Source organism: Antedon bifida, chromosome 4 (assembly GCF_963402885.1).
Source record: "Antedon bifida chromosome 4, ecAntBifi1.1, whole genome shotgun sequence".
Classification (NCBI taxonomy): Eukaryota; Metazoa; Echinodermata; class Crinoidea; order Comatulida; family Antedonidae; genus Antedon; species Antedon bifida.
This window is the reverse complement of record NC_136229.1, coordinates 7,894,384-8,147,020: the sequence shown is the minus strand read 5'-3', so window position 1 is coordinate 8,147,020 and position 252,637 is coordinate 7,894,384. Positions and strand designations below refer to the sequence as shown.

Sequence of the window (252,637 nt, the reverse complement as noted above, 5' to 3'; positions counted from 1 at the left end):
GGATGTGTATTTAAACGGTAGACTACATTTGCTGATGATCATAAAGATATCGAAACATAAACAGCGTGCCAGTTGATGAAAACATATTAAAGATTACTTGAACTTGAACGTTAGGCCAGTTTTGTCAGACGAATCTTACTAGTAGGCCTACTATTTACTAAACTAATTCGTGTCGCCGTGGACTAGAAAGGTAGAAATCCGTAGTCTAAAAGCAAGTGTGTAGATATAAATATTTAAATTGCACACACGGTTTGGTGTCAGTGACCGTGCCGAATCATTTCTTCATCAAAACGTAAATACGTCAACGTACATTGTCGTAGAAATAACGGTATGCATTCGTAGCCTGGATTGAATTTGAGTGTTTTTCAGACTTTAAAAAAAGTGAGGTAACCTTTTCCAACGACCGACAGAAGACAACATTTAACACGTAAGATGGCGTTCCTTTTTCGCTCTTACTTTGTGGTAATCAGCTTTCTGGTTGCCAGGCGTGCCTCTGCAGTCATGAACCCTATTAAATTTGACTCTCATTATACGTGCCAATCACATACCGGTTCTTTGGCAATCTTACCTTCAACTAAACAAGAAAACTTGTTAATAACTTCAGAAACGTTTGAAATCCATTACAACAATGTTAGATTCAGCAAATACTTTGATTACTCCTTCCAAGTAAACTGCCAAATCGTGATAACTGTTGACACGTACAATGCCCTTCATGCATGTCAAGACGCTGGTAATAGATACTATATACTTCCTTCAGATTTTGTTCGCCAAGATTTTCCACCATACAACGATGAATTGATTGTTACTTGTGATGGTTTCGGGACAGATATCATCGAGGGAGAGCTCGTAACGCTTCCATGTACAGTACAACCACTATTCGAACCTCAAGAAATAATGATTGGATGGCTTCAAGGAAGCGACAATATCACAACGAAATTCGATGGTTTGAATCAGAACGATACAGTACAATTGAACCAGACGTTTCAAGGATTTCATTCTGGAGAAGGTATATTCTTTGTCTGTGTGTCACTCAGATCTAAAAATAACTCTGCAGTGGAAACGTATTGCTATAGTTCGACATTACAGGTGCGTCCTCAATTAACAGTGGACATCAATACTTACGTATTATTTCTAGATCATCGGTGCTTTAGATGCAAAGCTAACGGTGGCTCCAGTACTGAGATGAATTACTACTGGACATTAAACGGTGCTGAATTAAATAGAAACAAGAATGAACGCATGTCTGAAAGATGCGTGAACAACTTACCAACTGGTGATTACAACATCAAGTGCCTGGTGAGTACCAATGCTCAGAACGCTTCTGATGAGATATATTTCATTGTTGAAGATACCATACCACTTAATGAACAGGATAGTAGCAACTGGCAGTTGAATGGCAAGTTGATATTCATCCTGGTAGGGATTATATCGATATTGCTGTTTATTGTTGGTTTACTGACATTTCTACTATACGTCATGAGAAAACAGCTTAAGCACACTGGTGGCTACCATCCCAATAACAACCAAACACACGTTGCTGTGAATAGCCAAACCAATGAACATCCAGACGTCAACATGCAAGTTGAACTTCGACATCATGCTATTTACGACGAAGCTGCAGCTGACGAACATTTGATCACTCCTCTGGAAGCAGCAAGGCACATGGTATACAGGACGGATGATGGGGAATACATTAACCTTGCGTCGAGTTTTAATCTCACTCACAAGCCAGAACTTTCGGGCAGCCAACAGTCACAAGAAATCATTTCTCTGCAAACGTCAGAATTCAGTAATGTATTTGAAGCAGATGATGAAGCGGAATACATCAATTATTAATGCAGTAGAAGGGAATGATTATGTACAATGACGTCACTAAAAATATAAATAGCTGTAAGACAATATTTACAAGGACTCTTACAATCCTTAATATAGATAAATCTGAATATAATTTATTTAAATTCGTATAATTGAAAACTTAAATAAAGATATCACCTTACTAAACTATACCAAAGCCGAGAAGGTAGACCTTAGCTTATTAAGGCCTAATAGTAGGCCTATTGGCACAAGGCCAACAATCTAATTTTCCGCATACACTTGTTCTACGCCGATGTGACGTTGTTTTCTTTACACTTCTCAAAATATAATCTGCCGTATAGTACACTTTCAAAAATGTAACTTTACTTGCCTTTACAACTATAAATACAGAAGGAATTATTAGCTTTACAACATGAACATAAAGGACACCCCATTTCCACTTGTGTATAAACATAGAAACATTAGGGCCGCACATTATTTGTTATAATTCGTAGGCGTTTGTTCGACATTTCCGTCTATTCGTGTAGATTCAATCTCATTCTATACACTGTTTTTAAAATGTAAATACAGCGCGGTTATTATAATGTTTTAGAAAGCGCGCCATAAAATATCGAGTACTACTACTTGTTTTCTGCATGCTTTTTTCATGAAACAGTACCGTAGCCGGTTGTGTGTAGAAAATAAGTTACTAAGGAGCCTTTGATTTGCGATGACCGACGACCAAACTACGTCATGTTAGTTCAATGTGCGCATGCGGTAATATCGGGACGTATGACCTTGCTGCCACCCCGACACAGGTTTGATGGTTTTAGGTCCAGGCGACGAACGAAACATCGATTCACCTGACTTTTGGCTGGTAGTCGGTCCTCGGCTGTCGCAAATCGAAAGCTTCCTACTGTCTGTCGACAACACGTCATGCTCGGTCTACGATACTGTCAAGCTATTATGATAAATTGTACATAAATAAATTGTTTAATAACGAAGCAAAAATTGTTTATATATTGTGTAATTTGGGAACTATATATTGTTTATATATTGTGTAATATGGGAACTATGTGTCAGCCAAAAAGTCTAGTTTAGCAAAAGTTCCATGCAGTATAAACGGGTAATTAAGGTTGCTCAAATTTTGCATCGCCTACTCTGGAAACTCCAGGGCGGACAAAAGTCTAGTTAATTAAAACATTTTTGCCTTAAATGAATTATCGATACTTATTGTATTTCCTTGTTGCGATCAATTTTGTACATGAAAAACTAAAACACTGCATAGATACATTTATTATGATTGTACATCTTAAAACACAAACAGCCAGAACATGATGTATGTCATCCGAATGTCGTTATAGTTCATTCCTTCCGATAGAAAACAGTGAATTACTGTAGATAGACGCAAGGATAGACTGTGTCGATAGACATTTTAAATTACACACATCTCGGTGTTGAAGGACTTCGAGGTACAGCATTGCAGAAATAACGGTGCGGTAATTATTGTCGAAATATCAACGGAGTCTTCTAATATTAAGAATTCGCTTTAATATTTCTTGCATTGGAAAATGATGTACATAATACTGCAACGGGAGACGTAAACAGCATAAAAGTTTTGTCACAAAGGGATTTTTATTAACCTCTAAACTTAAGATGACGTTTCTTATTATTCGCTCTTACTTTGTAGTAATCAGCTTTCTGGTTGCCAGGCGTGCCTCTGCAGTCATGAACCCTATTAAGTTTGACTCTCATTATACGTGCCAATCACATACCGGTTCTTTGGCAATCTTACCTTCCAATAAAAAAGAAAACTTGTTAATAACTTCAGAAACGTTTGAAATCCATTACAACAATGTTAGAAGATTCAGTAAATACTTTGATTACTCCTTCCAAGTCAACTGCCAAATCGTGATAACTGTTGACATGTACAATGCCATTCATGCATGTCAAGACGCTGGTAATAGATACTATATACTTCCTTCAGATTTTGTTCGCCAAGATTTTCCACCATACAACGATGAATTGATTGTTACTTGTGATGGTTTCGTGACAGATATCATCGAGGGAGAGCTCGTAACGCTTCCGTGTACAGTACAACCACTATTCGAACCTCAAGAAATAATGATTGGATGGCTTCAAGGAAGCTACAATATCACAACGAAATTCGATGGTTTGAATCAGAACAATACAGTACAATTGAACCAGACATTTCAAGGCTTCCATTCTGGAGAAGGTATATTCTTTGTCTGTATTTCACTCGGATCTAAAAATAACTCTGCAGTGGAAACGTATTGCTATAGTTCGACATTACAGGTGCGTCCTCAATTAACAGTGGACATCAATACTTACGTATTATTTCTAGATAATCGGTGCTTTAGATGCACAGCTAACGGTGGCTCCAGTACTGAGATGGATTACTACTGGACATTAAACGGTGCTGAATTAAATGGAAACAAGAATGAACGCATGTCTGAAAGATGCGTGAACAACTTACCAACTGGTGATTACAACATCAAGTGTCTGGTGAGTACCAATGCTCAGAACGCTTCTGATGAGATATATTTCATTGTTGAGGATACCATACCACTTAATGAACAGGATAGTAGCAACTGGCAGTTGAATGGCAAGTTGATATTCATCCTGGTAGGGACTATATCGATATTGTTGTTTATTGTTGGTTTACTGACATTTCTACTATACGTCATGAGAAAACAGGTTAAACACACTGGTGACTACCACCCCAATGACAACAATCCACATTTTTCTGTGAATAACCAAACCAGTGATCCAGACGCCAACATGCAATTCGAACATCATAATATTGATGAAACTGACGCAGCTGTAGTGGATGGTCACCAGCAAACAATCAACCAGTCAACATTACAGAACAAGACAGATGACGGACAATACGTTAATATTGTAGCAAGCTTCAGTCTCGCTGAAGAACTTCCGAGAAGCCACCAGAAACAAGAAGTTGTCATTCCTCTGCAAACGCCCAACAGTGATGTATGCGAAAAAGATGAATACGTTAAACTTCAATCTCGTCGTTTCAATCTCGCTCAACTTCCGAGAAGCCACCAGAAACAAGAAGTGGTCATTCCTTCGCAGACGCCAAAGCCCAGTGACGTATGCGAAGCAGACAATGAAATTGAATACACTAACCTTCTATCACGTCGTTTCAATCTCGCTAAACATCCGAGAAGCCACCCGAAGCAAGAATTGGTCTTTCCTCTACAAACGCCAAACAGTGATGTATGCGAAGTGCCAGATAATGAAGATGAATACGTTAATCTTCTATCACGTCGTTTCAATCTCGTTCAACTTCCAAGAAGCCACCAAAAAGAAGTGGTCATTCCTTCGCAGATGCCAAACAGTGATGTATGCGAAGCAGATGATGACGATGAATACGTTAATGTTCTATCACGTCGTTTCAATCTCGCTCAACTTCCAAGAAGCCACCAGAAACAAGAAGTTGTCATTCCTTCGCAGATGCCAAAGCCCAGTGACGTAGGCCTATGCGAGAAAGATGAAGAAGATGAATACATTAAAATGCTATCACGTCGTTTCAATCTCGTTCAACTTCCAAGAAGCCACCAGAAACAAGAAGTGGTCATTCCTTCGCAGATGCCAAAGCCCAGTGACGTAGGCCTATGCGAGAAAGATGATGAAGATGAATACGTTGATCTTCTACCACGTCGTTCCAATCTCGCTCAACTTTCAAGAAGCCACCAGAAACAAGAAGCCGTCCTTCCTCTACAAACGCCAGAGTCCATAGATATTTGTGAAGCAGTTGAATACGTTAACCGTCCATTCACAAATTAAGGAAGGTTATAAACGGCAATAACGTCACTAAAAAAATGGCGAGTTGGGTATACTACCTATAGATTGTAAAAAAACAAAGCAGGTTCCCTTATGTTTTTCTATGCGGTAGAACTTACGAACATCTTACAAACGTTTAAAGATAACGCCCATTGCCGTAAATCTGAACACATTTAAATAATGCCTGTATTAACTGTGTAAGTGGGCACGAGGCAAAGTCGAATATCTCGTGTCCTAAATCAATTTTCCGCTGTTTTCTTTTCATCTAAAAATCTAATATACCATCTAGTATGTGGAGTAAATTTATAACGCTTTCGAAAAATGTAACATGCGTTGGAAACTTTAAATACGAATTGTTTGCTTTACAACGTACACATAGAGCACACGTGTATAAATATGGGAAAATTACGCCCCCAACAGTTTATTATGATTATATTATACGCAGAACAATCGTAGACGTTTGCCATTTCCCTCTATTTGTGTACTGAGTTGCAGTCTTACATTTTGAAATGTAAATGGGGTTTATATCTAAGCTTGAAATAAGGTCATGTGATGCGTGCGTCCTATTGTGGCAATGCTGCAATATACAATATTATATGTATAGGTACTTGTAAATAAGTATTAAAGATGTATTGTCCCCCAAAAACATAAAAAATGAAGATTATTTAAATCAGACTTTGAATATGTTAGTTTTAATAAAGTTAATCACTTCCATAGAAAAAAAACGAAAAAAATGTTTTCACTTATAAAATGACAAAATAAATGGTTAAATTCAATCAATATCCATTGGCTTGCAGCCAATTTGACAATTTTTTGCTTTAAATTACATTTCTGTCAGGTAAATACATGTTTTCCATCCAATTTTTGGTCAAAGTGGATAACTATTATGTTACATTAAAATAAAACAATTTAAAGAATTATTTTTTCAGGGGGACAATACATGTTTAATAAGTTAGTTATTATAAGTTAGTTATTGTCGTTACTAATAATGTGTAACTTATATTGTATAAAAGAGCAGTAGCGTATAAATAGATTAACGTTCTTCCAGCTAAGGAAACGTCCTCTTACATATCCATGTTACATTCACAGAAATAATGATGATAGAAAAGCTTCGTATTAATGCAGGCGAGTTGACCAATGACATAATGACTGTTCGAATAAACCATCGCTTGTGATTGGTCGCGTATGTAACCAAGCATAAGCGAGGCAAGTCGTTTATTTAATATTTCGAAATTTATTTACTCATATGTATGAAATAACACAGTTTTGAAGTTTAGAGGTGATCGACACATTTATATTACTGCGTAAACTTCATTAGAGATAATATAAACATTGAACCATTGTTTGATCTTTTCGTGATCAGATTAATTCGCGGATTAAATCTCATGATCAATACACGTGTGAAGAATGTTGTCATCAGATAGGCAGCAGACGATTTTTTTTTCTAATAAGTGCGCTCTTTTTTTTCCATCCCAATAGAAGCTTGCTCTTGCATTATCTTCTTTTAATTCTTCCCGAGCGATTCGTAGGCGGTTCTTTTGAACCTCCGCCTCAGAATTTTGATTCAGTTGAAAGACATAATGCGATATAATTAAAACAGAGGCATACTTTACATACTTTGAATTTGCCGACAAAGAAAGTCCACCGGGGAAACTGTATCTCAATTTAGTAGTAAACACGAGAAGTCGTCCGCTTAAAGTACTTCTATATCCAATCAGATTACAGAACATGTTAATTTTCTAATCTTTATACTAATATATTAATTTGAGAACACTGTGAATTTTCAATTCTCAATGTTATTTGCTGCACATTCTGTTTGTATTACAGTAGGCCTAGTCCTATGATTACTACATACTCTTCCCGCGAAACAACAAGGGGCAATATATGTTTTTAACACTGTACGGCTAATACAGACACTCCTAATAGTGAGATAGTTTTTTGTTTGGTCCTGAGTGTGTCCCCTTAATGTAGAGGTTGTACTGTACTTAATTTCTCCATCTTTTCGAGTTTATTTTTGCTTTTTTCGGTCTAATCGTGTTCCCGAAACAATAGATCTTGTTTTTCGAAATGCCAATTAAGCATGATAATAGATTGGCGGTAATAATGATCACTATTAGTCGTTAGCACTTGGCTTACAATGTTAGTGATAATGTGTCTAATTATTGGTTTTTGATCTTATACCGAAATGTCCTCTAACATTCATAACAACACACTTCTTCGGACAGAAATCGCCGAAAATGTTGATTAATATAAAATGTCTTTAAACTTAAATGGGCCTAATATCGGCAGCTCATGCCTATAAAACATAATAATGTAATGGAAATTGTGAGGGCTGCTGAAATTGGCCTGCAAAAATAAATTAACAGAAGCGCACAAAAATTGAATAGCAAAACAGTTGTGAAAAAATAGTATTGAATCACATTAATATTCAAGTGTAAATTAATTGTTTATAATAGAGAAAATGTTAAATTATATCTTATAGATTACGGTATGTTAATTATATTACATTTTTTAACACTGATTTTTGTACATTGAGTGTTCGAATGAGATAAAAGAGTTTTCTCCACAAAAGAGAAAAAAAAAACACAAAAGCGCACAAAAATTGTCAAAGGGTAAACAATAAGATTAGTTTTTCAATGAATGTTTTAAAATAATTTAAAATGAGGTTGAGTTTATTTTAAACCTTGAATGAAACAAATTTGATAACATACGTTTGATATTACTGTATTAAACAAATTATATAAACAAAACAATTTCACCGTATATCTTTAAAATGAAAATATTGATATTTGAAAATGTATCATTCTTAGCGTTGCATTTGCGTGGCCGGATCGGTGATCAGTTAATGTCTATAGTTTTAATTTAAAAAAAAGGTTAGTCTTAATGTTCTTCATTATTATGCTTATTGCTGTGCTCTCGTCTCCTGAGTATATTTAGAACCTGTTACACTGATGTTAGTATTTTACTTGCACACTATTTATAGAGTAGATAATAAATATTATGTTAATAATATTATTTGAATTGGTAATAAATTTTGCAGCTTCGGGGTTCTGTGCTCACCCTGTTGTAGGCCTAGATTTTAGAGTTTTTCCTGAAAATGTACGCTGAAGTGGCCCCATTATACGGCTCTGTACTGGCCATGTATGACCATTAATAACCCCCTTCTCACATCAGACGACCTGCCTTGAATGTAGTCACGTGAAGTTCGATTTATTTAAATGATCGCATGCAAAACGTGAATTAAAAATTTTTTTCGAAAGAAATACAGATTTTGTTTTTAGCATTGAATTTGTTGATTTCTTTTGATAAGGTTACGAAGGTGTTGATGTCTGATTATTACCAGGTTGGTACAAAGGATCCGCTTAACCCGACTTTGATTAACGGGCTCACATGGGGGTGTTGTAATTACCGAAGTGAAATGTGCACTGGTAAACATTTAATAACAATGCGTGTGTAGACATTGCTAGAAATTCCGTTATGTGGTCAGCCTGCGCGAGCTTAGCATTTCATTAGAGTTTAATGGAACCAAGCTCATGATTTCATGCTGAAGCAATATTAAACGCTCGATGCAGGGGGAAGGACCTCTTCTGTTTACTGGTATGATCTTCAACTAGTAGACGGCACCATTGAAAAGAATTATATAAAACACGCCGAAGGTAAAATCATTTGATGGTGTCGCCTTTGAAAATGGTTATGTACCGATACGAACATCACCTTGTACACGTCTTGTGGTTATAAAGATATTTAGGTGTGCTAGGTAAAATTACCAACAAAAAAGTATCATATAATTGATGTGAGTATAGATGGATGACGTGTATGTCATGTTAATGAACTCTTTTAAATACGAATGTAAAAAGTAAAGGAGGAGGTTTTAGGGAGTGGTGAAGATACGATCAGCCATGGACCTTCCCACCTACCCAGATTATTTGAATATCAATATACATCATAATTATAGTACTATACAGAGGCTAATTAAATATGTTCAATAATCATTTTATTAAAATTAGTACAATTTAGTTAGCAATGCCGTAATAACAATACTCGTTCTTATATAGCGCTTATTAGCATCATCATTAACAGACAACACAAAATTGTATTTGAAAAGCAAAACATTTTAAGAATTCTTCTCATTGTTTATTTTTCTTGTTAATTGTGACTATTCATAACACATGCATACAAAGAATGAAGGAAATTAATGAGAAATTGTACAAAAGGGCCGCTACAGATCGGTACCGATAAACACTCACACTCGACATGAAAACTCAAGTTTTAATTTTAATTCACACCTTACGCGCGGTTTACGTTTAATTGTCTGAAAATCACGGCCAAACTCAGAAGTATAAATCCGTCTAAGCCGAGATACCCACGCCTTACCAATCAGCGAACATGTGGCAAATTGCAGGCGAACAAAACACTGACATCGTCGGCTTGTTTCGGGTTAGAGTTTCATACAGCATCACGTATTATAGACTATGACAGTAATTTTTTCGGCATGTCTTTGATTGGTTACCTGACGTTAATTAAGTCTGACCACGGTCGCCAATTTTTAGGTTGCGTGCTAGCTAGGAAATTTAGCATGGAGACAAGTTGGAATATATCATACTTCTTTATATCGAAATATTATGAAACGATTATTTTAATTACTAAAATAATCAATACCACTGTCACCTTTATCATAATTATTGTCGTCATCATAATATTTGATTGTTAATGTAGTCACCACTATTCGCGTCGTCTTCAATACCAATATTCATTTTCTTCTTCGTCATCATCGATCGTCGTCGTCCTTATCACTATTCGGCGTCTATTTTTATTATTGATCTCCGTCATCGATCGTCGTCGTCCTTATAACTCTTCGACGTCGTCTTCCTTATCACTCTTGATTCGTCATCATTCAATTTACGTCATCACCAATGTTTTCGTCATCATCATCATCATCATCATCATCAATTTTCTTCGTAGTTTTCAATATTATTGATCTCCGTCGTCGTCTCGTCATCGATCGTCATCAATCTTTGTCGTTTCGTTCTTATATATTTTTTTGTCCATTTGCTCTTTTTGATTGATTGGATTTAAACATTTTGACTGATTACATGTTTGTTAGTTGGTCTGTTTGGCTAATTCAGATCACAACTTTCGAACTAGACTTATGCCTTTGTGTGGTATTGCAAGGATCATGCCCTGACTGAAACCCAGAAGTAATACCGAAGAAAAAAAAATGAAACACCGAAGCCATCGTTAATATTTTATTTTGGGAGTATACAGTCCACGAAAAGGGTCTTTAGTAAATACAATCTTGTTCACATTGTGTATTAATGCTCTATCCGTCTGCGTAGATTGCAATATTCTAATGTCACGTTTCCCAAATGCCCCTACTTTTATATACCCCTCTCCTAGTCATCGTGTTTAGTTCATTTAATTCATTATTCACTCATTTGTTTTTAATTGTTTTCTTCATCATTTCCTCATTTGTATAATAGTTCAATTTGCAATAAAAGCATCCTTATCGTTTCTTATATCACAATTATGGATGGTCCATCCTAATTCACACGGTATCACAACATCTACGGATCCTGATCCATAGGCCTGATATTATACTATGCGTAGTAATGCATTTCACTGATGTGTTTTCTCACTGAGTTAGAGTTCAAAACGAATGGCGTATAACTGTATCACCTGTACCTATGGTACGGAGTTCATTGATACTATCCACGCGTACTCAACACTCTTTATTTTCCTTCTGTCAAAATTAATGTGATTTGTTATTTTCATATTAATAAAAACAGGATGGTAAGTTGCCTAATCGCTATGCTGACGTCACCTTTAAAGTCAATAAGTGTACTTTTCCGATTCTTTAAATCAACACAACGTAAAGAACAATAAATGGCTGACGTGTTTCCATAACAACCGTCTTTAAGAACCCATTATCATCGTCTTTTCCCCATTATCATCGTTCAAGTTTTTCTCATTTATCATCTAAATTAGTTTCTTTTTCGGTTGCAACAACTTGATGTTTGTGTGTTTAGCCTTGTTTATTTACAGGTTTTAATGTTGCCGACATCCTCTGGTCATTTTGGCTAGCCCACATCATAGCTAAGTAACCGAGGAAGCGTCGTCGGGTCTATCCGGGACTGAGGACCGGGGCATAGGCCATTGTATATTCCTCGGTCGCTCTTTTAAGTAGCAAATGCACCCCTACCGCTACACGATTGCCGTAAATAGCCGGCGTGCTGGGCGCTGCCTATTATCACAGCGGTTGTGTAACGCGGTGTTTCAGATCCGAACGCATTTCAGGGAACCAACGCTGTTACACTGTCAATACTACTTTAAGAGCAAATTGAAAAGTGCATTAATGACAACTAGATACGTTGCTTTGGCCGTGCTGCTTATGATTTGTGTTAAACAGAAGCACGTTTTTATCTTACTTTTTTGTTCAATTTGTTTCTCTTATTTCGGACGTCAACATATCAAGAGTTTTAGCTAAGGCTTCCTATAGAAAAAAGGGGGAAGACTAGACAAAATGTTGGCCTATACCTTCTTTAACAGTTAAACCAGCAGTATAGTATAGTAGACGTCGGCACCTCCCCTTAACAAATAGTAGGCTATATTATATTACCTTACAAAATCCTATTAACACAAAACATCGAGATTTTCATTTATGTTTTACTTCAAAAAACGTCTCCTCGTCAAACGATACAGTATACAATCAGGGTTACATCTCCCGGATAAAATCATGAGCAAAAAGTCCGTTGTTAAGAATTAGTTATTTGTAAGTTGGGGCCTACCCACCAAAGTTAGCCATGGCTTAGCCGCTTAAATAATAACTATAAGCCCGAACGGGTAAATGATGTATCAATCCAATTAACACAAAGAAGGGAAAACACTAATATTGTGTGGAAAATGAATATATTGATGTTAGTGTTTCTGATCGTGAGCCAGTGTTGAATTTCAACCAAAGAAGGGAGTGGCAGATAGTCTATCACATGTTTAAAAAATGTTTGATCATGATAGATTGTTATTGAATGTACTGCTACCGCGGAAATAAACCTGAACATTATACATAATCGGTAAAAAGTCATTATAATGTTTCATTCCTCGCAATCACCTTGGAACCGCATGCATAATAGAGAAGTGTCGGCGACTGGAGTAACAAGTAAAAATGTGTTGTTCAAATTGAATTATGTAAGTAAAGTATAGTAATTGATACAATTGAAGTTGATTTAATATACACCATAGTTCCAGTTGATCTAATATTCCAGTCGTCATTTTCATGAATATTATATGCCTATACTTTTTTTAGTTAATTTGCGAGCGGTCCTTTTACTTTTTAACGAACGCTGCGAAAACAGGCTTACTGCATTACAATATAGGTCGTATAGGCCATAAGTTTCACCGTATTGTCATAAATAAAAATGATAGTAGGAATGTGATGTTCGGTGGCTTTTTATATTAAATTGATGTTTTCATAATGTGCTGAGTGACGAACCACAGGTGCAGTTTAATCGACTATCGATATAATGAAACGGTGATTTTGATTGGCTGAAAGGCGGGCGGCACACACGTTCTAAGAAATCTAAGAACATTGATTGGTTATGAAGATTGTACACTGGGGGTATATGCTGTATGGGTGTATCGTCCGACTTCTCATTTGCAAGCCTCGCATGACTAGTTTTAAAAGCTTAACCGCTTTATTTGTGTTTTAAGTATGTTTCTCTTTGATCTGCCGCGTTGGCAATGCGAAGGTAGTTGAAAAGGCAATAAGTTTGTTTTGTGCTTTACATTCAGCTTTGATATCAACACGACTTGTCCTGTATTAGTTGACGTCGTCAAGTTTGCTCCTTGGATGAAGTTATATCATTTCTCATCAACAACAAAATGGAAGTATTTTAAAAGTGTTATTATTACTTGATACGACGAAAGAAAATTTCTTACAAAACTTACTAAAAATACTCTTCATTATGGCATATTTTACGATATTTATTAGCATATTGTTTATTTTACTCCGGTTTCTTGGATTATCAACCATTGCGTTGTGTGTTGTTCTGGAAGATGATAAGTCGTCGAATGAACTTGTTCCCCAAGCTTCAAGGAATACGCACGAATATTTGGTGTCACAAGCCGTTGATTTTATTTACCAGTTAGACTGTACCCAAAATAGCCAATTTATTACAAAATCCTCCTGTTGGGCGCTAACAAAAACTAGTAGAGACTCCATAAATATCTATATAGCGGCTCATACGAGATCAGGTTCGAGAGCCAACAGAAAATTTAACACAGTCTTGCCGGACAGTTCTTTAAGGCGGAGTGGGTCACATGAGGCGGTCATTGTAATTGACCCTTTCCCAGAGGCTAACTTTGGACATCTTGTTATTGTTTTTTATGTGGATAGGAAATCCGAATCGTGCAGAGGCAAGCTTGAGAAATCAATGGGTAAGTAAGAGGTATGTTTACATGCCCAACACACGTGTTTGCTTTCCTTTTTTGGGTCACGTTTAGGTTAACTCCATTTTTTTTAGATTCAATTTTTTTATTTAATAGATATGGGCTCATTCGTGTTTAGTTATTTACCCGAGTAAGTTGGTTTAATGTGAGTTGTTGCTATTGGTGGATAGGAACCAACTTAATGTCAAATAGCTAAGCCATGAGCGGATCATGTGTCTGACGAGGCAAGGAACACTACCATTTACTCGGTATATTGCCCACAAAGCATTGTACATTAAATAAACCACCATAGCCCTACAATAATTACTAACAAGGGTTCCACATGGTCCCGACAGGTGTTCAATCATAAAAATAACCATTGTGTTATCCTTTGTACGATAACCCATGTTCTTCGATTAAAAAGTTCAAAGTTGGGAGTATTAAATGTTACCCAAAAGTATAAACGTACTAGCGTTGTTAGATACGCAGAGCTAAGACGTATATAATTAGGTTGGTTGAGTAGGCCTACAGTAAATATTATGAAGTTGTATAATAAATACTAAATAAATTTACTCAGTGATTGGGCTCCTCATTCATTGAACGTGTTTTATAGGTAACACCAATCATGAGGATATAAAAACGTAATTACATCGCATTATAAACATAAACAGACACTTAAACATGTAGGCCTATTGTACCGTATGTTTAGGATTGCTGGCATGTATAGTCTACTTATGAAACATGTACTACTCTCGTGCAATTATAGTTATATAACGCAGTATATAAAGTTAAAAGAGTAGCGTTTGCGCAACGCTATCAGAGTAGGATAGAACATCATTTGGCATAGTCTGGGTTCCAGACGGAGTTATGACTTAATATTAGTAAAAAGATAAATATTTGGCACATATGGCGTTTCATACGTATACTACTTGAGCTTGCATTTCCAGGTATTTCAGAAACACCTCGAAATAAATACATACTTGGGGGAAAGTCTGCATTTGGCACTACATCAGGTACCGTAGTAGGCCTACGCGTTTCGTGTCAACAAGCGTTACAGCGTTATTCGTGTGACGCTTTTGGCAATTGTGTGTAACAAGCTATCTGACGCAGTACACACCTGAGAATTTCACAGGTGTTGAACTTGATCCAGAAGCACGTCTGCTATGATTTATTACATGATCGGAAGGTCGGCAATTGGTAGTAATTTGTACTTGCTCGCTTCATAAAGAGATTAAGAATTATTGAATTACCAATGTCAGCCACTTAACTTGTATACTTTTATGGTTGTTTTATGAGTACTGTTTATTGTTTACTCGTTTATGAGAAAGCTACTATTTTTATGAGGAAAGCTTACGACTGTAAGTACTATTATTTTACACGTTGTTATACGCCGTATACGTTGTGTTATGCAATGTACGTTTCCATTTTCGACCACTTTAAATCCTAATATGTTCGGAAGATGTGTGTCTATGCTACCGTATACATTACGAGTTACATATCACTCCCCCCCCCCCCCCCGCTCCCCCTATTCTTCTTATCAATGTTCGCGTCCTATTGTTTTCTACATTCCTATAATAATTTTATTTAAAGTGAGTTGGCTTAATTCATTTCCACGCGTTGCAAATGGAATCGTGCATGTCATAACCACAAGGTGTGTTCTGATGAGGGCAACGATAAGATTTGAACCAAGACCCAAACGTAAACCAAATGCCAATCACAATTCAGTTTTTATTATTACTCTGGCTATGCATCACTACAATAAAACCACTTTGTGGAGTGGCTACATGTTCATGGTCTTGAGTGAACTCAACACCCATCTATCTTGGGGGAAACGTTAATGTTTAAACTTTAAAATATGGTTAGTGGTTAAGCTAATTGCAAGTATGTATACATTTATTTGTACTCTGCGAGACATCGAAAACTAAACCTTGTATTGGTTTTAAAGCCCCATTCCCTACGTTTTTTAGATCTAATTTAAGATCACAAACTATATTTAATGTAAAAATAATACTATATGGTCCTATTGCGATAACTTTTTTCGTCTTTAAACGGTTAAAAATGTGAAAAATAAGTCGATTCTAATAATTATAGCGGCCCGCTATAAATCCCAAAATGCATTGCGCGCGGATTGATATTTTTGTTTTTCACCTGTAATTCGCCCACTTTTCGATCGATCGTGAGGCCAAAACAAATGGAAGACTCCTAACTTTTCAGCGAAAATACCGGGTTTTCCCCAATTTGTATCAACGGAGTCTGGCAAAAATAGAAAGACAATTAATGCAGCAACTATACAACATCAGGCTAGGTATATAGCTCGCGTACGATGTTCGTACGTTACCGATGTTTACCAGCTAGGCCTACAAAACTAAGCCTAGCTAGGCTAGGCCTAAGACCGTCCACGAGAGGTCGATCGCCGCAAGCTACTTAGGTAGTGCATTGTTTCTCACTTTTTATCATAATTTACCATAAAACGTACATTTAAGACAAGAAATGACATGGTTTAATGTTTTTAAAGTGATATATATGTATTATTTTCCAAAAAACGTCCAAAATTGCAGGGAAGGGGTCTTTAAATTTGTGAAAAATTCGGCGAATTGTTGAAAATTAAAAAAAAAACATAAGGAGATTAACTTTCATTCATTCATTCATTCATAATAACATCTATTTCTTATCTTTCAAAGTAAACAAAATAACAATTTAAATATAAATAATTAAGAGGCAAAAAACCCAGAAAGTAATAACATTTGGAGGACTCCCTCCAAAAAAACTTGTGACGGGTAGCCAGTTAAGAAGTTGTAATCATATTGAAGTTTGAACAAACAGAAACAAAACAAGACAAATAAACAAGTACAGTAACGCAAGACAACGACAAGTTAATAATGATAAAATACTATGGAAGCACAGAAAAACCAGAATAAATATGTTCATTTATTATTATAAGTTATTTATGGAGTAGAATTTGTTTAAGTTTAAAAGAAAAAATTTTTTTTTGAAGGTGCCATTTTAATTTCTTTGGGAAGATCATTAAACTGAATTACTGTCTCTTAAAAATCCTATGACAAAAAAAATACTACGTGACAGTTGCAACGTGTACTGTTATTAAATGCAAGTTGTTGCTTTATAATTCAATTTCATTGTAAAGTCAATGGAATGCAAAACAATATTAGGTATTTGAAAATTTCCTAAGCCGTTACTATAGAATTTACAGCAAAATTGTCATTGCACTTCTATCGTTCTGATTGCATTCCATCAACGAATTGAAGTACGAAGCAGTAATCATAGCAACCGTTAGCTATCTTGTCAGACGTGAGTACCTGTCTGACTCGTCAGCCGAATTAAATCTCCACCCGTACCGGCAAGATCAAAGGCAAGCCGCCAACGGACAAGGCCTTCTGCGGAGGACTTGGCTGCATATCTTATTTTCTTGAGTATTTTTATATAAAGCAGTATAATTGATCTCGTGCGTAGGGCCAAAGTATTCACACGCTGGCGCGACTTGGTTGTAATCAATCCGACGAATTGTTACATTTCCTATAATTTCAATGACTTTTCCTGTCGGCTACTTCTAAGAACAAGATGAATAGTAACCCGCTTTACTTTGGCGGCGGACTTGCATAGATGGGCTGATGCCTATTCAAAAGAGGTCTATTAAACGAGACAGAGGCAATAACACCTTCATTTCCCTTCAAGACAGGTCACTCAAAACACCTACGCAAAGCACCCATCGCGCCTATTATTTACGCCGAACGAGTATTTGTCACACATTTCGAACAAAAGCGCTTTTGTTGAGCATTTATTTGTAATCCGATGAATGTCGTAAGCTATTGATGTAAAACCTAGATTAATGGTATTTTTGTTTTTATCGTCTGATCAATACACGCGCGAGTTTGTTTACAAATTGCTCGATTGAAAATGATCTTTCTTAATCCACATAAATCTGTTCTTGAGAATCCGGAAGGAATATTTTTTCATTCATTCATTCGACTCGTCAACAACATTTTTCATTCCAAATTCAAATTATCATCGTATTTCCGTTTTGTTTAGCGGTAGGCCTATTCTATATAGGCCTACACGTTACGACATTGCTGGCCTTAGGAGTGAGGATTCAGGTCTATAACTCTGAATTCGCCACAAGTCCGTAAACTTTACACAATGTTGGTTGCCGTTGGTTTTCATTAGGTCTATACTCATAATTTTCATTGTAGCAAATTAAAAAAAACTTAGGCCTATATTTCTCACAATTGGTTCAATACATAGTTATGACGTAGCCTAAATATAAATAGATCTTGTGATTTATTATTAAAATACGTACGTTGTGTGGTGACCAAGAAAATTACATTACGTTATTGAAGGTACAAGCTATTAATCTATTCACCTCTATTCGTTAACACTACTATGCCCGATTCGTTTTCTTCCTCCACCAATTTCTGGGCTTATGTAAACGCGATTTCAAAGTTATCCCATTTCAATGAGAGAAATTCTTCAAAACATTCGTTGTGTAGGCCTACTGTAGTTCCTTTATGTTTTTCTCTTCACCTTCGATCTTAAGAATATATGTCTTCTCGAATAACAACTTTATAAATCAGCCATTGTTCCCCGCCACAAAAGCGTTCGTGACAAATAAATGACGAGCCGAGTTTACCTGTGAAGGGTGAACGAAATAACATTCCCCAGCGCTTACGTCAAAAGGTATTTAAAGTACCAATTATAGGAATTCTTTTCTCCTTTCTTTTGCCACGAACCGCCATGGAAAGAATGTTCACCGGAAAGAATGTTCACTTCAATTAGATATTTTAAAAGATAGGCCTATCAACGAATGAAATGCATGTCATGAAGTGAGTGTGGAAAAAAGGAAACACGATCGACTTCTGCGTTTTTGCGCGGGAACGTCGTCCAGTTAAGTAGGCCTAGTGACGCTCTAGTGTAAATGCATGTGCACACTGTACTAATAAGTATACCACGTAAAAGGTGTATTAAGAACATATCTTCCGGACTTGCTGTGAATTAAATGTGTCGCTATAAATGTTCATATATTGACGTAACACATTTTTAGATTTAACACGTTCAGCAGATATTCTTAATATTACACGTGATGGGCCATTGTAGATCAGTATTCATGTGTCATATTTGGATATTAATGTTAAAATGTAAATATATTAAAAAGCTAATCTTATCTTTTTTTTAGGAAGGGAATGTTTACAAGTAGCAGTCAAGAGCAGATGTAAAAACCGATTAAAGACGTCATCTAAACGACACTGTGAAATCAACATGTTGCCACTAGTATACAGAGAGGGTGACAGCGTAAGTGTATTGTGCCTATTTATATCAAGGCAATCTAACAGGATGCGGAGCTCCGGAGATCAAAGAGTTTATCTGTGGCTGCGACACGATCAGTTCCACTCTACGCCTTCACAGACACCGCGCGTACTATGTACAGTACTATTGGTACGCAGCCAGACATAAGATCAAAGGACCGTTACGAGTTCCTATCTTGGCAAAAGGCGAACGTGTCCTGTTGTTAGATTGCTTTGTTTATATAAAATATAATAGGGCCTATTTGGAAGAATACTCGATGGCTTAGGATATGCATATACGGAATCAGCGGTATATATAAATATGTTCTCAAGGCTATATTACAGTAATAAATATGTCTGCAACACTGAAGGAAACAACTTCTACTGGGTCCAAACGAACCCAGTTGCGGACCAGGATAGTTAAAATATAGAATGAGACAAATTGCTGAACTTAACCCAATGTTCAATTAGTTTCATTGTATTTTTAATTAAGGATTGGTCCGAACCACATTAAATCCACCCTTACTCATACAGCCAATGTTAATCAGTTTTTTTTTTGTTGGTATTTTTAGTCACATGAACAGCAGTTAAAATGCATTGATTCTCCATTATATGCGAAGTGTCCGAACTACAGAACAGGGCTTAGCAATTTCACGAGAAACTGTGAATTGGAAACTAACACGAAACGGTGCCAAAATCAACGAACAAATGTAAGTAGTAGGCCTGTCAGTGCTATTGGTCGAATGAGGTGAGGTGGTTAAATGATATTCGCGCGAATCGACATGAGTTCTGATTGGTTGTGCATTTTCCTCAAGTCACCACAAAAAGATGAAAATATTAATTACGCATGCGCATTAGTCAACGCTTTCGATTCGCGCGAATAAATTTGCCTAGTGGAAAACATGGTTATGTGCGTGCGTTCTGTTACCGAATTTGCGGAACTATGTACGAAATCTGACAACGTGTAATTTTGTCAAGATACCGCGGTCAATATTTAATAATTGTTTTATGTTTTTATTGTTCTGTCTAGTTTGGACGTCGATGTAAATTACACGAAACATGCGATTATGGCGTGATGATATCTGGCGGCTGGAACAGGCAGACTAGTATTAAACGACATTCAGAAAACATTAAAAATATGTATTCAATGTTACGGGAGCAAGGCTTCAAGAAACACAATATCAAGATGTTCTTTGCTGACAATACAGATATTGAGCGTAGGTTTTTCGTTTTTATACGTAGGCCCACTTTTCAGCAATGTAGGACCAAAGCTAGCAGTAGTGGGATTCAGAACCTGCAAAGGCTTGGTAAAAAGCCCAGTCTGACGATCGTGTTAAGTTGTAAACAAATAACTGTTCACATTTCGTCTTTACCAAAAAACAATACAAAGGCCATTGATAACAATCTGAAACAATTCAGAAATGAGGGGAAGGGAAGTCTTTGTAGTATATCGCAAATTATTATTTCAGTACGTCCTTGTATCAAGAAGAGAAGAAAAAAGAGGATGAGGAGAGAGACTGCACAGACACAGTTAGATCTTGGATCTGATGTTATCGTCTGCCATGACGGGAATGGGCCATGTAATATAATTGAGAGTAGGCATAGGCTAATCACTGTCCTAGTGTCAATTCATTGAATGGAAACTTCCTTTGTGGCAACAAATTCCGCGATCCAATTGTTACCATTATAGTAGTCTGTCCAATAGCAGCACATGTCAACATAATTCCATTTTTACATCGTTTTCCAAATTTATTTTTATAGTTCTCACTTAATTATTTATATATTGTATGTGCCGATACAACACGATGACAGATTTTAAATTTTATTTTCAGTGTATGAACAGAGCAATCAGCACGTTGACAACCGTTACCCAGCGACGCAGAAGAATGCGATTCGCAACCATTTGAGCGGTCTTTGTAGCTCAGGTTGTAATGTGGATACACTCATATTGTACTTGAATAGTCCAGCTCTACCGGATGGAAGAAGTCTGTTATGGGACATTGATGAAAATGGACAGGTACGGTAAATCCGAGCGCATGACGTAACCATTCGTATAAATCCGAACGTATGACGTAAACATTCGTAATTTAAGCGTGTGACGTAAACATTCGTATACATTTTAGCATATGACGTAAACGTTCGTAATCCGAGCGTATGACGTAATCACTAATCATTCGCACAAATCCGAACGTGTGACGTAATCATTCGTATAAATCCGAACCTGTGACGTAAACATTCGTATAAATCCCAGCGTGTGACGTAAACATTCGTATAAATCCGAGCGTATGATGTAAACATTCAAAATATTAATTACATTTTTGTTTGTTTTGTTTTTTAAGATGGCAGCCAGTGAAATGATAAGCGTAAGGGAGATATTGGAGGACATATCGGACTGTAAAGCCTCGCATGTCTATCTGATTGTGGATCAAAGTTATTCGGGTATTTTCGCCGAAGAAGTAAGAAAATCGAAAACTCACGAAAATGTAGTTGTGTTCACAAGTGGAAATAAAACGGAATATTCATGGAGAAGTGACCTGACCAATGCATGGTCATACAGCAACCACACGCAGCAATGTGTAGATGAGGTGTATGAGGTAGGCCCTACCGTACATGTTACATTACTTTTGTTATCGTCATTATGTACCGTAATGGTTATTTCTTATCGTCATTATTATTTTATCCCATTCATAATAATATCGTCATTATCATTAATATCATCATAATCATCGTGTTATTGGAATTATCGTGTTAGTCATTATTAACGTCATTTCTATGTTTTTATATCGATATGTCACCGTCCTCCCAGAAACGGTCGATTTTTTTGTCATAAGCATTTTTTCTAAGCTTTTCATGAAAAGAAATTGTAGGCTTACTAAAATTTGTGTTTTATATTCTAGATCTACTCGGATTCATTCACAAACTCGAATCCTAGGATGATGGAAGGATCGGCAAACGCAGCCAACTCAACTGTATTCGGAGGTCACCCGTGCTATCTCTTACCATTCATGTCGAACAAGGAAATCCGCTCGACTTTTACGGGGTGCAGATACAGGCCATACGGCTAGCGCACACACACACTCGCAAATGAAAAGCACTCTATCCACAAGCAGTCTTTGTTTCATATTCAGAATATACGTTTATTTATATTTTCTTCACTACGGTACTGTATAGAGAAAAATCTGAACTTTCTAAAATTCGATACACGAGATTTTTCGACTTGCACAAAGTCGGCAAAGACTTAACTGTAGCAGACTACTTCCAACTCATTTTGTGATGCATGTAATATTATGACAGCTATAATGACACTGCCAAGTGCTCATTAATGTTATGCGTTTATAATATCCGCTACTTACCGGTATGCGTTTTGTGGTAACGCATAATTTAAGAAATAACGCGTTTTCTTCAATCGGCGAGAATAGTCGCCCACGTCACACAACCGAAGTTAGTGCATATCACAAATACGTAGGCACGACATGGTGTGCTTCTTCGTCTACTAAATGATTTTGTATAGCCAATTCGTGTACAGATTTCAAACATATTGATTGCTTGTCTCACGCTCAGGATATTAATGAACATGAAAGTACAAATTCAAACGTATTTAGGCCTAGGCACAGTAATGACATTCTCCTTCTACGTGCTATATGTTGCTTGTATACGAATCTATAAAGCACTCAGTATATAATGCTTAAATATACAATAAATGAGATAGGCCTATACAAAATATGGTACGCCCATACGCATTGTAGTGACGTCACATGCGATTTAAAGCAATTACATAAAATAGGCCTACCGGTAATGTAAAATTTGAAAAAAAATGTACATATTGTAATAATGTGAAAATAAAATAAAGTTTATATTATTATCCGATAATTGTTTGGTTATTGGTTTTATTTAAGTTGTTGCATGAGTTTTAAGCGTACCGAGTTTAACTCGAAACAAATGGAAATTGTAATATCAACTTTCTCTGCTTTAATATCAGTAGGCCTAAACTACAAAGTTAAAGCACACTTTTGGATATAGGAGGTGGTCATGTATTTCGATTTGCCACGACCAACGACCACCAAAGTACGGCATGCTAATCCATTTTGCGCATAATGTGGTGATCCGCCTATCTCGACATACTGCAGGCTTAATGGTTCCTACTACGACACATCGATTGAACTGCCCTCGTCGCAGCAAATCAAAAGCTCCTTATTGTACAGACCTATGACCCCGTAAAGATGATCGTTTGAACTCTCACATTTGGATGAGTGCATTCAAAACTACCGCCCATTTAAAGACAAATTGATATCGTATACGATTATGATGTGTTTTGTGTTTATCGACATGCGGAAGAAAACAAGGACGTAGTGGATGACTTTTAAGGTAATGATTTTACAACCTATTAGAAAATAACTAAATAAACAATTGAAAGCTAGGCCTTTCAAGGTCAACATGATGGAAGCTAATTCAGTGACTGTATGGGTAGGTCTATCCATCGTGTATGGCCGCCATTCAACGGAATCGGTCGCACAATGTTTGTTGAGTGAATTAGATTACAGGATAAAGCCTACCTTCAATTACATGTACTATGCGTACAACAGAAATAAGTGACTTTTGTTATTTTGAATCATTATTTTGTACGTTATTTTATATTTTTTGTTGTTGTAAGAGGCATGCATGTAAGAACTTTAAATCAAAACGATAAGTAAAACAGCCAGAAAAGTTAGCAGAGCTTTCGGGCAACACTATCCCTTCATCAGTGCAAGTGAAGGAATTTGGATAACGTCATATTATAAGAGCATATATATATATATATATGCGTACAACACACAGCATTTAAGACAAAATTCGATTTACGATAGCTAGGTCTACCGGTATTTTAACAACACACGAGAGATACTAAGCCATCTACTGATGAAATATTTCAAACTGTTTTCTTTAATGAATATATTTGCAAAAGACAGACAGATAAAATAGTGAAAACCTTTTCCTCTGGTTTCGATTAGTATTGAGATATACAGTAGTTCATTAATTGTAAACATGTATAATAAATTAAAATGTTTAAACATTATGTATTATCAGTTCTAGGCCTAAATAACCTATATATAATATACTAACCTAACCTAATTATTACGTTATTATAGTACTTTAAACAATATCATTCAAATCCTTTTATTGTTTCACTCATTGGCCTGTTTTTCGAAGAATCCGGGACGATTCGGCCCACTTTTGGGCCGAAACATCCCAGTTTGTGGGCCGAAACGTCTCACTTTAGACCAACAATGTTGATATAAATATAAAATAAATTACTAAAAATACGTAATATTATATTCAATTTATTTCGTGCATACGCCAAGCGGCCAACAGAGGGAAAAAAAGCTTATTTTATGCTTATAAAATGCATATTAAAGCCGATACATTTAAGTGTGCCGAATCGTCTCAGGGCCGAATCGTCCCGGACCGAATCGTCCCGGGCCGAATCGTCCCAGGGCCGAATCGTCCCGCTAATCGTCCCGAAATAAGAAATCTGTAACCACTGATGGCATATAGCTCAATGGTATAAAATATAACTTTGCGTCATAACCAACGCTGTAGCGTTTCTTTGGGTATTTTGCCGTCAACGCATGTTCCATAGCATTCACAACTTTACCCGTGTTCCTGGAAGCTAACGAATCCAAAGATTTGCTTACTTTTGCAATTCCTGAAACAAAAATAGAGAATGTCTATTAATAATTAGCATATTCAGAAGTACGGATTTGATTTGTCGCTCATCCGTCAACAAAGCATTATGGTTTTCGTTTCTATATCCGCTTATTTTAAGGCTGCTCTGAAAACGCGCCTTTTTTTCTCTTTTTTTTTCTCCTCTTAGTCTTTATCGCATTTCACCCACAAATCTCGGTTATTTAACCCATTATGTTCTAAAACATGACTCGTGGATTCAATCTTCGATCCACTACTTTCTAGGTATACATAGGTGGCGGTATAACCATTTTCGTTAGCGATACGACATCTCCGTGTTTTAAAAGGGAACATCACTTAAAATCCCGCCTCTAACACCCATCATATTTCAATATACAATAAATATAGATTCCTGTTATTTGAATCAACAGATTTTTTTTCGTACACGAAAAAAAGTACTATTAAACGATCGTTTAATAGTGCGTACTATAACAGACCAACGGGAATTTAAGAATGTTTTTACTTGATAAAGTTTGGAACTTACTACTTTCGAAAGCTTCCTGGCCACCAAATTCGTGTCTAGTTTCTGGACTTAGCTCGGCCCACTTAGCCCTCACTGGAGCAAAAACTTTACCATCATCTACGATAGCCGTCTTGAAAAAGCCTGGTTCAATTATGCAAACTGATATTCCAAATGCTTTCAGCTGTACCCTTGAAAAAAGGTGTATTAGCACTCATTAATAACTTAAATAATAACAAATAGATAGTAGGAAGTATATTGATATAGGAAGTACTAGCCTTGGTACGGCTATTCGTAAAAGAAAACAATTTTGTCATAACTATCCTTTAGCTGATTCGAAGCGGCGTTATGTACTAAGAAATAGAGACTTTAAGGCAAATTTACACAGACGAGCGGTTACAGTAGGCCTAAGTGGAAAACCACATAGCTTGTCCCACATAGAATCTGTACCGTATCTATCCTAAGCGGGTTTTATTTTAGGGTTTTGTGTATGGTCACAATAAATAACCTAGATTCTATATTTTATTACCTATACCTTTACCACTCTTTCTGTGTAAATTGGCCTTTATGGTATGTCCAAGTAGGCCTACTTGATCCATCATGTATAAAGGGGTAGTTTTTATATCTTTTAAAACTAATCATTTTTTATTTTTTATTTTCCTCTAGCAATTAGTCTCTTCTGTTATTTTTTTCAATGCCTATTCATCTTTGCCCGGAGCTGACCTTTAAGACTACCACCTTTTTTTTTTTTGTTAACAAACCTTATTTCATCGGAAAAACACTCAACACCAAATTTAGAAATACAGTATCCGGCCTCTGGTATAACAACCCTGCCGCAGATACTTGCTACATTCACTATTCTGCCTCTTCCCTGTTTCAACATAGGGGTAAAAACCTTTGTTACGTCAATCAAGCCAAATAAGTTTACATCGAGGACCCTTTTGTATTCGTCCCTACTCCACCACTCCATAGCTCCACCATATCCACCGATTCCTGCATTGTTTACAAGCCCCCACAAACCTGAAATATAGTTCAGCATAATATTGTTTAAACTGATTATACTTTTTTGTAGTATCTGTGTATGAGTTTATTATGGAAAATGTAAATAAAGTAATTAGTTTATGAATATTTCAATTCATATTTTTATTAAGTTCATTTTAAAAATTAAATCACTCACATCACATGCTCTTCTCAATCGTCTCCTGAATAGAGGTACCCTATTAAGGGGACAATCCAGAAAGTATCCCCTAAATAGGGGTTCTACTCTGTATTCGCGTCCGAGGTTACAAAAGGATCGACGGGTTGTTTTCAACACTATTTAAACCATTAGAATTGTAGTCAATTTACATTCTTTAATTATAATTTAGGCCTACTGCTTTTCTTTATTTAATTCAAACTTGCCTTCTGACTTTGGAATGATCTCTCGTACTTTATTCAGTGCCTCCTGGACACTGCCATGATCTGCAACATTCATTAATATCGCTGATGACCGTTGCGATAGTGATGATCCCAGCTCATTTCTTGCCTTCTCGGTCAGACACGATGCGATCACGTGTATCCCCTTCCCATCTAATTGTATTGCCAGCTCGTTACCAAACCCAGAGTCGCACCCTGTTATAAGCACATACTTGTTGCTTAAGTTTGATATTTTTGGTATACGGAAAAGAAACTCAACTAACCAAATTAGTAAACATACACCAATAAAAATATAAAGAATCATTTCTGAAAAATAAATATTAAAATGACATTATTTTATAAAAAAAATATTATTACTGTAATACTGTATATATATAGGCCTATGCTTACTATATAGAGTTTATTAAGGCACGAAACGACATAAGTGATAGCGAAATATACTATATATGGTTTAGTCCCGGTTATTTGGAATAATAGGTCAAAGAGGGTAAAATACTAAAGTAGGAAAAAGGAACGAAACGACTTAATAATATAGTGAGATATGCCACAGGTGGACTAACCCCGCCAGTCCTCCTACTACCAAGTCACAGGCCTAGGCCTAAAAATTAATACTTCGGCTAGCTACATCATCTGTCCTATGAACAAAATATACACATGTTGTCGTGCGATGTATTATTAAGTACATACAAACCTTTTATCGAACATGTAATAATTAATGGGAATTGGCCTCTAAAGGCTACAGAAAAACAAATCTTCACGCCATGCAAGGTTTAAAGTCCACACTTACGACAATGTAAACATTACGTCACAGCGTACCTAGGCAGAATGGTGAATATTCATAACCAGTACTAAGCCAATGGAGTTGGATAAACCCTATTTTTTGCATACTAACCACTGAATTAAACAAAAAACCAATCACCTAATATTAGTTGATTAACTTTTTTCACAACGAGCACATTTTTCAAAAGTTTAAAGTAAAACAACTTTAAGTGATAAAAGGCAGTGTTGTAGGAATTTAAGTGATAAGAAAGTGAGGTAGAATGTAAAGTAATAGTCTTTAAAAATACAGTGAAATAATATACTTCACAAAAATAAAGTCGAAATAATACTAGATACACTGTGTACAGATTTAATAAACATTTTACTTACGAAATAACATTGCGGGAAAAATATAAGAGTACGAAATTGCAAAAAGCTTCTACGTTTCGAAAAGGGAGTTTTTATATTAATTATATAAAATTGTTTATTATCCATACAGTATGAAAGTAGGCCATATATCTTTATTGGAAAAAAAAGATTTACCTCGTATATTCAACACAATTTAAGAGACATAAACATTATGTATATTATCAGTTCTAAATAATTTTGATTTTAAAGATGTATTGTCTCTTGAAACAGAAAAAATGAAGGTCAAAATATTCTAAATTTAAATTGGCCATATCAAAATAATATTAAAGTTATTCACTTTAAGTAGAAATTTCGAGCCAAAAACAACAAGTTTACGTAATTAACAGGTAAATTAGTTTGATTACATTTTCGTCTGGAAAATAAAAACGTCGCGAGCGAAAGCAAACGAAGATTTCAAACCACGAGTATGCATTAAGGGTCTTTCACACCTGTTCCGGTGAACAAAAAACGTCTTTATTTCAGTTAAATGTTTTTTTTTATATTAACGTAATTATTACGGTATTAATATTATACTTTAAAGATGTATTGTCCCTTTGACTAATTCCAAAAAAATAAAAAGATTTCTAAAAAAGTGGGTCATTTTGAAGTATCAAAATAGTTATTAACTTTCACCAAAAATTAGTCGAAAAAAATCATTTAACTGAAATACAGACGTTTTGTTGTTCAAAAAATAACTTTGACTTCCAGTCAAAGTTTTCGATCAAAACACATCTCATAATGCAACGCGCTTATTTGGCTACTCTGTATGCATAATCATAAAACTTCCTCGCGATCTGTGTGAAAACACCTTCTCAACCGTGACGAGTTGTAAACAATCCTAATTAGCATCATGCATATTGCATACTCGTGGTTTGAAATCTTTGTTTACTTTCGCTCGTGACGATTTTCCAGACGAAATGTAATCAAATTAATGTACCTGTTAATTACGTAAACCTGTTGTTTTTGGCTCGACTTTTTGACTTAAAGTGAATAACTTTAATATTACTTTGATATGGCAAATTTAAATTCAAATTATTTTGACCTTCATTTTTTGTGTTTCAAGGGACATCTTTAAACAAAATCATCAAAATCCTTTTATCACTTCACTCATAGGCCTACAATTCTTTGTTTTTCATAACCGAAATAAGAAATCTGTAACCACTGATGGCATATAGCTCAATGGTATAAAATATAACTTTGCGTCATAACCAACGCTGTAGCGTTTCTTTGGGTATTTTGCCGTCAACGCATGTTCCATAGCATTCACAACTTTACCCGTGTCCCTGGAAGGTAACGTATCAAAAGATTTGCTTACTCTTGCAATTCCTGAAAAAAAAAATAGATAAAGATAGAGCATGTCTAGTTGGAATATGCAGTTAGTTATCTACACGGGTTTTATTTGATCTGTCGTTTGTAATAAATACTATATAGGCCTAATCTCTATCGCAATCCATTTCAAATCTTGGTCATTAACCCATTCTTTGTTCTAAAGCTCTGCCTACACTATCAAACTAGTTCGTAAAAAGTATGATTTGCCCAAATATAGTAGTGATATGCCCAAATATGGTAATGATATGCCCAAATATGGTAATGATATGACATCACCATGTCCATTATGGGCACATCACATTTTTTGGTAACATAAAGTTTTATAGTGTAGACAGAGCTTTAAACATGCAACCATGACTATGCTAGTTTGGTGGCAGTATAACATTTTTCGTATACTCGCATTATGCTTTTTTAAAGTTTGCTAGCGATGCGACATAGTGCGTGATTTTAAATAGAAAGGCACACTTACAACCCCGCCTATTCCCCTTATCCCCCATCATATTTCAATATAGGCCTACAAAAAATTAAACAGACCAATGACAATTTAGACTTTTGTGGTTCTTGAATGCGGTCCCATTGAAAACGTTTGAAACTTACTACTTTCTAGAGCTTCCTGGCCACCAAATTCTTGTCTAGTTTCTGGACTTAGCTCGGCCCACTTAGCCCTCACTGGAGCAAAAAAGCCATCTGTGAGAGACGTTCTAAAAAAGCCTGGTTCAATTATGCAAACCGATATTCCAAATGCTTTCAGCTGTACCCTTGAAAAAAAAGTGTATTAGCACTCTTTAGAAATAAATAATAAAACAATAGATTATAGTAAAATATTGATATAGAAAGTACTAGTCTAGATGGTTGTACGGATATTCAGCTTATAATATTCGTAAAAGGAAAACCATTTTGCACTAGCTATCCTGTAGCTGATTCGAAGTGGCTTTACGTAACAAAATGGAGACGTAAGGGCAATTTACACAGACGAGCGTAGCGTACCCAACGTAGAATCTGTATTTATCTTGAGCGGAAACCGCCCGTCCACTCCGCATTTTGTGTAGATGGTCACAAGAAATAACATAGATTACCATTACCGCTCTTCTGTGTAAACTGGCCTTTATGATAAGTTCAAGTAAGTAGGCCACCTTGACCTATATATAATGGGTAGTTATTATAATATATCTTTATGGAATTGTGTATACAGATGCATAGTGAATAGTGGTAGCCTGTTAAATGAAAGTATAAAAATTATCTAATTATTTTGTATTATTAATTTTTTTCAATTCCTCTAGCAATTACTTCTCTTCTGTTATTTTTTTCAACGCCTTCTCATATTTGCCCGGAGCTGACCTTTAAGACTACCACCTTTTTTTGTGAACAAACCTTATTTCATCGGAAAAACACTCAACACCAAATTTAGAAATACAGTATCCGGCCTCTGGTATAACAACCCTGCCACAGACACTTGCTACATTCACTATTCTGCCTCTTCCTTGCTTCAACATGGGGGTAAAAACCTTTGTTACGTCAATCAAGCCAAATAAGTTTACATCGAGGACCCTTTTGTATTCGTCCCTACTCCACCACTCCATAGCTCCACCATATCCACCGATTCCTGCATTGTTTACAAGCCCCCACAAACCTGAAATATAGTTCAGCATATTCGTTTGTTGTTTAAACTGATTATACTTTTCATAATATAGGCATATGTGTATGAGTTTATTATGCAAAACGTAACTACAGTAATTAGTTTATGACTGTTTCAATTCATAATATTGTAGTAACAGAACTTCATTTTCAAAATCTGACACTCGCATGCTCTTTCCAAAATCCAGATTAAACAAATTCTTGAACATGAAATTAACCGGACTTTGTTGCGACCACCAGTGGTTTACAGTTTCCTATGGGGACACCCCTATATTAAGGGGACACTTTCACGTGAGAGGGGCAAAAGAATATTTTAAAACACTACAGTTAACCCTTACTCATATCAGGGACACCCTTATTAAGGGTTTGAGTGTGCCAAATGGTTGATTCAACCCTACATTAGGGGACAATATTTGTTTTTCAAAAACAACAAAAAAGACCAAATAATCATATTCATTTATATCGTTATTAATACAAAAATTGAAATCATAAAAATTATGATACTTTCTTTGATTTAACATTTCTTCAAAATTTCGTAAGTTCATTTGGTTTTTGGAAAAATTTGGTTTTTGGTTAGTGCCCGCTGAATATGGATACCCTTATTAAGTGTTCGATACAGAAGGTCTCTCCTTAATGGGAGAATCTACTCATCGCGTTCGGTTTCAGAGGTTATAAGAAGGACCGTCGGGTTGTTTTAAACACAATTAGCATTAAGGTATATTTGTATTCTTTAAAGGTGTATTGCCCCTTCAAAAACAGGAAAAATAAAGATTAATAAAATCATACTTTTGAATAGATCATTTTGTAGTTATGTTAATCACTTCCGTAAAAAAAAACCCGGAAACAATTAATGTTTTTCGATCCAATTTATGGTCAAGTGGATAATTATTAGGTGACACGAAAATGGCATATTCAACAACAACAAAATTAAGAATTATTTTTTCAGGGGGACAAAGGCCTACATCTTGAATTATAATTTATTGCTTTTCTTTATTTTATTTTTTATTTTTAATTTAAACTTGCCTTCTGACTTTGGAATGATCTCTCGTACTTTATTCAGTGCCTCCTGAACACTGCCGTGATCTGCAACATTCATTAATATCGCTGATGAACGTTGCGATAGTGAGGATCCCAGCTCATTTCTTGCCTTCTCTGTCAGACACGATGCAATCACCTGTATCCCCTTCCCATCTAATTGTATTGCCAGCTCGTTACCAAACCCAGAGTCGCACCCTGTTATAAGCACATACTTGTTGCTTAAATTGGATATTTTTGGTATACGGAAAAGAAACTCAACTAACCAAATTAGTAAACATACACCAATAAAAATGTACAAAATCATTTCTGAAAAAAAAAATCAAATTCACATTACTTTTTACTAAAAATAATAGAACGCTATATTGTAATAGTAATACTGCATTATAAGCTTACTATCTAGAGTATTAAGGCACGAAACGACATAATTAATAGTGAGATAGCCTACAGGTGGCTTAGTTCACGAGGGTAAAATATAAAAGTAGACAAAAGGAACGAAACGACCTAATAATATAATGAAATTTGTCACAGGTGTACTACAGTAACCCCGCCAGTCCTTCTACTACCAACTAAGTCACATGGCTCGCAGGCCTAAAAAATAATACTTCAGCTAGCTGCATCATCTGTCCTATGAACTTAACAAAATGTACACGTTGTACGCGATAAATTATTAAGTACATACAAACCTTTTATCGAACATCGGTGGTAGTGTAATAAATACGGGGAATTGGCCTCTAAGTAATTGGCTACAGAAAAACAAATCTTCACGCCATGCAAGGTTTAAAGTCCACACTACAATGTAAACATTACGTCATCACGTACCTAGGCAGAATAGTGAATATTCATAACTAATACTTGGCCAATGGAGTTGGATGAACCCTCTTTTAGGGGCATACTAACCACTGAATTAAACAAAAAAACCAATCACCTAATATTAGTTGATTAACTTTTTCCACAACGCGCATATTTATCAAAAGTAAAACAACTTTAAGTGATAAAATTCAGTGTTGTAAGAATTTAGGTGACAAGAAAGTGAGTAGTAATGTAAATAAGTAATAGTCTTTAAAAATACAGTGAAATATACTTCACAAAAAAAAAGTCGAAATAATACTAGATACACTGTGTACAGATTTAATAAACATTTTACTTACAAAATAACATTGCGGGAAAAAAATATAAGAGTACGAAATTGTGAAAAGCTTCTACGTTTCAAAAAGGGAGTTTTCATATTAATTATTCTATACAATTGTTTATTCTCCATACAGTATGAAAGTAGGCCATACATCTTTATTGCAAAAAAAGATTTATCTCGTATTCAACACAATTTAAAACAATTCCTGATATAAAATGTAGACCTCTATTAATGTATAATAATACATTATATACCGGTATACATTATTATTACATAACAAAGTTAATTTGAGTTAGTCTCCTGTGTCATAGAGATCCGAATGGTAGAGCCAGTTGACGGTGGATGATTGCTGCTACTGCTATTGCTTGTTGAATGTAACACGCCTTGCATACTATGTGGTGTTGGTTTGATGTTGTCTTTAACTGATATTCGTTGACATTGGGATCCAATCTCACCTCGCATAGTATGAATTGGAGGTTTACATAATGTGCGTTCACACTGAGAAACACCGCTGCCGTGTCGATTTAAAGTCTGAAGACCCGGTTTGATTGGTAAGCTTTCACACTTTGAAGATCCACTATCGCCTCCTTTAGTGATGAATGGTGGTTTAATTGATATGCGTTCACACTCAGGGAGAACACTGTCGCCTTGATTTAGCTTAGCTTGATATGGTGCCTTAGACATGCGTTCACATTGAGCTAAGTCACTTTCACTTCGAAGACTTCGTTGTACAGGCAGAGGAGAATCTGTGTTGCTGACTGCAGCTTTTGACCAGGACAAACACCTGTTTACATGTCGCTTTTGGTCAGTTGAGTCAGCTGTACTGTCATCAAATGAGGGCGACACCTTAGCGGTACTGAATCGATTGACCTTCGTCTAAAAACAATAAATTTGATTACGTCATAATAAAAGCCGTCACAGTAAATTAAAAAAACCTATGTTTTACAAAGTAAAATAATATTTTTTATAAATAATGTTATCAATAGTTTACCATTACGATGTTCTAATCGAGTTGTGTACCGATATACATCAATCTATATATAAATTTACGTAAGGGCAAAATTCGGTAAATTGCGCGTTACTTCTGGAATTTTTACTTGATGGTATATAAAGTAATAAAAAAATACTATTCGATAGATTTAATATACGTTTATACAAATTTATTGATTTGCGATGAATGGAACATTCTAAATTATTTGGTTTAACACGAGTAGTAGATACATTTTTAGGCCCTTGGATAATAAACTTAAAACCATAAGATATAGTATTGCAATACTTTGACAACTGTAAAAATGTATTAATGTTGATTCATGTAAAAAATATATAAAAAAAAAAACACGTGCGTCGGCCGGGAATCGAACCCGGGACAATTGCTTGGAAGGCAACTATGTTAACCACTACACCACCGACGCCACATAAATATGAAACAAAAAAGCTAATATTCATACTTGTTTGAACACGTGGCAGTTTTCTTGTGACGTGTTATTCAAGACGTCCCTGTAAAGTTTGTCACCAAAGGGAATTGAAGGCCGTTGTAATAATTATTTGTTCGTTTATCAAATATACTTCATGTTAATTAGTTTATTTTGTTGTAGTATTTTATAGGATATAATCAATTACATAAAAATATTAGTAAATTGATAAAATATTGCGAATGAAATTCGAACTTTTTAAAGCAATTAGGCCTATGAAATTTAAACTTCGATCGAACACATTACCCTTGTGTTGTACCGAGTACTAGAAGGTCTGAAGAAAAAAAGGTATCTTAGGCCTACACTTTGCAATACAGTAACTCATCAAAAGGAAAATGTGCTTTATTTTATGTTTCTCTCTGTCCACCTATCTCTAACATATAAGGTTAAAATAGATAGACAATCAAAAACATGCACGATTTAATCTATATATACTTTTACGTAAGGGCAAAATTCGGTAAATTGCGCGTTACTAGAATTTTTACTCGATGGTATATAAAGAAGTTGGTTTAATTTATTTTATCAATTTACTTTTTTTTGTAATTGATTATATAAAATACTACAACAAAATAAAGTAATTAACAGGAAGTTTATTATATAAACGAACAAAGCTTAGCCTTACAATTCCCTTTGGTGACAAACCTTACAGGGACGTCTTGAATAACACGTCACAAGAAAACTGCCACGTGTTCAAACAAGTATGAATATTAGCTTTTCTACTTCCACATTATGCGGCGTCGGTGGTGTAGTGGTTAACATAGTTGCCTTCCAAGCAATTGTCCCGGGTTCGATTCCCGGCCGACGCACCTGATTTTTTAAATATATTTTTTACATGAATCAACATTTAAACATTAGGCCTAAAGCAACTGAGTTTGGGAAGGCCTATTGTTAGATTATAAACACATACTGTAATATACAAATAAACTTTATTACAGACAGTTGCTTCTAAACGTTTGTATTAATTAATAATTACAACAAAATATAAACGTCGTAGTGATGTATCGTTACATGTAGGCCTACTTTACTATTTTAATCGACTATGACAGTGACTGTTTTAACAAAGTATTAAATCGCAAATATTTTACTGTATTTAGTGGTATATTATTTATAGGCCTATAAAACATGAAAAATATTTCGTTACTGAGTAGATAAAAATATATTTAAAAATTGTTCCTCCTTGTACCCATCCTCTTTATATGCCTACAAAATACAATTTGGGTTTGTTTAAATGAGTCCAAATAAAAAATTTGGACTCATTTTGTGAAAAGTTTCTCTTTCGGAAGTAATTCCCAGGGTGCTAATTTTAGTTGACTACATAAATCATCGTGTCTAATTATTCGTTTCTGTAGGCCTAAACGACAATGTATTATAGTCCTGCAGTACGTACATTTGAAATCGCCAGTTTTTTTACGCTGAAATTACTGGGTATTCGAGAATCTGTGGGCACGCTGATGGTACGCTCGCTTCTGCCACGTGTTCAAACAAGTATGAATATTAGCTTTTCTACTTCCACATTATGTGGCGTCGGTGGTGTAGTGGTTAACATAGTTGCCTTCCAAGCAATTGTCCCGGGTTCGATTCCCGGCCGACGCACGTGATTTTTTAAATATATTTTTTACATGAATTAACATTTAAACATTAAAGCAACTGAGTTTGGGATGGCCTATTGTTAGATTATAAACACATACCGTATACAAATAAACTTTATTACAGACAGTTGCTTCTAAACGTTTGTATTAATTAATAATTACTAAAATATAAACGTCGTAGTGGTGTATCGTTACTTGTACTTTACTATTTCAATCGACTATAACAGTGACTGTTTTAACAAAGTATTAAATCGCAAATATTTTACTGTAATTAGTGGTATATTATTTATAGACCTATAAAACATGAAAAAATATTTCGTTACTGAGTAGTTAAAAATATATTAAAAAATTGTTCCTCCTTCTACCCATCCTCTTCTCCATCCCTGATCAACCCTAATGTTATATAGGGGCCTACAAAATACAAATTGGGTTTGTTTAAATGAGTCCAAATAAAAAATTTGACTCATTTTGTGAAAAGTTTCTCTTTCGGAAGTAATTCCCAGGGTGCTAATTTTAGTTGACTATCACTATACATAAATCATCGTGTCTAATTATTCGTTTCTGTAGGCCTAAACGACAATGTATTATAGTCCTGCGGTTATACGTACATTTTGAAATCGCCAGTTTTTTTACGCTGAAATTACTGTGTATTCGAGAACCATCATCCTTCGCTCACGTACCATCTAGTTAAAAACAATTATTGTAAACGGAGCGATACGAACATCCTCGTATTATTGTGTGCGGGTTTGTTTCAGCGTCACCAACCACATTTGAAAAAAAACACCTTATTTAACCTAAATTCGTTATCGTAAATAACTAATTATCTAACTGTTTAGTAAACAGGGTTACAATGTGGTTAAAATCAGTACCGAGAGTATGTATCAACCTTCTATACCGTTGAGTAAACATTCTAGAATTTACTTTACTACCGAATTTTACTCGTTACGTAAATTTTATAATATCATAATACTGTAAATTATACTATTTATGATTTAGCTTGAAAATTGTAAGGACATTTGATCGTCAAGAACTATATTTTTAGGACCCTCCGCGTAGGCACCTGCAAATAGTCCAAGATTCCAATTTACTTTACACAAAAATCCGATCGCGTAGAGCATTTATATAATTCTACAGCAGTTTTCGTTTTACTTGAAAATTGGGCTTTCGAAATCATTCTGACCCACCTTTAGGTTAGTAGACACCGTTCGTGTACTCTGAGTCGAGCTGTTGGTAAAACTCGAAGAACTGGTGTCACTCGAAATTTGACATCTCTTTTTATTTCGTCTGCTATTTCTTTTTCTATGTGATGACGTTTCTTCAACTCGAACATGTTGCAAAATCTGAAACATTTGCAAAACTTCTTAGATCCTCCCAATAATGTATGCATGCTTACTTAAAATTTTTTTTAAATTTTTGCAAAATTGTTACCAAAATATAAGGAAATGTGATAAGATACACTCACCTTGTGTTCTAACACTGTGTTGCGTGACTTCTGTTTACGGGGATGAACTTTACTTCGCTCACCTCGTAGCTTGCCTACTTTCTCTGACCTCGTGAAGTTGCCACTGTTGGTCCGTCGTGAGCGCATGCTTCCTCCGCGTCGATAGCATGCGCTATCAGCGGTATCATCACATGTCGTTACGCCGGTCGACGTGTTTGAAGAGTCACCTGTGCATATAGTGGATGAACCGAAGGAATTTCTACGGAAGTTTAGCTGCGTATATAAAAGTTTATAAATTTTAAACCATCAAGATGAATGTAGTTTGTTTGATAATATCATAGAGATATTATATAATATCTCTATGATAATATACACAATTTTTTATGAATAAATTTACCCCGATTTTGTTGTGTGAACAGAATGTTGCGGACCGAAAAGTATCGCTATGACTAAGTCGACGTCCCATAGATGAAGCCGTTGGACCACGCCTCTGAGCTGACGTCATGGTAGTAATAGGTAGAAAGTGATTTGTGCCAAGACGATTGGTCCGTGATTCACACTAAAAGAAATGAAAATTATTTATAGTTTTTAATGTTGGAAATAAAATTAGAAAGAGATTATGTAAAATTCAAACATTGATGGATATAAAAATAAAAGATCACTATGCTTCGATGATAAATAGCCAAGAAGATTAATATTTTTAGGAATTTAATTTAAGATTTATTTATTTTTTTTGATTGGTCATCAGATTTTGTATTACAGCCGGTGAAACGTACATTCCGGGCTCTGACGTCATACGCCGCCACCTAGGAATGAGATCCATATTCTTCCATGCTCTACTACGCGTTTGAGATGAGAGTGACGAGACTTTTCAGGATTGAATGTAGATTCGGGACATTTCTATGCTACAGAAGAAAAGCTATTTTCGATTACACTTTTAGGCGGTATTATGGACCTGTAAATCATGACACTACAGGCTTAACATTTTAATGGAATGTGCCCGGCGTACTTGTATGTAAAGGTACTACACTGTATTACGTACTACACTGTATTACGTAATTGCATTTAAACGGATGGATTTTAGTAATGGCGTCCTTAAATACGTACATACATACATGGATTCCTGCCGGTAAGTTACTATTACTGTACTATTATTTACGTCAATTTATATTCTAGATGAGAACACTATATATTACTCTATGTTTAATAAACAGAACGGTATTTTATCATTTTTCTGTATTTGGTCCTACCATTGGTATTTGAATATATTATAGCCTCTGTATCATTTACTTATTGCATTAAGATAGCGAGTGTAGTATCGTTGAGAACCACTATGCACTAATAGAGTTGCGGGCTGGGGCGTGGGTACTAAGATTCTTCCCCACCCAACCCTAGCCTGACCTTCATGATATACTGGATAACTAGAATATTTACTGTACCTTCATTTCAATTACTGTGGGCTGGTTTGCCTGAGGCCGTAAAGCCTCCCTCACTGCTTCGTTGAACACAATATATATTAAAACAAATGCTATTCCCTAATAAAATAAAACGATTTTGTATTCATAATTATTATTAATTAATAAATAATACATCATTATTTACATTCTGTTATCAAGTCCAAAATAAAGCATTGGGCATACGATGTATCTCCATTGCAATGCTTATAGTGTATCGTAAAATTACTTTTATTATTACCAAAATGAAAGTGCTATATTTTATATTTCATTATCGTAAACATTAAATTCTCTCTACTGTATCTATAATTAGCCCGGTCAAGTCCTTTAATACAGTATCATAATGAATCACATGTGACGCATGCATCATAGGCCAGAAGTCTAATCTAGTACACGTGTCATGTGATACGCACTGTAACATTGTATTATAGAATTAATGATACTGGACATAACATTTCATATGATGAAATACGTCAGCAGTATAGAGAATCGAAAGACCAGCCGAACATTGTAGGCCTACAATTATTGTGTGATTTTACCTCAAGAAGCATTAGAATCGCAAATACTTGCTGTAACCGTTTACTCTCAAGTCTAATTGAAACAACTGACGTAATCCAACAAGAAGTTAGTAAAACAAACAAAAGCATAGTTCCTCGTAGCTCTTTCCTTAAATGATACAAAAACCAAAAGCAATAAATAAAACTGTAGCTTTGTTTGCCAGAGAAAGATCAGGAAAGAACTCTTCCCTAACTAAAAATGCCCTCTTCAACAATTAGTCAACTGTAAAAATAGTGTTTAGATCTTAAACATCTATTTTGTACCCACTTTTTCCACACATTTATCTTTTAAACACGTAGTTTACGTGTTTAGCGTGTTTAAAACCTAAACGTGCTTAGCTACATGTTGTTTTCCTCCATTCGTTTAGCAGTCAACATGTTTAGGTACGTGTTTAGCGTTGCGTGCATATGATTTAACTGTGGCGAAAAAAAGCTCCACACATTGCAAATTAAACGCGTTTAAAACCTAAACGTGTCTTTATATTGCTCCACATGTTTAACAATCAACACGTCACTGATGTGTTGAGTTGAATACAGACTACATGTTTAGAATGTATTTAGTACAACATACATGTTTAAGATGACACTATTTTGCAGTGTAGTTTTATTTGTAGATTATTTATTAGATATCACTGGAAGTAAACAATAATATTAGCTGACCTTACCCTATACATCTTTTGTAGTTTGGTTTATTGATATCTGATCGGCTATACGAACGATTTAAAAATGCAGCTTCTTGGGCCGTAGAAAACAACAAGAAGAGAAGAAGCACCTATAAAATACAATACAAATACATCTTTATAATACATAACGATGAAGTAAAGTCAGGTTGAAAGTTTGTTGTACGCCATTGTGCTTCGGAAAGATAGTGTTCTGAATGTATCCAACGAATGAATGTTGTATTCTCTACAACAGTCTTTGGAAACTGTGTGTGACTTTCGAGTCTCTCGCCATGCAAAATAATATTAATTTTCAAGAGGTTATAAGCAATTTGGTATTTTTTAAATTAAGTTAAGCTTAAAGATATATTTTCCCCAGAAATCACGTCATACTCACGATTGTAATCACAACGATTGGTATCAGGAAACACAGAAATATGTACCATTTTCTAAAACACCTTTAAAAATATATGCATACTAGTAATTAGCTTCCTTTATTATTCAGGGCTAAAACACGGGCATCTCTAAAATGAAGGCCACACGCGTACGCCTGCCATAAAATGGTAATGTAAGCAATTATTATTGTCGCTAAACAAATCCGCAGAGTAGGCCTATTCCCAATTCTGCAGATATCACTATAAAAATATACAATATCTGTATCCAATACAGCCAGGCTCGTTTATAAATGACTTGCGATGGTCAGTTAGGCTCTATTTAGTGACAGGTGAATAATAATAATCGGATGAAAGTGTTACTCATGATTGAATATAGGCCTAACAGTTATATTTCCAGAATCTAAAGTTTTTGCTTACAGCTTAGGCCTAACCCCATTCACAACTTTAAATACTTTTTTATGTACTTTGTATTTCATATTCAGAAAACTATAATTATTTATGTATACTTTTAATCTGAGATTGTGAATAAAGTTATATAACAGTACGTCAAATCGAAAAGCAACGCTTATATTTGTTTAACATGCGCTAAACACATATGACATGCAAGCTATGAGAAGCAAAGCTCCTTATTAATCCTACTTTCTAAATTATTTAACTTACTGTAATAATTCATCGTATTCTTCAAAATATATCACAGCACATATAAATACAAACACGAACGGCAACACTAATAAAAAGAAATATTAAGTTAAGCACGTATTCAAAACAGTAACTGTTACTAAAATTCTGTGGGAGGCCTATGTGATCGCAAAGTTTAAAGAGAGTTCATGTAGCCTAGATTTGTTGTCCGCTATCACATCGCAAATGAAACTAGGATGTAAAATAACTAAATACACTTATATTCTTTTTTTTAGTTAGTAATTAAAATATCACTATGCTTAATTATGGATCATAAGAAAGTTATAATTCCGCACTATAGTGTTTGTAATGGTTAGTTCAAGGATTAACATTTCTATTTCAAGATGTTCTGCTTCGCAACTGTTGGAACGTAAAATGGTTTTATTACAAATGTTGTTAAAAGGGTTTACATTTTACTCAGAAATAGCCTACATTTTATATCTGAAGCTCTCTGAACAAACAATTGTTTTCATTGGCTGAATGTTAACATTAATCAAAACGGAATAGAAGGCAAACATTTATATACACCAACTGAAACCATCATATATTTATCTATATGAAAAATATGTTTAATTTGGTCTTACCCCATCCAGTGATGTGATAGACCCATGTGCGAACAGCGTTCTTGCGTGACGTTGCTCCAATATACAATCGTACTGATTCCAAAAACAACCAAAGAAACTGAGCTATAACCCAGTAGTGGAAGCCAACAACAGCCAGACGGCAAATCGTCTAACAATTAAATTAGAAATATTACTTGGGTGGGATGAAGGTACCAATGGTGTGTGTTGTGATAGTGGGAGTGTTGATAGGGGTTATGTAAATGTAATGTAAATGGGAGAATAACCTGTGACCTGCCTACTGGGCTGAATTGCGCACATGTGTGGACAACACATACCACAACTTTATACTCCCCTATGGGTCCCTTGTCGAGTGCTTCCACCAAACGGTGCTCGGTCGTCTGCTGTCCACAACGACAGAGGCTGAAGGGACCAATAGACCGAGGTAACCCCTACTCTTCCGAAAGAAGTACTGGCTTCGTTAAAGTGCACACGAGCCAGATGTGTACACTGGACCTCCAGTTTTAAGTGCTTGTCCGAGAAGACTTATTCTACCACCAGAACAATGGTCGAGGAGTGACTTGAACCTGTGTGGTGGCAGTGATTGTAGCTGTTGTGTGGGGGTGACGTTTGTTCAGATGGGTGTAACTGACAGCTATGCTAACGATGTAGTAATTAACTACTGTACTTACAAAATGATTTCTTGTTTCAAATGTAACAACAAATAGGATCACACTTGCTATCATAGAAAGTGCTAAACAACATCGCACAACCATTGTTGAAGTGTCAAAATATCTGAGAATTAATGTTTTCGTAATCCATTTATAGATAAAACGGTAGTTTCAAAAATATTTTATCATACGTCCCGAAATGGTATACTGTATATTCATGTCCGAGCTGTGATGGCGCTAGCTAAAATCCGTTATGTTTTGATTTGAATTTGAAAATCATCATAAAAAATACATACATTACAAATAATACATTTATAAAAGATTTTCCAGGATAGCCCAAAAAGCGTATTAGCTTATTTCCATTGGGATGCTTTTATAATTTAAATAAAAAATATAAAAATTACAAAGTAAGCATTAAACACCTAATTATAACAAAAACAATAATATAATAAAAGTTAAATTAAAAGACTATGATTGACTTATAGCTATTTGGTTGAACAGAAATTTGATTTAACATTTTTCTTAAAATTAAATTTTTCCTATTTGCTGAATGGAATAAGGTAGGTTATTCCATGCCTTTATGCCTGTATAATAAAACGTTTTAGATATTTGAATATCCGATTTATGAACTGAAAAACCATTGACACTACTTCTAGTCATTTAATGGTGGTTAGATGAAACTCTTTTAAATTTTTCAGTCAAATAAGGTACTGATTTTCCATAAAAATTTTATGAACATGATTAAGTTTGAGTTGGCAAATTCATCCTCTAAATATAATTGACCGATTTGGTTCAATTCGTCTTTACCAATATGTGCTTGATTATATTTATTTAAAATAAACCTAGCAACTTTATTTTGAGTGGTTTGAAGTCTTTGTTTAAGTTTTTTAGAAACACCTGAAAACCAAAATGCGTGATTAATTATCAGAATGACGTAATGCATAAAAGAGTTATTGTTATTACCTTAAAGATACTAGTACAAGAACGGCAATAAGTAGAAGAAATACGGTGATACTTGCACAGATGTACGTTGAAAGGATAAGCCAAGATGGCGCATCAACCTATGGACACATTTAAATATTTATGACTGGATATATTTTTTTATTTTTTTTATTTAAAACATATTTAGGCGGGATAACATAATTCAGAAAATTCACAAAATTTCTGTTTTTCAATATGGTCCTGCAATGAAACAACTATAAAAAAAAATAAATAAATAAAAAAATAAATAAATAGAAAAAAATAAAATAAAAAAAAAAAACAAATAGAAAAAAAAATAGAAAAAATAAATAAAAAAAATAGAAAAAATATATATATTTTTAGATAAGTGTCTACATTTTCCAAAATACTGTACATGTTCATGTATATACAAACCAATAGCTTCGTGTTGTATCTAAAGGACAGTAATGTGCTTTTATGTAACCGAGAATAGGAACAAAATGTGGGTGACGATTCCAATATTGCAATGCAACGATTTTAATAATTATTTACTGTAAACCCATATTAATAAACTTGATAGACTACTAAAGTATTCCATTTAAAGTTTGGACTATGCACTGTAAACAAAAAATGGAATTAGCAATTATTATAATTATAATGTCAAGATTTTTTACTTTTAAGAATTTTATAAAGATAAATATATAAATTTTACCGTTATGACGCTTGGTTCACAACTTGTAAAGTTTGAGACTATCCAAATTGCAGTTGATTCAACTGCAACGCAAGAACGAGTCATAAATCGGTAGTCTAAAAACAAAAATGTTAGAAATATATAAATATTACTCTGTAAACAATTCCTCTTGGGTGACGAGTGTTAGTTTTGACACCAAGAGATATTTTTTGAGTGAAAGCAGTTTTTTTTAAATTTGCCTATAACTTAAATATATTTGAACTGCACATCTGATTCAAACTTTTAGATTTGAATGCTGAGAAATGCAAACAAGCTATAACAAGGAAACAAAGCGATTTGCTTGTAGTCCCATGCCTTTTTATATCAAGAGCCTCAATTCTTAATTTTCTTTTATGGCAGTGTTGTTTTGAAGTTTTCTGGAGAGACCACGAGATACGATCTCTGTTATATGCGATTTTAATAATAATAAAATATTAGATTACTACCTAAATATTAGGCCTTGCTTTTACATATCACAACTTGCCATACCTGTGGAATTGGGACACAGCATTGAAACGACAACTCCAGGTAAAGTAGGATACCAAGTTATGCCATTAAACACCTCTTGTGTGCACCATTCTGTCGTAAATATATAAAACAAAAAATATAGAGTTCAGTATAAGATTTAGATTTTAGAGAATTTAATAGTTTTCGCTCCATATTATTTTCCCTTCATCATCACCCATATTCCTTTTATCAAAATCTACTTGTGTGCTACTATTGGCTCCCCATGTTCCAAAATCTATACATCTGTGCTGCTATAAACGGCCCATATTCTCCCTAAATGTACTTCTGTGCTGCTATTTGCGCCCCGTATTCTCTCTTCATCAATGCACTTTTTCAATATCCCCTTCAACCTACCTTTAGACTCATTTAATGATGGATGTTGTAGTACTGTTTGTAGAGGAGGCCAGTAAGTAGACACAGATGGTGTACTGACAATGGAAACTGACGATGTAGTGACAGTAGATATGCTGACGTATTGTGGTGATGACGTAAACAGTTGAGAAGAAGAAACCAAAAACGTTGATGATGTCATCACTTCAGCAGGGATGATGTCAATAGTTGATGATGTAATTTTTAGTATCGAAGATGTCAGAATCATATTCGATAGCTCAGGTGATGGCGATGGGCTTAATTCCATAAAACTTGATGAAACGAAACGTTCGGCTAGCGATGAACTTGTAGCAGAACTTGAAACATACGAAGTTTGCAGTTCAAATAAGTTTGTAGATGAAAGTTTAATCGTTAATTGTGACGAAGATATTACATCTGACGAAGATATTACATCTGACGAAGATACGACATCTGACGAAGATACGACATCTGACGAAGATACGACATCTGACGAAGATATGACATCTGACGAAGATATGACATCTGACGAAGATATGACATCTGACGAAGGTATGACGTCATGAAGTGATGATGTCAGAAGTTCGGTTGTATGATTGTTTATTACTGTTTCTAAAGCAATGGTAAAATAAACACATGAACTAAATAAAAAAAATGTTTGTATCTCCAGGGAAGGGTGAAATTACAATTTTTACTCTTCCCTGGTACTGTATCTCATAGTTTCTCCAAACAACGTGATGCCCCTCTCATACAGACGGATATTTTCGAATAGGTCTAGAAAATACCGATATTTACCTCTGTCAGAAAGGGGCTTTTAAAGAACGAGTTAGTGCAGTAAGTTAGTGACGTCAGTGATACAATAATGTTAGTAATGAACGTTACAATACATAATTATTATGAATACATTAACCACAACTAAGGTTTTAAAAAGTGAGTTCTAAATTGTATTTCGCTTCTTAAAATACTTGGCATTTCTTTTGATTTGCGAAAGCTATACAAATGGAGAACGCAATTGATTGTGCATGCATCCCGGATTACGAATGAATACCGTTTATTTATTGTTTTATTTATATAGCTTTGCCAAAAAAAATCTGGTCTGCTATTTCAAACCTGTTAACAGCGTTGTGTCTGTTTCACCAACAGTGCTGTAAGCCTCTAAAGATGTGTATGTAATCAGTGCATCAAATGATGACGTCACAGGGATTGAGGAGGAGGACACGGACGGTTCCTCCGGAAATATAACTTCAACTCCTAACGATAAATTAGAATGAATGCCATGGGTTTCGTTAAGGTGATGAATTCAGTAATACAACATTTCTTCACAAATATAAAAATACAATTTAAGCATAGACAGTAACAAAATGTGATAACAAATACAAATGTTGTACATATACAAAAAGAGACATACAATTTGACGCATGCGTAAAGACGCTGATGTGTGTGTATCACTGATTATGTGATGTTAATAATTAGGCCTATTGCATTGTTAGTTAAGTGTGATTTCACTATTCTATTGACGAGTATTTGTGAAACACAGAGTTAATTAAAATAAATTGCATAAACACTAATTCAAATATAAAAACAGTTTACCATGTTGATGTAGGCCTATAGTGTCGGTGGCCCGATCAGTGGCGGATTATTAGAGGCAAGTTGTTTTGTGTATGGGGTGGGGATGGGTCTCCTAACTACACCGTCTATTTAACAGAAGGTGTATTTGGGAAAACAATTGCATGTTTGTGTATTTGCCACTGATTTCCAACAGGTGTCCTAGGCCTACGTATAATATAAACGTTTTGTGCCAAAATTATTTTGTCATTATAAATTGGAAAACCACGCGTATTGCTACTGCGCATGATCAGGGTAATCACCATTATTTGTACCTAATTCAAATTTACAAATAAAGCCCTTTCTCTCTGCGCATGTCCTGTCTCTCCATATACCCGTAGCCTTGGTGTCACCAGTCAACACATCTATACAGAATTCATCACCTGCCATAAAGGAAATTGAAACGTAACATCGGAACTGTCACCATGGTGACGTTACACACGTGATTACTGTTAGCATCTAGTCAAACCAATTATACAAGTATAAAATAAATTATTATTATAAATAGAATAAATAATCGACAGAAACGTTGTTGTGGTAGAGTTAAGTTTAAAAAAATAACTAAGCCTCATTAACGATGTAAAGGTCTAATCCTGTCCCTTACGTGGCATACTGTAGGCCTACCACATCTCACAAAATTATACTAAGACCAAAATATTAGATTAGACGATGTAATTTTCTTTGTTATAGCTACATATAACGCCGGTTCATGCTTAGTTATTCATTTTAAGCTGGTCAACATAGGAACTCGTAACAGAACTTTGATCTTAAGTCTGGCTTCGACATATACCAACTGTACTGTACAGTACATTGGGGCGTGGAGCTTATTGTGTCGCAGCCACAGATAAACCCTTTGATCTCCGAATAACAGCATCTTGTTGTTAGATTGCCTTGTTCATACTAACCAAAGATAGCAATAACTGAGCTCATGAAACAACCTCAACCTCCCCGGGTATGCAGACTAAGCCTGTGGGAATTAGCAAGTACAGTGGCGCACATGCATCCCAAGCCCTCCGGATCCGTCTTTGTTGTATTGTATACCTTTGTAACTCGGCAAATATTTCTGGAATATATAAGTAACAACTTACCGTCACGCTTGTCAGGCTGCCCAGCTTCCCACTGTGCATCTTCGTCTGCCAACGTCACATCATTCTCCCATAAATATGGCCCGGTTGGTGTATACTGGCGTAGCCCAATCCATAAGTAACCATTGGCAAACGGGGGATCTATTTGTTCATTGATGAATCTAGACGTTTAATGGAAAACTCATGAGACTTGTGGGAATTACGGGGAACCCCGACTCGCCAATTTTGCAACCCAGCTATCGAATTACATATTAGTATTAACAGGATTAGGCCTACAATGTGATGCAAATTCTGATATAATCAGTAAATTTCAAATGACACAATTTGACCCATTTTTAAAAACTAAATGGCATTTGTTTGGTGTTATTCTGGAAGGTCTACTCAGCAACATTTCGGGTAAGGAAATCGAAATTTGGTATTTTTTTAGATAATAAAATGGCATTGAAACAAGCGTTGGTGCTACAAAAACTTACAATCGTTCTTCCTCGCTGTCAAAATAAATCAGTCTAGAAGAGTGCTGCGATCTACAAATCGAACGTGCATCGTCCCAACTTGCGAGGTCAGAGTCTAAAGTAATGCTGCTATTTGGATGAATAAAATAGCAAAAGTTTCCGTTAGTTAACCAAAAGGTTGGGCACTCGCGTTCCTCTGAAAATAAGAATTATTAATTGTGTCAATAGTCTTGCAATTTATCACCAGAGCACAACATTTATCATTACCGATTATCGGAACCCCAACTCCCTCTCTCTTATTTAACAAAGTACCCCTTACTTAAGTACCCCTTACTTATGTGTTATTATGTGCCCTCCTAAAAGAATCCGTATTCATTTTAAAAAATAGAGATGTGTTAGAACCGTAATTACGTAGCCATAACATCGGCAAGGGTTCGTGTTCGGGATCACTCGCTCCATGGTGGTATGACGATTTTCGGATAAAGGCTGGTTTCCTGTCGACGTAAGAAGTCGAATTTTGCAACGATTCTTGCGTTTCATACGTTTCTTACGTCTCTTACGAAAGTTGAGAAAAACTTGACGTCGTTGACCTAAGTCAAGATCGTGTCGGGCCGCAGAGAAACATCTGTAGTTATGCTGCTCCCGAAAGTTGAAATTTTGGCTGTGAAACACACGTCGTATGCTTACGTCGATTTTAGTGTTGTTACGAAAGTTGAAATTTTTTTCTTACGTCGGTCGGATTTATGACGCATTTGAAACAACATCTATGATTGGTGTTTCTTTTTAGAGCGGGTTTTATCATTTTTCGCGCAAAATGTTGATGTTATTGTACCTGTAGCTACTCAGCAGCAGTGTCAGTGCAGCACACCAACATGTTATTTTCAGTAGATAAGCTAGGCTTAATACTGTACTAATAGGAATTGATTTGACCAAATAATCAAACTAGCCTAGGCCCCTAGCCTAGGCTAGTAGGCCTATGTATTATTTGTATAAATCAACATGAATTAATTATTCTGGCCCTCTAGGCCTAGCCTTAAATAGTTTTCAAAATTAAAAAAAAGGCAAATCATTTCGAGATTCCTATTATTATTAGACCTACCTAGCCCCTAGACTAGGCATTGGCCTATTGGCCTATAAGCATATCTAATCGAGCATGAGATAGTACTACTGCAGTAAGATACCCATTATTTACAGGCCTATAATAAGAATAAATTTAACAAAACAATATAAATTATACAAAATCAAGCAAATAATTTTTTGTTAAAGTTACATAATAATATCATATTGCTTACAAAGGGGCTTTCTATATCTTATCTTGTTGCAAATGTTCATTTTCGCGACGTTTCTACCGATGCTGATTGTTTATTGCACGTCCATAAATAAGAGTATTATATTTTGATATGAGTTGTAAACTCCCTGATTAGAACATGATTAGGCTAAAATTATAGTAGTAAATACATACAAATGTTATTGTCCGGCTTTATTTCACTATAAGGACATACACATTACGTCATAACTCTTTTCGCTCATTGGTTGCTTGTTACGATTGCGCTTACGTCTCTTGCGAAAGTTGACTTCAAGTCAACTTTCGTAAGAGACGTAAGAAACGTGACGCAAGTGCGTTCATTCAAGCGTAAGATAAAAAATCCCGGTTTCCTGTAAAATCGGAAGACAACGTCGTAACGCAACAATTGTTAGGTCATCGGTTTCCTGTAAAATCGTTTGTCGTTACCATTTTTCTTACGTTGCGTCGATTTTATAAATTTTCGATCGTAATCGGTTTCCTGTAAAATCCGCATTTCTTACGACAAATCGACGTAGTCGCAACAAAAGTGATGTTCTTACGTCGACAGGAAACCAGCCTTAAGGAGGACTAAAGACCGTAGGTCCAGTGTACACATCTAGGACATGCACTTTAAAGAACCGAGTACATCTTTCTAGACGTGTAGGGGGTTCCGGTGTACTAGTAGGCCTACATCACAACCAATGATCACAACTGTGCTCTCTTTGACTGAAGAGTTCGCCCAGTATAAATAAAAAATAAATATTTCAATAGGCTTGTGATGTATTGTAGATAATAGGCGTACTTAAGAATATGTTATTTCATTTCATAGTAAAATGATGGAAATTAATGTTATTATTTTTTCTTACCTTCTTCAAGTTGAGAGTATCCGAACCAAAATACAGAAAGTGCGATAACAATTTGTTTCAGACCTAACGTCATCCTTTAAATAGATCGTACTACTCACAGGTCGCTGCTGTAGGTAAAAATGAATAATTTTCCTCGATGCTGAAAAACAACGTTAGCTTCAGCAACGTCGGTATTGTCTAAACAAACCCATCGGTAACGTTAATGCTGGTTACAGAAGATCCTACTGTAAAAGCTGTAGAGCGATCACTTCAATTGCTGGTATAACTCGGTCCCGATTGCAGATAGAAAACAATCTCCTATTCGGTAACTAACGCCGATGGTGGAAAATAATCTCCGTTCTTTATCTTCGACGTTGTATACCGAAAGAACAGTGTCCGCATCGGTAACTTGTAACTTAACAGCTTTAAAACGCTGATTTCTAAACACCTGCATAGCGGATGTGATCTATTAGAATGTGAAGGAAATCAATAAGGAACGGAAGAAAACAACGTTTGAAGATAAAGAAACGATGAATGTAATCTTAATAATTATCCGAAGAAATAATAAATATTGGTCGTTATTATTATAAGGATATGATCAATCTGAAACTCATTATTTCAAGCTAAGTTATATTTAGCAATAAGGCAGCAATACTCATTAGCCTCCTCGAAGCAAACATAATGATAACCTTTTGCAACGCATGCAAGGACGTAAACGATCCGCAAGTAGTTTGACAAATAATGATAGACCATCCGAAATGTCGCTTTTGATTGGTCAACACGTTTGCGTTGTGCCCCCGTCGTTGCGTTTTATTTATTTATTTATTCTGTCTTTATACTGAATGACACTTTCAGTGCTAAAGCATTGACTTCCAAAGTGGTTCAGTAGAATCTGAAATTAACAATATAATACAAATAATTCAATAACAACTAACACACTAATTTAAATTAATACACACACATTTACATTAAGGTAACTATCTACAAAACATACAGTATAAATAAGGATTTAAAAGGCAACAAATTTAGGCCTAAAAGGTAAAAACAAATTTAGGCCTAAAAGGTAAAAGATACTTCATACTTAATCAGTAATATGTTGGATTGAATTTTTAAAACTTGAAAGTGTCATACATTAGTTTGTTTTTGTATCTGATTTGAAAGTTTGTTCCATAATTTGATTGATCGATACACAAAAGTTCTTTTACCATGTGTATTTTTCCATGATGGTTCAAGAAGTGTATTATTACTCTGACTACGTATACAATATGAGTAGAAGCAATCATTTTTTGGAGCATGATCATTTAGACACTAATTATTAGATTATTATTAGACAGATATCAGTGTCTTCTTTTTTTTAAAATCATAATTAACCTTAATAGAACGCACATTTAAGACCAGAAATGACCTTAATGTTTTAAAGTTATATATAAATATATGTATATATATTATTCAGAATGTATTCCAATGAGAAAAATGGGAGCTCAAAATGTTAAACCTATTTGGATGACAAAAGCGATTGAAAAATCTATAAAATCAAAAAAATAAAGCTTGGAAGAAATACGTTAAAGAAAAGAGAAAGCGTAACACATGTACTATTAGTAAATGGGAAAATTTTACAAGAAAAAGAAATGATTCTGTTAATTTAATTAGATTGCCTGGGAGTTATTTTTTACCCTAGTTTGCATTTTGGTTTACATGTTGCTGACGTTTGTAAAAGTGCAAATCGGAAATTAGGGATGATAAATCGAGCATTTAAATCTCTAAAGAGGATAGGTTTTCTTAAAATATATAATATATAAAGCTATGATTCGTCCTATTCTTGAATATTGTAATACAGTTGTAAATCCTATACTTAAGAGAGATCAAGATTTGCTTGAGAAAGTTCAGCAAACGTAAAATTTCATATAAGGAACGTTAGAGGGCATTAGATTTACCAACTTTAATTTATAGACGCCATAGAGCTGACTTGATTCAAGTTTTCAAAATTATAAATGGTATGGAGTCTGTCTCAAGTGCCTCAATTTCCCTCTATTCATACGGCTATGAGGGATTACAAGTAAACAAGTAAAACTTTAAAATGCAGGTGTCTTTAACAACAACATCGAGAGAAAAAGTGTAGTAACGCCGATCAGTGTGTTTTGAAAGTATGACGTCATGATCTGAGGCATGCATCATGAATATTCATGATATATGCACGCCCTCTATAGTTCCTGTCTTAACCTAATAGGAACAAAAATAATGCGCCCCGCGCGCCCCGCCATACCTACAACCTCCCCATCCAGAAATAAACAAAGAAATAAAATCACACTCTCCTTTTATTCGTTAACAACAACACCGAGAGAAATAGAGTAGGCATACAGTAACGCCGATCTGCACTGCGAACGTGCATCAGACAGTGTTTTTTTGCAAGTATGACGTCATGATCTGAGTGAATATTCAGGATATATGCACGCCATCTATTGTTCCTGGCTTAACCTAATAGGAACAAAACTAATTCCCCCCGCCATACCTACAACCTCCCCATCCACAAAAATAAACAAAGAAACAAATCACACTCTCCTTTTATTCAAAAGGCAAATTACTGAAAAGAATGATAATGCGGCTATCAGTGTCTAAATCTTTATGACGACTCTTTGATTTTAATTATTTATTTTATGAGATTATAGAAAAAAAAACAACATTCAAAAAAATCTAAAATGGACCTTGGATATTTACACAAGACAATAAACAAGAAAATACGAACACAGATATTCATGTGGTTTATTATTCTGATACGTATACGTATACGCTCTACCATGAATTTGAAAATGTATGTTTTCCACCAAGTATTTCTACTTTTACTAATTAATTTTGGTACTGCTGCTCAGCTATGCACAAATACCGAAAACTTAGCATGTCAATGTAAAACAAGAGATGGATTGATAGATTTAACGAGCATTGGACTAAAAGACGGAATACAGTAAGTGAACCAATCGCTAGGGCTAATGTAACCATAGGCATTGTTAGATAACCGTTACTGTAAGACTACATGTCAAGTGCTGTTAAAGTTTCTCTGCATGCTGTTGAAAGAAATAAGTGGTCTTTTTAAAAATAAAGTTTATCATACACCCATACCCATTTCCAAAGTAAATATCCGTTTGTATTTTCTACTTTCTTAAGTAGGATTTGCTATTGTTTGTAAGTAACTCTCTTCCTTGTAAAATCATCTTTTGATATTGCATCTCCATCACGAATCTCTACATGCTATTTCAAATGTATAAATACAAATATATTATTTTTGTCAGGTTCCAAACGTACTCGCCAGCAGTGTATTCAGACGATTTTCTCTACTCATACAACCCGTGTCACGTTTTCAATTACAAAAATTGTTTAAACTCTGCGGTAATATAACTTTTTTTTCTGAATAACATACGATAAAACTTTGTTATTAGAACGACATACGTATAGTTATTGGTATGATTTGTGTCGTAGACAGTGTAAAGCTCTGTCTACACTATCAAACTAGTTTGAAAAAAAAAAGTGTCATATTCCCAAATATGGTAGTGATATGCCCAATTATGGTAGTAATATGACATGTACTTTTTAATAAAAGTGAGCTTATCTAACTTTATAATAGGTATGTCAAATAGGTAGGTCATATTCTCCATGGTCAGATATAGACCTAGAAACGACATATAACACTGGAACTCAAAGTAGTGCAAGATGGGCCAAGTGTGAAGACAATCCAAGCAACAATTGCATAACATATACTGCCATGCAAGATTTATTAGTTCGGTAAGCTCGACAATATTCCTCGCCTCATTTTAACATGCGTTTTAAATGTTTATTCTATTACGAAATAATAATTAGTAATTATATTCTGTTTTATCCATTTTATCTACAGTACAACAACAGTCGTACTTACCTGCGGGAACACAACAAAGCCGACTTTAATTGTAGACGGGGAAAAGGATCTCAACCACTATGTACGTATTTATTATTTGATACTTGTATGTATAATTTGTGTACCGTACTTGGTGTAAAAAAATCATGCATTGTTATTATTATTATTGTTGTTGTTATTGTTGTTGCCTTTGCTGCCTTGCTATTAATGTTGCTGTATATTTATAAACAGCCTAGAAAATGCTGAGAAAGTCCAAATGCCATGCATAGTGAAATTGAATTCCAACAAAAGTGGGAGGATGGGTACGTGACAATGTCAAATCACCGTTTGTTGAGTTTAACAAAAGTCGAAAAAAATGGAGGAGAATTTATGGCCAGGGATCACGGTCTGCATGGTCACTCTTCCTCTCTTACTACTCTCTACAACCTTTCATAATCTTTGGAAAAACTCCGGCAATCATAAAATGAAAAGTGAAAATAGGCTTACTTTGTATTGATTGAATATACGAGCACGGCATTTTATTTTACAGGTCCTGAGAATGACTTCTAAGTGTGCGTGTATTAATGGTTGTACCAGTGGTGTTGACAGTGACAATGACGGTGTTGGCAGTGAAAACGACGGTTTTGGTAGTAACAACGATGGTTTTGGCAGTAACAACGACGGTGTTGACAGTGACAACGACGATTTTGGTAGTGGCAACTATGGTTTTAGCAGTGACGACGACGGTGTTGGCAGTGACAACTACGGTTCTAGCAGTGACAACCATAGTGTTGGCAGTGACAACGATTATTTTGACAGTGACGACGAAGACTCGGACCCCAGTATCATACTTATTCTGTGCATTTTGTAAGTATTTTATTAATGTTTTTACATACGCAAAGATGTGGTAATGGCGAAGCGATTTATTTATTATGTTGTTTTACAGCTGTTTGAATTCATTGCTTGATGTCGTAAGATGTTGGAATAATTGATCTGATGACTTGCACAGCGGTTGGCAAGTGTTGCCTTTTGATGTTGCTTTTTTACAGAGTGATACTCGTTGGTAGTGATTGAAGTAGGGCCTAGTTGGTAGTTTTGTGAAGTTGTTGGAAGTGTACAGAGGTTGATTATATAGCATTAGTTGATTGGTTAGGGGGTTGTGATTTGGAATAGTGGTTTCTAGTTGGAGATGTCCAGTCTTCAGGTATTAGTATGGAAGTGGTGATTCACAGATGCAGGCAAGGAAGGTGATGGTGATGTTTACGCGCGCGCGCACACAAACAAGTTAATTACCAAATATATTTTCATACATTTTCACATAGGATTCCTGTACAGTTGTTGTGATCGCTTTTCTTATTTTCAAACGAAGACCACTCAGTAACTGACAAAGCGAAAGAATTGCTAGTAAAGGTAAAGAAAACTCTTCTTTCTATAGAATAAATATTAAATCAGAGCATTAATACTTTGGTTAATTTATGTTCATATGATTATTGTTATTTATATTATGTATTATTCATTTATTATTTGTCATAAATAGATAGACATTGTTTTTGTTCTGAGACTCATATGCAAGAACATACTCCATAACTCCAAAACAATACATAGGCGTATTCTTTTTAAAGTAAAATACATAAATACAGCCTCGACTAATTCTTCACGCTTAAGATAGATTCACACTCCATACGCTTGTATAATGCAATCATCTCCCGTGACGTGACACAGAACGGAATAGTGTGAATAATGTAGCTTCAGTATCATTATATTTAGTCATGAAACTGAAATTTGGACTCAACCATGTTTTACTATTTAGTTTCTTCACTTGATATCATGCATCTTACTAAACATATTTTTTATCGACAGGATGGTACTGGAATTCTGTAAACAGAGGCGTTGTTTATACAATGATGAATTGTCACAAAAGTGTCACAAAAGGAGGATTTAGAAGATGTGTAAAAACACATACATTTTGTGGAAACTTAAATAAATAATAGTAGTATAATATAGTGTTAGCCATTTAGGTTTACTTTGTATTGTTTACAGTTAGAGTTACTTAGTATCAGACGTACAAAATAACGACAATATAATACTAAATTCATTCGTACTTTATTTACAACACATCGCATAATAACACTGGTATCCCGTATCCACAATGAAACCCGAGTACCAAACTTCCTTCGTTAGCTATGCCCGTGTATATTACGTCATTCTATTTAGTTAGTCATGCATAACGGAGGGCAACTAGTGCCATCACAATACTTACGCATGTAAGTATTAAACCTTCGTTTTCTACTAGGCGAATATTATTGGAATTAATTGTATGAATACGCATAGACTAATTCTCCTTTAGCGTAGGACTATTGGAAAAAAGAAACCCTTTCAACAAATAAATGTTGTTACACGTCTTTAACCCGAATCATACAGAAATTCATAACATAAATGATTTAAAGATGTATTCTTTAACCATTTTGTTGTTGAGTATGCTATTTCAAAGTCACATAATTGACCAAAATTGGATATACCTGAAAAAACTGTAATAATGAGGTTTTGATTGAATTTAACCATTTATTTTGTAATTTTATAAGAGAAAAAACATTACTTTTTGTTCGTTTTTTTCTAGAGAAGTGATTAACCTTATTAAAACTGTATATTCAAAATGACCTATTCAAAGTGTGATGTGATTAATCTTAATTGTTCATGTTTTAGGGGGGACAATACATCTTCCATCGATAAACTACAACTAAATTATGTATGTTTTGCTGCAAGTTCATTGCTCTCCAAAACTTCCGTTTCCTCCATTGGCCTAAAACAACAAACAAAATAATCTTTTTGTTGATTATGTACCGTCTACTTAACCCAGAAAATACTCCCCGGATCCGTTTAAAATTATAACATATTATAATCAAACCAATTATGTACCGTCTACTTCACCCAGAAAATAATCCCTGGATTTGTTTGAAATGATAACTTATTATATGCCTATATCAAGCAAATACAATATCGAAATATTCATGAATAACAATATTTAAAGTCTAGTAGCCCAAACACAATTTCTCCACACCGCTCAAAATAGAAAAACCTGCCAACAAAAGCCTAACAATTCGGTACTATAGGGCTAAGTTGGGATATAAAACTTCAACAAACAACCCCCAAACCCTTTGATTACTATATTATTTATTATCAAGGTTACTGCAAAGAATTCAAATATGATTTACAACAACCCAAACATAATGAACATTTGGACTATTGGAATATTTATACAAGTTAGAATAAACAAGAAAGTACGGGCCGGCCAAAGGTTTTCGAACATCACGTGGTGTATTATCATATTCAACGGGTATTATACGTCCTACTATAGAATTTGAAAATGTATAATTTCCAACTGTTTTTACCTTTACTGCTATTTAATTTCGGCACTGATGCTCAAGTTCTGTTTTGCCAAAATACTGATAATTTAGCATGTGAATGTCAGATGAATGAGGGGTTGATAAATTTAGCGCCAATTGGACTAACAAACGGAATACAGTAAGTAGGCCAATGTCTAGCCCTGTCGTAACCTGTTACAGAATGTTGAGCCTCTGATTGAGGTAACCCTGATACATTCAGTTATTGTAAATGTGCACAAGCTCTTATGTAACTCTTACAATTTCTCCTCCTTTAAATCTCTTTTGAAAAAACACCTGTTTCTCTCTCTCTGATTTTATTTCTTTTTATCCTTCTTTCATTGTTGGCATACTGTATATTTATTTTTTATATCTTTGCTAATTTTGTGTTTTTATAGTTTATTTTGTATTTACTGTTTGTATTGTTTGAGGGTCCCTAATGATCAGCTGATGCTGGATGGACCACCCTCATAAAATATTGTTGAAATAAAAATAAATAAAAGCTTGGTCTGTATTTTAATGAATTCAATCTTCTATAATTTAGGCCTACTTTATTTTGCAACATATGGTTAGGTTGGTCGGTTAGTTGATGCATAACCATATTAATAATATTTTAATAATAATTATACACAAATTTAAATTCTTCCCAAATTAAAGATCTATATTATAGATTCCTCGTCCTTACCTTGAAATCTTTAAACTTCCTTTTAGTTTCAATGCTCCTTCTTTCTTTAATTCTCTACCTTTAAGCATTCGTAACTCTTACAATTTCTCCTCCTTTAAATCTCTTTTGAAAAACACCTGTTTCTCTCTCTCTGATTTTATTTCTTTTTTTCCTTCTTTCATTGTTGGCTTTCTGTATATTTATATATATATATTTATTTTTTATATCTTTGTTAATTTTGTGTTTTTATAGTTTATTTTGTATTTACTGTTTGTTTGAGGGTCCCTAATGATCAGCTGATGCTGGATGGACCACCCTTATAAAATATTGTTGAAATTCCCTTATCAAATCCTAGAATTGGCACATTGTAATTTTTTCCCTTCCTTTCTTACAAATTATTTGATATCTTTGTTATTATTTCTGAATAAATGTATATTTTTGTTTTAAATTTTTCAGGTTCCAATCATACAGCCCAATCAAATATCCAGACGATTTTCTCTATTCATACAACCCGTGTTACCCATTTACTGATGTTACCTGTGTAGATTCTGCGGTAATACATACGTTATTTTAATTGTCAGTAGGCCTATGGATACAGACACCATAATATATATTTTCAGGGGAGATTTATATGTAGGAACATTATAGTCTACTGTTAAGGCTTAGGTTCTCGACCAACGTTGGGCCCGGTTGGCACCCGATTTGAACTTGGATAGGAGACCATCTGGCAATATCTGGTGCTGAATATATGGAGCTGGTAACTATTTGACAGCTCCTGTATCTAGTATATGCCTCAGTCGTATTGGCCCTTGCCTTCCTCTGGACAAGGTCAGCACAGAGAGACGAGAAAAGCAGTTGATCAATAATATAGGACCAACCAATCTGCTTTAAACAGTCTTGGCTTTAGTTGCACTCTCCATTCAGATAAATGTAAGAATAATTGACATTGTCGTTAGCGACCGACGTCAACCATAATATTAATAATAATGATAAATGCTATGCACTCTCATAGTGCCTTTTTGTTGTTACTGTTTTATTTAAACAAAACGAGAAATAATATAAGTACTGTATTTTTTTTAAATCAGGTTTTTAAAGTGACCATAAGACAAATAATTACATAATTAAAAGTGTTTTTAATAATGAAACCTTTATGTTCTTACTTGTAGGTGTGTCAAAAAAAAGCTCCCTCAGAAACTTATAATGTCGGCACTCAAAAAAGTGCAAAATGGGGAAAGTGTGATGACGATCTGAGCAAGATTTGTGTAACGTATGAGGCCGTACAAGATTCCACAACACGGTAAGTTCTGCTTTCATGCTCTCTGAATCCCTCTGATCCAATCCGACTGAAATAATCAAATTAAATTGATACTAAGACTTTATTACGTCGTAACGAATCACCCTGCTCCCGAGTGGTACGTTCATTCTCAAATATATCCAGCATTTCTTTTATTTATTTGATATATTTAAGGTCTACTTTGAAAACTAAGAGTCATGACAAGTTTCGATTATGGAACCCTCCTAAACGCAATTATTCATCTACTTCTTAAACCTTCATTCATTTTGGTCCTTCATCACTGGGGTTTGGACGGAAATAAAGCTCTGTCTACACTATCAAACTTTATGTGACCAAAAAATGTGATATGCCCATATAGGCTACCATATTTGAGCTTATCAATACCATATTTAGGTACATCACACTTTTAAGTCAGACTAATGTAAACGTGGATTGTGAGGACGTACTTTTACTTTCAGAAAAAAAATCACAATGAAAGAAAATTATGTTTGTGCATTATTCATGGTTTGTGCCTCACACTGGAAAAACAATGGTGTATACCAGTCCTGATTAACATCCTCGCTTAGTTCGTATAACCGTGGAGCTAGATCCATGCTATAACAATGTGCGTTTTAAATTTATGAAATATTACAGTATAATGACACTTTTTTTTTACAGTACAACTACAGTCGTGCTTACGTGTGGAACAACAGAAAAACCGACCTTAGTTGTAGACGGAGAAAGTCCAAATCTTGGAAACCAATATGTAAATATTTTTTTCTCCCTAAAATTTACAAAGTGCTTAGAGAGTACAACAGTAGTTGAAATAAAAGTAGCCCAGGGCAACATCAATCTTTTTTAATTAAAAAAAATTTCCCCACTATTTTATTACAAGCCTTCACTTACAGGTACTGAATACAAACCAACTTTGAATAATGACAGATTTATACATACTTTCCTGTTGCTTTACAGGTCCTTAGAATGACCTCTAAGTGTGCCTGTCCTAATGGGTGCACTGGGGGTGGCGACTCTGGCCTTAGTACCGGATCTATTATGTGCATTATGTAAGTATCTTTTTTTTAAACGTACATGCGTGTTGGATGTCTTCATTTGCCTGATGTGTGGTTGATATAACACGTTGGTGACTTGAGAAGAGTGTTGCAATTATTGTTGTTGGTGGTGGATGTTGCTTGTCTGGACTGATGCCCGGTCGTCGGTGATTTGAAATGGTGATTATTGAAGTGGTGATGCTGTTGGAGCTGATACTAATGTTTGTTGGCAGATATTGTAATAAGTAGAAGCTTTGGTTTCCTGTGTTTGGTTTGGTAGATAAGAATAGGAGGTGGGTTCTGGTTGTTGAAAGAGGTTGAGTACAGTAATTAGAAGCGGTGTCTACTGGTGTTTGATTGTTGACAGAGGTTGAGTACAGTAATTAGAAGCGGTGTCTACTGGTGTTTGATTGTTGACAGAGGTTGAGTACATTAATTAGAAGCGGTATCTACTGGTGTTTGATTGTTGACAGAGGTTGAGTACAGTAAGTAGAAGCGGTATCTACTGGTGTTTGATTGTTGACAGAGGTTAATTAGGAGCGGTGTCTGTTGGTGTTTGATTGTTGACAGAGGTTGAGTACAGTAAGTAGAAGCGGTGTCTACTGGTGTTTGATTGTTGACAGAGGTTGAGTACAGTAATTAGAAGCGGTGTCTACTGGTGTTTGATTGTTGACAGAGGTTGAGTACAGTAATTAGAAGCGGTATCTACTGGTGTTTGATTGTTGAAAGAGGTTGAGTACAGTAATTAGAAGCGGTGTCTACTGGTGTTTGATTGTTGACAGAGGTTGAGTACAGTAATTAGAAGCGGTATCTACTGGTGTTTGATTGTTGACAGAGGTTGAGTACAGTAATTAGAAGCGGTATCTACTGGTGTTTGATTGTTGACAGAGGTTGAGTACAGTAATTAGAAGCGGTATCTACTGGTGTTTGATTGTTGACAGAGGTTGAGTACAGTAATTAGGAGCGGTGTCTACTGGTGTTTGATTGTTGACAGAGGTTGAGTACAGTAATTAGAAGAGGTGTCTACTGGTGTTTGATTGTTGAAAGAGGTTGAGTACAGTAATTAGAAGCGGTGTCTACTGGTGTTTGATTGTTGACAGAGGTTGAGTACAGTAATTAGAAGCGGTGTCTACTGATGTTTGATTGTTGACAGAGGTTGAGTACAGTAATTAGAAGCGGTGTCTACTGGTGTTTGATTGTTGACAGAGGTTGAGTACAGTAATTAGGTAATTAGGAGCGGTGTCTGTTGGTGTTTGATTGTTGACAGAGGTTGAGTACAGTAATTGGAAGCGGTGTCTACTGGTGTTTGATTGTTGACAGAGGTTAGGTACAGTAATTAGGAGCGGTGTCTGTTGGTGTTTGATTGTTGACAGAGGTTAGGTACAGTAAGTAGAAGCGGTGTCTACTGGTGTTTGTTTGATTGTTGACAGAGGTTGAGTACAGTAATTAGAAGCGGTGTCTGTTGGTGTTTGATTGTTGACAGACTTTTGTTTATATTTCTTGATTATAATTATTAGATTAAAAAAGAATTAGATGATTAAATAAAGAGAACTGAAGGTCTCGCACATTGGTCTTTAACCCTTATTTTCACTCCTATTTCAAGATTTTCTGTATTGGTTGTTGTGTATGTGGCTGCAGGAATCGCTTTCAATGTTTTCAAAGGAGCAAAAGGCAAAGAAGCGTTCCCAAATGTAGAGTTTTGGAAAGATTTCCCAGTAAAAGTTAAGGTAAAGAGAATTTATTGTTTTTTACAAAAATCTGAATAATAACCCTATCCAATACTCAGTACATTGACAACACGTTGTTTTGCGGGTAGGACAAACATCTAGTTCTATTTTGTAGTAGGCCTAGAAACAAAAACATTGTTTTCTAAATATTATGGGAAAGTAAGTAAAACGTAATTGGAAGGCTCATTGAACAAAAACGAGATCTAGGCAGTTTTAAATAACTTATCGATATTATTCTACAGGATGGCACTGTATATTTTGTAAGTATATTCAAGAAGGGAGGTTATGAAACGATGGATTAGACGTTGATTGGAATGTACAAATAAAGACGATGTCTTAAAGAGGCCTGTCTGATTTACTAGATGTTTCTAAACAAAGACAAGTAATACGCAGAAAGATGGTTTACAAAAACAAGGAATTACGATATTTGTATGGGGATGAAAGAAGGGAAGAATAATATAACGAAATGTAATAGTCCTCTAATGCAGCATGATTGTAGGCCAATCTGTTGCAACAAATTGTATATAAACGTGACATTGATGACACAAAAATACAAAACTGTAGGCCTATACAGTGAACATTTTCCAATAATCGTTTTTCTATAAACTTTTTTGTGAGAATTGTGTAATTTGAAATGTTAAACTTACTAAAACGTAGAAACGTGTCAATAGACAATCCACTAGTGACACTCTGGACATACGTAGTGGCTTTGTACGAAGCAAATTATAAATAAGGCCTTAATCGTCAAAATAGATACTTCATTAAACTAAACAAAAAGCCAGTAACCTAGAAATGTATATTTAATCATGTGTAACAAAACAATTCATAGTTAAAATACTAAAGCATGACTGAGAAAATAATTCGAATTTCATTGTTTTTCTCAGACCAGATCATGCCGTGTTTTTGTTGTTGGATGCATGGATATAATGTATTGTGATAATTCTAATTAATTAAACGTTTGGTTTTTCTATAGGCCTAACGCCATGAGATGCGAACTCTGTTCGAGGTTATACTTATGAACTGATTTATGTAAATGAATATACGTATAATGATAATAAAAACCAGCTGTCACGATGCAATGGCATTCGAACTAATCAGCATAATTATTGTGGTTTAATTATTGAATAAAGCAAGAAAGTTTAAATATACATCGAAATTACGTGTACATAAAGTAATATTATTTATTAATACTTTTATGGATCTACGTTTGAATTTGAGTGAAGAAATATTTTTTAAAATGATAAAATCTACAACGAGGTAGCCAAGTTACACAAAGGCAATGCATGTATGTCAATTGAAACGAGTCAACGACAGTAATCAATAATTAAGACGGTTAGCAAAGAAAGTAACAAATAAGTAGGCATATAGCCTACGCGACTATCAAGTTACAGTTCCGGTAGATGGCCAGCGGGAAATACCCTACCTACCACCAACTTGCTGTAGATGCACATGTATACTGTACTATATGGAACTATGTCTGTGTTTATTAATTATAACGAGGAATGAAAGGGTTATAATTTCAGTCAGCAGGCGCTCTACGGAATCCATCCAATCTCAATGATATTGTGAAAAATTGGAATAACAGTACTAAACCCCTAGTATCCTAAAACTTGCATTCTTCACAGACTATCTCGTACGTTTGTACAGTATTTCTTGTTCAATACCGTACAATACCGCTGTTTACAAAGGCATTGGTAAGTAGTATACAATTACTTTTGTCCGTATTCTTAGATCTTTTTACTGCTTCCTATGTTTATTATTACTGTTTAGGCCTAAAGAAGCGCTAACAAATATTAGTATTTTGATGTCTTGCAAGTTTCATGGTTTTCGAGTTTGAAAAGAAGACGTTAACAATCGTTGTTGAATCGGAGCAATTATTATATTATACTTAAAGAATTAAGTAACATACAGGATTTCCGGAATCCCGGGAGATGAATTAAAAATGTGGAGTCATGGAACCTGCTCATGCGTGTGTATCAACCAATTATTGTATTAAACCCACAACTGTCGAGCACCCCTGTGTAAAATGTTGCGATGTTGTTGATTTTTAAAGGATTGTCTATGGATTATCAGCGCTAAGAATATAGACCGTACATTGTACTGATATTTTTTAAGGTAAGTTATAATTATATTGGGAGAAATCGTCGAAAATTTTACTGGAACTAACTATAATTAATACTGTAGTTTATAATATAATGGTATTCCTATAATCGTATTACTATTAGGCCCACTTATATATAGGCCTACTACAATATGCATTTATGGAAATTAATTGCAGCCTCTTTTGGGACACCTCTACTCTGAGGAAATGAACGAGGAGAAATATATGTTTACCACTATGGTAAACCCCATATTCAAAGACACCTCTATTAAGATGAAACTCTGTTGAGGCTGAAGGTACCATTTGATAGATAGCGGTACTGTAAAACAGCTTGTTTGCAAAGCTAATTTCCCTATTTTTAATTTCTTTTATTTACGAAATATTTCATCCATATAAAAAAAAGTACAAACAGAAAAAGAAAATTCGCAAACTCTAAGCTTAGATATATAGAATTCTTCTCCATCTACAATACATTTTTGAGTTATTATATGGGCTCAGCATGTTTGAAAACACAAGCAAGAAGAATATTACAATTATTCATTTGCCAATGTAGTACTAACGTGATACGTTGAGACAGAAAGGCGAGAGTTTTCGTAAGCAAGTCTTGTGGACTCTTGGTTCCCACTTGTACGCAATGCAAGTGCACCAAAAGTAATCTGGCCAATCACGATCCGTGGATCATCCAAACTGTCGCTTGTGATTGGTCAAATTATTTGTGTTGCGTCCAAGTGGGAACCAAACAAAATTATTAATCGTTTATCAAAACGATTATTAGAACGTGTTGTCTAGAACTAAATCATTAAACAAAACATGAATGCAGAATATACATATTATTTTTTTATTTATTTAAAAATGTTATTTCAGACACATCCAACAGATTGTAACTGACCAACTACAGGACGGATAAACTTGACCGTGCTTATAAACTAAGACTTATTTGAGGCTCAGAGAGTAGAGTAGAAACAGCGGTGAGTTACAACCCTTGAATTATCAAACTTATCCAAAATATGCTCACGGAGTATCTATATCCACAGATACTTGTCCTTTGCTTGTGTACAGTAGGCCTACTTTATAAACACTGGTAATTCTGATTCTTCAATCCCGATTGCTCCCAGTATACTCTTTGCTAAATCTATTTCGGGTTGAGTGTTCACTTTTCTTTCAATAGTTTGTTTTAACAGACAACTACATATTTCTCCCTTAGTGTCCTTCTTCAAACAACTGCATACATTATCACCTGATACATCTATAGATGATTCATTATTCTGATTAACTATTTCATCTGTATCTTGATTATTTATTGTCTTTTCTTTTGTTTTTGATTTTTTAATTTGTTCTAAATGTTGATTAGCCTTTTCAATTAGCATTGCTACTTTTGAATCACTCTCAAATGGTGAGGATCCGTATAGTTGGTCGCTTGTTGACAGTGCACTGTGGAGAATATTGAAAAGAAATTCAATCATTTTATAAACACTGATTGCAAGGGGAATAAAGCTCTGTCTACACTATCAAACTAGTTTGACAAAAAAAAGTGTGCCCAAATACTGTATGGTAGTGGTATAAGCACATATGGTAGTGATATGACATCATCATGTCCATATATGGGCACATCACATTTTTTTGTCACATAAAGATTGATATTGTAGACATGGCTTAATAATGCTCCTCTTTTTGACAGCTAAAATGAAATTCAGAACTACTCTTTTATATATATCTTGACAGACTATTAATATTATATTTTAGTGCTCCCCTAATTGAAATATCCTGGCTCTACATAGACATGAACAAGCTTTTTTTAAAAAATATTATTCTTGCAGCTCTCCACTTTGTATGGCCTGGATAAATTAAAATACTGACTCTAATTGCAGATGAAACTGAGTGACCACTTTCATGGTCTTTAGTTTAGTTAGATTTTCTATCTTTAGTACCACCATAATTTTAGCCTAACTACAGTATCTGCCATATGAAGGTACAACAGCCTTTATTTAGTTTAACCAACCCAGCGTCTAGTAAAACCTTTCTAAGCCGACTATTAACGTACATATTCTCCATTGATTGCATGATTGATTACAGCAAAATGACATGATGACCTAGTGATTAGTAAAGTTAATACCTCAGTATCCCCTTTAGAAACCCTTGATGAAGACCATGAATTGAGGCCTGGTTGAACCCTACATTAAACCCCTCTTGTACCGCCTCTTGTTCTCCCTTCACAACACCCTCAGCATACCCAAACTGAAACAAAATGTAATTGAAATTGCAAGATTTGACTATGGTGCCTATAAAATTCTTTTTCTGTAAACACTTATAAAAGAATAATTGTATATAATATAAATATAATTAATTATATACATATAAATTTCATATAAATTTCACATAAAATTCATTCATAGAACAAACCTTAAATCGATCATTTGTCACCTTATCCCAGTTGCTAGGCGTGTCTAAGTCTTCCTCCCAAATATCCATGCTACATTAAAGTAAGTCAATCTGACACCGTAAAAAAATGTATACATTTAAAAATGTTATTATTTTTGTGTTTGAACAATCCATTCTAACTATGATCTGATTAGTTAGCCTTACCTACTGTACATCGCCTAGGCTACTTAATGTAGTCCTAGCTAGTGGGGGCTCTAGCCTGGATGGATCCCTTAATTAAGCCTTAATAGCATGCTGGCCTAGGCCTAACTAGTCGTCGTAGGCCTAGCTAGGCATACCTATTAAGTAGGCCTATGCCTCATACGGATCATACAAAATAAATGTAAAAGTCTCCCCCACCTTTCTTCAACATCTGAATTCCACAAAACTGTGATTTATTTCTATTTACCTATTAATACAGTAAACTTGAACGAGCCTCTAGTAGGCCCTAGGCCTTCTTTATTTGGACACACGTCGTCGTCGTTCGATCGCGATGACACTGTGTGATACACAAAATGTAAACATACAATTCTGAAAACTTTGCGGCCCGCCACGATAAAAAATAATTGATAGAAGAAAATTACCGCTATTTCATATGGTATAATTCTGAATGAACATGTCATGTGTTGTGTGAAAAAGAACAGATTGAACACTTGCATTAAGTCTTCAATTGTGTTTTGAGGATTAAACTGGTAATGGCATTGATTTTTAACATAATATTTTCATGAGATAGAGTAATAAAACTACTGTAACCCTAACTAAGCTGTAGGCATATTATTATTAAGATATACTAGCTAGGTAGGGCTAGGCCTAGGCCTAGCCTATAGCTAGTAGTAGTACTAGTAGTGGGCCTAGGCTAGCTAGTAGGCTAGCCTACAGAACAGTACTACTACTAGGGCCTAGGGGCCTATAGTACTAAGAAGGCCTATCCGCTAGGCCAAAGCCTAACTAGACCTAGGCGGCGCTACTGTATTTTCGCACCTAACTGGGCATAAGACTTCAAAGTCGCTCACCATCAACAGCCGCGCAGCTGCTGGTGAATGTTTTTTATTTGATTTGGGTTAAAAGTGCAGTACGCTTGAAAATGAAATGTTACAACTATAAATTGTTACTTTGTAATTGTATATAAAAACAACAAAGCCAAAGGCGTTTAAAAAATCGTAAGTATTTATTTTCAGTGGAAATACAAGACAGGTGCGAAAGTATACTAGGAATATTAGCAAACATATTCTACAGCCATTAACATTCTTCCATGTAATGTATAATCAGGGGAAAATGGCAAATGGCTTCCTAGTTTTTAGGAGTTTTATCAGATAATCTATATTGTTTTTGACAACTCTTGTAACATGACCACAGTGCTGATTTTGCCATTTTTAGGAATTATGGATGAATCTTGGAAAAGTTGATTCCCGCTTTAAAAATTACACGTCAACAATTAAATCCCTAACATTCCTACACCATCCATAAATATGTAGTAAGTAAACAAGTTATTTTGTTTTATTATTTAGGGAACATTCCATTATTTATATGTACTGTAGCATGAACGCAAAATTCACCAGAGCGTGATCAGCATCTACAAAATACAAAGCTCACAATTAACCTTATTCACAAACTGAATTTATTGACTAAATTCTTCATTGTGTTACTGCTAGATTCTATATCTGCACATGAATTGTATCAGAAATATTGAATATTGGAGGAATTAAATATAAATTTAATTATAATGAGGATATTTTCATGAGTTTAAACATTTCTTTTTCAAATGATGCAGCGTTGAAATTGTTGAATTGAAATATTCTCCTCATTCAACAAATACAAAACATTCATTATTTGTTTTATAATGTCACGCCTACTATTCTAAACTTGTATTCAATTACTTTGCTGTTTCATCAAAGTCTAGACCATTCATAAAGGCAGATTTTGAAAGTGGTGTAAAACTACTGTAGATGGCGTACACTACAGGGTTTTTCGCAATGTGTAAAATTCTTAAATTGCACACAATTCCTAAGTTTTACCAAATCTGAACATCCAAATTAGAACCATTGAACAGAAACATGAAATAGAACTTTTAAAACTACAGTTATACTGAGCAGCGCATAATACAAAATTGTTGTAGAATGCGGTAAATTTGTGAGCATGTGCAGATGTCTGACGACGTTCTAATGATTTGCATAATCAAAAGCTTGTTTACTTACATTTTGACATCTATTCTAAATATTTAGCTTACATTCATACATACAGTACACATGCTCTCATTCTTTATGCTTTATATTGTCCTTGTTATTAGTAATCTTTGCGTGGCAAGTTTTATGTCATGTAAAAAGTGTAGTCTATTATTCAGCCTCAATAGACCCACAGAAGCCACAGTGCAGTGTCTACATCGACTAGCATGATCAAGAGATGATCCCATACTCCTAGTAGGGCCCGGTATCGCCCAGTGTAGTTATGATATAAAATGTTATCAAGTACTGTACATGCAGTAATATTATATTTAATTTTATTGTGATATTTAATTGTACGTTGTTTGTATATTTGTACATTTTTAATGTAAAGAACTTTGGATTTGGTATATTCCAAATTGAAGACCACCCTCTATGATAAGTGATGTTTGTTGTTGTTGACACGTTGACAAATGAAAATTGAACAATCATCATTTTATATCATAAAAACCCTACCAGGCAATACCGGGCCCCTACCAGGTGAGACCGGGCCCCTACCAGGTGAGACCGGGCCCATCCCAGGTGAGACCGGTCCCCTACCAGGCAATTTTTTATACATATTGTAAATTGTTGATTAACTAGTTAAATGCTTAGGTTACATAACTTGCTAATTTTGTATCTGATCTTATCACCATTTGGCTGCCAATGTGCATGTTTGTTTAATGTGCTGGAATGCTATTTCTCAAAATGTAAATGGAAATTTGTATGATTTTTCTTTTCTTATTCTATATTTCTATTTGTGTATTCTTTATAATATTGGACATAATAAATCTTGAAAACTAACATGATGTTCAATTCTATACTTTTTTTGGGCAAGGTGTCTGAATCTTTTTATTAACAATTTAGCTCAGTAAAATTGATTAAATGGTATTAAATTACGTCAAACCAATTTATCAATTTGTGGGATATAATTTCATTTGAATCAAACATCAGCAATGGGTGGCAACACAAGCAGGAAAAGTTTCCCCTCGGTTGTTACATAATCGCATTATCTTTAGAAACAATACAGTATAATAAATAATATAAACATATCTCGCTACTCGCAAAATGATATCTTGTCTAACTGGCATTCTAGAAAATTCCTGCATAAGTAAGGGGGCCATGTCAACATTATTATTTTAATTTAACTTGTTAATGCAGTTACTTTTGCAAACTATTTTGATTGGCCGTCATAGATACTTTTTTTTTACTGCATTACAAACTAAAATCATAAATGTAAATTATTATAAATTATACATAATTTCGACATTATGCCCTTCCTAAAATAGAATGGTTGTTCTTTAGGTCCACAAATTATGATAGGACTGGGATTCACATGTATACCACATGAACAGATATCTATCTATCTATCTTACAGTATATACAGTAGTGTGAGGTTCAAGTACAGTACTGTATTACTACAGTCAGTTTACTGTGTATTCTTTTGTCTCTAGACATTTTGTTATTGTAAATGTGTTGTCCTTAATAAAGGTTGGTATTCGTAGGAATATAAAATGCTATAAAAAAAGTATCATTTTAATCGTTATTACTGTATCTGTTTATCATTTAAATTCATGTTTTTTTTTTAGAATAGGTATGCATAGTATTTTTATTTTTTATTACTGTAAAATGTACAGTACGTTTTTACCCTCTGCATATTGTTAGGCCTGATCATGTATTTGATACTGATCCCATGGATGTGATCTGGTTTAACTAGAAATCATTCATAACATGTACTGTGCAATAACTAACCTATACAAAACAAAAACTGCTGTGGTACAGTATTTATAGTCGTACAATACATGGAAACTAGACCATCCTTGCTGTTCCCAAATTCTTTTCTACCATTTACATTGACACATTTGGACAACCAGAATTTCTAGAAAAGCAGATATGATAAGGGTGTCTGATAATGGGAGAGTTGACTGATACCTGCAAAAGTGGGTTGCCTCTTTAGGTAGAAATCTTCACTAATTTGCATTATAAATTGTTTTGTTCATTGTTCTTTATTTCTTATTTTGTACTTATATTTCACTATTCTTACTATACTACTTTCAATATAACTAACCATTTCTGCAGCTTTGTGTTGGGAAACAAATGGTTGATATTGATAATTTAAATATTTTAAAATCATTTTTTTATCCTGTACTTAAACTTCTGTTGCCCTTGTCATGCATGCATGACAAAAGTGAATGAAATGTAATGGATTCTCGGCATTGAATAGTGTTCCTAAAAAATGTCAAAACACGACTAAAAACCCATTTTTACACAGAGGCATTTCCTGCTTAACTTTGTCAAGCGCCTTTGAACATTATTATGGATACTGGCGCTATATAAATCTGATTGCTTGATTGATTGATTGATAATGTTTATTATTTTGCTTGTCATTTTTTCCTTCAAATAATTGTAGTTTCCAGTGCACTTCATTGTCATGCCATTTCAAAATCATAGATTCAAATCCTAGTACTCATCATTGGCAAAACAGGTTGTCCACTGTCAGTACCGTAGTAGTTTATAAATGATACTAGATTATTTTCTGATCTAGTATTTAATTTAACTGCATTTGTCATTTATGTGTCTTGTTGCACTCTTTTATTTAATTATTCATGTTATGTGTATTGCATCGCTGTTAGTTACTCTGTTTGCACTCATTTTAAAATGTTTTTTTTTTGTCAGAGGGGCAGATCATGATTCAAAATGTCTGAAACGTTGGAGATTTCAAAAGAGCTGCATCTACTGTATGCCTGCAAGGCAGGGTGCTTCCTTGTACATTGGCTAAAATTTACCTATTTGAGCTGTTTTTATTATTTGTTGTTATAGTCTGTCAAAAATAAAACTCATTTCATTTTGGCTGTCAGTAGAGTGGAGTTGTGGCTTGGTGGTTATTGGCTGTCAGTAGAGTGGAGTTGTGGCTTGGTGGTTATTGACTGTCAGTAGAGTGGAGTTGTGGCTTGGTGGTTATTGGCTGTCAGTAGAGTGGAGTTGTGGCTTGGTGGTTATTGGCTGTCAGTAGAGTGGAGTTGTGGCTTGGTGGTTATTGGCTGTCAGTAGAGTGGAGTTGTGGCTTGGTGGTTATTGGCTGTCAGTAGAGTGGAGTTGTGGCTTGGTGGTTATTATTCTCTGCTACTAATCCAAGGGTCCTAGGTTCAAGTCCTGTCATATGTCAGGATTTTTTCTAATGACAAATTACAACTCCACTCCCAAAGACTTGTTATGTTTACATCTTATGTGTTTGTCAGGATTGCCACCTTTAACAAGGATAGTTAATGAATTCGCTTATGGTTATCCTTTGTAATTTGCCTAAATATCCAAAAAAAAATGAAAGAAAAAGAAAAATGGGTGTAGTGCTTCTTCCCTGGATCCGCTTCTGAGAGGTGGGATATTTTTATTATTAAAATAACATTGTGATGTTTGTTTATCTTCAGTAAACAACTAGCGATAATGGAAGAAGATTCTGAACAGCAAATACCAAGTTCTCCTACGTATGAGAAACCAGCAAATAATGGTGAGTCAGCGTTAATTCCAGGTAAGGGTAATTATTCTAATTTATACACATTCATCATGCATACTGTACCTATTACAATGTTGTTTTGATTTAGTAGCCCTATTTTGAAATTTTGTGATAGCATTTTGGTAGTTATTTCTGGTTAAACATATTTTTGATTGATTATTAGAAAGATGTCCTTTAATCGCAAAAATACATACAAATCAATTGTCAACAGCATTTGAAAGAAGACATGTGTACCTTTCCAACAATGTATTATTTGCCAGCAAATATTAATCTACTAATTAAAAAATGGCATTTAAAAATGGTCAATTTTGAACTTTATGTGCTGTGTGTGTGTGACCTCAACAACCTGTAGGCATGCAACTGAATACCCTCTAGAGACAACGTGACTTCACGGTGGTACAAGTGAGAAAAATTCTTCACAGTGTGTTGATTCGCGTCAACCAATGAAAGGGCGAGAATCCAAAATTGTTCAAACGTTTTTTGGATCCAGCAGCTGGGATCTATAAATTATAGGTCGAGTTTACAAAGTCGCAAAACTGTCGGCCTTAGATACTATAGCTACTGCTATTAAAAAGCTTCTTAATGAGTATGTCCTCTTGGGACATAGCTGGCTAGAGCTGCGGCGCGAAAAACTAAATCATGCTAATACAGGCCTAGAAAACTCCACTAAAACAGTGCTATAAAACTTCACCCTATTATTCAATATGTCGTATGGTCTTTGGCTAAATTATTGAAAAGAATAGTATTGTTGTTTTGTTGAATTAATTGTCAGCATAACCTAGTTGCAATTACTTTCTTTTTTAAATGCTGTTTTATAGTAAATTTTTATGATTAGAATTTAATTTTTACAGAAGAAGGCCAACAACCAGTTTATGGAGCCCTTCCAGAGAATAACCCAAAGACTAGTACGTCTCAGACATACTTTGAAGAACAGGTACCTATTCCAGAACAAGAAAATGTAAGTAATTGCACTGCCAGTACACTTGTATGTTATAGCGCCCTCATGACTCCCTTCTGTAGAGTGCGAATTAAAATAAATAAAATAAAAGTAGATTACACATAGAAAATAAAAATGATATAGTGCCCTCATTGACTTTAAAATGTAAAAATATATAAAGAACAATGCTTGCCAGTGTTACAGAAAAATAAATGTCACAGTGCCCTCATTTGACTTATAAACTACACAAGTACTTTAAAGTACTGTACTATACTATAGTATCAAAGTACCTAATAGGTATAACACATTTCGCTGCTGGAGCTTGTATACCATGGAAATAAATGGCACTAGAAAATCTGTATTTCCATGGCAAAATATTGGTTCCTACTACTCCAAACACTAGAATTGTCGGTATTGATTGTTTTAGATTAAGCTGACCAAATGTTTATGTTATTTTTATGTACAGCGCTTTGAGTTTGTTTCTGTCATTATGAAGCGCTTTACAAATTTAATTTATTATTGTTATTATTATATAAAATGTAACATTGATTCCTTCTACCATGGAGGTATTGATTCAAGCATTCTAGCAGCATTGATTGAATGTTGTATAATCATAATATAATAATAATATATTGGGTCTTCTCCATGGCTAAATTGTAACACTTTATTGAATGGATGAGTAAACCCATCTTCACCTCATTTTATGTCTGTGATTTATAGTGTATCATGATCCTCTGTTCTATTCTATAAACTATTTTTTAATTGTCCTAAATTTATCACATTTTTATTTATTTATTTATTTAATCACACTCTTTTGTAATACAAGACCAGCCAATTCTGGCTTATGAGTTAATATATAAAATAATAGACACGGATGAAAAATTAGACACGGATAAAAAACATCAAATAAAATAGCTACTTTAAACAGACTTACTACACCAAACCTCATTCAAACTTGGAAAATTTATTATCAGGGGAGATTTTATAAAAGCATGGCCAAATCATAGAGGATGCTACATTCTACAATATATAGAGAAGGTGGTGTTAAAATATTCTCTGGCGATGTGTATACCAGACTATTTACAACTGGTGTGTTGGAATACATGTAGGTAGCACACTGTCTTTTCAGATGAGACATTAAGCTGTTGGTCCTTTGTACAAAATGGCTCATGTACACATTAAAGAATACAGTACACTCTTCGAAAAGAGTAGGGGACCCATTGTATTGCCCAATTCACCACCAGAAGGACCCTACCTGAAACGAGCCAAAGACTTAGTGGTTTATCCTTGGTCTAAAAATAATAACAAACAAACTCCTGTGATTATCAGGAAACTTAGGGGGTCTGAACAATATGATTCATGTTTTAATATGTATTATCCTTAATGATTTCTTTTATTACATTTTTTTTTAGTATAACTTTAGTTTCCGCAAGCTTTGGGCATTTACTGGGCCTGGTTTTCTTATGAGTATAGCATACCTGGATCCAGGGAACATTGAGTCTGATTTGCAATCTGGTTTTGTTGCAGAGTTTCAGGTTAGTGGAACAAACTATGATCGTAGTTTTGCTTTCGGTAAAAATGTTTTTGTTAATAAATTGTTTTATAAAATTCATTATCCAATTTCCATTTCAACAATTATTACTTTTCTTATTAAGTTGAATTTCAACATTAGCAATATTGGACAAAAATAATATTGATATTGGAAATGTTTATCCATTGAACAACTATACATTATTTTGCAAGCTAAAAAAAAAGAAGCAAAAAAAAAAAAGCAAATGTATTGTAAGAGAGAGAGAGAGTTTGTATGATTGTTCGTTATACAACTTTTTTCCTATTTCATGGAATTAAACTGGGAAGATGGTTTTAAACTTCATTTGCAACCCAGGGCATGTATCTTTGCTAATATTATAGATATAATAAATATACAGCACTAGTCCAATCTCTACAAAATAACAAGTAAATTTCAATATTTTCAAGTTTTTCTTAATTGCCTAGACTTCTCTTTTCCAAAATTGTTACAAGTCTCCATACATTACTTTGTTCAAATTTATGGTTTGTTATGTAAATGGCATATATACATCCATCTTATTTTAAAGAAACATTTTTGAGAAATTGCAGACTTAAAAAAGACTTTAACCTACATTTATCCATTATCATGAGTATTAGCATTTAATCATTATTTTCATTATACTAAATAATTCATTTATACTGTACAATTTATTTCAATCCATGTCATGCACTGTTTTTTTTAAACTTATGGTATAATTTCTAAGTAATCGTCATCATTGTTACTATATATTTTTTTGCTGTTTAGCTCCATTGTTGTCAAGTAGTCGTCAACTGTATCATCATATTCATCTATTGTTTTCTTTTCTTCACTTGTTTGAGATTCATTGGTGACATCAAAGCTATAACCACAATTAGAATTTGTAAACTGCCCAAAATGTTTGATTTTATTTGTCATTTTTCTGTTTTTCCTTGGTTCATTATTTTCTAGCTTGTTGCTTACTGATTGTCTACTTGTTGAAGGTTGATCATCATCATCATCATATGTAATGCTATAATAATATACATCTTCAAGTTGTTCTACTGTAGATGTATAAAATTCATCATCTGCTTGGTTGACTCTCACTGTTTCTGTCGGTCTACTTTTCAAAGATTGATAATCATCATCATCATCATCATCATCATCGTGAATGCTATAATATATGTTTTCATGATCATTTACTATTGTGTCTTTTTTCTTAAAATTACACATTTCATTTTCTGCTTGAGATATTATTACTTCCCTCTCTTTACTTGTTGAGGGTTGATCGTCATCTTTAATACTGTAATAAATTTCATTTTCAGATTTGATACATGAAGCTTCTTTGTCTTTATTAATATATATTTCTTGTGGTTCTGTTTTTTGCCTTCTGAAAGTTTTAGAAATATCATCAAGTCTGATAGAATATTCGTCATGTATTTTCTTGCGATACATGCAATAAAGGAATATGAATACGGCAAAAAGTAATGTGGCACTGCCAGTTAATATGAATAAAATAAAATAGATGCTGAAATTAGTTGTACCCGTACCATCTGCTGGTTTTGTATAACTTGCTAAATCCAATTCTACCATATTTGAGATAATCTGAGTATCTGTAGTCACGACACATTGTATAATGTTACCACCAGCTGACAATCCCTTAAAGCACCATTTATATTGATCAGCCAAGTATTCACCATTTAATGTCCAGTTATAAACCTTTTTGCCAGATCCACCGGTAGCTTGACATTCAAAGCAGTAGAAGCCAAAGTCTTTAGCTGTTGTATGTGAAGGTTTAATGTTTACAATTAATTTTTTTCTAACTTCTAATGTGAATGTGTAGCAGAAATATCCAAGTTGAATAGCATAATAACTACAGTAAAAGAATATGCCTTTTCCAGAATGAAACCCTTTCAAAGTCATATTAAACTTCAAATCATTGTAGTGATGTATGTTGTAGTTATTTCTTTGAATCCATCCAATTGTGACTTTACACACAGTCATGATCTCACAAGGAAATGTTACTTCCTCTCCCTCAATGATGTTTGGTATATCACAAGTTGTTACGCATTTTGAAGGCATAGATTCAGCATCTACATTTTGTAAAGGAGCCAGATGGTACCTACCCGCATCGTCTTGACATGTGTGTATTCCTTTATCTTGTTGCTCATTTAAAGATATGAAAAGCTCACATTTAACACCTTTAAGATCCTCTTCAATTGCTGTATGTTGTGGCTTCTGGTATGTTTCACTTGATTTTACTATTGTCACAATTACTTCTGTGTATGATATGAAAGAGTAAGTGCTGTTTTCTGCAATGTTATGTCTGAAAAGTAACAAGCTGAAAACTAGAATAATAAAGACGTGAATCACTAACATTTTGTCTCCACCTTTATGTCTATTACAGTCTATACTGCAGATATTCCTTCTTGTTTTTGATAATTACATAAAATTGAGATGGATGTTTTTACTTTTGTGGAAGAACTGCAAATAAATGCATTCGCAATCAGGAAATACATTGTTACTAAACTAGTTTTGCTTGGTTTATTTGCAATAAGGAAATAATATTAAAATGTGTAAAGGTAATTAGAAAATCTAGTTTCTAAATACAAGAAGAAAGCAGACTTATGAACTCTCTGTTTAAAGATTATCAAATATTAAATACATTTTTTTTTTTTGAACAACCAAAAAATAATATAAGCGAAACGTTTCGAAACCTATCAGAATAAAACCTGATAGGTTTCGAAACGTACTGTAAGTTCGCTTATATTATTTTTTGGTTGTTCAAAAAGAAATTTTATTTAATACCTATTCCACAACCAGATGAAATTCTTCCAACATTTGAGAGATTATCAAATACATAATATACAGAAACACAATTGATGTTCCTCTTAATGTTTTGTTAATCTTTAAATCTTGCTTGCGCAGCACTATTTGAAGCTAATTGATTATTATACAAATAATGAATGTTTATTAGCAAGTGATACCATGTGTGCAAGTGAGCATCCAATCAGAGACTGCCACTTTTAAAGATAACTAGTGTTCTGCATTTCGCCTTCCTAATTATCTTCTCTTGTATTGTAAAAAGATAAGATCATAACGTAATTGAATAAACATAAATTAACTTATCTCGTGACAATACCAAGGCTTTTAGAGATTTTGTTTTCAAAATCTTTTATGTGTGATTTCAGGTGAGACCTCTGTCTAGATGGACACCAAGAAATTTAGCAGATTTGATCGCAGGAATGCCAACATTGTCCAGGGTGATTTTATAAAGAGATTCAATGTCAATGTTTTTTAACTTTTGAGGTGTCCCAAACAGAATGAAGTTACACTTATTTATATGTGAAGATTTTATGTTTTCTACAATTAATTTTGATCTAACCTCGAAAGAAAAACACATATTTTCATTCTTGATTTCATAAGCAAATTTTTTTCGAAACTTAAATAAATTTATTTTAACCACCCACATCCAGACAAAGTCGAGATAAACAAGTTATATTACTATAAGCAGTAGATATAATATATATTATATATTAGCTTAATCAATTAATCGGATGTACTGAATGATCTGTTCAGCTGTTCACCTCACTGTACAGACAAGATTTATTTTTTTACTATATAAAAAATAAGTAGATTAATTATAATTACAGTACAAGCATTTAAATGATGTACTGTATTTCCTCAACCCTTGATTTTCCTAAAAATACAAATTTCCTTATTGAGTTCCTTGAATTCAACATAACAAAAAGAATCATTGTGATATTGGAGATTTTTTATTTTGGATCAACATTGAACTATACACTATTATATGCATTATTTTTCATTTTAAACAAAAACCAAAGTATAGCTAAATATTTAGAAAGTATACAGTGTTAATGAAACTAGTGTAATTAGTTATGTAAAAGTGCAGTCTCTGTGTACTGTACAAAATAAAAGTAAACGTTGCAATATGTATCATCCTTAAAAACTATTTTACAAACTACATAGCATTATTATATTCAAACATACAGTGCAAAAATTTGTCTAAAAAATCATATACATTGAATGTAGTTAGTTATTATTTTGTAATATATTAACTATAATGTATTGTAAATTCAAATATAATATGTTATAATGTAACATTAACAAGTTATAGAATATTTTTATCTTAATTTCCTTTTTCTACTCTATATTGTTGTGTACAATAATTAATTGAATAGTCATAAATGGGTTCACCCATACTTCTAATACCATAAATATTCACAATAAAAAAACAAATTCGTTTACAATTTTATCTTAATTGTGCGCATGCACAGATTTGCTATATTAAATGTATGCAATGGCAAATTTCAGTAAATCATGCGTAACTTCTAGAAACTTTTCGCAGTGGTATATAGAATGGTCTTATTAGTTTCTTAAATTTCAATTTTCACTACACTATTCCAGACATTTTATTTAAGATTCAAGAACAAAATACTGAGGGGCTTCGTTTCTGTTACCATCTTCTCTGTTGCCATATTCTTCATTGCCATTTCCACTGTTGCTATCTTCTCTGTAACCATCTTCTCCGTTGCCCTTTCCTCTGTTGCCATCTTCTCTGTTGCCCTTTCTTCTGTTGCCATCTTCTCCGTTGTCCTTTTCTCTGTTGCCATCTTCTCCGTTGCCCTTTTCTCTGTTGCCATCTTCTCCGTTGCCCTTTCCTCTGTTACCATCTTCTCCGTTGCCCTTTCCTCTGTTGCAATCTTCTCCGTTGGTCTTTTCTATGTTGCCATCTTCTCCGTTGCTCTTTCCTCTGTTGCCATCTTCTCTGTTACCATTGCTTATGTTGCCTTCTTCTATGTTGTTAGTTTCTGCATTTGTTTCTTGATTGACATCTGCAATGACATAGTCATTCCTAGGAGCATCTTCTGTATCAGTAACTGTATAGTAAATATCCTCATCGACTGTTGTGGTGTGTGAAATGCCTTGCAAAGTTGTATAATTTCTTTGCTGTGCTATGAACTGTTGAGGACTTTTGTTTCTTTTTCGTAGGTAAAGTAAAACAATTACAACACATAGTAGTATTGTGGTTGTTGTAGCCAATGTGAATATTATATAATAAAACTTGCCATTGTTATCTTCATCATTATCATCTCTTTTGATTGACTTGGCAGTTGTATAATTTTGTACATTGAATTCTCTCTCATCTGAGTCATTCTGAGTATCAGTACTCACCAGACAATTGACAGTGTATTTACCAGCAGACAATCCATTAAAGCACTGTTCATTGTTATAGCTATTGTTGTAAGCAACTACCTTTTTTCCATCTAGTTCCCAGTAATAAACTTTTTCGCCAGAACCACCCGTAGCTTCACATTTAAAGCAGTAGAATCCAAAGTCTCTATCAGCTATACATGAAGGTTTGATGTTTACAATTAATTTAGGTTTAACCTCTAAAGTTAATGTGTAGCAGACATAAGAATAATATGAAGTAACATAATTACAGTAAAAGAATATACCTTCTCCAGGATAAAAACCTTTCAATGTTATATCAAACTCCCTTCTATTGTATATCTCTAGGCTGTGGTGACGATCCCTTTGGATCCATCCAACTGTAATTTGACACATATGTTCATTCTTGATTTCACAAGAAAATGTTACTTCTTCTTCCTTAATAATGTTTGGTAATTCACATGTTAATATGCTTTCATACTCATTGTTCAGATCCTTGTAAAAGTTTTGTGAAGGAACCAGATAGTATCTGTCATCATCATCTTGGCATGTGTGAACACCCTCATCTTGTTGTTTATTGAAAGATATCAACAGCTGACATGTGACTGTTTTTAACTTCAGTTCCTTACCTTCTTTTACTTCTGTCGGTGAAAGCTGGTATGTTTTACTTGATTTTACAATTTCCACAGAATGCTCCCCATATGTTTCATATTTAAAATAATAAGGATACTGTACAAAACTTTCTTCTGCAATATTGTATCTGAAGAGTAACAAACTGATGACCACTAGAGTAATGACATTAAGGAATGACATCATTTGTACTTTAGATCTACTGTAGATCAGCTGTAGATATTCCTTTCTGCTCTAAACTGTGGCAGATAGTGTAAATGTTTTGCAATAAGGAAATAAAATAAAAGCAGATTGCAAAAAGTGTAAGGTTTTGTAAACAGGAACTAATCATGAATGTCTTAAAATGTGGTTTATGATATTCAAAGACAGAAATAATTACTGCAATATGAAGTTTAATACGGGTAAAACATTGGTAAAACATATTAATCCTTGCATTTGATCACATCACATGCATTGATTTATTAAAAATGGTTGTCAATACAAAATGAAATATCCAAGTATTTGATGTACATGAACGTTAGGCATAACGAAAAAAAAGACATATATTTCTTCTCTATGATTAACGTTTTCTGGCACTCGAATATTACGTTTATGATTTGTTTTCATTTGTTTCTGTGTAGGGTGGGATGGTTTGTTATTGTGTAAATAAATATACATTTTTTAATATTTTTATTTGAGTCATCCAGTTATTTTTTGGTGGTTTTTACGCTGCTGCTCTAGCCCGCTATGTCACAAGAGATGGCTCATTTATTAGATGAAAGCAAGCAGCAGTAGTGTAGTAGTAGTAGAGTAGTAGTAGACACTGACATTTTTGCGAAATAGGATTCTGAACTATAATTTATAGCTACCAGCTGCTGGACCCAAAAAACGTCTGGGAAAAGAATCTAATGGTTGAACGACAAATCCCAAAGCATTTCTGGTATCAAAACAGTCCATGAAAGTTTTTGTTTGTAATAGGATACTTCATACTTGAAGTATCTAGGCGTGATGAAGTGACCCACAGACTTGACCTTAGCAATAAAATAAACTAAATTGAGTCTGTGTTTCATATCAAAGTTATTCACTTCTGTAACAAAATTCACATATAAAAAGAGAAAAGAAACATTTAATTATAACTCAAAAACCATTGTCTGACAGACAATTGAAGTATTTTTTGCTTTAAATTACTTTTTTTTCAGGTAAAATAACTATTATGTGACAATAAAATGACACATTCAAAAACAAATTTGAAATAAAAAATATTTTTCAGAGGGACAATATATCTTTAAAAATGTTTTTTTAAAGAAATATTTCTTGTTTATTTTCGTTTTGGTTTCCTTCCTTGTTGGTTTTAGGTATCATCTGGTAGTCTAATTCATACCATTTCAGTCTAATTCATACCATTTCAGTCTAATTCATACCATTTCAGTCTAATTCATACCATTTCAGTCTAATTCATACCATTTCAGTCTAATTCATACCATTTCAGTCTAATTCATACCATTTCAGTCTAATTCATACCATTTCAGTCTAATTCATACCATTTCAGTCTAATTCATACCATTTCAGTCTAATTCATACCATTTCAGTCTAATTCATACCATTTCAGTCTAATTCATACCATTTCAGTCTAATTCATACCATTTCAGTCTAATTCATACCATTTCAGTCTAATTCATACCATTTCAGTCTAATTCATACCATTTCAGTCTAATTCATACCATTTCAGTCTAATTCATACCATTTCAGTCTAATTCATACCATTTCAGTCTAATTCATACCATTTCAGTCTAATTCATACCATTTCAGTCTAATTCATACCATTTCAGTCTAATTCATACCATTTCAGTCTAATTCATACCATTTCAGTCTAATTCATACCATTTCAGTCTAATTCATACCATTTCAGTCTAATTCATACCATTTCAGTCTAATTCATACCATTTCAGTCTAATTCATACCATTTCAGTCTAATTCATACCATTTCAGTCTAAGTCATACCATTTTAGTCTTCCGAGAATTTCCATCAATAATCATACACTAATAATGATAAATTACTAATAATGCTAGTAGGCCGAATTAATTATTAATAATAATAATTCATCTTCTTTGAGCAGATGTTCAGCATGCTATGCATACCTCCTGTGAGTATTGACTAATCACAAATGGTCTTTTGTCACATCTATAGAGGGTGAATAACAAAATGAGGGTGCAAACGTTATTTGCCACACGCAAATTACACAGTCAATATTAAACTCCTCGAGAATTTGCTGGGTTTTGTATGTTTAATGACCAGGACACGATAATCATGCGAAAATTACTCAGTCAATATCATCATACTCGACATATACGATTTATGATCCTCGCAACGGTAGTCATGTGATGCAGTTTCGACTAATCACGTTCACGTATTTACTATACATAGGCTATCTAATAAAAGCTATAAACACACTCAACCATATAAACAGTTTAATTTAATTGCACACAAATTGACAAATTTTTTTTTATTGACATTTCTTTGCAAATATAAGTGATTTGTTGTAGTATAATGCAAATTATTTATAATATTGCAGCATTTCATACTGCCCTCTAGAATGCGAAAGATGTTTTGCCCACTGTGCCAATTATTAACCTGTCCAAGCATCTTAAGGCAAAACCCACATTATAATTATATTTTACTATTTTACATTAGTATTAATTACTATTCTCAAATTATTATAATCAGCAATTTACAGTATGTATTACTTTATTTGTAAATGTTTGAATTATTACAATTGCAAATACAGTAGGTAAACATAGAAACTGAAGCAAACTCAGATATCATTTACATAAATTTTAAAGTACAAAATAATTAATATTATTAGTATAATTATTATTCTCAACATTTCTATATTATAAATACTCAACAACTTATACATATTAATGCTATGTTGCTGTATTAATAAACTGAAAATTAGTAACATTCAAATTAGTTAATTAAAAGAAAAGAATTAGATCAAATATCACAATAATTAACAACAACTTATAATCAATTATTGAAATAAAGCTGTCACTGTATAAATATCGCAAAGTTAAAATGATGGGCGTACAATGGAAAACCTGTAAAAACAATGTACAAAGCAATACAAACACAACAAACATAGAAATCAAAATTGAAACTTAAATACATTTATTTTCCCACCCACATCCATGCAAAGTCAAGATATATATATATATATACAATATAAATAGTACATATTTTTTATAATTATATTACATTGCCATAACTTAGCTTAACTTAATCAATTTATCGGATGTACCTGAATGATCTCTGTTTAAAAAAAATGATTATCACTGTGAGATGATTTTTTTATATACAACTACAGAGTGTCTATGATGCATAATATAAATAGTTCAGATAACAAAATATATATTATTTGTAATTGTATTTTTATTCAAGAATATCAAACACGAATTTAAACACGTAAATTAAAATAAAGTCTTCATTAATTTTTCCGATAACTTTGTTATTGGGAAAGTAAGCTTTCATTCCGACATTCTTTTTCTGGCACATACTTTTATACAGTAATTATTACTGTATTAAAAGTTGTTCTCCAAAAATGTTGTTAATTATAACAAAACTATTGTATAAAAAATATGCATGCTTTTCTTCTATACATTTAAAAGCAAAATGTTTTTCTAAATAATGATACAGTTCAAGATATACTGTACATAAAACTAATCAAATCAAATCAAATATAAATAATAGTATGAAACATTTTGACAGTATATATTATAACAAAATAGTGAGGTGCTTCAGTATTTATGTTGCCATCTTCTCTGTTACCATCTTCTCTGTTACCATCTTCTCTGTTACCATCTTCTATGTTGCCATCTTCTCTGTTACCATCTTCTCTGTTACCATCTTCTATGTTGCCATCTTCTCTTTTACCATCTTCTATGTTGCCATCTTCTCTTTTACCATCTTCTATGTTGCCATCTTCTCTTTTTCCATCTTCTATGTTGCCATCTTGTCTGTTGCCATCTTCTATATTGCCATCTTCTATTTTGCCAACTTCTATGTTGTCATTATCTATGTTGCATTCTTCTCTATAGCTTTCTTTTATGTTTCCTTCTTCTCTATTTCCATCTTCTCTGTTGCCATTTTCTCCATTGCCATCTTGAGTGTTGTCAACTTGTCTGTTGCCATCTTCTCTGTTGCCATTTTCTCCATTGCCATCTTCTCTGTTGCCATTTTCTCCATTGCCTTCTCGTCGGTTGTCACCTTGTCTGTTGCCCTCTTCTCTGTTTCCATCTTTTTCATTTTCTCCATCGTTAGTTTCTGCATTTGTATTGACAATGTCATTCTCAGCAGCATATGATATATCATTAATTGTATGATATATGTTATCGTCTGCCATGGTCTGTGAACCTCCAGAAATGCCCTGAACATTTGCATCATTTCTTTGCTGTTCAGGAGGGAGTTGAATACCTTTGTTTTTTTTCCATAAGTAAAGTAAAACCACACATAGTAATATTATAATTGGGGTTGCTATAGTTATTATGTATATTTTGAAATAAAACTTGTCATTGTCATCTTCCTTGCGTTCATTCTCATCATCATCTTCTTCACCATCTTTGGTTGTCTTTGACAATTGTTTGATATGTCTTACACTGAATTTCATCTCACCTGAGACACTCTGAGCATCAGTACTCACCAGACATCTGACAGTATATTCACCAGCTGACAATTCATTAAAACATTTTTTATTTGTTTCACTATTATCATCATCACCCCAGCTTATTTCATTTACTCTCCAGTTATAAACTGTTTTGTTGGATCCACCTGTCACATGACATTCAAAACAGTAGTATCCAAAGAATTCATCTGTGCTATGTAAAGATGTGATGTTTACTATTAGCTTTGGCATGACCTTTAAAGTTAATGTACAGCAGACATCATAACCGGCAGTATATTTTATACAATAAAAGAATATACCTTCTTCAAAATAAAAACCTCTTAAAGTTATATCAAATGTTGGTTCACTGTAGATTTGTACGCTGTGGTGATGCCTTTGGATAGGACCATATAGTATTTGTTTTTACATTAAATGCAGTTTGCGACCTTGAATTTGATCTAAAAAACGTAGGGAATGGGAAACACTTTTATTGCAAAGTATTTTAAAGTGTCGCAGAATGAACAATGCGAATGGGGTAGGAAGACATCACAAACAAAGACATACTTTTATATATTATTATTAATGAATGACACTCAACTCCTTTTGTTTTCCTTTTTCTCGTCTTTTTGTATTTGTTTTTGTTCCCGTTTTTTAAGTGTTGAGGGCCTGATGCATGGTAGCCCTGGCTGTTTTGAGTCACCCTCATTAAACAAAGTTTAATAAAAAAAATAAAATTGACTTTATTAATACTATACAACATTTACAGTAAATAAAGTCCAATATTATATTTTGTTATACATCAATATTTAATCATTTTTGTTTAGCTTAAAAAAACAAATTAGTTAAATTGATAACATTGCATATGAAATTATTATTATTATTATTATTATTACTTGTATAGCGCACATTTATACAACATTTAATTATAATCAGCGGCGCTTCACATCAATTAGTATCGTAACATTGTTTGAAATATAGTGCTTTTAAATGTTTTTTAAACTGATTATAGTCGTCTAAGTGTTTAATGTGACTTGGTAAACTGTTCCAAATTTTGGGTCCTGCTACGGCGAACGAACGGTCAGCAAATGTCTTTCGTTTAGTTCGTGGGATTGTCAGGTTATAATTGCTGGTGCTTGAACGAGTACTGCGAGAAACATTCCGCACAGTAAGAATATCTCTCAGGTAACTTGGAGCGGAACCTTTAAGCGAACGCCATACAAGACACGCTATTTTGAATTGACATCTATGAGACATCGGAAGCCAGTGCAAGGATCGCATGGCGTTAGTTGCACTGTCATACCGACCTTTCCTGACAATTATTTTCGCAGCTTGGTGCAGTAACCTCTTCATTGGAGCAAGGGTATTAGCAGGTAGACCATAATACAATGCATTGGCGTAATCAATATGTGACAGCACGAGCGATTGAACTAGTTGTTGGCAAAGGTCCTTGGAGAGAAATTTGCGAATTTGACGAATATAGTATAAATTAACAGCTATCGTTCTGCATTTATCGCGTATATGGTTCTTGAAAGATAGCTGGTCGTCGATATTAACACCAAGGTATTTTACAGATGAACCACGTGGTATTCTGTCCTGACATACGATGATATGATCTTTCTCGCATTTCAGGAGTTGAGCTCTGCTTCCCAATAGTATGAACTCTGTTTTTTCACTGTTCATTTTTAGTCTGTTGGACTTCATCCAGTCGTTGATGGATATGAGGCACTCTTGTAATTTGGTGATTGTATTTACCATACTAGAACTAGAATTTGGATTAAATGAATCATACACTGAGTGATCATCGGCATATCCCATCACAGAAATATCAAACTTACTGATGTGATCTTGTAAAGTGCTGGCATATATGGTGTATAGAACTGGACCGCATATACTACCCTGAGGTACAGAGAAGGACAAATTGGCTGTCTCCGAGTTAGTTTCGCCGATTGTTACGTTGGCAAATCGAGGACGAAGGTAAGTATCAAACCAGTTCAATGCCGCATTGGCCACTCCGAATTTGTTATGCAAAACGTTGAGGAGTACTTCGTGGTCCACTGTGTCGAAGGCGGCTGACAAGTCTATACATACCAGCGCAGTCACCCTTTGCAACTCCATATTCCAGAGTACGTCATTGGTTAACTTAACCAAAGCCGTCTCTGTGCTAAAACCTTTCCGATAGGCAGATTGGTACGCCGGTAATAAGGTATTGTTCTCAACATAAGCTATGAATTAAATATTAATAATTGATTATTGTTTTTTTTTTATTAGCTATACAAAACATTATACACATAAAGAAATTTGATATTTTTATTGGTTGTATAGGAAGGAGCTTGAGGAATAATAAACAAGATGTTTGTACTGTACCATCATCGTATCTTTGTATTTGCACAGTTACAATAATCAAGATAAAGATTTGATTTGTTATATTGTTAATATAATTTAATAATGCAATTCTTATTTCTGTTGCTCGCTTATGGGAGAGGGTGGTGTACCCATTTTTAAATGCATGTATATGTCCATAGGCTTCAGGTAGTCTTCAGCATCCAATGATTCCTTGATTTGAAGTTCTTGATATTCAGTTGAACCATTTGTAATGACCTCAACATGGTTTGCAATTGTTGATTTATTATCTGTTGACTTTGACCTTTGTCTGTTTCTTTTTTGTAGGTAAAGTAAAACAATTACAACACATAGTAGTATTGTAGTTGTTGTAGCCAATGTGAATATTATATAATAAAACTTGCCATGACTATCTTCCTTTTTTATTGACTTGGTTGTTAAATAATTTTGTACATTGAATTCTATTTCACCAAAGACAATCTGAGCATCAGTATTCACCAGACACTTGACAATGTAATTACCAGCGGGCAAGCCATTAAAGCACTGTTCATTGCTGTAATTAACCAACTTTTCTCCATCTAGTTCCCAGTAATAAACTTTTTCGCCAGAACCACCCGTAGCTTCACATTTAAAGCAGTACAATCCAAAGTCTTTATCAGCTGTACATAAAGGTTTGATGTTTACAATTAATTTAGGTTTAACCTCTAAAGTTAATGTGTAGCAGACATAAGAATAATATGAAGTAAAATAATTACAGTAAAAGAATATACCTTCTCCAGGATAAAAACCTTTCAATGTTATATCAAACTCCCTTCTATTGTATATCTCTAGGCTGTGGTGACGATCCCTTTGGATCCATCCAACTGTAATTTGACACATATGTTCATTCTTGATTTCACAAGAAAATGTTACTTCTTCTTCCTTAATAATGTTTGGTAATTCACAAGTTAATATGCATTCATCATTATTGCTCACATCCTTCTTATCTAAGTTTTGTGAAGGAACCAGATAGTGTCTGTCATCATCATCTTGGCATGTGTGAATACCCTCATCTTGTTGTTTATTGAAAGATATCAACAGCTGACATGTGACTGTTTTCAACTTCAGTTCCTTACCTTCTTTTACTTCTGTCAGTGAAAGCTGGTATGTTTCACTTGATTTTACGATTGTCACAGAATGCTCCCCATGTTTTCCATATTTAAAATAATATGGATACTGTACAAAACTTTCTTCTGCGATATTGTATCTGAAGAGTAACAAACTGATGACCACTAGAGGTATGACATTAAGGAATGACATCATTTGTACTTTTGTGTGTACTGTAGATCTACTGTAGATCAGCTGTAGATATTCCTTTCTGCTCTAAACTGTGGTAGATAGTGTAAATGTTTTGCAATAAGGAAATAAAACAAAAACAGATTGCAAAACATGTAAGGTTTTGTAAACAGGAACTAATCAGCAGCATGTCTTAAAATGTGGTTTATAATATTCAAAGACAGAAATAATTACTGCAGCAATATGAAGTTTAATACGGGTAAAACATTGGTAAAACATAGTAATCCTTGCATTTGATCACATCACATGCATTGATTTATTAAAAATGGTTGTCAATACAAAATGAAATATCCAAGTATTTGATATACATATATTTCTTCTCTATGATTAACGTTTTCCGGCACTCGGATATTACGTTTATGATTTGTTTTCATTTGTTTCTGTGTAGGGTGGGATGGTTTGTTATTGTGTACATAAATCTACATTTTTTTATATTTTTATTTGTGTCATCCAGTTATTTTTTCGTCTTCCTGGTGGTTTTCACGCTGCTGCTCTAGCCCGCTACGTCACAAGATATGACTCATTTATTAGATGAAAGCAAGCAGCAGTACTAGTAGTAGAGTAGTAGTAGACACTGACATTTTTGCGAAAAAGGATTCTCGACTATAATTTATAACTACCAGCTGCTGGATCCAAAAAACGTCTGGGAAAAGAGTCTAATAGTTGAATGACAAATCCCAAAGCATTTCTGGTATTTATGAGTCCCATGACATTATATAATACTGTAATTCACTGTCAGATAATCATTGAATTATTATCAAAACAGTCCATGAAAGTTTTTGTTTGTAATAGGATACTTTACACTTGAAGTATCTAGGCCTGATGAAGTGACCCCCAGACTTGACCTTAGCAATAAAATAAACTAAATTGAGTCTGTGTTTCATATCAAAGTTATTCACTTCTGTAACAAAATTCACATTATAAAAAGAGAAAAGAAACATTTAATTATAACTCAAAAACCATTGTCTGACAGACAATTGAAGTATTTTTTGCTTTTAATTACATTTTTTTCAAGTAAAATAACTATTATGTGACAATAAAATGACACATTCAAAAACAAATTTGAAATAAAAAATATTTTTCAGAGGGGCAATATATCTTTAAAACTGTTGTGTCAATAAGCAAGCAGCGTTTTTTGTAAGAAATATTTCTTGTTTATTTTGGTTTCCTTCCTTGTTGGTTTTAGGTATCATCTGGTAGTCTAAGTCATACCATTATAGTCTTCCAAGAATTCCAAAAGAAATCCATCAATAATCCTACACTAATAATGATATATTACTAATAATGCTAGTAGGCCGAATTAATTATTAATAATAATAATTCATCTTCTTTGAGCAGATGTTCAGCATGCTATGCATACCTCCTGTGAGTATTGACTAATCACAAATGGTCTTTTGTCACATCTATAGAGGGTGAATAACAAAATGAGGGTGCAAACGTTATTTGCCACACGCAAATTACACAGTCAATATTAAACTCCTCGAGAATTTGCTGGGTTTTGTATGTTTAATGACCAGGACACGATAATCATGCGAAAATTACTCAGTCAATATCATCATACTCGACATATACGATTTATGGTCCTCGCAACGGTAGTCATGTGATGCAGTTTCGACTAATCACGTTCACATATTTACTATACATTGGCTATCTAATAAAAGCTATAAACACACTCAACCATATAAACAGTTTAATTTAATTGCACACAAATTGACAAATTTTTTTTTATTGACATTTCTTTGCAAATATAAGTGATTTGTTGTAGTATAATGCAAATTATTTATAATATTGCAGCATTTCATACTGCCCTCTAGAATGCGAAAGATGTTTTGCCCACTGTGCCAATTATTAACCTGTCCAAGCATCTTAAGGCAAAACCCACATTATAATTATATTTTACTATTTTACATTAGTATTAATTACTATTCTCAAATTATTATAATCAGCAATTTACAGTATGTATTACTTTATTTGTAAATGTTTGAATTATTACAATTGCAAATACAGTAGGTAAACATCGAAACTGAAGCAAACTCAGATATCATTTACATAAAATTTAAAGTACAAAATAATTAATATTATTAGTATAATTATTATTCTCAACATTTCTATATTATAAATACTCAACAACTTATACATATTAATGCTATGTTGCTGTATTAATAAACTGAAAATTAGTAACATTCAAATTAGTTAATTAAAAGAAAAATATCACAATAATTAACAACAGCTTATAATCAATTATTGAAATAAAGCTGTCACTGTTTAAATATCGCAAAGTTAAAATGATGGGCGTACAATGAAAAACCTGTAAAAACAATGTACAAAGCAATACAAACACAACAAACATAGAAAACAAAATTGAAACTTAAATACATTTATTTTCCCACCCACATCCATGCAAAGTCAAGATATATATATATACAATATAAATAGTACATATTTTTTATAATTATATTACATTGCCATAACTTAGCTTAACTTAATCAATTTATCGGATGTACCTGAATGATCTCTGTTTTAAAAAAAATGATTATCACTGTGAGATGATTTTTTTATATACAACTACAGAGTGTCTATGATGCATAATATAAATAATTCAGATAACAAAATATATATTATTTGTAATTGTATTTTTATTCAAGAATATCAAACACGAATTTAAACACGTAAATTAAAATAAAGTCTTCATTAATTTTTCCGATAACTTTGTTATTGGGAAAGTAAGCTTTCATTCAACCTACAATAATGTAGTTTTCCGACATTCTTTTTCTGGCACATACTTTTATACAGTAATTATTACTGTATTCAAAGTTGTTCTCCAAAAATGTTGTTAATTATAACAAAACTATTGTATAAAAAATATGCATGCTTTTCTTCTATACATTTAAAAGCAAAATGTTTTTCTAAATAATGATACAGTTCAAGATATACTGTACATAAAACTAATCAAATCAAATCAAACATAAATAATAGTATGAAACATTTTGACAGTATTTATTATAAAATAATTTAATTTATAACTCAAGAACAAAATAGTGAGGTGCTTCAGTATTTATGTTGCAATCCTCTCTGTTACCATCTTCTCTGTTACCATCTTCTCTGTAACCATCTTCTCTTTTACCATCTTCTATGTTGCCATCTTCTCTGTTACCATCTTCTATGTTGCCATCTTCTCTTTTACCATCTTCTATGTTGCCATCTTCTCTTTTACCATCTTCTATGTTGCCATCTTCTCTTTTTCCATCTTCTATGTTGCCATCTTGTCTGTTGCCATCTTCTATGTTGCCATCTTCTATTTTGCCAACTTCTATGTTGTCATTATCTATGTTGCCTTCTTCTCTATAGCTTTCTTTTATGTTTCCTTCTTCTCTATTTCCATCTTCTCTGTTGCCATTTTCTCCATTGCCATCTTGTGTGTTGTCACCTTGTCTGTTCCCATCTTCTCTGTTGCCATTTTCTCCATTGCCTTCTCGTCGGTTGTCACCTTGTCTGTTGCCCTCTTCTCTGTTTCCATCTTTTTCATTTTCTCCATCGTTAGTTTCTGCATTTGTATTGACAATGTCATTCTCAGCAGCATATGATATATCATTAATTGTATGATATATGTTATCGTCTGCCATGGTCTGTGAACCTCCAGAAATGCCCTGAACATTTGCATCATTTCTTTGCTGTTCAGGAGGGAGTTGAATACCTTTGTTTTTTTTCCATAAGTAAAGTAAAACCACACATAGTAATATTATAATTGTGGTTGCTATAGTTATTATGTATATTTTGAAATAAAACTTGTCATTGTCATCTTCCTTGCGTTCATTCTCATCATCATCTTCTTCACCATCTTTGGTTGTCTTTGACAATTGTTTGATATGTATTACACTGAATTTCATCTCACCTGAGACACTCTGAGCATCAGTACTCACCAGACATCTGACAGTATATTCACCAGCTGACAATTCATTAAAACATTTTTTATTTGTTTCACTATTATCATCATCACCCCAGCTTATTTCATTTACTCTCCAGTTATAAACTGTTTTGTTGGATCCACCTGTCACATGACATTCAAAACAGTAGTATCCAAAGAATTCATCTGTGCTATGTAAAGATGTGATGTTTACTATTAACTTTGGCATGACCTTTAAAGTTAATGTACAGCAGACATCATAACCGGTAGTATATTTTATACAATAAAAGAATATACCTTCTTCAAAATAAAAACCTCTTAAAGTTATATCAAATGTTGGTTCACTGTAGATTTGTACGCTGTGGTGATGCCTTTGGATCCATCCAACTGTGATTTCACTTGAATTCATCTTCTTGATTTCACAAGGAAATGTTACTTCTTCTTTTTCAATAATGTTTGGTAATTCACAAGTCATTATGCATTCGTCAGGTTGTAGATATGCAGTCTCTAGATTTTGTGATGGTTTCAGATAGTATCTGTGGTTATCGCCTTGGCATGTGTATATTCCTTTATCTTGTTCTTCATTTAAAGATATGAATAGCTGGCATGGGATTATTTTCAGTTCCTTATCTTCTGCTGTCAGTGGAAGCTGGTAGGTTGCATTTGATTCTACAATTGTCACAGAATGCTCCTCCTGTGATTCAAACTTGTAGGATAAAAAGTGTGAAAACTCTAGAGAACTTTTTTCTGCAATATTGTATCTGACAAGTAACAAGGTGAAAACTATCAGACAGATAATATGCAAAGACATCATCATCACTTCTTTGTTCACTATTATTACTTGCTTTTGATATTTACAGTATAAAACTGAGGCGGATAATGTTTATAATAGGAAATAGGAAATACAGTTATTAATACTAAATTTGCAATTAAAGGAAATAAGATATGAAATAAAAATTCTCTGCAATAAGGAACTAATCAGAAAAAAGGTGTGTAATATGTCTATTAATATTCCAAAGTACAAAGTTTAAAATTATAAGTTTAACATCATCATCGTCACTATCGTCATCATCACTGTTGTCATCAACATTTTTTTGTATAAATAAAATACATTGATGTATCGCAATCAAATTGTGGCGCAGTTGAACTTGGTCTAAACAAAGACTAGAAACAGAAAAATACACATTGAAACTTATTTATTTTATTTCAACAATTTTTACGAGGGTGGTCCATCCAGCCGAAGCTGATCATTAAGGATCTTCACAAAAATACAATATGACGAGACATAAACATGTAAAAATAACAATTAAATTTAAAAAAAAATAGTATTTGTAAAGATACAAAATAAAATAAGGCACAACAAAATTAGAATAAAAAAATTGAATGAATAAAATAAAATTATATTGGCCATCTCAGAAGAAAAGATAGGAAATAGGAACAAGAAGATGGTTCTTGAGTAAATTTGAAAGAGTAAAATGTGAGCAATAGTTGAAAGGAAGAAAAAAAAAAACAAAAACAATATAATCTTCATATGCTTTTTTTAAAATTTGTGCCAATAATTTCTTAGTTTCTGCTTTTATCCTTTTACATGCATATAGATAGATATTTTATAATAATATTCATGAGGTAATTTCTTGTTGTTCTCCTTCACCCCCCTTTCTATACCATGCTACCTCATCAGGTTGATATATAAAGCATTGATTCATTGATTCTATTTATATTTTCAATCTAAATCAAATGACACTTTTCCACTAGCTCAATTATGATAATCTATATCCTACACATTATATGTACCCATATACTTCATCTTGCATTAAGCTCTATCTATACTATCAAACATAAAAAAATGTGATGTGCCCAAATATGGTAGTGATATGCCCAAATATGGTAGTGATATATCATCATCTTATACATATATGGGCACATTTTTTATTACAAAATTTGACTTTGTGACTTTAAGCGCTATATAAGAATGACGTACAATATTATCTATATTTAAAGCTCCAATTTATTCAGAACTTTATTTCTATCTTACAATTTCTTATTTTTGAATTAAATGGTTTCCCTACATTTATAAATGTTGATCACAAGAACATATCATAATTCATTTTTTACCCATGTCTATTTTTTATTTAAACAATAGTACAACATATTTTATAAATATTTTAAAGTTTTAAGAATATTTTATAAAGTATTAAAGTAACATTCTTGTAAACATACTTTTGTCTATTTTCATCACTTCATGTTATTTTATGTTTAATGTATTTTATGTATAATTGCCAATGCCAAGGACAAATAAATAATCTTGTGGAGTATTATCAAGCCTATTACTGTATATCCTCTGCTGGTATAATCCCATGTCTCCCTCCCCCTAGAACACAAAATTGGGCCGACTTTTGGGGTGGGACTACCAAACGCCAATACTGGGACTATACGTGGGGATAAGTCATAATGAGGAGGGATTAGACCCGCAGTGGGATTATACCCGAGGATATACGATATTAGTTTAGCATCATTATAATAGAATCAAAGAATGTAACAGAAGAATGATGATAATGGTCTCCCATTTTGTAGCACACCGCATACGTCTGGATGCAGATCACCTAATTTACTGCAATGCCAAAGAATAGAACATGCTGGTAATGCAATGGTTGATTTTTTTTAGGCTGCTGTTTGTTTAAAGTTTTTTTTGCAATTTAATTTTTAGCATGGGGAAAAAGAATTTTTTTTTTCAGAAGTCAATGTACAATATTGTTATTAAAACAATTTACATTTACATGAAAATTTAATTGCAAATATGCTTTTTATTTAGTCTTTATATGAGGATGAGAGCAGGTATCCACATGCTCTTTTAAAAGCATTACACATTTCCAATGCAAAGATCGTGGGTTACTCTTTCTTTCTGATATATTCTTTGGTACAATTCATAATAATTATTTACAATAATAATAATAGTAATATTGCTGTTGTTCATTTATTCTGTAAATTCCATATAATAGGGAATGTTTGTAGTTGTAACGTATTCATCCACTGTATCTCCTAGTTTCTTTTTTTCAACTTTCTGCAATCCGTTGATGGCATTGAAGTGGAGACCGTAACATTCATTTGTGAAAACCTCATCATAGTTTGCAAGTTTTTCTTTTTTCTTAAATTTTGATTCTGTTGGTTTTGATCTCACTACCTGTTGACTTGTTGAAGGTTGCTCTCCCTCCAACCCATTACATTCATTTCGACAGCGGGACTCAAATTTTTCAGTTATTTTTTTAACTTTCAGTCTGGACTTGTCCCCTGCTTGCTTTGGTCTCACTTGTTTCTTGTCAGCGTCTGCTTTCCTTGTTTTGTTTTTTGGAAATTGTGCTTCTATTTGTTGTCTGCTGTTTGAAGTTTCAATAATGTCTTGGTGACTTCTTTTCCTTTTTGAGTGTTCACTGAAAATTCTTATAAGAATTATATAGAGCGATAACATGACAACCAACAAAAGTAAGCAATTTGTCACTATCAATATTATGATGATGACATCATTATCAGAATTTTCAGCATCTGCTACTGTGAATTTGATCTCACCTGACTTGTTTTGAGCTGCAGTAGTTACAAGACACTTGACAGTGTATTCACCAGTAGTTAAGTCATTAAAACATCTTTCATCGTCATTCTCCCCATTGTATCCTGTCTCCAATAATACATCAGAAGTCCATTGATAATTCTTTGGACCAGATCCACCTGTAGCTAGGCATTTAAAGCAATGTTCACGGTTTTCATGTATTGTCATCATTTTCAAATTCAGTTTAGGATAAACCTTTAGAGTCAATGTATAGCATTTGTGTGTGTCGTAGATGTTAAGGCAATAAAAGAATATTCCATCTCCACCGTGGTAGCCTTTAAGCGTTTGATTGAAATTCATATTATGCTTTAAATCGAAAGACTGTATAATGTCATGTTTTCCTTGGATCCATCCAATTGTTATTTTGTAACCATTGGCCGTTCCTCCTATACATTTCACCCTGCATTCAGTTGCTATTTCCTCACCCTCTATGATATAATCTACTAAATCTTCACAAACAATTTTCAACGGAGAATAATCTGTTATTTGTTTCTGAGTAACACCACCTGAAGGAATCACAAAAGACTTGTTATCTTCATCTTGACATGTGTATATTCCTACATCTAGTGGTTCGTAACATATAAAATGTTGGCAGTTGACTGTTGTTGACTTTTCGACAGGGTAGCTTGTGAGTACTCCCTTATCACCGAATATATACCGATGATCAGTAAGTGTACCATTGTACATTTTAGTTGACTTTACGATACTGATGATGAACGGAGTTGACCCATTGGTTTCATAAACGTAATCAAATTCAACATCTTTTTCTACTGCAGTTGCTCTGATAATTAGTAAACATGTCATAAGGCAAAGATTTTGTAATGCCATCATTTCTTATTAAATCAATTTAAACTTCTTGAATGTTTACATATGAAAAGAAGAAGTTGTCAGTGCGAGCTTCAGACAGCAATAATTAAAACAAACAAAAAATTGTCTCAATTTATTCTGTACTTCTATGACATATTTCCTAAATCCTGTTCCAATATTGATTCATCTAACAATAGGTTTACTGTGTCATAGATGGAATGTACCAGAAAATGACAACAATTGTGAAATTATTAATTGTACCTGTTACCAAGAAATAGAATGAATTAAATACAGAAATATTGGATTGTGTAATGTGAAAATACAGCAGTATTCATGTGATGCAGTTTCAACAAATCACGTTCACGTATACATTGCCTATGTAATATAAACCGATATCTCCTTTTAAATTAGTGAAATATAACATTTAAGATCCCCTTGAATGATATTTTTCTTGTGGGACTATATTTTCTCTCGGCTTTGCTTCAGTGAAATATAGTCCCTCATGAAAAATATTCCCTTAGCAATATCTGTATAATATATGTAATACTTCAACATATATACGTCAAAGTTTAAACTGAAGTGTTCTATTTTCTTTAATTTAAAGATGTTTGCTATTATGAACGCCTTATATTTTGTTTTTCAGTTATTATGGGTGTTAATGTTTGCTACAATTCTTGGTCTGTTACTACAAAGATTGTCGGCAAGGTTAGGGGTTGTCACAGGAATGCATCTGGCTGAGATCTGTTACCGTGAATATCCTCTTGTGCCACGCATCATTCTCTGGTTAATGGTCGAAGTTGCTATTATTGGCTCCGACATGCAAGAGGTCATCGGCACGGCGATTGCATTCTTCTTATTATCCAATGGAAAGTAAGTAAAAATGATAACATAATTGCATGATTGTAATTCTTTTGTAGAATTTAATAGTCACCGTATAATTTATGGCGGTTATCAATATCTTTTTGTTACGATTGGATCTGGAAAGTGTGCATAGACAGGAGTAGATATCTCAATGAAAATAAATGATAATAAAAAATAGTTAATCCTTTTTTTCTGGTTTTCTTTTTTTGTGGTTTCCATAACAAATTAATGGAACTGGCATCCGATTCTTGGTACTGTATCTAGATTGCCCAACTATCTTAGGAATATTTTGTTATCTGTCTTAACTTTTTGGCCACTTGATTCGACAACACTAATTTTATTATAGTCGTTAAATTGTATGCCCGGTACTGCAGATCTACTTCTTTTCCATAAACCTAACATTTTTGCAAACCTTTTATAAACCTTTACAATAAAAGAAACTGATTGTTTTATTACAGAATTCCATTGTATGCAGGAGTTTTAATTACTATCACCGACACTTTTGTATTTCTGTTTTTAGATAAATATGGTGAGTATAAACAAAATGCATGCAAATTAATTAAGGCCTGTAATTATTGTTATACTATATAGTCTGTGATAAATCAATGATGAAAACAACGTGTTACGGCATTATTACGTTTTTTTACGAAAATATGGAAAATATCTATTGGTTCCATATTCCACGAAGCCAGAGGCCGAATAGAAAATAGGGGCGGATAGGAATCGTATTCATATAAGCATTGCAATTGCCTAAAGTTACTTAAGAGATCAGGAACCGGTTAAATATCTGTAGGCCTAAAGAAACAAAAACTATTATTGGTATTTTGCTTGAGATATAAAATGAAAACAAATTTGTTTTAGGTTTGCGTAAACTTGAGGCATTCTTTGCGATGCTGATTCTTACTATGGCAGTCACATTCACTTATGAGGTAGGTAATATTGCTATAGTTGCATTCAGTGGCTTACCGCAGAGGCCTAAGGCCCCATGAGGTTTAGAACCCTAAGTAGCCCTCCAACACTGGAGGCCCCGGACATTTTTAGCCTTTTTTGACATATTATAATGCCTCCTTTGGGGCCTGCTGAGAGGCCCCTGTAACCTCTGGGCCACTGGATTTAGCCAGTGAGCATGCATAGCCGTTACGCCACTGGTTGCATTCAGTACAATGTTTTTTAAATATTGTTTTATTAAATTATTCCAAAATTGAAAGCATACTGTAGCTTCCTTAGGCAATTTACAAGGTTTTATACAGTATTGTACAAATAAGTACACGGTACTATGTTTTGCCACAGTACCATGTTTATCCCTGCTTTTCTGGCGATAAAGCCATCAATCTGTTCATAAAAAGTATGGTATTGTTTTTAATAATAAATTCATATTTTGTTTTAGTATATAGTTGTTAAGCCAGATCAAGTAGAGCTATTACGTGGCCTATTTATCCCAGGATGCAGTGCCTGTAAAGGAAATAAACAAGCCGTATTACAAGCTGTAGGCATCATTGGGGCTATCATTATGCCTCATAATTTGTATCTACACTCAGCACTTGTCAAGGTAATAAATATATCTAAAAATACTTAAATTAAAAATTATAATTATTTATTATGTAATGTGTATGTTTTTTGGTTTGCATGGTACATATCCACAGTTTTTCAAGTAATCGTCCATAATTTAGTTTTTTTGTAAATAGCTAATTTCAGTCATTGGGGCTATCATTATGCCTCATAATTTGTATCTACACTCAGCACTTGTCAAGGTAATAAATATATCTAAAAATACTTAAATTAAAAATTATAATTATTTATTATGTAATGTGTATGTTTTTTGGTTTGCATGGTACGTATCCACAGTTTTTCAAGTAATCGTCCATAATTTAGTTTTTTTGTAAATAGCTAATTTCAGTTTTTTTTGTATTATACCTAGCAAATGGTGTATTATTTGTATTATTTTTCTTTCCTAAAAGTACTTAAACAAGCAATTTGCGTAAATTACTTTCATTAAATAAGTGCTTAACTTCAAGAATAAAAGTCATTCAAACATTGTATTAATTTGTATGTCATGCAACAAGATTAGGATGAGATCATTGTGGTTGTGGTGATTTTGTAGGATCATAGTGGAAAGGTGGAACAATATTAAGGATCATTTCCTTATTAATGTTTCATAACAATTTAGCTGTTGTTATTGGATCTTCCCTGTGCCATCTTCCTGTTCAATAACTTCCTATATTTGAAAAAACCACAACTTTATAAGTTATATCAATATATAATGTCTGGTTTTTCAATGAAAAATTTCCTTTCTGCCAAAAAAGGTGTTTACCCATGTTTCCTAACTGTCTTAAAAATATCCTGAATAATCCTGGATAATATAAACATAAAAACTATATTTCACATATTCATATGATGTAATTTAGATTTAGTGAATATAGTGTGAACTAAAATGTATAATTAAGAGTAACAAAAAATCACAGTGACTACACAATCAACTAATTGAACCACTAATATTGCAAACTTGAGCAAACCCTGAGTTTGACTAACTTATATTTTTTTGTAAATCAACAATTTCAGCCTTTGCAGGCTGCATGTTTTTTTTACTGTATAAACCTTAATAAAAAAAAATAAATATTTTAATAAGAAAAAAAAAATTAAATTTTACCATTTTACTTTGTCTTTTAAAGTAAAATTGTTTGCAGAAGTGAATAACTTTATTAAAAAAAATGGGCTATTCAGTTTGCTTTTGTTCATCTTTTTTAGGTGGAATGTTGCCGTTTTGTGGGGGACAATACATCTTTAACTCAATTTACTAAAGAGGATTCTAAACATCATATCCCACTGGTTTTTTAAACCGGTTTTACTTTTATTCATATCATGTCATTGTAGCCTAATTTTTACTAAAAATAAAACCAGTTTCTCATTTAGTGAGTCTGTGGTTGGTTGTGCAATGAAGTCACCATTAATATCAACAGAGAGTAGTCTGTATGTTTGCGCTCAGTGACCTTCTGAAGAGTCAGCGATTCTGTTGCAATTCAAAATTTCCTCATATACACGTTTTTAGAAAAATGTTTTTTCCGATTAAAAAGACAGAAATAAAAAAAGGAATAAACTGAGTTTAAAAATAGAAATGACATCATTATTTCTTCCCTTTTTGGAAGGAAATTTTAGTAAGAGCCAAGAAAAGAACTTTTAAAATACAGTATTAAAGAAAGTTGGGGTTTGGAATTTCTGTATCTTGTGTTGAGAATATCTAAAAGTTCTTTAAACAATCTATACATTTTTTGTATGGACCTGGATGCTTCCATTAATTATCATAAATAATAGAAAACACTAGAAAGGAGAGGTAAAATATCTGGTAGTAATATGGTAAAAATAACCTTCAATTTTATTTTATTGCATAGTCATATGATATGATCTGATTTTCAGAATGTGTAAAAACACAAAATTTGTCACATGTTTAGTTTAAAGAATTACTAGTAAAAGGGTTGTGAGAAAGATTTTGGTTTTCAGAAAGTCCTGTAGGATCAACTGATTGTTGTACGGTGTCATGTCATGCGAAAAATACAAAGTGTGAAAGCAGACAGCATTCAGAAATAACTTAACTTCTAACCTCTAAAACTGAACTCTTTATAAAAAACAATTGAGAACTGTACAGGTTAGCTGTCAGCAGACACGATACTGCAAGCCTTTTATTGTCACTAGACATGATACTGTAAATGTATCGGGTGGCATTGAACTGTTTATGCAAATATATAGACGTCGTGATTGTAATCAAAGCGGTACTGGGTTTGGTCTACTAGCGTTCCTGCTCCCAACTCGTCATCCATTCATAGAAGCCTTGATGAAGTAAGCCTACCTGGTGGTGGCCATAGAACGGTCCCGAGATAACGACTATACTTCGGCTTTAGTCGATAGAGGATTGAAATATTGTTAGAGATAGAGTATACGATGTTTGATTATGTGTAGATGTGTGATTTGTTCTATTATTCAAATGATGTTCCGCATAAGGAGATGAAGATAATAGTTGGGTGTAATGATTGTGTATCAATTATCCTAGACTGTATATTATGCGATAATTATTACTATTGTCACTAGACATGATACTGTAAATGTATCGGGTGGCATTGGACTGTTTATGCAAATATATAGAGTAATACAGGTACATGAGAAATAAGTTATTCTCCACAGTACAGTATCTATTTATGTTTCATTATGTAAAAGGAAATAATATGCTGTTAAACTATATTTCATATAGTAGTTTTTCTAAGAAGGTCCAAAATTAAGTTGGACAAGAACATGACCAATTAAAATACCCACAACACGGTAAACATATTCATATTTAAAATGAATGAATGAATGAAGTATTCAAAGAATAACCACAAAGCTTAATTTGTTTATATCTTGTTTGACTTTGTACATTATTTCCTAAAATATTTCGATAGAAAGTGATTGAATGAATGAATTACGTAAAACAAGATATTAAATGATGTTTTGTTGTTTAGGTACTTTTTCCTGCTGGGTGGGAATGTTTATCTCATCAATCTGGCAGCAAATACTGGCTTAGAAATTTCATTTAAAAAAAAGATTCCCACAATGTTGTTGTTTTATTGCCATTGATATAATTATGTAAAATAATGTTATATATATTTTTTTGTAAAAGGACAATGGACAGAAAACAAATTTGTTATTATCATGCTGTACAACTTATAGCTTTTAGTTGTGAAAGAAATAAAGAATGAAATAAATAAATGAATAAATGTAAAAAATGACAATGTTGTGGGTATCAGGGCTGGATCTCAATGGAGATAGAAATAAAATAAGCAAAAAACTAAATCAGGATGATAAAGTAAAATAGCTGGAAAGAAAATGCACTGCCTTCCTCAATGCAAGTTATCAATAAAATATAATAGATATAAGGTACAAAAAAAGGTACACTTAAACAAATTTTCTCCAACTTCCATAAATAAACATAATGGTGAATTACTGTAACTAACATTGTTAATAACTGAACCAAAATGACATGACTACACACTGCACATTTTTTTTAAATAGTTAGACATTTTGGAATATCTTAAACTGCAAAAGATCTTATTTACATGTCTTCATTTTTTGTTTTTTAGTCTAGAGAAATCGACAGAGGGAAGAAAGAAGCTGTAAAGGAGGCTAATAAATACTATCTGATTGAAGCTTCGATTGCGCTATTTATTTCCTTCCTGATCAACCTTTTCGTCGTGTCGGTCTTCGCAGAAGGTCTCCACAGTGACAACAATAAAACAAGTGCAGAAATTGTATGTGTAATTATTATAGAACTATAAAATTTATTATAGCATTAGTGCCCTCTATTTAAATCTGTATCAAAATAAAAATAATTAAATTAATATTAATAATCGTAAATAATAATACATTTATAAACAGCAAAAAAACTGTAATAAAATTCAAACTATAGAATTAAAAAGTTCAATGTACTTTAAAAATCTAAAATCTAAATATGTTAAAATGAATATGCAACAAATTTGTAATGCCAAATTGGATTGATTACCTTGCGATATATTTGATCTTAACCTACATAGAATCGTTTTCAAATCCCTGTTGAAATTCTTTCACCTGGAAAAAGATTTATTTGGTAAAAAAACATTTATAATTCATTTTCTTCATATCATCTTTGTTTTTCTTTTTATATAATCATCTTCTGAAGAGATAATGGTCATTGACTTACTGTTGACATTACAAATATCAGCAGAATTTGTCTTAATTATTATTATGATTATCTTTTCTATAATCATAATGATAATGATTTTATTACTACGACCAATAGGCCTTTACAAATACTGGATACTGACAAATTTCTATTCTTTGATTTACAGCATGAGAAGTGCATTGAAAATAACATTGCGCAAGCAGACGTATTCCCAGCAAATGGATCAGATATTCCAGATATAGACATTTACAAGGGGGTAAGATCTTAAAGACCCATTCCCTACAATTACACCCATTCCCTACATGTGATGTTTTGTAAAAATAATGCATATATATTACTTTAAAAACATTAAACCAGGTCATTCCTTATCTTAAATGTACGTTTTATGGTAAATTATGATAAAAGAGAGAAGCAATGCGCTACTTAAGTAGCTTGCGGTGAATGTCCTCTCGTTGGTCGTCTTTAGGCCTAGCCTAGCTAGGCTTAGTTTTGTAGGCCTAGCTGGTAAACATCGGTAACGTACGAAACATAGTTGTATAGTTGCTAAATTAATTATCCTTTCTGTTTTTGGCAGACTCCGTTGATACAAATTGGGGGAAACCCAGTATTTTCGCTGAAAACCCTCACGGTCGATCAAAAAGTGGGTGAATTACAGAATAAAAACAAAAATATCAACCCGTGCTCAATGCATGTTGGGATTTATAGCAGGCCGCTAAAATTATTAGAATCGCGTTATTTTTCACATTTTTAACGAAAAAAGTTATCTCAATAGGACCATATAGTATTTATTTTTACATTAAATGTAGTTTGTGACCTTATATTAGATTTAAAAAACGTAGGGAATGATAATAACTTTCTAACAATAATTAACGATACAAATTGAAATGCACTTTGTTAAACATTTATTTTAAAGTATCTTGTATAAATAATTTTTTTTTTTTGTATTTTAAAATATGTACACAGTTTTCTTTTAATTCTTTAATGTACATATCAAAGATAAATATAAAACCATAGAAAAAATGAGAACAAGAATAAAAGGTGGGTGTACTCCCATGAATGATTAAAAAAAACATTTTAACAATCAACACATACAATTAATCATATGTACTATTACATTATTTGTCTCATAAATTTTTTATAGTATATGTTTGTATAATCATTTCCTTTAAAGCGTGAGAATGTATTGTTTAAAAAATTACATAATTTCATCATACAGTTATTTTTAAGTTTTGATGTAAGAAATAAACTACACAAAAAATCCCAAAGCAAAAATTGATGTGTTGTATATATTATTATCATTTGAATTATTTCCTTAGGGTGTTTTTCTTGGATGTGAATTTGGAGCTGCTGCACTCTATATTTGGGCAATTGGAATCTTGGCTTCTGGTCAGAGTTCAACTATGACTGGAACATATGCCGGACAATTTGCTATGGAAGTATGAATCAACCCTCAACCCTAATAGAGGGATAATTGAGTTTGAATTTCATTTTAAATGCAGAAAAATGTTGAAAAAAAAAATATCTAAGACAGAATTCAAAGCATAATTTTTCTCAACACCCGCAAAATTTGTTTATTCAATTATTTCTCACCCAAGCATTAAACCATTGTGTAGACACCAAGCTTTATCCACCTTTTCTATATAAATTATATATAATAATTATATATAATAATTATATATAATAATTATATATAATAATTATATAGATTTTATTAAAATTTTGATAAAAAATTAATAATTTGAAAAAGTGCTATATACAGATTTCTTTGTTTAAATAATAAGTAACAATAACATTATTGTCATATTATCTTTTATCCCCTAGCAGTATTTATTATACTATTAACTCCTTTTTTATTAACTCCTAATTTAATTTGTTTTTTTGTAGGGTTTCTTAAATTTGAAATGGTCTCGTTGGCGGCGTATTTTACTAACACGTTCTATAGCCATCTGTCCTACCTTAATCATTGCAGTGTTTAGTGGCATTGATAATCTTACAGGCATGAACGATATTCTTAATGTTGTAATGAGCTTGCAGGTATGTTTGTTGAATATTTTATTTTATACATTTAGGAACCTGTCTGTCTGTACCCAGTTTCTGCACTCTTCTTCAAGATGCCACAACTTACTAGCAGGGATCATATTTTGATGGGCCCTTACAGTGACCTTTGACCCCACTTCAAGAAGGCTGTACCCAACTTCACAGGTCCTGTACTTTAAGATGACATGGTTTACTAGGTGGGCCTTGGACCTCTCTTCAGGAAGTCTCCCCCTACTTGGCACCTGTTTGTGGCATCTACACCATTTCCTGGAGAGTTTGAACTCCTCTTCATTGATTATAATTTTCTTATTGGGAACCGGTTAATGGAGCTGGTAATGCTTCCAAGGTACTTAACATCTTCAAGCTTGGTTCCCAATAAGACAAAATTTGACCAATCACAAGCAATGGATTATTCGAACTGTTGCCTTTCATTGGTCAACTTGCTTGTGTTGCGCTTACTTCCTTGCATTTCATCTTTAATAGTATTACCAGGCTTTAGCAAGCTTGTTCCTCCATTTGAGTCTGGATACCTCCTTGAGAGATGGATGTTTTTGCAAATTAATCTACTCTTATTTAGTTCAATTGTTTTCCATTAATAACTTTTAATGTTCTTATTTTGATAGCTTCCGTTTGCTTTAATTCCTGTGTTAACTTTCACAAGCATGGGTAGCCTAATGCAAGATTTTCAAAATGGAATGTAAGTAATAATGAAATACTATACAAAGATGTTTATGAGTGCAATAGATAGTTCAATCCCTTTCCAATTATATTGTGATCATACTAAATTTGGTTCTCAAAACCTTCTTTCTGAAACAATTTCATAGGGTCAAAGGTTGGCTTATTGTACACAATGTTCTCCTATTGCTAGTTTGAATCCCTCCCACTGTAAACATTGCTATTGTTTTTTAGCTTTCAGTCCCACCCAATTTCGTTTATATTCTCCAGTTTCCTGGATTCTCACTCCTGAGGACGATCAAAGTATATTGATTAAAGCATCAATATGTACCCAAACTGCAAAAGATATTCGATTCATAAACAAAAGTTAATTAAACATTTTTCTTTGCCTACAGAGTAAACAAGGTAATTTGTGGGATTTTGGCAGTGGTTGTCATAGCAATAAACATGTTCTTTGTTTTTACATACATCCCTGAGTTACCATCACATTGGGCGTTGTATACCTTCATAGGAATTATTCTAGTTTTATATCTTGTTTACATTGGGTATTTGGTAAGTATTCATTTTGTTAATAATGATTTACGTCTACTCTTCCATATCCTTTTCCTTGTCTTTCTCTTTTTCCTGCTTTTCATTATCTTTGTTATTTCATTCTTCCTAAATTTCCTCTTTTCCATCTTCTATTCTTTTCTCTCCTTTTCTTTTATTGCCTTCTTATTCACATCTTTCACTACTTATATAGGTTCCTCTTCTGCTTATTTTTTCTTTTATATAACTTCTTCTCATTCTCTTCCTCCTTTCTTCTCCTTCATCTATCTTTTGCCTTCTAATTTTCTCACACCTCTCTCCTACTTTGATCTTTGCATTCACATTTTTTACTATATCTCCTCTGTATTTTATTTTTGTAGGCATCAATTTGTCTTGTAGCCCTTGGTGTGCCATATGCCAATCGTATACCAGTAAGTATTACTATTTTATTTACAATGCATTACCATTACCATGTACAATACCTGTATTTTATTTTATCTTTCCCAATAAACAATTTTGTCATTGTTAATATCTCTGTCTTTTAAATGTCTAGTCAAATGACCGAGTATTTAAGACACCGTTTACCTTACCTAAAGAGCCAATAATATTGGCATGGGTTCGAGGCCGACTTGTTCCTATGTTCTGGTGGTGGAACAAGTCGGATAAGGGCTATAAACCGTAGGTCCAGTGTAACACAATTTACCTGTGTGTACTTTAAGGAACCCAGTTCATTCAAGCAGAATACACCAGTGAACTGGTTCACAAACTACCAGGGATTACCACCTTTCTGATAGGACAGTTATTAATTACTATTTATTTATTACCATCTTTACTGAGGGTAGCCTATCCAGTTCCAGTATCCAGTATCCGAAAAGGACTGATCATTTAGGGCCCTCGATAAAACATACATACAGTACAAAACATAAAATATTAAATATTCAAATGACATAATATAGGCCTATAAATTTACAATGATTATATAAAATTCATATAGAAGTTAAAATCGTTGACAGATAAAAAAATATATACACAGCACAAACAATATTAACTGGAAATAAATTCTTTAAGTTTACGTTTAAATAAATTCTTTAAGTTTACGTTTGGTAATCCTTGGCCACATTGTGCCTAAATACATTTTTTTAAATGTGAACACGAAAATTAATAATTGTACGGTTATCCAATCATTACCCTAAATGGAAAAAATGGTATGATTATTAATTTTCTTATTTCTCTTTCAGTGGATTAAATCATCTCCACCATATGAAATTGAATCAAGGTTTGTAAATGGGAACGATGACATCGATTTGGCAATAAGCAAATAAGAGTTATCTCACGGTAGCATTTTAGATGATGTATCTTCTTCTCCACGTTTCACCAAAGGTGTAAAAATATAGTTTGTTATATATTGTTCATAGGGAAGGATCAATGAATGTAAAATTTAATTAATTAAAATCATGGTTGTTTATTGTTTTTGAAAAATTGTTTTATATTTTCTGTATGCTTAATTAAATTTCATATAAAATTGAAATTGAAGTGCCTTATAACTAATATGAAAAAAAGATGTTACTTTGTTAAGGCAATCTAACAACAGGATACTGAGATCGCTTTACCAAGATATGAACTCGTAACAGTCCTTTGATCTTATGTCTGGCTGCGCCAAATGTACATATTCTCTGTGGTGTTTGTTAAGGGGCGTAGAACTGGTCGCGTTGCAGCCACAGAAAAATCTTTTGATCCGGAGCACAACATCCTGTTGTTTGATTGCCTTGGATAAACTCTAGATTGTGTTCGCTGTGCCTGCACTGTGGCATGCCTGGGTGTTTTATTTTCTTTTCCAATAAAATGAATAGGCATGTTCATAATCATTTTAAAAGTGAAATAACTGTAATGTACCTTACCCCTGTCAATAATCTCTTTCACACAAAACTATTCAAAGGCATTGAACCAGGGACACTTTAAAAGCAGTGCATTACTCTATGTGCCATCAACGGTTCGTAGCAACCAATGTCATTACCCATTTTGTAGGTATGCCTATCCATGCATATTCAGTATTATAAGAGGAAATGTTGCGCACTCTGTAATTTACGATACGATACTATAGTATTGTTATTAAATCCACATGCTAAAAATGAAATTTGATTGGTTGATGTTAAATAATAATTACTAATAATAATTCTACCTTAACATGCTGGGGAAAAAAATAATGCTGACTATGCTAGGATATGCTTAGGTTAGCATTAAAAGTTTCCATGTTTTGTATTTAAAATATGTATATGTTGTACCTTTTCAACTTTATTTTTATAATATCTACAGTGTTATGTTATATTTATTTAACTGTAAATGTCCCATGTATATTTATTTTTATTTCATCTCTATGATGGTATGGTTCTCCGTTTATTTTTCAAATTGTAATGTATCAACCAAATTAAGTACTGTGTTTATTACAACATGCAGTTTCATTTTGTATTCTCTATAAAGTACAACACTGTTGGTTTGTGTATTCTCAGGTTTTTGTCATGTTTTTATACTGCTTTTTTCGTTGAGTGAGCCATTTTAATGTCACATAGTTAATCACTTTGACCAAAAATTGAAAAAAAAACTCATTTACTTGAATAAAAACCATAGTTTAAAGGAAAAAAAATCAGCAGAAGCTCATTGTCAGACAACAGGTTTTGTTCATTTTAACAATTTTATCGTTATTTTTCATGTTTTGGAGATAATACATCTTTAAAGTATTTATTTAAGTATAAATTTACTTATTTTTGTACGCACAGATGCAGAAGTATTTATCACTGCTAACAAATTAATATTAGTCCAAATGAGGACCACCACTCAACTCATCACAACAAATGTTGCTTTAAAGATTTTGTATTTGTTGTACTTTTGCTTGGAAACATTATGTTTAATTTAATTATTTTTCTTAATAAGTGCAAAAATATTGGCATTTCAATCAAATATGCATTTTTATATTAGGGCACAATTTTGAGAGCCATACAATTCTAAAATTATTTCACAACAAAATAATATGTACGGTACTTAAAATTATTTTCAATTTTAATTTTGTCAACTTAAAATTATTTTCAATTTTAATTTTGTCAACATTTATTATGTTTTTATCACGATTTATTTACCATCTGGCAATAATGACCTCATGATATGCAAATAATATGCAAATTATGTAATCAGATTTAGATGCATATTAATACTGTGGTAACATAGAAAGCTTTACTGTATATATAATAGCAATAGATTACATTATACAGTAGTGTCTATAATACATAAATAACCATGATTGAAAAGTGATCGGTCATTGGTTGGTCACATTGGGAAAGGTCTATATTTTTGGGTACTAATTTTTGTACCCCAATGTTTAAACTAGTTTTTTGGGTTTACATAAATGAATAAATAAATAATAAACTCATTTATTTTAATATAGGTCTATTGCTTCTTTTGTTCGAAACATTTGAAGACTGTTAAAGAGTGTTTGTTAAATATTTCTCAACCACTTTTAGTGACATAAATTGTCTATGATAATGAAAAATCATTACTTAGTTCCATTTGAAATTACTTTATGTATCATGTCCGTGAGTACTTGATGATTAAATCGTAAGGAATCCATTTTGAGAAGACACATGCTTATCAACCTGTGCTAAAGATTCTTTTATTAAAATAACTATATTTTAAAATACTGCCCTCTATAGTTTGTAAAAGTTTGTAATTTTATCACTACTCTAATTATTGTGTATAAAATGAAAATTTGAATTGACTTCTTTTTGATTGAAAATCAATCTTCTTTGTATGAGAAATATTAATGTAATGTTTCCAGATTTATCTTCAACAGTAGTGAATACAATAACAGAGCGATTTAGTTTTAGTGGAAATCTTTCATTGTATTGTAATTAATTTTACATTTGTTCCGTCACATATTCAAAACGTATGGATTTGAATATTATATGTATCCGAGAACATTTTTGCACACAGTCTAAGTTGTTAGTTGAACAGTAGTCTACACTAGCAAACTCCTGAGTGTGGCAAGACTTTTTTGCCAAATTCTACTAGTATAGATCAGTTGACAAACTTCGGCAAATTGCAGGAAAATGGTTTGCAGGAGTTGGACTGTGCACCTTCTTTGACAAACTAGTTTGCTGAGGTTTGAGGTTTTTTAAACTCAGAGAATCGGTCTTTGTGATCATGTGATATTCCAGATGGACAAAATGACATCATCCAGTTATAGGGGTAGTTCAGACAAAACTTCTCCAAACAGTGGCAAACTTGGAGTTTGAAAAAGAGTTTGGTAACGTTTGCTAGTCTAGACTATCTTAAGTCAGAACATGTTCTTGTGGGCATAGCACCTGGTGGTATGGGTGAAGGCTTGGGAAGGGAATGTCAAAATAAAAAATAAATCATTTTAAAAGCTTTATTACCATAAGTTAGGCCTATTGTATAACATGTCTTATCCAGTGCTTGCAAAGTTATTTTCCTTATAAGGTCAGTTTGAAAGTATCAAACAAATTCTTCCAAAAAAAATAATGAATATAGTACCAAATACTTCCTATTGCCATTTAGTTTATTATTATACTACAGTATTATTTATATTAAGTCCTATGGTGGAATAAAAATATGTTTGATATTAGAAGTTCGGTCACCTGGAACAGAGGGTGGTGTGCAATAACACAAAGAGCCAAAAGGTCAATCTATGTTCAGACGTCAAGCTTGAGTGACTCCACTCCAGTTTCTGACAAGTTGGTAAACTTATTCATTTGAGTACTACAAGATGATGTGGGTGCTTTTAAATGTCTAACTTTCAAAATGAGGATTATTATCTGTGCCTTTCTTTTAGTCATTCTGGAAGTTTATTCACAAGGTAGGAGTTTAATTATATATTATTATTATTATTTTTAGAACAATTAGTTGTACAACCCAGCTAACTTTCTCAATTTTTAGTGCATTTTCATCAAAATCATAAAATCAGACACTGCAGAACAAAACAAATGGATGGATGGATATAATCATATTGCTGTTTGCATTGGATTTTCATCTTGATAAAACTAACCTGGTTGTAAGGTTTAAACTAACCGAAAATGTCAAGACTTTTTCGAGTACTTGGCTATTTGCACTGTGACCATTGTGTTTAAAAATATGACTTTCCGATGTTTTAAACGTTTTGTACGCAAGTTTTAGTAATTGTCTGATTTATCTTATTAACATTACAAATTGTCTGTGATCTTTTCAACCAATCTTTTAAAACATGTCAAAGTGTACAGATCAAAATGTGCATTTAAAATATTGTTTTAATTTCATTTTTTCTAACAGATCCTACTTGTTGCCATAAAATAAGGAGCTATCCTTCCTGTCAGTATGCTTGTGACTTGGTAAGTGAAACATTCAAATTTAAAATTTAAAAAATTAAACATATATATTTTACTTTATTGCCAACAAAAACAACATTAAACATAATCATCATTGACAAAACGTGATAAGATTTAGTTAAAAGAAACTAATCAAAGCAACACCATGAAACTTGCATAAGAAATATTATAATTATGAAATATGCCATATGTTGAAATAATTAATTTAACGTAATATAAAGAAAAAGAAGAAAAATGCAATTGCTTTAAGTTACAATAACTATAAATAAATAGCAAATAATAAAAATAACAAACGTGAAACTGAAACTCTTAATATACCGTAAACAGTACTTTAGATATATTTATTAAATAAATCTATTTTAACAATTTCAACAAAACGTTTTCTAACATCTATCAACTGTAAAATTATATAACTGTATTTTTATTTAAAAAAAACTAACATTAGAATTAATTCTGTTAAAGTAAAGCTGTAGGCCACGTTCATTTCAGTTGATAAAATAACGGTACTCTATAGAAAAAATTGCTTTTACTACAGTTGTCACTTTCCCAATACCGGACAATCTCAGAAACTCTAGTTTTCAATACTAGACTTTTGATAAAGGTGCAAAAGTCCCAAACACATTAGGAATACCAGATATTCTCAAAAACCAGGCATATTATATTAGGCCAAGAGTGTATGGTATTATAAAATCCACAAACAATAACAACATTTTAGTATTTGATGACTATTTTCAAACAGAAAGTAACATTATTTAACATAAGCTACTAAAGGTAATACTCCTGGCGCTAAATAAACATTTACCTTTCTGTATTTGACAACAAGCTTTTTAAATGGTCATTTATTATTTCCTTTATTTGACTGATAACTGATTTAAACCTGATAATCGGTGTTAACATGCGTTTAGATAAAGTAGTCAATGTATTTTATAGCTTCATAAATCACTCTTCAACAACTGTATTTAAAACAATTAAAAACACATAAACACATTGTTAGTTGTTTCAGAACCAGACAGACTTCCTTACTACAATTGAGGCCTTGAATTTGATTCTTGTTTTGTTTCTTTCTACTTAATATGAAAGAAAACTGTTTAGTTTTGGTTACATTTCTTAGCTATAAAATACTTAAAATTTACCATTTTTTTGCATCTGAAAGTTCATACACACCAATATTTGTTAACTGTTACCATAATATTTGAAATTTTTCCCATGAAAATATAGGTAATTTGTTCAAACCTATTCAACAGAAACAGATTCTCTGACGTACCATTTATTTCAGGGATCTAAACTTGTTAACATTTAGGTTGTCCTTCGGGCAAGCAATGTTTAAAATTTGGTTTCCACAAACATTTTTTACCTGCCCAACATTTTTGTTAATTTGTTTTTTTTATAGAAAAATTAATTTATTTCCATTTTTCTTTCAATCTCTGAGCAAAGTGTTTAGACATTGCTGGCTAGTAGAAATTGTTCATTGGTCTACTCATTTTTATGAGGTTGCCTGTCGGACAGACGATTCTGCTCACTATCCCACTCACTTTTTTTGGTCAATTTTGTATCTCCCCTTCCTTAATTCTGTCTCACTGTGAACTTGAGCAATATGGTTATACTGCTACAGCTCCATCACATACTGTTGACTTTAGCACCTACATACATGCAGACAGGCAAAAATAAATTTACTTTTTTTAAATATAGGAACAAGTAAATCTTTCCACAATAACAAGTATATAATGTTTACAACATAATATTTAAAATTGTTTAAAAGCTAGAAAACTAACTAATAATAAAGCTGTCTTCGAATTTGTATCTGTAATTTGAAATACCCACAATCTTACAACATAGCAATTTTCCAGAAATTATTAGCATATTAATTTGAAAATTGACAAGTTAATTCACAGCAATTCCCAATTCATTAACTTGATTAACTTGGTTGTATGTCTTAATTTGTTCTTACTATTCAAATACCGGTCGTAATTGTCGTGCAATCAACCCCACTATTCATGTTTGCACGTTTCAACGTCATTGCTATGTTGGAACCAGGGAGCAAACAAAGACACCGACTAATGCTCACAGTCTGCCTGTAATTTGCCTAATTTCACGAAGGTAATGGCTTTGGGAAATTTCTCCCCTACCTAATCGAAGTTAATTTGATTTACACTATGAGATCTACTTTCCAAAGAATTTAATAAAATTGTGTAGTGAATAGATCTTATTTCCCCTGCACTTATTCAAGTGTCAGATGCTATTATTGATAAAAATAGAAATCTGTCAGTTTTATGTCAAGTTTAATAATGTAAAATCATATAGAAGCTAGAAGAAGGAATGCACTTTTAAATAAAGAAACCCAGAAGTCGATTTTCCTCTTTTCTGACCTATTTCAGCCTATAAACTTTTTTTTTATGTTCTGCACACAGACAGACAATTTCAATTTTGTTCATACTTTTTTTGGCAATCTCAGTTTGTGTATTTTTATAATGAAAAAATGTGATGTATATGTCAGTAAATTTATTGATATGATTGATGCCAAATATTTGTAGGCCGGCCCCTTCCTGTGTTGATTTTTAGCTCATGGGTTATTATTGAGTCTCTCAGTCTCATGTCACATTTGGGGAATTCTAATAGTCTTTGCCAATTGAGAATTTTCCACATTTATTGTTTCCAATAATGTTTAAATAGTATGCATATCTTGTTTTATTCACAGTGTGTTTAAATGTTTAATTTATTAAATCATTTTTTTAAATATTATTAAAGGCACATTTTAAGAATAGTTATTGTTTTGATTGTAGAATTTGTTGTTATTATTTTTAATCTATTGGGCAATATTTTGTTCTGTATTTCTTCTCTGTAACTACATATTGCTTCTACATAGGAAGGTATTTTTTTTAAATAAAAAACAAAAGTATGAAATAAGTGCTTGATTTACTTCACACTGTTCCTTTTTTAATGTTCTTTAATTGAATGCACAAACTAGCCTTTTGTATTATGTGTACATTGTCTGCTCATGTAGAACATCCGTTGGAATGGATAGAGCACCTAATTTAGGCTGAGTGAGTGGCCCAGCCTACCACACCCAATAAAAATATGTCCATAGTATGTATAGCATTCTGGACTAAATCATTGTACTTTCAGACATGAAGTTCAACAGTCCATTGAGGTCTTTGTCCTATGTTATTCCTAAACATCTTTCAACAACATTCATAATGGACTCTGCTGGTTATCAAAGGCAACAACATAGGATGTACAAGTTGATATAGTTAACATTCCTACTCAGAAAATGTTACCTAAGGTGTTTTTCATCAAGGTTTTACAAATTAATTGAGATGTTCGAATTTAAATACTGGTTGTAAGCCTTTCCTTCATTGATAACTAAGGCAAAATATTTTAAATTATTTATTTGATTTATTTAAATTGAAATAATTAAGTTGTACAGTCAGTATGCCATATTTTAAAAATGTAATTTTGAATTATTTGATTGTTACAAAATTGAAAAATATAATATAAGTTAATACAAGATGTGGAGGAATTTTATGCGCAATTTTGTTTGCGAAAGAAAATGATGATATTTAACCATTATACAGTACTCATATAGTACATTTCTCAGATATCAACAGACTGTATATTAATAACAATCCTGTAATTAACAGTTACGATTACAGTATGTGCTTTTGATGGTAAATTTAATGATTTTTATTTTCAATTTTAATACAGAATACAACACTTTTTTTAAAATTGGAAATATAGTAAAACAAAATTAATGAGGGAGGGGACATTTAACTTGAAAACAAAAATTGTACTCACTTTTAGATGTTTTTAATATTTTGTTAATTTTTCAGTTTATGGTATCAAAATTTCAATCAATTAATTGTGATATGGATATTACAATATGAGTTAAGATTATAACATTATGATAAAACAGTTTTTAAAATTAATTAATTTTTTTATATTAATTGAATATAACAATACAATACAAAGAAATCAATAAAAGTTTAAACATTTTTTAAAAAAGTTAGTTCAAATTATTTTATAAAATGTATACATAATTGTTGGCTAAACAATTGAGATAGGAGAAGTGAGCACCGAAATAAGATGTTCTACCATTGGTGGAAAACTCAAAAGTTGGTGATGAATTTCTTTGCTCTTTTAGTCTTACCTTTTGGTATAAAGCAAACATAGACATAGGGGATGTGTATTTTTCAGTTCTTCTTTGCTGTGTCAACTATTAGTATTACACTCAAGAAAGATACATTTTTTACCAGTTTGTGACTATACCAATTACTGTTCAAATTATCCTGTAATGTGGCCACCGTGAAATTAAATATGCCCTGGTAAAAATAAACTGAATTCTAAAGTCATAATAGACACAAAACAAGTTTCCTTTTGGCCACAGGATCTGAACATACACATATTGAATTTTGATACTGTTGTCTAAAATGGACTAATTGAAAAAGCTGTTAGGAAACGATTCACTGTGATTGGTTGATTATTTCACCAAAGGGCATCATTTTGTTTCAGATTACACTTCAGATACAGTAGATGATAAGAAAGTTAAAGATTTTCAATGTTTTTTTGGTGAATGTTTAATGTGAGGATAGAAAGTGATTTGTTTAGTGTTTAATCACTTCATTTCTCACAAATGTACAAATTACTCCATGGTATTTAAAAAAAAAATGTAGTTATTATTTATTTTCTACCTAACAAAAAGACCCCTTTACCTGTACCAAGGAACTCAATTAGAAAGTTTCAGCATAATATAATATTAATAAATCACATTTATTAATAATTAATATGGAATAAATATCCTTATATTTTCAGATGGTGCTTGAGTCTACCTCAGCTGGTAGGAGACAACATGTGGGAAATTTAAACAATAATTGTCCACCTTCACTGGTATGTATGATTTGTACAATCATTTTAATAATTAATGATAATAATTATTTTTGTTTGCAGTGTAGAGATCTGTATTTTTAATATTGATTTCTACATTGTACATTTTTATTTTGACTTTGAGTAGAGAGGGTGGGTGTTAGGGGTGGAGATGCTTATTTGAATGTAAAGAGGCCAGGTTTATACCAATATTGCTGTACCAAATAAAAAACATTATTATTTTACAGACACAATTCTGGACGTGCGTCAACAACTCTGCTCCAGGTAGGTGAATTTTATCAATCTTTCAACGTGCGAAAATATTCTCCTCATTCATTTATTATTTTTAATTGGAAACAGAATTTTTTAAACATAAATAAATCATTTTTTGCAAACCACCTCTCCTTCCAACCACTTGCAGGCCCCTGACCTGCTTGCCAGGATCCCCATGAATCAGTCACAATGGTGATTTGCATACAACTGTGGAAGGAAGTCCCATACAACCAATTGTTAAAACTACCATTTGTTTATACAACACTTTAGTTTTTCCTTTAGGAGAGCTGTTGCTTTTTTGTATAGGGATTAAGAGTAACAACATGTGGCTTACTTGCAGTTCCTGTTAAAAGAGAAAGGGGAGCTATTAGCCCAATAACCTAATGACCGTATCATTCAAATTGGGTATTGTTTGACCCTATGCTTCTAGTGTTTAATTGACGCAATTTGAAAGACTTATTGATTCATGCAGTTTAAAGAGATTTTGAGTGTTTAGGTATATTGATGGTAATAACATTGTTATTGAATAAATACTAAAGCAAGATGTTGCAAATAGATTCATTCTGTTATATAGGCTGATCGATAATTTACATCAAAGTACAGAATAATTAACTGGATGGCACCTGTCTTAAAGTAGAATTCCAAATACAACTAAGTGGTTGACAGCTTGTTGTCTGCCAGTTGTAAACATAAACAATTGGGATTTTAGGGAAAATAAACGTATGTTTTAAATAATAAAATAATAATTGCTGTTCATATACTTTCAGTGTTATGCAATTGATATACTTTGAACATTATATATTTCTATGAAAAGAAGAGAATTTTTGTGATGTACAGTCACCTAAAATATGTTTTGCTGACAGGCATACTGCACAGTTTTCAATACACATTTATTACCAAATGAATGTTTGAAATCTCCTATTGTATATAACCTCCATTGGCTACCTATTGACCCCCGTATAAAATATAAGATCCTTTTACTAACATTTAAAGCGCTACTTCTTAAACAACCTACTTATCTCCTTGATCTTCTTCCCTCCTACACCCCTCTTGCTTGTCTTCTTCGTTCTGCTGATCAAAACCTACTACTTGTTCCTAGAATTAACACCAAATCTTATGGACAAAGGTCTTTTATGTTCTCTGCTGCTTCTCTTTGGAATTCTCTCCCTCGTCATTTTACTAAATCAACTTCTATTGCTATTTTTAAAAAAGAACTTAAAACGCATCTTTTTAACATCCAATATAACGCCTTTGATTTTTACTTACTAATTCAAACTGATCACACAACTAAATTTCAAAGCTGCATCCAATTTAGCATTATACAGTACCACCATATACATTTTAATGCAGAACATTTTAAGTCGATTGACTATTGTATATTTAACTCCAATAGAGAAAAGAGCATGTATGGTAGCTTATAAATGAGTTTATGGTCTTTTACAACTAAAGTCAAACAACTCTGTTCTACATAAAAATGGTGAAATGGCATTCCAACATGTAATAGGCCTACAAAACACCACTAAACCAGTTATGAAAAATGCTTCTGCCAAGAAAAATGAAAGCAAATTATTCTCACACTTGTTTCATTGCTTTGAAACAGGTTCTAGGCCTAAATAAAAGTACATTTGATAAACCACAACCATTGATTTTTGTTGTTTATGTGCTACCAGTGAGTAGCACATGGTTTTTGGTTAGCCTAGAGGTCTTTTTCCTGATTGAATTTTAGATTTGACTCCCTAGTGATGCATTCTTTTACTAGTTTTATTATTCCCTCAACACTAAACTCTAGATAATGATTTAAAGTTCTGTTTAGTAGGCCTCCTAATTGTCAGTGGTTGTGGATGAGAATATTGAAATAAGCAAATAATACTCTATTCAGCATTGTAATTTTTTCGCAATTATTTTCCTTTGATTTTAGATTTTTCAATTTAGAATTGAGCATTTGTATGCATATCTTATCTTTTTAGTTTAGAAGCTTTTTTTTGTAGTTTTTCGCACGAGCACGTAAAATGTAACTTTAACGCTTTTTCCAAACAAGAAATGTTGGAAAATAGCGATCTGCATGCATTACGAAAAACCTGTCATAATCGATACCTAAAATCAAGGTGAAAACAGTTTTGCCAAAAGTTGAGGCTGTGCTGAGCTTGGAATGTATGGTGTCCAGTACATAATATTTGTTTATTTTTTAACAATTCTAGAAAGATAATTCTTTATGCAACTTCAATATATTTTTAATGAGAATGATTCTGCCATGAAATATTATGAATTTATTTCATTTTTTTAAGTGTCATCATAATTTCTAGTTTTATGAAATATATCTATCACCTGGTTACGATTTCTTTAATATCTGAAAAAGAAAGGGAAATAATATTGACATCAATTTTATTATGACATCAACTAAATTGTCAAGGAAAGATGAAGTATTTTTGATGGAAATTGACTATGCGCTTTTTATTTTCGTGAATGCACAGAAAGTGAAAACTCGGCACGTATAATAGCTTCTTGAACAGTCAGATACATAAAACGACACGGTTGTCGGGTGTTGAGTTACAGGCCTAGATAGGTAGTATGATGAACCCCTCGCAGGGACGCCTCGGGTTAGGCAATTTGTCTGTGGTATGACTCTAGCTCTTTCGCTGGTAACTTAATTTGAGCTCCAACCGAGTCCAACTGCGTAGCAATCATGGTGTAGTTAAGGCATGTGGATTCTGTTAATCAATATGTGGTCATAGCACTAAGGACTATTTATTTGGGTAGGCTTAACTTATTATATTGAAAATAGATTTGTTTCCTGCAAATATTGATCAATTGTTTAATTAATTTGAAGTTAAAAATAAAACGATGTTAACATGTTAATAATTAAGAATTATGCCTAATTATAAATGGAAGCTTAGCAATGAAGAACTATACTCATTAATACATTACAATGATTATATCATCATAATTCATAATTCTTTTTCTAATTTTTGTGCACAAAAGATTTTTCTTGTTTAAATGCTTTCTGGTGCTTTACGTTGTGTTAAAAACCACTACTGCCTTAATACTATTAGTGTGTGATAGTAAGATTGTTCAATCAATGGAATGCATAATATCTGAAAAGACATGGTTTTGGCATCTCCTTTGTGTCCTGATTCTCTTTATTATATCATTATCCTTTTTATGTACAGAGTTTGTAAATAAATGTTATGAAATGAAAAATGAAAAAATGAAATCCTTTGAATGGGTACATAACAGGGTAGGATAATGCACAGTAAAGAACACACAATTAAAATGAATAGATTGTCTGATGTTAAGATAATAATAGTAGAAATTATTTTAACTTTCAAGGACATAATTAAAATTAGATAAACATAAAATTTTGTTATTCATGCATGCCCATGGAATATATAACAAAATATTAAATAATTAATTTAAAAATGCAGGTAGGAACATTGACATTTTGGGTTTATTATAGAAATTATGCTTTACAACAAATTCCTTATTTGGTTGTCATGATTCGTATAGGGCATAAATTTAAATTTTAGAACTAGAATTTTGCTATTCTTGTATGCACTTGGCATATATAACAAAATATTAAATAATTAATTTAAAAATGAAGGTAGAGTAGGGGTTTATTATAGAAATATGATTTACAATACATTCCTTATTTTGATAGAGTAAATCATTCTCACTGTAGGTCTTATATTTAATATTAATAAAAACACAATGTATTATTCATTTGCATATATTATATACAAGGATTTGTTATTAGTTTAAAAAACAGCCATAAACCATTAGCCCCCAAGGAATCATTGAATAACCCTAAATATTTTGCACATTACTATGAAGGTTATAATGTTTATATTGTTGATAATATATTTGGTTTGATTTATATGTGTATGGGCTGTATATTACATTCATAGGCCTATTCGGTAGACCCATACTCATTGCAGTAGATCATAACTTCATCATGATTACAGATAGGTCTTCTGTAACTTTCACAGGACGGTACAGTATATATTCTTTACACAGCAATACTTCACCACCATGAAATTAAATGAGTACAATTAGGCCTACATCCAGACAAACTTAAGTTTACAACATGTCATGAATGTTGCCAGATTATCTTCCTCTGGCCCTGGCAAATGGAGATGAAACATTAACTCAAAGAATAAATTGATTTTCTTGATATTTTCGTCCAAAAAAACACCCTAGTAAAAACCTATTGAATTTGCCCCTGAAACCTTGTATCATATAGTGATTAAAGCTCTGTCTGTACTACAGTATCAATCAGACTAGTTTGACAAAAGTTTGACAAAAAAGTATGATGTACCCAAACATGGTAGTGATATGTCCAAATATAGTAATGATATGACATCATGTTCATATATGGGCACATCACATTTTTTTTTGTCACATAAAATGTGATGGTGTAAACAGAGCTTAATTCAAGGAAAAATAATATAATATTTCAAAGTTAAAATTGGAGAAAACAGATGTTTGTGCTTTCAAAAAAAAAGTTCAACAAACTCATAGCAGGAGGAGGAGAAGCCATGCATAGGGAAGGTGATAATGCCAGGGCCAATGGAGTGATTATGATGCAGAATATCTCTGGATTTCATTAATCTCTGGTCTCCACTTAACCTCTACAGTTATTAAATCATGATCCAAGTGTGATTTATTCACCTCAGACTGGATATATGAACCTATATAAGATCAGTGTCCCTTTTAAAAAAAAGTACAAAAAAAAGTAATTTTCAGGTATAAAATATTTGTTACTGCAAGAATGGATATTATGAAATTATGAAATAGCAGAAAATTTAGAACAATGACAAAATTGAGACTGAAATGATTTTTATAATTATAGATATTATTGTGATCATGTTTACCTGTAAAGAAATAATTTGGAAATTGAAACCATGAAATAGATATTATAATTACATTTACTTGTTATATATAAAAGAGCTCTTTTAATTTGTTATTACATATTATACTAATGTTATTTTTACATGTGAATAATAAGTTATTATAATATAATAATTAAATTTTGGATATTTTTCACATATGAATGACAGTCCATAAAAGTCTCTAGGCTCATGTTAGCATGAAATGTTACTTAATTGTCAAAATGGTGACAATTTCTAAATTTAAAGTTTAAAATTTGTTATTCTGATTCTAATTTAGAAATAGTTTATCTGGCCTGCACAATTGTTTCTAAATAAGAATCAGGTCCAAATTAAACAAACTATTGAGAATCCCTGGTTTATGAACAACAAATCTGTTCTGTTTCCCATGTTGTAACCTTATATGGACATACAGTACAATTCAATTTTAATTCTATGTTTCATTAATCATTATTGATTTTATCCATTTCATAAGGCATTGGATTGCATACCCCTTAAAAGCATAATTAATAGGAGTTCATTTCTTGGTTATTGTAGCTTTCTTTTGATGCCGCTTTTTGTGCGATACTTTGATATATCATATAACAGTTACAATAAACTATTACATGACCAAGCTTTGTGTCGCAACATATCAATATCATAGGTCCCTATTCTTATAACATTACCTTTAACACCTTTAATTAATATGCCCATAATGGTGGATCAATAGTGTTCTAATTGGTTTAGCTATTTACAGGGAAAAGCGCAACGATCCAGGCATCATCTGTCACTATTGTGCGGATGTGTCGCGGTCCTTGCTGTTTACAAAGAAAATCAAATATTAGTGCTTGGGGCGATGTAACTTGAGAATGAAATGGTTTATTGTGGTTTTTAAGTACTTCCAAAAGTTGTATGTTGTGGTTGTAAATATCATGAGTACTAAACAATTGTAAAACGCATCTTTTTAACATCCAATTTAAGTGCCTTTGATTTTTCTTCGGTTTAGTTGATACCTAAATTATTATTATTATATTATTATTATTATTATACAATATTTTAAATTGCAAACCAGAAAGGTTAAAAGTGCTTGTCGTAAAGTTTAAATGTGTTTTAAATATACATTTAGAAACAGAATTTTTATGTATTAAAACAAAAATAAAGGATGAGTTGATAGATGCCTATTTTGGCCCTAATAGCCTCCCATATATTTTCAAATAAACCAATTTCATATATTGATTTTTATACTTTTATTTAGCATAATATAAATTATTCAAACCGATTTTGGCCATAATGGTCTACCACATAATACAATTTTTTTTTTAAACAAACTTACAGCAAAAATTCAACATACCTTTATCAGAGCATTTTTTTTCTTCTATAAATTAAATTTCATATTGTATTAATGTGTATATTTTAATAATTGACATTAGTTCAATATTTAAATTGAAATTAAACATTTTTTTTAGATATTTGGCAGGAGGAAACAGGATGGTTTGGTAAAGTTTGCTGTATCAATGCAATATCCAGTCGTTGTCACACAGCTTGTGTTCAGGTAATTATATTTTCATTCTCTTGTGTTTGACCACTTCAACTACTATGAAGTTAAGTAGGCCTAGATTTTACATCAGGGAGTGGAATGAGTCAGATGTTTTGCCCTACTGTGATGTAATACTCAGTGCATTGAGGGTAGGACTTGGATGACCTCCATATCACTTGCCTTTAGACCACCAAAATAAAGATATAAACTAATGATTTTACTGAATAGATTTACTATAAATTTTGATATATTTTTTTTCTATATGAATGGGGCTATCTGAATAAACTCCTGAACTTTATTGGGTGGATTCCATTCTATCCCACAGGTAAACCTGATTTCATGGGAAAACAGATCTGGTATTCTGAATTAGTTGTTTGTTTGAAAACAAACATTGTATGGACATGAAGTAAAAATAATTTAGATTTAGAATAAAAACCAAAATTTGAAATACAAGGCTGATGTATACAGTACACACTGTTATTTAAAATGTTGTTGAAAGCCTTTAGCCCACATATGTTTCGGAAAACCTTGCTTTATAATAGCTGCCTATACAATACAACACCTTCTACTGAATAGTCAAACATGACTATGAATATTTGTGGTTTTTAAATTTACTACATTCATAATTGAAAGAATGGATAAAACACTTAATATAAAGACAAAGCTTATTGAAACTATATTTTATGTGACCACAATTTTGAAGGTTTGTGGAGTTCACTGAACCAATAATAATAGTCTGGTTGTAAAAGAATAGATATCATAAAATATGGATACATTACATAAACTATATTTTAAATTTCCAAAATCTTTGTGGTTCCATGTATTTATTGTCAGGATATAAGGAATATTTAACTTACCAAGCAGACTAATAAACATTACCTAATTAATATTTCCAAATGCTTCTGATTGGCTTACCATACAATCTAGCTCACCTGGAATTAGGTTAATTAACCAATTAAACATTAATTAGCTTGTTTGTAGTTTCTAATTTCTTTTAGATGGTCATCTCGTGGAATTTGAAATACAATCAAACAGACAGTTGTACTAGTAGACTGATTTTCTGTTATAGCCTAAACTAAAAATACTATTTGTATTTGGTACAGGATTTTTTCCTAGCTTATATAGACATTCTGTAACTCTTTGCCTAAACACAGAACTTATATCAAACCAGATACCTCAAACTATATTCTGGGTAATAAAAATAACATACTTGTGATAAAGATGTTGAATAATGATGGTCAATTTTGAAAAATAAGGTCTTTAAAATTAAAAAAAAAATAATAGCATGGTCCATGGTATAAATTCTACCAGTGATCTATCAGGCTTGGTTCAAGGGTCTTTCACACCTGTTCTGGCACAGTTCAAGTTCAAGCTCTATCAAATCAAACATCAATGTTTCGTTTTCACACGACCATGCGCATATCGCTTAGCGCATAGCCGCGTGGAGCATCGTGAAAACGAAACATTGAAATTCGATTTGATTCCAGACCCTTGCTGGATTTGATAAAATTATATCTAGTGTCATTGTGGATTTATTTTTTTTTATGAATCAAGCACAAGGAATTTCATACACACCATTCTGCCATCATATTTCTCAATAACCATATTTCATTTCCATAAGTTATCAATCATGTCATAATTCTGTTTGAGGTTACCATGGTAACTCATTCTTTAGGGAATCCAGGGCCATATTTCAGGGGAGAAATAACACAGGTGTTATAGCACCTCTCCATGGGACATGAAAACTCATTTGTTTGTTTGCACACAAATGCACTCTCTTTTACTGAATGATTCATTATGTAAAAAGATTAAATATTTCCATAATGCAGAATGGAGAATGTTCTGGTATTATGTTATTCAATCTATATAGACTTTTCATAATACTGATGTTGTTTGTTTATTCAGTGTTCCTCTACTTGGAACACTTATGGTTATAACTAACATTTTACAACAATAAGTTGACCTACTGTTACAATATAAACAAATGACCAAAGACAGTTTCATTTATATAATTACACATTTTTTAAAACTAACTTTTTTTGCTAAATCCTTTTACATTCTAGCCTTTACATTCCATTGAATGTCTTGTGATCACATCGCTGCTCTCTTGTCATTTAGCTGATTTTTTTGTAATAGTTTTTGTTACAAAGAAAATTTTTCTTTGTATGGTTTTAATATTATTATTACACCTCTAAATAAAAAATACAATGCACAAAATTTTAAGCTAACAAGTAATTAAATTCACAAACAAATGTTTAAAAATAATCACTTTGACAGAGTATGTGATATTGTATTGAAAGCATATCATACTAATTATTTACCAAATAAGGTTTTACTTTTAATAATAGAACATAAGATAACATAAAATAATGGTTTTGGATAGTAACTAGCTTAATAAATATCACAAGCGTCAAAATGCAATGGAAATGGGCAAATCCTTGTTCATACATTTAAGAATAATGAAACCTAATTTCAAGCCTTTTAGCATGTTCTAACAATTTTTAGCAAAACACTGATTTGTCTTGATACAATCAAACGATAGTTCCTATACTATATTATAGTCTATTAATAAAGTTAACCAAAGTACTAGTAGTAGTACTGTAGTAGGATGAGGCTAAAGCTTTAAAGCCTTACAGTTAGCACCCTTGGCTCAACCAGGCCATTGATGGACAAATTAGGTGATTAACACCAATCCATATACCACTGCTAACACCAGTAATGAGATCAGAGAAACATAAATTTATCCGCATTTGTCACCTGTCAACCTACCTGATTACCTGATTTGAGAGATTTAGTGAAGTATCTAATTTGTTACCTTTATAGATATAAATCAGGCTTGATTAGGCTAATATTTATCCTTAGAGCCAGCAAATACCCCTAAATGGTGTGAAGATGTAAGGTTAACTACTGTTTGGGTTTAAGAAGGTCCTTAAAGTTCACATCAATGATAAAATAGTTATTTAAGGATGTTGTAATGGCCTGATTTATGTATCACTGTTACCAAATGAGTTTAGTCTGTGAAGTGGGATATATACAGTGGATATAGCTTTTATTGTAAAGTAAATATAAGTGTATTCAAGTATAGAAATTGATGCTTTGAGGATTTTTTACCATATAAAAATAATACATTTTGTTCAAATACTATTAAAGAAATTATGACGAGAATATTAATATTTGCGGTATAACAATAAAATATATACCATTATGAATAGGATATAAAAATAGTTAAACATTAAGTTAAATATTGAAAAAAAACAAACACAAAACAAATATAATTAAGGAGATAAATGCATTTTTATTCTCAGTTAATAAAACATTTTGTTTATTAATATTAAAAAGTACAAGACACAATTCAGGCTGTGTTACATATATTACCATATTTTTTAATATAATCTTCATGAATGAATAACCTTCGAAAATTTTCTTGACATAAACAAATGATTTTCTTTTGATTAAGCTTAATTTAAAAAAAAAGAAGATTCATTCAATTCAAAAGTTTAGTAGTAAATCAAGAAAACAGAGTCACTTAAAAGAAATTACATTTCGTTATTCTGATTATGATGTTTATAGTAATTACTACAAATCAATAACATGAAAACAAGGCCAATGACATCATTCATTTAATAAACCCAGGCCGTAGGACATTTCCAACAGTTTGAGGTGTCTTCTGAGCAAATAAGATTTGACAAGCCGATGACTAAAAAAACAGATCATATTGATAACTTGCTATAGATTAAATTAAATATTTGTAGATTCCTCTGAGAAGACGTTTATATTAATTCTGTCCAATAATAAATTTAACCAGATGTTGTGCTAAACATAGAACAGTATGTACTTTAAATATTGTATAAAGGTTATCAAAATTGGAAAGTAATATAGTCTATCAAATCTCTACCAATCATTCCATTAATTCTATCTAATAAAATATTTGAAAATGAAATATGATATGTATCTTACAATGGAAGTTGGACTTGCATGAGACATGAGGCAACAGAATAGACATAATTTTATATTCAATTTTAAAAATTTGGTTACATGAAATTCAAAAGTAAGTATAGGAAAACAAGTAAAAACTTTATTAGAAAAAACAGATAAAAAACAGATTTTTACAAAGTATACTTTATTGAAATTTGATTTTATGTTTATTTAATAGATGTTATAATGTTATAATGTTTCCTTGCATTCTCATAGAGCAATAGATATTTTTTCATTTATGTTATTATGCTTTTTTAATGTAAGACACATAGATAAAAAATGAATGTTTTTAACCATTTGCTATTTAGTGAACTTTAGAAGAGTAGCAAATCATTATTTTTGCGATTTTAATATTCAGTGATTTTATACTGTGATTTTTTTTTTTATTTTTATAACTTGTTACTTTTATGAATACAATTTTGCAATACAATTTGACTTTAATTTTACAAAAAGTAGTTGAAAATGAATGTACATACAGGTTACTTCATTGTTGTACCAGCAAAAGCTTTCTCTTTTGTGAGTGACATTATTTGAACTACCTAAGTATATTTGAATTAGAAGAAAAGAAAAGCAGTCGGAATGGTTAAAAGACACAAACACCAGATGTACAACGAAGCAACATACTCTAAAAAATTCTGAACAAAATGATCTGTGTGTAGACAGAAAATAAACAAAGCGTGCTTTCTTTTTTTTCTGCATACAAGCATATTGTTTGCCCCCAACTAGGGAATAAATGAGTTGCTGCTGAAAATGACGGACAGATTCGATGACCTGTGTAAAATAGATCGCAGGAATGTTGGACAATCAAATCTGATGATCAAGCATGGTTGATCAACTCTTTATAAACTCTTTCTATCATAATTTAATGAACTGAAAAAGAGAACATGATTTTGTGAAATGGCCGACAAATACCACCAACAATGGTAATTTATCTAAGGTGATGACTTTCTTGTAATTGCTTAGTGGGGAAGAAAATTGACAAGATGGAAAACATTAAATTGATTCCATATTTTAAGTAGTCATGGTGTTGCGGTCCTGGCCACAAGTTTGACTTCCAATCACACTGCATCATGTGAATATAAGATTTGTTTGTAGAACTTTCTTTTGAAGATCTTGATTAAGTCTTATAGGCCACGAGCATTAAATTCTTGTTTCATCTCCGTGGTTCCCATCATTTAGAATATTTCGAATAATAATTTTATGATTAACAACATACTAAATCAAGTTGTAAATTTGTACATAATTCTCATTAATATTTATTTACACTTAACACTTACACACATCTACAAATGGCTCTCTGCAACATGAATCTGTGAGGTGTAAAAATAGCTGTGAATTGCTGTTCTTGTTTGCAGAAAATGCTTCCTCATTTTTCAAGTTAGCCTAAACATTTCAGGAGAATTTTAGCCCAGCACAGATGCCCCGTGTTTTAGTACAAATGTACTGTACAACCTTTTATCTATTAAGGGGATACTGTGGAATAATTAAGGGTCAATAAAGTATGTACAGTATGCTTTATCAATAAACGCCAACCCACTATAAAGAGGACGCTTTGTTAGTCCTGTAGGTATGCCCTAAATAGGGGTTCTACTGTGTAATAATAATAATAATATTTCATAGATAGATGATTTCCAAAAATGGAACTTGTTTGTCATGTTGGTTCGAATATTCATTATTGCCAACACTTTCATTGACTTTATTTATTTAGTGCGGACATCCAATTAATAACGTTTGATTCCAAGCAAATATCATGTTACGTTATTGTCTACTACTTTTAGAATGCTAGTATGAGAAATAATGCTTTGATATGTAATCATTCATTTTCAATTAGTTCAACCTGATCAATATTGGTCAGTATATGGCTTTTAGCCTAGTGAAAATGATTGAACTAGAATAAAGTTCATGCATTTTCTTAAAATGTGATACTCAGTATTTTTAAATGTAAATATGCAAGTCAGCAAATAATTAAATATGATTTAGTACAGTACAGTAGTGAGTTGAAAACAAACTATGAATATATTATCCAAAATAGTCAGTTAAATAACTACAAATGAAAAAACATTGATGGCAAATAATCAGTCTAGTCAAACTATGCCATGGGCCAAGTACAGGTAGTAGCAGGGCCTGAAACCAACATTTATTCTGTTCATATTGTTTGAATTTTGAGCTTGCTATAATGTAGTAGAGGCTTGAGAGCCTATATCATTTAGTTTAAATAAACAATTTAAGCCTTTTTTCCTAAAATGTTCAACATTTTTGGAAAACATAATACAACTTTGTAAGAGACAGTAAAGGACAATATACAATGTATATTAAAGTTTGACAGTACTGTAAATAAAAAAAAAGTTTATCTGTAACTAGATAAAATGTTAATGTTCATTTTAAGAGATGTATACAGAAATTCTTTATTTCTAGACCTACTCAGTGATGATGGATGATGTGTTAATGTGCTATATAGACATAACACAAATTGAATGTCAGCCATGTGATTAGGTCTGCATTAATTACTAATAGAGTAACAATGTTTTTATCATGTTTGGTTGACTAGTTCCATCCATCACTCATCTCCTTTCACCTCCATTTGTCATCACCGATTTGTTTACTGACCCATAAATTTGACCCTACTCATTAGTTGTCCAAAGCTTTTGAAGTCATGTGTCTGAGGAGAAGCTTCTCAAGCTCTTAGCGGACCAAACCTTAGAAAGTGTATTTATTTAGGCTTTTGAGTGAAGTCTGTGAAGAGTTGTTTAGGCTGCACACAATAGAGGTTGCCAAGGAAAAAGCTCTGTCAATGCAGATGTTGAAACTGAATTGATCTCAATATAAATATAAGTCTATAGGGTTACATCTTCATAATATACTGTTTGCTTTTAACCTTATGACCTTTAATTAGGCATCCAATTAATGACAGATTTGATCACTATAGGCGTTGATGGCTCTCAGCCTCTGCTTTCTGATGTCAATAGATTTTATTCAGGAAAATACCCATAACACACAGTATAGGCCTTCACTTTGAGTCAGCCTTAATTTTGAAATTATAGTTAAAGGGTTAATTAATGTTTACAAATTGCTATCCTTAACATTTTGTCACAAGAATTTAGGCTACATAGCAATAGTGTATAAAAAGTAATTTGATACAATTTCATCTTTTCAGTGGTATTTATGAAAATAGTTTTAGAATAAACGAAGTACAAATTAATGTGCTAAATTCTAAATTAATATTTTATATATGAAAAAAACAAACTTTCAGATGCATTTATTGTACAGATAGTACTTACTTATCTAATCTTTCAATTCAGGTAGTATCCTCATTTTTTTTAGATTTTATAACTTTGGGATGTGGCTCATTGTTAAAATTTGACATACAGTATGACTACATTCTTTAAAATGACAAAAAGATATCAGCTAAATTACATATTTAAAAATCTATTATTGCGTTTTTTCCATGACTCGGAAACCTGTTATATTTAACATCAAGATAAGATCAAGGGTTAAACATTTCCATTTCTTTTAACCATTTTGCCGTCCATGTTTTCCAAGAATTACATTTTTATGTTAAACTAGAGCAGTCAGATACTAGGCTAAACAGTCAAAGTTTTAGTTCCGTCAGCTATGCTATAACAGTCAGTTTAATTCAATTAACATTTACTTGATATATCGTTTCTTCAAATATTTACAAGATAAAAGTTTTATGGAAATTAAGTAAAAGGTTTTTATTGGCTTTAAAACATGTAACTGCTGCAGTAAAGTCTTTAGAGGCATGTCACATCAAGGCATCCTATATGCAACATAACAGCAAACATCTGAATCACAGTAACCTTTTACACACTTAACAAAATCAATGTACTGGGACATAAAAGTGGCAGGTAAAGAGATGTCTGAAAGAGAGGTGGATAAAGAGTTAAAAAAATAATCGGATTTGGAGTATATGTTTCTTCCAGTTGATCTAGTCTGTTGAGATATTTGGCAGCAAAGATGTCTGCTCTAGAAACTCCAAAACTGTGCATTAAGTTTACACATTTTTGTAGTTCTATTGTGCATTTTGCGCATTAATTAAAAGTACATAATTAAAGTAAATTTGTGGCCTGACTTCTTTTAGACATTGACATTATCTTGAATCTAATAATGGTCAATTTTCCATCACTTTACATTATAAAAATCATATGCCACAATCTAATTAAAACATTTTTGCTACATTACTAGTATTTTAAAGCAATAGGCCTGTTTATGTAATTAATAAATAAGTGTGCATGCATGGTGAAGTGTAAAGCAAAAAGTTATAGTTCAGAATAGAACGAACTCTATACTATTTAATATGCGCATATTAAAATATCTTATTGTATTGGTGTCTAATATTTATACTTTATTGATTGTTGTTTTTTTTATTGTTCTAGGCTGAAGTTCAGGAGGACATGTCTTCATTTTGTGATCGTAAAGATGAGGTAAGATTCATATTCTATGTAGGACTTGTCCAGCGGAAAAAATGTCATGATATAGACTGTGTTTTGATTCAGGAAGAAAAGGGGTTCCATTCGACCCGTTTTCGGGAACCTCAAATGAATTTTATTCAAGATATAAAATACCTGTTATTGATGCTGCAATTTACTAAATTCTATACTTTCTATTTGTATTACCTTTTATACTAACCGATTCCCTTTGTTTAAACTAAGAAGCATGCAGCCTACCTGTCTTGTGTATTGTTAAAACAACAATATTAACTTGTTCTTTTTTCAATTTTACCATGTAATTTACTCAATTATCCAACCTTGAACTTGTGAAGTGTGAAAACTTAAACTATGCTTTCTAGAACACAACTTTTGAAAATTGTCAAAAACATAATAAATCAAAAATTACCTAAGAATTTTAAAGACCCTGAGTGGTGGATGTTTGTTTGTTATTCCTTTTTAGTCAGAAATAAACTATTCAAACTTTAACAAAACTTATAACACTATGGCTTCCTGTTTATTGTATGGTAGATTGGAGGTGTTTGTCCTACTACAGTAATTATCATGGGTCGGTTTAGTACTTGCCCAGCATACAATAGCTTAGTATAAAAGCACCACTAAAAAATTGATTCATCTACTTTAGTAATCTACTATATTTGTTTGATCAGGAAGGAGTGAAATTTCTAGATTGATATTCCTCTTTAGTCTACAATAACCCATTCAAACTTTAACAAAACACTACATTGCTTCCTGAGTAGTGTATGTAAAGCTCTGTCTACACTATCAAACTTTATTTGACAAAAAAATGTGATATGCCTATGTATGGACATGATGATGTCATATCACTACCATATTTGGGCACATCAAACTTTTTGGTTGTTGTTGTACTATATTTTTCAGGGCTTTGTTTGGTAGGCCTACTTGCCCAACATACATTAGCTATACTAAAAGAAACCATAATGTCTATGGGCCCAGCTAGTAATAATATTTTTGGGCCACATTGGGCTAGTAACCATCGATTCTTTGATTGGTTTTTCTATATCTCAGAGCAAACATAATTTTTTATGTATATTTTATATGCAAATGACAATAAATGGAAGTAATTTTCCACTTTATAGTAAACACCAACTTGTAGCTATTGCTGAATTTTAAGTATACTGTAAATTCATAAATCATCAAACATGAAAGAAATTAAAAGTCAGGCCATTTATTTATTTTTGTTTCAGAAACAAATGTACCAGTGTGTTAATAGGCTTACATGTGAGTATTCATTTTCAGTATTGGGGGCAGCTTTTGATTTGTGATGACCGACACCATAATTATGTCACGTTAGTTCATTGTGTTCATGCCGGAATATGGGGATGTGTCCTTGCTCTTCACCATGATACATAATTGTATATTTACCTTATAAAACTATAATTTTAAGTGGAAGCCCATTGTCTGGAAGTCATTTTTTTTGTTAATTCAACTGTTTATTTTATTGGCAAAATACATTTTTTTATAACTGTGGCCTATTCAAAAATAATATGTTATGCATCGTTATTTTTTTCATTTTTTTGGCAATTGTTCATAATACTGAAATTTTGTGTTTGTTTTTATAATCTAATTTGATTATTCTTTATTTAAATATTAAGAATAACATAATTATATATTTTTAGGGAAAAAGACTTGTTGTCAAAGTGCATCTTCAGTGCATATTTGCTCAACAAAATGTGCGGCAGTCTTTGATGCGGTTTCTCCAACCGAACAAATGGCATTAGATGTTACAATGTACTGTTCTGATGTTGATGAAAGTATTAGTACTTGCGTTCACAACTATACAAGTATTACGCAATCAAAAAGAGATCCAAAAGAAAGTAAGTATATTATCATTTTAGTATTGTTTTGTTATTCAAGTTATGTTGGCATTTATTTATTTACCAGAAAAGAATTAAAACGGTGAAAAAGAGTACATGTACATTTTCTCCATTTTCACAATTACAATTTCTCAATACAAATACCATAACAATAACATAATAATTGTAACAAACCTGAATAGATTCCTGTCATTTGATTGGAGGATTGTGGATCACATGATATTCAATAGACATACTATTTTCTTGTGATTAACAGTGAGTAACTGGAATGTGATGTGAAATGAAGTACTAAATTAAATCTGATGTGCTATCTTTTGCATTATAATTTCCGAAATGTAAGGAATCTGTTTAATGCAGATAAAACATAAAAAAAATAGGCCTACAGTATCAAGTTCTTTACCATGCATTGTATGTATTGGGTACGGCTTTATGTCTGAAGAATGGTGCAATGAGAGTAAATCGTTCTGCCTAATGAATATAATAAATATGGCACAGACATGCTCCAACCCCTGCCTCTCACGCTATTTTTATCCCTTGTGCTTCATATCACTCTCTAAATTGTTTTGGTTTCGTTGATTGTCAACAGCTCTCTAAAAAAAAGTTGATTTGCTTTACAAATTGTTACACTGAATTTTATTTTTGTCTCATGAATTTATATTAAAGTGAAAGTACATTAAAAGCTTTATCCCTTCTCATGTTGCACAAATTCAGTATTAAAATTGATTAATCACAAATATATGAGTGAAAGCATTGTTTGTCTTAAAGTGCAATAATAAAGACGCTACTATATAATATTCACAGCATAAACTATGATTTATATTTTCACATTCTCAAATTTAGCATGTTGATTTATTCTTTAAGATATTGTTCACCTTTAGGGTGATATATATGCTTCTACTTCCTTATTCTGTAATGTAATATATAACATAATATAGTATAAACCCTGGGTTCAATAAATCTAACTTTTGGAAAAGACATAATAGTGTAATGTATGTCATTGAAGTCTTATTTTTGGATTGTCTAGACTAACAGGTACTGTACATTGGTTTTGTCATATATAAATATCTTGGAACTGAGATTGACCAACATGTGTCTGGCAAGCTGATCACTAACAAAATCATAAAGAATGCAAATTACAGGTTAAAATATATTAAACGCAATTCTCATCATTTAACTTTTCATTCACTTATTCTTTATACGGCTCCAATTCAACCCATGATTGATTATGCCTCGTCATCTTGGGCTTCTTCTTTAAAAATTATAAATAGGCTGTAAAGCTCTGTCTACACTATCAAACTAGTTTATGTTACAAAAAAATGTGATGTGCCCATACAATGGACATGATGATGTCATATTACTACCATATTTGGGCACATCACTACCATATTTGGGCATATCACACTTTTTTGGTCAAACTAATTTGATAGTGTAGACAGAGCTTTAAAGCAGGTAATTCAAAGTAAATTCAAACACAAAACAAAACCACAAATTTTAATATTAGATCTTCTCAATTTTCTTGTATTAGGCATTCATTGCTGTGAACAATCTGCAAATGAAAAATGTCGTCAAACGTGTCATAATGCCCTGAACGTCATGACAGATGAGATCCAGATAATGGAAGCATTGATAGATGATTGCGGAGAACCACTATTGACTGATGTGCCAGATAAAATCTGGAAGTGCTTTCTTCTTGATGTGGGTAGGTAGCATTTTGTCAGTAGTACTGTACATCCCATGCCTACAGAAGATGGAGTGTTCGGCATTTGGAAGGGGCTAATGCTACTAAACAATTGACCAAAAGCTTTACACTGATGGTTGGTTATAATGCCCTACCTACATTCTAAACCTTATGGGGATATAGAGCCTGTTCTGACATGCTATCAAACTAAGAGTCAACAACAGTGGGTGAAAGTTCATATGAACGGCCACCATATATACACCAACATCAAAACATATACCTGTATTTTTAATAAAGTGCAGTTTTTATAAAATTTATTTTATTGTTAATGGTAATTAAATTTATACTTAGTCTTAAATTTTGCATTGACAATTGCATAAGAATATGCTTGATACGGAACGCCGGTATCCTGTATCAAACGGTGTAGTGGTGTGTCATTGAGTAGTGGCACCATCTTCAAACTGGCGTATGATTGGCCGATGAATCTCATTCTTATTTTTAGAAAACTCATGATTATTCATTCATTATTAATATTTGGTATTTTATTCTTTCTTTGTCTTTTTACAGCTACTTCAAAACTAGACTCCAAAACATCAGAAGAGAGCAAGACTCCAGTTAGTCTGTTAAATGTAGAGGGTGCCAAACTATCTTGTTGTCATGTGGCTGTTAGTACTGTTTGCAAAAATTTGTGTATCAAGGTAAGAAAAGGGTTTTTACTTTAATCGTTTATTGGGAACAATTTGGTTTGTGTTTTTGATTTTTTAGAAAAACCAGCTTTTTGACCATGACCATGGTTTTTATATTTGTTCAATTCAATACAACTTTATTTAACCACGGATGAGGCCCAGATCTTCACTGGGCCATGCATGGAGGTCTATTTTTATACCTCCATGGGCCATGCATATACAAAATGTTCATTTGTAAGTAAACGTTTCAAATAGGTCCTGTTCTGTTTTTTCCCCATGATATCCTATTATTATGAAAAAGCCATAGATTTAAACCATGAACTTGTGGTTCATGAAACAATTGACATATTTATCATTTTCATTTGACACTCATGATTATTATTATTATTATTACTATTTCATAGTTATACAGCGAACCTATTGAACCATTACGATGGGATGAGTTTGAGATCAAGTGTAAATACAGATCAGCAGAAGAGACTGCCATGCTTACATGCTTAGCTGATTGTAAGTTTACTATAACAAAAACAAACAATTAGCACAGATGAAGTATTAATTATAACTTTAATTATAATAATTTTCAAATTCAACATTTTAGTGTATGATAACTGTCATGGTACCTGCATTGTACATATATATATATATATATATAAATCCAAAGGCAAATTACTAAAAAAAATGACAATGCTGTGGGTATCAGTGGCTGGATCTCAATGGAGATACAAAAAAAAAAAGCGAAAAGCTAAATCAAAACGATAAAGTAAACAGCCAGAAAAGTTAGCAGAGCTTTCGGGCAACACTAGCCCTTCATCAGTGCAGTGCATATATATATATATGTATGTATATACATTATATGGATTCAGTTTTTGCACAACTTTAAACAAATCCATTTATTATAAAGTGAGTTAATGATGTGGGGTAGCATTATGTTTATACTGTATACATACAGTACATAATGCTATAGGATGTCAAAGTCAAAGACACTACAAAATAGGCAAAAGCAATTGATATTTTCACCTTTACTTACAATTTGTCAAAAGTAAATTTGTAATCTGTTATTTTCAGTCGAAGAACCCTGTCAACCAGGCTGTAGTGGAATGGATTACTGCAGCAATTTTAATGGAAGGTAAGCAAGTGATTGTTGGCTGGTCAGGTGTTAGTCTGAGGTCTCTATTTTAGGTCACCATGTGACGTTTAGTTTCTATGTTTGCCTTATCATGGTGAATCACATCATCTAAAGCTCTGTCTACACTTTCAAACTTTATGGGAAAAACAATGTGATGTGCTCATATATGGACATGATGATATCACTACCATATTTGGGCACAAAACACTTTTTTGTCAAACTAGTTTGAGTTTAGACAGAGCTTTATGTGTCTTTTTGGTATGAATACCATGACTACTAACGCAATATATAAAATTAAAATTATCTCATGAATAAAGTCTATGATTACCTAAAATTTCCATCATCTTGTCTGAACAAGGACTGAGACCAGTACATCCCAGTCCCACTCCTACTCTTCCGAAAGATGGACTGGGTTCTTTAAAGTGAAATTATGAAATAGCAGAAGAGACTATGCAGCACCCCTCTCTTTAACTGCTCAGCCACCTGAAATTGAATTCAATTAAATTGTATTGAATCTTTTAGTACAGCTCAATAGAGTAATTAAAACCAAATTGATTGAATAATTATAATTTTACAGGCCGACAGAGCTATTCCGCAGCTGCAATGCACATGCAGACCGTAGTGCAAGAGAAGACATGAGCAACTGGATGGGAGGAACCATTCTGATGCCTCATATGACGCTCTCTGTGCAGAACATCCAAGACTGCCAGCCTGAGATGTGGAAAGCGATCGCATGTACTTTACAGATTAGGCCATGTCATCGTAAGACACACAGTAACATGATATGCAAGTAAGTTTAGTAGATGAAGTATCAATTACAACTTATAGTGCTCTTACATAAGATATAAAAAATTCTAGATATATATATTTTCATTTGATTACTATTATGGGTCACATGGTATTTTCGAGTGATAGTATTATTCAGCTTTTTTGTATGAAAAAAATCTTCTTGTGTATGAAAAACGCCAAGCAGAAATCCTATGGTGCTTTGCCCAGTTAAGCTTGGCTTGACATCATCATCTTTTCTTTGAGTTTGCTTTCTCCCTCTTCCAAGAAGTTAATGGCTGTCTTGTGCATCATGTTACTCTAAACCAACTTTCCTACTTTCTTTCTTTACCATATCTTTCCACGTCACGTTTGGCCGTCCTCTTTCTCTTCTACCTCCAACTTTTAAATGCCAAGCTCTCTTTACTGGTTTATCTTCATCTTTTCTTAGAATATGTCCCATTGGATCTCAAGCAAGCAAGTTACTTTTACTCAAGGTATTTCGTTTGTTTTTTTTAGAGCGGACTGTGTTGAAATCTTAACCCAATGCATTGCCCAGAATAGTGAAGAATCAGAATACTCGATCAAGGACATGTGCGACATTCTGTCACCAGCAGATGATGATGCACCCTGTATTTCATTTAAAGAATACTTATGTAAGTTTTGTTTTCTTCACATTACCAGTTACCCATTGGTAAATTTGAATATATTTCATGCTTTTGTAGACATTTGTAAATGGAAAAGACGAGTCAAAAGTTTGAAACTTGAGTATTATTAAGTATTATTTTTATTTTTCAGATCCAAGTAAATATGCCGAAATATCAACAGAAGTGACACTTCCATGCAATAACAATCCTTGTAAAAATGACACATTCACAAAACAAAGCTTGTGTACTACAGATCGGACCCTCTGCGGTGAAGGCGACGTCTGTTCTAAGCCTAGATGCATGTTTGGTAAATTACTTTAGTAATATAATAATAAAATAGAGTTTTAAATTTATTTCAAAACATGTATTCCTTAAAGAAGAGTGCGAAGCTATTTACTGTACATACTGTATGTAATCAGTCTAATCTGTTCTACTCCACATTCAAAATTGGAGCTCTGTTTTGTTTAATAGACTACTGTAGCTTCCCGGCCTAGTTTTGGACGATGATTTATTCAAGATAATTGAATAAAAGTTTAGTTTAGAACAGTATCAAGTATACCTATCTTTGATATTAACTTAATGGCAACATAGTTGTAACAAGACATTGTATAGAAATCATATAGTATGGTTTCAATTTTCATCTGTCCAATGGTTACTAGAGTAAACAAATCTTATACTTTTAGGTTGTAAACTTGGACGTTCTCAACGTTTTATGTTTCCACATGGAAGTAAGGTCCGAATCCCTGACTCAACCAACGATTTAACACGGTACAAGGCTTGTAACTGTGGTCAGAATGGACTATTTGAGAACTTCCAAACAATACCAAAACTAAAGGTTCGAGATTGTAAAATTGCTGGCCAGCTTAGAGGTAATATTTTTAAGTCTCTCTTTTTTTAATCTGTGTTGTTTTGTTCAAATGCAACAGATGCTGAACTTAGTAGTCCAATTATTCTGTAGTAAAAACAGCAGCACTGCAAACAACAACCGTCCTAATATTGGCATAGGTTTAAAGGCCCAAAGTCTGATTGGATAAGGAGGTACACATCTGGGCTGCTCATGTGCATCTAAAAACAAACCATTGCATCCTTTAAAAGAGGTTATCCGGGAGTTTTGCTCCATATCAGCCCCTTGTCATTTATTCCTTATTGACTACCAAAAAAATGTTTGTTTTCAATTTAGAACATTTGAGTCATTTTTTCGTTGATTGCAATATGTGTGTATGTTATGGCGGAGTGAGTACATGCTCCAAAAGACAATGCTTGTCTAGTTCAGCCACCATAGAAGAACAAAGACGATACACTGGTCTACCATGTAACTGCGCTGATCAGTTCGTTCCTGTTTGTGCACTTAACGGCAAAACATATCCAAGTGTATGTCTGGCAAGGTATTTAATAATTTCTTTACAATTCAAGCCAATAAAATTACAATTGTCATGCATGAGAAGACATCCACCATATCAATTTCATTCGGATAAACATGTTGATAATGCAAACAATTGAATTACAGTTTTCATTCATTGGTTAATTTAAAATTGTTTTGACAATTTTTAGATGTATGGAATTTGAAGATGACCAACTCGAGTTTGGCATGTGTAGAAGTAAGGATCCCTGCTCCACTGCTTCTTGCGAGTCTGGGACGAGGTGTGTACCAAATCGACAAGTCTGTTTGAGCCTGGACTACACAGAGTGTCCACAGTATGAATGTAGTGAGTATAATAACTAATTTCATAGTGATTTCTATATGATCTATTATATGAACTAGGCCAAGCATGATGACTATTTCCAAAAAGAACAACTCCCATTCCACTCAGCTGTAAATAATTGAAAAATACTAGGGAGGCTATGTTGGCATACATACAGGGATTGGCACCCTACCAGATAATGCCAAGGCTTAGTACAATGAAATCCTAACAGTTCATTGAGATTCAGAAAGAACATAGTACTGTACCTTCAAGTACTAATTATTAGAATAAACATATTTTTTGCAGATGTTTTATGCTTTGTTTTGAAAAGGGGGAAAGGGCTCCCCCAAGACTAATTGTTCAGAGCATTGGTATCATGTCCCATTGTCCCATTATATCTATTAATGTATATTGTTTTTATTTTAGTTGCTGTTGACTGGAATTGTGATGATGAGGTCTTAACATCAGTTTGTGACACTGATGGTGAAACGCACCTTAACCTATGCTCAATGTACAAAGCTGGTAAAACGTTTGCTTACAATGGAGACTGCAAGGTAAATTAAAAAAACATATAATTGAATAACCGCTGTTAAGGGGATACCTTTGTGGCTTATCAAAGCGTCCCTATAATAACATTTTCATAAAAGGGGTGTTCCCTGAAGACTGCCTGGCTACAGTATGTGTTAAAACATTTCATGGGAAACTGTCCTCTTTATAGGGGTGTCCTCTAAATATGAGTTAAAAAATGGTTCTATTGTATGCACACCCCAAGCACAACCCTGGATCTGCCCCTGGTTACAGAATGAGAATGTCAAAATCATTTTTGTTATTTTTTTCTTACCAGAACCATTGTGATAATAGTAACACAATGGCAGTGTGTGGCCATAACGGCGAGACATATTCAAACGTCTGCGAGGCATGGAATGATCACACTACTGTAGACTACTATGGAGCCTGTCAGGCAGTCGGTATTCTGTCAGGTATAGTTACAGTTTATTCTACCTAATAATAGCATTGAATGTTCCAAAAAGTTAGGAATTATTTATAGTGCGAATGGTAATATTATTTTTAATTATAAATAAATATATTATATATTATTATATAGATTTTTGGACCTTTTGGTTAATACCAAACTATCATGTTTAAATAAATGTTTTGCTCACTTTTGAATTTTCTTTGTAGATGGGGAAGGCAATTCTGAGTGTTTTGCAATGTATTGTCCACCACAGAATGTTCAGAACTGCATAGGAGTTACACCCCCTGGTTCATGCTGCCCTATTTGTGGTGAGTACTACAGTAGCAGTAAAGTGGATTTGAACCCAGAACCATGTGATTGGTAGCCGAGCATCTTAACCACAAGGCTACCATTCTATTCTACCATTTTATTAAAATAAAAGCATAATTGTTAAAACTATCTTTACTGTATGTCTTCTATTAGGTGGTGAGATCCAAGTCCTGTTTAGTGAAACAATTGCAGATAAGATGTCAGAGGCTCTTAGTGGTGAACCAATTACTGTTAATGTCATACTCGGATTATTGAGGCCACATATCGCAGTGGTAAGTGACCATGTCACAATTATTCTCCTGCAGTTTCTACCTTTTTTACGTCACTAGAAGCGTAAAAGCTTTTCTCATGAGGACCCATGAGTTAAGTAGCCCACCATTAACTCTCTCCAAAAATAGCTTTTTCGAAAAAGAAGGATGCAACAGAGCATGAATATCATACTGCATACATAGGTACAATTTTATTTTCACAGACTCACCAACCATGGAAATAATTCCTCTATGTTTCATCAGACTAATTCCAAATATCCTGAAAGAGCTAATGAAACTATGGATTTAATAGGTTTAGCGAATACTTTTAATGTTGCCAATATCTGTCGCTATTTTTGTAATAGTTATATTAATTTCGTTAAATCGTCATGTTTTTAGGCTGAGTGTGACATGTTTGGTCATATGAGCATTGAAGGAGATCTCATCTTACTTGTGGTTCCAATTACTGCAAACCCCACAGAGTTGCAGGTAATACAAAGATGCAGCTTTCCTACTTTACAGGTTTTAATTGAAGAAATGTTTTGTTTCCTTTGTTTATCACTAGTGATTATCATAAGCATAATTAATATCATAATCAGTTTGTTTGTGGAAAGTAAATGTGATTGTCTGCAGAAAAAAGACATGATATGCGCCCACCAATTTTAAATGTAAGAATATTTACAATGAAAAAATAAAATACTATAGACTTGCCCCAGGGCATGGTTGCATCTATTAGGACTAATAGGATTTAACAAATTACTGTATTATTGTGTTCAATTATTTCAAATTTATAGAAAACAAATACAACATTATTACACTTCTCACCTGTAACCGAAACATATTATAAAAGTCCTATTATAAAATCATTCAACAAAAAATAACTGTCCTGTTTTTACTTCTAGATTGAAGCTTGCAACAGTGAGGCAGAAAAAATAGCGGCATTAATCAACACGCAAAGCCCAACGCTTTATTTCTACATCCATCTTACGCCGTTGATTGCTGCAAGAACAAGATTATCTACGCCAACGATTTCCAACAGCGCACCAACGTTGCACGCAACAAACTACCATGTCTTATCATATCTTTTTGTATTATATTTTTTGCAAATAATGTATTTAAAATGTTTATCAAGGTAACAGCTGCTGTACGTATATTTTGTATAAAAGATGAATTTTATTGTATGGACCGAATTCACATTAAATTGAAAATAATGTTTTCATTTTGTCTAAAGAAATTTTAATTTATTTTAAAAACTACAAACAATATTTGGAAAAAGTATAAGTAAAAGTTGTATTTTATTAATTTTTAAAATAATTTGCCCAATATTTGATAGCACTTTTTGGAAAAATATAGTTTTTCAAAAGTTTTGGTTTTCTTTTTTGAGTCCAGTTTTGTAAGTAGAGGCTGTATTTTACCACAATATTGTGTATAAGCAGAGCTCACAGTTCACAATGAACATGACATTTAGTTAATTGAAAAACATTAATCCTGTGACAATCCTGTCTACCCCCTAAAGTGCTCTGTACCTTGTGATTTTTATTATTTATAAAAGACGAAATAAATGAAATGAATTAATCCCATCTTATTACTACAATCGCCTTTCTCTAACCTGCTTTGTTTTGGCGAGGCGGTGGGGAAAGGAAGGGGTTGTTGGGGGGGGGGGGGTGTGTTTGGGGTGATGTGTTGTTAGGTATCTTTCATTTCTATTGAATCTCATTTGAATTGAATCTTATTTAAAGCAACCTTGGAAAATTGAAGTAACATACTTCTAGGCCAAAAAAGGATTTTTATTTTAAAATGTATCTTATAATTCCAAAAAGCTTTCATAATTGTAACATAGTGTAAATGTTTGGATTGTAAAATGTTTTACATATTGTATAAAATAGATTTTAACGTATCTAGAATTATATTATTATATATTTTATTGTAAAACTTTATCTACACTATCAAACTAATTTGACAAAAGAGTGTAATGTGCCCAAATATGGTAGATAAGATCGTGTCCATATATGGGCACATCAGATTTTGTTGTTGCAAGTTTGATAGCGGAGACAAAGCTAAAGAGTTTTTTATAGTCATAGTTTTAAGATATTGAATGTTTTGCTTTTGTTCTGTGCTTGTTGTTATATTGTTTTGCAAGGTGATATTATAAAACCTTGAATGAAGCCAGAATAACATGTAGAGGGTGGGAGGTGAGTGTTGGGGATTAGGTAGGGATGTCTTGGCCTATCAAAATGTGCTTCTCGTCTAATATATAAATTGGTAATGTGTCACACCGAGTTAATTTTACTTCATTACTTTTACTTAATTCATTTTGCTTCTTACAACCATTGGCTGTATACCATGTTATAAAGCAAGCCCTCTTTAGTTTGTACACATTGTGGGGGATGATGATTTACATACCTATGAAATGTATCGTACATTGACATATGACTCCTTTTAGTTTAGTGATTATATCATGTGAAACAAAACGCATTCATTCCTAAACTTGTTTATATAAGTAAAGTAGAACAGGAAAATGTTTCGGAACTGGTTTCAGGAAATTGAAAAATAAACATTGGCTGTTATTGACTTCTGTCTAACTAGTGTGATCACCTACATTCTGGCCAAATGTATTTTAATGCAGTGCAGTGATGTAGCCACGAGAAATAAAGTGGTCCGCTTTCCGCAAGAAAGGGGAACAATCTCTGTTCAAGCCACTGAGTTGTCAAAGGCCTCTGTGAAAAAGTGGTCAGGTTGAAACCTTACCAACCGCATGGCCCTGACTACTGTACAAATAATACCCTTTTTACATTGCCTAGCAAACCTGTTTACAAACTCTGGGGTGAATTAACACTGGTGTTTTGTATGGTGTGTATAAAGTTTTTCTAGGTCTTGTGAAAGGGGTATAATAGTAGCTTTTGAGAAATAGGTACAGCTCAGTTGGACTTAACTCATGTTCTATCTTCTTCATTGTATGTTTCAAGATTTAGAAAGAGGGTCGCGGTTGTGGAGTGGAGGTCTTCAGGTTTTGGGATCATTGAAATGTATGTATTTAATGTAATTATAAATATATACAAGGTATTAATTTTATTAAGATCCAATCAGTCTTTAATTTGAGCTTACATATGTTTTAACTTTGCTAAAATAATATATAAGAACTTCTTACTATTGTACAGATGGTGAGAAAAGGTTCTGACTCAAATTAAACACTGGATATTTGGATTATAATAAAATGCCTTGTTACATTTAAATTTAATGAATGGTGTAAGGATGAAAATATTTTCTACCTTGAATTCTGTTTCCAGATGTATCAAATTGTATGTATTATCAATATATAAACAATTGTGAATAAAAAAATATATTAAAGATTGATCATTTCATGTTGTATTATTGTTAAAACAAAATGTCTAATTGAAAGAAGAATATTGTACAGCCGGCCCTATATGATGACTACATAGTTTACTGGAAAATGGAAATTTGGATATGCTCTGCCAGCAACAACGATGGCAGAAATGCCAACCATGAGTACGGGGATGAGTAAAAATGCGGTAAAAATAAAGTGGTGAACTTAGTCATGTCCTCTGGTGATTGATCTGATATAGCCACTATTATACTTTCTCATGTTACTAATTCATCCTCTCTCTCTCATATGTAGAAAAATATTTTGTCAAGGTCATGAATGAATTTACATAATAATAATTATAAATTAAATTGATAAAGCGCTTCATAATGAAACAAAACAAGAAACGAACTCTAAGCGCTGTACATAAAAATAACATAAACACCTGGTCAGCTTAATCTAAAACAATCAATACCGACAATTTAAAAATTACACAATAAAAAAAAAGACATAACAATACAAGCGAGATAAAAAAAACTTTCTTATATTGTTATTAAATATATAAAATTCAACATGGGAAAATATAATAACATTATAGTAGGCTACTGTGCCAGGGCCTGATATTCCTATATCAGTTAAAAAAAATACTGTATAGTATGACAGGAACACTTTGTTATATTGTTATTTCCATTTTTAAGTTGTTGAATTTATTCTAAATAATGATGTTGATTCATTTTCTTTCATTTTTCTTCAACTATTGCCAATCAACGTCAGAGGGTAGGTACTGCAAGTTATATTTTTGTTTTCTGTTTTATTACAACATATTGTATTATTATAGATATAAATATTATTGGCATTTATGGTAATTTTAAAATACTTTACCACCCAACTCATCCTCAGCAGTGACGTCATGACACTTCATTGTGGAAAAATCGGGTCCTCCTAAATACCAAGACCTACCAAGACCTACCAAGACCTACCAAGAACTACCAAGACCTACCAAGACCTGTCAATTTAAAGTGTTAATTTAACGAAATATGATATATATAGACTTCTAATAGCATTTCCAACAATAAAACCTCAATTTTAGCGCTATATAGACACCAAAAATGTTAAATAATCGACAAGCTTCGCGTTCGCGAAACGAACTGCGTTGATGCATACATTGCGTCACAAATGTCCGTATTGCGTCAACTAGTATGACCTACCAAGAACTACCAAGACCTGTCAATTTAAAGTGTTATTTTAACGAAATATAATATATATAGACTTCTAATAGCTTTTCAAACAATAAAACCTCAATTGTAGCGCGATATAGACACCAAAAATGTTAAATGTAGGCCTACGACCCAGTAGGCCTATGACAGGAGAACTGCGTCGAGTGTCAGTGAGCCATACTAGTTGACGCAATACGGACATTTGTGACGCAATGTATGCATCAACAACTCAGTTCATTTCACGAAGCTTGTCGATTATTTAACATTTTCGTAACATTTTTGGTGTCTATATCGCGCTGAAATTGAGGTTTAATTGTTGGAAATGCTATTAGAAGTCTATATATATTATATTTCGTTAAAATAACACTTTAAATTGACAGGTCTTGGTAGTTCTTGGTAGGTCATACTAGTTGACGCAATACGGACATTTGTGACGCAATGTATGCATCAACTCAGTTCGTTTCGCGAACGCGAAGCTTGTCGATTATTTAACATTTTTGGTGTCTATATCGCGCTAAAATTAAGGTTTTATTGTTGGAAATGCTATTAGAAGTCTATATATATCATATTTCGTTAAATTAACACTTTAAATTGACAGGTCTTGGTAGTTCTTGGTAGGTCTTGGTAGTTCTTGGTAGGTCTTGGTAGGTCTTGGTATTTAGGAGGACCCGAAAAATCCGTTCTTGTTGACTGCCCGAAAGTAAATATGTTTGGAATGTCTTTTGTAAGTCTTTAAGTTTGGCAGCCAATCAAAACTGTTTATTAAAATATACTTGATTGTGGTTGGCTTTCTGTAAAATCTAACAAACGCAATAACAGGAGTTTCGCCTATATCGCGGTGTGAGAAGAAAAGAGGAATCAATTTTACTTCCGGTATTAAAAAGATATTTGTGGTGTACCTTGCGAGACAACGAGTCGGGCCTAGCTTTTATCTTTGAGAGTTGATGTTCAGTGATCTTTTAGAATAGAGAACTCGTTAGTATATTCGGCTGTAGTTGAAAGAATTCAGTCTTTGCGTCACTTGTGTTGTGAAAGGTAAGATTTGTTATTTTATCTAATAAGACGACGATGGTGAAATTTGGTATTTTGCTGGGCCTCTCCTCACTCAATTCAATTATCTCGCACTCGCGCATTGAGTCAGAGAAAGCGGTGTTTGCCTCTCTGCAATATTATGTTTGATCAAAGCATGACCGAATCGGGATGGGCCTAGCTTAGTGTTCGTAATGTTCGAAGTGTTTGTTGATTTATCTTAATAAAGGGTAAGATAAATAAATAAGATTATCTATGTTTTCATTTATTATTTTTATTTTATTTATTCAACTTCTCACTAACACTGTTGGTGAAGGATCGGGACCAACAGACTCGAAAGATGTACTAGGTTCTTTAAAGTGCACATGAGCTATGACTATGAGTATGTGTACACTGGACCTACGGTTTATAGTCCTTATCCGAGAAGACTCGTTTTACCACCGAAGCTTGGAGCGAGTGAGCCTCGAACCCTTGGGTTGCCGATGTTATGGCTACGTAATTACGGTTCCACTGTCTTAACCGCTCGGCCACTCACTCATTTTGTCTTTGTTGAGTGTTAAAGCCCCCTTCCCTACGTTTTTTAGATCTAATTTAAGATCACAAACTATATTTAATGTAAAAATAATACTATATGGTCCTATTGCGATAACTTTTTTCGTCTTTAAACGGTTAAAAATGTGAAAAATAAGTCGATTCTAATAATTATAGCGGCCCGCTATAAATCCCAAAATGCAATGCGCGCGGATTTATATTTTTGTTTTTCACCTGTAATTCGCCCACTTTTCGATCGATCGTGAGGCCAAAACAAATGGAAGACTCCTAACTTTTCAGCGAAAATACCGGGCTTTCCCCAATTTATATCAACGGAGTCTGGCAAAAATAGAAAGACAATTAATGCAGCAACTATACAACGTCAGGCTAGGTATATAGCTAGCGTACGATGTTCGTACGTTACCGATGTTTACCAGCTAGGCCTACAAAACTAAGCCTAGCTAGGCTAGGCCTAAGACCGTCCACGAGAGGTCGATCGCCGCGAGCTACTTAGGTAGTGCATTGTTTCTCACTTTTTATCATAATTTACCATAAAACGTACATTTAAGACAAGGAATGACATGGTTTAATGTTTTTAAAGTGATATATATGTATTATTTTCCAAAAAACGTCCAAAATTGCAGGGAAGGGGTCTTTAAAAGTTAAGACGTAGTTTGTACAGTAGGAGGCCCATCATCCTACACCCAGTCTTCCCGTTTGGAGTTGCTTTCTTAAAATTCAGTTTTATCCATATTTTTTTCTCTTTTATTTTAAGCAGAACAATATTAGCATTGTTAAAGAAAGAAGAATTACCGTGTACTTCTTTTTGTTTTGATAGCCTGTTATTGTTATGATAATAATTTATAGTTCCTGCTCCATTTTTTACAATTTGTCAAATGGATTATTCTATGTTATTGTTTCAGCTGTTAGTTGCATTTTCTGAATTGATTGAAAATTGTAAGCATTTTAGTTAGTTAAGGTTAATTAATTATAAGGTTTAAGCTTGCATGCACTATGTTGTGCGGGACGGATCCACTTTGTTTATTTTCCTTCCATGTATCTATAGCCGGTTAAAGCAATTAAACCGAGTTCTAAGAAGACAGTTTGTGTGTACAGTTAGCAAATAGTACCAAAGTAAGAGAGTGATATTTGTGTAAAATATGCAGAACTACCTATAATTTTAAAAATAAAGGGAGATATAATAATTGCTGTTACCTTAATTGGCCCTCACAATTTGTGTAAAATTAGCAACATTTTTTAATAGAGCAAGGTCAGACAAACTTGTAAATTGATATTTAAAGAATCGGATATACAGTATTGTGGGAAGTAATCAATTATAAAAAAAAAAAAGATAATTGTGCATTTTTATATAAAATATAGTTGTACAGTATCTTCTTCCCCTTCACCACAATGTTTGAACCTACAGTACTTTATATTAGTATTTAATGAGAATATTTAATTTATATTTCCATGAAGTAACCCTCTCAAAAATAGCCATTGATGTAATTTTCCTTTTATAATGTTATGCCTTGTAAATGTTAGCCATGGCTCCCACAATCAACAGGATTTATAATCTATATATTTAATATATAATAACATATAGGTAATATTTTATTATCATACATGTATTATAGATTGTACAGTACAAAACAATGTGGGGTTAAAAAATAATACATTATAATTGATATATATTACATTGATGCAAGACAAGCTGTATGTACATTGTCAAAGATGATGAGAAAAAAAAAATACAGTGGTCAGATACAGTTAATTCATTATTTAATTTTGTAGATCACTGTTTATTTACAAGTTTATTTTTCTAAATCTCTTAGATTATAATATCAACATTAACATAATGAGTTTATTTAGGGTCATACTTTACTACAGCATGTAGGTCGTTTAAAGTTCATGCTTATTTTGTACAGGAAACATAAAGCCTGTAATTCTGCTTAACTACCATTCAGATGACCTGTGTTACACTATAAATGATGTGGCTCAGGACATTCTTTTCCCAAAAGTATACTGTAGATAAAGTACAGTGCAGTTTAATTGTTAATTTAGCCTATTCATTTCATATCTTACAGTACTTACGTATTATTGTGTATTTAAAACAAAAATATGATGTAATTATAAGTAATGCAATTACAGTAGTATGGTACAGATAACCTCGAACCCATGCCTATCACATGCTAGTCCGATATTACCATTTCACCATCACTCTCCAGTATATACAGCACCCGCCGCGATTTCTAGAAGGTCTCCCATCCAGAACGCAACCGGGCCCAACGTTGCTTAACTTCGGTGATCTGACGAGAACCGGTGTTTCAACGCAGTATGGTTGACGCGTAACAATTTTTTTTTTTTTTTTTTTTGCCTTATGAAAAATATTTGAAGTGTAACTGTGTAATTCAGTTTTCATGGCATGCATTCTTTACTCCATGTTCATGTTGACAAAACGGTTTATTTAATTTTAGAGAAATTTATCACCAAGTTGGTTTCTCAGGACATGTGTGGTCATAAATATTTTATTATATAATTCTTTATTAAATAATTAATCTGAAATGATTCAATTCAAATTTGCAATTTTCACTGTGTTAATGGTCAGTATTTCAATTTTGTAATTGAAACCCATGCAGATCATAGAAAATCATTAATTGTCAAAGGTCATAAGGTCAAAGGTAAACCAAGCAGGGGTTAATTTGTTATTACACACATTAACATTCTGTATGTGATAACATACTCTACACTGTACAGTACTATGGAATAACATACTGTACAGATACTGTTTATAGAATTGTTAAACAATTTTGTGTTATGATTCTAATTCTTATTTATGTTATGTTTCAAGTTATTAAATTTTAACTACAAGATGAATAGAATAATTTTTCAGACCTCATTTTTTCCAATGTTCTGTTTACTCGAAACTGTTTAAGATACAGATTTGACTAAATCAATGGTATTTGGACATTATTATTTTATCATACAGTAATATTGACTTTTCATAAGATACAGTAACCTATTACTTAAAATAATAACATCATGTTTTTGTTCTTTGTCCCTTTTCCTGTTAATATCTGATATATTTTGTAGGCCTAAGGACATTGTACACAGTAAGCATACCTGCTAATATACCAGCCTTACCATGGCATCTTTATTGATTTCTTTGTAAGCCTTGATGTTATCTCTCAATGTATGTTACCAGTTCTCTCAGGAATAACCATCTCGCTAGATTAGCCTCCAAATTATTTAAATTAACTGCGCCATAATCTAGTTTCTGGTTGCAGATTAGTTTAATTCCCTTAGTACTGATCACACATCTTTTCTCCTCATTACCAAAATAGTTTGTGAATTACTGAACACATCAATAACAACTGTTTGGAGGTATTGCTAATTTATTATAAATCCCAGTTTACTGTACGGTATATTCAATGAATTATATAAAATGTACTCCTCTTCAAAAAAAAAACCAAAAAGAAACACAATTTAATTTAAATGGTGCATATTAATTGTATTATGGAATCAAGTTTATTTTATTTATTTTATTCAGTTCACAACCAACAGCGATGAAACCGCCACTAACAGGTTGAATCTAAACATGATAAACTATAAATAATAATAAATTCAAATAAGCAACAATTTTAACATAAACAAAGATTGGAACATTATAGAGATTTAGCAATTTTACCCTTAAATACATTTAAACTATCAATCATAAAATAAATCAATATCCAAACAAGTAACAAGCACACTATTAAATGTGTTATTAACTATGTAAAGTTATTGACATATTTTTAAAGCTATGATGAATGTAAATATTATATTATACTACCTATAGTATTAGTACTTTTTAATAGATGATAATTGTTGCACTTAAAGTATACAGTAAAGTTTAGTTACCATAATATTCAGTTTGGTGTTTAATATATTTTCTCTACACATTAAACTGGTTGAAAGCACCTAACATGAAAAATGTTGTTGATGAATTAATTGATATTTTGTTTTTTTTCAGGTATCTAGTTTGGGATACTCTACACCATCATGAGGTGGCTATGTTTGAGACTATCAATTTCTTGTTTCATTTTCTTAACTATTTGGCCACAGGATACTGAAGGTACTGTACAGTTACATACATTCTTACTTTTTTTTTGGTCACCATAGAGATCAACTGTACACTAAGCTAACAGTCCTTCATCCCAGCTTAATTCGAAACAAACAACTATAACTATTGTAAATAATAACCTACCTTTCACACTGTGTAACAATTGCAAATATTGTGATAAGCTTTTTCTTAAGTGACTGAAAAAAAAAATCTGTACTCCTGGTACCATGTTTTGTGCACCCATACAATACCTTTGAGACACAATATTATAGGTATCAGTAACTACTGCACATTCAAATTACAATATTCATGATTTTAGTTTGTTTTGATGTACTGTAGAAGAAGTGTATGAAATATAATACTAATATAAATTATAATAATACGAAATTTATATAGCGCTATTTCATGAAGATCAGCGCGCTGAGGACTTGCACCTTTTCAACAACATTCTTCTCCCCGGCAGCCAATCACGGCGCCATTACGTCACTATAATATACAGTGTGTATGATTTTACCGCTAAATACGCATGACACATAAAATTGTAAACAAGGTGTACTTACTGCAGTAACTGCAGTAGAATACTTTTGAAATGGCCGATACAATACTGTACATTTTAATTTCAAGTATTAATGTTTTATTCACTTTTCTACATTTTATTTGTTATCTGTAGGTGTTAACTGTGCGTCTGCTAAAACATGTGGTGATTGTATGAAACAAAGCCCAGACTGTGCATGGTGCAAATCAACAGTAAGTTAGAAGATAATTGTCACATTACATAAATTGAATAATGTTGGTAAACGGACAATTAAACTCAAGAATACTTACAGTATCTGCATTTGCCAAGATGTAGTGGGGAACCTAATGTTCCAAATATCAATTCTGTGAGATTTTAATATTATGATAAATCAGTCCAATGGTACAATTATAATAATAGCATATGGCAGCCATATTGGATCCAAGATGGCCGCCATTAAAAACGTATATAATAAGTATATATGTATTTCCGTAGGATTTTAATGCCCAAAGTGAGATTTCACTTCTTTATTATGGTGCTAGGATACCAAAAATGCTAGGTAACAAATTTTGATGATCCCATAACCATGGTAACAGCCCCAAGATCAAAATGGCGCCCAATTATAAGATTTATCACACAAATTATGTTCGTACTTGGTTTAAAATAGGAGCTAACAATCAGTTTTGAGTAAAAAATGGGGGCCATTTTGAAATTCAAGATGGCGGCCAAAATAGAGTCGGGAAAAATTGGCCCCCAGTTGTAATGAATTCTACTAGTCCTAAGGATTCCAAAACTGCCAAGAACTCAACCTTGAGCATTAAAATCTCACGGAATTACATTAGGTTTCCCACTAATACTGTAGCATACAGTGGCGTATCCAGGATTTTGAAGTTGGGGGGGCCGGGAATTGCCAATTTGCCGACAAAATTGGTGTCATTATCTGTACATACACCTGATCAATATGAATGTTCTAGAATTGCATAGTCATATATTGTCTTATATGGGATAACGATGCAAAATTAAAACCAAACCAACATTATCTGTTAGTATGTTGTATTCATATTACAATAAAGAAAGAATTAGGAAAATCTGACTTGTAGTTTTCGAAATATAGGGTCTTAAACATCGCCGAAAATGATCGTTTTTAGCCACAAAAGAAGTAAAACACTTGCGGCCTCAGTCGACAATTCTATTAACTACGCCATTTTTGGTTAAAATAATTACATATAATTACGTTTTTTAGTAATTAATTTATATATCACCATTGGAAATATCAATAAAACATGTTATTAAATGCTTATAAAATAGTTGTTTACTTAACGGAATTCGGGCAAATTCATTGCTCTAACTTTGTGTAGTAACGATCAGAGAGATTCATGGTACACGCGCGAGAGAAAACATTCCGCTGCGGGTGATTTGCATCCACCAATCAAATCAGCTAGAATCCAAAATCATTCAACCGTGAGCAATGCCAATCGCGAGAAAGCTCAGCTTTGATTGGCTTACGATGACATCATATCACAAAATGGTGGTTTTGTAGTTGAGGAGCCTCACGGAATATTCTGTTCCAAAAATGAAATACATGGATATTTTTTATGGTATGTGTGCTTTTTCTTTAAAAATTTTGAATAATAAAGGCCTCATATCGAGAAAAAAAACGGGTTTTTGACACTTATAATAAATATATCTTAGACAAAAAAGCACATGGCATGTGGAACTATATAATCTTAGCGTAAGAAGACATACAAATCCCAGGTCATGAGAGGCTCAACGGCAAAAACAAGGTTGAATAGAGTAAGGTCAAAGACTTTTGAGTAAACAATCTACCGCGTACGGCCGTACGTACGTGCTAGGTAGTACGATATTTTGACCACATTTTTTACGTGTTTCGTTAGATGTAATGAAAATAAAAAATAGTTGATCTGAAGGGATCAATGATATGATATGTAAATAAACAAACACTCAAAAGAATTATGTTTACAGTTCAATTATTGTCAGAAAAATAGTTAATTTTTTCCCCGGCACCTTTGTTTGCCGACGGACGCGATGGTGTGCCGACGGACACGAAATCAGGGGGGGCCCGGGCCCCCCGGCCCCCCCACTGGATACGCCACTGGTAGCATAGCATACTGTACATGCGCTGTAATACATACTGTACATTGTTGTGCGCCATGTACTGACTTGCCTACTTCCATATGCCCCACAATGTTTTACAGTACTGTACTACAGTAATGTAGTTGCGAATGTACAGCTGATAGTGAACATTTGCACTGTACAGTATTTGTCACCTTTACAGTGTTTAACATTGTATTTGATTTTTGACTTTGTGAATATATCAAGAATGAAAGTTTACTATAAAATCATTATTGTCTGAGAAAGGAATTATCAATTTATATTTACAATAATAAAAAACACAATATTTTTTAGGTCACATAATAAAAGCTCCTACAGCTCTCTACACTATAAAACTATATGTACACGATCACATCAAACTAGTTTGATAGTGTAGACCGAGCTTTATCTTATCTTGTATTTAGAATCTCTTAGTTCCCATTTACACTTACTGTAGGATTGGATCATGGGGTGTTCTAGATCTGGTCCAGGTTTAATTGTTTGGGTTCAATTCAGAATTTTAATACTTGCATCCCAAATGACGGCCCTGACGATTCATTTTCGTTATTTTCTCAAGCCCTTTGGGATGCTTCACTGCCTGAACCAGACCAAACATAAAATCCACTATTGAACCTTTCTCAAGAAATTTTCTGCGTTAACTTTGTGGAGTTGGCGGTTGCCAACCCAAAGCTAGTCCTAGATCCTCCAAAAAATAAATGTAGTTTGTGTGTACTGTATATTAATTTTGTTTTTGTTTTTTGAATTAAGGCCGTCTTCTCCAACAAATGTGATGCTGCTGAGTCATTGCTTGCCAAGGGCTGTGAGCCAGATCAAATCGTTCAACCCAAATCAAGTCTGGATATTGTTGAGGTAAAGTTCTAATCTGTTGAAAAACACAGAAAAGCCATTTAATCTGGTAGCCAAGTGGCCCAACCTTGTAATGTTTTCTATACTGTAGTTCTTTTATGGATTTTGATTACCGTATATTTCGGTGTATAAGTCGCACCTGTGTATAAGACGCACCCCCTAACTGAGAGTAAAATATCGGTATTTTTTATATCATCGATGTATAAGACGCACTTTATATTTCATCAAAACAATGTTTTTTTAAATTGTAATCAATATTATTGTAATAATATATTTTGTTATATCTACAACGGCGTCCTTTATTTAGGTTTTTTCTTACCTAGGCTCGGCCGCGGCCAGCCTCAACAAGTTCTTTCTAACTTGTTATTCATGAGTTTCGCACCTGCAACATCGAGTGCATGACCGTGTGTGTAACACGCACGTGTATGGGCTAGCCTCGCTCGATCATTTCGAGAGGGCGCACGTTTTCACGGACAATCGTATTCGATTAGTAGCTATGTATCCGAGAAGTGTGTACGCTAGGTCCATGCTAAATCAACTGGAGAATATACTAGTTGAATACCGTACAACATGTGGCCGCCAAGAAGGGCTTGCGCTGGGGGTACGGCGGTCGTGCGTATAACTAAAAATAAATACTAGCCTAGGCCTATTCCAATCGTAAACGTTTACAAATGAAATTTTATCGGAGCGCCTAAAACAGCTCCATAATGAACAAATCTTTTCATCATATTTAGTATAACATCACGCTAAAATGCCTTGAAAACTAGGCAGAAGCAGGTTGCTGTTACGTTAGTACACTGTAGCTAGGCCTAGCCTACTCAGGCCTAGCCAACGAGGTGACGATATGTACAATCTGTGTGGTGAGGCATTTATGTTCGGTGTATAAGACGCACCCTTAATTTTGAGGTCAAATTTGCGTGTCAAAAGTGCGACTTATACACCGAAATATACGGTATCTTTAATTGTTTTTTTACTGAACACTGGCCAAATGTAACTTTTAACGAAAATTGATCTTAACCATCAGTTGAATTTATTTCTTTAAATGGTTTTGCTTTATTTTCAGAATGCCACGCTGAGTAACGCTGGTGATGCTGCCCTCGGTGATGCTGTCCAATTAAAGCCGCAAAAAATTCAACTTAAGTTGAGGCCAGGTAAGATTTGTACACCCATTGTTCTACTACAAGCGGTTACCGATTTTAAAAAATTGGCGGCCATCTTTTTTAACATCAAATTTTGAACCTTTGCGGTAGTCCGATTAACTTTTGTTTTTTGAGATCATATTTTATTGTAATACATCAAAAAACATTTTCTTGCAATTTTTTTGGGGTAATGAAACAATTTGACTCGACTATAAGATCTCATGTACAAATGAGTACCTGCATATACTCTTTTGATAAGATACATCATGTACTGTATTTGAAAGAAACTATAAATAGGATATGAATACATACAGTGAATTTTCCTTAATTTATTTTCCTTAAAATACCAGAAAAGATAAAGTACAGTACAAAAATGTGATCTTAAAATGTCTGGATTATAAATTCTGCGACAACAAGACTCTAGCCTGCATAAATTATTACGACTATTGTGCCCTCATTGGACAAAGCATGTTGATATGCTGAATGGTTTGTGTAAAGGTGTGCTTTTGTCGACACAGGACTCAACTCAAATGAACTACAGCAGTTGCACATGAGCGCTCATGTCGACTTTCAAGTAACTAAACGGAACCAGTGAGCTCTTGCTTACGTCTGGAACTGATTATGAATAATCGTGGTTACTATAATGCATGCATGATTAATAATTGTATAGGAACCAGTATGCACGATCATTGCTTATATGGAAACATTGAACTGATCACTACTGGTCGTGTGACGCGATTTAAAGTTTTTAGTTGCACTCCGTTCTTGTCAGTTCTGAAAAAATAGAACATGAAAGTGCATCGTTCAGTTCCGTGCCGACATAAGCTCACCCTTATATCAACATGCACACTGTAAATTGCATGCTGTACAGTACTGCCCCACCAGCTGGTTCAAAACTTGCTTTAAATATACTATCAGTTCTCCTAAAACTTTTCAAGGAACTAGTAGTAACGCATGTTTTCTCTTGAAGATCCCCAAAATATTTCTTTACTCTGTACACTCTGTACTTTGACATTTTTAAGGTGACAAATACCGAGTTAAACTTGATGTGCGTCAAGCTGAGGACTACCCATTGGATCTTTACTACGTTATGGATGTGTCCTCCTCAATGGCAGATGATCTTCAGAGTGTCGGAAGACTAGGAAACGATTTAGGTTAGTACTTTTGGATTAGCCATTCTTCAGTTGTAGTAAGGATGATTTTGTTAACAATCCATATACCAAAGGCAAGGAAAAAATTGGCCGCTCTATGGATTTTCACCACGGCAGTCAGTCGACAACAGCCCCGCGTGTGTGGTTGCTCAGTCACTGTAATAAAACGAATGTGCAAAACAAAATTGCAGTACTCGATTGTACAAAACGACAACGGCTACATAACGTTTATTTGTATATTATGTGACTTACAATCAACCAATCAAATGACAAGCATCTACCCAGTACAATTCTATATTGATATCCTATGTGTATGAGTGCGTGCAATAAAAATAAAAATCTCTCTTAATATAGATAATTTTCAGTCTGTAAAATTGTATTATTAGTGCGTTAAATTAAAATTAATTAAAAAGATGATATTATACTATTACAACAACAAAATAACTTAAATGCTAATAATTTAATAAAGTTAGTAATAAACTAATTAAACATGGTAAAATAATAATAATTAAGAGAATAATAATTTCATGTTTTTTTTTTCTTTCAGCCACAAGAATGAGTAACATCACTCGTGATTTCCGGCTTGGTTTTGGAGCTTTCGTAGACAAAGTTGTCATGCCGTATGTTGATCTGTCAAAGTAAGTATGTCAAGTTGTTAATAAGAAAAATAAATAAAGAAGATAAACCAAAATTCTTTTACCAATAACTCCATAAATGTAGGCTGATATCGATGAGAAACTTAAAGCAACACACATGTGTTGACATAAGCCCTCTAAGCAGTGAAAGCAAATTAACACAACAATAAAAGCAACATATTCGAACGAATTCAGTTGTATGATGGAATCAAATTGTATATCATAAATGAAAAATAATAATTTTTTTTAAATACACTACAGCTTTTATAAAGTTGATTATATTCTAAGGATAAATAAATCACATTTTTTGGGATGATTTTTTTAGCCACCTGTTTGTATTTGAACTGTTTTAATAACTTTTATAAAACTTTATTGTTAGACTTGATGATCCGTGCGTTGGAACAGATCTAGACTTCACATGCCAGCCACCATTTTCCTTCCAGAATGCCCTGTCGCTAACTAATGAAACAAGTAAATTCTCGGTGAGTATCTGAATTAGGTCTACACTAGGCGAATTATTTCAAAATACGAATGGAATATCAACTTTTTAAAATCCCAAAACCTGATTTGAAACCGAAGGAATACTGGGAGCTGATTGTCTACTATCTAAAGTAAAAGAGTTGAGTCAGTAACTGTTTGTGTTCCCTTGATAACTTATTTTGATGAGCAGAGTATGGTCATACTTTGCAGATTACAGAACGGTTAGGCTAACATCTGGATTACAGTCTGCTAGTGTCAACCAAGCCAAAATATTTTTAGCAATGAGAAAATAAAAACTTATTATTACCCCTATTATTTTCATCAAACATTAGTATACCTTGGTAGAGAGAGGAAAATGTAAGTCAAGTGTCTTGCCTAAGGACACAAGCAATGCGACTAGCATGCTATATAGTGAGTGAATACAAAATAAAATGCGTTAATCCTAATAATGCCCTCTTTTACAGGATGTTGTTAGTAACCTTCAACCTTCTGGTAGTCTTGACTATCCAGAGGGTGGACTTGATGCGTTAATGCAAGCTGCTACATGTAAAGACATTATTGGATGGCGTGAGCGGGCCCGCCATCTTCTTTTTTACACATCAGATGCACCATTTCACATTGCTGGCGATGGAAAGGTATTTTGGTAGTAGTATTTCGTAACATTTCTATCAAGAATTGTCTCAAAACCTTGTTTTTGATACTTCTCAAATTCATCTAGTTTCAAGCTGTAAATGCAAGCATCATCATTGCTTTAGATGAAGTTTGCTGGTTTGAAATTTCCCAATTATGATCCAACCACTACTACTGTAAAAAATGACAATGCTGTGGGTATCAGTGGCTAGATCTCAATGGAGATACAAAATAACATAAGCAAAAGGCTAACTCAAATGTAAAACATCAAGAAAACTTTTCACTAGCCCTTCATCAGTGCAAGGGATTTTAGAAAAATGTGTACACACTACACATTAATACACATTAAAATATGTATAACCATCCAATGAAAATAAACATCAATTTAAATGTACCTGTATAGAATTCACATTATTCTGACTTTCAGTCATTTGATGATTGTATCTGTTCTATGTTAAAATAATAATAAAATATATGAACCAATTCTGATTTGTTTAGCTCGGTGGTGTAGTGAAAGCCAATGATGGAAAGTGTCACACAAGTGCTTCAACTGGGTATTATACCATGTATGATCAACTAGTGAGTGTTACATGACAGTTACTTTCAAGCATTCCTTGAGCCTCAGTAATGTTAAATAAATGTATCACTTTCAGTAGTACAATAAAGTTGTAAAACAGCAATTTTGTGACAACTCATTTAAACAAAATTTAATAATATTTTAACACCTATTTTGTAGATCCTTATCTGATTTGAGGATAGTGGGTCACATGATATTCAATAAATACTTCATTAAACCTATATTATATATATTATATTATACAAATACAAATTTGTATTATGTGCATTATTGCATCAAATGAAAAGATAATAAAATAATAAATTTAAATTCATGTAAAGGAACAAATATTTTCATTCGTTGAAAGATGAGTGTTTTTCTGTTTTAGGATTACCCCAGTGTGAGTCAACTGAGTCAAGTGCTGGAGCAAAATAGTATCCTACCAGTGTTTGCAGTAACTGATAAAATTTATAATGTATATGAGGTAAGCTTTTTTGTATACTAGGTTTCAAATGTTTACCTATTATTTTAGCTTGATTTTGTACAGTTACTTTGAAAAAGTGCAGTTGTATTGTATACAATAATTTACAGTAATGATACTCTCTCACACATAAAATTCATAATAAATGGCACCTCCAGTTGGCCAAAAATGACACATTCGCACATAAAATAAATAATAAATGGCACCTCTAGTTGACTGAAAATGATATTTTTGCACATAGAATAAATAATAAATGACACCTCTAGTTGGCCAAAAACAATACTCTCGCACATAAAATAAATAATAAATGACACCTAGTTGGCTAAACATAATACTCTCGCACATAGAATAAATATTAAATAGCATTTCTAGTTGGCTAAAAATGATACTCTCGCACATAGAATAAATAATAAATGGCACCTCTAGTTGGCTGAAAATAATAATTTCACACATAGAATAAATAATAAATGACACCTCTATTTGGCCGAAAATGATACATTCGCACATAAAATAAATAATAAATGGCACCTCTAGTTGGCTGAAAATGATACTCCCGCAAATACAATAAATAATAAATGGCACCTCTAGTTGGCTGAAAATTATACTCTCGCACGTAAGATAAATAATAAATGGCACCTCTAGTTGTCTGAAAACAACACTCTCACACATAAAATAAATAATATATGGCACCTCTAGTTGTCTGAGAACGACACTCTCGCACATAAAATAAATAATAAATGGCACTTCTAGTTGTCTGAAAACGACACTCTTGCACATAAAATAAATAATAAATGGCACCTCTAGTTGGCCAAGAATGATACTCTAGCAAAAAAATAAAACAAATAATAAATTGCACCTCTAGGTGGCTGGAAATTACACTCACATAAGTTCTTTATATTGTTTGAGTTAAACATGAATAAAACTTTTTCTTCATTATTATTCTATACTGATTTAAGGATTTCTTTCTTCCGTCTTTCTCTGGAAATGTTTTGGTTTGAATTTAATTCATACAAATAATATTTGCACTACAGTAATTGAATTGTTTAATTTGTTTACAAAAGCTGACAGAGCTTCATACTTTATATCTTGTAGAAACTACCTGCATTTTTTCATGAAGCAGAAGTGACTGAAATCAAAGAGGATTCGTCCAATGTGGTAGATGTAATCACTGATATTTACTCGGTAAGAATTGATAAATATATTTTTTTTCATCTTCAAAATAACTAACTTATAATGCACAGAGATTTGCAATGGATATAGAACCAATATAAAAAAGCTATTAATCATCACAATGGTGTCTTTAATTGTTGATTGAAAGTTGTACCTGAAAATTGAATAAAATTACCCAAAAATCCCCCTTACCTGCTCAGAAAAGAGATGTTTTAGGATTTTCAAAACCATGGATCAAATTGTTCATGAAAAACTTTTTTCTGTTCCTTCCTTGCAATTTTTCTATACTCAATTTACCATTACCATACTATGTTATGTATGTTTTTTTTTCAGTCGATAACCTCCAAAATTGAGATGGATGACAGCATCACTGGTGAGTTGAAGGATCTGATCTCTTTGCAGTACACATCTATCTGTGTGGATGGCACCACAACTGCCAATAATAAAGAGTGCGCCAAGTTGGCTTTGGGAGATACTATCTCCTTCCTGCTTGATATTACAGTTAATAAGTCGCTGTGTGATAAAGATGTGAAGTCGTAAGTATGACATCATCATTACAGTTGTTCAACCCAGAATGCATTTGGTACTTCTTGTAAGACTTTACTGTACAACCTGTGGAGTTTTTGTATGGTATTTTACTTCGGACTACAAAGCGGGAAAACAAGTTGTCCCATCTCCACAGTGCTCAGAATTCAGTGCTTGTAGGTCTCGAGGCATGTTGCAAGCTGGCCTGAACTAGACTAATATGACTGTCAGTATGCCTAGAGCAGTAGCCTACCACAAACAGGCTTAGTTTGAACATCAGAACATCCGCTCCATGTTCTGTGTAAATGGTCTATTTCTATGTAGTGAACATAAGAAATAACATAGATTCTATTTTTGCATTTTCTTCTTACCATTACTGCTCATCTGCGTAAACTGGCCTTTAAGCGATATATAAGATTGACATATACAGTATTATTATGGTTATTATTATTAGTATTAAATTACAATGCCAATGACAGTGCCTCAAAGGGTGAATATAACAAGTCACTATGGCTTCAACTGTGTAGTTTTATTTGAAAATAAAAATTGAGTGGTTATCTTTGATTCAGGAGAAGTTTTAAAGTTGGTCCTTTATCATTTGTGGAGAAACTTGAAGTTCTCGTGGAGGCTATTTGTGACTGCGACTGTGAACAAATTAAGGTAGCTTACAATTTTACTAAATAGTTTTTACTTATATCTGTCGTTGGATTGAAGTACTGCAATATGAATGGCGTTAATCATTTTTGTTATCTAATTTTGTATTTGCAGGAACCTGATTCACCTAAATGTACAAATGGAAATGGTACATTTGTATGCGGTGGATGTGTGTGCAATGAAGGACGATCAGGATCATATTGTGAATGTGATCAAGACGAGACTGAAGAGGGCATTATAGATCCACAATGTTTAATGTGAGTATACTCATTTTTGTCTTAAGCGTGGTTCCCACCAGAACCCAACGCAGCGACGTATTGATGCAAAGTGATGTATTGCGTAATCACAAGTGGGAATCGATGACGCAACAGTGCTGCAAACATCGCTATGGGAATCAAATCAGTTTGATTGTGGTGTACGACCCACAAACATGCACAACACAGTGAACTCTGGTCTGAACACTATATATATATATATTTTTGTAGGGAAGTAGAAGATGAAGTTGTTTGTTCTGGCCAGGGTCAGTGTAAGTGTAGCGTGTGTTTATGCAGAGAGACTACTCCACCTGTAAGTACTACACAAATATTTTGCTTATAAATTGTTTTTATTACTGTATACTGATATTGACTGCTTAGAGGTGCATTATAACATTTAAGATCCCCTGAGGGAATTGTATTGTTCTCGTGAATGTGTATCGCATGTCATAAAAAATTGTAGGGAAGACATGTCTCTTCCTCATTGCCAATCCCCATGATCTATGTCAGTGTTAGAGGTAATTATATTAAGAACAAAGTCTGTGTTTCTTAGCTAGAGAACTCCACACAGTTGTGTTTTCTCCTATGTAGCCAATTATAAACAAGGCATATCAACTTGTTCATTTCCTTTTCACAGCGTATTATTTCTGGTGATTTTTGTGAGTGTGACACAAATGATTGTCTTGATGCTGGGTCCAATGAAATTTGTGCTGGTAAGTACAACTGTTCCGCTATAAAAGAGTGACAGCTTTTCTCATTAGTGACGCTACATTAGGGAGCTTTTGGTCAAGTCAGTCGATGTTGGTTGTTTCCTGGACCTAGAAACCATCAAACCTGTGCTGAGATGAGGAGACAGGACAATCATCCCAATATCCTTGTATGAGCACAATGAAGTGAAATGAAGTTTAGCCACCGGAAGGTCGCAAATCGGAAGGTCCTTATTGTTACACTGTCATTGTAAATACTTAGATATTTTTAATACTTAGTTGCCTCTTTTAGGAGCCGGACAATGTATTTGTCACCCCAACGACCGAAGTAGGTGTTCGTGTATGGATGGCTATACTGGCGAATTTTGCACATGCAGTTCATCAAATTTTAGTTGCATTGCACGGAATGGCGTAAGTGCTGAAACATAATCATTGTACACTGTTATTGATGTATACCTTATGTTTTTAACCATTTTTAAAAATATATTATACATGTATATAAATATTTTGAAAGTAATGTTCACTGGACCTATGGTTTATAGCCCTTATTCGAGAAGACTCGTTCTACCACCAGAACCATGGAGCGAGTGAGCCTCGAACCCTTGCCGATGTTATGGCTGTTATGGCTATGTATTCCGGTATCGGTCACTCACTTACTTTACAGAAGAAAAATGAAGGAACTTGCTAAACTATTCTTGGCAATTTGCCCAAATGGAGAATATTATAAATAATAATATAAATTTATGCTACATAATTTTTCTTGTCAGCTTGTTTGTGGTGGTAGAGGATATTGTGAATGTAATCAATGTAAATGTGATGAAGGCTATGACGGACAAGCATGTGAATGCAAAAATGGAGTAAGTTAACAAAGGAATCAATTCAATCAATTCTCCATTTTGAATATAAAACATATATACAAAATGTAAATTATACCAACAACACAATATGTACAGAAGATATATCACACAAAGTACATTTATCCAATCAAAAGCGATGGATTATTCAAACCGTCCCTTTTCATTGGTGAACTCCTTTGCATTGCGTCTAGATCCGTTTGATGTGTCTGGTGGGAACCACACTTAAGGTCTTCCACCGAGTAAATTGATTGGTAATGCAATTGTCAATGTGCTTTAGAAACAAATTTTATACCTTTCATTTTTTTCTTTCACAGGAATGTGAATCTGAATGTGACGCAAATAAACCTTGTGTAAAATGCCACTTTAAGGAAGGGGAATTATATGAAAATGGTCTATGTGAAGAGACTTGTTTGACGGAACCAATAATTGTAGATGATTTGGAGGATAGTAAGTATATGTTTCATTAAGAAAATCTATGTAGAGAGCCACGCACTTGCTGGCACACAAAAAATGAACTTGGGGAAGCTTGTCATAATGGACAAGATAATAAGTGTTGAGAATATATGTGGAAGGACTGTCAGATGGACAATGATCATTGCAAAGGAGTTGAAGATAATTTAGTTATTAAGAAATTTTATGTAGAGAGACTTGCCATATTAGCATTGCAAATGAGTTTAAAATAGCAAGTGTTGAGAATATAATGTGGAAAGACTGTCAGATAGACAATGATCATTGAAAAGGAGTTTAAGATAAGTGTAATTACTAAGAAAATCTATGTAGAGAGACTTGTCCTATGATCATTGCAGAGGAATTTAAGATAGTATGTCAGATGGACAATGACCCTTGCAAAGGAGTTGAAGTTATGAAGTCTAGGACTAACTGCTGTTTTAGTCATGAGAACAATTTCAGAGGCTGTCTGTGTCAAGATTTGAACCCAGAATGTTGAGATTGGTATAGTAGAGCAATCAAATTTGTTTTATCTACACTTCACTAAAAACGATTTCTTTCCGTTTTGTTTTTTTCAGTTGGAACTGCCCAAAAGTGTAAGTACAAGGATGAGAACCAGTGTGTTGTGTCATTTACGCAAGAGATTCTACCAAATGAAAAGTTGGAGCTTACAATCAAAAGAGATCCAGGTAAGTTGAAATGAAGAAATGAAGACACATTTGCAAACTTCTTTTTTTCTACCATATTTGACTAGATGGAATTACTTTTATATACATCACCAGTAAATACAATTGAGCTCAATACTGAGCACTATAAGTAAATGTCATGAGTGATATCACTTTTTAATTGGTGATCTTGTATTGTACAGTAATAACACTTGGCAATGTATATGCAATATGTTGTATATTGGTCAATGTCACCTTGTATCCATTTGTGATGGTGATATACATTTGTGTGGGTGATATCCATCTGTGATGTGTGATGTCCATCTGTGATGGGTGATGTCCATCTGTGATGGGTGCTTATCTATCTAGACTTGTTCTACCACCAGAACCATGGAGCGAGTAAGTCTGCCGGTGTTATGGCTGTGGATTACAGTTCCACTCATTAAAATTCGAAAAGATAAAAAATAATTTTAAAGGATCACTGGTCTTTTTATTTCAGATTGTTATGGTGGTCCTGGAGTTCTATGGATTATTATTGGGATTATCATTGGAATCATCCTAGTAGGATTAGCCCTTCTGTTAATCTGGAGATTACTCACATTTATCCATGACAGAAGAGAGTTTGAGCAATTTGAGAAAGAGCGACAAGATGCCAAATGGGAAGGGGTGAGTTTACATATTCATACTGACTTGACTTCGGCGATTGTGCTTACAACTGAATATCAAACTGCATATTTTTATGGAATTTGTTTATATTCTAGAGGTGGGCTTTTCTAGAGGTGGGCTTATATTCTGAGTATGTATATATACTCAATTTCGGATTTGTTTACAGAACAAATCCAAGATATTTATAATCTGAATCTATAAAACAGCTTTATGTTTTTGACAAAATGATTTTATTTATTTTCAAAAGGTTTTATATTATACATACATTATTACATCTGTGTTATTATGTTTTTCTTGTATTGATTCAATTGAATAGATGCTTGGCTACCAAACAGCTGTTCCTCATGAAACATGAAATTAATCATTAAAAAAATCATTTCAGAATATAATGTTTACTGTATTCATTAATTATTCCATCAGATTGTTTCTCAGTCATTGCTCATCTTTTGTGCAGTAAATAAATCCATTTTGTATCAACAAATTCAAATACATGATCATAAATAGAGGATTTCAAATCTGTAAATCATTCCAAGTCATTTTTATGTATTTTTTGTATTTTTGTAATATGTGCTACATAAATATTTAAAAAAAAACAAGCAAATATTTTTTAATGGATGTAATTCTGACTGAGTGTGGAATATTTCGCTTAAGTGGTCTTTAAAAACACTAATAGTAATACCCTTTTGAGTCTTATCTAAGTTAATGTTAGGGAGTTCCAAGTCGATCAAGTTGGTCCCCCTCAATTTTTTATAAAGCAAAAGATAGGACGTTAGGTTAAGTTCAGAATTCAATTTTACGAAATTTCAAAAACCTTGATCCATCACTGTAAATACCATTTAAGGGAAGTTCTTAAATATTTATTGACTTTACAGTAAGGGAAATATCCCATGCAAGTATGATTTTAGAATCATGATAATGTTTAACTGGTAAACACAGCCATTAGGTCTTGACATATGTTTTTTTATAAATTGATGTGAATGCTTCCATGATCATATATTTATTCATTGCTTGCTTGATCAATGCTTTAGGGACATAACCCGCTTTACAAGCCCTCTACATCAACATTCAAGAACCCCACCTACTCTGCCAAGCAAAATAGCTGATTTTGCATAATAATTGCTTGTCATGTTTTACTCTTCAAAAGGTAGGTGCATTCATTTTTGTAATACTACAGTGCTTCTGACTTAAGCTCTGTCTACACTATCAAACTTTATATGACAAAAAAATGTGATGTGTTTACATATGGACTTGATGATGTCATATCACTACCATATTTGGGCATATACCATATTATTTAGGCACATCACACTTTTTTGTCAACCTAGTTTGATAGTGTAGACAGAGCTTTATATTTGATCATCACTTTTGTTTTCATTGGATCAGCAAGAAATATCAAAAACAGCGTGTGAAGAAATTGCAATACAACATTTTTTTTTTTTCGTGTTAAAGATGTGTTAAAGATGTGCTAAATATGTTATTTTTTAAAACATTGAGTTTCATACTGGTCATTTTCAAGCCTGAAATAGCTGTTTGTCCATTGGTATTTATTATGATAACTCTTTTATTCCTTTATGTCCGTATTGTTATTTTAACTTCTGCACAACACTCAATCATAATTTCTGCTATACATACTCAGTAGCCTACATGTAGCCTGGTTAAGTTTGTCCTTGGCAATATGCCTGAATAAAATAATAACAAAAATTGTTTCTTTTAAATATTTCAGGGGTCAAATCCGATATTTAAACCCACAACTACCACTACTATGAACCCAATGTTTGGCACCACTGAAGAAGAAAGCCCACTGAAATTCAACAGATAATCCATTATGCAAAAGGTTTCATCTAAAAGTCACACCTACACTCATTTCTAATTCACCCAGTCTGAGCAAATTTAAAAATGATTTGTAGATGACGCCTAAGTTGTAAACAAGACCAAAGAATATAGTTAAGGATGCTTTAGTAGTATATAAGATTGGTAGATGTATTTTATGCAGTGAATTTAAAAAGAATATTTAAGGGTTATGTAGTAATCTCATCTTTAGAAATTACAAAAGTGAAGTATAATAGGAACCTTCATTAGCACATTGGAAATGCTTTTGAACAAACTAGACTTTTGGTCCAGCCCAATGTGTCCTGTTGAGTTGACCGTAGTGACCATTATTCAACCGTAGGCGCAGTTCAATTTTAAGGTATTATAAAGTGATATTTATATATGAATTTTTCACGATAAATGTTAATTTAGTAGTAGAATGGCAACAGTCATAAAAAATAGGACAAAATATAATGTATTAGACCAGAATACTAACTAACTAGTGCAATTGAAGTTTGAGCCGACAACTCAAGACTCGCTATAATATGGTTATTATGAGGCTGCATACGTTATGCCAGTGACTTTTGTACAGGCTTAAAGAGGCTCTCTGGTTTTAGATGGAAAGCTGTTGATTTTGTGACATTCTGGACCTTGGATGACCAGCGAGCTCACATTACATTGAGGTTAGACCTATGCAATGCCTAAACACCTGATTGAGTGACATGCATTTGAAATTTCATGCCAGCTCTCCCTAGGTATGATAGCTAAACGATCTGGGTTATTGCATCTCAATTCATCCAATGACTTACATCATCATCACATGCATTTTGCATCAATTTGGTACACAAAGAAAATGCTTCTCAGACTTTTATAAATTTACATAAAAATACACAATTTGTATACAATTAGCTCTATGTAGGCCTATACAATTTTACAGGTTTAACATATGTATGGTATTAGTAATCTCATTCTTTATTTACAAAAGCAACAAACAACTACAAAGTAAGTAGCAGGAAACACAAAAGGGAACTAAATTCCTATGACAAGAGCCAGTGTTACCCTCTCTTAGCCCAGTAGCATTTAGTATTTCAATAAAATAGCATATATCAAAAAATGTCGACAACAATTTAAAATTTGATTACAAAAAGCACATTTTCTATACTGAATGTTTAGATTCTCCTTCAGATTTTCTATCCAATGATATTATTTTCAATAAATAAGTAAGAAATCAATGTTGGAAATATTAAAAATACTGTAGTCTCTATTTCGCGAACCGATAGTCCATAGAGATATTATAATATCTCTATGGATAGTCTGACTAAGCTAAAATTTAGAATTTTGATGTTTAAGCTTCGGGGCACGATGTGTGCCAAATTTGAGACAACCCCATGATGTGATGATGTAGAATGCGATGGCATTACCCATCTGTCTTCCATACGTACCACATTTTAATGTTTCCAATATTACTAATCAGTAGATTGTCCAGTAATTGTATTTGCTATGCTAATGTCATGTTTAACAAACAGTATTCTTTATTTATTGCTTATGCATTTTTTATCTAAATTAATGTAATTATCACTGTATGTCCATTTATAACAATGAGTGTTAATGAATAGTACAGTTGTTTGCTTTTAATTAGTAAATCTGTACAGTGTTCGGCGATGCATTATCCGGTTTGAATTTCCCAAGTAATACATACAATCAGTCGAGCAGAACTATGGTCTACAAATCTTGCACACACATTTGGGTTCAATATATCGTCACATGTGACATTGTTAATAGGTAAATGTATCACATATGATACACGATGATCTGTAGGTCTATAATATTAATATTATACACATGCGCATTTATAATTGTCTACATTTGGTAAACGTTACTAACTGTAGTAACCCAATACACAATATGCATAAACCTGATTATAGATGTTTAGTTTATTTAGACGCATTGTCAATAGAAATCGTTCAGATATGAATAGCTAGTTAATATTAATAATATTATTATTGTCACCTTGTTAAATTATTAATCATGTTTATAATCTCGTAGATTCATAAGATTATTTTTTGTTATACGTACTTATACTATTGAAATGGTAACCAAATAAACATTTTGTACATAGTTGGTTTTGTAGGTGCTAGCGAATTTTATATGCATGTGTGTTGATAATGTGTTGCAATTTTTTTAAATATAAACGTCATACTAGATTCCATATTATTAGCTAAGACATCATAGTTTTTGTACAACAAAATGAATAAAATATCTGTGAATCTCTTCTAAAGTTATCTATGGTTCATATTAATAATAATATCCGGGGGTAGTCCCGATTGATTAATAATATTAACGATTAGATCATACTCATCATTTTTTGTTCGCTTTTGTGGCCATTTGGTTTTATCGTAATTTGAAAATAAAGAAATAATACGTTGCGTCCTTGTATGTGTTTTACTTGACCAGGGGTGCTTATCACATGTCAATAACGTAACAATCAACCACTAACGTACCACAAATGTAGCTTAATCACTGACGTAACAACCACAAATGTTGTAGCGTTAACCACTAACATAACACAAATGTAGCATTTACAAATAACGTAAAAATCCACCACTAACATAGGCCTATGATAAGTGTAGCATTAACAACTAACGCAACAATTCACCACCAACATAAAAAATGAAGCATTTACAAATAACGTAAAAATCAACCACTAACATATACAGAATGTAGCATTAACAACTAACGTAAAAATAAATCACTAACGTTATACAGATATTCACTGCTTAGAGGTGTATTATAACATTTAAAATCCCTCGAGGGAGTTATTTTTTTCTCGATGGATTATATTTACATAATGCGTAGCGTTTTTGTTTGACATAAATGATATGCACAGAATCACATCATTAAACAAAAAAAAAAAAAAAAAATCAATATTTGGCCATTTTTTGAACAAAAAAATCCCTGTGTTAACAAAAAATGACATATGTTGTTCCTTTTATTGTTTTACATTAAAACAAAATAAAATGGTCTGCGCAGAGTGTTACCTCAATACATATTTTAAACAGTCGGTAGGCCTATTTGGCAATTTTTCCTAAAAAATCCATGTACTACAGTACAGGGAAATTAACGAGCAAATGCTCAAATATCGACCCTTTTATTTTTGAGACAGTGACATGCGCAGTATCACCTAATTCGGTCTGCTCATGTTACTTCAATGCATATTTTAAATAGTCGATATTTGGTCATTTTTCGGTACTATTACAGGGAAAAATTACCAAATTTCTACCATTTTATTTCTTTACATAATTACATGCGCAGAATCACCTAATGTGGCCTGCGCATGTTACCTCAATGTATATTTTAAGTAGTCGATATAATTTTTCGAAAATACTCCTGTACTATAATAGTAAAGGGTAATTAACGAAAAATGACCAATGTCGACCCTTTTATTTTTTGACATAGTGACATGTGCAGAATCACATAATGGGGTCCGTTCATTGTACCTCAATACATATTTTAAACAGTCGATATTTGGCAATTTTTCGGACAAACAGGGAATTTAAAGAAATATGACCAAATTTCTACCATTTTATTTGTTTACATAATTACATGCGCAGAATCACCTAATGTGGTCTGCGCATGTTACCTCAATGCTTATTTTAAATACTCGATATTTGGTCATTTTTTCGAAAAAATCCAGGGAAATTAATGAAAAAATACCAATTTGTTACCCATTTATTTGTTAAAGATGTATTGTCCCTCTGAAAAAATATTTTTTATATTTTGTTTGTGTTGAATAGGCCTATGCCATTTTAATGTCACATAATAGTTATCGACTTTGACCAAAAATTGTATCCAAACAAAATGTATTTACCTGGAAAATTATTTCCGTTTTTTTTCTACAGAAGTGATTATCTTTATTAAAACTGCAAAATGGCCTGATGTTATTAATCTTCATGTTTTTGGGTGACAATACATCTTTAACATATTACATGCTCAATATCACATAATGTGGTCTGCGCATGTAACATCAATGCATATTTTAAATAGTCAATATTTGGCAATTTTTCGAAATTATCTCTGTACTATAATATACAAAATAATGAATGTTTATGAGTGTAATGGTACAAAAATGACATGAGGTGAATGGTGAAAGGTTATTATATCAACGAGGCAAAGCCGAGTTGATATTTAACCTTTCATCATTTCATTATTTGTTTTATTTGTTTTAGGCCTAGTACTCTGAATGGAACTCATCTAGGCTAATTATGTTTTTTCCAACGATTCCACGTCTTTAGAGATGCTCCCATCAATTAATCAAAATCATTCAAACGATTTAAAGCAAATTGAAATGCCTTTTTGATCTAAATTAGTACATATATCTCTACAGAAATATACTTCCGTCGCGAAAAACCAATGCAGTCATAACTTTCAAATCGCCGCGAATGTACAGAATAGGTGGCATTGTTGTATTTCAAAAGCAATAGTATAAAACAAAAAATTGTCCAAAGATTTTTTTTTTCGTACACAAAAAAAAGTAGGCCTACTATTAAACGATCGTTTAATAGTGCGTACTATTGCACGCCATGTGACCCACATTCGTCCAATCAAATGACAGGAATTTATTTAGGTGTTATATAATACAGGATATTAACGAAAAATGACCAAGTGTAAAAATTGTTGACATAGTGACATGAGCAGAATCACATAATGAGTTCTGCGGATGTTGCCGTACCTCAATGCATATTTTAAATAGTCGATATTTGACCATTTTTCGGAAAAAATCTCTGTACTATACAGTAGTATAGGGAAATTAACGAAAAATGACCAAATGTCGACCTTTTTACTTTTTTGAAAAAAATCCAAATTTCGAATTTCGAGCGTTTAATTGTTCTCTCTCCTAAAAATATTGCCTTTTAAAATTCAATTAGTAGGCCTATGTGGTTATTTCGGTATTTCTACGTAAATGTATCAACTCCCTAAATTAAAACCCTACTTCTTCATTACTTTATTAATAATATATAATATTTAACGTAATCTCTAATGATAACAGTTTTTAAAATAATATTCATCATTATGAAATGTCGATAAGGTCCGCCACGACCCACGGCAGCCATAGTTCAACGATAGACAGATATGGAGCAGTAGGCCTACACCGTGGCAATAAACATCTTCAAAAGATGCACTTAGTTCTTTAAAATGCACAGACGTAAGTAATTAGAAGATGAGGTGGTACGGCCATAAACGATCATCGGGACCAGGTGAGAGGAAGCGAGGAAGACCCAACAAACACTGGAAAGACACATTGTTTTTTCCACATAAAGTTTGATAGTATAGATTAAAGATTGAAAGTTTTTCTATACATCCGATAACATTGATCATGCGCACCATGTCAAAGGCTTGAATAATTTCTCCAACAATTCTCCAAAATTCTTACGAAATTGTACATTTGTCGTTGCGTATAGAACTGGGTTAACTGCTGAATTTAGCCAAAGAAGATAGTTGACTAAATCCCAGAGGCGTACACTAACCAGTTCAGGCGACAAATTCCGAATAATAGCTACGATGTTGTAAGGCAGCCAGCAGATGATAAAAACCACAATCAAAATGGTGAGCGTTGTTGCCGCCTTCTTGCTCGATTTTTGTTTATTGGATCGTTTAGGCCTAACCTGACAACATGGCGATTCAGATTTCTTGACCGGTTGTACATTTGATTGTTTATCTGATCGAATATCAATATCTGAGGGTTTAGCAGATGCCTCGAGATCAAATGTCTCCAACGTCGATGATTCTTCGGAAGTGCTTAGGCCTACATGATTGAGGTTCTCTGGATTCCGTTTCGCCAATGTGTTTAAACGTTTGTTTTCACAAGAAGCATTTTGGGGTGTTTCAATAGAACCAGAAAGTCTACTTCGAATGCGTATATATAGCATTAAATTGAAGCCACATACTATCAGCATCGGAATAATGAATTCTAATATCACAGCTAGTACGACGTATGCGAGAGCTCCTAACCCATTCAATTCACATTCTTCGTCAAAGTCAACGTGTTCAGATCCTTCGAAGACGACGATGGCAACAAAGTGAAAGACGGCGGAAAAGAGAAGTGTTCCAAAAAGTTGCAATAAAACTCTACGACGCGTTTGAAAATCCCTGTAGTGAAGACCTTTACTTACTAGAAAATATCGATCGATGGATATTAAAGAAATGATGTAAGTTGATTCAACGGTGACTGTGTAGTCGAGAAAAGTCCAAAAAATACATACAACGCGTCCATATGGCCACTCATCTCTCAATCTCCACATGTTGTCCAAAGGTAAGCTCACCATTCCAGTTATAAAATCCATTACTGCTAGCCCCAGCAAAAAGTAATTCGAAGGCTTCCCTCTCAGTTTTCGATCTCTTATAAAAGACAAAATGACAAGAGTGTTGCCCGTGATTGTGAAAGCAGATGCCAGCCACAACCCAACAAAGGCTATCCAATCTTCAACAGAGAGAACATAGGCAGATGTATCATCAGTGTCGTTAAGAAAGTAGTCCGATTGCTCAAAATGTAAATCCATGGCCGCGTCGATTAACCTCTATTATGTAGACCTGCTATGGTATTACAGTATAAACAAATTCTAGTTTTTAGAGCAGGTTAAATCGTACTGAAGAGACAGATTTTCCAGTTTATGATGAGAGCATTTTGATTCACATAATTATGTATTTATCGACTAGGAAGGTAACCGCAAATTGCGGAAATAATCGCAGTTTAAGGAAGTCCGTATGTCGATGATCGAATTTCTTTAGAGCATTGTGAAAGGGAAAGAAGAATGTCGATGCGACCTTGTATGACGAGGTGCATGAACCTGGTATGATTCAATTTCAACAATTGTCTAAAGAACAATAAACGGCCTTTGATGCTCGACTTAATAATACAGTACCTAAATAATTATAATACATACCTTAAACGTGCATTTGTTTAGGGTATTTTAATAAGAGGCGGGTGGTATATCCTATAGCATTCTTTTCTAAGTTAGTTATAAACATTATCCACAGGAGAAACTCAACAGTTCTTTTCAGAACTAATATACGTGGTGTACCCCACTCCCACCTCCAAAAAAAGAATTGAATTATTACTTGATAAAAGTAGGCCTATAGGAAATTATAATAAATTACTGGGGGCGGGGATCGGAAACAGGGTAAACATCGGTCCTTATTATTCTCAAAATGATCTTTCACATAGTTTGTATGAGAAGTTTAAGCAGATCATGTCACTTTTGCCCATTAATAGAAATTGTTACCAGGTGGCGTTTCGATTTCCTAGATTGCAGGATGTTCCGGTTCATTGATGGTGGAAGCCAGCTCCGGGTGATACATATTTCCATATCTATATATAAATTATTACCATACCCTATGCAACCGGATCATGCTACTGGGACCACGGAACCGGAAAGTCCTTTAACGTTTTCGCAAATGTTTTCACAGGAGAGACATTATTATATTTATCATTTTTTTTATTGTAATTTCAAGTCAACTTTAAAAATCGTCAAGATAATTGTGAAATGCAGAGGAACAAATACAGTATCATAATTCTCAGAAACATTGCATATTCATTATCTTTGTTTTACCATTGTAAAAATGATGAATTAATAACTAATAAATATAGGCCTATGTATTTAATTTTAAATTGGTTAGGTTTAGAGACATTATATAAGCCTACCATGCCTAATTACAATAAAAGTATGATGAAATATACATAGATAATATACTGGCAATAAACTAAAATTAATCTTTACATTATACTATGTGTTAAAACACTTATTACTATTTTATCTTTATTACTAATAATTTTAGTCCAACAAAAACCTTAATTTTAATTTGTAAATATAAATAGACCTACTATCTACACAATTTAGCCTTTTGAAAAATATTCTTGTGAAACCATTTCAAGATTATGCCACATTGAGCAACAAATACATTAATATACACTATCCTGTTTAATCAATCAATCAAGTAATCTAAGCAGTGATTTTTTAAAGTACAGTAGCTCTGTAAATCTCTATTTTTTATGATTAAGCAACAATCATTTTTAAATACATCATTACATGGCTCAGGTTATGTCAAATACAACCAGAGTGTACTGCAATTGTTACAACCGTCATAGACCTACTTATAAATGGTCCATGCTTTTACACAGCACACTTTCTTTAAATGTGTTAAATTCCATACACATTTATAAATGTTTGCTACATTTTTAAAATGTTTATACTTGAACATTCTAATTTTTAAATCATGGACAATATATATAAAGTATCATTGTATTAATTGTTTTTACATCATTTTCGTTTGTTTTCATTTTTTAAAACTATTTTCTGTTTTATCTAATATCGAAATATCTTTACAATTTAATTAGCACAAATTAATATTAGGCATAATCATTCTGTTTACAATTTTCTACTTTTCAGCTGATGTACAACATTTCAAGTATTATTTTCTTTCATTTTCTATTTCCTACATGCCATAACTTCGTTTTTTTTAAAATCTTATATCAAAATATCTTACAAATTTTTTAATTTACCATGAACACATAAGCAATTTAAATGTCCATAAGTAACACTTATATACTAGAAATATAGTATGTTAGTAGCACTTATATACTACAAATGTGACATGTAAGTAGCACTTATACACTACAAATGTGACATGTAAGTAGCACTTATAGTGGCATGTGAATAGCACTTACATACTATAAATGTGGGACATAAGAAGCACTTATATACTACAAATGTGGCACATTAAGTAGCACTTATATACTACAAATGTGGCACATAAGTAGCACTAACATACTACAAATATAGAATGTTAGTAGCACTTAGAGTGGCATGTAAGTAGCACTTATATACTACAAATGTGGAACATAAGTAACACTTATATACTACAAATGTGGAACATAAGTAACACTTATATACTACAAATGTGACATGTAAGTAGCACTTATATACTACAGTGGCATGTAAGTAGCACTTATATACTACAAATGTGGCACATAAGTAGCACTTATATACTACAAATGTGGCACATAAGTAGCACTTACATACTACAAATATAGAATGTTAGTAGCACTTATATACTACAAATGTGGCACATAAGTAGCACTTATATACTACAAATGTGGCACATAAGTAGCACTTATATACTACAAATGTGGCACATAAGTAGCACTTATATACAACAAATATAGTATGTTAGTAGCACTTATATACTACAATGGCATGTAAGTAGCACTTATATACTACAAATGTGGCACATAAGTAGCACTTATATACTACAAATGTGACATGTAAGTAGCACTTATATACTACAGTGGCATGTAAGTAGCACTTATATACTACAAATGTGGCACATAAGTAGCACTTATATACTACAAATATAGTATGTTAGTAGCACTTATATACTACAATGGCATGTAAGTAGCACTTATATACTACAAATGTGGCACATAAGTAGCACTTATATACTACAAATATAGTATGTTAGTAGCACTTATATACTACAATGGCATGTAAGTAGCACTTATATACTACAAATATAGTATGTTAGTAGCACTTATATACTACAAATATAGTATGTTAGTAGCATGAAAGTGGCATGTATGTAACATGAAAGTGGCATGTATGTAACATGAAAGTGGCATGTAAGTATCACGAAAGTGGCATGTATGTAACATGAAAGTGGCATGTATGTAACTTGAAAGTGGCATGTATGTAACATGAAAGTGGCATGTATGTAACATGAAAGTGGCATGTATGTAACATGAAAGTGGCATGTATGTAACATGAAAGTGGCATGTAAGTAGCATTTACGTGGCATGAATATGGCACGCAAGTACTGTAGTTAACATTTTCCAATTAAATTACATTCAAAATCCGTTTATGCTTTCACATAAGCAAATAACAAGGCTCCTCCAAGAATAACTGCTGGGACACCAAACTTCCAGTAATTATGAAGATTTCCATTCAATTGCGGAACACCACTGTACGGTACGTGACCTTTCTTCGTACTAGAACCTTAAATTATCAAGTACATATATAAATAATAGTTGAGTAGATAGTGAGTAATGGATATGGTATGTACAGGGGGGGGGGGGGGGGGGGGTTATTATCTACAATTAAAGAGAGTTTAAAAATTTGATTTGCTATACACATTTTTGCTATTGCACACATCCATACACACAGGGTATAAAATGTCAATATTTCTTGATTGAACAAATCACATTTCATATAAAATGTCAATATTTCTTGAACAAATTCACACATTCATTAACTGCCACTTGCAACACAATATATTGGTCCTTAAGGCCAATGACGAGAGTTAACAGTGATAAGCAGAAAACATAAATGTAGAATCTGGGGCGCGGTGCGGACGGGCAGTGCAGAAAAGATTCTATGTGGTGCAAGCTACGCGCTTTTCCAGTTACCGTTACTGCTTGTCGAAATAAATATTATGCAAATTAGGTAAGCTGGACAAACAACTTCTACAAGGTGTAAGAAAAACAAAAGCAATTTGAAAAGGATGAATGAAATTAAAAATAGAAAAAAACCAAAAGTAAAGTTAAAAATTGTTTCAACAAGGACACACTACTGAAGCTAGAAAAAAGGTTAGATGATTTGGGAAAATAGATCTAGAAATAACATAGTTCTATGGGGTGTGCCTGAAGGCTTGGAAAACCCCTTTATTTATTTTTAGATATCCTTAAATCGATAAATATATAGAAGTTGAAGTCGAGCGCATTATAGACCTATGGAAAAATTATCCTGTGCTCCAGCCGCTTCCAGGTCAACACCATGGCCTATTCATGTAAAACTCCTTTGGTACACGAACAGATATTTGAACATTTAGAATTTCTTTAAATGGTGTTCAACTTTAGAATAATTTATCGTTACAATGGTACCTCTTCAAGTTTATAAATAAAGTTAAAATATTAAGTTTAATGTTAGCCCTTGATCATTATATTTCTTTTATAAAGTTGTTTCTTTCTTATTCAATTATTGTTGTTAGATCAAATATCCATTGACTAATTTATTTTTGTGACAGATGACGTTATTTTTTGGGTCCTTTTTAAATATTGTTAGAATATATAATTGTTATAGTGTTTCAATTTTAGTGGCTGAAAAGAACAATGCGTGTTAAATATGTTGTTTGTGGTACACCATGTATGTAGTTTTAAAAAGAAAGAATGCTTTCTCACTCATTTTCATTTTTTTATTCGACACAATCGACACAATTGGTTGCGAAAGCATCAATATGCGGCATAACATTTGAACCCCTCCCAAGGAAGATTGGAGTATATTGATCGAAAAGTCGAGTAACGCAACAGTTTTATTCAGAACAACATACGTGGTGTACCGCAACATATTAATTTCACCATGTAAAGCAAGTCAAACAAGTATGCAGGGTTAGAAATTATTGGTAAATTGTAAAGGTTGCCCTATTTGGAAAATAGATCCTAAAACCTAAACCTCCATAAACTGTATTATGTAAGTTAATATTAATTAAAGACACATTCCCTATAAACATAGGGAATGGGACTTTTAAGTAGGCAGGAGAATCCCCTTTTTGGTGCCTTGAAGGCTAAGCTACTGCTTTTAAGCACAAATTTACTTTACCTCATACAGTAGTGTATCCAGTATGGTATCAGAGCAAAGACTCCTTTACTACAAGGCATGACAGAGTACTACCTGTGCAACCAACCACATTACTTTTTTTTAATGAACAAAGCAATTTTGCAAAAAAATGTAATAGTAGGCCTAAATTTTTCATTTCATTTCATTTCATTTCATTTATTTCACTATCATCATCGCAGCCTTAGCTGAATTACAAAGATATTTACATTTTCTCAATATTAAAATTTGTATAAAAGTATAAAACCAATGATAATTATATATAAAAAAGGAGGCAATTTACACAAGAAATACAATACAGGAACATTCAACAAGTTTAGCATTAAAATATTAAAATAGAAAAAAAAAAACACCAAAAAGGACCAATAAGAATTGCATAGCTGTACTGGGTGATATATAATGATTATTCATTTAGAAGCGAGATAAGGTATGGTATTGCACTTTTTCTATATCTTTCAACTCTGCATTTGGGTTGTTGATACTTTACACGTCTTAGTTTCATGTTACTTACATTCTTCACTGGAAACCATTTTCCAAAATGAATACTTTTTGAACAATTCAGAGCAAACTTATAGCATAGATTACGCCTTCTATCAGATAAAGTGTCTAAAGAAAGATCATTGAGTGCTTGGTCATAACATATGTAGTCATTACACAATATTATTCTGCAAGCCCTTTTTTGGACAGATTCTATCATATCACTTTGTTTCTTAGTAAGACTAGAATGCCATACTGGGACAGCATATTCAACACTTGGTCTTATGTAACTCTTAAATACATCTACAAGATCAAATTTCGGAAGATTGAACTTTCTTAATCTACACAATATATGCAGACGTCTGCTGGCTTTGGATACAATTTCTTTAACATTACGGTCCCATTTGAGGTTGGCTTGTATCCATAAACCTAGTAACTTAGTTTCATTAACGATTTCAATTGTAGCATTACCAATCAAAAGGGGTTCATGTTCATATTGATTTCTTTGAAAGTTAAAATACATAGTTTTACATTTAGTTGGGTTAAGTTTTAGTTTGTTTTCATTAGACCATACATTCAGTAAAGCAACATCATTCTGAATTGAGGAAATTTCATCCTTTTTTACTATCTGTCCTATGCACAAATCATCTACATATTTCCAAGTTTTACATGGCGAGTCTTGCATGGCATCATTAATTAGAGCAAGAAAGATCATAGGCCCAAGGAGTGTGCCTTGAGGGACGCCACATGTTAGATTAACACTCATTGATAATGTGGATTTATAGCGTACTTGTTGGGTTCTGTTTGACAAAAAGCTAATTAACCACGGTACAATTTCAGGTCTACAGCCAAGTGTTACTAATTTAGAAACTGCTATTGTGTGGTCAACACAATCGAATGCTTTACTAAAGTCAGTTAAAACTAACTGACCAACAGATTTGGGAATGTTACTACCTTCATAGAACACATTTAGTAGATCAACCAAATTATGGGTTGTAGAAAAGTGTTTACGGCAACCATATTGGTTGTTATCAAGATTTTTCTCGATATCTGTTAAGAGCCATTTTTTAATGAAGCCCTCAGCTACCTTAGCTAGGATACATGTAAGCGAGATTGGTCGAAATTTGTCAACCCTAGTACAACCATTTTCTTTGGGAACCGGAGTAACAATAGCATATAAACATGTTTATCATTTTTAATGAGCCAAGTTGCTTCATTTTTGTCTCTTGGTCAGTTCTTGTATACTCCTCAAAACATGTGCTGTATGCCTCTTGCCTTCTAGCCTTTCTAATGAAGTTGTAGGCCTAGTTAGCAATTGAAACTGAGCCTCCCCACACAAAAAAAAAACACAACCCTTTTTAATACTACCAAGGGTATGGCTGGAGGTAGATTTGGGGCTTGTTTGCAACACTGGAATTGGAAGCTGGACATTTTAGACATGGCAGAACATGCATGATACTATCACAAATGCAGAAAACGGTATTGAAAAAAAATGGTGGCCACTAGATTTTGATAAGGGCGATTAACATTTATTTTTTGGTAGCCCTGCTGGCTCCCGAGATTTAATTTCTAACCCTGCACATTGTGTAAAATAGTTGTAAAGCAGTAAGGATTACCTTTAAGAGCTTCTAATCCACCAGATGGCTTCCATACAGTTTTTCTCTCCGCTCCTTTGGCACGTTGTTGCTCAAGAAACTTATCCCAACGTGGTAGATCTTTCTTCAAAAGAATCTGCATGTGGTTCCAAAATCTGGAAAAAAAACATTGCAGCTTAATGTGAATAATGTAAGTTTAGAACTTTCTCATTCTTATTCTAATCTAAGGTTGACATGACAGTGCAACGGATGCTATGAGATCAGTACAATGGCTTCTGATTTCAGTCAGTTTAAAGACACTAGACTTTTTTTTTACCTAATTTAAGGTGACGCACTACATTTTATGTAAAAATATAAATACTATATGGACCTATTGCGATATTTTTTTCCGTCTTTAAACGGTTAAAAATGTGAAAAATAAGTAGATTCTAATAATTTTAGCGGCCTGCTATAAATCCCAACATGCATCGCGCTCGGATTGATATTTTCATATTGTGATGTAATGCACCCACTTCGACCAATCTTTAATCAATTTATTTAACCAATTGTCATTAACACTGGTGTGCTGTGGGCATGGAGACAATCCTGTGCCACAGAAAGTGCACAGTAAATCTACTAATTCTACCAGGGAAGAGTTAACTCTTCAATTTTTTCAATTTTACCAAATAACAAAAATAAATGATAGTTACAGATAATGGAAAGTATCCGGTTCTCGGGAGATTCGATTGTTGAATCCGATGTAGAGGTTGTCCCAAAACAGACCATGTACAACAGTCTCTCGATGAACACCCATTCGATTCTTCATCTAAAAATAAATTAATAATTAAAACCAATTATCAGTTTAAATTGTTTAAAGGTTTGCATGGCCGTTTGCATAAACACTAGTAAAGTAAGGTTTGTGTACAGTGTAAACCATGTGCTTCCAAAAAGATATAAAAGTTTAGAATAGTGACTGGGCATTCATATCGAGACGGTAGATGAAAGGCGACGATCATTTAATACAAAACATTCATCTGTGCGTGTATAAGCTAAGTACAATGAGACCTTCATTTTATGTACGGTACAGGACCAAAAGACATACCTAAAACATGGCATTTGTAAAATCCATGTTGCTTAAATTGACCCCTAAATACATAGATCGTAGCTAAAAAGGCTGCCACGTTTGCCTATTTTACTTACAGCATGCTGACTAATCTAGGCCTAGCTGTCAGGCCTAACTATAAAAGTATATGCAGGCTGTGTGATGTTTAAATAAAAAATCAATGTTCTTGTTTTTTTCTATCAGTAAAAACAGTCGCTGCTGTAGGAGGAATGTCTGTGTGTGGCATGTGTTTGTTGTTAAATTGCACCTCAATGTAAGAAAATAACACACTAAAAATGATGACGTCATCGGTCATATTATGCCTACGTAAAATCCAGGGAATGTATAATCAGGGTATGTAAAACCAAGTTTTTAATGTATACAACATTTTGCTCCATTATCTGGACTATATTTGGGCTACAATGCTTGATCTGAGCAATCTGCCGCCATTTTGAAACTTTTCTACAATAAAAAAACTTACTTCAAGGTAGCTATGCTCTCGTTGTGGTCTTTCTGTTGGATATGTTGGTTTTCTACCATTAAAATCAACAAGAAAATCATAACCACCTTCGATTGGTTCAAAATTATCGTCCGTCTCAATCATCTGAAACAAAAAAAACCAAATTAAAGTAAAAAAACCAAACACTCTTGATCAAGACTAAATCTTGCTTTCCACAATTTAATCACATGAATCAAACATCCCTGAACTGTGATTGGTTGGAAATGGATATAAATATGCAGCGACAAACTCACCCTTTTCAATCCGCCTAGTGGAAAATTGTATCACATAGTATAAAAGAATATGGGACCTTTGGTAATTTAATTTCCTGCTATATAAGCCAAAAGTATTATTCTTTGGTATCGAGAGAGTTGACAGAATTAAATATTGTAGTTTAAATTACACCTATATAGATTTCTGTTATTTGATTGGACGATTGTGAGTCACATGATAAAAAGTAAGAGCCCTATCAATCGTTACACATAGAGTGGTGAATTCAGATTTTTACTTAATGACAGTATAACAACATTGCTTTGCTTTTGTGCATGCTCCAGGGAGAGCGCAGGCAGTGAATTACTATCAACAGGTTGAAGACCGGCAACTACGCGCAACCACTCATAACAACAAGAAGAAAGGGCGATCAATATCTGGTTTTGCTCTGTCGTGAGTGACGATGACATTATTAAATTACATGATGATGCAGGCTCAAAAAACAATTCAAATATGCAGTAAGTAGGCTATAGAAGTAAATAGATGATCTTTAGATGTTATAAAAAAAAAAAAAAATTAGGTATCCTATACTTGCGTTTCAATCTGAATCAAATGTGCCAATGTTCAAATAAAATTATTATTTCCACCACATTTTGAATCATAAATTTAAGGACATTGTTATTTTTAATTATATGATACTTCAACACAAACAAATAAGTCAAAAATGACAGGGTGGGAAAACATACATCCATGCTTTCTAAACTACTGTGGAAAAATTAAGAAAAAGTGTCGTTTGATTTGAACCTCAGACCATGCGATTGGAAAGCAAGCGTGTCAATGAGCCATTTCAACTTACCCTAATGACAAGGTTATATTCGTTAAATCCTGTCCAATTATAATAAAATTGAATCCACTCTGGGTATGCGAAAATTTCGTTGTCATAATTCTTGTTGATTTGATTTACATACAGGTCAAAATCCCATCTGAATAAAACACAACAAACATTCATAACTATAATCATGCTACATAATATGCATATTATATGAGTGCAAAATAATTTAATGAGGTGAAAATACCCTCATAAAATTATTTATTCTATTGCACGAATATAATATACAAATATTTACCGGAGTTAGGGGCATGGTTACAAATATAGCCAAAGGTGGTCTGGAGATAATACTATATCCGAAGGATAGTATATCTCCAGAACACAGAGGGCTATATTTTTTACCATGCCCCGATGAAAGCCTAGTAAATATTTGATTTTATATATGGTACCATCAGAGAAGAGTGAAATTACTTAATCTCTTCCATGGTAGCACGCAATTCGACTGCAGGCATAACATGTACTTAGTTGGAGTAGGCCTAGCTTGTAATGCCACAGTTTTGCTGCGAAGAAGCAAACAACAAAAAGGCCTACAACACACCTGCTTTTTTTTAACAACAGGCTAAGCCAAGGACTAAATTATTTGAAAAGGCATGTTGCTTGTTTTTCAAACATGATCAGTCCACAGCCTAGCCTGATGTCATGTATGCAAATGCTATCATAAGGCTTGGTAAATTGTACATTAATGAATTCTACTACAAATAGAAATATGTGTTGGGGGTGAAGTGGGGGCATTTATTCAAAGGGATGTTTATTCAAAGTGGGGAATTTATTTGAATATAAATACAGTATATAAAATAAATGCTAGCTACATACCTGTCTTTCATTACTTTTGTACCTTTCTTTGGGTAAGTCACATAATCACTGAAATTTGTAAAAATAATAAGGGTATAAAGCTCTGTCTAAACTATCAAACTAGTTTGAAAAAAAAGGTGTGATGTTCCCAAATATGGACATGATAATGTCATATTTGGGCATATCACTACCATATTTGGGAACATCAAAAGTTTGATAGTGTAGACAGAGCTTAAGACAAACATCTGACTGGCCAAGATGTTTCCTAATGAAGCTTTTGATTTGAGACAACCTACCACTTAGGTTGTTGTACAACCTGTACATTGCGGTAGATCATCACCTGTATTTTTACCCTTTTTATGATATTTTAATGATTATTTTGTTATTATTATTTCTATTTTAATCTCCCTTTTTTTAGTGCTAATTTTAACCATTTTAAGATATTGACAATTAGTTTTTTTGTTTATGTTTTTACATTGTTATCTGTGACAATTTACAGCAATGTGTCAAATGGCCAATTAAAATTAAAAAGTAGTGCATTACCTTTCACCTGTGATAGCTTTTGCTAAATCAAGTACGGATCCTGGTTCAGGGGTCCAGGTGTTAATGTCAGGGGAGTATTGTTTGATTAGATTATTCAGAGTAGCAGGTCCATTTTTAAAATTTGTTTCTTTGACGTATCTGAAAAAAAAAGGTTTATTTAAAAGATAAAAATTACTTAGCGACAATGATGAAACAAAAGACATTACAAAAGCTCTGCTTATAAAAATCGCAAGTTTTAGGTATCTTTACTCTTTAAATAGAATCTATTGAGTATTTTGGTTTTTGTAAAAGGTTTTGTTCTTATGTAAAAAAAAATATTTACATGCTTATGAAAAAAAGGTATTTTATTTATGACCGTTATTAATAACCTTCTTGTTGGTTGCATAGTATTTCCTTGAAATAAAATAATTGTGAAATTATTTTACATAAACTATTTATTTTTTCTTCAGTATAAAATATATTACAATTTACAATGCTTTTGTTTTGGATCAAATAAATGGTCTTCTCGATTCGGTTTCAGTTTCTGGCCTTAATTTATTCAATATTTTAAGGGATCATGTAAAAATTATTCTACTACTGTATCAACTACATTTTTTACTGATATGAATTTTGATGTTAGGTTGTTAATTGATGTAGAAGTTGATACTATAGTCACTGCAATACCATCAACAAATCTTGCTAGATAATTGCATAAACAAATAAAGAGTGAACACAGTTCAGTTACTGCAGTAACTGTAGAGTAGAATAGTTTTGACATGGTCCCTATAATAGAAATAAAGTAAATACTTACTTGTCTGATGGATGTGCTTCCACAAAGTAGCCAGCAAAAGGGCAGTAAACCTTAGGAGCAACATCTCTCACCACTTGAGTCTTATAATACAGCAGTTTCTTACGTTCGTTCTTAACAAACTTAGCTTTCCATTCCTCTGAAATATATAATTTTTCATGTGAAGTGAACGTAAAATCAAAACGGTACTGGGTATGATTAACTAGCATTCCTGCCCTCAACGAACGTCCATTCATAGAAGCTATTTTTCTTTGGTTTTTTTTCACTCAGGTTTTTCACAATAAAGTTTACATATAATATATTCGTTTTTTTTTAATTTTAAAGTAAAATCATTATTTTTTTATGTAAGTAGCTGTAAACAAAAGTCATAATATCCAAACAGGTTCAAGTTTATCCTAGACCATAGTTCTGGTGTTAAGTTCTGTGTACACTTATTAAATTGTATGTGACCAAAAAATGTGATGTGCCCATATATGGACAAAATGATGTTATATCACTACCATATTTGAGCATATCACTACCATATTTGAGCATATCACAAATATTTGTTTGGCACATCACACTTGTTGATAGTGTAGACAAAGCTTTATAACAGGTCTTCTCGAATAACTACTTAAAATGGAGGTCCACTGTACATATATGGTTCATGTGCCCTCCTAAAAACCCAGGACATCTATGAGTAGGGGTTATCCCAGTTATGGGGCCTGCTGTATCTGGTTCACCCTCACCTAATCCTAGTATAGCTTCTTTTGAGCTGTAATAGGGATTATCAAACCACTAAAAAAGAATAGATGAACATTATCATCTTCCTGTATAATGTGCAGAACGTGTTTCAATTTCAGCTTGAGCTTGAAACTTTGATTTGATTTTGGTCTTGTTTTATATTTTATAGTTTATTCTTCTGTTCTAATTTCCTTTTACTTTGATAACAGCTGAACAAAGGTTTTTTGAATTTGAATTGGGACAGATATCTGTTTACATAATATCATTATAGCAAACCCAACAATTAGAACATTTAATGAACATGTTGAGAAGTGTGTCATTTTAAACTACAGATGAATGAAGTCAATAACGAATTGATTATTATAATTATTCAAGTAAATTAGTAGGTTGTAATTTAATACGAACTGTCATAAGAAATAAAGCAACATTATTTTAGAGAAAATTTCTGCCTAGGGTAAATAAGTGATTGACTTGACTAAAATTAACTGTCTGCTGACACGTTATATAAACAAAATGAGGGGAGACTTAACTGACAGTAAATTTTGAAAAATATTTAAGTCTTGATTAAATATTATCCTATATTTTACAGGAAACAAAGACTACCATGGCTAACAGTTGTTGAATACAATCAAAGTACAGAGGAAATAACAAGAGTTCACTGATTTTATTTTATGCGCATTTCATGTAGCCTAAAAATGCCAAACAAAAGCAATGGTATGTGTTGCTGTTTAGGAGCTACAGGCTATTGCATTATCATATAACTTGTACTTTTTGCTAAGAAAATGTGTAAAGTTTAGAAATAATAGAATTCTTCTCATTTTGTTTATTCAACAAAAATTGCCTGAAGCCTACAAATGCAAATGTAATAATAATTCTAACTCCCCCAGGGCTACAGTATATTATAAATATAAACCATTGTTAGAGAAAATGCCGAACAAAAGCAATGGTATGTGTTGATGTTTTGGAGCTACAGGCTATTGCATTATCATATAACTTGTACTTTTTGCTAAGAAAATGTATTGTAACCAATGTTAGAGAAAATTTAAAGCTTTTAGAGAAATAATAGAATTCTTCTCCTTTTGTTTATTCAGCATTAAAATCTCTGAAGCATTCAACCTAAAAACAATAAATGCTGCTATTGTATGTATGTATACATTGTCATTACAATATAATGTTGAACCAATTGCTGAGAAATTTTAAAATAATATGGTAATACAATCTAGTACGGTAGTGTGCTTTAAAAGGGTTTCAGTGAAAAATCCCATTGAGGTTCTGTAAAAAGGCTTTGATATTAAGAATCTGGAATTGAATTTTGATTTACTACTGTACTGACAACAGCTATAACATAACATTTTCCAGACCTATTTTTCTGGTTCCGTCTTGTGTGCAATTGTTTCTGAACATTTTTATTTTTATAGCAGAAATAATCTTATAATACAGCAGTTTCTTACGTTCGTTCTTAACAAACTTAGCTTTCCATTCCTCTGAAATATATAATTTTTCATGTGAAGTGAACGTAAAATCAAAACGGTACTGGGTATGATTAACTAGCATTCCTGCCCTCAACGAACGTCCATTCATAGAAGCTATTTTTCTTTGGTTTTTTTTCACTCAGGTTTTTCACAATAAAGTTTACATATAATATATTCGTTTTTTTTTTATTTTAAAGTAAAATCATTATTTTTTTATGTAAGTAGCTGTAAACAAAAGTCATAATATCCAAACAGGTTCAAGTTTATCCTAGACCATAGTTCTGGTGTTAAGTTCTGTGTACACTTATTAAATTGTATGTGACCAAAAAATGTGATGTGCCCATATATGGACAAAATGATGTTATATCACTACCATATTTGAGCATATCACTACCATATTTGAGCATATCACAAATATTTGTTTGGCACATCACACTTGTTGATAGTGTAGACAAAGCTTTATAACAGGTCTTCTCGAATAACTACTTAAAATGGAGGTCCACTGTACATATATGGTTCATGTGCCCTCCTAAAAACCCAGGACATCTATGAGTAGGGGTTATCCCAGTTATGGGGCCTGCTGTATCTGGTTCACCCTCACCTAATCCTAGTATAGCTTCTTTTGAGCTGTAATAGGGATTATCAAACCACTAAAAAAGAATAGATGAACATTATCATCTTCCTGTATAATGTGCAGAACGTGTTTCAATTTCAGCTTGAGCTTGAAACTTTGATTTGATTTTGGTCTTGTTTTATATTTTATAGTTTATTCTTCTGTTCTAATTTCCTTTTACTTTGATAACAGCTGAACAAAGGTTTTTTGAATTTGAATTGGGACAGATATCTGTTTACATAATATCATTATAGCAAACCCAACAATTAGAACATTTAATGAACATGTTGAGAAGTGTGTCATTTTAAACTACAGATGAATGAAGTCAATAACGAATTGATTATTATAATTATTCAAGTAAATTAGTAGGTTGTAATTTAATACGAACTGTCATAAGAAATAAAGCAACATTATTTTAGAGAAAATTTCTGCCTAGGGTAAATAAGTGATTGACTTGACTAAAATTAACTGTCTGCTGACACGTTATATAAACAAAATGAGGGGAGACTTAACTGACAGTAAATTTTGAAAAATATTTAAGTCTTGATTAAATATTATCCTATATTTTACAGGAAACAAAGACTACCATGGCTAACAGTTGTTGAATACAATCAAAGTACAGAGGAAATAACAAGAGTTCACTGATTTTATTTTATGCGCATTTCATGTAGCCTAAAAATGCCAAACAAAAGCAATGGTATGTGTTGCTGTTTAGGAGCTACAGGCTATTGCATTATCATATAACTTGTACTTTTTGCTAAGAAAATGTGTAAAGTTTAGAAATAATAGAATTCTTCTCATTTTGTTTATTCAACAAAAATTGCCTGAAGCCTACAAATGCAAATGTAATAATAATTCTAACTCCCCCAGGGCTACAGTATATTATAAATATAAACCATTGTTAGAGAAAATGCCGAACAAAAGCAATGGTATGTGTTGATGTTTTGGAGCTACAGGCTATTGCATTATCATATAACTTGTACTTTTTGCTAAGAAAATGTATTGTAACCAATGTTAGAGAAAATTTAAAGCTTTTAGAGAAATAATAGAATTCTTCTCCTTTTGTTTATTCAGCATTAAAATCTCTGAAGCATTCAACCTAAAAACAATAAATGCTGCTATTGTATGTATGTATACATTGTCATTACAATATAATGTTGAACCAATTGCTGAGAAATTTTAAAATAATATGGTAATACAATCTAGTACGGTAGTGTGCTTTAAAAGGGTTTCAGTGAAAAATCCCATTGAGGTTCTGTAAAAAGGCTTTGATATTAAGAATCTGGAATTGAATTTTGATTTACTACTGTACTGACAACAGCTATAACATAACATTTTCCAGACCTATTTTTCTGGTTCCGTCTTGTGTGCAATTGTTTCTGAACATTTTTATTTTTATAGCAGAAATAAAGTCTCCTAATCCCTCCAAACACTAGAGGGTGCTAAATAATCATGTTATATTACACAGTTACACAGCTTCCTAGCATTGGATACATGTGATATAATCATAAATGTGTATACTCGTCTTGTCATGCATGTTCAAAACTTGTGGCTTCCTAAACATACTGTAGCATATTGACACTGGATTGTGAAATAGCCATAGCTGCCTCACTTTCTGCACGTAAACCTTACATTATACAATGAATGACAATGTATTATGATTCCATGTTCTACTAATCAAATAGACAAACTGATACACAACAGATAAATGGTAATTATTAAACATACCACATGCTATCGTTTTGTATACATAACACAATATAAACAAAGTAATCAAAATAACAGCAAATAAATGTGGGGTATATGATATTGTTAAGGATGTGAGTAGGATTTATGTAATGTTTGGAAACTATGACAGCAAATAAGTGTGGGGTATGATGAGGAGAATATGAGTAGAATTTTTATCTAATGGTTGTCTACTCTTCTCAACTAATAGACATCCTGTAATATGTACAGTTAGTGTGACAAGTGCTTGATGATGTTATAATATTACTGCATGTTTGTTTTAGAATAGCAGGATAACTCAAAAAGTTAGGACCACTCCATTACATTTTGGAGACAATCCGGACCACGGTCCCAATTCTGGACCACTTTATAATTTATGATTTGCAATTGTAAAACATAATTTGATTTAATGTACAAGTTTTTTTATCCAAACTCGCATACACATGCTTGTAGTGAAATTAGCCTACAATAAATCACACACAGCATTAGGACACACACGACAAAAAATATATATGTATTTCCGGAGAAATCTTATGTAGGAGAATTTTACAGTAGGCCTATGCACGCTTGGAGTGGCTTTCTAGTTTAGAATTGAATAGCACAATTGGTTTGAATAAATCTCTGGGACTATACCACTAGTGTGCTACTTTATTCTAAATATGAGATAGACTTTTATCTGATTAAGTTCAATCAATTACTAAATCAGGTTTGTAAAGATAGTAATATTGTTAAAGATGTATTGTCCCCCTGAAAAAATAATTCTTAAACATTTTTTTTTTGAATATTCCATTTTAATGTAACATACTAGTTATCCATTTTGACCAAAAATTGGATTGGAAAAAAAATGTATTTACAATCTATAATCGTTGATCAAGTGTAGGAGACATGGGCCTAGGCATACTACTATCTCTATACGGATGGTTCTCAGTAGGCCTAACCATCAATGGTTATTTTTATTTCAATATGACATGAATACGAAAAAGTTTACATGATAGACAATAAAGCAACTATAATCATATGAGGATCTATACTAGAAGAATAAATTATTCTTGTCACGTATAAGACATTTTTCAAATCCTAGTCAAAATAGCATTTTGGACTAGGCTGAAGACTTAGATCTACCTAATACCACGCCTACTTTCCGGAACATCATTTTATAGTCACTTTGGCTAGGCTGGTCCTAGCTTTGACAAATGCAACAAACATAAATGTAGTCAGTACTCAGCAGGATTTTTCCATCAAGATGATTGGTCAGTTCTTGCGTTTTAACGTTGTGATATCGCTGGACTGGATTCAACTCTTGCGATTGCCAACGATCGCGACTTGTAGCGGAGCACAGGTTACTGATAGTTAGATATTAATTTTCCATTCAGTAAAAGAAATACTTAACAGCATGTGACACAGAATTAACCAATGAAATTGCATTCATTTTTGTATTATAAAGTATGAAACAGTTAACTTACCTGTATATTTTCCACCCGAGAAAGTCATAGGAAAGCCAGAGGCACCACCAGCAAAGTCACTCATCATTACATCCACATTGTGTGGAAGTTTACCACCATTTGGATTCGTACAATCCACTGTATTTAAAATCAAATGACCTGTACAAAACAAATAAATATAATTTACAATCACAGCTTCTATCATATAAAATATTTTATCATCTAAAGCTCTGTCTACACTATCAAACTAGTTTGACAAAAAAGTGTGATGTGCCAAATATGGTAGTAATATACCCAAATATGGTAGTAATATGACAGCATGTCCATATTTTTTTGATAGTGTAGACAGAGCTTTACAGCTAAATCTTACATTACATTTTCTGATACATATCAAAATTAAATCAATGGTTCACAGGTATTGTTCGGGTTATAGGGCATGTTTGGATGGAATACTGTACTGTAGAACATTTTGATCCTCAGAAAAACCCATTCTCAAATATGTGTAAACATAGAACATATATTCTGGTCCTCATACATAAGCCCATCCCCAAATTTTAAATCCTTTCTATGCAGAATGATCTGTGTTGATTTAGAACATATCTGGTCCCCATATGTAAGCCCACCCCGCAAATATGAAGGTATGTGGATCTCATAAAACATTACATTTTGGTCCTCAGATATAAACCTTATACACACAATTATGTAGAAATTTCCAAGCAAAAGGACGTATTCTATATGGATATAGACCATTACATTTTGATATATTTAGATATGCTGTACAGTAAAACTAAACCTCATTAAAAATATGTGTAGTAACTATACATGAAGAAAGATGTGAATATAGAAAAAGATTAAATTTTATTTCCCAGAAGCCCACCTCCAAAATTTGATAAAACTGTGCCAGAAATTAGATAAAGGGACTAGTGCTGTTCCGCATACCACGCCGAGAGTGTTAAAGAGTCGCTATCCAATCAAGTTTGAACAATACCATGAAAGCCCCAGTGGTCTAATGGTTAGGACATCTGCATATCAAGCAGAAGGGTCCGGGTTCCAATCTCAGTTGCGGCGAATTGTTCTCATTCTCACAAATTTCCTCATCTTATCGTTTCAAAGTAATTAATATATTTTCAGTATATCCCATGTGGTTTAGGATTTGTTCTATGCCTGTAGTGTATATTATATTATAAAATGGTTACTATTTGAAAGCATACAAAAAAAGATTTTACTTATACCTTTATAATCTATGAGAAGGCAAGTATCCATATCAGGGTGAACCCCATCCATCATAATCATAAATCGCAAATCCTTGTTGACCTGTGATAGTAGAAGATTGTTTATATAGAAATATCACAGCAATGCAAAAAGCAACGCTATAAAAATCATTTTAAGAAATGAATATGTTAAGATATACATAAGAAATGAATATGTTCAGAAATACATAAGAAATAAATATGTTAAGAAATACATAAGAAATGAATATGTTAAGAAATATATAAGAAATGAATATGTTAAGAAATACATAAGAAATGAATATGTTAAGAAATACATAAGAAATGAAAATGTTAAGAAATACATAAGAAATGAATATGTTAATAAATACATAAGAAATGAATATGTTAAGAAATACATAAGAAATGAATATGTTAAGAAATACATAAGAAATGAATATGTTAGGAAATATATAAGAAATGTATATGTTAAGAAATACATAAGAAATGAATATGTTAAGAAATATATAAGAAATGAATATTTTAAGAAATACATAAGAAATGAATATGTTAATAAATACATAATAAATGAATATTTTAAGAAATACATAAGAAATGAATATGTTAAGAAATACATAAGAAATGAATATGTTAAGAAATATATAAGAAATGTATATGTTAAGAAATACATAAGAAATGAATATGTTAAGAAATACATAAGAAATGAATATGTTAAGAAATACATAAGAAATGAATATGTTAAGAAATACATAAGAAATGAATATGTTAAGAAATACATAAGAAATGAATATGTTAAGAAATACATAAGAAATGAATATGTTAAGAAATATATAAGAAATGAATATTTTAAGAAATACATAAGAAATGAAAATGTTAAGAAATATATAAGAAATGAATATGTTAAGAAATACATAAGAAATGAATATGTTAAGAAATATATAAGAAATGAATATTTTAAGAAATACATAAGAAATGAATATGTTAATAAATACATAATAAATGAATATTTTAAGAAATACATAAGAAATGAATATGTTAAGAAATATATAAGAAATGAATATGTTAAGAAATACATAAGAAATGAATATGTTAAGAAATACATAAGAAATGAAAATGTTAAGAAATACATAAGAAATGAATATGTTAATAAATACATAAGAAATGAATATGTTAAGAAATACATAAGAAATGAATATTTTAAGAAATACATAAGAAATGAATATGTTAATAAATACATAATAAATGAATATTTTAAGAAATACATAAGAAATGAATATGTTAAGAAATACATAAGAAATGAATATGTTAAGAAATATATAAGAAATGTATATGTTAAGAAATACATAAGAAATGAATATGTTAAGAAATACATAAGAAATGAATATGTTAAGAAATACATAAGAAATGAATATGTTAAGAAATACATAAGAAATGAATATGTTAAGAAATACATAAGAAATGAATATGTTAAGAAATATATAAGAAATGAATATTTTAAGAAATACATAAGAAATGAAAATGTTAAGAAATATATAAGAAATGAATATGTTAAGAAATACATAAGAAATGAATATGTTAAGAAATATATAAGAAATGAATATTTTAAGAAATACATAAGAAATGAATATGTTAATAAATACATAATAAATGAATATTTTAAGAAATACATAAGAAATGAATATGTTAAGAAATACATAAGAAATGAATATGTTAAGAAATATATAAGAAATGAATATTTTAAGAAATACATAAGAAATGAAAATGTTAAGAAATACATAAGAAATGAAAATGTTAAGAAATACATAAGAAATGAATATGTTAAGAAATGAATGGCAAATGGATGTTTCAAGAAATGAATATGGTAGGAAAAGAATATGTTACGAAGTGAATATGTTCTAGTAATAAAAAAAGACTAAAAAGTAACTATTTCTCCCCCAAAAAAATTATAACCAGAAATTAACATTAACTCCTTTTGAATGTTTAACTACCAATAAGAAACATCTACTAGTACTTCATACCTGTATACTATACTACTTTTGTACAAATATAAACCAAAATGCCTAAAAAAACTGAGTAGACATTTACAATTTATAATTTAATAACCAGAAAACCAGTAGGTTAAAGATACAATAGGATTTGAACAGATCAATAAAGTATACATGTAAGTATATGAATACCACTACTGAATGGTATGAAAAACAAACATTTGATAAATCATAATAGCCCATTAACTGTTTAGTGTAGGTAGAGGAGACAGTAGGATTTGGACAGATCAATAGGGTAAACAAAGTTAAACCAGGGAAGAGTTAAATTACTCTTCCCTGGTTAAACCATAGTACACAATAAGAAGTAGAAGTCATTTTACAGTAGGTTAAGGAGACAATAGGATTTGGACAGATCAATAGGGTAAACAAAGTTAAACCATAGTACACAATAAGAAAATACACTTGACATAAGCTACAAGCATACAGTAAAGCATACGTCCAAAATACGTTATGAAGTTCGCTACACGTCGCAAAAGCTCGCGTTGATTTAAGCATTATTGTAAGTATTATTACTGGAATTCAAGTTTGGAAGATTTGTAAGATTTTGACTCTACAAAATCTTAGGCTGTGACCAAAAAATCTAGCTTTCTTACAAGCCAAGCATTCAGGGAACAAAGCCAATACAAACACCTTCTGCGATCTGCTTTGTTTCAAGTAAGCTATCTCGAAAAAGCTAAGTTTCAAATAGGTATTGTTTCATCAGCCTATATCTTTAATTCCATTTATAATCTACTTCAATGTATCATCAATAATGCAATCAAAGGAAAAACAACAGTTGGAAACAATAAGTAACACTAGTAATGTTGATAACTCTATAGTTATACAATCGCAAAACTTATCAAATATGGATATTCCAACTACTAGTAGCGATACTACAATCACCAGACCTGTTACAGCATCTCAAACAAGTTTAACATCATCGAAAATTAAATGTTTAGAAGGCTGTCAGTATGTAAATATTGACAAAGGTAAGCCACTTGAATGTGCTTTATGCCAAGAACATTTTCATAAGATTTGTTTGAATATCAAAGCTTCGTCGAATCCTAAAGTATGGATATGCCCACTTTGCAAGGAAATACCACAGGCAATGAAAACACTCATGAGGCTTCATTCAGATCATGAATCAGTGATAATGGATCTAAATAAGGAAATTACACGCTTGTCTAACGTTGTCAGTGAACAGTCAGTTAAAATAGAGAACCTTCAGATTGAGCTTAATCAACAAGGACCAAATAGCAATCCCTGTTGGAGGCCCGCGCCATTAATTAACAATTCAAATGTTAAGCCAATGAGTTCTCGAAAATCAGATCAGATTAAGGATAAGAAGGTACTGCAGAACAAAGGAAGTTCAAAGCCATCACAAAGCACAGGAAATGCACTACCATCACAAAACAAAGGAAATGCCAATGCACAAAAGATATATGATACGTTACTAATTGGTGACTCAATGATTAGAGACGTCAATGAAAGAGGGTTGAAATGTACCAAAGTAAAATGCATGCGTGGTGCTAAATCTACAGACGTACATAATCAACTAAAAGATGCTGGCGAGTTCCAAACTATTATTATACACGTGGGAACCAATGATTGCAACTCGGATAACCAAGTTGAACTTGGTATCAATCAGTATACTGAAATGGTTGAAAATCTAAGTCAACTACACCCCGGATGTAAGTTAGTCTTATCTACTGTATGCCCTAGGTTGGACAAGACCGATCATCAACAACGTGTCAATAGGTTTAATGCAAACATCAGGCAAATTGTGGATTCCAATGAGAATTGTTCAATTATTGATCATAATGAATCATTTAGGCTACTTAATGGAAATATTATCAAAAGAAACCTGAATAGTGGAGGATTACATCTTTCCAAGGATGGAACTCATGTTCTACTTCACAACATCAATGCCGTTCACAGTATCATTCCTGATTTGACCAGGAAAAGCAGACCTACATTCACAAGATCGCATCATCACCAGCGAGTTAAGAACAGCCATTCAGCTAGATCATCAAAGAGGGAATCAGCGCAAGATATATCAAGACCGTCTGCACACGACCAATGTGACACCGACATCTCAGGTAGCTATTATCCTGTCTATGGAATGCAGACTATTAATTACAGAAATTCTGGCCGTCGCAATTCTCACTGCTCCAAATGTGGTCTTATGAACCATGAAACAAGAAATTGTTTCCATAATGAGCCAGTGTATTGTAACATTTGCCACAAACATGGACACAATAATTTAAATCGTTCAACATAGGACAACGCCAGCAATGTAGATATTAATATCGAAACGCCAAACATTTATAGCATCCTACCTGATGAACTTAACAATGAACTAAACATCGATATACATCCTCGAGCTCCAAAGCGACAAACAAAACACCGAAGAGGAGGTAGAAAGAAAAGGAAAAATATACCTGTAGGTAAAAATAGCCTAAATATATGTTTTAATAATATTAACTGCTTAAGCAAACATAGGATTTATGAAATTGAAAAATTTATATATAGTAAGAGTATTGATATACTTGGTATTGCTGAAACACACTTAAAAGAGAGCAACGCAATCTCTATTAAAGGTTATAACTGGGTTGGGAAAGAACGTAACGGGAAGAAGGGAGGTGGTATTGGGTTATTCCTGTCAGACAAAATAGTGGTTACATCTGAAAATGTTTTAAACTGTATAGATGATGATTTTGAAAGATTATGGGTAAAAGTTAGCGTAGATAAGGTACCATTATACATTTGTGTTGCATATTTCCCGGTCCAGGGAGTAAACAATGATTTGACTGACGATCTATACGCCCAACTGCTCTCTGAAATAATTAGAATTGAAGAGAAGGAAATGAATCCTCTTATTCTACTTCTAGGTGATTTTAACGCACGGATTGGTGATTCCATATATATCGGAGACCCCGTAATAAACTCAAATGGGGAAAGGCTAATACAATTTACTAAAAACGCTAATTTAACTAACCTTAATAGTACTATTTTTTGTGAAGGTAAAATAACATGGCAAAGAAATAATCAACAAAGCACGATAGACTACATGTTATGCTCAAAATCCTTAATAAATTATGTAAATAAACTAATTATTGATGAGCATAGACAATTTAGTTTTGGGAGTGACCATTGTGTGTTATGGTTAACACTAAATAATCTTAACATAAGTAGTCAACAGACAAGTAATCAAAATAAACCAATTTGGGATATTAAACATAACCAAGATTATTCCTTTTATCAACAAAAAGTTGAAGAAAAATTTAATGACTGGAATGTTAGTAACGAAAAGAATATCGATACTACATGGGATTTGTGGAAGGAAAAAATTATCGAGGCAGCCACTGAAGGTATCGGAATTAGACGTGTAAATAATAAAAACAAACCATGGTTTGACAAAGAGATAGACGATGCCATCAAAAAAAGGAAAATCGCGTCGCGAGAACACAGAACATGGGTTAAAAATAATAAAATTGCTAATAGGAACTGTACTGATAATAATAACACAAATAATACTATGAATTATGATAATGGCGTTACACTGTGGGAGCATTATAAAGAGACACAGAAACATGTTAAGCAACTTGTTGCTCAGAAAATCACAGAAAAACGTGTTAGCAAATCTATTGAAATTGCAAACAAAGGTGGTAAATCTTGTAAAGACTTTTGGAAAGTGCTAAAAGGCAATACAAATAACAGTAAAAATATTCAATGTATTAAATCAAGAGACTCTGGTGAAAACATTGTCGAAAAAGGGAAAATGAATGAGGTTGTAAAAGATTACTGGGAAAATCTTGGCAAAGCCAATATGAATCTTAATGATTGCGGTACTTACCTTACAAGTCGTTTTGTTAATAATATTAGAAATCAAGCAAAAACAAATTGTACATATGATAAAGATGTTGACGAAAATTGTTTGTATGATGTTAAGATAGATTATGATATTGTAAAAGAGGCTATCCTAATGGCAAAGAATAATAAGTCACCAGGTCTAGATAATATAACAAATGAATTAATTAAGAATGGTGGCGAAAAGCTAATCAGATCTATATTAGACCTATTTTTACAAATTTTAAAACTAGAACAAATACCAAGCGAGTGGAATATTAGTGTAATTGTTCCTATTTACAAAAAAGGGGATCGCAATGATCTAAATAATTATCGAGGGATATCGTTAACCTCTTGTATATCCAAAATTTTTAATAGGATAGTTGCCAAAAATATCTCTCTCTATCTTGAAGACAATGCTATTCTTTCGGAAGTCCAGGGAGGCTTTCGACCTTCGTATAGATGCGAAGATCATATCTTTGTTTTAAAGAGTATAGCAACTTGTCGCTTACAACAGGGTAAGCATACATACATGGCCTTCTTGGACTTCCGAAAAGCATTTGATAGTGTATGGAGAGACGGCTTAATGAAATCAATTTGGAATACAGGAATAAGAGGAAAGGTATGGAGGATGATTGATAAGCTTTATGCTAATGTTAAAGGTAAAGTCTCCTCTGGTATAATTGATACAGATATTTTTGATATTGATCAAGGAGTAAAACAAGGGTGCGTTTTATCACCTGTTCTATTTAGCATCTACATAAATGAGTTTACCAAAATGTTAAGATCCAAGGATATAGGTATTAGAGTAAATGATACATGGATGGGTAGCCTTTTTTGGGCTGATGATATTGTATTATTAGCTAACAATGAACTGGAAATGAAAAGAATGTTAGACCTTGCAGGAAATTTTGCTAAGGAATGGAAATTATGCTTTAATTTTGAAAAGTCAAATATACTGATAACTGGTAAACGTGTTGATAAAGTAAGACAATGGAAATTAGGTAATGGCTTTATATCTGAAACTGAATCATATAAATATCTCGGTGTACATATTTCTCGTAAATTAAATGACCATATACAAATTGAGAATGTTATAAAAAAAGGTCAAAGATTAATAGCGTACGTTAAATCAATTATCAGTAGCTTTGATAACTTTAACAGAGTATATTATGGGGATACTCTGTGGAGATCGATAGTTCTCCCATCTATCAACTATGGTTGTTCAGTATGGTGCTCTTTAAGTAGAATAGATGTAGATAAACTAGAGCGTCTCCAGCTCCAAATGGCGCGTTATATCTTAAAAGCACCTCGAAATACACCTTGTGCCGCCTTATATGGAGAGCTTGGTTGGTCTCCAATTACCGAGATTCATAACGCTCTTCGTATGAAATACTTCCATAGAATTATAAAGATGGAAAACTATCGATGGCCAAAAATTATGTTTATTGGAATGCTACAACTTAATTGTGAATTTAAAGACTTAAGGTATAAGTTTCTATCTTGTATAAATGATATTCTCTTGAAGTGTAATTGTGAATCCAAAAATATTTTCACCACTCTCTCAAATTATAAAGAAGTCTACTTTCCAATTTCTGAAATCTTAAGAAAACTTAACTCTATAATGATAGATGAATGGAGAATTGAATTACAAAATAAATCAAGTCTCCACATCTATGAAACATTAAAATCAAAACCTGGACTTGAAAACTACTTAATTGATAAAACTAATTTTGAAGGTGCTGCATTAAAATTTAAAGCTCTTTCAAATACTCTACCTTTGAATGATAGAACTGCAAATTGGAATATTGATAATAATAAAAAATGTAAATTATGCGGTACAAATTCGGACGAAGACATCCATCATTTCATCCTTAATTGTCCAGCTTTAAATAATATACGTAATCAGGAATTATTTAATTTATATGTGGATATGTATAGAAATGGCAGCAAAGATATGTTTGATACTTTTTATACTTCTCATGAAAATGACAAACTTAAATATATTTTGGGATACTCAGATAATTTAATTGATGAAGAGTGTGAAAATATTTTGGATAGTTTTTGTAAAAGATACCTAAAACAAGCATGGAAATTTCGAAATGATTCATTGAATTCCATGACTCAATAACAATGTTATCTACATTGCTACATTAAGTAAATTGAAAAAAAGTGGGGGAGGGGGAAGGAGGGGGGTTGGTGGGGTTTTTCGTAATAAGCTGTGTTTATCAGTTTATTTTATTTAATACACTTTACTATATCTTGTTTTGTATTCATTTGTGTAAAGTAATGATCTACTGTATGTATCGATGTAAATTGGGGTGGGGGAGGGGGGTCGGGGGTTGGGTAGGATAGGGGTTGATAGTTGCTTTTGCCTTTTTTTTTTTACTTTTCTGTTAATTGTTATATTTTATATTGTGAAGGATGCACCTTTGTGCTAAGTGTGCCACCGATCTAAAGGTGTAATTCCAAATAAATAAATAAATAGTAGAAGTAGAAGTCATTTTACAGTAGGTTAAGGAGACAATAGGATTTGGACAGATCAATAGAGTAAACATGTAAGTATATGAATACCACTACTTAATGGTATGAAAAACAAACATTTGATAAATCATATAGCCCATAACCGGTTATTTTAGAGCAGGTAGAGGAGACAGTAGGATTTGGACAGATCAATAGAGTAAACAAAGTTAAAACCATAGTACACAGTAAGAAAATACACTTGACATAAGCTACAAGCAAACAGTAGTAGAAAAAGTCATTTTACAGTAGGTTAAGGAGACAATAGGATTTGGACAGATCAATAGAGTATACGTCATGTAAAGTAAATGAATACTACTACAGTACTCAGTTTAATAGGAAAAGTAACTTGTGAAAAACAAACATTGACATTTATTAAGCAAAGTCGTTCATAAGTTATTTTACAGTATTAAGGAGACAAATATTATACTCTAGCATATTTGCTAACTAAATCAATATCAGCCATTTCTTGAATGATGTCATGTTTAACGACGTTAAATGTCCTGCTGTGTTGTTACGTCTGCCCACAATAACAGGTTCATACCATAACATCTAACACCTAAATATTCCTTAACCTAACCTAATCCAAACCTCAAAAAATTAAAATTGAATTATTAAAATGTTTAATTTTACAATGTGGCTGCATGTACGCCTAGGTATACGCCTATATAGCACCCCCTATGGCTTTTGATAAGAGACTAATGTGTTATTATATTGGTGAATTGTATGGTCAAATGGCTGCATGGGTCTTGCAATGTCATGCAGTAGCGAAGGCTAGGGTTCGAAGCCCATTGGTATCATTTTTTAAACTCATCACCTTCTCAATTGACCATCTTTTCTCACCATTTTCCTAGAAGGATATTTCGAGGGCCAGAGGCCCGATCTTCTCAATAGGCGTAGATCTAGTGAATATAGCATGTAGATTGCATTACACCTAGGGGTAGATATAGCCACTGCGTTCATTTTATTTTTAAGTAATTGTTTTTCTTACTTCATGCCAAGATCCAAACTCAAGTACGTTGATGTTGTTGAGTTGCACGCCGCTGTCCTCTAGTTTACAGAACACTGGCATAGATGTATTGCCAACATAGATGGGAATATTTGGGTTCTTCTCAGATAGAAGCTTTAAGGTTGGATAACTGATGGAAAAGATATAAAAAATATAATATAACAAATACACATATCACTTATTGTTGACAATGAAAAGTTATTTCATTCATGGCTTTGCACCGAGGTACATCGACAATGTTCTCACTCCACAATCCTCTTGTCGCAGTCTTTGTTCCAATTCTCAGAATTGTCTTGTTCCTGCTAAAGTGAAGACCATCTCATATGGTCACCGTGCATTATCTTATGCAGTTCTTATGCTTTGGAATTCTCTTCCAAACTGCATCAAAGATGCAGAGTCGGTGGCTCGTTTTACGAGGCTTCTTAAGACATACTTGTTTAATAAAGCATATTAATCCCCCTTTCTCCTTTACCATGCTACCTAGATTGTTTTAGATCTAGTTTAAGTAGGGCAGGAGGCGCCGAAATACGGGATGAACGAGACACAACTGGTGCTGACCACTGGGGTTCAATTAGACCGATCCCTGGTAAGTAACGAAGGCGTATCCCCTTACTTCGGTTTGGATTTTTGTTGGCATGGTTGGAATCCCTTTTATCGTATTAGTTTATGTACAGCGCTTAGAGGTTTCACAACATTAGGCGCTATATAAATCCAGGATATTATTATTATTATTATTATTGAAATGGCAGAATGTTATTTGAACCATTCAAATAAATTTTGTTTATTATCCTATACAAAATGGTGCAGATGGCCTGCTTGATGTACTGTACTACACTATATTCATTTGATAACCTCTGAGAGAATATCAATGTTATATTACAAAAAAAACAAGAGATTTACATGTAAAAAGAAGTGTATTTAACAAAAAATTCAATTTGTACTGTTGCTTTGTTGCCAATGTTTACTTACACAATTGAAGTCATTCAGTTATTCATGGCGAGTGTAATATAATCAGTCAAAGATACACCAACGCAGTGTAATCTCTAATACAAATATTGAACTTGGAAGAAAATTGACTTAAGACACGTAATAGCAATAGTACACATTGAGTACAAATAGGCCAAAAGCTTAAAAGAATAATTCCATCCAGTTTACTAGTCATTCTAAACCAATTTTTTGTTTTTGTCTGAAATAGGTATTTATTTGTGAGAATTTATTTAAAGATATATTATTTTTCAATTTTTTTTGTTGAATACGCCATTTTAATAATGTCACAGAGTTATATTCACTTTGACCAAAAATTGTATTGAAAACGGTAATTTAAAGGAAAAAATAGTCAAATTTGCTGCCAGGTTTCTGGTGAATTTAACTGTTAATTTTGTTTTTTTATTAAAGTGAAAACATTTTTTTTTCTATGGAAGTGAATAACTTCAAATAACTACAAAATTGCCTATTCAAAGTTCAATTTTATTTTCATTTTTCAAGTTTTTGGGGGACAATACATCTTTAAAGTTATTGTCCCCTGAACAAATAATTTAAAGCTTTTTTTTTTAATATGTCATTTTAATGTCACGTCTTTAGTTATTCACTTTGACAAAAAATTGGCCTGGAAAACATTATTTATGTGAAAAAACTGTAATTTAAAAAAAAACATTATAGAAAATATTCAAATTGTATTTCAGACAAGGGGGTTTTGGTTAAATTTAACCTTTTATGTTGTCATTATTTTGGTTTCTATGGAAGGGAAGTGAATAATTCTATTAACATTTCAAAATGGCCTTCACAGTCCTCATTAACCTTCATGTTTCTTGGGATTCAATATTTTTTTAAGGATTATACATTTGGTACTGCTGTATGTTCAAGTCTAATTGGATAAGGCTGAATATTAAAAAGCCTATAGTTATCATACTGTTTAATAACACAGGATCGAACAATGGATCCTGCATGGCTAATTAGACATTATAATAATAATCTGGATATTAAACATGCATATTAGATTTTATTGATTGTTTGTTCAAAATCGACCATTGGACTACAAAATGAGATAAAACGGTCTATACGTCACACCCATTCAAAAGATTAGGAAGATCAATCAAACAGGTGCCAAACATTATGAAACAAATTTTTCCACGCATAAGTGTTGCTGTGGTCTTAAGTCAACAGTCTGAACACACTACAATTTGAATTAGGAACATCTATAATAATTTACTAAATATTGGATTTAAAATGATGATTTCATTTCATTTCTGAAAGTGCAATATGTTCAGATTGTTCCAAAACAAAAGACATACCAATAGTGCATTCATCTAACATTACTATAAAACTGTACTGTTTCCCCTCCCACCCTCCTGAAATAAAAAACACAACATATGCCACACTTAAACAGCATCTGGTATATGCCATTGTTATACTACAATTTATAGGATGCTGATGCCAGAAATTATAAAGGAAACAACATCATATATTAACAACCTCTATGGTTTGCCAACACTTTATAAAATCTCTTGATATTAAATTTTTGCAGCTTGGGACCTCTGGCAATGTACGCTTACAAAACAAGAATATTAAATATTTTCTTACTTTAAATGATCTGAATGTAGATGACTTATATAGATAAGGTCAGCTTTAGCCAGTTGGTCAAGCCAGTCGGCAGGAGGCTCATGCATCAACCACCAACCTCGAGCAAACGCTGGACCGGTCAACCATGGATCTGTGAAAAAGACTGTGTTCTGGAACTCAATTCTCATACAGGCATGAGTGAAGTACGTAATCTGAAAAAGAGAAGAGATTATTAAAGATATATTATCCCCCTAAAATCCTCCATTTTTTGTTGAATATGCCATTTTAATGTCATGTAATAGTTATTCACACAAACAACTGGATTGAAAAAAAAATTATTTACTTGAAATAAATGTAATTTAAAGAAAACATTTTGTCTGTCAAACAATGGTTTTTGGTTAAAATTAACCATTTCGTTTGTCTTTTTATAAGTGAAATAATATTTTTTTTTTTTACAGAAGTGAATAACTTGATAAAACTGAAAATTGCCTATTTAAAGACTGATTTTATTAAACTTCATATTTCATGTTTTTGGGGACAATACATCTTTAAGCATTATTTAATTACATACATTTAATTATACTACTAAGGTATGTGAACAATTAAATCAAATTAGCGACAGTTTTCTGGCATATAATCATAATACAATGGTGTGTTGATATGTGCCAAAAAAAGAGCCAAAACCACATTATAAAAACAATTTGAAACAGGGAAGTTCATAGTGGAACACCTCACCTTCACTTCTCCAGGTACAATTGGCTGCATGTCACGCTTGTTGGTTTCCCAGGGTTGAGGTGGTTTTAATTCTGTCAAGGTCAAACAGCCATCATCATCTATTTCAGTAACTGTAAATGGCAGAAAAAAACGATTGTTATACCTATGCTATTATAGTAAGCATATTAATGGCTCATTTAAAAAGGGTGGGTTAAGCAATGTCAGGGCCACAGATTAGTGGTTCGCATAACTATTCAATCTATTTTTCAATTACCTTCTAAACCGAAGCGAGTAATACAGAATTAAATGTACAAAATAAGGTAAAGTCTCAATACTAGGCGCTACCAGTATTCTTGAGAAGCTAGCCATCAAAGTTTAAAGATTATGTTGAAAAATCACAAAATTGAATCTAGAGTATAGATATATATTATTGAAATTAAAACACAGACGTAATAAATTCTATACAGCCCGGTGATTTACTGAAATTTAATCAATTAATTTTAAACGATAAAGATGAGAAATCTTTAAGAGAAAAAGTCGCTCCAAAAGAGATTTGAACCCGGAACCTTTTACTTGATATGCAGACGTCCTAAACTATAAGACCACTGGGCCTTCATTCGAATTGTTAAAATTTGATTGGATAGCGACTCTTCGACACTCTCCGAAGAGGAGATTCCAGACCTATGTTAAAGAACAAAACTGTGGCGGCGCTGCTCTACGCAGCTTCATCTTTGTCTAGTCTGTTTTAAATTTCTCGCTACAGCTCCATAATGTAAACAAAAAAACCTACCAAGTTGATCTTGCCTAAAACTGTCTGGAGGGTTGACGTAACGCATTGTACTAGGGTCCAGCTTCCATCCATGCTTTGTACATTTCAAAACACTGAAAATAAGAATGATGAATGCCTTAATTTCAAATGGTGGGGAGGGGAATTTGAAAAAAAAAACCCATTTATCAGACATTGCAGATTTTTGGAAGCTCTGTATTCCAAGGAGTTGGAAAAATTGGATTCTGTCAAATAGGGGTACAGTATGCTAACAAATGTAATTGGTTTGGCAGTGATATAGCCACAAGAAATAAAGTGGTCTAGTTTCGCAAGAAAAGGAAAAATCTCTGTTCAAACCACTGGGTTATCAAAGGCCAGCATCCAGAGAAAGGAAAAACCAAAAGGAAGGGAATGGAAAGCTCTAACAACTGTAAAACATATTTATATCGCTACAGTATAGAAATACTGTATAAAGAGCTTTTGAGAATACTGTATTTCAAGAATTGAAAGAAGGGAAGGGTGATAAGAACATTAGGAAGTAACAGTGAAAGGTACAGTAGATGAAAAGATGACTTGAAAGCTGTTCACATAAAATTGATGGTCAGTTCCTCCCTGAGCCTCCAATAGTAGTGCTACTATGACTGAGAATTATGTACTTGTCAATTGTACGACCAGAGAGGTGGGTTATTTGTCTGATGTGCGTCATACCTTATGAATACCATGATGCACATGTGCGTCAAAAATATTACTTACCTTAAGGTGACCGAGATGCACCCATTTTGACGCACTGTGACCATGTTGTTTATGATATAGTGGGTAGCAAAGTGACAGACATTGACACACCATTGTTCATTGATGTGACGTATCATCTACTTTTTTGACTACCGGGGGTCATATAATGGGTCATACAATTGACAAGTGCATTATTATGCTTTACCAGTTACTACTGTCTTCAATATCCTTGATAAAAGTTCCTCCTTGATGTTTACAAACATTCTTACAGGCTGTAAATTCATCAGAATCACGAAAGATTATGTATTTTTCATTTTCTGACTTGTTTATCAAAGTCACACCTTCTTCAATCCGAGACGTCTCGGTTCGAGACAACTTCATTAACTCGACACGTATCTGCTCCATATTTCTTTGTCTTTCCTTTTATATTTCAGAATGTAATCTTAAAAGAAAAAAGTTTTAAATTACATTGGAAAGAACAATATAACTTAATTAATGACTAAAGCATATTAATAGCATGTAATTTACATCATTTTATATTGTTGTGAAAGGGGTCTGACGCTTGATGCACACACTGTACTATAAACTGTATTACCCTAGAGTACTGGACATTGAATCTTTGTAGTGGTCTCAATTAAGGGCATATGACCGACAAATTTAGCCGCCGGAAATTTTATGAAACGCCCAGTCTGTTTACAACATTTCGCGTAGTATTTAGAGTGGTGTCCTAGTACATAAGTTCATGGTCTTTATTAGGTTTATTGTGTCATGAAAATAAATAATATATAATTAGGTGATCATTTAGAATAAAATGATCACCTATTGTTATTGTATGTTCTTCTTCTTCTTTCTGTACACTATTTTGTGTAACAAATATCTCAAAAAGTTAAATGTCAATGATCACAAAAATTTCACAATATCTTTCAAATGCTGTAACTTAATCCCAATAAGCTTTTCAGCGTGATCACTCAAACATGACGTCATTAATACGCGAATTTGTTAAATCACACTATCAATCATATCTGCATAACTCTTCATCACATATCAATAAAAATCACTATACGTAAACTTCAGGTCAAGGGTAAAAATATTAGCAAATAAAAACTTACGCATTTCAAGGTCATGCGCATGAATTCGCGCATTAAAAATTTAAAAAGCTTAAAATTAAGTTTTGATCAATTTAGAGCATGAATTAGACCATTTGCGTGTTTCAAAAAATTACTGCGCAAAAACACGTTTTTGTGCGTGTGGTACTAAAAAAGTGTAAAAAATACGAATGTTTGGTACAAATTGCATTCTACTCACCATCCTTAGTACATTCACCAAATTTGAGTCTGTTCCGACTTAAAATAACGATATACGAGCGGGTTAAAAATGACAAAATGCGCACACTAATTGCATAAAAGTGCTTAAAATGGTGAAAAATAAGGCATTTTTAAAATGAAAATAATTCTTCAGAATGCACGATGACCCCCAATTTTTTTAACTTATTCTGGAAGCCATTGAGTTGTAGATATGAATACATGTACACATTTCACGTACAAAATGTTGTGACGCCATCAAATGGCCACTTGAATTTAAAAATTAGGTTTTTTTCTCTTTCGTCACATATTATCACATTCAACAGAGCGCATCTCGGTTATTTTGTGCCCAATTTTCGCTAAAATGTTAGTATATGATTGCTCAATTAATTATCTTTCTCATCATGAGTTGTCAACATTTTCATTTTAATGACGTCATCATGCGTAAAAACTTGAATAACGTAGGTCATGTAATTTTACCTACACCAAAATTTTGAATATCCTACGGCTCTTCTGAATAAAATAAATGTGACCTTGATGATTATAATTTAGTATGAAAGCTGATGAAATGTAGATATGAATTCATATAAAAATTAAGCCTATTGGATGTTGTGACACTATGAAATGGCCAGTTGAAGTTAAAAAGTAGTTTTTTTCTCTCTTTCGTCGAAGTTATACAAATTTCAAAGAGCGCACAGTGCGCTTCTACGTGCCAAATTTTCTTCCAAATCTTATAATTATTTGTTCAATTCATTGTCTTTCGAAATTGTGATCTTCTAGTTTATTTTGACAACGTCATCATACCAAAAATTTAGAACATGATGTGGGTACCGTAATTCCACCTATGCTACACTGTATATGGATATACAGTATACTGTACATATTATATATGACACATAATAGGTACAACTCGGCACTATAAGCATATATGCATCATGTTGTAGGATGGCGTACATCAACTTTTTATGCTCGTATGTTAACGTACATGCATGTTTAAAAAATTTTAATTTCATTAAAATGATAAAAATGATCACCTATAATTCGTCAAAGTGACGAATTAAATTCTAGTTACATACTATAATGTTGTTGGTTTGAACTGCCATAACAACGCAGCAAAGGAAAGTAGTCTATTTAATAATTTAATTGTTTTAATCTTTCAAGCTAAAAATGCAGTGCACTCCATAATATTTTTCTCGCGTGTAGGTCTACCACGAAAAGTCACGTTGTCTCTCAGGACTAATAGAGTATTGATATTCTTCGAATGAGGTTAAATAATTATTATTTTTTATTTTTTTACAATGTTATTAATTATTAAAATGTTAATTAATTTTAATAAAAAAAAGTGATTTTATGTAATTATTTATTTAACCGACAAATGGAGTAGGCCTAGTTCATACAACGGTTCACTCATACAACAGGCGGCAACATGTTTACGTCATTTTTGGCTAAGAACGATCATTTTCGGTGATGTTTTAGGAATCTAAGTCAGATTTTCATAAATATTTCTTTAATTGTAATATTTAATATTTAGGGAGTTTTCGCAACCTTACGAATACGTCACACATTTGTGAAACTTTTGAGCTGATTCCCATTTCATATTCGTAAAGCGTATTCGTACTAGTCTAAAAACGTGATATATAAACTTTTGAATATACATCGTTATCCTTAATATAGATAGAAACGAGCACCGGCGAAAGTTAGCATTTGGCGTTTCATAGAAAATAACATTTTTCTGGCGGCGGCTCAACTTGGCCTAATCACAATGAAGTATGTGATGTGTGCTTTTTGAAAATAATTTAAAATAAAACATGTTTCCTGTTGTGCAAGTTTCTGATAACAAGGATTGCACTGTTTTTTTTTAAAAGTTTCATCTCATCGTAAACCGACAAGGGATCAGGTGCCGTTTTCGGCCACCTCGACTTGTATGGACTATACCATTATTATGATAGGGGTGTGGTGTATTATGTTTTATGTAGAGAAGGGTGTCTACTGAATGGGAAGACAATACAATCGTTCTGTTATGTAACCTACAGTACAAACTACAAGGAACAATACAGAACATCAAAAACTAGCAAGCATGTACTTTTTATAAGGCATGTTATTATATTAGGTACTGTGCCAAGATTTTGTAACAATAGTACTTTTATTAACTAGGCCTATAAGTAGGTATACTGACTTACTATATATAAAAACTAAACTAAACACTACGGTATAATCAAAATTAAAACATATTAAATACTATGTTATGCCTATCTGGATTTAAACACATTAAATTTTAGTACAATCGGATTCGAAATTAGAAAATCTTAAATACTACAATACAATCGGAATTAAAACATGTTACCTACAATACAACTAAATACAGTACAATCGGAATCAAAACATATTAAAAACTACAGTACAATCGGAATCAAAACATATTAAAAACTACAGTACAATCGGAATTAAAACATGTTAAACTACAAAACAACTAAACTAAATATCACAATCGGTATTAAAAAATCTTAAATACTACAGTACAATCGATATTAAAATATCCTAATACTACATTACAATCGGTTAAATTACCTACACTCTATAATATTGTGAAATATGTAAAAGAATGTTGGCAAAAGCATTCTAATCGGCCCAATCCTATCGGTAGATAAATCATATTTTTTATTTGCAAAGGATAAATCCCAACAACATGGATTTGAACCCAAGAACCTGGCATCGGTAGACAAGCATAATTGAAGATTCATTGACATAATTATATGTTTTTTGTTTGTTTTACCTGATACGTTTACATTTAATGCTAAATGTAAAACGAATTGTAGATACAGAAACAAAAGGGTAACAGATTCATTGACATAATTATATGTTTATTTGTTTTACTGATTACCTGATACATTTACATTTAAAATGAAACGAATGAAGATACAAAAAAAAAATGGTAACAGATTCATTAACGTAATTATATGTTTATTTGTTTTACTGATTACCTGATACATTTACATTTAGTAGTGTAGTAGTAGTAGTGTTGACTAAAGCTTAAATGGGTGGACATGTTGATCATATAGTTAGAAGTTAAATACAAGGCTGTAGGCCTACTGCTTGAGGAAACATTTAAAAACGTGTTTAAAACGTTTTAGAAAAACCAAACCTAAAAACATGCAATGTCAAACATTTCGAGTACCTTTAACAAACGATCTGTGTTTTCTGGGAACAAAATGGTACAGATTCATTGATAAAAAATTATAATGTTTATTTGTTTTACTGATTACCTAATAATCAGTATGTGATAGATCTTATTAAATGTACTACTGTCATCTTTGTTAAATATGTACTACTGTGTTATCGTTAGATAAATTATATTTTTTTATTTGTAACTGAAAAAAAACCTAATTTCTTTATACTTTCTGTATCTATAAATCCGTAAAAATATTCAATATCCACCTTAGGGAATCCACCTAATATCCATATTAAGGAAGGATACATAAATATTATATAGAAATAAAGAGCCATAATATACTGTATTAACTTGAAAACTGAAATTAGGTGCAGGGCGTAGGTGTTTTTCCTTTGTTGCCGAAACATAATGCACTAAACAAAAGAACAAAAGCAGCAGTATTTTAACACATTAACACACTCAATTAATAAATGGGACACCCCTATTTTCCCATCTTTTTATAATGGTATAGTCCATACAAGTCGAGGTGGCCGAAAACGGCACCTGATCCCCGACAAGGAATAGCGTACGTAAACCTACACTAACGAGGCTAATCATACCTCCCTTGGCTAACCCAAACTACGCCGCCTACTAGGCCTAGGCTACTACGCTACGTACGACGCCCCGGCAAGCTTTACAGGCATGTCTGTCTATGAGCAGGGGCTAACTATACTTTTATACTCTGCCTAGCCTACACTACCCAGGCCTATACTAGCTTATGCTAGGTAGGCCTAGCATTTTTGGGGGCATTTTATTATCAAAGTGTAAAAAAAAAAATTATTTTGTTCGGAAAATAATAATAAAGATAATGAACCGAACTTTGACTATTAGGCCTACTAGCCAACAAACCTTTTATACATCAAACACACTTCTCTCCCGATCCCCGATCTTCCCAGGCCCACTGACTGCATGCACACCACACACGATGATCGAACGACGAATGAATGACAGCTAGCAGCAAAGATAGATAGAGAGTAGTAAGATGTTACACCTCCTATTCGATCAATGCACAAATAAAAAGCGAGATCGACAACATGGAGCTAAATTTAAAGGGCGCCTCGCACGTCGAGTAGGGATACGGAAGGTTATTGTATAGGAAATAGGCTGTATAACAGAAGAATAAATGACTGTAAAATTAAGATTTAATACGAATTAACATATAAAATGTACTGTTATCTTTATAGAAAGTGCAAATGAATCATATGTTTATGTTTTGGAATACAAATTTGTGTTTCAATTACCTGGAATTGTTTAGGTACCTGGAATATCTACCATATTTATTTCTTTTATTTTAATGTTTTTATTTGCAAATCAACTTAACTTTTTTAAAATTATTATTATTTACGTTTATTTGTTTATCATAATAATCCATCGCTTGTGATTGGTCAAAACACTTGCGTTTCGAGTAATATGAAAACGAAATTAAAGTACAAACGGGGTAGGCATACAAACGTGAAATAGAATTAAGTTTGTAGGTATTGATGAATAGGTTTGGAGGTGGGAATGCCGGCCGTAATGAGGCAAATGACCGGATATGCAAAATCGCCAAAAAAAAAAAGTATATTCTCCATAAGAGGTGGTGGAAGTTGTACAAAGTGCTCTGAATACTATTTAAATGTGGCGTTTGATAACTCAGTCGTTGGAGTGTATTTCAGGAGACTCTATGTTAATTCCGAAGGAGTGGTAGTAGATTGGTCCGACGACGTCGCCTTTACTGCAATAAAGATCCCAATTATTACATGATAATTATACGGATTTGACAAAAAAATAAAACGTTTTGGAATAAGTAGGCCTACATGCCGCAATCGACGGATATCCAGACCTTTGTGGATCATTGTCCCAGTAAAGAATCCGAGATATAGTATTAGTGCAGTTGTTTTTGCAACTTCTTGCAACAGGGAGAGCAAGAGTTATCTGTGTTGGCAGGAGGGGAGGAACCAAAAACTCCTTGATTAGACTCATTCAAGCGGATCGCGATGTCAATGCGTGATACAGTTATCAAAATGCATAACTATAACTAATCCCTCACTATATTCTATTGTTATTGTAAAGAGTGTGCATTGTCAGATATCAATTCAACTTTTTATTAATCTATATCAATGGTACAATAATGTCTTTTGCATGCTGTTAACTTGTTATTTTTGTCTGCACCAGAAGGAGAGTCACATATTGACTTAGTCACTTTTTTACAATTCGCCAGACTGGTCTTAGTTTTCTTATGTTTGTATTTTTTATTGTATTATATGTTTTATATGTCTTCTGGAAAATAAATGAATTGAATTGAATTGAATACAATTACACAATACAAACAACCAGAGGATCTTGCAAAGAAGACATTTCTTGTCACACAAGCCCCATAAACGAAAAGAAAAAATGCATTTGTACATAATTATAATACAAAAGTAAATAAGGTCATTACAAATAAGTTTGTAGTACGTAGGTTGAGTTTGAATATTTTCTACGAAGGTGGGGGAGAGAGAGAGAGAGAGTAACACAAAAGACTCCGCCGTTGTTCCAGTCTGGTAAGCCTCCTACACCAGATAGTCTTTTTGTAGTGTAGGCGTACCAATACATACATGGCGCCGGCTAGGCATACGAAATAAGAATCAGAGCTTATAAAATAACTTCCAACTGAAAGAATAGTATAGACCTAATAACAATATAATTTCAACACAATGAATTCTATACAGAGTTGTATGCGAACTTTGCAGTTAAAGTAATCAGATTGATGCAACGAATTTCTATTTACTAAGTAAGCTAATTAGGCCTATATTTCAGTAAAATATTTTTGATTAAGTGTAGGCCTACATAAATTAAATACGGTATGCAGAAATTTTTAATTATTCATGTTTACCTATTAGGCCTATTTGTTTTTGTTTTGCTATAAAAACCGTTTATTTTTCATAATTTTTAATTGTAGATTTTACTGTGTACTTTTCCTCAACTTATAAGAGTTTATTTTCAACAAAATCACAATTCAATTAAGACACAAAAAAAAAATCAGTCTATAGATCGATAATTATTAATTGCAAAGGAGTATAAACTATTAGAAATGTCTAAATGTATGACAATGGAGAGGGTGTGATTTTACTCTTCTCTGGTATCACCAATAGAAATTGTTTCCGCACACGTTTTTTTTTATTGATGCCAAGACGCATGTTGCAACTTGCATACAAAATGTATGAGAGGTAGGGAATCCTATCATTCTTGTCAAAAACAGTTTAAACACATTTATTATTTACTTACATCTTTGCTTTACTATATGACTCTATGGAATAAATTCAGTGAAGGTACTGTGAACTTATTTATAGTTTGCTTTAATAACGGGTTACGTCGCTACTGGAGTTACCTAGTTATAAATAGCGCAAGCATGATTATATTGCTACGAATTTGTGTTTTATGAATATTGGAGGAACGCCATTCATAGTTTTAAGAACAGAATTCATGACAGTTGTAATAGTCTGATTAAAACCATGTTAATGAACTTCCACAATACAACCTGCATCAGCATTGGTGCACATTTACATTTTATGTTGTTTTTGTGGAAGATTCTATTGTTAATTCCTAGTGAAATTATTTTCTGTTTTTGTTTTGTATGTTTTTTATAAAGGAAATTAAATGAATGAATAAAGTAGGCGATGGGGAGCACCAGTTTAAATCTTATTTTTCATTCAGTATTCATTTATTCATGGTCAAACAGTAAAACATAGTACATGGTTTGAAATTATTTTGACGAAGAGAAGTTAGCAAAGAATAAGAAATAAACATATGACAAAAACAGTTGGTTGCAATAAAAGCACGCATGTTATATCATAAGAACTTTGTGAAGGAATAAATGTTATTTCATGAAATTAATTGTTTATGACGAAAAGAATTTGGCAAAGAATAGGTTGTAAAATATGACAAAACCTTTTGTGTGATTGGTTGCAATAAAAGCATGCATGTTATATCATAAGAATGCTGAACATTTTGTAAAGGAATAAATGCTATTTGATGAAATTAATTGTTTATGACGAAAAGAAGTTGGCAAAGAATACGCTGTAAAATATGACAAAACCTAATGCGTGGTTGGTTGCAATAAAAGCATGCATGTTATATCATAAGAATGCTGAACATTTTGTAAAGGAATAAATGCTATTTGATGAAATTAATTGTTTATGACGAAAAGAAGTTGGCAAAGAATACGCTGTAAAATATGACAAAACCTATTGCGTGGTTGGTTGCAATAAAAGCATGCGTGTTATATCATAAGAATGCTGAACACTTTGTAAATGAATAAATGCTATTTGATGAAATTAATTGTTTATGACGAAAAGAAGTTGGCAAAGAATACGCTGTAAAATATGACAAAACCTAATGCGTGGTTGGTTGCAATAAAAGCATGCATTTTATATCATAAGAATGCTGAACATTTTGTAAAGGAATAAATGCTATTTGATGAAATTAATTGTTTATGACGAAAAGAATTTGGCAAAGAATAGGTTGTAAAATATGACAAAACCTAATGCGTGGTTGGTTGCAATAAAAGCATGCATGTTATATCATAAGAATGCTGAACACTTTGTAAATGAATAAATGCTATATTTGATGAAATTAATTGTTTATGACGAAAAGAAGTTGGCAAAGAATACGCTGTAAAATATGACAAAACCTAATGCGTGGTTGGTTGCAATAAAAGCATGCATGTTATATCATAAGAATGCTGAACACTTTGTAAATGAATAAATGCTATATTTGATGAAATTAATTGTTTATGACGAAAAGAAGTTGGCAAAGAATACGCTGTAAAATATGACAAAACCTAATGCGTGGTTGGTTGCAATAAAAGCATGCGTGTTATATCATAAGAATGCTGAACACTTTGTAAATGAATAAATGCTATTTGATGAAATTAATTGTTTATGACGAAAAGAAGTTGGCAAACAATACGCTGTAAAATATGACAAAACCTAATGCGTGGTTGGTTGCAATAAAAGCATGCATGTTATATCATAAGAATGGTGAACACTTTGTGAAGGAATAAATGTTATTTCATGAAATTAATTGTTTATGACGAAAAGAAGTTGGCAAAGAATAAGTTGTAAAATTTGACAACTTGACAAAGTGTTCAACAATCTTATAACAACATGCACAATCAATCACAAATTAACAGAAATAATGATTTCACTTTTTGAACCAATTTTTGGTTAAAGCGAATAACTATGACATTAAAATGACCTATTCAACTGCAACATGTTTGTACAAATTACTTTTTCCAGAGGAACAATACTGTTATGTTATTTTCACGGAAGATAACATCTTCCATCCTAAACATTTAAAAGTGGAAATCAATGAGTGGTATTAAGGGCCAGGTGCGGGAAAATATTTCTATTGATCATATTTTTTTTGTATTTATTTATTTATTTATTTATTTAATCACACTCTTGTGAAATACAAGACCAGCCAATTCTGGCTCATGAGGGAATATAATATAAAACTACAATTATAAATACTAGAGGGTGAGCTCGCTTCGCTCGCTCCCCCTCTAGGAAGTGTAGACGATGGTTCTTGGAATGATAATGACTCAGGTAAAAAGTTTTAGAAGGACATTCTGGCCTGGACGATTTCGATCGGTTACCATTATTTAAATGCGTTTGATATTGGTAAAACTAAACCTACTCACTAACCTGTTTCACAGTGTCTTAGATGATTAATAGCGTTTTACGTATAGTGTTTATTGTAGATATGAAAAGTGGTAAAAAAGAATAACAAATGCTTGGTAAATTGTAGATAACAGTCCGATGAAATCTACTCAAAAATAGTATAATTGTGTTATAAATATAATACAATATTGTGTGTATAAATGTGGATGGGCGTTAATTAGATGGTATTTGGATTGGGGGGAGTCGATTTGGATTGCGTCGATTTGTTCATAATTATTGCGTTTTTCCATAATTTAAGGCCAAATCATAATTTTGCGTATAGTTTTGTTTTTCCGTGTAGTACCCTATTTATCTTCATTTCCGTATACGTCCGTAATATTAGGACGAATTTCGGTAGTAACAAGGAATTATACCGCGCCGATAGCAGAGCAAACCCGGAACTTGATAGGCTTAGTCGTAGTTGCAGGGCATTTTATCATTGTTGAATGTTTTGTTGTTAGCTTAAAGATGTATTGTCCCTTGAAAAACAAAAAATGAAAGACGGTTGAGAAGGTGTTTTTACACAGATTGCGAGGAAGTTTTATGATTATGCATACAGAGTAGCCAAACAAGCGCGTTGCATTATGAGATATGTTTCACAACGAAATACTTTGGTTGTAGAAAGGTCGCTGAATTAGTTGGCGCCAGCATTACTTCTTTTACCAATTTTAACAATTAAAGAAGTATTGTCCCTTTGACGTTTTTTGTTCAATAACTTCTAATAACAAAATTTATTTTAAATGGAACGTTACAAAAATAATCCTCCGCTTTATCACTGCATGAATACCTAGTAACCAGACAAGAACGTATCTTTGTTACGTTTTACTATCAATCCATTTTCATCACGCAATCAATTTTTCAACAATATAGTATAACAATAACATTTTGATTGAATAGTGAGGGATTAGTTACAGTTTGACTTTGAATAAACCATTGGTTTAAAAAAAACCAGATTACCTCTAATGGATCAAGCATTTACACATGAACTTTGCGTTAAAAAAATTCACCGACAAACGAAAATAATATAGCCTATTCCTTTTAAATATTAGGCATATTGCAAAGGCCAATAATCGATTTGTCCATAATTATTGCGTTTTGCCGGTAGATTTTTCATAATCTAAGGCCAATTTTTAGGCCAAATCATAATTGTCCGTATAGTTCTGTATTTCCGATGCGTGTAGTACCCTTTATCTTCACTTCCGTACGTCCGTAAATATTAGGCCGAATTTCCGTAGTAATAACAGTAATAGAGTGTGGTTTAAACAACACCGTTGTAAAGTTTATAGTGTGGATAAATAAAAATGAATTTTGGAAATTGTGGTTTTAACATCTGACTTTATTTAGCATTTAGCCTAATTCAAAATAATACAATTCAACGTTTTGCTCAATATATTTTTAAAATTATTAATTGATAATAAATTTACATTAATTGAGTACAGTTATTAGAATGTAGCTAGTCTACCTTTAGGGTGTCTGGTACTTGCGGTGCACCAGACAATTAGTCTGTTGTTATCCATTTAGTATTGTATGAACACAACTTGTTCATTTGGCATTAATTTTGAGTGGTACCTCACTCATCTATGCTAGCCCCATTTTAGGCCCTCCCTCGGGGGGTCTGGCGGGCCTATTGCAGCAGACAAAAAGTCTGTCGTTTGTGATACTGGTATAAGGATGCCAATGGGCATCCCATGGTGGTAAAATTAGGTGGTATCTCTCTCATCTAACCGGTGCCGATTTTTTAGCACCTTTCGGAGTCCCCCCGGTCTAGACACAGCAGGGGTTACCCGGCAGACTCCGATTTTCATTGACTTCAAGTGACCCCCAACACACTTAAATAGTCAGATATTGGTACCTAGCTCATCTAACCAAATGTCTCTGGGCTGCCTGTCTAATACAACGCTAGCAAGCACAACACAAGCGAGTTTAGGAGCACAGTAAGCACAAGTCTATCTCTGGTGATTGGTCAATTACCACTTGAGACGCAACGCAATTTGACCAATGACAACCAATGGGTTTAATTCACTACAGCTGCAATAATCTAATCTATGCTTTCCTGTTTATTGATGTCTCTAATTTGGGTTCCTGTTCCTTTTTTTTTTGCTGGTAGACACTGTGTATCAAGAAGATTCTAAGTACTGTGTATTCTTTTGTTCATTTACTAATTGATATGCTAATTTAGTGTCCAATGTTATGTATGTGGGTTGCATTTAATTGGTATTACAATATATTTTTAATTTGGTTTTATCGAATTTCCGTTTTATCTGAGTATTATCTGTTTTAATCTAGTCTACCATGTTTAATTGTTTTAAGGATGCACCATTATGTGTGCCGCTGTTCAAAAAGCGTTTTCCGAATAAATTATTATTATTATTTAAAACTCTGGCTTGTAATTGGTCAACTCGCTTGTGGCATTGCTATGTCCTTTAATTATTTAGGACAAGAAATATGACCAATAACGAAGCGATAGACCGTCCGAACTGTTGCTTGTTATTGGTCAACTCAGTCCTTTAAGTTTAACTCCAGTTTCTAGTATTATAAAATATAAACCTTCTGCTTATTAACCATTGAGGACGAAAAATAGGAGTCATTCTCAGTGTTTGTGCAAAGGTTTATATTTTATAATAAACAAAATTGGATCTTACCCTTTAAAACACACCGCCGTTGTTTGATATTTGGTGGTGTAGACGCGAGACTAAACCCACTACGTTGCAGAGCTTCCGAATTTGGAGAAATGTTATTAATGAAAGTGTGATCGGATCGGATCAAACATTTTGAATTACATCAATAACTTTTGCTACCAAATAGATAGATAGAGGGCGCTATTTAATAATTATAAATATCAACATCGGCTGTGAATAAACAGTTAGCAGTTAGCATTACATCATCAATATTTATTTTAACCATTTGTGACACAAGTTATGTTTAAAAAAATCCAAAATACAAATTGAACATCCCCCACCCCCTCCCCAAGTGCTTTATTTGAGGGGGAGTTTTTCCCCAAACGATGTACTATGGGTGGCGTTTATTCGAAGAGGGCATTTATTTGAATAAATATGGTAACTATTTAGTATTAATATTACACCAGTAATTGTAACAGTTCCCTAGTTAATAATGGTATTTTCTTTTCTCGTCGTTCCTCCTCTTGTCCCTTTTTCGTTGCTTCCTTCTCTCTTTCTCTGGTGACGCCCATGAATCGCTCTCTGATTTATACTCCCGTCGCAATGTCCTATAATGTTTGTCATTTCTATTCTGCTTGTGACCACGATCTCTAACTTCATTACTTCTATGTTTCATACTCTCATCCTTGGTTTCGTAGTTTTTTCTTTTCTTTAATTTTCTCCTTTCTTCAGAATCTGTACTATCATGATACTCATGTTTATGTTTTCTTTTCTTTTTTGTTCTTTTTTCATCCTCTTCAGAAGAACTGTCGCTTGTTTCTACTCTAACTTTTTTCTTCTTCTTCTTTTTTTTCTTTGAACTGAAACAAAATAACTAAGTGTTATTTCTGACAATGATTATCAAGATGGTGGTGCTGTTTCATTATATAATTATGATTTGGATTGTAAATACCCAATCATTATATTTTGTTTATATATGATAAAGATTATTATTATATTTTATTATGCCTTTTCTGTGACATGAAATATTTTTACCTTTTGCTTTCAGACGTTCTTTTCTTTAACTTGTTTTGAGACTCCATGTCAAATTTCTAATTAAAAAAAAAACAAATAAAATATATGTACATAAATTACTATGCACTACAGTATTAGTTTTAGATTTATTTATCAAAGAAGTATAATAATTCATTTATTCATTTATATTTAGTGAATTTCATTAAAATATGTTCTAAAATTATAATAAATACAATTTAGGTTCCTGTCTTTTGTAATGTACACTTGTAGAACAGTAGCTGAACATTCAAATGTCTAGTGAGTGTTACTTAAAGCTTGGTTCCCACTAGAGACGCAGCGTAAGTGATTTGACCAATGACAAGCGATGGATTATTCCAACAGTTGCTTGTCATTGGTCAACTCGCTTGCTTTGCGTCTACGTCCTTATATTGCGTCCTAGTGGGAACCGAGCTTCAGTATGACAGGATGGGTAAACCACGATTCTTTTAGCTATTTTGTGACACATTTATATAATTTATTACCATTTTTTTTTTATAAAGTTTGAATAACATATTCTATTGTAATTTGTTTATTTTAATTTAGTATTATAGTATTATAATATTTAATTTTATCATATTAAAGAGGGCCCCTGGATGTCAACTGGAGGAGTTACTCTCTCTAAATAAAGTGTAAAAAAAAAATAAAATCATAATCATCATGATTAAGTTTATTGTATAGACTATGTCTAAGTCAAAAACTCAGATATGATGGTAATCTACTTACAGGATTATCAATTGCTTCAGTATTTGTTTGCTTTGGTGGAGCTTGGCCACTGTGAAAAAAGAAATTAAAATGAAATATGGATGTTTACAGATACTGTTTTTTAATGACAATAAGTCCAAGCACATACACACTATATGCTGCGGCCCAAATGACCACAAAGTAGGCCCAAATGACCACAAAGTAGGCCCAAATGACCACAAAGTAGGCCCAAATGACCACAAAGTAGGCCCAAATGACCACAAAGTAGGCCCAAATGACCACGAAGTAGGCCCTACATGTCAGTGGGGTCAAAAATTTTGTATCGCAATGTGAAGAAATCCTATTACATGAGCATAATTGAATTATGTTGAAGTGCAGAAGAAAGTTGACCTATTTCCAAAATTGTATTATTACTGAACCTAACCTCTAAATATTTCTATTAAGAAACCAGGCATCAATCTAAACTTCATATCCATTCAGCTAGAACTGCTGACATAACCTATTTCATTTACGTCCATTCTTACAGGCACACTACTCAAGATTCCAGTCCTATATTATATTTGGACATATTATAACATATTTAAGCCCTGTTTATAAGTCATTGTCAAGAAATACAGGTACATATTCATTGACAGACAGATCGGGCAGGAATTTATAATGTGAAATCTGTCATCCTCTGAACTATATTAGTATGAAATAAAAATTGTGGAGTTGTACCTTGGTGGTTAACATGCTTGCATACAATCCAAAGGTCTAGGATTCAATCCTGTCACAGTGCGGGGTTGTAACTCACAGTCTCTTTCAACTCCACTCACAATAAGCCTCACAAATTATAAGCAAACAAATTATAAAATAGTTGTAGTTTTTGGGAGGTTGCTGGGTTTGTTTACTTGAATCTTTACTTGTAAATAAGTATCACACACGATGATAGCAACATCACTCCTTTATTAAACAATAACTTTACTGTACAGTGACGATACAATCGCCATTTTTTCAACAACAACGAAAATACAACAACAGAGGGCGCTATGACCCTTTTAATACGGCACTGTCTTAACAGCCGCCCCCGAATTTCTTAGGAAATTCGCCTTATCAATCAAGGTATCAAGTCATGTACTTATTTTTCTGTATTGTTAATCAACAGATTAAATTTCTTTTAACATTAAAATGATTTAAGTTGCATAAAATTACGCGCCTTTAAACTCAAAACTAATAATCACGGGTTCGATTCTTCGACTTGATCGTCACATTTCATCAACTTCACGAGCTTTGCCACTGGTCGTCGATAAGCCTTTTTGTTGACACGAACATCCACCACTCTCACTCGATTGTCACTGCTTGGATAGAGTGCCGAAACAACACCGACTGGCCACTGAGATCGGCTCAACTGGGGATCTACTATCATCACCACGTCTCCAACTTCTAAGTTTTCGACTTCCTTCTGCCACTTCTGGCGCCTTTGCAGAGTCGGTAAGTATGACCTGATGAACTGACGCCAAAACTGATCCGCTAGAACTTGACTATGTCGCCAATTACGCCGTCCTTTCAGTTCTGACTCGTCGTACACCACCATAGGTAGGGCAGGATCCCGCCGCCCCATCAACAGCATATTTGGCGTAACTGGGTCGATATCAGCTATCTCGGAGGATGCGTAGCCAAGAGGTTTAGAGTTCATAATACCTTCCACTTCCGTACGGGTACTTCAGGTACGACTCGGTCTCGTAGAACCCCTTTCAGCGCACATTTGATAGAGCGCACTTCCCGCTCCCACAATCCACCGAAATGAGGAGCACTTGGAGGGTTGAAGCAAAATCTCACTTTAAATTTTGCCAGACGACTGGTCAACTCTGGTTCCATTGCCTTCAGTGCAGTCTCAATCTCTTTCTCAGCTCCCTTGAAGTTTGTCCCACAGTCACTACGGAGCTCATATGGTACACCTCTGCGTGAGGCAAAACGCCTATACGCCATCAGAAAATGATCCACATCAAGAGACTCTATCAGTTCTAGATGAACGGCACGGGTCGTCATACACTTGAAGACAAGGCCCCAACGCTTCTCTTGTGACCGCCTAACTTTCACTGCAATTGGACCAAAGCAATCCATCCCGGTAGAATAGAAAGGAGGCTTATTTACCCTTAATCGGGATTCCGGCAAATCAGCCATTCTGGGTATCAGTGGTTTTTGCCGCCAACGTTTGCAGTCAGAGCATTTTCTGAGTATGCCTTTAACAGAGGTTCGTCCTCTCAATATCCAGAAGCGGCGACGCAGATAGGCGAAAACTTGCTCGGTTCCGGCTTGGTGGCTGAAATGATTATCAGCATCCTGGATAAGCAACTTGGTTACTGGATGTGATGATGGGAGGACAATTGGATGTGGTTCTACACTAGTTTTGTTATCCATTTTCCTTAAACGTCCACCAACTCTAATTAGATTCGTCGTTTCATCCAGCTCTGGAGAGAGCTCCAACAGACGACTACTCTTCGGTATTTCTTTCTGGGTTTTGAGCGTAGAAATCTCTTCTTTAAATGATTCTTGTTGGGCTCGTTGTAAGAGTTGATATTCGGCATCACATACTTGTTCTGCAGTTAATACAACTGAATCTTGTCCATCAACTGCGTTGAGTTTCTCTCCCAGTGCTTGTAAAAGTTCTGGCCAGGTCGGGAATTCTTCCAAATCTATATTGTCTACTGGAGTCGCCAAGGTTACACCACAGAATAGGGACTTCTTTATCTCGTTGGTATCTACAGATGAATTTAATGATGAGACTCGAGTTCGTGCCAGCACTGAGGCACTATGACTCTGCCACGTATCTTCTGCCTCCAGCAGCCATGAAGGTCCATCAGTCCATCCATTTCTTAGGAAATTCGCCTTATCAATCAAGGTATCAAGTCATGTACTTATTTTTCTGTATTGTTAATCAACAGATTAAATTTCTTTTAACATTAAAATGATTTAAGTTGCATAAAATTACGCGCCTTTAAACTCAAAACTAATAATCACGGGTTCGATTCTTCGACTTGATCGTCACATTTCATCAACTTCACGAGCTTTGCCACTGGTCGTCGATAAGCCTTTTTGTTGACACGAACATCCACCACTCTCACTCGATTGTCACTGCTTGGATAGAGTGCCGAAACAACACCGACTGGCCACTGAGATCGGCTCAACTGGGGATCTACTATCATCACCACGTCTCCAACTTCTAAGTTTTCGACTTCCTTCTGCCACTTCTGGCGCCTTTGCAGAGTCGGTAAGTATGACCTGATGAACTGACGCCAAAACTGATCCGCTAGAACTTGACTATGTCGCCAATTACGCCGTCCTTTCAGTTCTGACTCGTCGTACACCACCATAGGTAGGGCAGGATCCCGCCGCCCCATCAACAGCATATTTGGCGTAACTGGGTCGATATCAGCTATCTCGGAGGATGCGTAGCCAAGAGGTTTAGAGTTCATAATACCTTCCACTTCCGTCAGAACAGTACGTAGTACAACATCAGGTACGACTCGGTCTCGTAGAACCCCTTTCAGCGCACATTTGATAGAGCGCACTTCCCGCTCCCACAATCCACCGAAATGAGGAGCACTTGGAGGGTTGAAGCAAAATCTCACTTTAAATTTTGCCAGACGACTGGTCAACTCTGGTTCCATTGCCTTCAGTGCAGTCTCAATCTCTTTCTCAGCTCCCTTGAAGTTTGTCCCACAGTCACTACGGAGCTCATATGGTACACCTCTGCGTGAGGCAAAACGCCTATACGCCATCAGAAAATGATCCACATCAAGAGACTCTTGATGAACGGCACGGGTCGTCATACACTTGAAGACAAGGCCCCAACGCTTCTCTTGTGACCGCCTAACTTTCACTGCAATTGGACCAAAGCAATCCATCCCGGTAGAATAGAAAGGAGGCTTATTTACCCTTAATCGGGATTCCGGCAAATCAGCCATTCTGGGTATCAGTGGTTTCTGCCGCCAACGTTTGCAGTCAGAGCATTTTCTGAGTATGCCTTTAACAGAGGTTCGTCCTCTCAATATCCAGAAGCGGCGACGCAGATAGGCGAAAACTTGCTCGGTTCCGGCTTGGTGGCTGAAATGATTATCAGCATCCTGGATAAGCAACTTGGTTACTGGATGTGATGATGGGAGGACAATTGGATGTGGTTCTACACTAGTTTTGTTATCCATTTTCCTTAAACGTCCACCAACTCTAATTAGATTCGTCGTTTCATCCAGCTCTGGAGAGAGCTCCAACAGACGACTACTCTTCGGTATTTCTTTCTGGGTTTTGAGCGTAGAAATCTCTTCTTTAAATGATTCTTGTTGGGCTCGTTGTAAGAGTTGATATTCGGCATCACATACTTGTTCTGCAGTTAATACAACTGAATCTTGTCCATCAACTGCGTTGAGTTTCTCTCCCAGTGCTTGTACAAGTTCTGGCCAGGTCGGGAATTCTTCCAAATCTATATTGTCTACTGGAGTCGCCAAGGTTACACCACAGAATAGGGATTTCTTTATCTCGTTGGTATCTACAGATGAATTTAATGATGAGACTCGAGTTCGTGCCAGCACTGAGGCACTATGACTCTGCCACGTATCTTCTGCCTCCAGCAGCCATGAAGGTCCATCAGTCCATCTGGATCCTTTTCCGAGCTCTGTCACTGACAGACCTCGAGTAATGTCATCTGCAGGGTTTTCATCTGTTCGCACATAACGCCACACACTGTCGGATGTCAACGTCTGGATTTCAGCTATCCGAGTCCCCACAAACACCTTGAAACGACAGGAATCTGATTGTATCCATGTAAGAACTGTTGTTGAATCACTCCACATATTAATATGTTCCACATCCAGGGTGAGTGCATTGGTGATAGTCTGAGCTAGTTGTGCACCAAGAAGAGCCCCAAGTAATTCCAGGCGTGGTATGGAAGTTAGGCGTTTTGGTGCTACTCTGCATTTGGCCAACACGAAACTCATGTGAACACTACCGTCACTATCCATTGAGCGTAAGTAGGCAACAGCACCATAAAGCTTCTCTGAGGCATCACAAAACACATGTAATGTCCTTTTTACAATTGTGCTGTTCATGTTAGATGGTGTATAGCACCGCTGTATTCTTATTGATGGAACTTTCTCCAATTCATCACACCATTCTTCCCACCTTTGTCGAATGTCAGGATCTTTTACTTCTTCATCCCAATCGAGCTTTGTTGACCAGAGTTCTTGAACAATCGTTTTGGCTCTGGATGTGAAAGGTGCTATATCTCCGAGTGGTTCAAACTGACTGGCAAGCACCCTGAGAGCATTGCGTTTGGTAAGTTTTCGGTTATCTGGAGATTTGGTTGGGTGGTATAACTCATCACTGTGACAATCCCAATAAAGTCCTAAAGCTGGCTCTGGTTCCCCATTAATTTCACTGAGGGAAAGTGACTGCAATTGATGACCGGACTGCACGTCAGTGGGTAAGTGTTCAACTACATCTCGATGGCTGCTGGCATATTTTACCATTTGGAACCCAGCTTCATTTAGACACTCACGTGTCTTGTCTACAAGTTCCTTGGCTTCTGGTATAGTGTCACGACTGGCTAGTTGATTATCCACATATGTCTCATTTTCGATGGTATCCTTGACAATTGGGTAGCGATCTTTTCTATCATTTGCCACCTTTTGTAAGGCAAATGTTGCACAACAAGGGCTATAAGCAGCTCCAAATGGGAGTACCAGCCACTCCATTACAAGCCAAGTATCCATCTTGTCATCCCACCAGAGGAATCGCAACATACGTCGGTCTTCTGGGGCCAGTCTCACTTGATGGAACATTGCTGTGATATCGCCAGATACTCCAACGCGTCCTTGTCGGAAACGTAACAGCACGTCCAATAGTGCTGGACTTAGAGTCAGTCCAGCGAGTAACTCATCGTTCAGATTCTGACCATCATATTCAAACGAACAGTTGAAGACAAGTCTGTACTTCCCACTACTGTGTACCACATGACAGGGGATGTACCATCCTAATTGCTGCTCCGGAGACAATGTGTCGACAGGCCCTATAACTCGTATGGAGCCGTTCGTCTTCAGCTTGTTAATATAGGATCGACAGAAGTCTACCAACTCTGGTTTGCAGGATATTTTTCTCTGGGTAGAAAGAGCTAGGCTCTGAACACATCTTGGTGTACTAGACGGGGGTCTGTACCCAGGTTTCCACAGGAGTGGTGTCTGGAGTCTTTGTACACCTTGGACCTCGACCGGCTTGGTACCATTTTCCAATGTCTGAATAGCAAACTTGTCATTCTTTGACCGCACAGATTCCTTTGGATTTACATGATGCAACACATCTACCGCCATAAATCTTTCCATTAATTGGTGCAGCTTATGTTCTGGTTGAGTGCTAGTGTACATCATCTGAGGATGTCCTAATAGCTTTCCTTGTTTCTGGAGACCCTGCTTTCCCTGTACAGTCCAACCAAATAGTGTCTTGACCGCAACTGGTGAACCCGTTTTGGGTCCTCTTCTAGTTTCCAACGACAGAGTACATTCAATGTTATCAGCACCAATCAATATCGTCGGCTGCACCTTTTCGGCAGTAAATAATGGTAGTCCTCTAAGGTGTGGCCATTTTGACTGCAACCTCTCCGCAGAAACTGTATAATCCACAAGTTGGACTTTAGTGGCGGCAAAGGCACACTTGATATTGAATGTCTGGTCTGGTTCTTCTCTGGGCGAGAGAGTGAAGTCCACACATTTTCCTTTCCAGTCAGTGTCACCTGTTACCGTTTTAACTTTGATTGACTCTTCCTCACCATTAATGCCCAGTTCATTTATCAATCTTTCTGATACCATCGTGCGTTCTGCACACTCATCAAGGACACCGTATGTGTTTACTAAACCTTTTGCACCATAGATGGTTAGGGGTACAACTTTGATTAGTACATCGTGGTAGTCTAGTTTAGCAGTTAAACCCATTCCAGTACATAGTTGAGTTGGATTAGGTACTGGTTCAACTGGGGCTGGAGCTGGTGCAATTACTTTGTTGAGACTACTTCTGTGGTCCTTTTTACATTCCTTGCACCTTTTTGGAAATGGGCAAACACCATCATGCTTCTTAGCACACTTTTTGCACCGGTTGGTGGTCTCCAACCATTTAATTTTGTCTGCATAGCTAATCTTGGAGAAGTTACCACATGTTTCTAGGTAATGTCCGCTTTCATCAACATCACAATACAGGCATGTAACACGCTTCTTAGCCTTTGAACTACTTTGAGTAATATAAGCCTTCGTGGCAGGTGGTTGCTCACGTTTCTTCTGCTGCTTTGCGGTTACATATGGTTTTTAGTCTCCTGTACCATGACTCATTTTTTCTAGCAGTATTAGACCAGCTGGTCCTGTTTTCTCCTCTAACCATGTTGAAAGGTTTTGAACAGTATAGGTCATTCCCTTTTCCTGTTTCCACATCTTGGATAGGAACTCATCGTGGAGCCTGTCTGGTAGTTTCTTTGTCAGGTCTGCCGCATACCGATGGTGATTCAACTCATTCCCATGGTTTAATTTGTTGGCAGTCTGGACCACAGTTACCAGTTCATCTGAAAAATCTCTGAGACCAGCCCAGTCCCCTTGATGTATTGTAGGACGTACCTGGAGCTGATCCAATAACCCTTGAACGATTCTACTGTTTCATGGTTTCCTTGTAAGCGTCATCTCCTAGCATGAGGTTACGGTCAGCCATTGCTAATGGTCGTCCGCCAAGGTGACTACGTAAGTATGCAAACTTAGTTGCTTCGGGTAGCTGTAATTTCGCCTGACTCATCACACTATCCCATACTGATTTAAATGTCACATACTGCTTAACATCGTGTTCATCACAGAATTTTGGTATATTCAGTTTTGGTAAACCATCCCAAATTCTACTAATACCAAACACTGGGTTAATACTCTGGGTCGTTGGTTGGTATGTTGGTTGGTATGTCGGTTGGTATGCCGGTACTCCAGGAGATGGATTGAATGATGATGCAGTAGAATTTAGTACCGGTATGTCAGTACAAAGTCCAGTATTCTGTACATTACTTGTCGTAATAATATTTTTCACATCATTCATAGGCACTGGCATATGCGGTATTGTACTTTGTGCATCACTAGTGAACCTGGACATCCAGGGTCTTGTACTCATTACATCAGTAACCATGGTAAACGTAGGTTTAGTGTTCGCCACCCCGTGTGATGAGATGGTTTGTATGGGTGTGTACTGATTCATCATACTGTTTACCGCATAAGTTTGTTGAGTACACACTTTCGGTCTGGTTGCATTCTGTATTTCTGTCCAATTAATAATACTAGCACTGCTAGTAGTAGCAACAACGCTTTCACTGACCGGTACTGTAACGGTCCTTGTAACGGGTTCTGGACTGCTTTCTGTAAGGTTGATGTCAGTCATTGTTGTGTTTGCCAGGAATTTCTTCACATGATCTTCGGACGTTTCGTTGGGAGATGTGGTTAACAATTCATTTAGGTCTTCATTTAGAACGGCGGTGAGTGTGTCCGCCTGTGCTCGTAGAGCCTGTGCCTTGCTCCTCGCCTTTAGTATATGTAACTCGGCTTCTTTAGATGCAATTTCCACTGCAGCCATTGCTTCTGTCTCGGCAGCAGCGGCATCTGCTAACACCGAGGCTCTGTGGGTCGATGACCTCGACGATAGCTTTGATGATCGGCGACTGGAGCACGTGGATCGGTTAGACATACTTGTTTAGGCTAGGCTATCAGTAAAAATGTGATAACTTACTCAAGTAATCCGGCTCGAGGGACCAAATGTAGTTTTTGGGAGGTTGCTGGGTTTGTTTACTTGAATCTTTACTTGTAAATAAGTACCACACACGATGATAGCAACATCACTCCTTTATTAAACAATAACTTTACTGTACAGTGACGATACAATCGCCATTTTTTCAACAACAACGAAAATCCAACAACAGAGGGCGCTATGACCCTTTTAATACGGCACTGTCTTAACAATAGTTTATCCATCATATAATTGGTGAGTTGCTCACTGTTGGATGCGTATGAAAAAATATATAAACACAACAGGTACAGAACATTAATTTTAAACTGCCTGGTGATAATATACACTGAAATTTAATTAATTAATTTGAAACGATAAAGATAAAGTAATTTGTGAGAATGAGAAAAATCACCTCAACCGAGATTTGAACCTGGAACCTTGTCTCGAACCCAAACTCGAATATATAATAATTTCTGCAATAAAACACATATACTTACAGAGCAATCATCATCGCTTCCTTCTCGGCATTTTTGACAGAATTAAATTCTTTTTTTAGTTTGGACTCTTTTTCATTTTTATCTTTCGCATACCATGTAAGGTCCTTCCCTTCTTGCCATCGGCCCACTGGTGCTTTCACGGAATGTCCTACAAAACAATGTTCATTGTCTATCATCATAATATTAAATAACATATTCCTAATAAACTGTAAGTAGCAATATAAAAGATACATATAAAAAATACATAAAATTAGCTAATCAAATTGGAGTGGTGTGTATTTTCATCACTAAAATAATCAACTACAGCACATCTTAATTTAATCAACCTAACCCCTATTATTAATTGTACTCAAGTAATGGGTAAATCGAAAACTAATCCAACTCTGGCTTATTTATTGACTTCCATTTTTAAAAATATTATTATTCTCCCAAATTAATTAAATGCAATTCTATCTTAATTATTACACTTTCTATGAATATTCAAATTTTTGATTGATCACTAACTATATTAAATAAATATATTACTGTATTAATCCAAAGGCAAATTACTGAAAAAAATGACAATGCTGTTGGTATCAGTGGCTGGATCTCAATGGAGATACAAAAAATATATATTTATTTTTTAACCCTACTACTACTAGCCTAGTAAACTACTTACTCTATAGCCTGATGATAAAAAAAACTACTAGGCCTACTACTAATTAGTATAGACTAGTTGCCTAGAGTATAGTAGCCTAAGTCTAAGAAGTATTAGTAGGCTACTATCTAGGCCTAGTAACAGTAGGCCTAGTAGCCTACTAGGCTAATAGTACTTCTTACCTAGCCTAGATTAGAAGTTACAGGGACCTACTACTACTACTACTGTACTGCGTAGCCCTCAGCAACCAAACACGTAAAGTCAAGAAAAGGGATATAAGATCTAACCTAGGCTCGCTGGTAGGGCCTAGCCTAGCCTAGGTCTAACAACTGTGTGTGGTCATGATGGCCCGGTAATCTTGCTTGGTGGGCCTGGCCTGACTTTCCGTCTAGCTAGCCTATCCTAAAAAATCCCTTATTTTTTTACCAAGATAAAATTCTCTATGTTTATCTGTCTTTACATCATCCCACTTAAACTGGTCTGAGCCGCCTCTATTTCCTCCACGTGGAAAATAAAACATTATTGTTATTATTAGGAAGAAGTTAGAAAAGTACAAAAAGCTGAAATTTTTTTAAAAGCGAAGAACAACTTTAATCACACGTCACGCCTCAGCGGTTTACATGTATGGACAGCAGATGGTGCATCTGCATCATACAGATCGATAATAGGAGGAAATGTACAGTTTTAGTTTAAAATTAATCCTTTGTCTTATTTTATTAATTATTAGTATAATTAAAATGAAATGTAAATAGTACTACTATCGCTATCATGTTGTTTTTCTGTTCTGCACTGTACTGTGACATGAATACAAAAAGAACATTGCCGCTCTCTAATTTAATCAAATTCTAACATTTCACGCCAACCTTCAAACGTTTATAAAATGGATCTTTTGCAATGATGCATATTATCATTTATTAAAATAGGGACGCTCACTGTATCCAATATACTATTTTCTTACGTGGTCTGATCAATAATTTGTGCGTGTGTTTATTCGTTACTGGTGGTACTAGAAGCTAGCCTAGCCATAGCCTAGGCCCAGATGTACCATATTATTCAAGACTAGTATACAGTATTTTTTATTCCGTACAATTTATTAATTTCCACAGCATAACATGCAGTCAAATAACGGACTTATGTGGCAGTTGAGGCAATTTGACGCCTACCCTAAAACACTAGAAGATTTTAGAGTAAAAACATTTGGTGGTGCAGCTGGTAGGTCACCTTTTTACGCGACTAGCCTTGCTTGCTAGATTAGGCCATAGTCAGAGCCCATCCCTCTGCTCTTTCCGGAGTTGATCCATTTGCTACATTGACTAAAATATTAGGCCTAGCCTAGGTCTCTGTATCTAATTTAAAATGGCAGAAGGAAGTTAAAATAAATGGAAAAAGACGGGGCCGGGATAATTTTGCTGAAACATATTTTTAAATAATAAAAAAATGAATGAAACCAATATAACAAACATAGGCCTATCCATGAATACCTTGTTTTTTTTTATAGTGACACTTCTCAGTGGTTTACTGATGTTTATCTTATTCGTTTCGGAACTGAATTTTTATCTTTCAAAAGAGGTACTGTATTCAAAACAATAACATGATTTTGTTTAAACATATTTCGTCATTAAAAAAAAAACTTTGAAAGTTTATAATTATTATGTGAAATTTGTTCAGTATGTTATATCAAAAACGCTTAATTCTTAAGGTTATACCAGAGTTGTATGTTGATGCAAGTCGGGGAGAGAAATTGAGAATAAACATGGATATAGTTTTCCCGAGAATGCCATGTGCCTGTAAGTATACACAGCATCTAAGTTCTCTATTTACAAACTGGCTCGAGTTTTTTACCAATTGAGAAATACACTAGATGTCACTATGTCCTAATTTTTAGTACTGTATTTTATTTATCACATTTCCTACATCAGATTTAAGTACGGACGCGATGGATATCTCTGGAGAACAGCAGCTTGATGTAGAACATAATTTGTACAAAATACGTCTAGATAAATCTGGCAACAAAATTTCAGAAGATGCAGAGAAACACAATCTTGGAGAAGGAACTGAAGAGAATGAAAAAGATGAAGAAAAGGTTTGTTTTTTGAGCATCTCAAACTCATTTTTCTTGCCATTTCTGAAAAACACATCCCCTGCCTTCCTTTACCATAGAACTTATGACCTTTTTAGCAAAATTCTATTATTTTCTATGATTTTTAAAAGTATAAAGCGAAAAAATGTGTAATGGTGCCCAATAAAGAAAATGTTGGTAATATTCCCTGACAATTATTAAAAGGTTTTGTACTATTTTCAGAAAGAGGAACTTGATCCAAATAGATGTGAAAGTTGCTATGGAGCTGAAACAAAGGATTTAAAGTATGTACACAACTGTGACAGACAGATGGTAGAAGAATAATGTTGTATAATTTACATATGAGTGTTACATCATTTGCATACAGGTGTTACAAGCTAGTTTGAGGTGTTTTACAATTTCGTAAGGACCAGGGAGGATTGAACTCTATCCTTCCTAGTACTGTAGTACAGTAATAACACATAATTTGTATTTATATTTTACCTCATTTACATACAGGTGTTGTAATAATTGTGACGATGTACGCGAGGCCTACAGAAGAAAAGGATGGGCATTTAACAAGCCAAAGGGAATCGTTCAGTGTGAACGAGAAGGGTGGTCTGACAAGATGACCGCTCAGAAAGATGAGGGATGCAATGTTTTTGGATATTTAGAAGTTAACAAGGTGAATACAAAATTACGATAGAGTTTCACCTTAATTAGGGGTTCTATTCATGGAAACATGATTGATTTCACCACTACTATAAGTGACTATATTTCTGTTAAATAATAAGTACTCAAAATATTCCAGAAGTCTCATTATAGTATTAAAATATTTCAATATGGAAGTACTGTATAAAGAAAAAAAACATTTTCTGTTCTGGTAGAAAGTATTTGAAGTTTTTTTTTTACTCCCTAGGTTGCTGGTAATTTTCACTTTGCACCTGGAAAAAGCTTTCAACAACACCATGTTCATGTACATGACCTGCAACCATTTTCAGGAAGCAAGGTATAAGCACCCTAAGAGTGAGCAATAGTTACAATGAATATAAAAAAGCTTTCTAATTTGAGATTTGTGGGCTGCCAACCTCCATATGTACATCCATTGAACAGAGAGAGGAATACAGTAAACTTCTCATGCGTTTTCTCTTTTCAGTTTAACACGTCTCATTTTATAAAAAGTTTGTCTTTTGGTATGGAATATCCAGGAATGGAAAATCCTCTAGACGGCTTAAAAGTTACAGATGCTAAAGGTAGGTACAGAGTATACAGTACTGTACTAGTATGAATTCAAAATCTCTACATATGAGGCCAAGCTGGTCAGGCTTTCCTGCTGAAGCTACAGTATGCATAATAATTATTGAATTGTGGTTTGTACATACTGTAATGTATAATTATTGTGACATTATTATTACTTTGGCTTACTTTTTATATTTAGTTGAAATGAAACCATTAGTTTAAGAAGAAAATGATTTAATAAATGGATTTTAAAAATCAGATGCATAAACTTTACTGCAAAAATATGAGCTGGAAGATGCTAATACAGATTTTTACTCAAACTTTCTTTTTGGAAGTAGAAATATCCATATAAGTAAAACAATATTATTATTTACACTGTGTACCTAATATGTGTTATAATTGGATGTTTATGGCATCGTCAAAGAAATGGTATAAGCGGATATTGTGGTTTACATTGAAAAATACTGTACAGTTACCAGCCTACAAATATGATTTCATTCATTTATTAAATTGAAATTCTTTCATTCACTCCAAGAAAAATATTGTTCAACTGTTTTTTCCCCTGTATAGATATTTTTTAATAAAAACTAAAATTATCTGGTGGGGTGAATCAATAAGGTGGATTGAATGTAATCCTACAGTAATTGGGTTTTAACAGTCTGTTCTGTAAAGACTTCTTCTGTACACTTTAAATCAGAAGTGAAGTGTCCTGTAATATATTTACAGTATTTCATCATACTACTGTACTAACAGTTCTTGTATATTACTGCTCCTTGTCACACAAGATAGGTAGCCCAACTTGTCACCCAAGGTATACACTCTGTACAGTGCTTGGGTTAGCATCGAATGCCTGTACCAATTGACATAAAAAGGCCAAATGTTCCACCACCTTGAACCATTGTTTTACCAACTTGTGAAATTAACTCTCTTCCTCGTAAACCATATCTAAAAATTGAGATTGAGAAAAATTGTTATGAAATCTATATATGGTATTGCTGTTTTTTGGTCATATTATAGTCTGGTGATATTCAGAATAACTTTTGCCGACTAATCAGAATCTGGATTTTACGTAAACTAAATCCAAGGAGAGAGCGCTGGGAGGAGACACTGTAAATTGACTTGCTCTCGATCCTAAACGTGACGTGCTAGATTTAAGAATCACTGTTTTGCAGCATCAAATAATTATTTACACAACAGGCATTGAACTAATTCCAAACCCCCTGTGATACCGAATATTACTTAATTTTGCATCAATAAAAATTAGGAAATCTGAGAAAATTTGTAGAATTAAATTATTGTTATAAAAATTAAATGTTTGTACACATACCTTAATGCTGAAAATCCTCCAAAAATGGCCCCAGAGCCCATACCCACAGCAAACCCCATCATAAAACCCATCTTTACACGATCAAAACAGCTTGGGCCATGACCCATACGACCTGCTGGTACTGGCATGGTTATCCTTTTAACTTCTGTGCTTTGAAACTATAAAATTAATTTAATTAAAAATATGTCAAGCTAGGCCTAGTAGGGGATAGACTCTGGAGCTACTTTTGGGCCTAGGCTATATAAAGTATGAGATGATGAATGCCTAGGCCTAGTAAGAATGTCCTGTTTTGTATGCCCACCACGACGACTGCTGCTGTTAGCGTAGAACTAGTAATTTATGAAATAGCCAAACTGAGCTAATGACGAATAAACTAAACCTATCCAAAAAAATTACTTGTAAGGCCAGGTCAGAAAAAAAAAGGAAAGCTAGGCCTAGGCCCCACTATTACATTCTTCTTATCGGCAATAAAAATGGGCTTTCTGCCCGCGAGTCAGTAGGCTGAGTTCAGTGATAAAACGAGTCGTGTCCGGGCCTAACTAAGATGTATAGATTTTTATATTACTATTGGAGTATTTTGAATTGTCTACACGAAGAAAATTAATACATAATCAATTATTTCTTATTACGGTAATGCAAAATTACAGTTTATAGTATAAACTCGATAAAACATAGGAATTAAAATTACACTTACCGGCGGCACGGCACACACGAACAGTTTAGTATCGCGTGCAACTTGCGCTGGAAGTCTTGCCAGAAAGGCGGTCGTATCGACCTGGTCGTTTTCGACTCTGGTGGTTGTTTTCGACTCTGGTGGTTGAGCCAAGTTAAAGATGATACTGTATATGCATTATGATTCTGTGGACTGTTGTTTTTATCCATATAACTTATTCAATTCTCTTTATTTTAAAATGTATATAAATTAGATACCTCCGTGATGTAATGTTAGTATAAATCGAATCATATGGGTTAATTTCTTCTAGAGAAACACATGTCATGGTACCAGTGATCGGGTCCATTAAAGTTTACTTGATGATTATCCTACAATTGATGGTACAATGAGGGAGATGTAACATTTTTTAAATTTTTATTTTATCTCCCTGGTACAATATTATTAACTTTACTTAATGTTTTCTTTGTAGGCTCTACAATGTACCAATATTACGTAAAAGTCGTTCCTACAACTTACACAAATTTAAATGGACAAACAACGCGAACAAATCAATATTCTGTAACTAAACATGAAAAGCAAGTATCGACAAGTGTATCCAGTAGTGAACAGGGTTTACCAGGAGTGTTTCTTTTGTATGAACTATCACCGCTAATGGTCAAGTATACAGAAAAAAATAGGTAGGTTTGGACACAGTATTCTACAGATCTGCCTCTAATTACAGAAATTTTCATGAATAACTCTATCCAATGAGTCCAATATCGATAGAATATATGCCTTACCAACAAAAATAATATACATAATTTAGCGAACACCTAAAATGCAATTGGGTTCCTGGAGTAAGGTCCAGTCAAACACAACTGTGGCAGTGCGGAGGCCTGCAACATTATGGGAGTATGTTTCTGTATATGTCTGATCAAAAAATGGCCGGGTTAATAATATGTGAAGTGCTTGCCTCTGTACATTAAGCTATGTTAATGCCTCCAAGTAAAGACCTTTTCATAAAGATTTAACCTTAATGTAGAGCCTAGAGCTTTACCTACTGTCGATACTAGTAGTTTGTCCAAAAGAGTGTTATTCTAATGGTAATTTAAAAAGAACAATATAAAAATGGACTGTATTTATATTAACTTACTTTACAGGTCTTTTATGCATTTTCTAACGGGAGTCTGTGCTATAGTTGGGGGAATATTTACAGGTAATTATTCAAATTTGATTCTTTCCACTCCAGAACAGGTTTGTTGCCGTTTGTGTGAATGAATCTATAATAGGGACCCGGAGCTTATTTGCGATGATTGATGACGTAACTAACGTCGGTTGTTGCAAATAAAAAGCTCCCTAATAGCGAGCTTAAGACCAGAAACGCTAGCATGCACGCATGCATAATTCTTGTATATAAAAACTAATAAAAAAACAATTGCTCATGTCATGTATGGAGAGTAGGTGGCGTTATAAGTCAATGGATAATTATTCTCTCTCCTTCATCATTTGTGATGGTTGTTACGAAATGTAGTTATTACCTCCGCCAAGGAGGTTATATTTTCACCCCTGTATGTTTGTGTGTGTGTGTGTCTGTGAACAGCCTGGAGGCCACAATTTTTATCCGATTCTCACCAAATTTGGCCACAATGATCTATACCCCAAAAGCTCGGACGAGTTCGAATTTGAGGGGAAAAGGTCATAGGTCAAGGTCACAACTAACAAAATACTATTTTACTGCCTAGAGACCACAGTTTTTATCCAATTCTCACCACAATGTTACCACCACCACAGTTAAATTTTGAAGGGTCAGGGTCAAAGATCAAGGTCCACGGTTTTCTTTTGTTTTTATTATGTATTATATGGACAATTTGTTTGAAATAGAATTAAGTTTATTTAATTAACAAAACAACTCTTTTAAGCAGTTTTAATTGAACAACGGTTATAAACATACATACATGTTTCGGGAAGCACTTCCCGTCATCAATGAGAATTTAAATGACATGAGCGTTTATTTATACTCATTTGCACCGGTATTTAAATGAATTTATTCTTTGTGAATTAAGTTAAGTTATGACTATTTTGTCTTTATTTTTCAGTTGCCGGTTTAATTGATTCCATGATTTACCATTCAGCAAAAGCAATACAAAAGAAGATAGACCTCGGAAAAGCCTTATAGTACAATTCACTGTTATTGTTAAATATTTGTTTCAATACTTTACTTATTTATACATTTTTACTTCGTTTTGTTTATGCAAACGAGGTGTTTATTTCCAAATAATTATTGTGGGTTGTTGAAGTTTGTTTTAAAGGCTGGGTATAGAAGGCTGGACCTACCTATGTGGTCTCAGCCTTTTAGTGCATCACCGTATGAATGCCTTCTTTTTGACGAACAGTAGTAGCCCACAGTGTAGGCCTACTAGTTTTTATAACTATTTTTCTATAGGTTCTACTCCTTTGTCATAAAAATTATTTACAGAAAGAACTTGTTGATTATTATGTATTTCCCTTTTTTCTTCAAGAATATATTTCAAGGATATTATAATGAATAGGATATATTTTATTTGTTAAAATAATAATAATAAAGCTTTTTTTTTATAGTATTAGGAACTTGTTTTATTTACTTATGAATGATAAAAGCATACAATATTGTGAACTATTGAGTTTCTCATTTGATAAGCAATGCTAGTTTAAAAAACCCCAGTTTTCTATTCTAGTCTGGTCTGAATATTTAACAATTAAAGCTATGCTTCCTTTTATACGCGTACTGTATCTACAATGACAGTATCCGACAAATTCACAAAGTCACATGTTCTTCACGCTTGAATTACATACAGCAAGTATGCGACATTTTCCAAGTGCGACAGAGGTAATTTGTTGACAGGCTATGAATATGTTAAATGTTAGCACGGATCTGATCCGTTAGCACTGCTCATTTAAATCCTGGAACCGCCCCTGTGTGTCACATGTACGGCTGTATCACGGAATTTGTCTATGTTACTGGACACATTGTAAAATCGGCTGCGAAATCGAATAATAGCGCACTAATCCCTTACTTGTTCGATTATAAACTTATTAGGGTTTCTACCTAGTCTATGTTTCTAGACAGCGAACCACCTATTGGTAAAAAGATAAACATTTTGACACATATGGCGTTTCATACGTATAATACTTTAGGTGGAAAAATAGAAACGCCGACTGGTGGTCTAACAACATAAACTAGAGACTTTGGCCAAGCCTAGGTATACTGTATAATTAAAATACCTCCCTGTTTCGACCATGTCAATCGTGTCTGCTGCCAAACTCTTTTTTCTCTTTTTATAACAAAAACAAACAGTATTTTGTAGTTTTTAAATGTTGCACAACGTATCTATTGTTAAATGTTTGTTGTTGGGAATTTATATTGACGACTATTATATTATTCGTGAGCTTAATAAAGATATTAATACACATTTTTTCCAAATATTATATTATATTTTGAATATAATTTGCGTTTACAATACTCTACTGTGCATACATTTAAATTAGCGTTACTAACTATGTTTTGATTAATTGAACGCCACAAAAGAGAAAAAAAAACTATGTTTTGATTGCTTCTTTTTTTGTTTCTATTTTGAATAATTATATTATCTATAATTTTGAATCTTTCTTTTACAATTGTACTTCGTATCAATCCGTCTTATTAAGATCCCTAATAGCAACTCATTTGCTTTAAAATGCCAAATCACAGTCTTTGTTATTTCTCAATTGGTTCTTTTATAAAGATAATTATACTTCCAGCATTGATTTGTTATTTGAAATTTCTCGTTACATTTTGCACATGCGTAAACATGCCACCTGTAGCCTACTCAGTAAAAAAAAAACAAGAAAATAAATCGACGCACTTTGTTGTCAAAAATGAATTCGGCGTTCAGTATTCAATGATTTCAATGATTATTATTTTTCTTTATTATCATCTATGTAAAATACAATTATTACATAGCGTTTATTGTAGTTACAGGAGTTCAGGGATTCGAATAAAATAAATAAGTATCATAGTGCTACAGAAATTTAATACGATTTGTACTAAAGGTCCATATTTTAAAATTACCTCAGCCCCCAACGGGGGTTCAGCTTCTAAGATTTGTGACCAATTGTTTTTAATGTAAATAGATAGCTGTCGTAGCTAAATCATAGTATCAATTTAAACAGCTAAAGTAAGTCAAAGATGAGCTTGGTATAGATAGAAAGACAAGCTAAATAAAATAAAAATATAGAGAAGGGAATTAATCGTCACTTTTAGTAGACTGATGAAAAGAAGAGTGTAATTGTTAATGGTTTGAATCGCCGCTTTTAGTAAACACATAAAATTAAAACGATCGTCACCAAACTGGCACAAAATGCTCAATCATTTCTTTGTCCTAACGGTTAGAAGAGTATCGATTTCAGTACTTGATAACATTCTGTTAAATATGCTTAGTTCGTCTATTATACCAGTGAAACCAGCAGAAGAACACAATTGAGCTACTGAGATGTTGGAAGGGTCAGTAACAATGTCCACAACAAGACAACATGAGACGCAGTTTACTGGTATTTGGCCGTTTAAATGAATTCTAAACTGTTGACCGTCATTGGTGATAGCTATGTGGTGCCATTCATCGAATTCACCAATTTTCTCCCGACACCTGACTTCTCCATTAAGATAAAAATACACAACAATATAATTATTTAAGACTGTCCGGGTTTCAATTCTCCAGCCTGTCTCACATCCATTACTAATAATAGTTTGATCACTGATGTAGCCGTCTAAACGAAGAAACCACATGCTAATGGTAAATCCTTGACGAACCTGACAAATACTGAGAGTTGGCAAATCGATTTGATACCGATAGTCATCGTTGATCACTATTCCCTCCCCCCTAACACCTGTATCATATGCTGCAGTAATTTCATATTCTCCCTCATTATCGTCAGATAACAGAGAGGCAGTTATTCCGTTTCCGGATGCGTCTTCAATATTGCCTTCAAACGTATAATGAGAAATCATATATGGACTTATGTCATAACTACGATATTCATCACTTTCCATAATAGTCATTTCCTCTTGGATGTCGATGGTCGTTGCTTCAGATGTCGTAATTTCCTCTTGGATGTTGTCGATGGTCGTTGCTTCAGATGTCGTAATTTCCTCCTGGATGTTGTCGATGGTCGTTGCTTCAGATGTCGTAATTTCCTCTTGGATGTTGTCGATGGTCGTTGCTTCAGATGTCGTAATTTCCTCTTGGATGTTGTCGATGGTCGTTGCTTCAGAAGTCGTAATTTCCTCTTGGATGTTGTCGATGGTTGTTGCTTCAGATGTCGTAATTTCCTCTTGGATGTTGTCGATGGTCGTTGCTTCAGATGTCGTAATTTCTTCTTGGGTGTTGTCGATGGTCGTTGCTTCAGATGTCGTAATTTCTTCTTGGGTGTTGTCGATGGTCGTTGCTTCAGATGTCGTAATTTCTTCTTGGGTGTTGTCGATGGTCGTTGCTTCAGATGTCGTAATTTCTTCTTGGGTGTTGTCGATGGTCGTTGCTTCAGATGTCGTAATTTCCTCTTGGATGTTGTCGATGGTCGTTGCTTCAGATGTCGTAATTTCTTCTTGAGTGTTGTCGATGGTCATTTCTTGACCTGTCTGATTACTCTTTTCATACCTTATGCATGTCGTTTTCCCTACAATTTGAACACATTGATATCCTTCTGATAATCTAACCAACGTTTGGTTTACGGGACATATTCTGTCAATGAAAGGAGCTTGTGTGTTTTGAAATGATCTTTCTTCCATTGCTAATCCCTACAAGTACGAAAGAAATAAGTAAAAAATAATGTTTTTTTCTAAGGGGCCATCAGTTAAGTATATAGAGTAAGCAGTTAAACAAAACATGTTACTTGTGTTATATAGCCTATTTTAGAAAACACTTACATGTGCACTGGGTTATGTGTACCGCAACAGGTACTCACTATTTAGACTATACTACGTGCTATCTGTGTATGTAAACATTTGAACTAGACTGAAGGCTAAAGGTAAAAGCATACAGTAAAGAAAATAAATAAACTCATACTTACAGTACTCAATATGGTAAGTATGAGTGTATATTTAACATTTTTAGAAAACATACTAGGCCTACTTAATAAAATCACAATAGCAGTCTTTTATACTAAGTCCTGGGTGATGAGATGATTTTGTGCAAATAGAAGTTGACAGACACAAGTGATTACATTTGAGTTTTTGTATACGTCACGTATTATTGATTGTTATTAAACTAAGTTTTGATTACAGAAAATAATTCGATGATCGTTGCTTCTTTCTATTTTGAATATTAGTATATTATCTATAACAGTCATTCTTTTACAATTGTACTTCGTATCAAATTATTGCTTCTTATAACAATTCTTAATAACTCGTTTCCTTTAAAACGCCAAATCACAGTCATTGTTATTTCTCAATTGGTTCTTTTTATAAAGATAATTTATATTCCTGCATTGATTTGTTATTTGAATTTTTTTGCACGTAAACTCAGCTAAAAAAAACAAACAATAAAATAAATCGATGCTCTTTGTTGTCAAAAACGAATTCAGCATTCAATATTCAATGATTATTATTTTCATTTTTTATTGACATCTATGTAAAATAAAATGATTACACATCGTTCAATTTAAATACATGTGTCGTCCTACACAACCATCATACGAAAATGATTATTTTTTAAATATTACTTTTATATTTTTCATTACTATAGAAATGTGTATTGTACAAAGCATGTTTTTTTTGTTTTGCCAAAACAACATAATTGTAAAATTAAACATGTAACCGACTTCAAATGAATAAAATACTGTGTATCAAGATGATAAAATGCATTCTTGTCAGGTAGGGACCAATTAAATGTTAAGTTACTCACAGAACTTTCGATGTTATGCACTCAATTCTTCAGTTCATTCATTCTTTAAAATGGGTGTATTCTGTTATTTTCTTTAGTATAATAATATTAGTTAGGTACAAACAAAACATATTCATCATTTCATAATAAAAATATACCGAGATGAATTGGTCAGGGACTGCTAAGATTACTATAACTACAAGAGTCAGCAGTCCCACGATTTTAACTAAAACCAATTATCAATTAAAACAATATATTCATTAAACGGTAATTTCCACAAGGACTCTACCAGTCTCGTAACAAATTTGAAAGAAAACTACCTTTTTTTTAATCGCATCTATTCTCACATAATAACATACAAATGTTTATAATCAATATTTAAATTTAGAGAGTACAACAACAAGTATTTGTTATGTTTAGGCCTATTATAAGGGCATTATTCACCGCTTTTAGTAGATATAAAGATATGCAGACTGGAATCAACTTGGCAGTAATGTGGAGAGACAATCGTCACCAAGCAGACACAGATGCTGTAGAAGATATTAATCATTTCTGAAATGGAGACAGTATACTGTCGATTTTCTCACTTGATAATATTTCATTAAATATTTGTAGCCTCGTCTATCATACCAGTGAAGTACGAAGAACACTTTCGAGCTACTGAGATAAAGTGCGGATGAGTTGCACCTCGACGCAGGTTTCTGGTATTTGGTCGTTTAGATAAATTATAAACTATTGGACATCATAGGTGATAGCTGTGTGGTGCCATTAATTGAAACCTCTAACAGTTTCCCGACACATTACTTCTCCATTAAAAAACAAATATACATAAGTAGTATCCCTAGATCTACTTGCCCTGGTTTCAATCGTCCAGTCTGTCTCACATCCACTAGTAATCATGCTTTGTTTTACTTCTCTGTAGCCGACAGGACATCGAAACCAGAATGCAACAGAAATGCGATGCGTTTGGTCATAGTCGTTTCTATGTTGTTGGTGTTGGTCGTCGTTATTTCAGCTAGCGTCGTTTGCTCTTGTATGTTGTTGATGGTCGTTGCTTCAGCTAGCGTCGTCTGCTCTTGTATGATGTTGATGGTCGTTGCTTCAGCTAGCGTCGTCTGCTCTTGTATGATGTTGATGGTCGTTGTTTCAGCTGTCTGATTCCTCTTTTGATATGTAATGCATTTAGCTTTTGATACAATTTGAACACATAGGTATGCTTCTGATATAGTAACCAAAGTTTGGTTGGCGGGACAGGTTTTGTCAATCGACACGGCTTCTGGGTTTTGATAAGATCTACAAATAAATAAAAATGGAGATTTTACCTAGAAATTCATCATGTTTCCCTGGAATAAAATGTGAAATTCTGACAGTCAAATAGTCAATAATAATTAACAATCTGAGACAGAAAAGCCGTACATTATTTATTTGCAAAAATGAAAAACACAAAATAAATTTTGGGAGAGAGGGGGTGTGGGAGAAAGAGAACAATCTGAAAATAGCGAAAAAAGCCCGATTCAACTAACTATAGTCACTATGTGTATGGTTAAATACCTGTATAATCATAAATATGGCATTTCGGGCGATAACAAAAAGTAGGCCCATAAAAGTTGATGTAGCCAAGCCCCAATTGATCGTAGAATCGGAAGTTTATGCCTCTAAGCGTTTACAATGTCAAAAATTAGATAGACTTTTTTCTGTTTCTATGTGACCCATGGTTAAAGCTTATAAAAACGAAACATTAACTAACTTGGTTACACAACTAACAATAACAGGTAAATTTAAGAGAAAATAAGAAAACGATAGCATAAACAAATAGAAAATAAAATTAGAACACGGACCGAATAGGCCTAATCGTTATTGAAATATATGCACCGAAAGTCAAATGGACATTTTTTTTAAAGTCATAAAGACTGGTTTGCATCGGTGGTCAATGGGATGAGCGATTAAGATTAAATGCATCACACTTTCAAAGCAAAAACCGCACGAAGGTTACATTATACACAAACAAATAAATCAGCTAGGCCTACCAAGAATTGTGTTAAATAATTATATAAAATCACGTACATATTCACAATAAAACAAAATTTACTTACGGAACTTAAAATGATAAAAAATAGTGTATATTTCGTTATATTTGTAGAAGTCATATTTCCACTTTAAAGTTATTTTTAGTAAAATGATCACAGTAACCTTATAACTTTGAAAGATATTACAAGAGATGTGATTTTATCGAATACTAGTTATACAATAAGATCAGATTTCCGAAGTGGTATTCTATATCTTAATATTCGTTTAGAATTCGTATTTTATATACAGAAATATTACTGAAGATGATCAAATTTAGGCCTATATTCTTTAATTTAGTTTTACAATTGTACTTCGTATCAAATATATTGGTTGCAAGATCTGAATTTAAAAAAAATAGCTTTCAAAGGCCAAATCGTAATAGGCCTATCTTTGTTATTTGTAGATTGTTTTTTTAACGATGGTTAATCATAACTTAATTAGTTTCATCATTGATTTCCAATTTTTATGAACGAACACAAATAATAAAAATACAAGATATTCAGCATTCAATGGTTTATTATCTTGTTCACACAGCTATTTAGAAATATCAATTATTACGACACAAAACACCGGGTGAAACGGAAACAAAATGATGACTAATATAATAACACTGCGCATGTCTAAAAAAAAAAATCAGATCAGAATTTTGATGTTTGATGATTATTGATGATCTGTAGTTTCGTAATTCAAGGGCGGAGGAATTGGTGGTTGGGGCGGAAAGGGCGCCGCCAAACTCTCACCATTTGTATAATGCAGCAGCATACCTGTACATGTATTATTTTGGTACTCGAACCTTGAACATTAAATACAATATTATAGTTTTTGTAACATCTAAAATAAGCACCAAATAGTGACACAGTGAGAAGGTCGGGAATGTTGGTGCGTATACTATAATTCGTGCTCCCAGACATAACCTGACTCTGACACTAAATTGAATGAATTTTAATATTCCCGTCTTCCAAATCCTCCTCGATACCTTAAACTGCCCCCATGCAACAATGATTTTCATTTTGGACTGTGCCCTACACAACTACTCATTTCACAAACATTTGAAATAACAAATGCTGACAGCTGCTGCTGTACTCCTAATGTGTTAGGTTCGCGTTTAGTTATTAGGAAAAGCATCTCATTTTTTTATATGAATTAGCAACGTACAAATTATGGTTTCAGTTAGTTCCAACCTCAACATATTGTTTTTTCCTGCTCCTAATTTGTATAATGTAGGTATCTACTTTATACATTACGGTATCGGTAGCAACTGTACAAATCAAATTTCTTCTCCAATTTTCATCAAAATAGACTTCATATCATAATAAAAAATGATTCCAATTACTAAAACCAGTTTAATCTAACACTTCCCTGATAATGTATGCTTCGGTTGACCTACTGCTGCTGTACTCCTAATGTGTTGGATTCGAGATTAGTTATTATGTAATAAAAGCAACTCATCTTTCAAGAATCACATTCTGATTGGAGCTAGTTTCAACCTCAAAATATTTGTATTCAATTGCTCCTAATTTTTATAATCTAGGTATCTACTTTATTCATTACGGTATTGGTAGTAAGTGTACAAATCATATTTCTTCTTTAAACTTCATCGAAATAAACTGATATCATAATCATAATGTTTTTTTTGTACTTCAATTCAATTATTCGAAAAATGTTTCCAATTCCTAACCCTAAAATGAGTTTAATATTACTTTTTCCTGATTAATGTTGTGTTGTATAAGATGTTTTATTTATATATATAGAAAAGAGATAGACAAAGTGAACCACTTTTCAATGAAGTCGAATATGGCTGATTTTGATGTTGCTAACATTGATGCTTCACTGTTCACTGTTATCTGCTTTGTTACAGATTTTCACACTAATCACATTTGATTTCATTGGTATTTGATGTCACTAATGAAAATTACATAACAAATTATCTAATGCCATTGTTAAATCTAATTGTGCTTAGAATGTGTTGTTGATTTTAACAATAACTATAATTAGTTTCATTATTCATAAAGTACATCCAGGGAACGTTATCTGCGCAAAATATCCAGGGCACGTTATTTGCGCAAGATATCCAGGGAACATTATCTGGGCAACATATTGCGTGAATATTATCTGTAAAATATCATAGAAACTTTATCTGCTCAACGTGCAAGAAAGGTTGCCTGTCTGGACAATCCATAATGTTACACGGTGCAATATATAAAAAAAAAGGCGCATTTCAAATCCAGGCAACTGTGTTTCTGTAACCTGGCTGTTGGGTGTTTAGACATGACCCCGATCATCCAACATATCAAGTGGGGTTACTTTTCTAACAATTACCGCCTAAAACCTCGAACTTGAAAGTTAAACTCTACCTTTCTCTCCTATTTCGATGTCAATGTACTATCAGTATTATGACAATACAATAAAAAAAAAGCTTGCCTTGTCTTGTTTGGTACATTAGACATAATCTACTACTGTACTCTATACATTACGGTATCGGTAGTAACTGTACAAAACATACTTTTCTAAAAATCATCTTTAGTAAAGATTCATCATTTTAAATTTGTTTAACTATGATACAGGATAACCTTTAGTTTGTTAATGCCCATGTAATTTGTAAAGTAATAAAATCATAATATTATATTGATAAAAAGTCAAGAGTCCACAGTTGATTATTCAATCGTATACCTAAATGGTTGAATGTTGAAAGGGGAAATCCTTCCCAAAACAGGCAAATAGGTCAGACAGATTCCTCTTATTATGATGGTTTTTCTTACGATACATCAGTACTGCTATATATATGTTCGATTTGGCGTCTTGTAAGGGAATGTTGAAATATTTTCAGTTCATCTATTTTGCCATAGAAGGAGTTCTGGTCGCAATTCGGAGGATCTTGTCCAATATAAATAGAAGACGTGGCAACAAGAATAATACCCGTACAACACCCATTGCAGTCTTGAACCTCACCGTCCAAGTAATATAGAGCTTGCTGGCCATCGTACGTGATAACAGCGTGGTAAAACTTATCAAAGGTATCAACACGGCTGACGCATCTGGTATTGCTATTAAGCTGCCATGAAACAAATCTAGTTTCGTTAACCATAAATGTGCCAATGCTCCACCGAGCACCGCCACATCCTGCATTAGTAATCACAGTTTGACTGGTAGTGTAATTAGTATCACGATAAAACCAAACACTGATGGCAAACTCTAAGCCTAGCTCAACATGAAATGCTTCCAACTCGACCGATTGGTGTCCATCAAAATATACACTTTTACCAAGCACACCGTCTTCCTGTATCAATAGACTAAATAAACTGGCCTGTGAATGAACACGAACTTTTCTTTCAATCCCCAATATCACAACGGTGTCATTTTCAAAACCATAATAAATAGAGATCTCAATGGGCATCAATGTATATGTGGTGGTACTAGATGTTGTTGTATATTTAATATCAATGGTCGATGTATCAGCTGTCTCGTTACCCTTTTTATATTTAACACATTTCCTTTCTCCTACAATCTGAACACACCGATAACCTTCCGATAATTTGACCAATGTTTGGTTGACGCTGGGACAGATGTCTTCAGAAACAACCGCATCTCCCTTTTGGTATGTTGAACCAATTGTTATAAATTTCTGCAGTAAAACATTAATATCATTTAAAAAGACATAATTATAGTACAGTTTTTAAATAAACTAGTATTTTACCATGTTTTATTTAAAAATGTAGTGCCCCCAAAAACATGAAAAATAAAGTCAGACTTTAAATAGGCCATTTTGGAGTTTATTTGTTATTCACTTCTGTAAAAAAAAACAAAAAAAAAATATTTCACTTATAAAAAGACAAAAGAAACGATTTAAACAAACAATTTAAGCCTTTTTTGTTTTAAATTACATTTTGTTCAGTTAAATAATTTTTTGTAGATCCAGTTTTTGGTTAAAGTGAATAACTATATTACGTGACATAAAATGAGATATTCAAAAAAGAAAATTGAAAAAAAAACCTAACATTTAGGGGGACAATATCTTTAAACATTTAAACGGTCATTTTTGTATTTATTGAACAATATTTATAACTAACACATCCGTAAAATAGTTTTTAACTTACCCAAACGATGGAATATAAGATTGCACAATTGCACATATTAATCTTAGCACAAAACATACTTGTGTTTGTCAGTGATACAGTACAAAGATGTCACTAGCAATCATGCATCGATTCAATGGCCTGTTTACCGGTTCTGTTCGAGTTTTACAATAATCAAATTTTGCTTCCTTAATATAATTTGGATGTTACTAATTAAACGTTTAGATTATTATACACATTATCTAAACATATTGCTATTTCTAAATAAAAGTTTTGATTGTAAATTTGAAATGTAATTAGTTTCAGTATTTACATTGTGCAATATATTATATGGTAGAACTCTGAGTGTACACTTGTCGTCTGATTGGTTAATTTCGTATCACGTTCGGTTTAGTATTATAATTTAGTTCTACAAGGCAGAGATCTTTACTTTAAGTTTGTCCAGTGTGCTCGGCTATGTCAGAAATATATAATTTACCTCCGCCAAGGAGGTATATTATGTAGTTGATCACGTGTGTTTGTTTGTTTTTCTGTTTGTTTGTTAGCAGGATTACTCAAAAAGTAATTACAAGACCTTTACCAGGACCATTCCATTAAATTTTTGAGGCAATCCGGACCAGGGTCTGGACCTTTTTTTAGTATTATTTTTAGACCTGCTAGTGTTAGAAGATAGGAGAGAATTTTCAAAAGCCGACGAGCAGTCTTAAAATAACAAGTACACAAATTGCATTTTCTCGAGAAAAACTTTATTTTTGTACAAGAGGCAAGAGTT

At 33.3% G+C, this 252,637-nt stretch overlaps 13 protein-coding genes and 1 non-coding gene across 29 annotated transcripts; 7 read left to right on the top strand and 7 right to left on the bottom strand.

Annotated features, from left to right (window-relative positions):
* The first annotated feature begins 13,379 nt into the window (after positions 1-13,379).
* On the top strand, positions 13,380-23,201 carry LOC144840129 (uncharacterized). 2 transcript variants are annotated; one of them, XM_078695810.1, is made up of 7 exons: positions 13,380-14,046; positions 19,223-19,338; positions 19,904-20,041; positions 20,362-20,548; positions 21,164-21,348; positions 21,671-21,925; positions 22,229-23,201. In XM_078695810.1, exons 1-7 carry the CDS (start codon positions 13,575-13,577, stop codon positions 22,394-22,396), a joined length of 1,521 nt encoding a protein of 506 aa, XP_078551936.1. In that variant the 5' UTR covers positions 13,380-13,574; the 3' UTR covers positions 22,397-23,201. The 2 variants fall into 2 exon arrangements, with proteins under 2 accessions (XP_078551936.1, XP_078551937.1); XM_078695811.1 differs by lacking the exon at positions 13,380-14,046 and adding an exon at positions 15,189-15,395.
* A 1,060-nt stretch (positions 23,202-24,261) lies between these two features.
* Positions 24,262-32,888, bottom strand: LOC144840132 (retinol dehydrogenase 16-like). 3 transcript variants are annotated; one of them, XM_078695815.1, is made up of 5 exons: positions 32,781-32,888; positions 32,083-32,403; positions 30,796-31,054; positions 30,022-30,182; positions 24,262-25,014 (listed from the first exon to the last, which is right to left on the bottom strand). In XM_078695815.1, exons 2-5 carry the CDS (start codon positions 32,399-32,401, stop codon positions 24,818-24,820), a joined length of 936 nt encoding a protein of 311 aa, XP_078551941.1. In that variant the 5' UTR covers positions 32,402-32,403; positions 32,781-32,888; the 3' UTR covers positions 24,262-24,817. The 3 variants fall into 3 exon arrangements, with proteins under 3 accessions (XP_078551941.1, XP_078551940.1, XP_078551942.1); XM_078695814.1 differs by lacking the exons at positions 30,022-30,182; positions 30,796-31,054; positions 32,083-32,403 and adding exons at positions 25,537-25,703; positions 26,274-26,532; positions 26,914-27,234 and having other exon boundaries at positions 24,295-25,014; positions 32,781-32,874; XM_078695816.1 differs by lacking the exon at positions 24,262-25,014 and adding an exon at positions 29,180-29,421.
* Positions 32,889-33,508: 620 nt separating this feature from the next.
* On the bottom strand, positions 33,509-45,410 carry LOC144839150 (uncharacterized). Its single transcript, XM_078694463.1, has 10 exons — positions 45,233-45,410; positions 44,861-44,950; positions 44,354-44,448; positions 40,405-40,511; positions 39,722-39,848; positions 39,168-39,263; positions 38,126-38,287; positions 37,750-38,001; positions 37,472-37,627; positions 33,509-34,102 (listed from the first exon to the last, which is right to left on the bottom strand). The coding sequence occupies exons 1-10, from the start codon at positions 45,408-45,410 to the stop codon at positions 33,509-33,511; spliced, it is 1,857 nt and encodes a 618-aa protein (XP_078550589.1).
* On the top strand, positions 36,220-36,291 carry Trnag-ucc (transfer RNA glycine (anticodon UCC)). Its single transcript has one exon. It is a non-coding gene; the product is annotated as a tRNA-Gly (tRNA).
* On the top strand, positions 38,507-63,515 carry LOC144839545 (uncharacterized). 2 transcript variants are annotated; one of them, XM_078694958.1, is made up of 12 exons: positions 38,507-38,857; positions 53,165-53,457; positions 53,783-53,879; positions 54,115-54,272; positions 54,382-54,463; positions 54,911-55,227; positions 58,861-58,957; positions 59,571-59,701; positions 60,356-60,443; positions 60,650-60,741; positions 62,330-62,453; positions 62,696-63,515. In XM_078694958.1, exons 2-12 carry the CDS (start codon positions 53,195-53,197, stop codon positions 62,753-62,755), a joined length of 1,509 nt encoding a protein of 502 aa, XP_078551084.1. In that variant the 5' UTR covers positions 38,507-38,857; positions 53,165-53,194; the 3' UTR covers positions 62,756-63,515. The 2 variants fall into 2 exon arrangements, 1 of the variants encoding a protein (XP_078551084.1); XR_013611764.1 differs by lacking the exon at positions 62,696-63,515 and having other exon boundaries at positions 60,650-60,906; positions 62,330-62,408.
* Positions 63,516-64,443: 928 nt separating this feature from the next.
* Positions 64,444-110,805, top strand: LOC144840128 (natural resistance-associated macrophage protein 2-like). 7 transcript variants are annotated; one of them, XM_078695804.1, is made up of 17 exons: positions 67,603-67,664; positions 68,350-68,446; positions 72,596-72,675; positions 73,533-73,639; positions 75,031-75,153; positions 98,234-98,460; positions 98,910-98,980; positions 99,313-99,380; positions 99,839-100,000; positions 103,557-103,724; positions 104,301-104,390; positions 105,451-105,570; positions 106,019-106,168; positions 106,795-106,868; positions 107,242-107,398; positions 107,755-107,805; positions 108,613-110,805. In XM_078695804.1, the coding sequence occupies exons 2-17, from the start codon at positions 68,442-68,444 to the stop codon at positions 108,694-108,696; spliced, it is 1,737 nt and encodes a 578-aa protein (XP_078551930.1). In that variant the 5' UTR covers positions 67,603-67,664; positions 68,350-68,441; the 3' UTR covers positions 108,697-110,805. The 7 variants fall into 7 exon arrangements, with proteins under 7 accessions (XP_078551933.1, XP_078551931.1, XP_078551930.1 ...); XM_078695802.1 differs by having other exon boundaries at positions 72,596-72,696; XM_078695807.1 differs by lacking the exons at positions 67,603-67,664; positions 68,350-68,446 and adding an exon at positions 64,444-64,568.
* Positions 65,359-67,476, bottom strand: LOC144840343 (uncharacterized). 3 transcript variants are annotated; one of them, XM_078696128.1, is made up of 4 exons: positions 67,382-67,476; positions 66,955-67,044; positions 66,668-66,789; positions 65,359-65,985 (listed from the first exon to the last, which is right to left on the bottom strand). In XM_078696128.1, the coding sequence occupies exons 2-4, from the start codon at positions 67,021-67,023 to the stop codon at positions 65,619-65,621; spliced, it is 558 nt and encodes a 185-aa protein (XP_078552254.1). In that variant the 5' UTR covers positions 67,024-67,044; positions 67,382-67,476; the 3' UTR covers positions 65,359-65,618. The 3 variants fall into 3 exon arrangements, with proteins under 3 accessions (XP_078552254.1, XP_078552256.1, XP_078552255.1); XM_078696130.1 differs by having other exon boundaries at positions 66,955-67,024; positions 67,382-67,455; XM_078696129.1 differs by lacking the exon at positions 67,382-67,476 and adding an exon at positions 67,333-67,361.
* Positions 77,985-214,590, bottom strand: LOC144840127 (cytidine monophosphate-N-acetylneuraminic acid hydroxylase-like). Of its 4 annotated transcripts, none has more exons than XM_078695800.1 (17): positions 214,451-214,590; positions 209,298-209,534; positions 208,385-208,476; positions 207,616-207,725; positions 206,902-207,092; positions 204,304-204,451; positions 194,923-195,004; positions 193,712-193,849; positions 187,719-187,854; positions 186,929-187,066; positions 186,407-186,454; positions 185,561-185,687; positions 184,477-184,599; positions 183,604-183,719; positions 182,936-183,069; positions 180,828-180,899; positions 179,093-179,228 (listed from the first exon to the last, which is right to left on the bottom strand). In XM_078695800.1, exons 2-16 carry the CDS (start codon positions 209,495-209,497, stop codon positions 180,856-180,858), a joined length of 1,827 nt encoding a protein of 608 aa, XP_078551926.1. In that variant the 5' UTR covers positions 209,498-209,534; positions 214,451-214,590; the 3' UTR covers positions 179,093-179,228; positions 180,828-180,855. The 4 variants fall into 4 exon arrangements, with proteins under 4 accessions (XP_078551925.1, XP_078551924.1, XP_078551926.1 ...); XM_078695801.1 differs by having other exon boundaries at positions 179,189-179,228; positions 180,835-180,899; XM_078695799.1 differs by lacking the exons at positions 179,093-179,228; positions 180,828-180,899 and adding an exon at positions 77,985-77,995 and having other exon boundaries at positions 182,884-183,069.
* Positions 111,828-144,266, top strand: LOC144841525 (reversion-inducing cysteine-rich protein with Kazal motifs-like). The gene is made up of 24 exons (XM_078697885.1): positions 111,828-112,238; positions 112,688-112,746; positions 117,550-117,624; positions 117,849-117,885; positions 124,202-124,287; positions 132,642-132,689; positions 133,919-133,952; positions 134,351-134,548; positions 136,074-136,247; positions 136,794-136,924; positions 137,317-137,419; positions 137,978-138,038; positions 138,616-138,828; positions 139,323-139,459; positions 139,602-139,757; positions 140,134-140,319; positions 140,631-140,835; positions 141,002-141,156; positions 141,559-141,686; positions 141,977-142,112; positions 142,315-142,416; positions 142,571-142,689; positions 143,065-143,154; positions 143,568-144,266. The coding sequence occupies exons 1-24, from the start codon at positions 112,184-112,186 to the stop codon at positions 143,799-143,801; spliced, it is 2,922 nt and encodes a 973-aa protein (XP_078554011.1). The 5' UTR covers positions 111,828-112,183; the 3' UTR covers positions 143,802-144,266.
* On the top strand, positions 148,085-171,608 carry LOC144840126 (integrin beta-1-like). Its single transcript, XM_078695796.1, has 24 exons — positions 148,085-148,239; positions 152,774-152,875; positions 153,534-153,610; positions 156,258-156,359; positions 157,420-157,507; positions 158,518-158,649; positions 159,194-159,284; positions 159,661-159,763; positions 160,226-160,396; positions 160,890-160,970; positions 161,336-161,431; positions 162,521-162,610; positions 162,932-163,134; positions 163,693-163,783; positions 163,892-164,034; positions 164,263-164,344; positions 164,669-164,744; positions 165,031-165,149; positions 165,506-165,595; positions 165,910-166,042; positions 166,621-166,731; positions 167,207-167,373; positions 168,402-168,517; positions 169,097-171,608. The coding sequence occupies exons 2-23, from the start codon at positions 152,803-152,805 to the stop codon at positions 168,474-168,476; spliced, it is 2,394 nt and encodes a 797-aa protein (XP_078551922.1). The 5' UTR covers positions 148,085-148,239; positions 152,774-152,802; the 3' UTR covers positions 168,477-168,517; positions 169,097-171,608.
* Positions 174,494-176,166, bottom strand: LOC144840130 (histamine H4 receptor-like). The gene has a single exon (XM_078695812.1). It carries the CDS (start codon positions 175,737-175,739, stop codon positions 174,555-174,557), a length of 1,185 nt encoding a protein of 394 aa, XP_078551938.1. The 5' UTR covers positions 175,740-176,166; the 3' UTR covers positions 174,494-174,554.
* Positions 214,591-222,145: 7,555 nt separating the features above from the next.
* On the bottom strand, positions 222,146-234,157 carry LOC144840134 (uncharacterized). Its single transcript, XM_078695817.1, has 5 exons — positions 233,982-234,157; positions 232,919-233,066; positions 223,677-223,725; positions 222,936-222,991; positions 222,146-222,760 (listed from the first exon to the last, which is right to left on the bottom strand). Exons 1-5 carry the CDS (start codon positions 234,073-234,075, stop codon positions 222,388-222,390), a joined length of 720 nt encoding a protein of 239 aa, XP_078551943.1. The 5' UTR covers positions 234,076-234,157; the 3' UTR covers positions 222,146-222,387.
* A 269-nt stretch (positions 234,158-234,426) lies between these two features.
* Positions 234,427-242,277, top strand: LOC144840131 (endoplasmic reticulum-Golgi intermediate compartment protein 3-like). The gene is made up of 11 exons (XM_078695813.1): positions 234,427-234,767; positions 235,054-235,124; positions 235,255-235,342; positions 235,475-235,638; positions 235,858-235,919; positions 236,134-236,299; positions 236,534-236,623; positions 236,771-236,867; positions 239,323-239,530; positions 239,993-240,048; positions 240,929-242,277. Exons 1-11 carry the CDS (start codon positions 234,668-234,670, stop codon positions 241,006-241,008), a joined length of 1,182 nt encoding a protein of 393 aa, XP_078551939.1. The 5' UTR covers positions 234,427-234,667; the 3' UTR covers positions 241,009-242,277.
* Positions 237,407-239,027, bottom strand: LOC144840137 (reactive oxygen species modulator 1-like). Its single transcript, XM_078695823.1, has 3 exons — positions 238,875-239,027; positions 238,181-238,338; positions 237,407-237,798 (listed from the first exon to the last, which is right to left on the bottom strand). Exons 2-3 carry the CDS (start codon positions 238,306-238,308, stop codon positions 237,690-237,692), a joined length of 237 nt encoding a protein of 78 aa, XP_078551949.1. The 5' UTR covers positions 238,309-238,338; positions 238,875-239,027; the 3' UTR covers positions 237,407-237,689.
* Positions 242,278-252,637: the final 10,360 nt, after the last annotated feature.

Excerpts from the sequence above, each read along its gene's own strand:
- LOC144840129 (XM_078695810.1), top strand. The coding sequence starts at position 13,575 with ATGGCATATTTTACGATATTTATTAGCATATTGTTTATTTTACTCCGG. Across the intron at positions 19,339-19,903 it reads TATACAGAGAGGGTGACAGC|TCACATGAACAGCAGTTAAA; the intron begins GTAAGTGTATTG and ends TGGTATTTTTAG. Across the intron at positions 21,926-22,228 it reads GTGTAGATGAGGTGTATGAG|ATCTACTCGGATTCATTCAC; the intron begins GTAGGCCCTACC and ends TTTATATTCTAG.
- LOC144840343 (XM_078696128.1), bottom strand. The coding sequence starts at position 67,023 with ATGGATATTTGGGAGGAAGACTTAGACACGCCTAGCAACTGGGATAAG. Across the intron at positions 66,790-66,954 it reads TGACAAATGATCGATTTAAG|TTTGGGTATGCTGAGGGTGT; the intron begins GTTTGTTCTATG and ends ATTTTGTTTCAG. Across the intron at positions 65,986-66,667 it reads TTTCTAAAGGGGATACTGAG|TGCACTGTCAACAAGCGACC; the intron begins GTATTAACTTTA and ends TATTCTCCACAG.
- LOC144841525 (XM_078697885.1), top strand. The coding sequence starts at position 112,184 with ATGAGGATTATTATCTGTGCCTTTCTTTTAGTCATTCTGGAAGTTTAT. Across the intron at positions 124,288-132,641 it reads GTCACACAGCTTGTGTTCAG|GCTGAAGTTCAGGAGGACAT; the intron begins GTAATTATATTT and ends TTATTGTTCTAG. Across the intron at positions 138,829-139,322 it reads CACAGTAACATGATATGCAA|AGCGGACTGTGTTGAAATCT; the intron begins GTAAGTTTAGTA and ends TGTTTTTTTTAG.
- LOC144840134 (XM_078695817.1), bottom strand. The coding sequence starts at position 234,075 with ATGTTTTATTTTCCACGTGGAGGAAATAGAGGCGGCTCAGACCAGTTT. Across the intron at positions 223,726-232,918 it reads GAAGCGATGATGATTGCTCT|TGGCCAAGCTCCACCAAAGC; the intron begins GTAAGTATATGT and ends CTTTTTTCACAG. Across the intron at positions 222,992-223,676 it reads CTGAAGCAATTGATAATCCT|AAATTTGACATGGAGTCTCA; the intron begins GTAAGTAGATTA and ends TTTTTTAATTAG.
- LOC144839545 (XM_078694958.1), top strand. The coding sequence starts at position 53,195 with ATGGACCTTGGATATTTACACAAGACAATAAACAAGAAAATACGAACA. Across the intron at positions 59,702-60,355 it reads GTACAAGATTCCACAACACG|TACAACTACAGTCGTGCTTA; the intron begins GTAAGTTCTGCT and ends TTTTTTTTACAG. Across the intron at positions 60,444-60,649 it reads CAAATCTTGGAAACCAATAT|GTCCTTAGAATGACCTCTAA; the intron begins GTAAATATTTTT and ends GTTGCTTTACAG.
- LOC144840137 (XM_078695823.1), bottom strand. The coding sequence starts at position 238,308 with ATGCCAGTACCAGCAGGTCGTATGGGTCATGGCCCAAGCTGTTTTGAT. Across the intron at positions 237,799-238,180 it reads GGAGGATTTTCAGCATTAAG|ATATGGTTTACGAGGAAGAG; the intron begins GTATGTGTACAA and ends CTCAATTTTTAG.
- LOC144840126 (XM_078695796.1), top strand. The coding sequence starts at position 152,803 with ATGAGGTGGCTATGTTTGAGACTATCAATTTCTTGTTTCATTTTCTTA. Across the intron at positions 153,611-156,257 it reads GTGCATGGTGCAAATCAACA|GCCGTCTTCTCCAACAAATG; the intron begins GTAAGTTAGAAG and ends TTTTGAATTAAG. Across the intron at positions 160,397-160,889 it reads ACATTGCTGGCGATGGAAAG|CTCGGTGGTGTAGTGAAAGC; the intron begins GTATTTTGGTAG and ends TGATTTGTTTAG.
- LOC144840130 (XM_078695812.1), bottom strand. The coding sequence starts at position 175,739 with ATGGATTTACATTTTGAGCAATCGGACTACTTTCTTAACGACACTGAT.
- LOC144840128 (XM_078695802.1), top strand. Across the intron at positions 106,869-107,241 it reads CAAGATTTTCAAAATGGAAT|AGTAAACAAGGTAATTTGTG; the intron begins GTAAGTAATAAT and ends CTTTGCCTACAG. Across the intron at positions 107,806-108,612 it reads CATATGCCAATCGTATACCA|TGGATTAAATCATCTCCACC; the intron begins GTAAGTATTACT and ends TTTCTCTTTCAG.
- LOC144839150 (XM_078694463.1), bottom strand. The coding sequence starts at position 45,410 with ATGACATCATCAACGTTTTTGGTTTCTTCTTCTCAACTGTTTACGTCA. Across the intron at positions 44,951-45,232 it reads ATCATTAAATGAGTCTAAAG|AATGGTGCACACAAGAGGTG; the intron begins GTAGGTTGAAGG and ends TATTTACGACAG. Across the intron at positions 34,103-37,471 it reads CGGTGTCTACTAACCTAAAG|ACGAAGGTCAATCGATTCAG; the intron begins GTGGGTCAGAAT and ends TATTGTTTTTAG.
- LOC144840127 (XM_078695798.1), bottom strand. The coding sequence starts at position 209,497 with ATGGAGCAGATACGTGTCGAGTTAATGAAGTTGTCTCGAACCGAGACG. Across the intron at positions 207,093-207,615 it reads TTGTACCTGGAGAAGTGAAG|ATTACGTACTTCACTCATGC; the intron begins GTGAGGTGTTCC and ends TCTCTTTTTCAG. Across the intron at positions 184,600-185,560 it reads AATATAACCTTGTCATTAGG|ATGATTGAGACGGACGATAA; the intron begins GTAAGTTGAAAT and ends TTTTTGTTTCAG.
- LOC144840132 (XM_078695814.1), bottom strand. The coding sequence starts at position 27,232 with ATGATTCTTTATATTTTTATTGGTGTATGTTTACTAATTTGGTTAGTT. Across the intron at positions 26,533-26,913 it reads GATCATTCCAAAGTCAGAAG|GTTTGTGGGGGCTTGTAAAC; the intron begins GCAAGTTTGAAT and ends ACTATATTTCAG. Across the intron at positions 25,015-25,536 it reads CCAGGAAGCTTTCGAAAGTA|GAATTGCAAAAGTAAGCAAA; the intron begins GTAAGTTCCAAA and ends TTTTTGTTTCAG.
- LOC144840131 (XM_078695813.1), top strand. The coding sequence starts at position 234,668 with ATGCAGTCAAATAACGGACTTATGTGGCAGTTGAGGCAATTTGACGCC. Across the intron at positions 234,768-235,053 it reads AACATTTGGTGGTGCAGCTG|TGACACTTCTCAGTGGTTTA; the intron begins GTAGGTCACCTT and ends TTTTTTTTATAG. Across the intron at positions 235,920-236,133 it reads GCTGAAACAAAGGATTTAAA|GTGTTGTAATAATTGTGACG; the intron begins GTATGTACACAA and ends ATTTACATACAG.